This window comes from Clinocottus analis, unplaced genomic scaffold (assembly GCF_023055335.1).
Source record: "Clinocottus analis isolate CAN_PGR_092001 unplaced genomic scaffold, fCliAna1.0.p SCAF_22, whole genome shotgun sequence".
NCBI classification, from domain to species: domain Eukaryota; kingdom Metazoa; phylum Chordata; class Actinopteri; order Perciformes; family Cottidae; genus Clinocottus; species Clinocottus analis.
In genome coordinates this window covers 9,146,442-9,385,281 of record NW_027175954.1, presented here as the reverse complement: position 1 = coordinate 9,385,281, position 238,840 = coordinate 9,146,442, and the positions used below count along the sequence as shown (strand labels likewise).

The 238,840-nt window shown below is 41.7% G+C and overlaps 11 protein-coding genes, 1 long non-coding RNA gene and 1 pseudogene across 18 annotated transcripts in view; 4 read left to right on the top strand and 9 right to left on the bottom strand.

Annotated features, from left to right (window-relative positions):
* Positions 1-2,313: 2,313 nt before the first annotated feature.
* LOC137793146 (nematocyst expressed protein 3-like) lies at positions 2,314-8,874 on the bottom strand. Its single transcript, XM_068589138.1, has 4 exons — positions 8,692-8,874; positions 5,816-5,916; positions 5,269-5,341; positions 2,314-3,689 (listed from the first exon to the last, which is right to left on the bottom strand). Exons 1-4 carry the CDS (start codon positions 8,762-8,764, stop codon positions 3,163-3,165), a joined length of 774 nt encoding a protein of 257 aa, XP_068445239.1. The 5' UTR covers positions 8,765-8,874; the 3' UTR covers positions 2,314-3,162.
* Positions 8,875-10,624: 1,750 nt separating this feature from the next.
* LOC137793195 (ras-related protein Rab-33B-like) lies at positions 10,625-16,729 on the bottom strand. The gene is made up of 3 exons (XM_068589205.1): positions 16,434-16,729; positions 11,373-11,551; positions 10,625-11,103 (listed from the first exon to the last, which is right to left on the bottom strand). The coding sequence occupies exons 1-3, from the start codon at positions 16,650-16,652 to the stop codon at positions 10,776-10,778; spliced, it is 726 nt and encodes a 241-aa protein (XP_068445306.1). The 5' UTR covers positions 16,653-16,729; the 3' UTR covers positions 10,625-10,775.
* Positions 16,730-18,093: 1,364 nt separating this feature from the next.
* On the bottom strand, positions 18,094-35,962 carry naa15b (N-alpha-acetyltransferase 15, NatA auxiliary subunit b). 2 transcript variants are annotated; one of them, XM_068588868.1, is made up of 20 exons: positions 35,757-35,957; positions 30,359-30,443; positions 30,154-30,258; positions 28,873-29,030; positions 27,856-27,990; positions 27,125-27,278; positions 26,718-26,837; positions 26,524-26,619; positions 26,250-26,356; positions 24,910-24,982; positions 24,553-24,722; positions 24,313-24,465; positions 22,474-22,602; positions 22,121-22,334; positions 21,808-22,001; positions 21,556-21,664; positions 21,361-21,459; positions 21,019-21,162; positions 20,086-20,183; positions 18,094-19,851 (listed from the first exon to the last, which is right to left on the bottom strand). In XM_068588868.1, exons 1-20 carry the CDS (start codon positions 35,808-35,810, stop codon positions 19,654-19,656), a joined length of 2,595 nt encoding a protein of 864 aa, XP_068444969.1. In that variant the 5' UTR covers positions 35,811-35,957; the 3' UTR covers positions 18,094-19,653. The 2 variants fall into 2 exon arrangements, with proteins under 2 accessions (XP_068444969.1, XP_068444970.1); XM_068588869.1 differs by lacking the exons at positions 18,094-19,851; positions 20,086-20,183; positions 21,019-21,162; ... (6 more) ...; positions 24,553-24,722; positions 24,910-24,982 and adding an exon at positions 25,415-25,651 and having other exon boundaries at positions 35,757-35,962.
* LOC137792995 (uncharacterized) lies at positions 19,755-20,773 on the top strand. Its single transcript, XR_011078178.1, has 3 exons — positions 19,755-19,896; positions 20,051-20,292; positions 20,672-20,773. It is a non-coding gene; the product is annotated as an uncharacterized lncRNA (long non-coding RNA).
* A 6,719-nt stretch (positions 35,963-42,681) lies between the features above and the next one.
* Positions 42,682-138,398, bottom strand: maml3 (mastermind-like transcriptional coactivator 3). Of its 2 annotated transcripts, XM_068588752.1 has the most exons (7): positions 137,145-138,398; positions 93,100-93,204; positions 92,476-92,988; positions 90,031-90,963; positions 49,616-49,876; positions 48,433-48,511; positions 42,682-46,832 (listed from the first exon to the last, which is right to left on the bottom strand). In XM_068588752.1, the coding sequence occupies exons 1-7, from the start codon at positions 137,514-137,516 to the stop codon at positions 45,736-45,738; spliced, it is 3,360 nt and encodes a 1,119-aa protein (XP_068444853.1). In that variant the 5' UTR covers positions 137,517-138,398; the 3' UTR covers positions 42,682-45,735. The 2 variants fall into 2 exon arrangements, with proteins under 2 accessions (XP_068444853.1, XP_068444852.1); XM_068588751.1 differs by having other exon boundaries at positions 42,683-46,832; positions 92,476-93,204.
* A 15,328-nt stretch (positions 138,399-153,726) lies between these two features.
* scoca (short coiled-coil protein a) lies at positions 153,727-156,710 on the top strand. 2 transcript variants are annotated; one of them, XM_068588603.1, is made up of 4 exons: positions 153,727-153,887; positions 155,078-155,149; positions 155,255-155,335; positions 155,861-156,710. In XM_068588603.1, the coding sequence occupies exons 2-4, from the start codon at positions 155,131-155,133 to the stop codon at positions 156,001-156,003; spliced, it is 243 nt and encodes an 80-aa protein (XP_068444704.1). In that variant the 5' UTR covers positions 153,727-153,887; positions 155,078-155,130; the 3' UTR covers positions 156,004-156,710. The 2 variants fall into 2 exon arrangements, with proteins under 2 accessions (XP_068444704.1, XP_068444705.1); XM_068588604.1 differs by having other exon boundaries at positions 153,748-153,883.
* A 1,044-nt stretch (positions 156,711-157,754) lies between these two features.
* Positions 157,755-166,687, bottom strand: clgn (calmegin). Of its 3 annotated transcripts, none has more exons than XM_068588599.1 (15): positions 166,474-166,687; positions 163,506-163,769; positions 163,306-163,379; positions 163,076-163,134; positions 162,591-162,732; positions 162,428-162,509; positions 161,961-162,153; positions 161,596-161,785; positions 161,364-161,477; positions 161,115-161,271; positions 160,663-160,878; positions 160,388-160,504; positions 160,119-160,272; positions 159,837-160,000; positions 157,755-159,180 (listed from the first exon to the last, which is right to left on the bottom strand). In XM_068588599.1, exons 2-15 carry the CDS (start codon positions 163,767-163,769, stop codon positions 159,106-159,108), a joined length of 2,001 nt encoding a protein of 666 aa, XP_068444700.1. In that variant the 5' UTR covers positions 166,474-166,687; the 3' UTR covers positions 157,755-159,105. The 3 variants fall into 3 exon arrangements, with proteins under 3 accessions (XP_068444700.1, XP_068444702.1, XP_068444701.1); XM_068588601.1 differs by having other exon boundaries at positions 159,837-159,994; XM_068588600.1 differs by lacking the exon at positions 166,474-166,687 and adding an exon at positions 166,006-166,153.
* A 665-nt stretch (positions 166,688-167,352) lies between these two features.
* exosc9 (exosome component 9) lies at positions 167,353-171,106 on the top strand. Its single transcript, XM_068589071.1, has 12 exons — positions 167,353-167,493; positions 167,599-167,693; positions 168,037-168,156; positions 168,307-168,409; positions 168,502-168,639; positions 168,914-168,996; positions 169,320-169,452; positions 169,647-169,735; positions 169,851-169,997; positions 170,108-170,289; positions 170,548-170,626; positions 170,720-171,106. The coding sequence occupies exons 1-12, from the start codon at positions 167,428-167,430 to the stop codon at positions 170,781-170,783; spliced, it is 1,299 nt and encodes a 432-aa protein (XP_068445172.1). The 5' UTR covers positions 167,353-167,427; the 3' UTR covers positions 170,784-171,106.
* A 1,110-nt stretch (positions 171,107-172,216) lies between these two features.
* ccdc40 (coiled-coil domain 40 molecular ruler complex subunit) overlaps positions 172,217-238,840 on the top strand; it is a 313,416-nt gene continuing 246,792 nt past the window's right edge. The window contains exon 1 of the mRNA XM_068588507.1: positions 172,217-172,221. The gene's annotated coding sequence lies outside the window, so the exon portion shown is untranslated. The remainder of the gene's footprint in view (positions 172,222-238,840) is intronic.
* Positions 176,574-197,400, bottom strand: LOC137792967 (high affinity choline transporter 1-like). 2 transcript variants are annotated; one of them, XM_068588825.1, is made up of 9 exons: positions 197,115-197,400; positions 189,790-189,998; positions 188,601-188,714; positions 186,963-187,118; positions 182,815-182,963; positions 181,552-181,695; positions 181,267-181,420; positions 180,159-180,376; positions 176,574-179,491 (listed from the first exon to the last, which is right to left on the bottom strand). In XM_068588825.1, exons 2-9 carry the CDS (start codon positions 189,971-189,973, stop codon positions 178,958-178,960), a joined length of 1,653 nt encoding a protein of 550 aa, XP_068444926.1. In that variant the 5' UTR covers positions 189,974-189,998; positions 197,115-197,400; the 3' UTR covers positions 176,574-178,957. The 2 variants fall into 2 exon arrangements, with proteins under 2 accessions (XP_068444926.1, XP_068444927.1); XM_068588826.1 differs by lacking the exon at positions 197,115-197,400 and adding an exon at positions 190,561-190,664.
* On the bottom strand, positions 206,367-212,053 carry LOC137793335 (high-affinity choline transporter 1-like; annotated as a pseudogene).
* On the bottom strand, positions 214,967-225,489 carry LOC137792974 (multidrug and toxin extrusion protein 1-like). The gene is made up of 16 exons (XM_068588839.1): positions 225,269-225,489; positions 224,099-224,200; positions 223,885-223,953; positions 223,524-223,672; positions 222,049-222,091; positions 221,858-221,902; positions 221,669-221,766; positions 220,927-221,024; positions 220,223-220,404; positions 219,820-219,928; positions 218,912-218,987; positions 218,136-218,205; positions 217,908-218,040; positions 217,696-217,790; positions 216,703-216,766; positions 214,967-216,620 (listed from the first exon to the last, which is right to left on the bottom strand). Exons 1-16 carry the CDS (start codon positions 225,437-225,439, stop codon positions 216,400-216,402), a joined length of 1,725 nt encoding a protein of 574 aa, XP_068444940.1. The 5' UTR covers positions 225,440-225,489; the 3' UTR covers positions 214,967-216,399.
* Positions 229,091-238,840, bottom strand: part of LOC137793280 (uncharacterized) — a 35,625-nt gene continuing 25,875 nt past the window's right edge. Inside the window, exons 11-16 of the mRNA XM_068589347.1 lie at positions 238,782-238,840; positions 238,197-238,416; positions 237,881-238,063; positions 237,028-237,175; positions 235,620-236,915; positions 229,091-234,427 (exon numbers count right to left, since the gene is read on the bottom strand). The exon at positions 238,782-238,840 is cut by the window's right edge and continues 78 nt beyond it. Of these exons, the coding sequence (XP_068445448.1) occupies positions 230,970-234,427; positions 235,620-236,915; positions 237,028-237,175; positions 237,881-238,063; positions 238,197-238,416; positions 238,782-238,840 (5,364 nt within the window). The 3' untranslated portion in view covers positions 229,091-230,969. The remainder of the gene's footprint in view (positions 234,428-235,619; positions 236,916-237,027; positions 237,176-237,880; positions 238,064-238,196; positions 238,417-238,781) is intronic.

The following is a 238,840-nucleotide window of genomic DNA, read 5'->3' as shown; positions in this document are numbered from 1 at the left end:
TTCCACCAGGGCATCCTTGACCTCCTGTGTTATATCCACAACTTCCTCTCCGGCACACTGCACTCCCGAAGCAGCTGGTGGCGCCACCTCCTCTGCTGTTGATGGAGCAGAGTGGCAAGAGTGGCAGTGCTCGGCCTCCTGTACCGGAGCCTCTGATGTAGCTTCTGGTTCAGCAGCTATAAGGACCTCCAGGTCTGACCCAGAGGAGGCGGCTGCCAGCTGAGTCGTGTCCACAACTGCTGCAGCTTCACTGTGTGTTGTTGCCAAAGCGTCCGCTGCCTCCACTAATATATCAGCAGCGGGTGTTATCTCATCCACTGGAACAGCTTCAGCAGTGGTGGTGGCCTCCTCAGCTGGTGCATCCTCAGCAGGAGCAGTATCTTCAGGTGAGGTATCGGCAGAGGGGACGGCCTCCTCTGAGGCAGCTGCAGGGACCGCAGCCTGATCTTCAGACTCAACCTCACCCACCTCCTCCACTGTCAGGGCTGAAGTTGCAGGTTCCTCAGACGGACATGCAGCCATCTCTTCTGCTGCGACAGGGGCAGATGTCTCTTTTAGCAGCTCTTCAGCAGCTGGTGCTTCTTGATCAGCCTCTTCAGACTTCAACTCTTCTTTCACTACAGTTGCCTCTTCAGCTTCTTTAACTTCTGCCTCTACCACCTTCAGTGTGAAGTCCAAACCTTTTTCATCATCCTCCATTTTCCGGACAGCTTTCACCAGACTTGTCTCACCAATGGAAGCTGCCGCGATCTCAACTGGAGAGCTGGCCAAGAGCTTCACAGCTGTGAGCAGATCTGGCATGGAACCTGGAGGACAGGAAATAGTGGCGGAGAGAGCGTTTAAAAACAATGACTATAGAATGCAGACCATAAGTTCAGACATTATAACAGCTCTGAACATGGGAGTTAAATGAGATTCATGTGCACTGAAATTAGTGTCTCACTTCTCTATGCACCCTATTGTATGTTTTATTTGGAAGAGACAATGATCTTCACTATTTTACACAGTAATTTAAGCAGATTAGATGGATCTAAAGACAAAAATATACCTGCAACAATTTTTGAATAGGAAATGTAATATCTATGAGTTGTGGACAGAGCAATTGAAAGAATTACTACAAATTAAAATGTCTTTAATCAATTCCCTCAAGATGAGGATTACACCTCATGTAAGTGAACACACAGCATGTGCAGCACTTGTCCTAGAATATACAGTGGTTTGCTGCGTTTTATGTAAATTTCACTTACTTTGAGCAGTTGTCCATTATTGCTGGTCTACTCACCACAGGTTCAGGAAATACTCTACAGGAGACTAGCTGCCCAGTTCACGCTTCCTCTGCTGGTGTAACCTTTTTAAAGCGCAACTTATTGAGAAATGCTTCGACAGCACTACATTAGTGTGAAGGTTTTAAGTTCACAATTCAACATTCAAATAATTAAATTGCCTGAATGTTGATTTATTAAATGGTCAACGTCCCTGGATTGGCACCAACAATGATCCAGTCTTTCATCCTGGTGAGCCCACACCCTAAAACAAGCATGTAATCTTGGATTAGTCTTAACCGTCCTGTGGCTGCTTTAATTAAACTGCACTCGTCACAGTAGGGACACAAAATCAAAAGCCAATACAAATCTGAAGTTTGAGATGAAATAAAATGCATGCAGTCGATCAAGTTCTCTTTAACTGACGTCCAAAAAGTGACGCAGCAAAGTGCTGCCTGCAGCTCCTTTCTGCCCATTACATACGAGGACTTTGAATATGCTATAGATTTCCAAATGGGGGTAGGGAGATTGGTCTGCAACTCTTTAAACTTGGTTAAATAAAATTTCAGATAACATTGTTGGAAAAGTGACATCTAAATACAGACACAATCTCGCTTAAATCCTTCTATGAAGGCTTGAGAACTAGCCATATGAAAATCGACTAACTTGATCACAAGCCCTGTGACTGGTCATTTCCTCATCACAACCAACAAAATCCTGTTTCTCAGGATTCTGTTGGTCGGCGCTGCTTGAGCGCAAAAGGCAGGGCAGCATGAACATAGCACAGGGATTATTCAGGAAAGTCAGCATTTCTACAGGAACTCTGTTTCTACATCTATGTTATAATAGTTACTGATAAGTATAATATTTACAACATGTCACTAGCAAAGCAACAAGCAGCTAGGTGCTAAATAGAGTCTATGAATTGGTGCCAGATGACTTATTCTGAACCAGTTTTTTACAAGCTACATATTTTGATTCATGCAAATCAATCAGTTTCAATCATACGTTCACCCTATGAAGTACAAATGAAATATTGAGACACCTCCTTCTCATCCAGTGATGTTTTATTCTTTGAAAACCGCATTAGTCATAATGGCAACTTGCGCAATGACAATAAAATCTCTGTAGTGTTTTTGGAAAGACTTCACATTTTAAAGAAAGAAACAGAAGTTAGTTTACATACGTCTTTTCTATATGGATGGGAAACTGCCAAAGTATTTGAATGTGTGAGGAAAAAAAAATGTCACGATAACAATGATGAAGAAAACGAGACAAGAGCTGCAGCCAGGAAAACTGCAAACTGTTTTTTGGTCGAACGACTTTGTGTTTCATCTCCACGGTTTGCAGACTGAAGCTGATCTAGGCAATGATTCAAAGCATAGCTGGAATTAAGCATTTGACATGAAGACAACCAAGTGCAAATGTTGACACAAAACAACTTATCAAGATTCATTCATCAACGTGCTGACATTTTGATAAGGCAAAGAAATAGGAGGCTGTCCCGTTTAAAAGAAAAGGCACTTAGAACCACATTCACCATCAACTCAGTTCCATCCCTTTCACCACCTAGTTCACGCTAACTGTACAACAGCCAAACCATAACTTGGATTTGCTCAGATTAAAAAATTCTTATGGAAACTGAATTTTCCAAACTGAATCTAAAACAGAAAGCCTAATGCCAAATGTTGTGGTTTGGGTCTGAGGTTGGGTTGAGGTAAGGAAGGATCCAAAAAACTGAACTGATGAACCCCAAACTGGCTTTCATTAAAACCAGAAGCAGTTACACACTTTTTTGAAAATAGGGTTTCATTAGTCCTTTTCCTGGGCCCAGAGAGGTGGGACACAGCACAACTAACTCCGAGCCCTACTTCCTGGGAATCTAGGCACCATCACAGCTTTATGCAGCCACCTCTGCAGCAGGGGCCGCCTCAGCAGCGGGGGCTGCAGAGCCAGTCTCTGCTTCAGCAGCGGGTGCAGCTTCATCTACGACTGCCGTACCAGCACACTCTGCTGCAGGGGCCTCTGCTGGCGTCTCCTCTGTGGCAGGAGCAGCGACCTCCTCTGTGGCAGGAGCAGCGACCTCCTCTGTGGCAGGAGCAGCGACCTCCTCTGTGGCAGGAGCAGCGACCTCCTCTGTGGCAGGAGCAGCTTCTACCACTGCAGGTGGAGCAGCTTCTTCTGCTGCTGCTGCTGGCTCCGCAGCAACCACCTCAGCTGCTACCTCAGCCTCGACAACTGGTTCGGCAGCAGCCTCCGCTACTGGTTCTGCAGGAGCAGGGACAGACTCGGCAACAGGTTCAGCAGCAGCCTCTGCTTCTACAGCAGCGGGGACAGACTCTGCGACGACCTCAGCCACGACTTCAGGGGCCGGAGCTGCCTCCTCCACTGGGGCAGGTTCAGCTGCAGGGGCTGCTACTTCTGGTGCTGCAGAGAAAGCGGTTGGGAACAAAGAAATGGCATCTAAATACTTCCTTCAACATGCAATGTTCAAGCACTGGAAATGACAATATTTGGGTTTGGTGTAACGTAAGGTGCATGTCAGTTGCTCTGCTGTCAGAAGACGTTGTCAGAAGGTCAAAGTCTTCTTTCAAACCTGATTGCTTCGAATAGTCATTAATGGCACTTGAAAGCCAAAGTAGTGCCCAAAGTAAAACATGATAGCTATATAGCTCACACAATCCAGTTGAGGAAAACATAAGGGTTGAGATTTGAAGACATTGACTCAATGGGTAACATACTGTGGGGTTGGAGGCCAAGCGTTTAGGTATTTAAGGTTTTAAAAATATAAAGCATTGTTGTTTTAGCTAAGGAAAATCCTGACACGTTAAATATAACTGCCTGCTTTTACAATAACAATACCCACCAGTTCATCAACAAGACACCACCCATAGAAATTATGTCTTATGGAGAGCATAACTCTGAAATAGTTGGTTTCAATCAGTCACTGATAAGAACTCATTCTTTGTCTCCCAGTTTGTTTCACTTTAACGTCTGTTCTTAAATCAGTTTGTTAGACAAATAAAACCTCAGTGTCTCCGAGAATGCATAATAGAGGTTACGTTCTTTAGTAGCAACCGATAAAATTTCTTTTTATTACTTCAGCTGCCTAAACACCAAAATGTTGTTTAAAAACCAGCCAAACAAACTAAATCACCCACAAGATTGTAGCGCCAGGCACACTAAATTGTGCCGCAACTATACTCAGATGTGTATTCAGATTGAATTTGGTCAGGAAAATATGATCCTTGATGACACTTTAATCCATCACTGTGTGCTTAAAGATATTGCTGTGACTTTGTTTCCAGGACATTTTTTGCTTTATTACATAAAGTGATCACTGACCAGAGTAAAGCCAGAGCAATTTACTCTCCAGCACTGTAGAGAGCAGAGCTTTATATTCCTCTGACCAAAAACACCACTTACAGGATGTCCACAACTGAACCAGACGCTGCTTAACCCCATTACAGGCCAGTTAGTCTCTCTGGGCATGGTGCCATGATCTCACGCTGGCTGAATAGACAAATGAAATGCAGACAGAAATCTAAATAGACAGGCAAGATAAAGCTATTGAGTGTGATCATTTTACCGTGTTCGATATTTGGGCGGTGCAGCCACAGAACCAGCTAGGAAATGCAGCAAGATATTTAGATTTTTTTTTTGCCTTCCATTTCTCAGAACACTCCAGCTAATGTGCTTAGTGTTAAATGCTAATTTTGTACTGTTAGCTGCTTATCAGAAAGCTTGTCCACCCTGTGAGCATGCAGAGCTCAAAACACTGCAGTGCCCATGTACACAACTCAAAAACACACAAGCATGGCCATAGATGCTTATTCATGAACAAGTCAATGAACGCCATGTGCACCCAATTCATTTAAAGTAGACTTGACTGAATTACATAAATATGCAATTTACAAGAAACAGGTTTTGTCCTTTCCATAGTATTTTTGGGAAATGTAATTTCATGAGATGGTGTGCGTTTCGAGATTGCGTGCCAGCAACTGACCCTTTTCTGGCGGGGCCATGCTGGCGAGTCGGTCCTCATGGGGCTCACTATCCCCGTTGACTGTCTTGTATGCCTGAGAGAACGAGCAAACACACAATTACTACATTTCAGCACACAAATGATAACAGTGCAATACTTTCATTTTATACTGACACTGTCCAATATTGACAAACAGCTGATATACACTTGTGCTTTGCCAAGAGCCTGGCAGCCATTGTCTAGACTGGTTTCTACATGTGGAAAACACAAAAGGCCTTCTATGTCCATTTGGTGTCTGGACTGTGGCGACACAGACTAGTTTGTACAGCTGCCATTATAACATCTCAAGCCTATCAACGTGAAGGTCATAGACTGACTAGAGTTCCTTGACAATTACTGTCTCACTTTTTAATGTAATTACTACGTGTAATCAGGAGAGGACATGGTTATTACTCTAAAGCGCTTAAATATATTCCACTCAATATTTTTAAGTTACATGCACCGCTGAACTTTCTCATGATGCAAACTTGCAGGTCAGATGAACCCGTATGGAGCAGCAGATACTCACATAGACGACTGCAGCAGTGAGGCCTCCTCCACCCACAACAATGTATGCCATGTTGCTGGAGCTACCAGGAACGCCAAAGGCCATGTGTCGCACTGGCGCTGCTGAGAGACAGAATTACAGTGTTAGGTGGGAAACTTTATTTGAAGCTGATATGCAAAGTTTACCACTATTAAACTTGACATAAACTGATTTAGGACTAGTCCCGTGGACCTTTATTCAATTAGTGGTTCTTAAATGGGGGTACGTGTACCGCTGGAGGTAAGTAAAGGGACTCCAGGGGGTATGTGAGATTTTCTAGGAACACATTAAAATTAGCATCTATAAAAGTCTTTAATACATATTCTATAAAATACAAGCGTAAGTTCCTGAACTGGATTTTATACATTATACTACCGGACTAGAGCATAGTTTGTCTCATGAAATTAAAAATATCATTGTTTATACATTTACATTTCACACAGAACCTACTACATATTATCTGTGGGAATTTTATTCAGGAAATTCAGAGTTTAGACTCAACTACAATGCACTAGTTTTTGTGCTGAGTCAACATGTCTCCATCCCTTAATCCAGTTACGCAACAGAGCCCTGGTAAGCAACAGCAGAAGACGGAAAGATTTAGCAGCAGCCAAGTTAAACAGCAAATTGTCACTTATATTAAATCCAACACAAACAATAATACTCTTCCTGCTTCACAAGCTTAGATTTTCCTCTCGAAACTAATTGAAACGATTTTGTGGCTTGAAGTCATTTTGTTTCTCGACACATGTCAGGAAGCATGTGACAGATCCTCAGTAACTCCTAATAAGTTATTTTTGTGTTGGCAATTGTAGGCTGTGGCCCGTGTGAAGAGATTTGCTGGTGTTTAAAGGATTGCAAGTGGTGCATGCAAAGGGGGTTGTGAATAAAACCAGCCAGCATCACAAACACTGCCCTCAGCCTAATCGCTTCCTACTAACAGTAGATAGCCGTCTCTTCTTCACACAGAGTGTACATGCCTTTCATAGGATATCTTTAGCATGAGCCACACATGCACGTACACATGGTTTACTCAGCAACCCGAGGAGGCAAGCTGAAGTTGTGAAAGAACACAATGTACAGCTCACCACGCCCCTTTTCGTCCTTCCCATGTTACACGTGTGTTCAGACAAAATCATAACTCACCCTGTGACTTTTCCACTGACAGCTTGTACCCAACTTTTAAAAAGGAAGGAATCTCTGTCAGTGCTCTTCACAGAACATTTTGGTTAACCCTTTATTTCACTTTGTCAGACAAAGTAGAACCTACTCTCGTGTCTGTCTGCTAATCATTGAACTAGAGCCAGCTGGCACTTAGCATAAAGACAGAAAACAGGCTGGAAACTCGTCATCCCTGCTCTATTGAACGTAACCAAAAGATCATTGATTGGCATGCATTCATCTTGTTTTTTATTATGTGGGAAAAAAAAGTTCAGAAAGCCCCAACGCAGTAACTGATTTAACAAGATCCAATATACACTACATCAGTTATTGAGGTCAATAGGTACTGCTGGGCTGATTTAACAAAACATTTACTTTAGTACCACTAAAATTACAAGTGATCATTTTCTTTAATTAAAGCTGGATATTTTCCTGTTGTGGACGCTCTCACAACCGCAGTAAGTCCTTCCTCATTCGTCCTCTTAATACCCATGACACAGCAGCACCATGCGATACAAGGCCAAGTACAGGTTATTTATACAGGTAATCAGTTAATCCTTCCAGTGAGGTTGAAGCCTGTAGAAATGGACATGCATGTAAGGCAACAACAGACAAAATGGCTGCTATGAAGACACATGTGTCTGTTGGGTAAGTGCTCTTCAGCTACTGTCAGTCAGCTGACATGTGTTCAGTACATATGTAGTAGGCCTGCAGGTCAATCAGGTCATGCCTGGTACTAGTCCCACCAGCAGTCATCTTAAAAATACAGAAAAGTGTTCAAACTTGCAGGTAGAATTCATTGTGTCTTAAGCAGTCAGAACTTTACCAGAGGTGTTTTTTTCCAAAACAGAGACTCAAGCAGTAGTTTGACCTCAGGCCGAATTCCACATGCTCAGATAGCAAAGTCAAGAAAGATCAGGTGAAGGACATGTGAAAAGAGAAAGCCTCCCAAAAGGCCAAGTGACGAACATTCACTTCACCTTACATGAGAAAAAGGTACAAAGTTTGTTTTATGAAAAATACATAGTGGTTTCGCCAGGTGCGACAGATGCAAAGAGTTGTGGATTCAAGTCGATGTTATGCACATTTATACAAGATTCTCAGAAGTGCCAACACTTCTGAGCTCGACCACATGGAGCAGCTATGCATTACATAGGTCCTAGAACAACGTGTGACCATGAGATGACAGAGAATCGCTCTAACGCGTTTCTGAGCAAATACTAAAAATGCTCGAGATTCGAATACTTCCATCTAAAAGTGCACTCGATGCAACGTATAAAACATTTAAGCAAAGGGTTTTTTTTTTTGTTTTTTTTGTCGTGTGTGATGCGCTCTTTCATAACGCGCAAGAACGGTGTGTTCCCAAAGCAGGACACACCTCCTTCTCTGCACAATGGAAACCCTGTGAGAATTAATCTTTTTAGGAGACTTTCACACACACTTCTCGCTTGAACTAAATGCAAACATTAAAAAGCAAACTCAGATGTAAAAAAAAATAACTTAGAAAAAAAAAATTGAGTACGAGTAACTACGCTTTACAATATAAGAACGATTAAATTCGTCCAAGTCTAAAATCAACCGGGCCGCTAAAACGCACGAGACAGCGACACATATGTCCTCTGCTTTCAACAATGTGACTGAAAAACCAGGCAAATTGCACTCAGAAGTCAGTGACCGACACATTTCAGGCGACTCACCATTTATAGATGTTGGGTTGAAAGCCCTGCGAGCCAGCGGCCCGAGTCTCTGCAATGCCCGTCTGCAGAACATCTTTGCTCGGTTATCAGCAGCAGGTGAATGAGTGCGTGTCCGTGTGTTTGCAGCAGGTTTTAAAGATGTTTGAGGAGGAGCACACTGCTCCTGCTGTCCAATGCTGATTGCAGAGGGTACACCCCCTTTCAAAAAAGATTAGCACACCAGCGCGCCCCCTGCGGGCGAGCGGGAAGAACAACGTTCGTGTTTGGATTTAGGTAAGTATTGATCTAGATTTGTAGTAACCTTATAAATATAACATATGGTTATTATTTTATGGGGTGGATTGTGCAGTTTATAATATTCGGAATGCTGCATACTGAGATAGAATAATGTTGCCTGCGCTGAGGAGGAGCAGACATCCCTCATGCTGGTTTCAAGTGGATTACAGTCCCATGTGGTTTTATGGAAAGAGACAGTGAACTGCGGTTGCTTAATACTCACCGTCCCAGAGCTACTGTGGGACTGTGGCATGAATGGCTTTGATTGGCAGGGACAAAATAATAAAAGAAGTCAGTAATATAATAATATGATCCGTGGTCAAAATCAAAGCAGCAGGGGTGGAGCAGTCCTGACTTTCATTCCTAGTTTTTATGAAACTCCAAAAACACTGAACCCCACATCCCTCATATAATGTTTGTTTTCAATAGTACTGACCTGTTAAACTTCCATTTCTTTCAAAGACGCCTCCACTTTTTTACTCTGCGAAAGGCTTTTTGTTCCAAGTTTTATATCATTCAATCAGATATCAGTCTGATATCTATGCCCTGGTGGAAGATGTCCGTCCTAAAGTAGTAGTAGTAGTACTGAGAGTACAGAGTTCTCCAAGATAAATGACTCTGTTCCTGTTTCTCTCCAGAGGTAAATGAGAAGTTGGTGTGATTTTTGTGTCACAGCAAAACTGCTCAAGGAATTTAATGTTTGGCGCCACTATCAGACTCAACAAAACAAAAGATTCATCTTGCATTGTCAACTGAGAACAGAGCAGATACATGAAGCAGGTTTGAGGAAACAGTTCGTTTGCAGTCGTAACCCAGAAATCAGTCATGAATTAGGATCATTTTCAGAATTCATTTGTACTAATTTACACTTAGACAGGGAAAATTCTGGAGGTGCTGTTACCATAATGCAATGGGGTTACTGGTGCAGCCCACTTGAGATTTAATGGGGTTGTATGTCGCCTTCAAATTAGTTTGAAATCCCGATGTTTTCAGATGTTCAAACATCAGATTTAGATTTTATCTGCTTCTCTAAAAACGAGCTTTAGACATTATGTAGCTGTTCACAACAAATAATCCGCAAATTAGAGAATCAAGAAATCGGAAACTCTTATTTGCATTTTGTCTGTTTTTTTTCTTCATTACCTTTCCAACTCAGTGTCTAAATTGTCGTTATTGTTTTTCTTGAGTCTAGAGTAAGACATCTACCAGTTGACTGTTGAATGTTCCACCACTGTGACACCAACACACACACACACAGTTTCAGGATCTACGGCTGCGTTGACCAGTATGCAGAGGAGGTTTGCCCTCATCACATGAGGACTTCTGAATCATCAATTGGACACACAATCACAACACATGTGATCCACAACGCCCACACTGCTCATGCACAAGACTGGTGCATGACTGCTGTGATGTTCTGTCCGTCTGGACACAGTCCTGCGGTGGAAAACCTTTAACAGGCAGAGTTTGATTTACACCACTGTACTAAAGTTACTTGTGTATACAGATCCCCCACCAAATAATGTTTATGTTTAGTCTTTTATTTGGCACCAATTGTAAACAAGAAGATCACAAATATACATACAATTTCAATCTCACATAATTAAGAGTATAAATATTAAAGTTCAGAGTGGGAGTAACAGCAACTGTGTTTCAAATGTAAAAAGATAAGAATTTGTGTCTGGTCAAATATGAACATTTTGCACAGTATGGTCATTCTCTTATTCACACAAACACACGTACATGTACACACACAAGGGTTAAAAACGTCACATTGATCCATCTGAAAAGGTCAGCGGCTCCGTCTGTCAGCAGCAGGTCCACAGCTCTTTCTCCGGTCTTTTCCTGTTCGGGATTTTAAAGGACCCATGCGTTGAGACATTTGCTGCCGCCGGTTTCTTCTGTCTCTTCAGTTTGGCACCAACAGCAAAAACAATGTCCTCCACCTTATCCTGGTGATACAGCACCTCCCCATCACCTCGCCGACTGCTCTCGCATTTGTTTGGCGGGTTCTTGGCGGACGTCTCAAAACACATCATGCCGTGGGCTTTGGCGAAGCTCATCGCCTGCTCCCGGCTTACCTGGCCATCAGTCCTGCTGGGGTCACGGAGGTCACTCTTATTACCCACCAGGAACCTGGGAGGAGAATGACCAGCGGAAAGAGACAAATGAACGAGGATGATATTGAGACTTGCATAAAAAAGTAATATGGTCGTAGGACGTTGACTTAGCTAGAAAGGTTCAATATGAGTAAAACAATACCAAATTCATGTGTCATTCCTTAAAAGTTACACTGCATATAATAAAAGGTCGGTCCCCAAAAAATATGTAAGGCAGAATCCACTCCAGTGACACACCAAACTGTGTTTAATGTACACATTATTTTAGCTATATCAGCATATTACCTGGGGATTTGCTGCCCGAGGGAGTTCTGCCTGCACTCTTCTATCCAGGCGGTCAGGCTGCTGAAGCTGGCGGGGCAGGTGACATCATATATGAAGAGCACAGCGTGGACATTGCGATAGTAGTGCTGCACCATCGACTTACGGAAACGCTCCTGTCCTGCCGTGTCCCACAGCTGGAGCTGGTGGTAATGACGAGGCGGCAGACACACAAAAAAAAACAGTACAAAGAGGAAATGAATGAGAGGGAAGAGGCACAAAGAGGAAACTATATCATGTGTTGAAATACCCCACGGGCGGCACCCACACACCAACCCACACACACGGCAAGAAAAGGAATAAACAAGTATATGTGATCATCAAAACTCTGATTTCTCTCTCGTTGAATAGAATACATAAAAGTGCTACAATTTATATTCTTCAATCGATGTATTCTATGATGATGACCAAGGAATATTACATATATCGAAAAGGACTCCTGTAAATGCAGATTTGAAATGAAACTTCAGATGCTGAGTCATTCAACAGCACAGATTGCCTTGCTTGCCCAAGAAATCTTACAAAATGCTCTGATAAAATAATACGTTACTTTGCATTAAAACCTTTGTTTTTCAAGGCACTTCTTTAACATCCACTTACGTTGTAGGAAGCCAAGATGTTTGGTAAGGTGCAATGTGTACGATCAGGCCCAAAGTTTAGTTCAACATATTACAAAAACATAAAGAGAGTAAGAGTTAACCCTCTTCTGAAAAAACCCAGCCTCAACCTGTCTGAAGTCAACAACTACTGACCCTTTGGCCCAACCTCCACCCTAAACCCTCAAGCCCTGAACCCTCAGGGACTCACTGACGTCAGCTGCTGAGTGGTTGCGTGTGAGAGTCTGTGAGGGCTTGAGCTGGTGTAAACATGAATGGGACAGCACTTTACTGCAACATCACGTGACTGCATTATGTGTTCAATTATGTATTTATTTTATTCTTTTTATTCACTGGTTCAAACGTCCTCCTCATAAGATGAGAAGTCATTTTATAATATTTATTCACTCATTTTTGTCAAAATCAAATGTTTGATAAATGTACAGAAAAAAATATATATATTCTGTTTGCATTCCTCTAATTCATGTGTTCCATAATGTTGTAAAGGTATTTTATCAGGCTAAATGCCCACGTGCCTCTTTGTTTACCTTTTTTTTTTTTTTAACACGTCTCCATTCTTCCATTGGGAACTGCGTGTTAAACCTCGCGTTGCAATGCATTGTGGGTAATTCCCTTAGGCAAAGTCAGCATCTAATGTTGACTTACGGAAAGGGTTCATAAAGGGCTCAAAATGTCCGCCACAGAGCCCTCAGGCACTCCACCATGTAACACTGGGACACCACTAAACCCTCAAGGACTTCACGGGAGCGCGCCTCAAAGTCCGTGAGTCCGTAAGGGTGGAGATTGGGATTGGGCTTTTCTTTCCACAACTCTCAAGCGAGCTATCTTTAACCAGGTCTCCTCCTTTCTCCACCATAACAACCTTCTTGACCCTCACCAGTGTGAATTCAAGGCAGGCCACTCCAAAGAGACTGCCCTCCTAGCTGTCTCCGAGCAATTTCACACAGCAAGAGCAGCCTCTCTCTCTCCTCTGTCCTTATTACAGACCTTTCTGCGGCATTTGACACAGTGAACCACCAGATCCTTATTTCCTCCCTGCAGGACCTTGGTATCTCAGGCTCTGCGCTTTCCCTTTTCTCATCCTACTTCAACGACCGCACTTACCGGGTAACTTAGAGAGGATCTGTGTCTGAATCTTGTCCTCTCACTACTGGGGTCCCTCATTTGCTCACGTGGCTTCTTCTACAATAGCTATGCCAAACCGATCCTCTTGTTTCCCCGATCAGAAACACAGGTGGCTACCTGATCTAGGTAGGAGACTCCAGGGAAGACCCAGGACATGCTGAAGGGACAATATCTCTCAGCTGGTCGGGGAACGCTTCGGGATCCTCCAGAATGAGTTGGTAAATGTTGCAGGTGAGAGGGAAGCCGGGCTCAGCCTGCTGCCACCGTAACCCGACCCGAATGAAGCGGATGGATGGATGAAAGTGTTGAGGATTGGCTTATGTAAACGACGAGTTCTTTACATTTCTGGAGGTTCTTTTTATTATTCCTTCTTCTTTATTGAATATAATCATGTGTTATGAATTAAGATAGTTTCTGTAGTGTTGCATAAATGAAAACACTTAGTGTAGTCATGTTTTATGAGTTAAAATGTTTTCCATATTATTGCTCATATACGCTTTGACGTATTCCTGTTTCTATAAGGGGAAAGGTTTTCTATCACAAATGCATTGATATGTTTCTGTTTTATATGACAAAGTCCAAATGAAGTCATAAGTAGATATATGATCATGGGAAGATCTGCTGCAAAGAGGTATTGACCTGTGACCCAAGCCAGAGAATGTTGAACCACAGACACCCATTACTCAAACTAATGAAAGGTCTGAAGCCTGTAAGCTTATCATGACTTCATCAAAACAGCATCAGCTAGTTTCATCTGCCAACTCTGCGCAGAAAGGCGCCAGCCTGACTGACACCTGTACAGACTTCCTTTTTGCAGCTTCATCTACAAACGCGCGATGACCGTATGACCAAGGACAGATCAGTAAATCACTGTCGACAGTCACCTCTACTGTAAAGGTCCCTCTTTTGCAGCTGCATCTACAAACACAAGATGAGCGTGTGACCAAGAACAGATCAGTAAATCACTGTCGACAGTCACCCCTACTGTAGGACCCCCCCTGCTCACATTTGCCTATAAAAACAGAGACAACGGAGCACTTCTTCAGTGCCTTCTCGGACTCTGTCCCCGAGAATGAGCCACTCTATTTGATCAATCAAATAGAGACTTTCTATGCTGTGAGTAAACTGAGTCTCTTAGTTTACTCACTCGCGGGGAAAACCTCCAAGAACTAAGAGGCCGGGGCACGGTGTGTTGACCATTTGAAACATATTTTACTTTTGGACTGTCTTTCAACTCTTGCGGGGATAACCTCCAAAGAAAGGAAGTTGCAGTAAAAGTATTTATGTATAAATAACCCTTGTTGAAATAAATCTTATATACTCTGGAATAAGAGTCTAATTATCTACTTAATGGGGACTCCCGTTTAATGGAAGGAGATGACTTCCAGGTTGTCGGGACTCAGAGGTAACTACCGGACCGGGGCCTTTGACAAGAAAACGCAATCCAGCAGGAGTCCCGCCCCGTTTCCAGATCCAGACAAATGTAAGTAGATTGTTTGGGTTTTTTAGTGTAAAACGGTTCATCATCCCTTCCTATTAGAGGAAACAGTCTGGTGAATTACATGGCACAATAGTGCAGGTAAGCTGCGAGGGAAACCCGACGAAAGAGGTTTTTAACATCCGTCATTGTCTCTATAAATTGTAATCGAAAGCAAACTGTTCGGGCTTCTAAAACGGGCCCTTCTTACACGGCTGGCGTAGGAAGAAGGAGCTCCCCGTTACCTTTGACCAGGTGAAGGCCGAGCCCGTTACAAAAAGGAACACTGAACTACTTTTCCTTCTAGGAAAAGTCTCTCCCATCCACGACCGGACTATGACCTTTGACAACTCCGTGTTGGCTCTGACCCTAACGGCAAGAAACCTTGGTGTGACTCAACACTCAACTCTCCCAGACTTCCAACATCACCGCAAAAATACATTGTTGTAGGTACATGCTGTACAACATCAGGAGAATACGTCTCCTTCTCACTAAGAAGGCGGCACAGGTTCTGGTCCAGGCTCCGATCATCTTGCGCCTCAACTGTAACTCCTTCCTGGCAGGTCTACCTGCTACTGCCATTCGACCTCTCACCCACACTACTCTGCTCCCTTCACTGGTTACCAGTGGCTGCCCGCATCCCTTCCAAACATTGGTACTTGCGTATTGTGTTGCGAACAGATCGGGTCCAGTGTAGATCCAGGACATGGTGAAACCGTACACCCCAGCTTGTTCACTGCGCTCAGCATTGGCCAGTCGGCTTCTCCGTCACTGCGAGCTAAACACTCAAAGTCAGGACTGTTTGGCGTCCCGGCTCCTCAATGGTGGAATAAGCTCTCCATTGACATCAAGACAGCAGAAAGTCTCTACATCTTCCGCCGCAAACTAAAAACACATCTTTTGCGATTATACCTTGAATTAAAGAAAATTAATTTAAAAAATAGCACTTTGCTTTGTGATAGAAATTGTACTGTCTTGGTTATTGTTGTTCTGAGTTTGCAGTTTTGAATGCACTTATTGTAAAGCAGTCAGCTAAATGAAATGTAGTGGAACACTAAACAATTTAAATTGCAACACCAGGAACAAAGCGTGAAAGCTCCTCTAACCTATAAACAAATCCACAGTCACCACTGACACTTCCTCTGTCATGTGGTTGTTTCAAAACACTAAGAAATGGCACAAACCAACACCCACAGATTTAAGATAGTCATCGTCCCTCGCGTCTCTCCATCAAATCAAACTTTTCACAACTAAAGGAATTAATCAGATGTGAATTAGCTAGGCTGTTAATGAAACAGTTGGCATGCCAAGAGAGCATGCAATCCTCACGAATAGTTACAGGATGCGTTAGTGACGCAAACAAGCAGCGCTGCAGATTGTATTGCCTCAGGAGAATTATCAGTCGTTCAGACAAATGACTCCGCAGAGCCACACTGCAGCGAGGGACATCACTAAAGAGCCATAAAACCACAGTATAAAACACGACAAAAGGCACGATTAAACAGCACACACACTTGCAAAAGTCCAACAGGAATATAATATGTCTCTAAAGTGTTTTGTTCGTCCAGGCTGATAAATCCGTTGGGATTGGTCCATGAAGAGCACTGGATTCACTGTGGAAATGATAAGGGATTACCATTTACCTAAACATGACGTGGAGTCAGTTCACTTTAAACAGGTCGGAAGACCACCGCCGCTGTGCGTAAACACGTTAGTTTGGCACAGTCCCGCGCACAGTTAGTCTGTTCATGTGTCCATCGTTGATGCATTTTGCTTTATTTTAGACATACACAATTCACTAGTTACCTTAATTTTCTCTCCTTGGATATCCAGCTGTCTTTCGCGGAAGTCCACCCCGATGGTAGCCTCGGCTCTGCAGGGGAACTCTGCGGCGCAGAGTCGGTGTGTGAGGCACGTCTTCCCCACCGCGGAGTCCCCTATCACGAGCACCTTGAAGGTCCGACAGCGGGTCAACAGCGAGGACACGCTGCTGAAAGAGTTGGAGAACTCAAGAGAGGACTCCATTTGCCCGTCGGTCACAGCCAATTCACGAGAAAACAACGTGCAGAAAACGCGCTTCGCGTCAAACGTTCTCTACAAGAGAGTCTCTGATGAAGACGCAGGTGTGAACAACGGCGATAAAGACTTTGACACGTTATTTAGGTGATTAGTGAAACCTTTCCACCCGACTGCTCATTGAAACTCCTCACTGCGCTGATCCGTGTGAATGGAGGAGACGGAGTCTATGGGGTTTCATCTGCCAGCATGTTGGTGATTGGTGTCTGAGGGTGGAGAGTTTGTCAAATGACGCGCAGGCCGATCCGGATGGATAGCTCTGAAAACATTGTGTAACCCTCCACCTTTTACTTTGTCAAAGTAAAATATTGAACTTGCTGGACTGCCAAGCTAACGTGTTTCCAAATGTGTTGTAATATTATTGTGCAAATATTTGGGCACTGTTCTGAATATGACATGAAATGAAAAGTACTTTATTAATCCCCAAGGAGAATTTTTTTTTGTCGTAGTAGCAGCATCCCACACTTACAGACATCAAATGAAATAAACTAAACTAAACACACAAAATACAATAAAATAAATAAGAACATGGATAATATATATATATATATATATATATATATATATATATATATATATATATATATATATATATATATATATATATATATATATATATATATATCTGTGGTCTACATACATATACACACACACATATATGAGTGTAAAATATATGTGTACAGTGAAAAGTAGTCCTCGGATCTGGCCTGTGGTGATTTATTGAACAGTCTGATTGCCTGGGAAGGAATGTTTTCCTGTATCGGTCCTTGTGGCAGCGGAGCGTGATGAGTCTTTAGCAGAAAGTACTCCGCTGACCCTGCAGGAGCTGGTGGAGAGGGTGGTCCGGGTTGTCCAATATGGACAATACAGTAGTTTCTTTAGTGTCCAAATAACATGGCTTATTTCAGAAAAAACAATATATTGACAACTTTTTAAATTTTGTTTAACATTAAAACAAAACTATCAAATCTCGTACCAACAAAAATGCCATTACATTGTAAGGGCAAGTGTTATGCAGATATACAATAACAGTTTTCATCTTTTCCGAAGGTTAATGTGATTGTCTTGTTTTGACCTGCAGGTCAGACATCCCCACTTTATTTTATGGTATGATAAAGTTAAAATGCTTCATCTATAACATACTTAAATCCTAAAAAAAAAACTGTATATGTATGTTTTAAGATGTGAATTGTCAAAATGTGACATTTGCTCATCTTCACCTGTCCCAGTCAGAGTAGACTGCTGCCCCCTAGCGGTGCGTTCACTTTTTACAGCCTAAACCTAAAGTTTTTTAGAAATTGGAAATATTTTGGAAATGTAATTACAACAATTTGCTTAGTTTGTAAACCAACTCTGGATTTTATTTTTGAATAACAAATCCATACCCAACTAACAAACTGTATGAATTGTATATACAGTGGCTACATCTGAGGACCAAAAGGTGAGGTCAGCCTCACTCACAATGCAGAGTCTGACCTGGCAGCAGCTAAGCAAGTTTAACAGTGGCTACACATACAGTTGAAAAGAAATGATTCGTTTTCTTTCGTTTGGTTTTAATACAAAAATCCAGAGATATCATACATTGCCATCTCAGATTTCATCTTTCACATTAGAACCCAAATTAGAGGAAAACAGAGGAAGAAAATAGATTATTGGGGGGGGAAAGGGGAGGAACGAAAAAAATATAACAAATTCCAGAAGATCATAAATTTACTCGCCGTGTAACATTTTCCCTTCTGTCACTTCGGGCAACGGGCCTGGACGCTGAACCTTTTGAGGAGCCATTTTAATTAGCAGAGAAGAGTCCCATAGATTTCAGACTGTTAAGTCCCTGTGTACATGCAGATAAAACCATTTGTAACAAGTGACAACAGCAACAACGCAAGTGACTTTGCCAGGAGAACCAGATCTAGAAATGATTATCATCAATAAGAGTTTCAGTAATCCATTTAGGACAGGAAGGTGTCTATGGTATTGCTTAGAACTATCCAACTCTCATAATTATGTAAAAATGTTAAACAAAATGACTGTACTTGAAATGGCGCACATCACACAACCTTTACAGTTTTTAATCTGTGCTACAAGGTGCTCCATATCAATAGACAGGATTAAATATTCCAAAGGTTAACCAGGAACTGTGAGGGAAGAAAAACAAAAACAAAGAAAAACTGTTCACATGTGCGGCAAGGTCCATCGTGTTGTACGCAGAGATGCAGCCTTGCTCCCACTCTCCGCTGCCCTGCAACATGGCAACATGTAGACGCAGCAGATACAGATGTCCTCGGGTTGCTGATGTCCTCAGTGTCTACTTTGAGTGTCTACTCCTGCTGCTCAGCTTCCTACAGATCCGTCAGAGATCAGATCCACTCAGCTCAGTCTCCCGCCCCTCAGTGACAGTTGTGTCCTGTTAACATTTAAATTAGCTTTTAAAAATAAGGGTAACGCAGTGTGTGATAGGCGTATGTCAGAAGAGCACTGAGCCAAACTCGAGTGGTTGCTGTCACCGTTGTTGATCATCTCCAAGGAAACAGACAGTTTGTGTCAGTCCTTCACAGTCTCTTGACAGTTTGTCAATAACTATTGTTTATTTTCATTTTCAGCTTGGTTGTCAGCTTTATTAAAAAAGTAAAATGGCCATTCTGTTATCTTCCTCTTCCACCCCCCCCCTTTCCACAAATATACACAACCGCACACATGCTCTCAACAAACACACACACGCGCACACACACACACACACACGCACGCACACACACACACACACACAGTCCTGATTTCCACCATGTGGGAGAGAGCCAAGCCATGCCAGGACAGACCCGATTAAGCTGAGCCAAAGAACGAAACACCCATCTTCGCTTCCCTGTGTCTGGCTCTACAAAATGGCTGCCAGGCGTACCACAAGGCTCCGTGCTCGGCCCAATTCCTTCTCTCATTCGCTGTTGATCTATCTCGCTCACATCTCATTGGCTAGCTCCTCCGTTTCCGTGGAAACGTCTCCATTGGCGATCTTGGTGTTCTCCTCGTATCCCGGGGGCGTAAAAGCTAACGTGTACGGGTAAAGCTTGCGGCACTCTGCGCGGTACGACTCTGTGCGCTCCTTACAGTCACCCAGCAGAGCGCTCCGAAGACACTCCAGGACCTCCGTGCAGATCTGAAGGGAAGAAAACCTGCGTTAGTTCTACACATTTAGCAAAATGTAATTCTTTAAAGTCAGCCTTAATTCAAACTGATACAGCAACAGAGCTGTATGCAATAATAACTATGACTACATCAATACAAGTATTACATGTTGGTATCAATGGATTTCATATTGATGATATTTTGCCGTTTTTTACATTTCTTTTTACCAGAGACCATTTGCCACACTACGTAATCCCATGAATACCTGTATGGTTCTGTTGTTGAGTGACTCATCCAGTGCAGTGGCCAGCTCGGCTGCCTTGGTTTCTGTCGACGAGTCCAGATACACCATCATCTTCGCAGCTGCAAGAGGGAGAGAAGAGTGTCCATGAGTCTGAATGAAGTGTGTGTGTGTGCTTTTAACCACGCTCTTACAAAACTACAGGAGGTTGTGAAGCAGGCTTGTTTTTAGGTATGTAAAACATTTTAAGAAAGAGGAAACTAAATAGTCTGACTCAGGGGAATGCATTTTGGTAGTCATTTCAGTAATGTATGAAGGTTTTATGATGTTTAACAACAAGCTCAATATTAGAGACAAACAGGAACAAAACTCAAGACGGAAACATTTAAAGAAACAGATATCTTTTTTTCTATGGCTACATCATCAAACCACCAGCTCCAGGGGTTAGAAATGTTTTTCCGTTATCTAGGGCTGGGCAACTGATCAAAAATATTTTTCTATTACAATTTGGGCCTTTTCAATGGTTACAAAATAGTTTAGATGAAACGATAATTGTGCCACACTCCATTTTGCAATCATGTTCTTTTGTTTTGTGTTACAAATCCAACAGGGCATTCCTGTCCTTTACAGTGCCGACGCGCAAGGTGCTCTAGGTCGGCTTGCAAAGGCACGCGTGAAGGTGACCCGCGATTCTGGCTGTGAGTTTTGTAGCTTCCACCACCCGGTAGGGTTGTCACGATACCAAAATTATGACTTCGATACGATACCTGCCATTAATATCAGAGGAATGTGGAAGAGAATGTGGAAGAGAAGTGTGACAGAGAAAGTGCACTGATTCTAAAACCCATCACAAGGACACTGCAACAGATATTTTAGGTTGTGTCAGTATATTGTTAACCTCACTAACTAAATGTGAATCAGTCTTTGAATAACTGCGCGCGCGTGTGTTTGTCCTACCAGCCAGTCGGTGTGGTATGGAGTTTGAGTGCTTGGTGAGGTAGGCCTGGTTGAAGCTCATAGCGTTGCTGTCTCCAAACAGCCGGGTGATCTCCTGCTTCAGCACCGTCCTGACCACCTCTGGCAGCTCCTTGCTCTCCGAGACTGTAAAAAGGAGGGGAGGAAGTCAAAAAAAGTATTGTGGGAGGAATGTAGAAAACGGATAATGAAAAGAATTAGGAGGGAGTGGCGGGGGAGAAAGGATGTATGGATTAATGAACATATACGGTATGGTCAAAAAAGAAAGCAGCTGCATATGCTGATTAAACAGCGGTGGCATTAATGAGGAACCTGGTCTCGTACCTCCTTTAAAGAAGCGTACTAGACACTGGTGTAACCATGGATGGTCTGGGTCAATGGCCAACGCCCTTTTCACGGATTGGAGCATCAACAGGTATTTTTCTGAAAAGAAAAGATGGATCGTAAACCTACGGTACAGGATCAACACGGCATGAACTCAAGAAAGAAGTGAAGACTCTTTCCAATGTGCCTGCTTACCTTTTCTGAAGTAGATCTCAAAGGCCATTAGGTGTGTGTCTATTTTGTCCTTGACCAGGTGTTTGAGAGGAATCAGGAACTTGACCGCTTCTTCCAGTGGATTTTCTACCTGTAAATAGGAATTGACAGAGACGAAACACATCAGCTCACATGAACACTGATGTGTACCTGTTTGAGCAGCGTCAAAGACACATTTTCATTGCCTGCCCACTGACAAAGTTTGAAGGATTCGTAAGAGTTTCTTTTTCTAACCTTGACCAGCTTGTCAGGTATAAGTTCCTCCTTGGGTCCCCCGATCTCCTCGTCATCATCCTCCTTCTTCTTCTTCTGGTTCTTAAGCTGCTTCTCTTTCTCTGCTATCTTCTTCTCCTCCTCCAGCTGGGCCTTCTTCTGAGCTCTCCGCTGCTTGTTCCTCATCTTCTTCTGCTCTTTGTCCGAGAGGTTAGCTAGAGAAGAGAGTGACGCGTTAATGATGGGAAAAATGTATTAATGTCCACTTTCATTTGTCCAGGACAGCGTTGACACACGTTGGAAACTCGGAAGTGCAAACAGACGGCCCCCTCACCAGTGTCAGTCTGCAGCTCCTTGCTGTCGTCAGTCAGGGGATTGTCATGGAGGCTCAGGTAGATCTGGATGGCGCTGACGGCTGCCTTGTAGTAGAAAGGATGCATCCGAAGCACGTCCTCTAGCTTCAGCAGGTCCACGTAGGAGCGTAGCGTCATCTTTCTCATGCAGTAGGTGTGGAAATCAAACTGGTCGTCTGTAATCTCCACAAAATGCTGATGAAAGAGGGGAAAAGGGAAAATGTTAAAAAAAATAAATAATTTAAAACACACAAATTCATTGAAGGTAGCTACGGAGTCTCATGCAAACATTTCATGCATGTTCACACAACTACCATTCCCGATAAGGACTCACCCTTTCAATCTCGTGGCACTTCTTGAGGGCGTCCCCAAACTTGTTCATGGACTTATAGGCGAGTGCACACTCTGTCTGGAACCACATGCACTGCATCTCGTTGAGGTTCTCCACTGCTGACGCTCCCTCCTTGACAAAGACAAAGCAACAACATGAGCAAAGTAAAAGACTCATTTATCTTGTCAACTTTTGTGACAGATTTATTTCCTATGAACAAACTGTAAGAGACGTAGTAATTTTGTGTGCCTGTGAATCTATTATTATTATCATCATCATTATGTGTGTATCATGCTGACCATAATGGTGTAATTGTTTAGGTTCACCCTGCGTGTGAACTCATTTCCAGATATGGCTGCTCATTTCATGAAGAGCACCAAGAGATCAATGTTATCATACAAGGCAGGCTTTTAGGAGAAGAACATGAAGGCTCCTTTAGTTTTATGTTGCATATCACAATTTCATAACAGCACCATGGACATCTATACCAAAATATTTAACAAGAAAATACAAATCAAAATAAGAGAAACTAAAGTAAACTGGTGTTCATGGTACTAAATATAGAATAAGCAGCAAACAAAGCATTCCATCTTAACATTTTGAAGCACATTTTTGATGAAAATACTAATAAAGCACAAAAGCATTTACTGTGTGTGTGTGTGGAAAGTATTCACAGCGCTGGATTATATTCATTTTTGTCCTAAACATTCACATTTCTTTGCAAATCTATTAAACCTAAAGAACGACAATACAGCATGTACATAAGTATTGACAGCCTTTGCTCAATACTTTGTTGAAGCACCGTTGGCAGCAACGACAGCCTCAAGTCTTCTTGAGCATGAAGCTACAAGCTTGGCAAACCTATTTCTAGGCAGTTTCTCCCATTCTTCTATGCAGAACCTCTCTAGTTCCGTAAGGTTGGATGTGGAGCATCGGTGCACAGCCATTTTCAGATCTCTCCAGAGATATTCAAATCGGGTTCAAGCCAGGGCTCTGTCTGGGCCACTCAAGGACATTCACAGAGTTTTCCCGAACCCACTCCTTTGTTATCTTGGCTGTGTGCTTCAGGTCGTTGTCCTGTTGGAAGATGAACCGTCGCCTCAGTCTGAGGTCCAGAGCGCTCTGGAGCAGGTTTTCATCAAAGATGTCTCTGTACATTGCTGGAGTTATCTTTACTTTAATCCTGACTAGTCGTCCAGTTCCTCCCACTGAAAAACATCCCCACAGCAAGATGCTGCCACCAACATGCTTCACTGTAGGGATGGTTTTGGCCAGGTGATGAGCAGTGCCTGGTTATCATGGTCTGAGAGTCCTTCAGGTGCCTTTTGGTACATTCCAGGCAGGCGGTCATGTGCTTTTTACCCAAGAGTGGCTTCTGTCTGGCCGCTCTACCAAACAGGCCAGCGTATTTTGCGTTGCTCGGCGGGGGAGTCCGCTCTGGTGGTTGAAGTGGCTTCGTGGGTCAGTCCATATCGGGCAACAGGAGCGTCTCCTTTTTTTCTTTTCTTCTCAGTGTGGCTCCGCGTGCCGTGTATTGAGCGGGTTGGTCTGTGACACTAACTCCAGGGAAATCTTTTTTCCCCCAGTCTTACTTGGGGTTGTCGAGTAATCAACATTATCAACTCCTACATATAATATACTTTAAATTAGTTACTCTGTTATAGAAGAAGTTCTTGTGTGTATTCTGTGAATCTGCCACAAGAAAATTAAATTTTACCCTCTGTACTTTGAGGTTGCAAGATAGAAATACATAAGAGTCTCCAGGTTGTACGAGTTCTTTGCAAATTGACTTAACAGGATATAAAACCATTATTTTGGTTTGACGTCAAAAGTTTCTCTCACCCGAGTGAACTTGGAGCACATTTCCTCAGCCTCCTTGACCATGCCGGCCTTCAGCATATACTTGGCACACTTGGAGTTGATGAATCTGTCAGCGGTGTCCAGAGCCTGGGCTTCATCCATCCACTGCGCAGCCTCTTTGATGTTCCCAGCATGCTGCAGGAGAGACATGACAACCGCTCAGCAACACTCCACTTCTCAGTTAAACTGTTGAAATGTGCATACATTTGTGGAGTATATCACCTTGTAAATCTTAGCTTTTATAAGGAAGAGTTCAATGAGCGTAGGCGTGCTCTCAATGGCTGCGTTGATGTATTCTAGAGCCAGTGTCTGTTGGTCAATGATGTCGTAGTGCTGTGCCAGGAAGTACTGCACCCAGAGCAACGTGGTGGGCGGTTCCTCCTTACCATCATCTGTGAAAAAAAGAGATCGTCTAACTTTACGTCTTCAGGATTGTGAGCAAAAGACTGGCAGAATGAACCGCATATGATAACAGCTAAGTTGGTTATCTTCTATTCTGTTTGGGTATTTTTGAAATTCCCTCAAAAATGTTTTTTAGAAAGAGATTAAGTTCATTGTCATGATGCATTTTCTCCTCACCGTTCTGGTTGAACATTCTGCAGCTTTTTAATGTGGTTTCATAGCTGACAACCAACTCCTCTATTATTGACACCTGCAAAGAGAAAGACGGCAGAGTACGTTATCTCACCTGCAGTATGACGTGAAGAGTTTGTAATAACTTAGAAAGGCATAGTTCAGGTTCAAGTCTTTTGAACTTGGCTTTTATGAAGTACTTGCATTACCAACAGTGCATGTCAATCAGCAGACTGGAGTACCAGAAAGGGAGCAAAAAATGTATTGCTCAATATCAGTTTCAGAGTACGCCATATTTAGAATATACCCATTTGCCTTGCCATAAGATATCCGTTTCCAGGGAATTGAGGCCATTATCTATCTCTTCAAAGCCAACAGACTTCCTTCCCAAAAACAGTCATTTTACCTCGCAAAACTTGGGAGTTGCTAGTCTACCGCTGCCTTGATCAGTTGGTTTGTTTGTATTTGTGCGACTTAGTGAATTTGAAAAACCCAAGTCACAACACTGACAGCTGCAGTTGCCAAAGGGAAAGAGTTTCTAGCTGTCTGACAGCAAGAACCAACAAAAAAAAAAGTGAAATGTAGTGTACACTTAAAACAGATACTGTATTTCAAGTCTTTATTTTAGGCGTCTTAGTGACATTCTATTGGTGTTCCTGTTAACAGCAGGACATTGCTGTGCTCATGCTTCCAACTAGAAGTGCCGACCATCTTCTACCGTAGTAATGCAATGACTATAGATGAGGACCTGTTGGAAGAAAACAATTATTCACGCTTAATCAGTTACTGTTTCACTGTTATATTCAGACTTCTCATCTTACTGTCTCTGTTTAATCTGACACACAAATTCAACATGTCTCCTTATAGCAGTGAGACAGGGGAATCTGTATGTTCCTTCCTTGAAAGAATGTGCAGTTCCTCTGTAATCATATGACCATTTCTTACAAACCGCTCTATGGGACGAGGGGAAAGGTTCCCGATAAGGCCGAAGACGTCATGAGGGTTTCGGTTAGTGGGTCTTGATGAGTATTTAAGAGGTGGTTCTTTGAGAGATCTTTGAGCAGTCTTGGATATGCAATTTGTCTATTATGTTGTACTTCTGACTCTGCTCCTTCCTTGCAATGAATAAATGTTCCCGTTTTAATGATTTTACAGTACCTCACACAACCAAATTATAAAAAAAAAAAAAAAAACTACCCCTTCAAATCAAGTTCAGAGGAAGCTTTCCCTCCGACTGAGCTCTCATCCCTCAATGCATTATTAAGCTAAAGTGAAGTGAGGAAAAAGGTGTCATTGTGATTTACATTCAGAGAAGCCATCTGTCATGTCTTAAGCAGTGTTGTCACCTTTTCTTTGTTGTTGTACAGTGATTTCAGGGTGGTAAAAACTGGCGGACAGCCTTTACTGAAGTTCAACCGCAGATACCTGTCCAGACACTCTCGGAACTTCTCGCCTACAGAGAAAATACAATGAGATGGAAAAGATCATAAAACAATAAACCTCACAAAACAAGTAAAAAAACAATCACATAACTGAAGCTGAAAGTAGCTACTTGCTTGTTCATTTATTCTCAAATTGTGTCTCTGTTTTGGTTGAAAGGAGATGTATTATTGGCCTCACCAGTGAGGAAGTTGAGGGGCAGTCGGCGAGGAACCAGTCCTTTGGGGAACTTTTCCCAGGCATCTTCATAGATCTTTTGTCTCTCTTCCACACCGCCTGGAGAAAAAGAAAATCAGTAATGTTGACAATTGTAGCTTGCACAATTAATGTGGATACTTTTATAGTCAGTGATGTTGATGCATAGAGCGTGATACCTGGCTTTTGGGCATTTTCCAAGCCTCGGTAATAGGCCCAGTTCTCTGGGTTCCTCTCCTGCAGACGGCGGTAGACTTCTGTTGCATCATCCAGACGCTCCAACTTCAACAGTAACTCTCCTATGAAACATGAGAGAAGAGCGCTGTGTCAAAGTACATGAGAGTAAAACTCAAATTGCTCAAATTAATATGAAGGTTAAGACAAAGGTTTGGAGAAGCTTGACAGTACATCAATTTGAATCTGGCAAAAGATACAGCACTGACATCAAGTACAAAGCAATTACGTTGCTTTTTTTTTTTTTCAAACGTGCAACCGCATGATGAAAACATCAATGTGTAAATTAATCACACAAAGAATACTGAAATCCAGCCCTGGTGTGTAACTTTAGTGTGGAGCAGTGACCCACCTCGAGTCTCCTCCACAGCCAGTTTGTCACAGATCTGCTTCTCATAGTTGGACAGATGCTCCAGAGCCTCCTTGTAAAGGCCTGCTTCTCTCAGCACCTGGTTCTGGTACAGCAGCAGTTCGCTGTATTCGTAGTCCACTTTGTCTGGAGACGTCTAGGAAAACAAATAGGTTGTTAGTGAAATCAACAAAAACCACAGGAGCAGCTGGATGGACTGTGCTGTATGGTAGCTTGCATTCTTGGTGTGCATGTGCAGTGGCCTAGTCACGACAGCTTTCACATTTATGGCACAAAGACAGGAAGCAGACTAGTCTTATCAAGAGCAAGCCAGCGAGAGGGAGAAAATGAGCACTATTGTCGTTGTGGCCGATGCACAGACGACAGAGACAACCTTTATATTTAAAACGCGGTTGAGACAGTTGAACTAAAAAGCACAGACTGTAACTCGGCTGCATCAAACAGCAAGTCAGCCACAAACGATAGGACAAGAAATGAGAGTAATACTGTTACTCATCTTACGCGGCAGAGTGTTGCACAGCATCTGCGATACACAAAATACTCAAAACCCATGGCTCTTTGTTCCAGCAGTTTTAGAATAATTTATTGCCATGTATGTTTTCACATACAAGGAATGTCAGCTCTGATCATAAAGCCATATTTCACCTCATGTAAAAAGAATAAGCAAGACCAATATCATGTAAGAGAAATAGTGAACTGTCATTGGGTCTAACCTGTTGTGTTTTACGGAACTCTTCAATGATCTTTGCAGCCATCTCGTAGTCTTCCAGGAGGTGATAGGCGATGGCGTAGCCGATCCAGGAGGCCCGCTGCGCAGGACGCAACTGCAACAGCTGGTACCGTGTCTCCTAGAGAAGAAATACAAAATTCCAACACAAGTTGCTTTTTTTAGCCATGCTTACCACCAACAAGGTGACAGAAGAACAACATTAAGTCCTATGCAGGATGACTCGAGGAGACTTTTTGCTAATTCATGGTATTGACACCAAGTTGTTACAAACACCTGTATTACAATGTATTAATGTATGTATACAAATATCAGGGGTGCAATAAATAATAAACGTTTACTTTTAATACATCAAAACATAATACAGAACTTTTAGAGATGCCCCGATCACGTTTTCGGCCACAGATATAATTGCCAAACGTTGGCCGATAGTGGTTGCTTTTTATTTTGCTTTTAGATCAGGTGCTGCAAACGGTATGGACTCCTCTCCTGTCGATTTCATTACAGATTGCCAAAAGGGTCAGAGTTCAGCTATGGTCCGTTACAACTCTACCTAAAACACAGACTTAGAGCCCCTCCATTCTCATCAATATTTTGAATCCTTTCAACTCGATTTTGATCTTGCCATTTTATACCTCCCACTAAATAAGCATCTAAATCACAGGCTGTAGTCCCTCGAGAGCTGTTCTACTTTGTGAAGCCCGACTGCAACCGGATGTCTGCCTGCTGATACGCTCGGTCCTCTCCAAAACTGGAGCCAAACTGCGTTCTGGACAAAGCAGAGCGACAGATGGGAGGGTCTATTCCAAAAGTTTCCCCCTACAAACAATTTAAGTTTGTTTTACTCTTGTTTGAGAAAGAACATATTTCTTGAATTTGCTTTTCAAAACTGGGGCATCTGACCATGTGCCTTGATGCCAAGTGCATCAGGATGAGTGGAAATGGGTTTTCCATTATGATAATCCAAATCATATCTATGTAAATATCAACTGTTAGTTCTCACCCTGTAGCCCTCCAAGTCTCTCATCTGGATCTGCAGCAGGGACAGGTCTCGAAGGATCTGCAGGTTGTCCTTGTCCCACTTCAAAGCGTTGCGATAACACTTGATGGCCTCATCGTACTTCTTATCCGAGCGTTGCAGTAAGCCGTATACATGCCAGCCTGAGGCCCATTAAGTTAACGAACAATCTCCATTCAAACAGATGTTATAAAATAAACAGCAGAGAGCAGAGAGATGTTGTGGTTGTTGGGGCTTAATAAGCCTCTCCTGGATAAAAGCAATTAAAACATTTGAGGAAAGCAAGAACACTGTGCTGCTAAAAAATAATCAATAAAATGAAAAGACTGTAAATACATTTTGAATAGGGCTGAGTTTTGAATAGGGCTGCAACAAACTCACTCATTTTCATTATTTTCTCCACTAATCAATGAATTGTTCAGTCTGTAAACAGGTGAAAGTAATTAAAGAGGCAATTCATAATTCATGAACAAATAACCAATATCCCCAAGTAAGAATCCAAAACAACCCACTTCATATACCCGCATCCATCCCTTAAAGTATACGCCACGTCAACAAGACACATTTTTGTCACTGGTTCCTCAAGATAAGAACTGACTGAAAAAGATAGCAGTGTGTTGTTTGGGCTTAGATACAGTATGTTGACTGACCAGCACTTATCTGCAGTAAATGTGCAGATTTCCCTCAGGCCTGAGAATCACAGGGTGAGAAGCAGAAAGGCTATTCTCCCCAAACACACATAACTTGGTGCATGCGGCGCACACATGATCAAGTGACTGATAAAAGTAATATCGACATGTCCAGGGATTATACAAAGAGCACCAATTCAGTTTTAAATGAACAGAATGTACATTTGAGTATATATTTTGCAGCCAAATCAAATTGCTCGCGCTAGGGCGCCAAACCCGAGTATAACTAATGCTTTATGCTTCCTCTGCACTTGTTCAGTACCAAGTATTCCACATTAATACCACATGGCTTTGTATTCTGCCAGTGCCAACCACCTCTGAAACTAAATCGCCCTTCAAGCATCTATCATTAAGCTTGCATCTTCCCAGCTTGGTTCGTTCCTAATTGGGTATCACACCATCTGCAAATGTTGGACCAACTACAGATTGAGGACAATTTATGACATTACTTTTCTTGGTTTTATTCTAAGACCTTTAAAGGGGTTGCATGGATGCTATAGGTGACAGCAGCTTAACCAGATGCACATCTCCTGCGCTAACACACACATAATGTGTGCCATGGCATGAATAAGGATACAGACGTGGCTCTTGAGATCATTGCGCAGGCCTCTTCTCACCAGGTCGTAGGCCTCCTCCTTCTTCCCCAGACAGTTCAGGGTCAATCCCTTCATTGCCAGGGTCTCTGCAGGGGATACACAATAGGACAGCAAACAGTCAGAAATAATGCACATTTCCCATGAACAAAGAGAACTTTTTTATCCATCTTTATGTCTGATGCTTACCTCCATGCTCTGCAAACTTCGGGTTGGACAGAATTTGTTTGCAGAACTTGAGCCCATTTCTGTACTGCTTGTGTTCATAACATCGCTGTCAACGGAAGGAGAGAGATCACATTAAACCAATAGAACAAGAGTGGTATTTCAGATAGACACAGAAGCAGCGTAACATTCATCCTGGAGTTGGCAGCCAATCTCATTGCAAATGGCTCAACTTTCAACAGAATAATATTGTGGTGAAATCACATCGAGATGCAGTGATTCACAATTACGCTTCTGAATTAAGAGTAACAAGCTAATACTAAGATTTCTACTTTATTAATTAAAATGAGAAAATACTCCGTACGTGTCAAATATTTAGTTCACACAAACAAACCATGTGGTAATCACATCAACTATTAAATTAACAGAAAACTATTGCATTGTTCGAGATATGAAGGAACCTATATCGTAATTTGATCACCTCTGGCCAAATCCTCTTTGGACCTAATAATCACTGCACACATTTATGTTGAATTACACTTCACACACTTTACACTACACATACTTTGCATTTTGCACATTTTATTGTTTAAATTTTATTTAATTGTCCTAAATGAACACACTTAGATGTACATATATATAATTTCAGTTATTTGTATTCTATTGGTGTGTGTGTGTTAAAAAGATGTTTATTTTGTACATATCTTTCATCCCTGTTTTATATTTTATTGTGTGTTTACTTTATTCTGTAAGTTGTAAGAAACTACTCTGATAACAAGTTTCCCCTTGGGGATTAATAAAGTATACATCTATCAGACAGAAGATACTGTCCCCAGTCCAAAACTAGACTTAGCAAGGAGAACAACGATGAAAAAAGACAGTAATTAATGCAATTTTATTTATTTTGTGATGTAATAAAGTATATATCTATCAGACAGAAGATACTGTCCCCAGTCCAAAACTAGACTTAGCAAGGAGAAAAACGATGAAAAAAGACAGTAATTAATGCAATTTTATTTATTTTGTGATTCATATAAAACTAAAAGCTAGTTTGTGGGAGCAGAATGTCAACCACGGCAGGAGCTGAATGTTACAGCATTCCACAAATGACATAAAAGTACCTTAAAGAACAAGGAACAGAGTAGTCTTGGTAAGTTAGTTGTTCAAAAGTGACCAGAGTGGGTTATAAAATTTTACCAGCAACAGCAGAACATAATTAGATAATCTACTCTAGAAATTCTCCCGAAAAACTATCAATGGTATTCTGCCCACAGCCAAGCTTAATGTTGAATCAGACTTTTTACTAAGACACACACAGTATTACACCACATTGAAGGAATTACAAGCGTTTTGCCCTAAAGTTAAATTTAGTATGCAGTTGTACAAACAGAACACCACCTCGCCTTTTAAGCTTATGCGAGTGCGTGCGTGCGTATGCGTGTGTGGGGGAGAGAGAGAGAGAGTGTGAGTGTGTGTGAGCGTCAGCTAGGAAGAGTTAAGCTGGCAGATGGCATTTCGTTGTCCTACAGTCAACTTCACTAATGGTGAAAAAAAGATGACATCAACCTCACATATGGGTGCCAAGGTCGGTTATAAAATGATATGGAATTCAATGTTGAACTAAATGAAGGACTAGAAGAAACTATATAATGTCCTGGATGCTGCTTCATCAATACTGTGCTCTTACAGACTAACTAATATAGGACATTTACACACACAATTGTGCATACTAGCTTAAAAAATTGGTTTCGAAACACATGCAAAAAGAACAACTTTTCAATAGTGCTGTACCTAATATATCTTGTTATTTTTTAACGAAGTTGTTGATTATTCTAAAGGTTATTTTTGAATTCTAGATTAATATAACTGAACATAATTGATTAAAACAAATCTTGTCATTAGTAGTTTTAATGATTTTGCTCACGATTCCCTCTTCAATGTCTATTTGTGTTGTTGAGAAAACATTGTTATTATTGTACAATATCAGAGATCTGCTACCAAAAAAGCATATATGCTGATGTCCTTATCCCACACTGTCGAAAATACTTCAACGGTTTAGAGGATCGTAGACGTGTTTAATTTTAGCTGCAGCTTGCTCTCTCTGGGAATGCAGACATTTTGCATTTTACACAGGCAACAAGACACCCAGGTCAGACATTGGCAGATACAAATGTTGTTAATGCAGGTTTTAACACCATAGTTTCAACTCCTATACTTTCTGTAAAATGTCAAATTCTAAGTCATCCGTATACTTCAATATCGTCATTAATTGCAGTATTGCATAAAAACACAATTCGTTAGTTTAGAAAGTAATGTATTCAATTTGTATTTAAATTTGTTGTTTTGTTTGTTTAAAAACAATGTCTTTGCATTTGTAGTTTTAATTTTGTATTTCTAAGTTACTTAGTCAAACAGACCATAACCAGATAGCTGTGAAAACATCAACTTCAAAAACAACTATTTATTCAAGTTTCCTCTCAAAAACATTTTTTTCAAGTTTTACAAGATTACATACAATTCACATTTGCCCAAAACATGTTTTAAACCGACTAGTGATTGAACACATCATAATGTAACACAACACAGCATGTAAGCACCATTATTTAGCTGCCCGCCAGGTAACCGCTAACTTTCATCCGCCTCAAACACTTGACTGTTTCCCAATTCAGCGGACGCATCCTTTTAAGGCTACAGCCTCTTAAGTGTGACACAGCTTGTGTAAAAGGTTCACACCAACATGTGTTGTTTCAAGAGCATAATGCTGGTACACACCCATACTTTATATTTCAGGCAAATTTAGCAACAGTAATACCACCAGCTGTGCTTAAAATCCAGCATGTTCTCTACCTCACCCGAAATAACTCTGCCCCAAGTTACAGAGGGAATCTGTCAGAGCAGTGGCTCTAAGCTGCAGGGCTCGCTGCAAGGAGTGCAAACATTAGGCTGGATTTAAAAAAAATTTCCATAGTCCTGACACCACATTCTCATGTTGGAAGGACAGTGGTGAAGAGGATCGTCTTGCACTTACAACTCACTAGCAATCACATTATTTTTTCAGTGAAAGCAACGGACAATAACGATGGTGAAAAATGTTACCATTATATTGTTCTGTACATCAAATACTACCCATAATGCATCTACAATCCTGTATAAACAACTTCAACAGTCAGACTCATTTTTACTTCACTAAAGCGGCCCCACGGCATGACTGAGCACTGAACAAAAACTTTAGGGGGGTTATCTTTGACATGGGCATGTTGCTACAAGTATCCGTGAAAGTAAAAACCTGGAAGTCTGCAACAACGTTTTATCATTCATTTCTACAACTGAGGGTAAAATGAGGACTTGGTTTGATGCATTGCCCTGCAAGCTTAAATGCAGCACAAAAAAAACAAAGATTTTTGTGCAAGATTCAACTTAAGTTATGATAACAGTAAGGAAAAGTGAACCAACACGGCAACAGAACCAACTACAAACTGGCTAACTCCAGTGCCATGCAGAAGTTGGAGACCTGCCAGCTTCTAATAATGCATTTGGGCACTCAGTGGGGGAAAGCAAAAATAAATAGGGGCGTGGTCCACTTCTGACTACAGCCAGGGAGAAAACTGTTTCAAATCTCATATCACATCCCTACTGTAGAAATCTATGACAGTAATTAAATTTTAGGTTCTCATTCACACAACAACGTAATGCTTTCGGACCTCTTCTTGACTAGGACAAAAACCTAAAAGGTCTTTACTTAATTAGGTGTTGAAAAATGTTGTTTATCTAACTGGTAAATGCCTTCTATAAACTATTCATTGATTATAATGCAGAAATAAAGACAACCAGAACACTTTTGAACCTGCAGGGTTATACTATCAGAAAATAGCAGTGATACAAATAAATAAAGCTGGTCTGTTGCTTTTATAAAACAACTTAGTAATAAGTTAGTAATTATGGCAGTTAAGGCTTTTCTATAACTTCCCCATTACATTTTTTCTGCATTATTGTCAACAGCTGTCATTCATTGAGTGATTTAATTGCACACATTAGAAGTTTTTCTTAATTGGTCAATTCTAAGATTAAGTGAAAGAACAGAAAAATACAATTTCAAAAGCCAAAAAAAAACACCACAGAATTTGAAACCAACACATGTAACGGTGCAGCACCACAACAATCTGCAAGGTATGCAGCAAACTTTTCAAGATCAGGTGCAGGTCACAGGTCTGCTGTTCCTGCCAGAGGCTGGGTGAGTGAATGCTCTCTGACAAAGTGCAAGATAAACACCCACCGACCCGCAGCACAGACCATGCTTTTCAAAACAATGAAGGTTATCTGAACGATCCAGTGACGTTAAACTGGTCACAGCCAACGAAACGACGCTCCACGGAGCTTTTGTAAAGTATGTGCTCGTGGGAATGTTCTGGCAGCCAACAAGCACGGAAAAATGAGAAGAGGAAGGTGGGTATTTATTTTTTTAGGTATTAACATGGAGTAAACTACAACGAATTCCACCACTATTTAACAATGTCTCCAACCTACATGATACCGTGGGCAAATAGTAAATAAACAGCGGCGCGAGACAGGTACTGCAAGATGGAAGAGAGAGAGAGAGGTATAGAGGGATGGATGGATGGGTGGGTAGCTGCTCCAGCACAGAAGGCCCGAAGCGGCTCTCTAACGTTACAGATTTGCTGACACAGTCACACCCGGTCCGTCCCTCGCACATGCACGAGCTAAAAGTTAACGTTCCCGGTTTGACCTGATCACCGTACACCGGCGGGGTTTATGACTCCAGACGGGATGTCCCGCACAGGCAGATGTAAACTGACATTTATCAGATGAGTCAAGGGATTCAATGCTAGCCGGCGGACGTTAGCCGATTAGCTCACGTCAAGTGGCCGGTCGGTGTGATGAGCGTGGCCCACGAACCACACGGACAATAATACACCTGCACACACACACCTGCTGAGCGTCCAGATACACAAGAACAAACAAACCACTAATGTCAGATTGAGGCGCACGGAGCGGACACGACCGTTGGTTGCCCTGACTACACATCGTGGATTGTTAAGTTATCGGTTGTTGTGTCAATGGTGAGCGGTGCGGCCTGTCGCAACGATAGCTACGTCTGGCTATCTACACCAGGACCAATGTGTGTGTTAGTGCAGCCATGTTTACATCACTTTGAACACGAAACGCACCAGAGTCAAAAACAACCATTTTGGCTTCAAGTTACGGTGACAGCGCATGTCAGGGCCGGGCTAGCTCGCCCATTCAATGATGCCATTTTGCTAACACACGGATGCTAGCGCTAGCAGCCGGATAGCTACACTGACACAGTGAGAGAGAGAGAGAGGGAGAGAGAGAGAGTGTGAGAGAGCAGCAGACAAGTCTTTAAACTCGCCAGGTCTGAGCAACTCTTTCACAGTCAACGCACCAAAATCCTCTTGAAGAGAGCGTTCTCTTTCGGCGGTAGAGTAACTGTCGGCATCGTTGCAGTTGAGATCCGTTTCCCCCTCGACCTCAGCACATGTAGCTAAAGTTAGCCCGGGTAGTCAAGACGAGTAGAGCTGAGTGATGGCTCAGGTTCGCCTGCTTCAGCCGCGCCGCTCGATTGCTCCGTCTTCTTTCCTCACTCACTTCCTCCTCACGTGGTGAATCTAACACCTTTCAAAATGGCGGCGGCTGGGTTCGGGTCCATGCTCTTACCATGGACGTATTTAGACACAATTACTCAGCTTGTAATAATAATTTGTGTCTGATATGTTGTTTTTTGCGCCACAAAATTTGCATTATTTTATTCAACATTATTCAAATTAAATCTAGTGTTTCAATATTGAAAACTCTGGAAACTTACATATTGCTGATTTATACATTTCTCTTCAATATCTTTTAAATACAATCTATGTTCCGTTTTTTGTATTACGTATGTAGTATTTTTGCACCTAGGTGCTCTCCAGTTCATGTATCACACTTCACACCCAAACTATTTGTGATGTTACAAAATCCTCTTTTTGAGTCATGCTAACTTGTATTAAAAGTGAGAGGTTTTGGTAAAATCGACCTTCTTGTGTTGATGTTAATGGATCCATTATCTTGCACAGATCCAACGCAACAATAAGTATGTCACGACCTGGCCATGCCCCTGCCTGCATTGTGTGTGAGAGGGGCATGGTCTCCTGATTACAAACTCACCTCACCTGCTCAAGCAACCAAGCTGTCTCCAATCAATCAATCACCCTGCAGTACAACTAACCCTGCTCTTCATCCACTCGTTGCCAGATCGTTGTCCGACTAACCTGGTAGAGACTGCTCCTGACTGAGATTCAGTGTAATCGTGTTTTACCTCACCTCTGACCCTGTCTTGTTCACAGTCTCTTGTCCTCCCGGTTCACCGCCTGCTATAATCTGCCCGGATTCACCCCACCTGGATTCTCCCGTCACGCCCTTGACAGCCCCTGTATACCTGTTTTCCTGACAATGAACACCTTCTCCCTTCCACACTTTGGTCCGCGTTTGGGTCCTCCACCATACTCCAGAACAAAGCAAGACATTTGTGGGCTTGGATGGAGGTTCATAAAGCAGTTAGAATCTGTTTACAAATGTCTACTTTTCACTTATATTGACTATTTATAAAATCTCACCATGTTTTTAGGTTGTTATAAAACTCAACTTGAATACATATTTACTCATAGTTAAGTCTATAAGTCAGTCTATAAGTCAAATTACATTTCTTCATATGCATCTGTTGATAGTAATTCGTTCAACATTTGACCAGTATTTTAGTTGTAAATGTACAAGCACAGTGGGGATTCAGGCCTTTATTAAATATAAAATACGATAGTCTATTATGATATTCAACGTATTCTACCTATAAGTGCAAACTTTTGGTCACTCCCTGGTGAACAATAAGATGGTTTCTGTACTCCCAATCAAACGAAAAATATGTGACTTTTTTTCCCCTCATAACTGCATGATTGTTGAAAATGAATCAGATGGTTGTTGGTGAATGCTTTCAGGAGCTTTATTAGAATTTGAGAAACCAGACGACATAATGCACTGAGTGAATGTCCATTTTGTCCATGTGAGATGAACAACAGCACGTGTCCAAAGCCTTTCGGATGCATCATACATCTCGTTCACCACACAATAATATCTATAATCCATGATGGTGAACATGCAGAACTGGATCCTGTTGCCTCGTCATTACACTATGGGAACAGCACGCTAATTGTGATCCTAGAGAGTGCCTTTTCTTCCAGCCCCATGACGACCTTCTGGAGTGCTTCAAAGGTGTTAAATACTGTCATCTTTGTCTTTGTTAACATGTAATCATACAGCCTCCTCAATGCCTCCCTGGATTAGAGCTTCATGATCTGCGACCTGTAAAATGCACATCACGAAGCAAGACCAACATTTATTGGAAAAGAGGAATAATCACAGCCATAAAAATACCATACAGCAGAAATTTAATAAGGCATGCAAAATAAAAAATAAAAACAAATTTAAGTTAGTAAGCTGAAGTTAAATTATTAGGTATTCATGATCTAATATTCATTTATATCATAATTGTGCTAGCTTTAAATACCTTTTACCGCTTCAAATGATGTGTTTTGATTGTGCAACATCCTATTTTAACAATAACTATTTTACGTAATGTCAAGTATCTATACCTTTGTAAGAGTTGTACAACTTCTTGTTTATTAACTCCAATGTAAACCTAAGACGACCCCTCCAAGTGTTAATTCAATCATATAAACATGTTATACAAATAATACAAGTATTAAATCCATTAGAATACTGCTCACCTGTTGTTCGCTAAGCCTTCAGTGCACCTCTTAGTAAAGCATAAGAAAGTATAATGCAAAGCCATGGCAGAATGAACATTAGGTATCTTTTACGATGACACAATTAAATGGTAATTTTGAATCAACTGCAGGTGAATGGAGCTGTTTCTCGTAGCTTGGACCCCTGAGTTCCATGTCCTCAAAGGAAAAGGAAAAGCCAGCGTTACTCACATACTGCTTTAAATATCTCAGACGTACAGATCAGTTTGATGACCTTTTTTCTTCAGTACCACTCTCCTGCCAGTTTTTCAACTTTATTCACATTATCTCGGACTCTACCGTCAGATTTAATACTTGCACGGATAAAATCATGCTGCTCAGTCGCGTCTTTGTAAGTTAACAGCTTGATGTAAGGCCACTTGTCCTGCCCCTCTCATGCTATTCATCCATCCATGTTTTCCACTATCGTCTTGTTGAAAGTAGATGGCACAGGAAAGACCCGGTGTGAAAGAACACACCAAAGGAACAACTTACTTTTTTACTGTTCCTAAATTTAGTGAAGAGTCACATCAGGAATGACAGCCTCACACACACACGCAGACACAGACGCGCACACACACACACACACACACACACACACACACACACACACACAGGCTTGTCTCACTGTTGCACTAGTATTTTGATGGACCAATAATATGAGTTGAACTGGAAACATGTGCGCCAAAGTTCAAACTAAAATTGTTAGATTAATCACAATGTATCGTCTTTATTTCAACCAACACTTCTTTTCATTTTATTTTGACCATCTTTTGGTTTGACCCTGCGTGTAGATAAACGTCCTTGTCTTTCAAACTGCACCTTGGTTTGCAGCAATAGCCCCCTGTTACAACGTCCAAGACCGGGCCGAGATATCCCGGCTGACATCACTATGACAACATCAGGGTTATTTTGTCAGACTCCAGAAGAAAAGCCACAAAAGACATACAAGTTTTTTTTACAGGCACTCCTTGTGACTTGTAATCCAGATGTGGTTTGTCCAACATCGATAGGTGTAATAATTTGATTATCTTCATCGCTCCACACTTAAGGCTGCTGTTAGGGGAAAGGGGAAACAGAAGTAGCAGTGTAGTTAGCAGGATGAAGCTGTTCTCAGTTCCTGCCAGCGCCCTCTAGAGGGCGCTATAATGAAAGGAAAGAGGTGAAATCACATCACTGCTCACATCCAGACAATTTGTTGATTACTATTAGCCAACAAGAACGACTTTGTATAACTTTCAAGTTGTGAAGGAGAGTAGGAGTAGATAGTACAGTAAGCATGTGTGGGTGTGTGTATGTGTGTGCATTGTGTATTGTAAGCAGTACACATGTGCAGGTTATCTTTAATGAGCTGGAGAAGCATACAGAGCACTTATCCCCACAGTTTGATACTCTGGATTGAAATAACTCAATTGAATAGAAAGATAAAGTCATCTGAAGGTAATTAGAAATATGTGTGAAAAAGAGCAAGAGAGAGAGAGAGAGAGAGAGAGAGAGAGAGAGAGAGAGAGAGAGAGAGAGAGAGAGAGAGAGAGAGAGAGAGAGAGAGAGAGATTTTCATGTTGTGTTTTATTCATGCTGTGAGACAGCTTAGGCCTTGCTCTGCTGTTATCTGGTGGCCTCCAAGTCCTCCACCACCACAATGGCTCCTGCTACCACATTCATCAACTTGACACAGACACACACACACACACACACACACACACACACACACACACACACACACACACACACACACACCCTCTGACTCCACACACTCCAATCCCCTGTTCTCTCTTTCCCCCTCGATATGTCTTCCCTCTCCACATTTCTTCGGCTACATTTCTTCACCTTATTACTCTCCGAGAGGCAGAGAGAGTGAATGATTCTTCTAACTCATCTTCCACTCCTTGTGACACATCATTTGTCGTTGTGATTAGAGCCCATAACGGTGCCTCAGGAGTGTGTGCGAGGCTGATGGAGGTGGTGATGGTGTTGGTGGTAAGGAGTGAGGGGGGGATGTAAGTGTTTTGGCTACAGGAGAAAACTAGCTGTCATTAGCTTGGACTTGAGGCTGGCTTGTCGTCTGCATTTGCTGATGATCTCCAAAGCGCTGATGAACACCAAAGCCCGTTGTGTGTGAGTACATGAGGGCACTTACCTGCCAACTGCCGAACCCAGTCCCCCAAATATCTTGGCATTGTATATTCCTGCAGTCTGTTGAATATAGACGTTAGGAAGATATTGCTCCGCTTCCTACCCCGAGTTGAGTTTTCCAATAGCTCTGGAGAGATTTCACACGTGTGGCCCTTGACGGCTATACATTCGTTCATTTCCAAAAACGCATCAAATAGTTTGTGAATTGCGGTACCCTGTGCCCCTGTTGCTAAGCAACCATGACAACACATTATGTTTTTCGTCTCAGACGCTGAGTGATACTGAATGTTCAAAGGAATTAGACGTCATTGGTTTATGGATATTCTATCTCGCCGATGAACATATCTGTGTTTTGCAGAAACGTCCCAAGCCAACATTTTTTCCTGTCCTCGTTCAATAAAACAAGTCGTTGGCCTTTTGTGTGTTTTCAACAAAACTTGCATTGTCACTTCTGCTCTGCAAATATATTTAGCTTTTCAGCCACGCTAGAGGCGAGGGGTTGGTCGGTCCACCGCTCTTTAGTCCTGACCGAAATGTCTCAACAACCAGAGGATGGATCACAGACATTCATGTGTTTATGAGCATGAGAACCTTTGACTTCGGTGATTCTCAGAATTTCAATAAGATATTCAAACTTTGTTGTTTTTGCCTTGTTCACTTAATATAATTATTATTATTTCAATTGTTATATCCCCCCTGCTGCTCTTGCTTGACATACTACTAATTGTTATTTAGAAAAGTAGTAATTGTTTAGCTTTTGTCTGTTGGAAGAAGTTCCTTGAAACTGTGGTAATGTGCGATCGGCAATTGCCAGTTTTTTTCTTTCACTAAATGGATTTAAATGTTTATTGAAAGAAGCAGCAGATTCAGTGGAAGAGAAAATATTTTTTTCTCACAGCCGTTCTCGTCTGATTGGATCTCATTAGTTTCAACTTCCCGTGCTGCTGGTACGACCAACAGTTGCTCTACTGTTTCACACCAGTAATGAACACCTAACCGTGCTTCTGTGTTTGGGGGTAGATTGTAACAAATACTCCCCAACTGTGGCCTCCCCCTCCATCCCTTCACTCCCCATCTTCCTCTTGTCCTGTCCTTCATCGTCCCTCTTCCTTTCGTTTTTTTCTGTTCTCGGTGGTGTCGCTACTGAACATGAGTAATGATGTTGTCATCTCTGTTAGTCTCCATTTATCAATGTCAAATGGGAAGCAGGAGTGTGGTGCAAATGTGTGTGGCGAGCGTGTGTGTGGGTGTGTGTGTGTGTGTGTGTGTGTGTGTGTGTGTGTGTGTAAGGTTTGTGCTGGTTGGTGGGGAGTAGAGGAGAAACGAGGCAGCTTGGTAGAGGAGAAAGGAAAGATGTAGCAAGAATGTAAGGAGAAAATAGAGAGGAAGGTGGCCATGATGAAGAGGAGAGATGAGGAAAAGGGGAGTGGCTGACAGAGGGTGAGGAGAAGTGAGTTTGAGAGGGGCGGAAAAGATGAATTACAACTAAAAGGTCCTGGCCCTGCGTGTGTGTGTGTGTGTCTGTCTGTCTGCTGACACCAACAGGGAGCCTGTGATTCATCGTCTCTATTACTGCCAGACAGAATTAAGGCTCTGCTCTTTAGCATATGCAAGTCTAATTATGCAAATCAGGGCTGTTAGACAAAACATTACTACAGCAGTTAGTCAGTCTGGTTTTAGGCGCAACATGAATGTGTGCGCATTTGTCTCCGTCAGTCGTGCTTGCCTGAAATAAAAGGACTCTCTCGTCAGCTCTTGTGTATTCGTGGAAAAAGAGTTGTGGTGCATGGAGCCCCGAAATGGACAATAACCACGAACCGATTGATGAAAAATATTGAAATTTAAATTAAATTTATTCAAACTTACTTTCTTTTTCCTTTGTGTCACAAGATGGCCGTGTCCATGTACAGAGGAGTGACCGGTCCAGGGTTTGTGTTTGTGTGGGATCACTGGAGACTGGAGAGGTTTGACTGGCGAGCTAACTTTCCTAAACACACTGGTGGCTAAACACAGTAAGCACCAGCAAGGTATTTGGCAGGATACCTAACTTATATCATAAAACTACAACCAGTAGGCTAAAATCTGTTTAATTGATGACCTCTTGTCTTCATCAAGGCATTGTCCATCATTGTGGACTTCATGTGTCACCCTTAACATATTCTATATGTGTGTGATTACACGTTTTCTTTTATTGTTAAACGAAGTAAATGCTCGGAAGTAGTTAACTGGCCAACTTTGTGAGCGTTTACATGTGAACTTGCCAATTGTTATGGTTTACATGGACATTTTTGTATGTATTCAGTTATATTTTGGACTTGTCTTTTGGAGCACAAGCGTGATCTAATGTCTGCATTGAAACATGAACCCAATAGACAACAGAAACGTTCATTTAATATGATCAGCGAGAACAGTCTCTCTTTATTGTATCTTTTTGAAAAACAAAGGAAAAAAAAAGTCTCTTGTAATTCTTTTTTGTTAACATTTCAGAATTCTGTACAGGATAAAAAGAAATAAGCACTGCTTTAGGACAGAGTCAAATCTCAAACTAGAAAAAACAAATGAAAAAAATTCCAAAAAAGAGAGGAGGTTTACAATACAAATTAGTAGTAAGACATTGTCTGAAGTGCAATGGCATAGCTCAGATGGGTTAAACGTGAAACCAAAAAACTTCAAAATAAAAATACTTCTCTATTTTTCAACAAACAGTAAATTCTTTACAGAGTAGAGACTGTATTATCTGATGTATTTAAACCTGTAAAAACATATTTACAAATAGCCATTATCTTTTATATACTTTTTCTTATAATCACATATATGTCAGCACCAGTAAAAAAACAAATAAAATAAAACAAAGAACATCAACAACAACAATTTTTTGTTAAAATGTTGTCTACAGACTTGGTCCCGGTACATAATGATATTTGGAGGAAGCTTCTATTCTCTTCCTGAAGGGATTTCAAACCATATCATGAACCCTACTTTGAAGACAAAAAGGTCACAAAGGCTGTGACCTTAACACTGACCCAAAAGTGTTTCCCTACTTTCCTGCCTCCAGGGTGGAGAGGTAATACACCTCTCGGTGTTTTCCTCCACACAACGCTTCCCTTTCTCTGGTCCAACACTGGAATATAGCTTGAGTCTGCCTGGAGCACTGGATCAGTATCAACGTGTTGGGAGGCGTGAGCAGTGGAGCCATCGACGCGGTGAGAGCTCGACTGCATTTCCTGCTTAAGTAAGGCTCAAACAACCAAAGAGTTTATCTAGACACCGACACAGAGCTTTTATGTATTTCCACCTCTCCCCCTGATAAAACTGGAGGTTGCTACATCCCTAATCGTCTGCCTGCTGTTCACCTACAGGCTCCAAAACTGGTGGGTGTGACAAAAATGCAGCCAAGCTGACAGGATGACGGGCATGGTGGTTAAAGTTTGTATTTAAAGGGTTGGATTATACAACATCAACGACCATGAGAACAAACGTTTTGATGACAAGGAGTTAGTTTACAGAGAAGAAGGCTTTTTGGTTCATTGATTACAGCATCATCCTCCAAACTTTCACTCTGATGAGCTAAAATACAAAGTACAACCACGCGTTCACTCATCTTTTAACCGAGATTACAAAACAGAGAAGTAAGGTGTTGTCTTACAGACTACTACTGTATTAAAACACATATTTATTACGCAACCATGAGAGCAGAAGAGCGGGCAGCTTGTTAATGATGAATGAAGTCTATCAGGCCTGAAGCGTCCAGTTTACTGAAGTAAGCTCAAAGAAGGGGAGACACGGACTTCAGTGGTAATACTGACTGTTTTGATGCTAGCTGGTGCTAACCGGCATCACCCTTTTGGCCCAATCAGCTCTCTGAAGTCTCTCTACTGTCTACAAAACAAACTCAAGGCTTAGCAGTGGTTCATTTTCCAAGTAAAGCGCTGGAAGGGGAGAACTCAGATTTCTTCACAGTAGTGTTACAGTATAGCACATTTACGTTCTAGTTTGGAGCGAGGACGTTTTAGAGCTGCGACAGAAGCCATGATGTAAAGCAGAGCTACGCGATTGACAACCAGTTGTGTCACAGCGGGAGGGAAGGTTGAGCTGCGAGACGGGAGGACAAACTAATTTTCAAAAAGACAACACAAACTAAAAAGAAGGCTAACTTTTTTTTTTTTTTTACTTTTAATCGACAGAGACACAACCAGCATCATTGTTGGAGATAAAACACAGCAACAAACAAAACGTGTGGTTGGGTTTTCAATGAGCTGCTTTTTTTTTTTTTCCTTAAAAAGAAGAAGCCACTTTTGGTGCTTGAATACATTCAGTGCCCAGCAATCGTTTTGCTTTGTGTCCGCCTGATGCATGTGATGTGGTTTGTGTCACACAGGCAGAGGGTTTAACGTAATATTAGCTCCGTTAGCCATCTCTCACTCATTCCTTCACCCTCCCAGGCTGATGCTTATTTGTCTGTTTGTGTGTTTGTATATGTGTCTGTGTATGTGTGCATGAGCCTTTGAGTCCAAGTGCTTGCTTTAGCTGCCTATTCTCTCCCTCTTCTTCTGCTTTCCACTCTCTTCTTCTTCCTTTGCATGCATACCCGTCATCCACAGGAAATGAAACCCCCCGCACCCTCAAAAAACACCACCCAGGTCGGTTGCCTAGCAAAAGCACTGGAGGGCGGAGTGCGCTTGTGTGGCACAGTAGAGGAACATCATTTGTTCTGTTGTGATGTTCAGAATTTAAACAGAGAAAGGAGGGTTGAGAGCGAAGAACGAGTCTCTGGAGAGAGGGTGGGAAAGACGGGAGGAGAGAGGGAAGCAGGATGAGAGGGAGGGAGAGAAAGAGAGAGAGATCAAGTGAAGAGAGCGCGAAGGCGACAGATTTGTGCGTGCGTGTGTGTTATGGATATGGGGGGCACAAATCTAAGAGAGGAAATGGGAGCGCTGAGAGTGCTTTCTCCTCCCTTCAGCTACTCACATAGTTGAGAGATCTGAAGCACTGAGCTGGGTGGCACAAGCACACAAACACAAATAAATTGCTGTCTTGAGAACAAGTCTTCCTTCCCCTTCATCAGTCTGCAGTGTTCAATCAGCCCCTGCTGAAGCTCAGGCTCAAAGCGCTGCTGTGTAAACGGGGCTCGCTTTCAAACACTTGAACATGAGAAAAATTCATTCCGTTGAGAAAAAAGGGAAACTAATGAAACACACCTCTTAATCTCTATATTGGGTTTTCATTTATATGCACGAGACATAATGATCACTCTCTCCATATCACACACACTCACATACACACACACATACACACACAGACACACACTTATAACCTTGCTCATGTTTTACAAAACAAAAACATGCCAGTCCATCTCATGTCATCCTTTTTGTTTTACTTTCTCAGGTTTTAACATTTGTCCTACTTTAATGTTTAGTTCATCCAGTAAAAACTCATGTCCAGTTTCCCCGTTGGCTATTGGTTCGGGAAGAACTCCTCCATCCAACCATCGCTTGAGTCCAGCTCCGCCCCTGAGCCGTCGCCCAAACCAAAGGCTCCTCCCCCTGAGGGCCCGCCCCCATATCCATAGGATGACATGTCCTGATTCGCTGTCCTCTGGTAGCCTGGTGGCTGACCTCCGACCCCGACTCCCCCTGGTCCATAGGGTCCACCTCCTCCGCCCCCTGCCCCTATTCCAGGCCCCCCTGGGCCCGGCCCGAACCCCCCCATCCCGGTCATCCCCTGACCCATCATCCCCTGGTTCATTCCCTGGTTCAAGACCATGGGCCGGGGCTGGTTGGTCCTGGGCTGACCGCCCATGTGAGGGCCCATCATTGGGCCTGCCATACCGGCCGCTGGGTTGCCCACTCTGGGGTCCATTCCCTGGCTCATGCCCTGGCCCGGACCCTGAAAGTGTTGCTTGGCCATGCGCGGGGGTTGACCCGGCTGCATCCCATAACCCTGCGTGGAGCTGAACCCCACCATGTCTCCTCCTCCTCCCCCTGTAGTCCTTCCGATTCCTCCGCCCATGGCCTGCAGACTCTGTCCTTGCTGCTGCGGCCAGCCACCCGTCGTCATGGCCCCGCCTCCTCCTCCTGCTCCCAGCATGCTTTGCAGTCTCTGTGCTTGGGCTTTGGCAATGGCGGGGCTTTTGAGGGGTTGCTGGGTCATGGAGTTCATTAACATCCCCTGCGCTCCATACCCTCCAGCTCCACCACCTCCGGGGCCTCCAGGCATACCTCCGACCCCGGGACCTGCACCTGCCTGCCGGGGCGGCCCTGCGGTGTTGTGCTGTGGTGGAAGACCCATGGAGGCTTGGACACTTTGGCTCTGGTGCTGCTGCTGGTGGATCATTTGGCTCATGGAGGGGTTGAGCCCATACAGGGAACCTTGGTTGGACCCCTGGTTGCCGTAAGGTAGGCCCATGTCAGTCTGCGGTCCCACAGAGCCCCCCTGTCCCTGAACAGAGCTAATCTGGACCATCTGCTGGTTCTGCTGCTGCTGTTGTAGGAGACGGGCGGCTCGAATGTTCTGGAGAGCCTGGCTTCTGGACGCCAGATCCTGGGGAGGACCTAGGATGAGATACCAGACAACAGAGACAATGGAGTTGGAAAAGAGTAAAACAGGCGTATGGATGCAGAAATCACAAAGGAGCTTTGGAGCCTTTACTGAATACGCTTAAATCACCAAATAGCACGTGTGACTTCAGTGCTGAGGCAAAGATTTATGTTTTGTGACAACCTGTTTACTCAAAAGACACATTTTTCCCTCTCAATTTAGTTCAAATCCTACTACGCTAAAATAAAACTGAACACGGACAGCATGTCAGAGCCTGGGTAGTGGCAGAGCTGAGGAAGTCTGCTAGCTTGGAAATGACTCTAAATCCTCTAATAAACCCACTTTTGACATCATTCCACTAATCCCTCACCTCAGAGTTTGGACTAGAACAGTAGCAGAGGGGTCAGAGCCAAGAGAATCACACTCTCCTGACATGTAAGGAACTACACAATAGCCACATCAAGTCCACATATCACTTTATGTTAAAATAATTAAGTATAGTGATTATGATTGAGATCTAATTGTAGGTGATACTAACACAATCATTGCTTCCCTGACACCCTGCTGAACTAGTAAATATATTTGTAGACCAGAGTTTCCTGCTGAAGCCCCCTCTTCCTCTCCATATGATCTCCTAGACTTGCAGACAGACTCATGGCTATAAATGGCTTTTTGACTTGACTCTCCTTCTCGCTTGCTGTATTTCTCTTCATTTCTCTGTTTCTTCATCCTCTCACCCACTTATCTTCCCCTCTCTCTTTCTTTCTCTTCCCAAGCTCTCCGTCCACATAGCGTATCATCTACCGATCCCTCATGTTGCCAGCCTCCCCCTTTCTCCCTCTGCCACTTCCCTCCTCTCATCCATCTCTCCGACTTCACCGGAACTCTGGGGGATCCAGGACAGACAAGTTGCCGTGGTAACAGGCAGAGCACGAATATTCTATTTTTTTTTTTTCATTTTTGGAAAGAGGGAGAGAGACAAGAGAGAGAGAGAGAGAGAGAGAGAGAGAGAGAGAGAGAGAGAGAGAGAGAGAGAGGGAGAGAAAGGGAGAGAGAGAGAGAGAGAGGGAGAGAGAGAGTAAGAGGGATAAAGAGATGGAGAGAAAGAGCGAGAGAGAGGGAGAGAGTGAGAGAGCGAGAGCGAGAGGGATAGAGAGACAGAGAGAGAGCGAGAGAGAGAGACAGAGAGAGAGAGGAAACGGCTGTAGAGCATCTGAGCGCCAACTGATGTGTCTGACAGACAGCGAGGACGAGGTTTGGTTTCAGGGTGATTCTCAGTCAACGCTGTTGTTTGCATACACGTTTTTAATAAGTGTCTGTTTCTGAATATGTAAGAGTGTGAACCGTAAAATCTGTTAAACGTCTAAATGTCTTGGCTCTCAACCATGTATAGCATACTTGTGGCAGATTTGAGTAACCATCACGATGTTCTGGAAATAACTAAAAACTGATTTACAAAAAATGCATTTCCTAATGCGACCATCAATAAAATAATGAAGAATTTAGGTCAGGTATTGCCTTGTTTATTGGAAAATCTATTGGGGTCCTGCCCATTCTTTGTTTTTTGCACAACTTGTGTGTTTTGTTGCACGGGTTCATGTGTGTGTGTCTTACCTTGGTACTGATTGACTTGGGGGTATGGATTCCTCTGGCCTTGCCCCATCTGTCTGGGGAGATGCTGCTGCTGTTGGAGCTACACACACAAACACACACAATTGTTAAGACTGTAGGTTAGCGATGAGTTACATGCCTTCATATCTACTTCATGAATTCCGGACTTGTATTAATTATGGGATACAGACAAGAAAAAGGGTCACACAGAAAGAACAGGGAAACAAAACAGACTTTATGAACATATTTAAAGACTGCACACTGAAGCCTTAGTATTTAAAAACAAAACAGGGCTTATGCTCACAAGAAATTCATTGGGGACAAACATATTTGCTTGTTTTGTTGTCATTAAATACTTGCATTTTACTGAAAGATGCAAAGCCTTAATTTCTCTATATTAGATTTCTTTTGTCCTTTTTGCACCTTAACAATGTGTCGTGAGTGTGAATCCTAAAGGTACGCGTCAGAGTCACTATCTTCATTACATTCTGAGCGAGAATCGAAACCAACAACACAAATAATAATGCAATTGAAATAGGAAATTAGTCGTCGCCATAGTTGTGGTTCAGATATAGAGCATTAAATGGAAAAAACTTAATTGTCTGGGTCCGTGCGGCATAAAAATCAGCTACTGAATGTGTGCCTGGAAAGCAGAAGGTGTTGCTCATTTAAATAAAGGTACGATATTCATTTAGCAACGTACACTAAGCCCCAGCAGGGCGCGTTTTCTTTCTGACTCATATTTGTGTGTCTGTGTATGTTATTGCAGATCCAATTAAAATCAACATAGTGGGTGGTGACTCCAAAGTTCAAAACTCTTTAACACTTGATTCCCTCACAGAGAGAGGAATAAAAAGAAAACACCACATTATCACAGCAGGCGGCATGTGGCAAATACACATAAACACACACTCACACACCTACACGTACACACACGCAGATATGAGAAAGAGTAGTGAAGAGGGTGCTGGTTTACGATAATTATACATGCAACCAGACAACAGTGAGGAAGAGGAGAGGATGAGCGGCTCTTGTTAGAGCTGCAGACACACACGAGTGTATGAACAAATACAATTAGAACTGAATGCATGACAGATGAAACACACAGGCCTAGCCATTTAGTTTGATGGCCACACCGTCACACTACCATTACGCTATGAGCGTACTGATTTAAAAAAACACTTACCTGCTCGGCCAGTAGCTGCTGCTGTTGTCTCTGCTCTCTGAAGAGCTGCTGTTTCTGCTGCTCCATCATTTGCATCTGCGCCCTCTTCTCCTGCTCCATCGCCATCATCTGCTTCATCATGGCCGCTTGCTGCTGGTTGCCCACGTAGCCCGGAGGTGGTCCCGACCCCTGGTTGGGCCCTACCCCTGAGGCCACGCCCCCAGCAGGGTGAGGAGGCGGGATGGCACCCAGTGGTCGCGACATTCCTACCACACCTTGTTCCTGTAGAGACAGAGAAGAGAGGGCCGCTGTTCAATCAATCACGTATAGAGCAAAGCAAGTCCAAGGATTAGTTGTAGTATACACTTATTTGATTTCTTGTGAGAAGATTTACACCACTCTTATTTCCATTAGCGGCATTGATTTTCTCATTTAACTTTCGGCAGGAAAGCAAACAAGTATATTTCCCAAAATGGTGAACTATTGCTTTAAAGTCTACTTAAATGGTTGTAAATCTCAAAGGCTAAAACCAAACAAAACGGGCTAAATGAGCCTTTTCACACCTGACAAAGCCCTTTCAAACTATTCAAACCTCTTCTTCAGTGCCTTTGTTACGGCTCTTTATCACAAGTGAATGTCTCTCAATGAGATCAGGTACAAAGAAAAGAATACAATACTCTTCCAGCGTTGTTGCAATCCACACTGACACCTTTGTACAGTCTGATTTAGGCATACAACTGTAGTGAGCCATTATGCTGTATGATAACTCACAAAAACTCAATCCAGCTGTCCATGAATGAGAGTGAAATACAAGATAAAGACAGAACTGCCTCAAGATTCAGCTCGTCGGCCACCCTGAGTCCTCCCAATGGGGCATTGGTTGGTCCTTGCTGCATACATTATCTTCTTATTAGCATATAAAGAGCACTTCCTCCTCCACTCAGCCGTATGCTAATCTTTAATAGGATGAAATGGCCTGTTCTGACCAATGGGAGGGGATCGTTTATGAATCTATTAAAGGTTAGACAGCTGAACGAGACTGGACATCGTTTAGGTCTGCTGGCAGTAAGAGAGGAGAAGAAAGAACAATTCAGGCCAGTAAAGAGTGTTTGCACACATGAAAATGCAACAACACACAGAGGAACAGACAGTGTACAAACAAATCACATTTAACTGCAGGGCAAGAATGAACAAGAATGAAACAGCAAAAGCAGGATTACAACGGCGCATCGCTGCATTGGCAAGAGTCTGTAACACATCACTATACTCAATATGTTTTGAAAGAGCCAAAGCCTCATAATCCGTATTGAGGCGCCGCTTTTCTTAGAAAGGAGTTAGTTGGAGATAAACCTCATATATTAGAGCACAAAAAACCCTGTGGAGCAAACAGAATCGGCTGCTTAAGACTGGCTCAGCAGACAACCAGACCAGACTGATCGATGCTCAGAGCTACGTGTCTCATCTCCGGTTGGCATGTTCTTGCCGGATGGTAGTGGGGCGGTGAGACGATGTGAGAAAGGCGCAGAGGGGAAAGAGGAGGCGTAGTGTCAGAAAATGACCAACGGGTGGCAGTGGTGATCTTTAAGCACGTATTTGTGTGTGTGCGTGTGTGTGTGTGTGTTTGAGTCTCACTGGCCTCCTCTCAGCAGATGGCTCAATCATGATGGTTCTGATCTACGATCTCTCCCTCTCCCCCACTCACTCTTTTCTTCCCTTCTCTCTAAACACCCCACCATCAAACTCCTTTCTCCACTCTTTCTCTGGGTCTCTCTCTTCCTCTCTGTAGACAGCGGGCCCTGAGTCATGTCCGCACAATTGCTAGGGAACGAAGGAACGGAAGAGAGATGGATTTCAAAGGAAGGAGGAGGAGGGAAAGTCTGAGAGAATTAAAGATTTTGGTGGAGGTGGCGCGTGTGTGGTGCGGCATTAGTGGCAGATTAGCAGTTATAGATGAAGAAATGACTCAAACTTAAGCATGTATACTCTGTATATAGTTAAATAAAGAAATCCAAAAGAGAGAAGCAGATGAAAGGATGAAAAAGAGCTGATGAATTGGCAGTAGAATCACTAGCACTTCAGTGCTATTAGTAATTTGCTGAAGCGTTGCTAATGTACACTGAATTGAATGTCACGCCAATAAAGCTTATTGAATAGAGCAGGTATCCTCAAATTAATTGAAGGGAAAGAAAAAGAACATGTGTGAGGAAAGAGAGAAGGCATAATTTAAAAAAGGAGAGGGATAAAAGGAGAGAAAATGTTGCTTTGGGAGGAAAAACAGGAGGAAACAAGGAGCCAAAAGAGGAGGAGTAAAAGGTGGGCTAGAGGGGAGGAGAGCAGGTACCCTGGCAACAGTTGCTGCAGCGAGGAGCAGATGGCGCTCGGAGGAGCGGTTATGGCCACCGCGCCTGGTCACCCTCCACAAACACACTCACATGTATTCACGGATTTTACTTTGGCTTTCAACCTATTCTTTTTGAGATTATCAGTACATCTTTCATTCTCTCTGTCATCTATGTCCTAACTCATGGTGTTGTTGAATAATGTAACAAAGAGCATCTACAGCATCGTCTGTCTTTGCCTCTGTTTCTCCGTCCGCCCTCCAGACGCTTCATTCTGGCATCTTAGACCGGATCGAGTCAGTCCCGAGTTCCCTGCTCTTCAACAGAAATGGGTCAGCAGCTAATGAGACTCAGTGGTTTGCTTATGACTACCGGAGGAACAGAGGAACAGAATTTGAAACGGCATCAGCTACTACAAATTACAAATAGATCAGTTAGAAGCAGGATGGATTAGAGCGGATAAAATGAAAGGAAAGGTGAATGCATCACAGGGTGTTCCGGAGGATGTATGTGTGTGTGTGTGTGTGTGTGCTTGTTTGTGTGTGTGTGCATGTGTGTGTGGTGGAGCCTGTCAGCGTTATTGAGTTAGGAAGCATGGAGAGCCCAGGTGATTACATTACACGTGAAGTGAGCGGAAATGTGTGTGTGCATGTGTGTAAGTGAGAGGGTGGGGGAAGAGATAGTGTGAGAGGTTGTCCATTTCATTTCTACGTCTCAGTGAGCAGAAATTAGTGTCTACTTTATTCTATGTGTGTGTTTGTGTCTATGTGTGCTTAAAAGGTGCATCTGCATACACATGGCATGGTCGTACGCTCTTCAGTCAGGAATAAATCACCTGATCCCATGGTCACCACACAGCGGCAAGATTTAAGACTGCACTTGAAACTATGAAAACACACACACATAAACACACACAGATAAACACACACAGCAATGTGCAGCCTGACACATAAAGCAGTACATTCAAAAACCAAAGACAAACACAGATGGATAAACTACTGCAGTACTACCCGATGCCTTACAGTTGCATGCAGAAAGGCTTTTAAAAACACAACTGCACATCATCTGTAAACACACACACACACACACACGTACACACAAACACGCACACACGCAGCCTTTAAGAGCAGCGGCGCCTGGCAGCAGAGTGCTGGGTGTCTGTGTGCTCTCCAGAGTGGCTCACATCTGTCACCCACTTGTGTAAGAGAAGGAAGGGAGGGAGTGTGAAGAGGAGAGCAGAGAGGAAACAGAGAGTGAGGGCTGGGTGGATGAGGGGATGCTTCATTAGACTCTTACGCAGACTATGGCTGCCATCAGACCGAGAAAATGAACAGGACGTACATCTGCGTTAATTTTTGGGGGATTCTGCATTTGGAAGCCACGCTGGATGTTACAGAAGCTGATGGTTTGTGGTACAGATGCACGGAGTGTGCTAAAGCTTTGAAGGTCACAGGTTCACATCTCTTTCACAGCAAGCACTCATCAATGTCTGAATGTCCTTGAGCTTCACACTGGTTGACATTGCACTCTGAGATATGCAAATCAAAATGCTGTAAAAGACACTAGTGAGCTGGAATTCAAGCACCGACATCCAGCCTGAATCAATACATGTGTATATACTGTAGCAAGTATTGCTGAATGTAGGATGAATAAGAAGATGACCATCAAGGTTGTCATAGTTATATCTGTCAATGCATGGCGGGGTAAGCTACTTCTACAGTATTGTAGATGATATAATACACAATCCGTACCATACTCAACAATACAAAGCAGACACGCGACATAAACACATAGTTGTCTTTTATGACTTCTGTGAAAATAGTCATGACTTTACAAATGACATTGTATGCTCATATTAAAAACCATGCAACATCTACATTTAAAAAAAAAGAAAAAAGATTTCTAATAGATTTCTACGCTATCACAGTTAAAAGCTTTGCTATTGCAAACAAAAAGTGAACTTCTTAAATTTTTTTGGGGATTAAAACTTTCAAAAATATATACAGCTCAAAATATAAAATGAATGTTGAAAGCAATGCAACACAACTTTATTACTACATAGAAATATTAGGTATCCTTAAGCAACACACTCAACATGCTCCTCACACAAGATAATAAGGGAGCGAATAGAGATGGGCCACTAGCAGATCCAACTAAACCACTACTTGATGCCTTCCACACATGATCAGAACAATGCATACAATGTGCATGTGTGTGTATCACCATCAGTTTTGTACTTTGCAGGACAAAATCCTTTGCTACGTCTCCCCCCCTCTCAAAAGCAGACAATCATAGCATAGCTCTGGCCAGCTCTGACCAGGGTCCGACCAGTAACAGGTTCTGCTCCATACACTCACGCGCAATTGTTTTCAGAATAATATTAATTCATATCGATTAATTGTGCATCTCTAATTAAAACAATAAAAAAAGATGGACTTTGATGACATTGTGAAGCAGCATTAAATCATTGTAAACTGCCACCATTGTTGATAAAAACCTGATCTGATGTATTATAGTTTTAATCATGTTACATTAAGTCACAATTATTCTGGTTCACTTTTGTTATGTCAATTAATTATAATGACATAACCACCAGTAATAGATTGAATTAATGTTAGCTAATGTAAGTTGCATCCAATGTAACGTTACATTAGATGAGTCGACACCTACTGGAGCTAACAGTATGCGGTATCAAATGAAATTCAACAAAAGAGTTGACATATGACATCACTGCAGGCGCCTAAATGAAATACAGTTACCTTGAATAAAATTACACAAGACATATAACAAATGTCTCGTCGTTTTAAGACATTTAATGCATAAATGTTAGATATTATACCTTTAAGTCATCCACTAAAAAGACACGAGTCAGCATCTGTTTTCAGTTTGTCTGTGCTGAACATGGTGTGACGTTGAAGCACAAAGTATTTGTAATGTAAAAAACAAACAAACACATGTTGTGTATTAGAGCGCGTGGTTAAAACATAAGTATGCAGCACCTGACACACAACCATAACGACACATGTACATACTAAACACACACACACACACACACACACACACACACACTAACCCCGAGCAGATGGTGGAGCCAGACCGCACATTATCAAACTATCCCCCCAGCGCTAAAGGTAAAGAAGACATCACTTTGACGCACGCACACACACACGCACATGCACACGCACACACTAACTGCTAGTAAAAACACACACACACACACTAACTGCTAGTAAAAAAAACAGTGGTTTGATTCTCAGCCACCAGTTGTGTCGAACACATCCACCCATCTACTCTAACACCACCCCCCTCAAACACACACACACACACACACACACACACACACACACACACACACACACACACACACACACACACACACACACACACACACACACACACACACACACACACACACACACAGTTTGTCCCTGAAGAGAGTTATATTTAAACTGCTGGAGAGGAGTCTTGCTCCCCACAGAGGTCTGTTTAATCTCTTAACATCTCTCTGCTCTAAACCCTAACTGGCCTATTTCTGAATGTCTCTCTCTCTCTCTTACACACACACACACACACACCCACACACACACACACACTTTAAAGGGCAATGCCCATAACCCTAACCCCTTACTTCGCAAAAACAATGGACTGGTTTAACAGGTTTTCTTGGGATCATCCTTTAACCATAACTGAACCAACATGTTGTCATGCAGGGATGCTGTGAAATCCATGTAGGCATGCAGGAGGGGATCAATTTAAGCAAATGAATCCCTGTAGCTGTGTGGCGGCGCTGCGCTCAACACTCTCACAGTAACTCTGAACAAGGCTTTTCTCTACATTCACAGGATGCCACCCACAGACGACACCGAGCCGGGAATGTCAGTTTGTGCTGGTTTCATCATGTAGCATGACATTCCTCAATTTACCCAAACAAAATCTTGTTAGCAATGTTTGTCTTCATAGTAACAGATATAGTACACATTTAATATTCACTCTAAGACACTAATTTGCAACATTTCTCCCTTGACCGTCCCCTTTTAAAAATGTCAATCGGTTCAATATATTTATGAACATCTACCAGTAAAACTAAATCCCATTACCTTACTTTCATGCTAACATGCAACACTAAGATGGTGTAAATGGGAAGCTCTATACCTGCTAAACATCTGCATGTTACCTCCATCTTCATGAGAATGTTTGCAATGTTAGCATTCAGCTCAATGCACACAAATAAAGTATCCTTTATTAATCCCCTTGGGGAGATTATTCTCTGCATTTAACCCATCCTTAGTGATTAAGGAGCCCTGGGCTGCCTTGAGGCGCCCGGGGAGCAACTGGGGGTTCAGTGTCTTGCCCAAGGACACTTCGACATAATAACTATGGGGAGACCAGAGGCCTGTCTCACCAAGCTGGATTTCGGTTTAGCGAGGTAACTTCTGGAGGAACTCTGGGTTTTCCGTCTCACAAAGATGGTTCACTTCTTAGCGGGGTACGTTGCCCCGGTAACTTGCGCTGAACGCCTAACCTGCTCCGGAGCAGGTTAAGTTCCCGGATAAGATCTCAGCGGGGACGTAAGACGCCTACTGGCCAATCATTGTCCTGGAAAAATGACCTGCCCATTTCTACAGAATCCCGTTGAGGAAGGCACACGGATAGTAAGAGCAGCGCTCTGCAGAGAGCGCGTGTTTCGTCACCGGCAAAATCATCCATGATACATATAGCCTGAAAGATATTATAATAAACTTACTGACTGCTTTGAACTATGTCCTTGTATTTTGTTTTAACTTGCTCACATGTTCTTTTAGCTCTAGTGGGGTTGCAACTGAAATGAGGTTGAATTGTTAAAATGAAAAGGTAATAAAAAATAAGAACCTACATTTGAGACGCTGATTTAATATTACAATCCCAGTCATTTCCGCATTAACAGAATCACTGTTTTTTTTTCCACGGTTCCTTGCGACTTCTGGCTGCTGCAGTGTTGCTTTATGCTTTTTGCTTGTATTCTTTCTCTATATTATTTGTACATTGTTAAGATCGTAATTTGCTCCTCCGTTGTAAAATACGTTTCTCTCTGCGGCTCCTCCATGGTAAACGATTGGTCAAATGGAGTTAACTCCGCCCCTTTTATGTGCACGAGCACAGATCTAGATGAGACGCTCCTGGGTTTACTTAACAAGTTGATAACCGGCTTCGTGAGACCAAAAAGCGAGACTGGGACATCTGGTTAAGTGCAGCTGGATAACTGAGGGAAACCCCGAGTATGTTAACCCAGCTTCTTGAGACAGGCCCCAGGAGTCAAACTGTGAACCTTGCGGTCGCACAGGACGGCCACTCTACCCATGAGCCACGGACGCAACTCATGGCGCTCTCAGTGATCGCAATATATTCTTTGTGATGTCCTCATCAAATTCCTTAAACTAATCACGACATATTGTTTCAGCCCATCTTCTCACGGCTGTTTGTTTGGACCTATAAGGAAGCAGGTAAAGCGCTGCTTTGCTCCCAGCTACACATGATCTCCCTCTCATGAACGTTAATACTGGGCAGAGACAAGCGGTGGCAGACAGTGGGATATGACGAGCGGTTAGAGGACAGACGACAGGCGTAAATCACACTTGTGACCACAAGCGAGGAGGCGGGAGTGTGAGCCGAGCAAAGGGATGAGATCATTTGTGGCCGGTGCGGCGGAGTGATTGTGGCGGGCAGACGAGTGTACCACCCTGAGAGGGACCAGGTGCTATAGTAAATCACCTTGGAAACGGTCGCCATGGAGACCTTAAAGACACACACGTGCGCACATGGGAGAAGAAGACATGTCTGGGAGAGTGTATGAGGAATGTAAACGTATTTAAAAACAGTGTGTGCGAGAGAGGGAGACAGGTATTTCTGTGTAGTCTAATCATGGCAGCTGAGAATGGTACGTCTGCGTGACAACACAGAGCCACAGCAGGTGGACTGCTCTTTCTCCCTCCATCACTCTCTAGCACCCAACGCTTTCATGCTGTACACTGCTTTACCTATGTGTGCACATGTATACGTGCATTGTGGGCAATGTACACAGCTTGTAGCTGGGAGGTGTAAACAGAGAACGAGAAGAAGTCAAACACTGAGGTGAGTTTGTCCTGTTTTGTGCGACTGTGCGTGTGAAGGCGATCACCAAAGCCCAACTAGAGGGTTTGAATTATTCACAGCTGTGATCAGCGCTGTAGCGCCACTCTTAATGGAGGTAAAGCTAAGTTCCACACATCCGTCCATCCTCCATACCTCCCTCTCTCATGACAGTAAACTGCCTTTTTATTCATCCATCCGCCCTCCATCTTTCTGATTAACATCCTCTTCAATGTCCTCCTTCACTGTTTTACCACACGCTCTATGCTCCTGTCTTCCTTTTGGCTCTCACTCTATCCATCCCTCCTTTCGTTCAATTCTCAGTCGACTCAATTTTGTCTCATATCTCTCCCTTATATTCTATCTCTCTTTCGATCCCTCCATCGGAGCAACTCCACCGCCCTTCCTGCCTTGTTCTCTGTCCACCCTTTGACTCCATCCATCTTCCATTTATTCCTCCCTTCTTTGTTTACTCGCTTCAATCGCCCAACAGCGCTTCTCTCTCTATTTCTCCTCCTCCTAACCCCCCGCTTTCATTTGTTTTACCTGTTTCACATTTGTTTTTAAAAAAAATCTACGCTCATCCATCTTTATTCCCGCTATAGCTCATTTAACATCTGGATCCGTCCCCGTCAAGGCTGCTATCATTCTGCTCCTTCGTCTCCTCCTCCCTTTCCCCATTTACTGCTTTCCTCTATTTCCTTCTCTACTCCTAGTTTCTTTGACTCCATCTTCACCGAATGGCCGTATAACCTCCACCTCTTTGTCTCTCCTTCCTCATCTCCCTCTCTAAATCTATCTCTGCCTCTGTCATAGCACCCTCATTATGCCTTCTCCTCCTCTTCACTCCCTCCCTCCCTCTCTCCAGAGAAGCTATTAGATGCTGCTGTAAGGCTATCACTCTTTAGCTCTCTCCCTCGCTTTTCACTCTTTTCTTCTCCCTCTGCCGTAGTCTCAGGGCAATAAGCTCCCCCTTTCCTTCCCTCCATCCACATGCCTCCTCAGTCTCTCCATCTCTCTCTTTCTGCATTTCTTCAGGCGCTCATTTCTCACCCCCCTTCCCCTTTTTCCTCCCCTTCCTCTCGTCTTCACATCATCAGACTGCCTTCCGCTTCCATCCTCTTTGCCCTACCTCCATCTTGATTTCTCCACCCCCCTTTCCCTCCCTCCTACAATCTTCCAGGGAGATAGTCCAATGTAGCAGTGTGCTTACATACACCCTATACTGTATGTGTGTATATTATACACACACACACACACACACACACACACACACACACACACAAACATATATACACATATATATATACATACATATACGTATATATATATATATATATATATATACATACATATACGTATATATATATATATATATATATATATATATATATATATATATATATATATACACATATATATACATAGACAAATATACATATATATATACATAGACATATATATATATACACACATATATACATATACATATACATATATATACACACATATATACATATATATATATATATATATACATATATATATATATATATATATATATATTTATATATATACATATATAGTTGTTGTTTTTAAACATATTGTAGACCTTCAGGAATACATCTGCTGGATATTTGCTCAGGAGGAGGAGGGATATAATGAGGAATAAATCAAATTTTCTTGTCCACTTATTGTATTAGAATGAAACATTCACAAATCAGTCAGCGCACTCACAGAAAACGTTATCTAGAGTGCACAAGCTATCCTTACTTCCTTTTGTCTTGTGCATTTAGCTGCCTTTCTATGCGCTGCTCCTTCAGCTATCTCCATCGCCCTGGACTCGGACCATCTTTGTATGCCATTAATCTCTCTCCTCCTTTACCTCACCTCTCCCTCTCTAAAGCAAGGAAGAAGGAAGAGGGAAGAGTGGGTGGAGGGGGGGGGGTCAGAGCGAGAAATATTGAGACAGAGACAGAGAGAGAGAGAGAGAGAGAGAGAGAGAGAGAGAGAGAGAATGACCATTATCTAAGCCAGCATCTGCAATAATTCCACAGCAGCCCATTATCCACAATAGAGCCAAAATTGCCTTTGGTAATATGATGAAATCTGCCGTAAAAAGTAGAAATGGGACTAAAAGCGTCAGAGTGTAGAAACACCTCCATTCCTCAGCTGCTTTATCTCTCTCTCTCTCTCTCTCTCTCTCTCTCTCTCTCTCTCTCTCTCTCTCTCTCTCTCTCTCTCTCTCTCTCTCTCTCTCTCTCTCTCTCTCTCTCTCTCTCTCTCTCTCTCTCTCTCTGTTAGTGGGATTGTATCAGTCGTCGGATGACAGCCCGTTCTTAAAAAGTAGGAAAGTAGTGTTGGTCTCATCCTAACGCCGCACACGTCTGACTTACACACGTGCAGGCGTGACTGTGCTTGCACACAAAACTGGAAAAGGAGCTTCCAATCAGTGGAGTACCACAAATAGGTGCAGGAAAAACAATTTGCCATCATTGCTAACAGCTGCTACTGGTGAGAGAGAGAGAGAGAGAGAGAGAGAGAGAGAGAGAGAGAGAGAGAGAGAGAGAGAGAGAGAGAGAGAGAGAGCGCGCGCAAAAACACCAGACCCATCTCTCCCCCAATCCTTTTCTCCCCTCCTCCACTGCGTTGTCCCAAGGGAGGTGGAGAGGTGATGTATAGACCCTCTTCTGATCGCACGACTCAGCAGAACAGATGGACAGGGAGAGAAAGACAGAGAGACAGAGGTGTACAGTTGTAGACTGAACAAAAGGGCTATGTGATGGTGTGTGTGTGTCTGTAGTGTGTCTGCTGAAAGCTAAAATAGTGTTTTCAATAATCTTTAAAGCTAGTATCCACTGTGTTCCCTGCTATACATCTGCAAGGTGGTGTGTCTTCAAACCTCATGCTAACCCATGTACTGTGAACCCATGTACTGTGCACATTGTAAAAACAGCCATACAAGTCAACTGACTGTGGAAGTGTTTGTTTTTTCCTACAGCACTGAAATCCACAGTGCTAGCGCTGCAGTTGCACACTTAGCTACACAACAATTTTGTTCACAAAATCTATGATGACATGTTTGTTTCGGACCGCAACGTCATTAAACTCTCATGATGACAATAGCAACATGCAATATTGTAAAAATCTCTAGTCTCTGAAAATTGTGCTATTATGATGCTTATAGTTTGTGGGCGAATCGGGTTTGTGTAGTTGTTTGGATATTGTTGGGTGGTACAAATTTGCTCTCATAACAATTAAATAATGTTAAGTATGTAATCCAATTCCTCTAAACTAACCCTCCATTTCTTTAATGCTGGTTAAAGGCATTATTGTGGACTTAACACTGAAACAGAAACTGTTTCTGTCTAAATCTGCTCACATTTTTACTAAACTTCCAATTTATTGGACCACTGACTGAGAATTTCTTATAGTCTTATTCAACTGTTGCTCAGAGGGATCTCTCTCTTCTGGTTGAACCATTGTACAGAATTTTGTTCTCCCTCGAAACAAACATGACTTTTAACAAAACCTTCAAACTAAATAACATGATAGACAATTTAAAAATATAGAGAACATTCTCTCAGCTGTCTGGAAAGAAAACCCCCAAAAAGAAAAAGCTTTTGAGGTTAGAGATTATTAACTTTTAAACGTCCGTATAGCTCTGTCTTTTTATCTTCTAGATGCTTCATATGCTCATCAGCTAGTTGCTAACTTAGTTTGGGGCTGGGCAGGTAGCGTACAGTTGGTACATCCAACACATTCTCACACCAACGCGTCAAATAACGCAGCTCGGTCAGTGGCAGTACGACACTCTTCCTACCTTCTAGGGTCAGCTTTGTATGACTCAGTGACGGCAATACAACCTCATTACGTGCACACCGTCTTTTCAAAATAAACGTACGTCTTCTCTGAAAGTTAGGCAACAAAACCACTTTGTTAGGTTTAGGAGAAGAGCATCGTTAAAACTAACTTGACTAAGTACAGTATGTGACTACCACACAACGAACGATTCACCAGACAAAATGTCAACGCTCGCTTTATGGTTTGCATGGGAAACGAACATCGGCCTTCTAGACCTCCTGTGTAATGTTACAGGTGTGTGCGTCGCACAAAACTGTCTCAACAAAGGTGGCTTGTTAGTGAGAATGGGTTGGAATAGCAGAGCTTTTTTTTGTCGTTTCTGCAAACAGCTTCCTGCTGCTGGAAATTAAGTTGGTGATGACAGTGAACCAAGAACATTACATTTTTGGGCCATATAACCAAAACAGTGAAGTAAAAATAGTGTAATGCTCTGTAGAGATGAGAGAAACTGAAGAGTGTGGTGACACCGTCTGTGGGTTTATCATTAGAACCACTTTACATTACGGACTTTGTTATATACCATTGTTGATATAAAATACAGATTTTAAGTTTGATGAAATATTAAAAACTATAGCATATAACACATACAGTGTCTGTGTTATATGTGTCTTTATGATGCATTAAATGGTGTGCTTAGAGCAAAGCCTGAAGCATGAACAGATTGTAGATGCTAAATTGTACACATCACAGAACATCCATCTGCTCATGTGTGCTAACATATTGCTTCTTTGAAGGTCTAGCTGTGTAGATAATGGCATACTTTCACTGGCTGACACAAGGTTGTGGGGCTGCGATCGTGAGGCCGCTAAGCCAGACGAAACCGGGGCGCTCTCCACACAAAACTGAGCCACACAGAGTCAATTACCACGGTTGTGACCAGGGACCCTTCCTCCTGCCGCCTTATCATTTCTACAAAACAAGAGCAATTGAGGAGTGGTTAAGAAGGAGGGAGAAAATCAAGTGAAGGGTGGGCGGAGGGATAGCTGTTGATAAAGGAAGGGAGCAAACAGCCACCCTGAGGAGATGAAGAGATGCTGCATGAGGAGGGGAGGGAGGGAGGGATATATAGGGGAAATCATTTTTGAAGGAGTGGACTGTCGGCCAACCTGGAGGGGGAAATAGATGTGTAAACAGACACTGGCTATAGGGAGAAACAAGAGCGCGCCGGAGAGACAGAGAAAGAGGAGGGAGGGGAAGATGGAAGCAGAGTGGGAGGAAAGCACGGAGTGAGAAAACAAGCTTGGCCATGTGTTTAAGTCAACAACAGCAAGAGAAACCTCAATAGAGAAAAAGGCGTGGGCGGGAAAACACTCCAAGGGGAGAAAGGAGACAGATGTAGAAGCGAGGCAGGCATTGTGAGGTGGAGAAAGACACGGAGGGAGGAGAAGGGAAGAGACAAATCAAGAACTTCAAAGAGAGATGTAGGTAAAGAAATCAAGAGAAAGTGAGATATTTAGAGAGCGATTTGAGGTAAAGGAAGGTAAAAGACAGCAACAGTATAGCTCAGTAACAGTGTTGGCTGTTGACAGCAGAAAGACTAAGGTGAGGTGGGAGGAGAGAAATGGGGTGATGGAGGGTGGTGGGAATTAAACGACAAGAAGAAAAACTAATTATTCTGTGATTCCGCTAATTAGCTCTGGCTTTACTGACAAGCTCTGCAAGGCAACAGACGTTTACCAAAGGATTCACACTACCCTGATGGCCCGGGTGGGAGGGAACTGAGGAGGAAGAGAGGGAAGGAGGATGAGGTGGGAAGTAAAAGAGAGAGAGAGCTACAAAGATGGGTGGGGAGAGGAGCAGAAAGACATACGAACATAGATGGACGGAGGGGTGAGGAGGTGGCGATGATGGGGGTCTGAAGTTATCTGAAACCACTTCCTCAAGTGAGAGAGATAGAAAAAGAGAGAGAAGAGCTAACCCCAGGGGATAAACTAGTGACGTCTGTTTAACCATGCGTTGAGCAGCTTTTACATAAAACAATTAAAAAGCCCTATTTAGGCCCTTACCACTTCAGATAATACACACACTGGCATGTCAATGAGGGGGGAGTCATCTTTAAACACTGACTACATTCTAATAATTGCTACTTAGAAAAGACAGAGGCAGGGTGTGTGTGTATGCATGTGTATATGGTTGAAGAGTTTTGCGTGAAAATGATTACTTCCTGGGAATGTCAGTGATGTCAAGATATCACAAATCTGACAATACGATACCTGCGTAAAGTATCTCAGTATCGATTCTTAAATGATACCATGGCAAACATCTAAAACATCCGGAAACCTAATGAAACAAATCTTTTTGTTTTATTCATAAAATCAAACCTAACATATGTTGACAATTTCAATGCGAGGCAATAAAGTGTGTGAAACAAAACATAAAATAAAAGGAGTGAATTATCGTACCATAGTGTGTTTATTCATTTAATATCCAACCAGGATGGGAAAAACTCACACACTCCACCTTCACATGTCAAACTAATGTTTGTACCAGGCCTTGAAGAGATAAGTACAAGCAATACACTAAACTATTCTGCCTCTCAGCGAACCAAGCAGCAATTCAGTGGATATATCGAAGTGTGTCTGTTGCACAATGACGTAACTCATAAATACAGCTCTATAAACACCGTCATTCCTAAAGTATCAGAACTCATAAGATTGGTTGTTTTGAAGAGCAATATTTTTTGTAGTCTACCCATACGAGGTGTACCGTGCAACAGCGGTGGCAGGTTCAATACTCCGATGAGTTCCTCAGAAAGACGAAAGCAGGCTTCTCTTACAGTTCTCTTCTTCTAGTCCACGCTACGACTGATTTTGTCAGCTGAAATGAAAAATGTTGCTAGTAAATTTCATCAGCTGCAGCTAGGTAACCTGCGCTGACAAGGATGATTGATATGTGGTGTTGTTACAGTAGCTTGCTTTATGGGTGGAAAAACAACTCTGCAATTAATGAAAAGATCTTTGAAAAATATTGTCTGCAGTCACCCTCCAACATCGCAGCTCCAATAAAAAAGTAAGGAGATTTTGGCAACAATTTCCAGAAAATCCTGAGATCCAATTGTGCATATGCATGATATGTTTGTTCATAACTGTACATACAGCTTCATGCTTCTGCTTATGTGAGCGAGAAAGAAAGACAAACGTTAAAGAGGAAGTAAGTGTGTGTGTATGTGTGTGTGTGTGTGTGTGTGTGTGTGTTTTTGCCTATGCTGAGAGCTCATTTGCAGTTCCTGCGTTTTACTCTGGCTGTGAGGTTCGCCACGTGCCAGAAACGTGGTACTCGACAAAGCATTAGTTTACTGATCACACACACACTCACACACTCACAGACACGCTGCAGCTAATGGTTACTGGCAGATCCAAGCACGAGTGGAGGGGGCGATATGAAAGAAAGGGGTTAAGTCGCTGAGTATGGAGGGATTTAGACCTCAAACAGTTAGAGGAAAGGAGAGGGAGACAGAGAGAGACAGAGAGAGAGAGAGAGAGAGAGAGAGAGAGAGAGAGAGAGAGAGAGAGAGAGAGAGAGAGAGAGAGAGAGAGAGAGAGAGAGTAATATAGTGCACTGAATGACTCACTGACCGTGTAAGCGTTTAACTGTGCCGTACTGGTGTTAGTGAGCGATAGGGAAATCTACAGGGACCAACGGTGAAGGTAACGCCACCAGTGCGGCAGTAACGTCGCCCTTTCTCTTGATTTCACTCCGTATCTGCTTCTCAAAAAGGCGGAGAAGAACATGCTGTGGAAGGAAGAAGGGATATCCCTGCATCTCATTTCTCTTCTCCGACCTGCTCTCCTTCCTGTGGCACAAATGGATGCTTCTTTAACAGATGAGATATCCCAGAGTATTGACCCAGTGTATCGATACGTTCCAAATTCTTTGTGTATGCATGTGTGTGTTTGTGTGTGTGTTTTTCCTGGGAGACAAATGTTATGCATCCAGTTTCTTCTGCAGAGAAATCAATGACAACACAACCCTTCCACCTTAGAAAACCAATGATTGGGTGGTTAGCAACACAAGTGTGTTAGTGTGTACATTGTGTGGATGTAAGTTGATGAATGTTTATCTGAGCTTGTTCGCGGATATTTGCACATCCTCTTCATCCCTGCAACCCAGAGGGCTAACAGAGTGACAGCGATAAAATATGCTTACTTCCCTTTTCTAATCCTCACAAGTGACAATGTCTTTCAAACCTGGAGGTATTCATTAGTGCTGGCTAATGGCGGCCGAGGTGGGCTAATGCGTCAGGTCCTCTCAGAGAACAGAGAGGGCTATTTGTGCCGGGGCTGCTGAGATTGATTAGGGGTGGCCGAGAGCGGCATATTGTAGCGTCATTAGCCTTGCTCATTGACCATATGGAGATCAATACTTAGAGCGGCCCGAGGACAGTCAGAAACGCACACGCAGACACATGCATTCCTCTATGGGCAAACAGAGGGAAAGAAATGCACACACTCCACATCCACAAACAGCCTGTGGTGTAAAAATTGTTAATGATTTGACCATTAGGAATGAGGCATGAATCAGTGGTAATGGCTACAAGAGAGGGGCTGCATTGATAAATTGTTACACATGGACAAGCACGTATCCAGACACACGCACACGCACACGCACACACACACACACACACACAGTAGCATGTTGCAAAATACAATTAGACCCACACATCTATAGAACACAGGATGTGTTCAAGGGCTGTAGGGAAACAAAGACATTTCCCGCTTTGCCATTGAGACATTTCTGATCAGGACCAATCAGGGTGAAGGTAGGACAAATGGCTGATGACAGTTCCACGTTAAATTGATTTCACAGGGAAAAGTTATCGCAGGAGCTATTTTAACTCACCTCAAGGTCCATTTAGAAGTTATTCTGGAGCTATCAATCATACAAGACGCTGCTTAAAAAGTGCTCAGAAAAAACTAAAAATTCCATGACTTCTGAAAAACTCTATCTGCCACTCAACATCAGGGAGATAACCGAAAGCTGCAAAACAACTACTAAATAGACCTTGTGGAGACAATGTTTCCAAGGGCAAGATTGAACATTAAACCTTCACGGTTTAGCCTAGCTTAGTATAAAGACTTGAAACAGGTAAAAAAACGGCTTGTCCAAAGTGAAAAAAAAGCACCGACAAAATCACTCCTCTCTCAAAAGCCAACATTCTTGACAGTCCATAAAATAATTATTATATATGTCTACATGATACACAGCATGGGGACAATCTTACAATAGAGAACCAAGCACAATTGTTTGCCACTTCACAGTTTCCAAGTGTGCACATGCTAACCAGCCTGTACCTAGCAAAACAGAAAATCTGTTAAAAGGTGGTACTTTTTACTACCAAATATTGAACTACTTGACTAAGTTTAGTAAAACATGCAATCAGGCATTAAGAGGTCACAATCACATGTACATGACAATGCTGCAATGCCAATGTCTATGCCCAGTTTGGTTCCAGGCATGAAGAAGGTGGAGAGTGATGGAAGCGTTTAGTGGCTGTACTCCCAGGTGATTCTCAAGACAATTCAGGCAACTATTTCAGTCTCATCTGCAAGGAGGGAAAAAAGGAGGAACAGGAGTGGAGGAGCGGGAGGGTAGGAGAAGGAAGAACGGAAACTAAGGCTCTAAATTTAGCCTGATGCGACATTCCAGAGAAGAATAATACTGCTTCCCCCTGCTGCTGCTGCCGCCGCCGCTGCTGCTGCTGCTGCTGCTGCTGCTGCTAGTGGGAGAGAGACGCACTGGAGATGGGACATATGCAGAGACGAAGGTGATCACATTTTTACGGGGCCCTGAAACACGGACTTAAGTCAAAACAATAGACTACCAATGACCGTGGTTAAAAGGAAACAATGAAGCGGAATGAAAAGTTTCCACTCATTATCTGGCTAGTGAACGTGGAAGTTTTCAGAGCCTGACTACTCAGAGAAACTATCATGTGATTCTCCTCGGATCCCTGACCTTCTGCAGAGGGAGGTGGAGAGAGAGAGAGGGATAAAGAGGGGAAGAAGGAAGAGAGGAGAGAAGGAATGTTGAACGGGCAAGGGAGTAGAGGTATTGGAAGTAAAGAGACAGCGAGAGAAGGGAAAGAAAGATTAGAGCAAGTTAGTAGAGGAGAGAATAAGGATGAGAAAAATACAAGGTAACAGGAATGAAAACATAGCCCCACTCCCTATTGCTTGTGTGGGTGTAAACACACAAGACATTTGTTGGTTGATGGCGTGGTTTGCACGATGTTGTTGCTTTGTGTGTGTGTGTGTGTGTGTGTGTGTGTGTGCTCTTCAGCCTCTGTCTCGCATGACCACACACACACACACACACACACACACACACACACACACACACACACACACACACACACACACACACACACACACACACACACACACACACACACACACACACACACACACACACACACAGCTTGGGGTGCCTCACCTACCAGGTAACTGTGTGCTCGTATCAGATCACCTGCTATTTGTGTTACACATGACCTTTATCTGTCACTGTGTTTTTGTGAACAATTGTGCATATCTAAAGTAACCACAAAAGCAAGGAAAGTATCATTAAATAATCACTTCAACAGATTCAACACTTTAACTGTGTCCATTCTCTGAGGACTGGAACATGCGTAAACAGGGTCGGATTTTTGTTGCTTTGGCAAGCGTTTCTATCAGTTGTGATAACATGGTACTCATCAGTGATAGCTGAAATCTGGCAAGACAGGAACATTGCTGTCCAATAGAGCAAAATAAAATAAAGAGACCATCAGACATTTTATTTGGATGTAAAACTGAAAGTGAAAACGCCCTTTCAAGAAACCTTAATTATTTACTACTACGGGAAGGTCAAAGTAGGAAATTGGTCTGTAAAGTGCTACTGACAAATTGGGTAATTTTCAGTTTGCCTTCGTTTTTTCATTTCTCAATACGTCTGACTAACTTTGGGGTTTTATGTCAATCTTTGATCGATCCCCCATCTAACTCTTTGGAAGGAAGTGTGGAGAAAATGTTTCTTTAAATCTAAACAATCGTAATTTTTTTGCCATGTTGCTGACCTGACCTGCCAGATGATTTGTTACATAGAACTATCTGAGAAGCCTTCATTGGAAACTGTACGGAAAAGGGCAGGCCCATACAAAAACACATGGCAGTTGATTGAATTAACCATCAATCAATCAAACTCTTGCCAAAGCTTTTTTGGGAAAAGAGCAAAAACATCTTTTCAATCAAGAAAACTCTTCTTTCGATAAAGAAAAATTCTCCAGTTTTGATATAACTGATGATATTGCAGACTCTACGACATAGAGTCTACAATATCATCAGTTATGGCGGCTCAGAGGTTCAAGTAGAGTCTATGTGAACCTCTGAGCCGCCATTGGGGCTAAGAACAAACTGCTGCCTCTGTGTCATCTCTCACCTCACCACACTGTAGCTTCAAGTAGCTCTTTACAGGACGCTGCAAATATATTTTTTGTGACATGTGACCCTACTCTTCTTTCATGATCCTATGACATCGCTAACAACCAGCTGCATTAAAGGTAAATGTGTTCCGAAAATTTCAATCTAAAATCTCCATTAACAACTTAATGGAGATTTAAGATTGAGATGTGTGCCATTAGACAATGGCCTACAAAAACAAGGGAAAAACTGGAATTATCCTCTCCAGTTTCTCTATTAATGAACCTTAACTGAGCTGCAGTGATAGGGTGACAGAAAGATAAAGCAGCAGAAGAGAGGTGTGAAAAAGTAAAAGGAAGAAAGAGAGAGTGACAGAACGAGAGGGAGAAATCAAGCCACAGGAGGCGGAGGAGGAGGTCAAGCTTGTGTAATTTCAAAGGGAACTGTTTGTGCCGTTCCAGACTGGGGTGACACGGCAGTGGCAGGTATTAACAAACGATCAGCAGCACCAGAACGTCACAACCAAACCTGGGCTTAGTTAAGTCATCACTCAGCCCTCTCGGGTTGCGCTCCTGGTATTGATTGGTATTAATCGGCACAGATACAGGTGATTGAGGGTTAGGTGAAGGTATGACGGGAGAATGTGCCTGTATTAGTGACCGCTTGTTACATATACACAAACATCCCAACCACTTCTATCACTCTCCCATTCTCTCTCTCTCTCTCAGAGGTAGAGAGATGGCAGGGCCCGCCCACAACGAGGTCAAAGAGAGATTTACTTCCTTATCAATTGCACCAGACAGCTGCCTGTCAAAGGAAAGCGATACAGAACGAAAGAGAGATGAAAGATGGAAATATGGACTAGATGGAAGGGCTGCGATGGGCAAGGTCACGTTACTATGGAGATTTTACAGCAGCATGACGTCGAAGGTGACTGTTGTGACTATCTGACACAGACGCACACATCAAGGTCTCTCGTCCAGAGAGCGAAAGACGGGAAGGAGGGTGGGCAGGAGAAAAATGGAGGGAGGGAATGATAGATGGAAAACGAGACAGATTTGGTCTTTGCAACAGCAGCAATGGAGAAAATAAAGAGCTCAGTGTGTGTGCGTGTGCGTGCTGCTGCAGCCCTCCTCTGCCAGATTACAGAGTGACGTAGTGTTATCATTTCTCTGATAGGAGCTCTGCCACAAGAGGAGCAAGAGGAGGAGGCAGGGGATGGAGGGAGAGGACAGAAAAGGGGGAGGGGTGACGAGTCTCATTGCTGGAAAAATGGTCTGATAGCCAAGAAAAGGGCAGGGAGGGAGGAAGGGAGTGAGGGAAAAGGAAAAGTGAGGCAGAGAGCAGAGATAGAGACATAGTGCCACACAAAGGAACAGAGCATACACAAAGAAAGAGAGAGACAGCCAGAGGAAAAAGAGAGCAAAGGAAAGAGAGAGCAGTTGAAAGTAAAAGAAGAGGAAAAAAGGCTGTGAGCTTGAAAAGAGAGGGTTCTTTGTGTGTGAGATCAGAGGGTGCTATAGCACGGCGAAAAGTTTAAAAACAAGCAGGGGGAGGGGTTGAGGGCAGAAGAAGAAGGAGAGCATAGAGGTGACAAAGAGGTGAGAAGACAAGAAGAGAAGAAAAAAGAAATAATACAAAGAAAGAAAGATGAGGGACAAGACATGGCGAGGTGCTCTGAGCGACTAGTGGGTCACAAAGTGTGCGTGTGTGTGTCCACATGGCAGCAGCAAGCAACATTTACAAAGAGGCAGCTGTTCCATTAGCTACTGCCATTGTGTCTAATTACATCCTGGTCTCCTTAGACACACGCTCACACCCTTACACACACACACACTCTCTCTCTCCCTCTCTCTTTCTCTCTCTCTCACAGACACACACACACACACACACACACACACACACACACACACACACACACACACACTCACACACACACAGCATATGTGCATATAAACACACAATTGCCGCCTCTCCAGCCAACCAAGAAATCCCTACCATGCACGCTAACAAGGAAAGGAACTTGGAGCGACAGAGCCACAGCGTGTGTGTGTGTGTGTGTATGCGTATGTTAATCACAGTGTCATGCACACTCTCTTAAAACCCCACCCCCCTCAACACAAGAATACAAGGCAGAGAAAAGAGATCCATGAGTGTCTGTGTGTGTGTGTGTGTGTGTGTGTGTGTGTGTGTGTGTGTGTGTTAGCCATTATCTTTCTCTTGCTGTCTCTCTCTCTCCCGCACATACACACCTCCCCCAGCCTTTGAGGAGAGGAGGATCTGAGGCTTTGTGAAATACCAAACATACCAGAGAAGCCACATGAGAGAGAAAAAGGCAGCTTTTGAGGAGCCTCAAAAGACACACACACACACACGCACAAACACACACGCACGCACGCACGCACATGCACGCACACGCACGCACTTGCAGTTGTTACAGGAATGAGGCTTTTCACACACAAACACGCACGTTAAGCTAGCATGATGTAAAAGCAGATTGACGAACACACTTACAGAAACATACAAATACACCCTCAAACACAAACAGACACACATAGACATCTCACCCCCCCCCCCTCCACATACACACACACGTAAACACCCAGACGTCCTCCCTAATCAGCTCAGTGGTGTAGCATTTGGATAAGAAGCACTCCTAAGACTCCTTGACAATGGTGAGACAGGAGAGCTTACATTGTATTAAACCAGACAAACCGTACACAAGCATCCTTCAAGCGAAGCACTGCTGCTAACCTGCTGTCTGAAGAACACATCGGCACAGAAACAAGAAAACCCAACAAGGGAACGGACCAACAAAACACAAGCGTGGTTTTCCATTAAGTCAAGCCAAAAAGGTTTGTCAGCATCTGATCTCGAGATAGATTTTATATCAACAGGATATGATCCCACTGGGATGAAGTCAAACGGCAACCTGTCAACTGCACTTAAAATGTACCTTAATTTCTCAACAAATATTCATACTGTTAGCAGATTCACTGTTTCCTTTATTGCATTGCATTGTTGGAAAGTATCCATCAACAAGCCTCTCAACAGATGTACCGTTTTAACATATACCGTTTACGTGACTGTCTGGCTGGTTATGCATTGTTGTGCTGGTAGTCATCATACCAAGAGCGATTGCCTGCACTCTTTTGTGTACGTGTTGTTGTGCTTCCTTCCTTGTTGTTCCTTCCACATAAGCTTGTAACTAGCTAGCCAGCTCTGTAGATGTCAGTGAAGTGTAGTTTAACACAAAACGTGAGGAGCAATAGCAGGCTTCCAGTTTCTTCCTACCTGTGAATAAACTGAGTATGACGTTGATATGGAATAGCCAGGAATGTTCTGTTTGGAAAGATAAAAGGTAGAGAGGACAGCGGCCGTACACGTGGTTCTCTTTAAATGTTGAGCTGGTCATCAGCAGAACCAGACATCGTTCTCTCTCCTTCACACACGCCCACCACAAGTTTCTCTCATCGCACACTTAGGAGGGGAATGGGAGGAGTTTGCCTTATGAGTGACTGCATTACCATTGCTCTGAGGGCACATTGTCCATTACAGCTCATTAGTTTCCTAAATCGCTATTCATTTTCAACCGGGCACCCTGTGGTCTAATCCCACCGCGAGGAGAAAATGGGAGGTCGTACAAGAGGGAAGAGAGAGATCGGTCATGTCATCAACAAAGAGGTTGACACTGCGTTGACGTGGAGCAAAGCAAAGACAACATCTGAGTAGATGCACACACACCCCACTAACGACAGGTATGAGCTGGGTGAAAGAGTCACATATACTCACACACACGCACTTCATCCGCATTTCCATCCCCCACCTTGATTTATGAGCTCAACCTGGGAGATTGCTTTTCAAAAGAACGGGAGAAACATATATCAGCCTGCCTTTTTAAACGCGCACGCACACACACGCACACACACGCACACACACGCACACACACGCACACACACGCACACACAATGTCATGAACCATACCTGCTGCCATCCATGTCAAGGTGAAACGGAGTAGGGAAACAAATAGATGTGGCAAACCGCTTGTCTGGTCAGACTCTGAAATAACTGTCTGATGCAGACACTTAGATGGTAAAAAATAAATCATTCAAGTCTAGCAATCAGCCAGACAATAAATATGTAGAGGTGTGCCGTCTGCAGATTGCATCTGCCCTAAAGATGCAAGTGGTCGGAATAAGATTATTCCGTTTCAACGTCTTGCTTCTTCTCCAACTGCTGCTGATGTCCAACATACTGAATGGTAAGAGTTGCAGCCAACAACAGTTATTGCAAAAGTTCAGGCATTCAGAGAAAAAAAAAGTCTTCAGTGGTTAAAAAAGAAATCTAATTGAAATCCCAGTGGCAGGCATATGTCACCTGAGCTGCCCCTTTTGAAAAACCCACATGAAACAAGCTAATGCTCCTTGTGTGTTGATTAATGACCGGCTCACCCCTCAGGGGTTTGGGGTAAGAGACATAGATGCTTGAGCTTCTTTACTTTTCCAATATAAGTGGTTACTGGTCCATACGTATGACAAGAGATGTGAACGTAAATGATGCTAAATCACACATAGTGTGTGTCTCGCATGTGTATGCGTTCATAGTGTGACACCTGGTCAGCAGCTGCTCTTGCAACATTTCTATTTCAGTTAAAGGATGACATTGTGATCAATGCATTGGAGTGTGTGTGTGTGTGTGTGTGTGTGTGTGTGTATTTCTGTAATGTGACGGGCTCCAAAACGGGCCAAAAGAGACCCAAATGCCCTTGTGTGTGACGCAAAATAGCAGCCAGCAAGGAGCCCAGGTGTCAAACGGTTACTGAAGACGGATGGCAGCTCATTGGTGTTTCTGTCTATGGTGTGTGTTGGCTCTCTCAAAACAGAAACATATAACCTCTAATGCCCAGAAATAGTCGTCTGAATGACAGTGTCAGCATGATGTGTAGTCTATTACCGTCCTGCCAGCGAGCTCAGCGACTGCTGAGCTGAACCAGGTTATAACAGCAGACAGTGCTGTTGTGGATTAACCTACATACAGGTACTAATGTATTAAAAGGATGTAATGCAGGTATTTAGCATCTCTGGATTTAGAGCTACCTCTGCGTCTCTGCTGTCAACCAGAGGGGGAGAACATTTTATGCTTCCTTTCGGATTTTGAAACTGAATATTGCTCAGTGCCTCTTCCGGCACACCAGGGCTTTATAGGCAAGAATCTGACAATACATATCACGACACAGGGATTAAAATTATATTATATAATTTATAAATATAGTTGTAGTAAGAAAACCCATCAACAAGCATCAAATCTGAGCAAATATAGTTTCAATGCAATCAGAATAGTGACGCTCGTGCCAAGCATCTTGCATGTGAAGAATAAAAATAGTGTTTTTAAGGATTGAAACAGTATCACAAAACATAATATTGTATCAATGTTTTTAGACACCACTACAGCACACGGACACACACACCACCTGACAAAAAAAGAGTCCACGACATGATTATGTTGCATCACATGCCTGCCACTTTCACGCCACAACTATACAGCGTTAATTATCATCATCTTAACAAAATAAAAATGAGTCAATATAATGGAAAATGGACTTGCATTTGTATGAACCCTTTTTAGCCTTCCAATGGCAGAGGCTGCCATGCAAGGCGCCACATGCCCATCAGGATCTAAACGAATTCATTCACGTACACTCACCGTTGACACTCGTCTGCAAATTGGAAGCAAAGACACGTGGACATGTGAATTACATTTTCCGATTAGAGGACAACCCGCTCTACCTCTTAACCCGGTTGATGAGCTGATATTATGCAGTAAGAAAGAAAAGTGTTTAATTTCAATCTGATTTCTCATCACCACAGGCTCAGGTTATCGCGACCTGGCTGAAACAAGGTGATAGTGAACTGAACATTCAACCAGAATAACAGGATGTTTAACTGGGATAAAGGGTCAATAAATCAGCTGACAGTCTTTTTCACCATCCTGCTGCTTTTCAGCTCAGGTGGATCATTAATAACATTCTGTGTGTTGCAGCTGCTGCCCGAGTTGCTGGTCCCGGGACCACAAGGGATGTGGCAGCAGTCGTGGTACTCTTCGTCGTCGATGTGTTGACAGTCAGGATTTCCACTGCTAACAATGACAGAATACAATCTGCGCTGCACATTGATATTATTTTGGGAGACTTGTCTGTAAATTCTGCTGTTGTTAGTCTATTGTGACTTTTCTGGGTTGTCTCTGTGCCGATATGAGGCCATGGTGCTGTCCCCAACTAGATTTAAGTTTGCTGCCTGATGTGTAAACAAAGCTAAAACAAAGAAAGATAATGCCTCATGAGAGTTTTTCTAACTTTAATACACTCATACGTGTACAATATCTAGTTTAATACATTATCATACTGTGTGTGAACCACTTGTATTATTTTACATTTTATTACAACTTAGCATTGATGGCTAGACTTGTTCTCTATTGTACTCGAGTGGAAATGGCACTTCTTTATGTTGCGGCATGCTCTGTGCTCCAAAAGGAAATTAACCGAAGGATCAATTAACAAATCCGATCTTCAATAAAAATGTGTTAATAGTCTACCGTCTTGTTTCAACATGAAGGTGTATGCCCTCAAGACAAAAGAAACATGTCCTTTGAAAATACAGAGACAGCGCACAAACACACATGTACAGGCATTGTTTACTGTACACACACACACACAGTAGATAATATGCATGCACATGCAGTATATCCACACACACACACACAGTAGATAATATGCATGCACATGCAGTGTATCCACACACACACACACACACACACACACACACACACACACACACGCGCATGCACGCACGCACGCAGGTTTGCTGTTGATGGTTCAGGTAAAGCTCTGCTTTCCAAAGCAGTTTGAACTTTGTGTGAGACTGGCAAACATCCCTGTGTGTAGGGTAAGCAGATTTTCTGCCTTCTTGCACAAAAAACTACAATAGGGGAGAGTGGGATGGAGGGGATGGGGGGAAGGAAATAGAGAAATGGGAGAGAATGATAATGTATTTTAGCGCTTTTCTTTAACAGAATGATGGTAGATGAGGAATGGTCAGAAAATATAGCGGGAAGGTGAGAACTCTGTCTTTAGGACGGCAGCACAGAGCACATGCTTTATGCGACACACAGGTGGAGCTAAATCATGTGTACCTGCATCAAGTTAAAAGGCAATAACTATGGAAAGTACGAAATGTAGTGTCAGTAAAGAGGGAAACATTTCTGCTCGGACTCCTTACTTTGCACAGAGAAAAGAAGGATTGCACAATTATTTTTCTGTTTAACAAAATAGTCTGCAAGGTTGTGAATTTTCTATATCTCCATAGAAGTTGGAGGCATTTAAATGTGAAGTAATCGCAAGAAATGGAGCTATTTCAGCAGACTGAGATTTCTAAAATTGTCTGTCACCTACAAACCTATTAAAGGCTTTGTAAAATCATTGTGAGCTATTCTGTATAAATAAAATGTGTGCCTTTGTAACAGGCATTGTTTTCTATTTTGTGATATTTTTCAAACCAAACAATCTGTTAATCAATAGAGAAAATAACTGTAACATTAATTATTAGGGAAAGTAATTGTTATAGCAGTCCTCCACTGTCAGAGAAAATCAGTCCTCAAGAAACATATACTTCCACAAACAACACAATTTCACACAATATCTATTCATGATATCCAAAAGTTTAAAAAATGTACCTGTACTGTACCTTCACCTGTGAAAATGTTTTTTTACACCGATGTGTAATTTGGTTTAGGAGATTTTTATTCAAGCCTGTTAAACGCTGGGTTCAAAGACATGAAGCCGATACTACGCAACAGGACATTTCTTCTTTTCATCCCCTTTGTCCAGTCACACTCACATGTGGTTTCAGGGGCCGCTAAAACCAAATGTTGGGAAATTGCTGTTCACCTTGCCCATGTGTTACTGTTTAGCATATGAAATAAACTAGGAAAGTTACTGAAGAGGAGCTGTTGATAAGCGTGCAGCCATCCAACCATGCATCACTACTGCACCTACAATGTTAATACTGTGGTACAAAGTTACAAAGACACAGCCAAAGACACATACAGTCACAAACTTGAAACAAGTGCATTGATATATGCAGCGCACAAGACAAAAATAACATTTTCAACTACATTTTACCCACACACACACACCATGCAATTGGATTTTGCTGCCGCAAAGAACAGCACAGAGTGACATGAAGCATGTGAGACGCTCAGTGCTGCCAAATTGAAGCTCTCTGTCTAAAGTGAATTATCTTTGGCTGGTTGGGGCTGCCTCACTGCGCTCGCTCTATGTTTGTGTTTATGTGTGTATCTGTGCGTGTGTTTGTGCCCATCTAAAGTTAAAATGTATGGGTGTGTATGAATGTGTCCCGGAATTAGTGTGACAGCGCATCTTTCCTGGTAAGGGTGTGTGTGTATATTTGGGCAATTGGACGGGATGTTGGGAAGCCTGAGAATTAACTGACGGGAGGGGACCTAAAACAAACACGCACACAACTCGCATGCGCACAAATCTCTGCTATTCCTGTTATAGGGGGTTTATTTACCATATAATCACATCAAACATTGGTCACAGTTGCTTGACACAATATCAACACAAATTAAACTCTGTAAATCGGTTTTATAGGTGCAATTTAGTCTTTGCTAGTCTCCAATCATGAGTGCTTTACTAATCCCACCACTAGTACAACAAAAATCAATCTGAAGAGACATTGTCTCATGCTTTAAACAATTCTTGCTAATCTAGTAAACATCTGGGTAGGGTTTGGATGCTAATTTTTAATAGTTTTCCCTGACCAACCCTCGTTAACCAATCATTAAGCGTTAACCGACGAGATTAGGGCCACTGCCTTGCATGCAGGGATGCTGCGGTTGAAACACATAACAAGTCTGCAGCTCTAACCCATTGCACAACAGGTTGAATCCATAAATTACCACCAGCTGCAGTGTCTGCACAAAACAGGCAACTGAATTCCCAGTTCCCTTGTATAGGAATGTTAAAGCCACAGTGTTGCGTGTGTTGTCAAGGACACATGCAACCACTTTTTCAGTAAGTCTCCATCACATCTATTCGTTCAGTTGCAAGGGTTTCAGCTGTGTGTCTCCCTGGCACACGTGTTCCGGATTTCCACCAGTGCATTGCACACCCGGTGTAACGTCAGAGATTTTCGGCTCGAGTGAGAGAGATGATAAGTAGAATGTTTTCTGTAATGTTAGCTGTGACTGGAGCAGTGCATTGTGAGTACAATTTTCTGGTGAATAAATGCTACAACTAATTAAGACTCAAGCCAAGTTCTCGTGTCTTGCTCACCATCTCACACACGGACAAACCATACATTGTATATAAGACGCAGGCAAAGTCATCGACGTCACCTATTGGTTTGAGGACTGTCATGATGAAGGCTTAAGGTCGCCATCTTGGCCGTCGCCATCTTGGCCGTCGCCATCTTGACTTTTTGCAACAGTAGCTCCATGTGGCTGCGAGGTTATTTACATTTTGACTGATAACGTTAAAACTGCTCAAGCATCTGTAATGTTACGCTTGGTAAAGGACAGTTTTCTAAGGTAGAAAAAACACTGCTATCTGCAGCTCTTTAGCTCCATGTGGTACAGACTGTAAGCTAGGTAGTTTTAGTGAAATTAAACCTTTAGCGATATAATCCAGAACAGTCGAAACTTAACAACATGTCTCGTTAGTCTGTGACACTTAGCTGTTAACGAGGTTATTAGAAGACGTCGGATATCTTTAGCTGCTCATTTGTCAACCAACCAAGCTATTTTGTCTTAGCGATTATTTTGGAAACTGACCAAAGCTAATCACCACTAATCTAGGTTTACCAGTCATCATGGATACTAGTGTGGCCAAAGTAGCTGCACAGCTACACAGGTGTTTTCACTTCAAGCTGATTGGATCCTTGGGCGCTCAAATGAGCGGCAGTAATTACAAACATTTGTGACGGTGTACCATGGGTTGGTAAACAAAATACATGAAATGTTTTTGATCTTTAAAAAAAAATCATGTTGATACATACTATGTTTGGGCTGACATCAGTTTATTTCTAATGCATTGGTCCCTCCCCTCAATGTTTAAGGCACTAATAAAGCAGCTTGTCATACATTTTTGCCTGTTTGATACTAAGCTGAAGGGTTTCATTCCAAATTACATTAATAAATATAATTCTGTCGAGTACCAATATTAGCTGAATTAGTTTGATAAATGTAGAAATCTGTAAAACGCCTTGTGCAATTAAAAGTAAGTAATATTAAACAATTTGTATATTCAATGTATCTTCAAAAAATATCTATGATTCTATCTCTAAACTATCTGTTTAATGCCCATTATACAGTTTTTAAAAAAACAACCTATAATACAATTACTGCAGTTCTGTTTGTTATTGTAGTGATGTTATGTTCCCGCAGGGATACTTTAAGTCTGTTTGATTTCATATGAACTATTCAGATAAGAAAGCGGAGGACATGTGGGAACAGGTGAGTCTGATCTAGAAGCTGGAGATGGTATGTACACGATAATGATTGCAAATAAAGCACAAAACCACGTTTTTGCCTTAATTTAACAACCAAGATAGTAAATAACAAACTCCACCAACCAGGAAAATCCGCCTACAGACATGTAAATAACATCTGAATGCCTTACAAAGTGGCTTATCGAGAAAACCCCCAATTACAGCTACAATGTGTCCATATTTAACTGGAGGCTGTAGTCAATTTCACATCCTTGGTATAAAGCTGCAGAGATTTAGAGCAAGAAAAAAACCTTTGTGTTTCCTTTTATTATTCATTTCTGCCCTACACCATCAGCGACCAATGTATTGAGTCATTACTGAAGGTGTGGAGGGTACTTTTGATCTTAAAGATAAAACAATGTCTTAGCCATGCAATGTCTTTGTTTCTTTTTAGATTTTTTTCCTTAGGTGGCGCTCTTGTCTGTCCAGCAAAAAGAACATCTATTTATGTATAAATGATGCAGATCACTATTAAACAAGCAAGCATGAGTTTTACCATCAGAAGCATCTGAAATTATTGAGCATCTTCTAACAAACACTCCAACATATAAAAATGACTTACATGAGCATAGCTATTTCCTGTAGACCCAAATCATTAATCAAACTATACAAACTGTGTGTGTGTGTGTGTGTGTGTGTGTGTGTGTGTGTGTGTGTGTGTGTGTGTGTGTGTGTGTGTGTGCGCGCGCGCGTGCATGTGAGGGAGTTATAGTGCCAGTGGGAGAGAGGAAAGGGAGGTATAGGGAGTATTGGAATAAAGACAGGGGAAGAAAGAAAAAAGATGGAGAGGGGCTTTGCGCAAACCATCAATCACCTTCTTGGGGTTCAAGTTTATTTGGCTTCATTTTTTAAAAATATACAGCACACAGAGACGGAGAGGGGCCGGGGGATGGAGAGGAGAGCAAGACAGAGGGAAAAATGGGGGGAGGGAGGAATAGGGGAAAGGAGGTGGAGAGTAATATATAGAAGGGGGGAAACTACCTGGTTGTGAGGGGATGAAGAGGGAGGCAGTGAGAGACAAGAGGGCAGAGAAGTTAGGAAATGAAGGGGAAAAATGCCTCTGTATCCACAAGTCTTTGTGCAAAAATTGTGCACGTCGTTTGTATAAGCACCAGAACGAGAAGCAGATACTCATTAAGAATTCCACGAAACACATCTCTAAAAAGAGAGCGAAAGGAGAGGCATAAGCCAAGTGCTCATGTCGAGGTAAGTTTGTGTTTATGTGTGTGTATGTCTCTCTCTGGATCCACAGCCAGCCTTAAAGCTCTAATGAGAGACCAGCGCTCTCTCCGTCTACTTCTTCTCAATCACTACTCCGTCCTTCTTGACCTCTCCCTGCGCTGCTGTCGCTTTTCATAACTGTGTACAATTGTATGTAGGTTACTCTCACTTTGTCTCACTCTGTGTTTCTCTTCTTTCCTCTCTCCTGTGCGACCATCATGCAAATCACTCTTATATTGTGATCAGTTTCCATGTCTCTGGAGCATGTGTTCCAAAACAGCACACCGTCCATGAGCCTGTTCTCCCCATGTTGTCATGCAGTTCTTCTTTTCCAGTGCAGCTCAATTCTTCATATGACTCACAATTCCTTCTTGCCATTAAGCTCCTTCAGTCCTTCTGTTTTATCTTTTAATTGTGCACCTCTGTTCTTTTTTTTTCTCTTTACCTGCAGCTTATGCTGCGGTCAGCGTGTGGTATTAGTTGTAGGGATGGGATCTCTATGCACCTCACGATTCGATTCAGAGTGCTTCGATGCGGTTACGATTATAGATTCATCTTGACACATCAAAATCTTTCTATAAATGATTTATTTTATCTCACTGTGACTATCTGCTATTTTTAAAACACTGCATATTTGATTTATAATAAAACAAAGATTAATTTACTTCCATTATCTTTCAGTTGATTCAATATTAGTAACACATAGAAGAGATGTGTCAACTGGAGGGTTACATTTCCAAGCATTGCACCAGAAAAATAAATAAAAAGGGTATCCCAATTCAGCATCTCATTTGACATAAAAAATAACGATATAGACTTCTCTTAAAAAAAAAACAACCTGTTATAGGCCATGAGCCTTCAGTTCTCATACAGAATTAACACTTTCTGGAAAATGTGCTCAAACTACACCTACAGTGATAAAGTGTACGTTTACGGTGACACTCGATTCTGTGGCAACGGATGTCACACATAGCACGTTACTACCATCCGACGTCAGTCAGGGCATGATTTTAGCTTTGTTTTGGTTGTAGAGTGTAAGTATTGATGGGTCTCGAAAAACGTTTTTGTATCTTGTTTCTAAAGTGAAAAAAACATTCCATGAAGGCTCTGATTGTAGGGGCGCAAAACCTAAGCAAAAAAAGTTGCAACTTGAGTTTGGTGGGGAAGAAGAAGCGACATGCTTCCATACGGTAGCTTGTAAACCAGGGGGTGTCGGTCAAATTGTAAACAAAGAAATCCTGTCACTCCATCTTCATTTGCCACAACGTAATTGCCATTGTCGGTAGGATTATGTTGTGGCAAATGTAGCGCTGCACCATCCACTTTCATCTAAACTACTCTGCCTGATAGAAACTGTACACAAAATAAATAGTTAAGAGACAGAAGTGGATACCATCAATAATGTACTTCTCTTCAAAACAGGGAACTTATTTTTCCGTTAGCAATTGAGCTAACAAGTTTTCTATCCGACACTTAGCAAGTCTTGCTAGTGTGTTAGCCATTAGTTAGCTAGCACCAGCTAGCCCTGTAGGCAGTCCCTCCGTCACCAAGCCTCTCTTCTCCTCAGTGTTTGAGTGTAGGGAGTATGTGTGCAGGAACTTTCTGCCTCTCGGGCAGTGCCCAACTACAAGTCTGTGCATGATAGCAGCCTCCGGTGAGCAAACCTGAAGGCATACCTGCGTCAACGCGGGAAAGTCACCGCAACTACGGTATACTGTCAAATACAGAGATCTGCCATCTGTGTTGACGTTAACACCAAACAGAAGATAGTAGAGGTTACGTGCAATTGCAAATATGACTTGCAAGCATCTCAAAACAAGTAGTAAATCAAAATTAAGCGGACCAAAAACCGACCACTGACTAACAATGTAAAATGGCAAACTTTTAAAAATTTGGTTTACCATTTTGTGCAGTGTTGGAATACCACAATCTAGCATTGTTTTTTTAATCTCAAATTTAGCATTTTGCCTGTCTGAACGTGGTAAATTTAATTTAGTTCGGAGCTTATGAACAGTTTAACACGCACACACTCCCTCGTTTTTCCTGTCTTCCTTCTGCCACTCTCTTTTCTCAGTATCAGGTACAAGACTGTTGGATTAGGCTCCTTTAAGAGCGGATTAGCTGTGTCGGAGTCGTTTGAGGTAAACGGCTCCAAGGAGTCAATCTACCCCCACCACTACCACCACCAACAACACCTCCTCTTTTCTCTGTAAAACAGAGTCAAAATTCTCAACCTAATCCTCAAAGAGCCGTACCACACCTCCCCCTGTGTTGCACCCCCTCTGTCTGCCTTTTCCGTTTTAGGTTTTTCCTCCTCCACTCTCTCCCTCCTTCTTTCAGCCCACACAGAGGAGTGATGAAGAGGGGAAGAGTGATAGACACGTGTGACAGGCAGGGTGGGGGTTGAGAGGAAGGACTGGCATATGAATGCAGAAACTCCGACAGACGCACGTAGTTGAACTGTATGACTTTACAAGACTGGCTGCTTTTGTCGCCTGTACGTATGTGTGTTCACTTGCCGGAGCATGTCACTGAACAGTGGTGAGTGGTGTTAATGGTAAGTGCCGACATGCGCATGCGCTTGTGTGTGTGTGTGTGTGTGTGTGTGTGTGTGTGTGTGTGTGTGTGTGTGTGTGTGTGTGTGTGTTCGCATCTGATTGAGCAGATGGGGATGGTGGGGAGCATTTTGGGGACAAGGGCGGGGTCACATCTGTGTCATCCCTAGCGTTTGTCTTTGTGCGACTGTGTCACTTGGCATTGTGGCCACATTTAGAGCCATCAACACATACAAGGTGATTAGCAAGTTGCGACAAACACATTATTACTCGGAATTAATGGACTGATCTCATAGTCTTTCTAATAGCAACATGTTTTTGGACTCATTACTCACAACATGTCCCAAAAAATACACATTCTGTTTATTAGGCTTATATCAATTTGTACACCATTGATAGTGCATTGTTAATGCAATCTGCAGCTGCGCCTTATGCTATATTATCACTAAACTATACACAAGTACAACCTGCTCATAGCCTGAAACATTTGGACGGAGACACGCACGCACGCACGCACGCACGCACGCACGCACGCACGCACGCACGCACGCACGCACGCACGCACGCACGCACGCACGCACGCACGCACGCACGCACGCACGCACGCAACCCCTGCCTACCCTCATCTTGGAGCTGCCATTGATTTGGGCTGCAAGGTGCTGTGGGCAATGGTTGCCATGGCAACCGACAGTAAGGCAGCCAAAGTTTGAGCTGGCATGAGGAGAGTCTGTGTGTGTGCATGCATGTCTGTGTGTGTTGTTTGTGAGTGTGTATAGAAGAGGTAGAGCAACCAAGCATGCATTTATGTTTGTGTTTGTGTGTGTATGTGTGTGTGTGTGTATGTGTGTGTGTGCGCGAGGTGCTGGCAGGGTGACAGCAGTCTGTTTCATATGCAGCCTTCTGACTCCATCTCTGTTCCTCCCTCCCTTTGGCCCACAGACACAGCATAAGAATGATACACCCCACCCCCCCATCCCTACACACACACACACACACACACACGCACACACAAACGCACGCACGCACACACACACACAGAGCTGTGGTTGCTCTCCTCCATATGCACATACTTGAAGCCACATACACTCAGACACCATGTGCCTGCAGACACATTGTGTCAAGACTGGTTTACTACACATTGAGGCCCGCAGGTCAATATTGCAGATGAAGTTAATATTAGAGATAGCTTGGTTACAGACACACACACACACAGACACACTGGTGATAAACACTCCACCATGAAGTGACATTCCTCTGAAAAAGAAGCCTGTTGGTGGAGGTGAGTATTGACATTTCCTCTGCTGCCCCATATTTACACCCATAGCGTGTCGGAAGGATGGAGTTGGTTTGTCTCTGTGTGTCTTCTCTGGCGCTTTCGGAGTGAACCAAACAGATCTGCTGGAGGGTGTGTGTGTGTGTTGTCGGGTATCGGGGGACCCTGGGAAATTGTTTCCCACCTGCCTATGCTAACACACACACACACACACACGCACGCACGCACGCACACACACACACACGCGCACACACACACACACTCACTCACGCCCACTCTCATCTCAAACATTTGCATAACAAGAACTTAAGAACAGTATTAAATCACACACATATATAGACACTGTTGTACCAGACACATGCGCACTGCGCAGTATACACACATACATTTATATATATTAAGAACATACATAAAAAATGATGCACACACACACACACACACGCACATTATTGATCGGGACTGGTGGGGTGGAGCTCTGCACTAACGGCTTCCTATAAGCACAGGAGAGGTACAGTGGTTAAGGAGGACAGGAGGAGCTGGAGGAGGTAGAGGGAGAGAGAATGAAGAAAAAAGATGGGGAAAGGGAAGGAAAGAGAGAAGAAAAAAAGAAGCAAGAAGAAAGGATGAGAGGAGACATAGGTTGGAAAGAAGAAAAGAATGCAAAAGAAAAAGCACAGAGAGAGCTGTTTGTTATGTGTTTGTCGTAACAGGAAGCATCTCAGAGGGAACACAGGCAGAGTCTCCACCCTGCCCCCTCAATACTGCACCCCGACACTCCTTCACTACCTGCCTCCCCTCCCCATCCTCAGAGCCTCTCTACAGGATCTGAGAGCAGCTCAGCTCAAGCCCCGACACGTGTGCCTGAGAGAGACACACACATAAAGAGAGCGAGAGAGCGAAGGAGAGAGAGTGAGAGAGAGGAGTGAGAGAGTGAGCTGTACTCATTTATGTGTGTGCATGTGTGCGACATGGTGAGAGTGGGGGTGGGTGAGGAAGGGTAGGGGGCAACAGAGTGAGCAGAAGATGAAATGCTTGTACGTGAGGGAGTGAGGGCGGGAAGGAAGGCAATATCTCCGGCTCATGGGGATAGAAGAAAGGAAGGGAGAGAAAAAGTACTTGGTTAGGGGCCTTGCGGTCCCCAGCTCCCCTTGTGTTTTTTTTGAGAGCGATACGGTGTTGATATTTGTTATTTTGTTCACATAAATGCAGAATATAAAAACTTTTAATTTTCTTAATCCATGAAATAAAATACATCTACATTTAAAGAAAAAAGTACAAATTGTCTTACATTTCTGTTGAAAGGGAAAATAAGAGAAAATAATGGAAATTAATACCATTATTTTCCCCAACACCTTGGGGTGCCTCTTGCGTAGGCACCCCAAGGTGTCGGGGAACCTATTGGGGCCCGCTGCAATACATATGGGATGTGGACTACAAGGTACAGCTAATAGCATTTTGAACACTGTGAATTTTGAATTGGGACAAACAATTATTATTATTTTCCACATCATATCGGTATTTCTTGTTTAATTTACTAATATACACTTAGATGATGATGTCACTAACACTCATACAATGTATCGCTTATGAGCTCAAGTCAGCCAATAATATGAGTCCAGCCAACGATTTGTTCACGTTCAGTGATAAACTGGCTCTGTTTGTGTGCGTGTTAAGCCTGCCACCCTTGCGACCTTGTGGAGGTCAGGGTTCTCATTGGAAGAGGATGGAGAAAGGGATGAAAAAAGAAAAGATGATGAGAAGAGAGGATTTTCATCTGGATAAAGAGAGAGAGGGGGGTGGAGAAAGGAGAATGCAGGAAAAGCTTTGTCGTTGTGTCGTGACTCACAGAGCTATTAAGACTGGCGTTGTGTACTGCAGTCAGTGTGCGACACTGTGATCTCCTGCACACACATGTGCTCACTCCGACACGCACACATACTCATCCACATATACATAGCCACAACATCCCGCTCCAATTAATCAGGATGACACCAGGAGCCCACCTCTGAGCCCAACACCTGTCAATCCATTCTCACCCAATCATCACTCAGATAGCCCCAGAGACCCGCCCCCGCGCTGCGAGCTGCACACAGCTGCACACACGCTTGTGCAACAAGCCACATCCGTCTCATAATCACACACACACGCACACACACACACACACACACAGAGCAAGGCAACCGCATCCGTCACACGCAGACAATCACACAAACGACGTCCACAGACTCGTGCACGCGCCTTTGCTCCCCCACTTGCTGCTTCCACTGAGACATCCACCACCGTAGCGACGGTAACCGCGACAACGGGCATAAATTAGCGTCATGGCGATATGCAAAGCGAGGGAGCAACAATTAAAGCTTGACTAACGAGCTTTTGAGGAGCGAGGCTGAAGTTTCCCGCGAGCAGCTGCTAACTGGATTAGCCAAGGCTACAAACACACACACACACACACTCACACACATACACACACTCACACACACACACACACACACACACACACACACACACACACAGGGGGAGAGAGAATAGAGCAGACACATTTAAACACCACCTGTGAGACGACACACACAAACAACCAAAGGTTAATGTTCACATACACGCAGACAAAGAAATCTGAATCTAAACCCTGCTGGCATCACTAAACCCAAACACAAACAAATAACACTACAAAGGTTCATCATATCAGCACAAATTACTTCGCAACAAGAAATGCACAATCGCACGAACACGCACACACACACACACACACACACACACACACACACACACACACACACACACACACACACACACACACACACACACACACACACACACACACACACACACCTTTTCTTATCTAGCTGAGCTTTGACAGTCATACAACATTGGCTTACCTATATAGTCCAACCAAAGCAGCACAAAAACACATTCTAATGACAGAAACCAACCGGCTCTGTACAATATCTCATGGGCGTAACGGCGACTTGAAGCGTTTTTGTAGACTTCAATTATACTTTTTCAACAATATTGGTGAAAATGTGGTGGTTAAGGCCCCATAAAAATCCCCCATAAAAAAGGCAGGAAATCACTGTTTCCCAGGTCGCAGAGCAACAGCTCCGATGCAGCCCTCTGTTAATGCGTTCCATTAGCCGTTAGCTGTTAGCCAAACACACCGTCCAAAACCAAAAAGTGAGCAAACTGTTTTTCTCCACTGTGTCTCTGTTGGGGTCCAGCAAAGCACTCAGCTGTGTTATCACAAACAGCTAAAGTATAAAACAGGTTAAAAAAAGAAAGAAAGAAAGGTGTTTGGAGAAAATGTGACATTTGTCGTCTCCAAGCCAAGATAACCCTGATGACATCACTATGACATCATCCGGGTTATGGACCCAGATTTGACAAAGCGCTTCCAGAGACACAGAAGACATTATCCAATTGTTTTCATTGACGAAGTAGTTCCCTAGTAAACTGACACTGAAGTGTAAAATCTGTGGATTTGCTGTTCAACCGGTACCACTTGTTGTCCACGGCCCGTAAATATCGCTCAAATGAAGCTCATCTGCACCCACTTCCACACTAATAAATTCCATCACAATGGAGCTAGACATGTAGAACTGTGAATATTTTGCATTTCAGACACTCCATTTTGCATTGCTCACTTATTTTCTCTTTCCATCTCCTTGACTTTCTTTTTAATATGCTCGATCTTCACTCTACAATAAATCTCTCTTTCAGCGGTTGCCTTTTTCCTTTCCTTTTTTTCCCCCTTCTCTTCCGCACATCTCTCTCCTCTCCCTTCCCAGTCTCCAATTCTCCTCTGCTCACTCCAATAAATCTCTCCACCTCTCTCTTCTACCCACCCCCTACCCAAATCTATGAAACACACACAAACATACATGTGCAGAGACACGCACTCACTCACTTACGCACACAAACACACAACCCTTCAGGCAGCAGCCACAAAGGCCCCATATTAATAAATCTGCTCCTTTATTGGTGCTGAGTGTCTCTGGAAGAGGTGGGGGAGGAGGAGGAGCAGGACAGAAGACGCAGCGATCACCAGACGGGAGGAGGAAGAGGAGAGGTGACTGACTGTAGCCATATCATGAACACAAGGGAGGTAGAGAGAGAGAGAGACAGAAAGATGAAGGGAGAAGGAGACACTATTGCCAAGTGAATCATCAACAAGCACGCACACACGAGCACGCACATTTTCTATTGACAATAATACAATGGCCCTGAGATAATGAGACTAACCATACCAGCGTGATGTTTCACTTGAGTAGGTGTTTATTTCTTAAGGTATAGTCCACCCACACTTCCTTAGCCTTCTCCGTCCCGTGGATTATTAAGGACACCTGGCTGAACCACCGGAGCGTTCACAGTGGGCTGTGGCTGTGGCCGGGCTCGGGAAACAAACTGCCTGAGGTGGGCTTTCAGTAATGACAGCAGCTAGCTTGGCTTAGTGGTCCAATCTTAGCCATCAGTCAGCTGTGACAGATTGGGGATATGAGCTAAGGAGCCGTTTAGCTTTGGTGTTTGGTGTGGTGTGTGAGTGCATGCTCTTGTGTGTCTGAGTTGAGGAGTAGTGGGGGGAGGCTATCAGTGCTGCTGGTGTTGCAGAGGCATCAATACACTGTTGACAGGCCATTTTCCTATGCCTATTCCCAGCCCTGGCTTGTTGCTGGGGAAACTACCGCCATTTTACCTTCTCTGGCTGTACCTCTGCAAGGTTTTGTATATCAGCAATCCATCTGTCCTGGTCAACTGTTTAATAAGCTTGTAATATCTTGTATTTAGGATTTACTTCTGCCATTCACATCTAAAAATAGAGTCCAAGTTTTCTGTGTATTTCATAGAAAACCTCCAGCAGACTGCCAGCATTTCATATAGTGCCCCAAGGATTGACAAGCAAAAACTGGAGGGTGTATGGTTTTCCGCACAAGGTCATGATGGGTTCTGACAAGGCACTCATCTCCAAAGTAAAAGCTTCCTCTTTGCATCTGGAGAATGACTCTGGAACAGCTAAATCTACAGGCAGTTGAAGGACACCTTCCTTCAAGAAGACTACACTTTATCTGCATAAATGCAACGCAAACAACTTTGCAGAGCCACATTGATTAAATCTACAGTTCCCTTACCTGTCCATGAGCCTGCATGGCGCTGTAGGGCATGTTCTGGTTTAACACTTTCTGCTTCATCAGCAACATCCTCTTCTGCTCCTCACTCAGGTGGGCTGTCTGTCCCGGGATGGGCCCTTGGGTCTGCCCGGGCCCTGCACCCTGGCCACCGCCTCCACCGCCACCCATGTAGGGAGGCATCATGGGGTTCTTGACCTGATTGTTCCCTCCCATGGGAGGAGTCATCCTCTGGCCCATGTGATCAACCCCGCTGCCACTAAAGTGACTCAGCGGTTTGGTGTTGTTATAGGATAACATGGCTGCCGTTTGTTGCTGTTGTTGCTTGGACAGGGCGTTCTGGTTGATGCTGTTTGGCGGTTGCTGGCCCATCATGCCCATGTGGTTGTGAGGGAGGTAGTTGTTCATGGGGGCCTTAGGCCCATTGTTGGGGGTCATCCCAGCCACTAGAGGGCCCTGTGGCGTGTTAAAGGCTTGCGGTGGGTACATCATGGGGCTGTTGGGTTTGTCTTGGTTAAAGGGACCAGAGTTATATGGACTGGTTGGGGCACCTGCAGGGGACCAGTTGGCTGCTTGCTGCTGCTGCTTCTGCTGCAGCAGTTTAGCCCGTTGCTGAGCCATTGCCTTTAGCTGCTCTGCTGGAGAAAGTTCAGGCGTCACTGGTCCGACTTGTTGACCTCCAGGGGCAACTCCAGCCGCTCCGGGTCCTGTGCCTCCCTGACTGACCCCTGGGCCTTGGTTCATCATGTATCCGTTCCCAGGCCGAGAGACTGCTTGTGTCTGAGCCTGGGTCGGGGTCTGAGGGGAGCGAGCCACGCAGTTGTGCAATGGGGAACCTGATGCCATGGCAACAGCTGGAGACTGCTGCAAAGGTTGCTGGGGAGGCGTTCCATTGGCAGTGGTGGCAAACTGAGGGCCTGACGAAGACGGTCGAACCTGGGTAGTCCAAACACAAAAGAATCCTGTGAGATGCAGGTACTATCAACTCTGAAGTTCAACATCAACACCTACTGGCTTTTAAAGACAGCTTGCCTGGTTCTCAAGTTAAGAATTATGCCCATCAACACCTCTGAAGCTTTCTAACTAACACATTTGTTTGTTAAATCTGTAAATAAACAGTAAAATATTAATTGCGGTATGAACGGGGAGTTATTTCTCAGTCTTGCTGCCAGAAGGTTTGTTACCATCTTGCCAGTGCAGATATACTACAATCATCGTGCTTACCGGTCACACAGTTGGAGACACCGCACAAAAGGTCTTGATGGATAGATAGTCAGTTATAACTTGTTGTTATTAAATTTTGGTTTGTTAAAAAAGTTAAGAAAAATGTCGTACAACTTGCTAAACAGACAGCTTTAGATTGTTCATATGTGTGTTTTCTTTGAAAAGAGCTAGGCTAGCTGTCATGCTGAAGTAAGCTAATCACTTCCCGTCTCTGCTATCTCTTTTTTGTTTCTTTGGTGAGCTGGTTGGAACAATGTCAACCTAAATGCCTCACAGTTATCTAATGAATAGGACTAGGCAGTTTAACGCGTTAACTTATTGTTAATCTGGCAATCCTTTAACGACGTTAACTATTTGATCATGCGTTAACTGCATTTTTTTTTTGTTTCTTTACTCTTCTCTCAAAGGGGATAACTTTCCTCACATCACAAGATATTCAGTGCACTTGTTCAAGCCAACACTTTTCTCACTGAGGAAGACAAACTGAACTGAAAACATGAAAAACACTTATAGCTTTTGTATGAAGTGAATCAATGGCTCGTCTTCAACATACATCTTTAAGGTAAGCAACACACTGAACATGGACAAAAGAACGAGTGGTTTGTCCCTTACAGGGACCCTTACTACTGAACAGTACCTGTTCAGAAAAAAAAAGAAAACAGATGTTTAAACTATACATGTATGTATGTAAACTTGCTGTTGCTCCAGAGTGCCTGTTATATTGTTCTGATAACATTACTTTAAAAAAAAAACCCTGCAATACACTAGTTTTTACTTCATTATTGAATTTGGTGCATAATGCGATTAATTGCAGAAAAATCATGCGATTAATCAGTTATTTTTTTAAATTTTGACCCACCCCTACTTATAAAGCTTCACAATATTACAATACCAACACACGTGTAAGAATTTCATGTTTGTTCTGCATCTCATAGTTTTGTTAACTTCTACTCATCACCTGAAATCCTTGCATCAGGAATGGATCATAAACGGTAAATTTGTAGTGCGCATACAGACTATAAATGGTTAATGATAATTTTAATCTATTGTGTCTGTTAGCGTGTACTTACTTTCAATGTGTGTTCGTAACAAACATACTATAATTCTCCCTTCAGAGACAACATCATACAAATATTGCTATGTGACAAAATCACATAAGCTGGTCACAAATCAGGGCAGAGTGCTCCTGCCATTGGACATCTTGTTGACCCTCTTAGTACTGACCTGTGGAGAGCCCATGGGAACCTGTGGCCCTCCCTGCGGAGGCTGAGGAGGAGGAGGCAGGGCTGCTGCTGGCGGTGCCGTTGTGTTCCCAGCTGCTTCTTGTGGGCCCGGTGTCTGATTGTTTGCCGGCCTGCCAAACTCTGCCTCTTTCTTGTCCTCAAAGTCCTCATTGAAGAGGTCGTGCATATCGTCCTCTGGCACAGTATTGGCCAGCTCATCGATCAGCTCCTGCCACTCTTGGTCATTAAGGTTGATGTCAGAGAACAGTTTGTTCTGATTGGACAAAGACTGGGGATCAGAGGACTCCATCCCACCTCCGTCGTCCAGTGGCTCCTGTTTCAGGTCTTTAAGGAGGCCAAAGCTGTCCTCCAAGTCTAGTGAGCCATTCAACTTCATGTCTGGGAGATGGCTGCCACCGTTTTTCCCCAGCTCATCGGAGGCCTGACCTATGTGGTTGCCATTGCCGTTTGTAGTGTTGTTTCCGGTGGAAGTGTTGGGCCCGCCAAGTAGGGGCTTAATGTCCATTTGGTGATGCAGTGGAGAGATAGGTGGAACATTGCTGTTATTGTTGTTGTTCGGGAGCCCTGTTAGCGAGTCCAAACCACCAGAGCCCTCCTTCCGTACCCGTTTGGTCGTCGGTGAGTAGCTGCCTCCATCACAGATGCCGTTCTGCTCTCCATTGAGGGGCGACCGTGCACTGTCCAGTTTCCTCTTTACAGACTCCTGGAGCTGTAACAAAAAGCAAAGCGAAAATGCTTTAGTGCTGGAGGAGTGATGGTACATGTTAGTAAGTATGAAGAGCTTTCTGTGGTCTTCGGGGTGGTAACAATGGAAGCAACAAACAGAATCAATAAGTCAACAGGCTGCTTCCTCTTTACACACATCCACAACTGTCTTGTGAAAGCACAGGTAAACTGAAAATAAACTGTCAATCTGGCTGAAATAATGATCACACCAATATTTAAACAGGGCACATGCACGTGTACATTTTTTCATTGTTCAGTAAAATATGGCGCAAAGCAAAGAGAAGACAAGCAGCGCTCTCCATGAACAAATGAGCAGGTTGGACACAAGGTTTTCTAAGGAAGTAAGGAAAGATCAAAAGAACAGCTTGTTCCATCTGTAGTATTCTCCCAATCATTGGCATCAGCCAATGGGCACATGGGCTGCTCAGTCTAAATCCACACCCCATTTTTAGCCTTACTGTAGACAGCCACCGCACAATCCACTAAAGTTAACAGTCTCTGTCATGGCACAGACGAGATAACGACAGGGTGCTAACAAACACTGGCTGGCAATTAAGGAAATCACTATCATAGACGTGGTTTAAAGAGGGGAGGAGGTATGGAGGGACAGCAAACAGAAAATTAGACATAGCAGGAGAGAAGTGAGAGTAAAGGAAAGGAGTAAGGCAATGCTAACACAAGAAATTTAAATTTTTCTCCATTTTGGCCTTTTACCAATACTAAGCATGTGTTTTCCATCACCAAAAGAAATTTGCTTTTCAAAAGCACTCTTACAAGTTTGAACATTTAAAAACATCGGTCTCACATTGCAGTGCTGACATGAAAACAAGGGCTCAAAAAAGGATATATAATTGTCAGTGGGGTGCTATCTTTAAACTTAATAATTCTGTTTGATTGATGAGACAGAGCTTAGGGTTCAATGCAGTAATAATAAAAAATACTGTTACCAATGCCTGTCTGAAAATATAAAGCATGACGGCCAAAAACAAAGTCCGTGTGAATCTGTGGTGTTAGGATGGTTGGTACACGACTTTAACTTTGTCTCTACAAACCTCAATGGAATTTGAATTTTGATCAACAGCAGCCCTCTGGTGGCTTGCTGCATCAGTGAAAAGTTGCAATCGATAGCAAAATCTTAGTTGTTTGTCTATCTGAGAGGAGAAATATATCTAGGTGATCGAGCATTAAACCTCTGGGTTTATTACAACCTTCCTGTGAATCTTTGTTCAGGACACAAGCTAGTGACTTCCTATAAAGAAGGAACACTGTAGTCTTCCCTCTCGTATGAATAGCAAGGGAGTTCGCAGACGTAGGCTCAAGTAAACAATGGGAATTGGCAAACACCATTATGAAGCATTATTGCTACCAACTGGAATGTATCGTGGATTGAGAGATGCGCATGCGTGGAACACTAGACCAATGCGGATCTTCAATAGTAATAGGAGTGGAAATGTGTATGTCTGCCCGGTGATTACGAGGCTACAGCTGTCCACTCATGGGGAAGGTATGTGTGAGGCTAAAAGGCACGTTCGCATTGTCTTCACTTACACAACTAGAGGTTGCTGCCTGATGAGAGTGCATTCAAACGGAGGTTTTGTGCAATTTCCACGAACTTTAATAAACTCTAAATCTCAATTTTACTCCTAACTCGTGTTAATTAAAAAAACTAATGAAGTTGGCAGAGAAACAGCAGATGTTATTAAAATGACGGATGGGAAGAAGGGACCTCATTTATGAAAGGTTCCCATGGTGCAAAATGTTGTACTATGACCCAAATCAAAGCCAAAGTTTAGGATTAATTCAGAAAGATGATGCCCATTGGGTTAAAAGCAATGGCACAGGCTTGCCTTTAGCATCACTTAACAAAGATTAGAGGGTTTAGTTTGGGTAATATTTCATCCTTTCTACATACCCTGGACAAAGTCAGCAACTATTCTTGAGACGCCTTTAAAGAAGAGCATTTGATGGCAGATTATGCTGCTAATGTATAGCTACATAGATTTTATTCCAATTTATTTTATTTGTCAAATAAAATGAATTACATGTATCTTACATTTGAAAGGAAGTAAAATTAAATTAAATATTTCAGTATTGTTTAAAGCAGTTATCTCGGATTATTAAAACAAAGATTACTGTAAAGAATAAGTATAATGTAAATTAACAAATAGTAAAAAAAGTTAAACTTTGCTTCTATTTCATTCCTCTCAGTCATTTTACACAAATGCACATAATTGATCAACTGGAGAGGTATGCAAGTTACATATACAGTACGTGTATACTAAAGATCTATTTCAAGTAGTCTCCTTTGAAAAAGAGAGCTCAGAAGCAGTAGAATACATTTTGTGAAATACATGCTCTGAGTGTTCACATGTGAAGTTGTCACACACACACACACACACACACACACACACACACACACACACACACACACGAAGCATAACTGCAACATGTATGTGTGCAAATGCAAGCTTAGCTCTTTGTTATTCAGATGGAACAACAGACAAAATATATTCAGATTGTATTCTGACCCTGAGGTGGACCCACTCAAGCTGGCAGAAGCACAAGACACCACATCACAAAACACACACACCATAACACAGAACACACAAATACTCCTTTTTTGACTTTCTTGGTTTACTGGTGTGTGAACATGTGGGGTGGGGCTGTCAGGTTGGCTTACCCCTCTCTTCTCCACTGTGACTGACAGTCAGCCTAATTATATTTATGGCATGATAAATACCATTAGTATTGACAGCCAAAACTACTGTGTGTGTGTGTGTGTGTGTGTGTGTGTGTGTGTGTGTGTGTGTGTGTGTGTGTGTGTGTGTGTGTGTGTGTGTGTGTGTGTGTGTGTGTGTGTGTGTGTGTGTGTGGTCCTGCAATCAATGGGTTTAAATAATTCAGGTCTTCTGAATGTAGCTTTTGTGTGTTTGAGTGTTCATGTATGCATGCATGTGTGTGTGTGTGTGTGTGTGTGTGTGTGTGTGTGTGTGTGTTGCCGGCTTTCCCTAAATGCCAGTGACTCATGTTGATAATAACAGACTCGGCTTTCAAAGCCCACCTATAAAAACTCCCATGATTATCCAGGTGGTGTGAACTACAGCACCCTCCCACAGACACATGCACACTCATACAGACCCACCTGTAAAAAAATATTACCAGTTTAACCTTCTTAATACAATCCTGAATAGATTGAAAGACACAAAGATGGGTGCAGACAGAAAGAGAGATGGACTGTGGTTCTGTCTGCACACTAATGTATGAGTCAGCATCCACAGCCTCAGGAACGTAACAGGATGAATGACGAAACTGTGAGCCAGAACCAAATACCTTATACCACAATGAATTAATCCTTTGTTTCTTTTATCACTATTTGCAAGCTGTAGTTATTAAACATATGTAGTACAGCTGCAGTGCACTGCAAAATAAACTGTGTCTATTCGACTTGACAATCGCAGCAATATAATATCTGAATTGAGAGGAACGTGTAATGGCATGTGTGAGAGAAAGGGAGAGAAGAAGATATCAAGAGCCAGAGACAAAGAATTTTGCAGTGGTTTAATCAAGCTGGAATGCTTAGCGAGAGCGCAGGAAAAAGAGCATCAGGAGCAAAAGAGGACGAGTAAAAGAGCAAAGACAAGAGAGAAAAAGGAAGAGAGCGCTGCTCGTTTCCCCTCCTCTCTGTTTTCTTTGACATAAACACCTGCTGACTGCTCTTATGTCGGCTCCCGCAACAGACAGAGAAAAAGAGGGAGAATGACAAAGATACAGAGAGACAAAGGTAAGAGAGGGAGAGAGACACACAAGTTCCAAAGAAGGAACTATATGTCAGGCAGATGGTATTATTCCTTTGAATGGAGGAGAAACAAGAACATCAAGCGGAGGAGAGACAGACAAGGAGAGAAGAGGTAGGTAGGGAAGAGAGGAGGAGGAGATAGGTGGCTTGATGGAAAGGCATAGCGCGCCAAATGACAGCAGGGAGCAAACGATGAGAGGGCGATCAGAGAGGGAGAGGGAGGGAGAGGAGACACAGAGATGGAACCACTAAGGTGCTGTTGTTATAGCAACCTGCTGCTCTGGTGCTTTGTGCGCTGCATCCTCCTTCCTTCTTCTCCTCCTCTCGCTTACTTATTCCCTCTCTTTTAAGGTTAAGCATCGTATCAAAATCCAAAGTCCCAACATGTAAAGAACATGTCTATGTCGAGACAGTTCCATAATATGGGAATTTTTTATTGTGCTTACTACATGTGGAGGCAGACTTGAGGATGTTGTACAACAGTAGAAACATTTTGACGGGAAGATAGCACTTGAACAGCTAACAAAACACATACTGCACTCCTATTATTGATCACAAAGGTTGTTGTAAACCTAATCCAAAGTCACACATCAATCAACTCTTTTTTGAAGATGAAGCAAGATATTTCATTCATGCGCAGCTTCATCTCACCAGCCTCCTTGCCTCCTTTCTCTCTCACTGTCACATTATCTCTTCATCCTTTTCTTGACACTGACTGCAGGGGACAGTCCCGGAGATAATAGGTGGGACGGGGCCATGCGATACACAAAGACACATACTGAGCGGCTAAAGGGTGATGACTACCGGTACTGTACAAGAAAAACGTGAGAACCAAAACCAAAAACAAGTTACCTATATATGCATGGATGTTATATGCCTTCTCTGGTTCACTCAGTCTGTCTGCTGGTTGGTCAGTTGAAAAACAAACGAACACAAAGACGTACTATCTTTTGGGAGTCAAGATACATCCTGATCTCAGCATCACAAAGGAGCAAACACAGCTTTTATGCTAACAATAAAACCTTCTGAAGGAGTAGACCTATCAGACAATGACGTCCTATGATTATTATTGTAGTCTTATCATAGTGTGCAATTCATATTTCACCTGCAAAAGGAAACATATGAGAATGAATTAGCATCTACATTTGTGAACAAATGTGTGCAAATATGAATATTGTAGAGTGAATATAATCAGGTAGCACAGACCCACAGATATGGGTCATAATTGTCCAAATTTCATTTAGTTTCCCTGGTGCAGGCCAGTATGTACCTGGTGTGTGTGTGTGTGTGTGTGTGTGTGTGTGTGTGTGTGTGTGTGTGTGTGTGTGTGTGTGTGTGTGTGTGTGTGTGTGTGCTTGCTTGTTCCTGGTCTGGCCCACTAGACTGTGAAATGAGTCAATTAAATCAAACAGGTCTTTAATAAGTAAATTTGTGTGCCGCTGCGGGTGTATGTGTGTGTGAGTGGTGTTAACGGGGGTTATGACAAAAAGCTCTAGCATGTATCCTCCAGTATTTTAAACTACAAGCTACCAGTAAGTACTGCGGTTTAGTTGTAGGGTCTCTAACTTGAGAACCAATTTTGTCCTTCCCAACTGAGAAGTTTCTCAAAAATCAAATTGAATGAACTTGTTTTGAGGAATTACTTCCCTAGACTTAATGTTTAAGGAGAGGGTTGATGAAGCATTCATACTAAATCAGACAAACAGAAGTTTTTCGCCTTGTGTTGAATGAGGGTAGTGAGTTTGGGCTGAGGAAGCTATAACCGCAGAGGTTGTGTAGCGCCCTGCGGCACAAAGAATCAACTTTTGGAAGACGCCACTCTATGTCTACGTATGTGATCACCAGGCCGTTCAAATGGTTCATTTAATCGACACTCCCAGACCGTTGCACGTCTGAATTTGAGTAGCATAACAGTAGAAGTACACCTTAAAGAAAATGCACCAGTGGTTTCCTTCCCATACGTTTCACATGAACCTTATTTTCTCTGTAGTAAAGTGACACTGTAGCAAGATGGCTTCAATGATTGACGGTTTGATTTATTATAAAAGAGATATCATCCAGTTATTTAAGTGAGGAGAACTGGGAGAATATGAGCGCAAATTAAGAGGGAAAATAGGCAGAAGAGCCAGAGAGTCTGTCCTTCATCTCAAGGACACTGGTTCAAGCACACGTCAGCAAGTATCCATCCTGCTGAAGTGTCCTTGAGCAAGTCACTGAAACTCACAAGAACAGCCTTTCTGTGATTGAACCCGACATTAGGAGTCTGTAACTTTGTCGGTGCCCAGAAGAAACCAACTGGTGAGGAGACTGAAGATTCAGGAAAGCTTAAGACCTTTAAGGAATAGTACTCTTATTTTCTGCCTTGCCTTGAGATAAATGAGGAGATTGATGTACGGTAATTATTTAGCAGCCAGTTATCTTTGTTTAGTACAAAGACTGGAAACAGGGGAGCAGAGTTAGCCTGGCAAAGAGTGAAGTCAGTTTTGAGTGCAAAAACATTGTTTTTGGGCTTCGTACCATGGTTCAAATTCCTGACTTCTGCAGCACTCTTGACAACTGCACATTATTTGGAATATCCTATTTCTAAAAGCTAAAGTTTTAAAACACACACACACGTGTGCACACACAAACACACACACTGTTTAGTTTTCCTGGCCACATCCCTGATTATCGGGCAATATATGGAGAAAACACCAAAACAAAGAGTCTATGGGAGTGAAGGACAGAAAGAACCAAGTGACAAGAGGAAGGTACAAACAAAAGAACTATTTGGCAGTCATCCCAGATAATGTGTGCGTGTGTGTGTGCGTGTGTGTGTGTGTGTGTGCGTGTGTGTGTGTGTGCGTGTGTGTGTGTGTGTGTGTGTGTGTGCGTGTGTGCATGTGCTTATGCGTATGTGTGAGAAAGAGAGAGAGCGCCTGCCAGTCTGCCTCCTTTACACAGGGGAGGCCTAATACACCCCTGATTTGAATAAACACACAATACTACTCTTCTAAACAATAACATCTTTAATTTTAATTTAAATTTCGCAAATGAATCCTTTTATTTTTTTTGTTTAAGAGTTGGCAAATCTATGATTTGGGAAACCTAATACAACAATAATATAATATAAAGTATGCATGTCCTGCCTAAAAATAATCCGCCTTGAGGAGGGAACTCTGTATAAGAAGCCTTTATTACATTTCCATGAAAAATAAGATTATTAACAACAGTCATTACCTATTTAAAGTATTTAAATAGTTGTTGTGAGGGCAATGTTGACCAATATTGACGGATAATTGACAAGTATCACCCTACAGAGGCAGTCAGACCACTAACACACAAACACAGAACAAACACTATTGTGGTTTGCTTTATTACAGCTCTATCTCATATATATATATATATATATATATATATATATATATATATATATATATATATATATATATATATGTGTGTGTGTGTGTGTGTGTGTGTGTGTGTGTGTGTGTGTGTGTGTGAGAGAGAGAGACTTGAACTTGTGTGTGTGTACACTATGCAAGAGAGTGTGAACATACACATGTGTGCGTGTCATCAGCAGTTTCAAACATGCTGACCTGACATAAAAACCGAGTGGCCACAGAAAAGCATCACTTTTTCACTGACTGAGACCTTGGTTTGTGTGCGTTTGTGTGCGTTTGTGTTTTTGTGTGCGTGCATGTGTGTTTGTGTAAAATACAGTAGACTACGTAGCAGTGTGTGTTAACAGACACGTTTACAAACCATTAACATTAAATGCACAACTCATTTCATCCAAGTCAAGGACTGTGTGCGTTTGAGTGTGTGTCTCTGCATGTGTGTCTGAGTGTGTGTGTCTCTGTTTATATTTTAAAGTGTAAGTAAAAAAAAGAGCGCAAGCAAAGAGCAGAGAAGCAACAAAGAGAGAGAGAGAGAAAATGAGGGGATGAGTGAGGGGAAACTGTGTGTGTGTGTGTGTGTGTGTGTGTGTGTGTGTGTGTGTGTGTGTGTGTGTGTGTGTGTGTGTGTGTGTGTGGTTCCTGGCTCAGCAGCTCTTCTCTATTTATAGAGCTGCGGCTCCTTCCTGTTCTGGAGCTGTACCATCACGCCAGGAGGGGGTGGGGGTGACAGAGAGAGGGGAGGGAGAGACAGAGAGACTGAGGGAGAGGCAGAGAAGGAAAGGAGAGAGGGAGGGGAAAAGAGAGGGAAGTGTGAGCGGGTGTGTGGGAGGGGAGACTGGTCGTGTTTGAGTCTTTAGTAAATCAACAGATCCACCCCCTCCCTCTCTCTCTCTCTCTCTCTCTCTCTCTCTCTCTCTCTCCCTCTCCCTCTCCCTCTCTCTCTCTCTCTGCATTACTTGTTCTCATTCTCCCCCTACCCCATCCCTTCTTACTCTCCCTCCCTCTCACTCAACAACATGGGCTCCACCAGCAGCTAAGCTTAAACTACAAAAGAGAGAGAGAGAGAGAGAGAGAGAGAGAGAGAGAGAGAGAGAGAGAGAGAGAGAGAGAGAGAGAGAGAGAGAGACAGAGAGAGAGACAGAGACAGAGAGAGAGAGAGACAGAGACATAGAGAGAGAGAGAGAGAGAGAGAGAGAGAGAAGGAGAAACAGGAAAGAAACAGTCAAAACTAAACAGTGTTAAATCAAGATTAGCGGGATATTTCTGCATCTGATGGTGACATTAGAGTTCTGCTGCACAACAGGACATTGACAACGTAAAGCAAATGTTAAGACATGATCGCTGACATGAAATAACCGGGCCAACAGCAACAACTGTTGATCTATTAGCTTTACAGAATCGTGTGGTGTATCTGTGTGAATAAAACCTCTCTTTTTTTCGGCCTGGTTTGCTTGTAGCAAGACTAACTGGGATTAAAAGTTTGTCTCTCTGGAACTCATAACACAGAAAGATATTAAATCACACTGAATGAGCGGGACTCATTAAAACGGTCTGTGAGACTGGCACTCCTTACAAACTGTACAGCCACTCCTCTCCTATGCTGCCCGTGTAGGAATGGTCAGAGTTCATCACACAATAATACTGGAATTTGTTGCATTTTTCATATTAGAAAAATATATATTTTCAGGCATTTTGAAAATAATTATTATTTTGCAAAGGAAACTGATCCATACAGAATGCAGAAACAGGACTAATTTGTAATTTAACGTCTTGAAAGTGCATTCCTGTTAACATGAGTTAGACAGTATTAGGCAGAGCTTTGAGGAATGTATAGGGCAAAAAATGAGCTTGCACTCTTTTTGTCAACTCGGCAACCAGAAGAATTACGTGACATCTTCTTTTAACGGATGTAATTCCCTTTGTATCACTGAGCTTTACATGATCCATGTATGAATAATGTTTGAGTGTCGCTGATTGTCCATTTGTAGTTGGGTTAAAGAGTGAATTATTGTTTATTGAAAACCAAGCGGCAAATTTAGACCAAACAAATGGTGCAAGCCTAGCAGTGAGGGTAACTACCTTGGAATACTCCAACACGTTCACATGAGAGCAGGAGGTTTCCCTGGTCTTGCTTGTATGCTTTTTAGGGATACATTTGATATTGTTTCAATGGAACATTTATTTGTATTTAGAGATAACTTACTTAAATCAGTGCTAGTACTTTCAGCCATAGCTTTCCTCAAGCTGACCTGTTATTTCTGACCTGGATGAATAAAAGTCTGTTCAAATCCTGTCCAAAACCTTTCAAAATTACTCTAATATCAGAGTCCTGTTGAAATTATGCAAATGTTTTCACTTACAGTTTGAATGCAATTGTATTCACTCATCCTGTTTTGCACTCGCTGCGTTGTAAACAAGTAATGATGTTTGGGAACATTAGGCCTCTACACTGCAGTGATTGGATGGTTTTACAGCACCACATCCATCAGCGACAGGAAGGATGACATGACAATGGCCTGAAAATTGTTAAAAATTAGTAACAGTTTTTTTTTTTTAAAGGCTAGAAAAGCTAGAGATGCCTAGCAAAGGAGTTACACTTCTAAAACGGAGGTAATGTGAAAGCGACGGAGTTCAGGCAAAGAATAAAATAAGGTGAATAACAATCATATTGTGACTCCATATAGGCAGACATTATATTCAATCGAGGAAATACTACTGGTGAGCCTGTTGCTGCTGCTGAGTTTCTCTGATCTGTTGGTCACTTTGGAAGGTGGCTAGACATTATTCAGAAGCCCTATTATATAGTCAATATCACAGGGAAATCAATGCATTTAATTAGCGACTGAGGCCAATGAAAAGGGTTTTCCGTCTTGACTGTAGATATGGAAGAAGCATAGTACAACAGGAGAGGAAAGAAAGAGTGAAGGAAGGGGGGACTCCTGGCTTCACGGCCAGATGGTCACCAGGAGGGGTCTGACAGCTGTGTGGTTGTGTATGGGAGGGTTTCTGGGTAAGTGTGTGTGCAAGAGAGAGAGAGAGAGCGAGAGAGATAGGGACAGATTGTGTCCAACACCTGTCCTCCCTGGACACAACAACAAAAGGGAAAGCAAGAAAGGCCGGCTAAACTCAACGGGGGCAACATCAAACACAGAGAAAGAAACTGAAAGAAGGTGAGAAAGACAGCGAGACAGGGATTGAAGAAAGACGGCAACAGAGAGCAACATACGAGAGAAAGAATGAGAAGGGTAAGAAAGACAGGTGAGCCATCATTAGGAGGACTTTCACCTGTCTCTCTTTTTGTATGGGGCCAGTTGTATTATCACACATATGTAGAAGATGACAACATCCGCAGCCAAAAAACAATGGATATATTTGTCATACTAGTACAACATCTGTATCTGCTGATGAGTCAACTACTCTGCGTACATATGTGTGTTTCAGAGGGGCTCGTCTGACTGGCTGGGTCGGGCAATGTGCCACAGAAGACGAGCGTCTGATTGGCTGTGTCAGAAAAAACAAAAACTTCTGCCTCTGCCTCTGCCACAGCCTGTCGTGAGGGCGAACGGCTGCACATACACACAGATTTATGGATGCTCAGTAGCAGGAATGGCAAGTTTCGTCCACCCCCTCCCCTCCCATCCTTTTTCACCAGTTTTCCCTCTCTACACTATTGCCTCTGAGCTGAGGGGGATGAGAGGGAGAGAGCAAGAGCTCGAGAGAGAGAGGGGCTGCTATGGTAACAGATCACTGTGGCAGCGAGTGGAGGGGCCCTGATGGCTACTTGGCAGCAATGCCAGAATCTCACTGGCTGTACACACGCGTCAGTGTGAATGAGTGTGTGTTCAATGTGTGTGTTGACCAGAAGACGTGCTGAATGGGGAAGTGTGTGCGAGCTTTTTTTTTTCTCTGGGAGGAATGAACCCATTGAGCTGGTGTGTGTGTGTGCGCTCTGTGCTCCAGATGTCCTTAGTCGTGCAGATCGATGGCCACACGAGAGCACATCCTACTAACTTGAGTCACGACATCCGTCTCCTCTCTCTGTCTCTTGTACATCCAGGCTGCAGGATTTCTCCACTTGTTTGGCTATTAAAGATGATTTAATAATCAAATACTCTTCAATCAGCGTTATCATTTCAGCCACGATATGTCACTTTATGAGACGGCAGCAGGATGTTGTCTGAATAAAATTGTTATTCCAGCACTCTTCCTGGCTGCCTTCACTCTCTCCTCTCTCTAATTTTTCTGTGTGCATAAGTAGGTCATGCAGTAGTAGACTGCTGTTGCCTCGCCGCTGTGCAATTCTTTGAATGTGCGCGTACGTGCGCGTGCGTGCGCCCGTGTGTGTTTACACAGCCTAAACACACAGTTCAACTAGACGTGGAAAGAACAAAGTCCAACCTCGTTGCGTGCATTCAGGAAACAAAAGCAAGATCCAAGTATGCATTCAAGATCACACACACATAGACACAATCACACATATTACGGTTTGCATTTGTAAAAAGCGGTAAGAGAGCCACACTTCTCTTTGTTTGTGTGTTTGAGACTGAGCTGACATGCATCGGAGATGATTAGGTTTACTCTAGTACTGTACTTTGCTTGAGAATTTGCATTGTATTGTAGAGGGCTGTGTTATGTTTGGCTCGTGAGGAGTAGAGTAGTCAAACGCAATCAATTACAACATCAACATTTTCTTACAATCTTTTCATGCCACTATAAATCCACACTTAGCTTTCGCTAGAAGCTTTTGTTCAACTTTAGTAATGTTGCCAAACAAAGACCACAACTATCTTGACTGTGCTGTGTCCTTTGAGAGAATAAAAAAAAAAAAACATCACGAGCATCCAAAACCTGAAACTCTGCCGCACCAATTGTAATATGACCATAAAGACAGCAGTAGAACTCACTACTCCCTCTTGAGTACTGAGGCAAGAGTCATGGCAAAAATATGTTGATTAGATAAACTTAATTCATTTATTAGTGTTATACTTGTTTTACAAGTTATACTTGTTAACTTATAACAGGTAAGTGACTGAGCAAGGAAGCCTGCGAACTGAAAGCCAGGCAGACTATTGTGGATGTCATGCACTTGTGTGATTCCCAGTAAGCTTGCTACCTGACAGCAGCACGCCAACTAGCCCCAGAAGTAGTAGTGTACTATTCATTCAATCCCTCATTCACTTCTCCATATATAGACAGGAAAATCAGACAATCAGGGGCAAATTCACAAAAGGATTGGGCGGTCTTTAAACCTGCCCAAACACGTCACAAATAATAATCCTCTAAGCACCCACAAAGGGTGAAAAGCACCCACAACTGCGCTGCCAGGCAAATAGTGTCTCGGTGCCTGTGTGATAATTTCGAATATTTAATTAGGTCAGATGCATATATTTTGCACAAAGTCAGACCCTTTCTATGCAAATTAGGCTCATTGCAAAAACAGTCCAATTCACAAATATCAGAGCAAAAAGCAGAGTCTTGAAATCTCTCGAAGAATGAGTAGTATTCTTATGATAATTGAGTATATATTAGTGCTCATAACGTCTACGCTTCCTTGTCATCTATACATTGCATATTTTGAGTTCCGACTTTTGGTATTGCTTCTTTTATATAGTAAAGGATTTGACATCAACTGTTCTGCCTGTGTAAACCGTGAATGGATCTGTGTGCTTGTGTCTGGCTTGTTTCCGACTGCGTTTGTTCACTGCTCTGCCTCTGAGCAGAAATCTTGAGGGGGGAGACAGAAGATAGAAAGACTAATGTATCAACAACTTTACACACCTCCCTATCCATCTCTGCTTCCCTTTCTCTCTCACGCTTTCATCCCGTTGATCTCATCTCCTGGTAGAATGATCTTTATTTAATGCAACAACAGCTATGTGCTGTGGTGTTGGTTTCTGTTTGCTGTGTTTATATGCGTGTGGCCATTCCCCCCTCTTGTAAACTGTACTTTTCATACCAAATCCACCAAACTTCTTACCCTCCGTCTAAAATTCCTTCACTCTTCATTGGTCTCCTGTCTGTTTCTCTCACATATCCCTCTCCATCTATCCCATCCTGCGTTATATGCATCATCTCTCTCATCTGTGCAGAGCATGCAGACCCATCATTACCTCAGCATGCAAGTATTGATCCACTGCCCCAGTGTGTTTGTGTTATTTTAAGATGCTCAGACCTGTAATCAGCGTGTTAATGATAGTTATCGCCAAAGCGACAAGCTCTGTGTGGTTATTCCAGGCCTGTGGACGCCAGCGAGAGGCTGGCAGCCTGAACACACACACACACACACACACACACACACACACACACACACACACACACACACACACAAGCGAACAGATACACATGTGAGAACACGTTACAAGGAGGGATGGAGGCGTGCTGGTGTTCTAATGAGGGTGAGTGCTGCTCTGGGAATCATCGGGTCAAATCTGCAGTGAGAATCGCTTCCTGCTGTCTGTCCGTCATAAATATGAGAGTTCATAGCTCACACACATTAGCTCCCCAGGGACACTGCAGGTAAGCATGTGTGCTTGTGTTTACAAAACATATACACGTGGTGGTCGTCATATCTGAGACAGGTGTGGTGATGTTGTTGTGCCCATGAGCACCGTGGTTATGAAGATATCAAACACCTTCAGGCGAGTCTGGGATTGCATGGTGCCCATGTAGATCATCTTTTATTCTTGCATTGACACTTTTTTGTGCATTAACAGAGACATAAATAAGTGAGTGTGTGTGTGTGTGTGTGTGTGTGTGTGTGTGTGTGTGTGTGTGTGTGTGTGTTGTATGTCCCTGCATGTGTGTGCACGCTGCTGCCCATCAGCAAAAGGGAAGTGAGGCTGTGTAGCTGCAGGCTTTGACTTGCTCTGGACAAATGGCTCCTGCATTTCCCCAAAACATGGTAATTTCACATTCCTAAGGTAACCTAGCCGCTACCTCAAACCAACCCCCTACCCCTCATCCTCTCCTCACCCTCACACACACCATGCACAAACACACGTGCAGATACAATTCATCTTGATATATTACAGGATACAAGTGTTGCACCCCCACACTTTCCTTCCAAGAGCAAATCCATATTCTCTCTCACACACACACACATACACGCACACACGCACACACACCTTTGCCAGTTTGGATAAGCTCTATTTGGCAGTGTTGAGGAAGATGCATTTCAGAGGTAAATGACATCATTACCATATAAATGACTTCCAGCCAAACACATCTGCTAATGTAGCCACACACACACACACACACACACACACACACACACACACACACACACACACACACACACACACACACACACACACACACACAGAAACTCAGCCTTAACCACGCACAATTAAAAAATAAAACGTAATGGAGTTTAATGCCTACAGGATAAGAGGGCCAACCCTGAGATATGGAAATAACACCTAAACACCACACGGCATGGGCTAACGACACAATGTCAGCAGATTGCAAAGTGAGTCTAAAGCCCAAATCAAGTTACACTTTATGACCACTTCAAATAATTACTGTTGCTCTAAAGCTCACTCATGTGTAGAACAACTTTATTCACGCAGATAGGGTTGTGTATGTATGTATGTATGTATGTATGTATGTATGTATGTATATATGTATATATATATATATATGTATATATATATATATATATATATATATATATATATATATATATATATATATATATATTCATTCATTCATATACACACACATTACACTTTTGAGTTGGTCAGGATAACACGTAATTGTTTCTACTAATGGCCACTACAAGTGAAAGACCCTCTTAAAGTGACAGCGCTGGTGTTTGCTGTTGAAATATGTCCTGTCTTGTTTGAGTTTTCAGTTTTGTTACATGGGGGCTTATAATTTATTTTTGTTCTCATATATTCTTATACACTTCTTACTGTTGCTAACGACTGTATGAATGACATGATTACTCAAACCATGGAGCCTAATACCATCTATTATTTTGCTAGTCAGAACATACATTAGATTTAAGACTTCTGTACGTCTCATCACAGTAGTATTCTAAGGTAAAACACAGAAGAGGTTACAAGTAGGGCTGAGCGATAGAAACATTGTCTCAACTAGAAAAAATGTTGTTATCTTGTTCAATAGGAAAAATTGCTTGAAAAATTACTAACAAGCAGTCACATCACAGAAACAAGGCTATAAATGGCAAATAAGCAAACTATCTGAAACCGAGATATGCGCTCCCATGACATCTACTAATTTGAAAGAATGACATTTTTGCCATATAACCTCATTGCATTTGGAGAGTTTGAACAACATTATGTGAGAATTAAGAGTGTCTTCTTCTGTGGTGTCCTAATTTTTCCAGCTGTGCTGCCCCCCGTGGTGAAAAAAAAAGCCTCATCTGTCAGGAACATTACTCTAATCGGTGAACAGGCTCAACACAGAATATGTTTTTAGGAGATCTACAGCATGTGTGAACAAAGAAAAGTGCTTCCATACCCAGATACAGTACCCTGCAATGTTGCAGCTGTATGTGTGAGAGAAGCTTATGTGACGAGTACAAAAGAGTAGCAGGGTTTGGTGTGACACGAGACTAAGCTCGGATAGAAGTACAAAATCTGTACAGGCGGTCACTGACTGTGTGTCGCGGGCGCTAACATAAAGCTGGCACCGGAGCCACTTTCTCATGCTACAAAGACAAGAGGAGGCAGGTAGGCGACGCCGACTGCAGCAAAGCTGTGATGGCCATTATTGTCCTCAAGACTAGGACGGCTTTTATCTGCTCTCCAGGCTCACAAAGAGGAGCGAGGGAGAAAGAGAGGGGAGGGGAAGGGGGGATAAAGAGAGAGCACACAGACTGCCTGCGGCTCACTTTCAACCTCTCTCTCTCTCTCTCTCTCTCTCTCTCTCTCTCTCTCTCTCTCTCTCTCTCTCTCTCTCTCTCTCTCTCTCTCTCTCTCTCTCTCTCTCTCTCTCTCTCTCTCTCTCTCTCTCTCTCTCTCTCTCTCACCCCCCCCCCTTCCTCCTATGCCCCCAGGCCATAAACATCCGCATGTCACACACATGCCATGAAACACAATGAACACACACTGCTACAGACGCACACACACGCACAGACACCACCAACACTGAGGAATACCAGCATCAGGCTTTGTTCCAGAGCGCTGGTTCTGCGGTGCTGTGGAACCAGTCATGCAAAAAATAAGTCTGTGCGTGTCTGCAAGCACACACACACACACACACACACACACACACACACACACACACACACACACACACACACACACACACACACACACACACACACACACACACACACACACACAGCCCCGACCGCCCTCCCACCCAGACTGTCGCTTCTTAACACCATCACTTATTCATGTGAGTGAACATTAGAACAGGACTCTCCCTCTCTGTATCTGTCTCTCCATCTCACTACAGTGTGCAGTGTGTGTATGTTTTTCAGAGGGGGGTTTGTTAGTGGTGCATGATTACACATGGTTTATTGTAGTGTGTGTGTGTGTGTGTGTGTGTGTGTGTGTGTGTGTTGGGTATTTAGGAGATTCATATCCACAGGAAACAACAGAATCAGCCAGACAACCAGTTTGCCCTTTACTTAATTCACTATTGTGTGTGTGCGTACATATGTGCAGTGTCTAAATGCGTCCCTGTATTTTAAAGAGAGAAAGCTAGTTGGTGCGTGAGCGACAGAAAGAAGGATAAAGGCAGAGAATGAAAGCGTTAGAGGAAGTTATTAATTATTTTAGCTCCTATTAGGAGGAACATGGCGAGTCGATACCCCTGGAGACGTGTCATGAACGCCTCTTATTGTTCTCTAGCTGACATGCGCCGCTCTTCTCCTCCCCTCCCACCTCTCCTCCCCTTCATCTAGCCTTCTATCCCTGTCACATGTACCTCTCCTCTCCTCCCTCTCCGTCCTCCCTCTCGTTCATTCCTGCTCTAACGTGCACATTTTTCATCCTACCTCACTCATTTTCCCCATGATTTTTTTTGCTTTCCGACAGCACCACCTGTCCACCATCTCTACTCTAATTTCCCGTCTCTGTTGCGTTGTCTTGTTCTCATCTCTCATCATTTCTGCCTCCTTCTTTTCTCCTGTGATATCGCTATCCTACCTCGAGCTCTTCATCCAAGCTAGCTATTCTGCCTCTCCCTCCATTTCTATTCTACATTTACTTCATTTTATCTGTTGTCTTTCCTCCTCTTCACTCACACAGACACAGCTCACTCATCTCTGTTGAACTGTCACGCTGTGTTTCTTGTGTGTGTGTGTGTGTGTGTGTGTGTGTGTGTGTGTGTGTGTGTGTGTGTGTGTGTGTGCGCGCGCGAGCACGTTTATGTCTGCCGTCGGGAGATCATCTGGAAACGCACAGCCTGCCTCTTCTCAGAAGCCGCCTCGGCTTTTATCCCCTGCTCAGTTGCAATGATTTTAACCCGCCCACAACCCACTAAAGCAGCCAATGAGATGATGGCAGGCCACTTCCTTATTTCAAACGACATGTGGTTTAAAGAGACATTGGACAATTACACACAGAGAGGAAAACAGACAGAGACAGAAAGAGACAGACAAAGAGAAAGAAATTCCCAGTTTATAGAAACAGCTTTCAGTATCAAGCAACAACCAGGTTGCGTTGCTGGATTACGTCAGCGTGGGTTTGCAACCCTGCTAATGACGAAGGTTTAGCTCAAGTATAACTTTGAAAAGGTGAAGACAGGTTACTACAGAAAACCTATACTAAACTATAAAATATGACTGCATATAAGGTGTAACTATAGCTGGTGAGAAGCCGACCCGCGGCCCTTTGCTGCATGTCGTCCCTCCTCTTTTATTGAAGTTGCCTACTTTAATATGTGTCACGTGAAAGGGGTCACTTGTGGTGATAAACCAACAGAGAATTATCACCCGACACTGAAGTTCCTCCTGAACGGAGCTGAATGGAGAGCTTAAGCGTCTTTGAAGTCACTGTCTTGGTATTACAGCCCACAACTTCTGTCTCATCAGCTCTTCCAGTCAAAGCATGCAGCTTATTTTAGGATAGGGAAAGACACTCTGATAAACCCACGTTAGCCATAATCACTTTATAGGGTGACAATATGATAATGTTTTGTTTTTCGCTTGATCTGCTGCCTCAAAATGGCCATGCCTACGTTTTACTTGTTAGACAGATTATTAGTATGAAGAGGTAAATATTCTGAGCTTCTGGATTGAGCTCAACACATCTGGTTGGTTGACTATCTGGGTTTGTTGATATCCTTGATTGTTGTAGCTATTTTCTTTAATACTTTCCAACTTCCTTGTTTTGTCCTGCAGAAAATCTAAATCTTAAAAAAAGCCCAAACTGTTTTGTTTCATATTGAAAAAATACTTCTTCAGTTCTTGCAAAGCATTTCAGTTTTTAGCAATAGTTGGTTAAACAGTGGTAAATAGTACTTGTTAGGGGACGATTTTCTGCTGTGGATTAATATGCGTTTGGTGCTCTCGCGCTTATTTACCGCAGAAGTGGGGAGAGATTGACTTTTTTTTAAACGATAGTGGCCGCGTTGAAGGTCAGTAAGGGGCATGTCACCCAGGGAACAATATTTTTGTGCAACAGTAGAGGCCAATGAATAAACTAGAATAGGCTGTGTACACAGACAATGATTTTCATTATAGATGTTGGTCTTTTCATGGTTTTGCTGGAATGTAGAAAAATTAGGGTTGTAACTAACTATTATGACTATCATCTATGTATGTGACAGTTTTGACAGTTCGATTAATCAACTCATCACAGCTCTAAGACTAATACATAATATCACCAGCCTTATCCTCAGTTACTTACATTAATTCCTTAGAATTACATACAATCTGCTAGCATCTAGCTAGCGAATAAGCTAGTCTCTAATAAGCGATCAACAGGACTCAAGTCAAGAAAGGGAGATCTTTTGACCTTGGAATCTGTTAGGGGTCAACAGTCTAATGCACAAATGAGACACTAATTATCTTTGCGCGTGCGCACACACACATACACACACACACACACACACACACACGCACACACACACACACACACACACACATCTGTAAACGCAAACACACACACATCCACAAGCTTAAGCACGCGAGCAGAGATCAAAACTACAATTGCATATGTCTACGAACATAAACGTACACTCAGAGCTCTCTACTGTCCCCCAAACAAAGAAGGGAGTGCATCCTTGTGCAAGTGCCTCAGGGGGAGACCTGATTCTGCACCCACCCCTTAACCCCCACATGAATGCTCACAAACACACAGATATAAACCCACCCCCATGCTTGACGGCCTACTTTGAAGAGTAACAAACAGGCTAGCAGACAGAAGTGGGGGTGGGGCAGAAGGGTCCCTCTGTGGTAACAAGGGCATTATAAGCCAATTAGGAGTCCCGCCTGATTGACTGACAGACAGGGTGGAGAGCACGACACGGCTCGCTGTCTGATGTGAAGAAGGTGTGTATATGTGTGTGTGTGTGTCTTTGTATCAAATTGCATTCCCCTCTCTTATAACTAAAGCTTTGGGCTAAAGGGCTCTAATATGTGCACACAAACAGAGTCTAACACGCACACACACAGGGCAAACATCCACACGATCCCCTCCCTTGAGGTTCACCTCCTACACGCGAAGGCATTCAAAAGATCTTTTTGTCTCCGTTTCATGCCAGAGAAAAAGAGGAGAAGGACCAGAGAAAGAGAGAAGGAAAGCAAGAGAGACTGGATAGAGAGAGAAAAAAGAGCGAGCAAAGAGGAGAAAAAGAGCAGCAAAAGGGTTTGCAGGAAAGCAAGGAGGGTAAAGGGATAGAGGGACACCTGGGGAGGGAACAGAGAGAAAACATGGAGCAGGACAGAGGAATGGGAGGGGGAGCGCAGAGGAAGACGAGGAGAGAGCAGGCGAAAAGATGGAAGCTGAGAGAGAGCTACAGACAGCCGGGCTCCAGTGCTGCTCTGAACTCGTTTGATCCAGTTCGTCTCGCCAGGCGTTCCTCGAGATACATTCCTGTGGCTGGCTGGGTGCAGAGTGAGAGAGAGAGAGAGAGAGAGAGAGAGAGAGAGAGAGAGAGAGCGAGAGCGAGAGAAAGAGAGAGAGAGATACTGAGGGAGAGATCGGCAGAGATTGAAAGAGAGAGAAGCAGGAAGAAGCTTGTAGGTAATTTATGAAAAGAGTAGAGAGACGAATATCAATTTGAGGAAATTAAAAGACAAGGAGAGCAAAAGATCAACCAGAGAGAGAAAGCGAGGGAGGAAATCTACTCGAGAGAGAGAAAAGTTCTCTAACGTTACCTGCTACAAAAAGTTCAACCCTCTAACCCACCCTATTTCTCTCTTATTTTTTGTCTCGTCACTGTCGGAAGCCTGAGTCCTAGAGTCAAGCAGCCAAGAAATAAAAAGAAAAGAAAACCCTGAAAAAGGGAGAGGGGAGGAACACATTGGCACAAAGAAAAGTTTTGTCACATTTTAAGTCACTGAAATAAATCCTTGATGCAAGCAACCGAGAGCAGATGTGTGTGAGAGAGAGAGAGAGAGAGAGAGAGAGAGAGAGAGAGAGAGAGAGAGAGAGAGAGAGAGAGAGAGAGAGAGAGGGAGAGAGAGAGAGAGAGGGAGAGAGAGAGAGAGAGAGAGAAACATACATGAAAAGACTCACAGTCCACAGATTGAAGACTGGAAAAAAGACAAGATGAGAAGAAATGGAAACCAAGAGAGAGAAGATGTGTGAACTTTGTCACTAAAGCCAATTACGAGGAGAAGAAGAAATGTAAGGCTATTTTCTTCTCTTTTTTTGTTTCATGTATCAAACTATAGCCTTTCTACTATAGACGAGTTGAGAGCAGCAACATTCTGACATTAGACACAGTTGAGTATGATATTGGGTTTGTATAACATTCAATATGCAGATCAATTATATGTGTTAATCACAGAAGGGATGTTTTCTGTCTAAGTTTCAGTGCTTTCCACTTTAAGGGGAAATATCTTACTCGAAGGGCTTCCGTAATCCTTTTAAACTTGCTCCTCATGGTTCTGTACATATGTATAATGTCACAGGTATAGTTTTTAAAAGTAATTGATGTTTCTAGATATGTGTTGCTTGGGCAAAACTATCTTGGTGGATTGACCAAAAAATTGTCAATCAGGCCATGACATCCTACTGCTGCAGATTCATAAGTCTTCACAACATGTAAAGTAAAAGTGGAATATTTTGCACCAAAAAATATGCAGTTATATTTGTATGAGAACCAAGTGTGGTGTTTCATCTGTAAGAATTTGCTTCCCAAACTAGATATATTCAAATTCCCTTTTCAAAAGATTTTTTAAAGTCCCCTGACTGTTTCAACTATATTCACAGCAGCATTTCCTTTGTACCAAACCAACTGTCAACGCAAACCACCTTGAGTAAGGGTGCCACTGGTTGTCATAAAGTGTTTGTGGCTGATGCTCAAAGTTTCTGCAATGTGTCCCACAATGTTCGTCTATCCTTTACCTTCATTTGTCCAGCTTTGTTGTCCCTGTTGCCAACTGTTATTTCCGTTTCTGTTTAAATACCCCGAAGAGATGTGAAAAAAACGTGAAATGCCTTGTATGCGTGTGCATACTTGGCCAATAAAAGGTGATTCTAATGTTTCCTTTAGTTGGTCTGATCTAAAACAGTTCAGATGATTCAGTATGTTGCCACACTGCACACACAAGCTCAAATATATTAGCATTTAACAGTTGTTGGACTGACGGTTGGAACGTTTTAACATATTGGCCAACCCTATTGTAAACAAGGCCGGATGTTAGCCAGATCATCAAAAACACTTTTTTTTTTTAGATGAGACCAAAAAATGAGTGTGCCTAAACCCTCAGTGCAGAGGAAAACTGTGTGCTTTGAAGAAAAGAAGTGAGGCGAGGTGAGGTGACTGGAAGCTTTGATCAGACAGCCCGGCATGCCAGTGCCCAAAGAGAGCTGCAGCTGTCTCAGAGCTCTCAGCTCACCAAGAACTATTTTATCGTACACTTCAACAGATTAGATGCGAGAGATGAGGCAATCAAGAATACATTAAGGTATGGTTCTTATGAAATAAAACATTCACATATGAATGTGTTGGTTGTTGTGTGACCACACCCTGACAAATAGTGGTCAACCACAGTACTTGAATAATAATAAACTGCGAATGGTTCTAAGAATAAAACAAACCCATGATAAAATAAAAAGGCAAGGGTATCACTGGTCATAGTTTGTTGTGTTCATCGTGGATTTAAGTTACTAAAAGGAACTTTCTTTTTGTGTTGATTTTGGTGGCTCCTGCCCGGAAAAAAAAAGTGATATGAGCAGTGAGCCAGGGAGCTGAAGGCAAACATTAGTTTGATCATAGTCTTAGTCAGATGTAAAATATGTGACTAAGCTGTGAACAGATGCACACATTCTCAAGCAAAGGTACCAATGTATCTATTTTCAGTGATTACTGCTTCAAGTCTTTTGATGAATCTTTTTGTGTGTCACTTTTTTTTCAACAATTAACTGATCCTTGCATGCTTGAGCCCCTGCAGACTCACCTCAGCATCAGATCTCACACATTGAAGTGTTTCATGGTTGTTTTGTTTGTTTTATTTTTTACTTATTTACCTGCTTAGACTTATTGTGTGTGTTATCTTTCCTTGTGGCCCTTCTTGGCCAGAAGCATTTGGTTGCTTTCTTGTACTCCTTCTTACCTTTGAGTTTCATATTTTTTGTTGAACTATAGAAATAACTAAATCAAATATCAAATGTAAAAATTTTTAAAACAGATCTTACAAATTGAGGCTCTGTCCACATTACTACTCTTTCAATTACGAAACACAAGAGTTTAGAGCACCGACAACAAAGAAGTTTAGGAGTTTAGCCACTGATAGGTAAGTCTGAAAACTTTGGGGTTACTTCATAATGTGGACAGGCGGGACTGCATATGTTTTAAAATTATGACAGATGCCAGCATTCGCTGTTTGATTGGGTCTTATTAGTTATTATGTTTTCTTTCTTTTTTTTTCTTAAACTTTAAACAAACAAAAGCATAAATTGCTCTCCAGTACGACAAATACTTCCGACGCCCGGAAGAGATACGGGTGTAAAAACAGACTATATGTGAAGTCACTGACCAAGACAAAACCAATGGAAACGAGTGAGAGATGTGTCTTGACCAAATGTATTGACCTGTAATCAACTAAACTTTGATCTGTATGTGTTAGGTAGATGAAGCAAGACCTGCAGCCTTGTAAATCAAGTTTGGAAAAAGTGAAACTTCAAAAACTTTCCAAGAATTGTGTCCGTTTTAGTATACAGAGGAAGATCTTGAGTATGGAGCCCAAACTATTATTAAAGAGTACAATATTACCTTGTCGTATTTTCTGTAACCAAGCGTCCAATCCACTTCCTATTCACACCAGCCCAGTGAACGTGAATAGTCATGTGAACAAAAACGTATTAGCGTGGATGTAGCCCAAATGCTACTTCTCTCTCCTTCAGCACACCTCTCCTCCTCGAGTCATCTCTCCTCCCTCTCACTTCTACCCATTCCCCTACACACTCACCATCGCTTGCTTTCCACTCACAATCTTTGACTCTCTTGGTCACATGTGACAAAATATGGTAAATCATTGTATCTGTGTGTGAGAGTACATGTGTGAGGGACTGGGTGAAGACGGGTCTAATTGAGGGGATTAAGAAGAGTAAAAGAAAGAGGGGTCAATTACTGTGGGAAATGGAGAGCGTGTGTGTGTGTGTGTGTGTGTGTGTGTGTGTGTGTGTGTGTGTATGTGTATGTGTGTGCGTGTAAGGTTGGGGGAGGGTTTGGTCTGTCATTACTTCCTTCCTTCCGGGTCCATTTTTACGCATCAATAAAACACCTGAACTACTGAGCTAACCCCAAGCTACCTTTTCTTATGTTTAAGCTTTGTGTGAGTGGCTATTAGTGTGGTTCGTGCACTCGTACTAACCTCTCACCCACTAGCCACTTACACACGCAATAGCGAGGTAAATTTACATCCACATACTGTAGTCCATTCAACAAGTGGATTTACAGTACAACAATTAACATACGCTGTAAAGCAAACCTTCACATACACACAAACCGTCTGTGACAACATTACTTTCAGTTCCTCATTAAAACGCCTGAAAAATCGGACTGCGTGCTTGGAAAAGTAACACATAATTACAAAAAATATCAACTATAGAACGTGAAATATACACAGATTTCTTCACAATTCACTTAATGGAATAATCTTTGGGGAAATACGCTCAATTACTTACTTGTCAAGTTAAATGTAATAATGAATGCTACTCTCATGTGGTTAATGTAAATATAAAGCTGCAAACAATAGCAAGTTAGCTTAGCATAGGAGTCCTGTTGTCAATGTAAGGGTCGGGTTATGCTTTCTACTATGCTTAACCAAACACTTTTAATCGGAAATCTGAAGTGTTGAGAGTTGATTTGAAGGGCCACACTTGGCTGACGGAGTGAAAAGCTGGCCAGCTGTCTCTCCTGGAAGACATTTGTAGTGTTGCACTCGGCTGTTCACGGACAGAAATAGTTGTGTAAAGATTTTTTTAAACTTAAGCGAGAGAGAACTTTGAACACTTCTTACTTTCTCACCTCCACGCAGCTGGCCAATCATAGTGTGATTGGTGTATTTTGTTATTTATTACCTTTCGAAAGAGACAGGCAAGCTGTTTCTTCCTGCTTGTGGATCAAACTTCTCATGCAACTATGCAACAATGCAAAAACATATATTTTCCTAAATCTGAACCTAGTCCTTTAATATTTATATTGTTTAAAGTTAAAGTAGGAGAGCTCATTTTAAGTAGATTACTCATCGCAATAATAGCTCAGTAAAAGTTGATGCCAACTAACACACACTCAAGTCTACTTACAACAAGATTAGACACTAGTACTGTTGGCAAAGGTGCAATGCTTACAACTCTCTCTGTGTGTGCGTAAGGGCCATTAGAGGAAGACGAGAAAGGGGAACAATACCGACAAGTCAATGAAAAAAAAAACAGCATAGGGGCAGAAAAAGTAGCTAAAATGTGACCACTAGGGATGTTGTATAGCAGAGGTTCTCAATTCTTTTTTCAGCCCCACTCTTTGTAATTTGTGACCCTTGTATTGTATTAAAAATATTTGCTGATTATAAGAGTGATAGATGTGCTGGATTAGAACATAATCACTGGACTATTATAATGTAGTATTATCTATTGAACTATGAAGCCTCTTGTGAAAAGAAATCACAATAATTTAAAGAAAGACTTTGCACGGACACCTGACAGAGTGCCACGGATCTCCAGACTACCGAAAGGAGTGGTCGGCATATTGTTTGTATATTGTATTCTACTGGAAACCAGTCTAGCATGATGAGGTAAGACTGAATATTTCTCCAGCGATATCAGTAACACAATATGCCAATATTAAAAGTAGAACACCACCTGTGTTTGTAATGAAAACCACACAACGTCACTTTTATATGTAGCACTAGCCACATGCTAGTCAGCTTTAATTGGGGCTGGTTAGCTTGCGTACTTCTTTTTTTTGATAACCAACCATTATTTTACTGTCACTTGTTCAACGTAAACTATCTGAGATGTAGATGCCAAAATTGTGGATTTAGTTTAGTCATTTCTCAACATCAGTTGTTGTGGCTGGTGGATACAAACAAAGTTTGTTGCCCTTTGAAGAACAGATGGACCAGATGAGAAGCCCACTGTTACAAAACACCATCAGAGATGCTCTGTGTCTGCTTGTGTCACTGTTTGTATCTGGATAGTTAGTCTTTGCGCCCGAACAAATGACTCAATGTTGTGTACAAGATGTTTGTGGACATGCAGATGGAACCTATAATGTAGTGGAACTGTGTGTGTGGACCAGTGTCTCTAGTAGACTTGTGTTAATCCTCTTAGCGTATGCTGCTTGAAGCTCAGAGCACATTATGTAACCACTCTAATCTGGCGTCGCATCAAGACGGACAGCAAAAGACCACAAACCATGCTTCTTTAAGCGCGTGCACACACACACGTGCACACGCAGACACACGCAGACACACACACACACACACACACACACAGTCACTGGACATTAAACTTCGAGGTCCATTTCCAACTGCTAATGAACAACACTATAAACACCCAGAAGTGAAGGGTCCGATGTAAAAGAAGATATTGATAATCAGCACTATTTTGAGCTTTTATTGCTGATGTCCAGATTGAAGCTGCAGAGAAACTGAAACACTGGCAGTCTCTTTGAGTGTCTCCGCTGCCCTGTTCACATATTCTCTGTAACTCCCTGATAACCTGAACATCCAACCAAAAAGAAGAAGAAGAAAAAAAAAACTTTCACTCTTTTCCTGCTCTCCATACTGTTGCCAGGGCAACAGCGGCCATCTTGCCGTGCCCCATCTGTCTTGGGTACACATCACCGGCCGGTCATAAATGTGAAATGACAGTCAGAGAGGAAACGCAGAGAAGGTGAGACAGAGAATGAGCTAGAGAGAGTCAAAGGACGAGAGAGAGGCGGACCGAGACAGAAAGAGCCACAGATCTTCTTTGCAGGTTAAATTATAATTATTTTATATTTATATGTTCTATATATCTTTACAATACCAAGCAATACTTATTCAACTTAATTTGATAAATAAAAAAACATGTTTGTATTCTGTAAAATGTTTCGTTTAACTACAGAAGTTCAAGTTCTCAGAGGTAAAATGTTGTCTAACCACAAGCACTTTGTCAGAATACAATTAAAAAACTGGCCAAATCCTGATTTTAATCAAGAACTGTTTGATCAAAATAAACAAGATAACAAATCTAATCAGACATTCGTTGCAATCTTTTGGTACTTAAGACCTTTAGATCAAATGTTAGGCGCACGCGTTGTTCGAATATCATTTAATTATACATTATTTGATCACCTAAGGCATAAAAAGTCTCAGCTAACAAACTCTTATTAATATATTACACTTCGGAGCTGGACATTCATTTACAGAAGGCAATGGGAGAGAGTTGAGAAATGACATTCAACAAAACCTTTCTGCATTACCCTTCTGGTCCTCTGCTTGTTTTAGAGCAAATACAGTTAATGAGTAAATTAATACTCAATTAAACATGTGTGTTAAACCTTTTCCACACAAATAACACTTGGGGAGGGCATATGAGCAGATCTCACTTCTCCTTGCTTATCAGACCCGAGGAGTTGTTTTTGTCTGGTATTGATGCTCTGGTGACGTTATTATGGAAATAACAGAAATATAACCTATAACAGAAACAAGACCAACCACAAGGTCAATAACTTGAAGTTACCTAAAGAGTGCAGCCAGTGGCAGATTGTGTGCATATTGCATCCTCACATTTAGTGCAAGTGAACACCGTATTGGAGTCACAATGGAGGCTGAGGTGACCTCACATGACCTGGAGCTCAGGGGGAAGGGACAAAGTGGTTTCACTAAGACACACGATCCTTTTTGGTTTGAGAGCGCATGACACACGACTGCAATAGAGGCAGCACGAAGAGAGGTAAGTAAAGAACAGTAAGTATGGAAGACATTTTACAGAGGTGAAAGAGAACAACATGAGGCAGAATGCCGGAAAGGAAAAGATTTGATTAAAAAGAGACAAAAAAGAACACACAAAAATAAACACACAAAAAAGCGAAAACAAGAGATGAACATTCCTCAGCAAGATTGAAAGAAGGCCGGCCCAGTGAGAGGTGGAGAGAATAATGAGTGTTGCTTCGGTCCTTCGCTGGGTTGGGTAGGGTGTTGGGTTACTGTACGTGCACAAATACAAATGATGAGTCACTTTCTAAAACACACAGGCACAAGCTCGCACACACAGCTTTAAATATAGACTCATTCTACTCGAATCCCCAGCTGGTCCCCCACCCTCTCTGCCAGCCATTCCCTTTAAAGTCCTGACCCACACTAGACATCAACTAATTTGTCGCAAATTATTACCTTTTTAATCCATTGCAACATTTTCATGACCTTTCTCTCAAAGCTCTCTGAAAGCCAAGAAAAAGACATTTTTTATAGAGACTCAACCAACACACATACATGCACACGCACACCTTTTCACTTCTCTCTGTGGCCCAGTTTGCATGTCCATGCACACGCCTAGGCCTGCTCTTTTAAACATTTTCTCTGAATTTTTTGTCATCTTAAAGAGCACTAATTACAGGCTTAAACATGCGGGCAACTGTAGAGTACACAGACGCACATACATACACACTCCCACCCTCCCAACTCACTCACATAATTAGAGACTTGAGAAAGCCCTGAACGAGTGGGGAGAAGAGGAGGTTGGAGGAGAGGAGATTAGAAGACACGAAAAAGTTTATCTTGGGAGTTGAGGATCAGGGAGGAACTTCACACTGAGTTCTTTCAGTTTTCACTTTACGTGCACGTACGTACACGTACGTACACAACACAACGTTCTAGACATGGACAGTGACAGAAGGAGACAGGGAGAAGAGGTGGAGCTGAGCACATTGAAAGGAGAGATGCACACATTTTTACCAAAAAGTGAGAGCCGTTACTCAGGTCGATAAAGTATTGTTTACCGAATGCAGAATTTACTACATGTGCTCGATCACAAAAGGTATTTCTGGAGCTAATTGCCATGACCTTTCAAAATGTATTCATGAATTTTTCCAAAACATCTTCAGGCCTGAAAATAGCTATTTTTCCAATTCCATGACTTGCCCAATTTTTCATAACCGTACGAACCCTGAGGTATGTTCATACCCAAGGCACATGCATTATGAAAGGAAATAATACTAGAAATGAAGAAGAAGAAGAAGAAGAAGAAAGCAAACTTTGGGGACTTTTAGAAATAAATGGCCCAGAAAACTTTTTTCTTAATTGGCCTTTCATGAGCGACATTAGGGTCTATGGTTTCATATAAAATATGTGTTTGTTTGTCTGAATATGATACAAAACCTGACCGTTTTTGGATCGTTTGTTTATGGTGCTGCCAGCTCAGACAATAAGTGTTATGGAAACAGACAGCTAACAAATCATGACATACAAACAAAAACTTGAGATGTGTGTGTGGAGCAATGAGAAGACTGTAACCCCAAAAACACAGATGCCATATTTCCATCATATTTTCCACATGTTAAATAAATCTCAGCTATGTCTGAATCAGATATAAGCGCGTATACACTATATCTGCAACTGCATCATCACACAAATAAAGGAAACTAAAAAGTCACATGATGGATGAACTTCAGTGTTAATGGTCACTGTGCTGGTATAAAACTAAACTGCTCCAAGGTAACCAATTTGTTTTAAAAAACGTCTGGGATGTTTTAAAAAATGGCAGATAGAACAGTATTCATTAGTTTAAAACAAATAGGTTAAACCTTATATGGTCCCTTAAAGTGAGTCTAAACTGTTTCAGGACTGAACAACTAAATGTTCTTGATGCAGTTATCATTTTCAGATCTTGATTATGGAACGCACATTTTTTTTCACATTTTGCTGGACTTTTCAAAACTTTCCTGCTCTGTTTACAACTCTGCCACCTACACCAAACTGTTCATCATTACCTCTCTTGATCCCCCTCTCCCTTTCTCTCCCTGTCTGTTTGCATCTCTCTCTCTATTTTTAGCTTTCTCTTTTGCAGATTAGGGGCCTATTTATAGACCCCCTTATGTTGTCCAATAAGAGGGCTCTCTGCGGGAAAATGGCAGCGTCACAAGGATTCACACACCTCCCACTTGGCACTAAGCCCAACGTTCCTCCCTCTCACTCTCCCTCTCTCCCCCCATCAAGTTCATACCACCCTCTCCCTCTTGCCACCCCCTATCTATATATGGTGGCTCCTCCTGGCACAGAGCCCACAGCTTCAATGGAAACTTTACACACAGGAAAGAGCCTCACGTCGACCCCCATAGCCTGACACTGAGCGTAAAAAAAAGAAAAAAACTACGTACAAAAAGTACCTGGAAAGACAAAACATCTACGATAGCTATTAAAGTAGCCATGCTCTTAGCTGCATGGTGTCCATAAACACTACACTCCCTTGGTATACAAAGAAATATGCAGACAGAGAGACATGCAGATAGACGGATAGGAGTTTTTTCTTCTTCTTTCCAACTTTTTTTCTCCCTAAAAAAGAAGTCATTACATAATTCTCCAAACACTTCCTCTCTAAGCCGAGAGCACTCTGGCGCTTTATCAAACACACACACACACACACACACACACACACACACACACACTTGACATATCCAAGCAGACAGGCAGCCTGTTCGGGCAGTCTGCATCACTGTCGCTATGACAACGGCGGGAGAACAATCCACAAAAACAGCCACTCGTGAGGAGGGGGGAGAGAGAGAGAGAGCGACGGACGGACAGACAAAGAAAGGGAGAGGGAGAGAGAGAAAGACACGGAGAGACAAACAGAGAGAGACAGACACACAGACAAAGAGGGAGCGAGAGAGAGACAAAGGGAGAGAAAAGAGGAGGGGGGCTAATGGGAAGCTCATGTGTACGTGCAGCTGTACCAACTCAGGCTCCGTGCCATTTCTTTGCCGGATTCCCTCGTCTGTTTCCTTTACCTGCCCTCTGCAGGAAAGAAAAACCTCAGAAACATTTTATTTAATTTCACAGCACATCTCCATTTTCTTTGTGGTTTTCCAATGTCTTTGATTTAGAAATAAACATGGTCACACACAAAATATTACAAAATCTAAATGCCTCTTAAATTCATACTCACAAACACCATAATGTAGAAGATAAGGTTGCATTCTGTACATGTTTTCTACAGTGCAACCTCAACTGGATCATTTTGATGCCCGAGGCATTCAAGTCTGATAACCAGTGCAGATTATGCCGCAGAATGAAAAGATCCCACATCAGACTATAGCTGTCTTGACCACTCAGGTCCAAGCAGTCAAAGCCGGTGAGACATTTTCAAATGGTCAAAATGTCCCTGGACACATTTCCTCTGGCCTTAAAGTTGAAGCGATAAGGCTGGACAAAGTGTCATGGTACTTGCCCTACACATGGGATCTGTGGTGTTTCTGTAGGTACATAAAAGGGCTACATTGTAGTTGCCTGTTCGTCTTCCAACTCATCTACGCATGTTCACCAGCATCATCATCTCTGAAGCTAGATGCATTGGCTTTTCTTTTTTGTAGTAAAGCTGACCGAAAGCATCAGTTACTCTCCCTAACACAATGTGAATGTAAATTTAATCACTAATGGGCTGAAAGTATAAAACAGGTGACCTAGTCTTGCAGTGATGCTATGACAGACAACAGGTAAATTAATGGTAAGTATAAATCAGCTACAGCAACACCTCAACAGTGATGTATAATTCAGGCATCGTCTAAACTGAAACGTGATCACGATGCTGGCAAGAGTCAAAAGGAACACGATGAGAAAGAACCAGAGGAAACCTCGCAAGGACATTAGCAGTGGGTGCAATGGATAAGTCTCAATCATAGTATGTGTATTAAAATGTTGCAATACTAATATCTATTGTGAAATTGCACATGTTCTGAAACCTCGATTGGGAACTTTAGTTGGGTGAAACAAGAATAAAGGCCACGACAGACCAGATAAACAGTCTGCCAACGACGGTGAGCGTCTGTCACCCGACAGTTCTTGCGGTGTGTCCCGCACAGTTGGCACAAGTTTTACCGCGTCATAGGCTTTTCGGCAAATTTAGCATATTGAATCAGCAGTGAAGCCCGTGGGTGAGAGAAATCTGTGTGATCAGCCGCTATAATTCTTTGATGACATTGTGGAGTGTCTAGGAATAAAGACTCTACAGCCACGTTAGGGTCACTGTGGAGCTGCACTTAGGCAAAGCGATGCTTAAGCACAATGACTTTCTGGGTTTATTTATTTACCAAAACTTCTCCAGGCCTGGAAATTGCTATGACTTTTTATTGCTATACAACCCGTGTTTTAGCAATAGACACATTGTGCAGCTGGAGCTGATGGGAATGCCATTAGTTTTGCAGGTATTTGGTTATAAACATACACAAAATGCTGTCCCGGTCCATCTGGTCGATGCTGATTCACTCCCTGGATCAGTGAAAACATTTACCTGTTCGATACAATCTGTACGATACATCTTTTGAGCATCCTTTTTCTGTCTGGAACAAAGTAGTGAACTGATCAGCACACTGACTGACCACCGTTGCAAAGGTAGTTAGCCAATCAACAAACCAGTCAACATGCAGAAATATTGTAGACAGGTGACATTAGCATCAGTAAGGTTACGACCGTGCGACCGTGGCTCAGTGGTGAGCAGGATAATGCTTCAATCAGATGTGTGGCTCAATGTGTCCTTGGGCAAGACACTTAACCACAGATTGCTCCCGTAGCTGTGCCTATGGTGTATGAATGTGTGGATGAATATTATCTACTCTCCCCATCAGTGTATGAATGGGTGAATGACGACAACTAGTGTGAAAGCACTTTGAGTGGTCAGAAGACTAGAAAAGTACTATACAGGTACAGGTCAACTTACCATATATATTTGGCTGTGACACAAAAGTATACAGAGTGTGTTTCTGAACGCAGCTTAATTTAAATTATACGTTAAAAAACACACACATATAGTATTGTGGACGGCCCTTACTAGTTGGCGGTGAACAGTCCTGTCACCAAAGCAAAAAGGGTCTCTTCCTTCCCTGCCTGATAGCAGCACAGATTTAGACATTTGAAGTAAGAGAATATCTCTTTGTCTGTCTGTCTGCATACTGAAAGCAGCTTACATTCGCAAAGACCATATTGTTTGTCGCAAACCAGTTTGCTTGGCACACAGGTGTAATGAACTGGAAAAGCAATGGTGTGGAAAAATACACTCTTAATGTTCCAAAATATTTAGTGTATGTGCATAACACAGATTAGGACTTTTCCGTCTCTCCAGGGACTTCCGTTGGCTGACAGTAAGGATCCTCGAGGGGCTTTCTTTGTTATGTTTTGTGCAGCAGTCATTAAGTATCCATTAAAAAACTCAATGGCTCCTTAACTGTCAACAAGCCAAAAATAAAACAAGAATCCCACTCTTGCCATTTTCATGAAGAGGGAAAAGGGACAATTACAAAGCTTGAAAGGAGCATAATCACTGCTCTTTCCTGCAGTCAGTGGAAATGCTGCATTTTCAAACTGTAACAACTTCTCACAAACAGAAGACTTTTGGGACATTACCACGAGAGGGTTTCAGCTGAGCTTTAAGCTTTAAGCTAACTTCACAAAGGTCACTCTACAAAAAACACACCACGGCTGACCAACAGTTGTTCAAATTCGACAGGGAAATGTAGTTGTTCTTGGCTATATTTTTGTTCTTCGCACTCCTCTTGTGACTTCTAGTGCTTTGTATGACACACTGAATGAACGGTTTGTGACAGCAGAAAGCAGGGTAGACATCTGCAGATCTTGTCTCCTCTGCTGGAGAGGTGAAGCAACGAGAGATCGAGAGAGATCGAGAGAAAGAGAGAGAGAGAGAGAGAGAGAGAGAGAGAGAGAGAGAGAGAGAGAGAGAGAGAGAGAGAGAGAGAGAGAGAGAGAGAGAGAGAGAGTGAAGAAGAGGAAAGTAGCAGCTGGCGTGTTTCCTTGGTTGTGATCGTTGTTGCTTCTATTTTAGGGACCATTCAGGAAGTGATCTGCAGACAGGCTGCTAACGGAGTATTCAGCTCAACCAAACACAACTCAACTCATCATGAACCAAAACAAGCTCGACTGAACAGGGAGACAGAGTAACCATCTGTTTTACACCTCCATTTGTTCTCGTCTACTTTTGACTTTTGTGAACTTGGTTAAGCAGTGCCGCAACACAAGCTGCATAAGACACAGACCACGTATCGTATTTAAACCAGTTTTAGTGAGCGTGAGATGTCTGTTATCCCTTGCTGGACATATTTGACCATTTCTCCCCAGACCCACATGGGCCATTTTGTTAGATGGGTAAGGTATGTTTTGCTGCATCTAGACGTTTTGCTGCATCTCGACGACCCTGTTTTTCTGCAAGGTGCTTCTGTCTGCTACTACAATCTTGGTGACATGCGGACGATCATATATAACAAAAAAAATCGCAACCACCTCTTCAATTCAGGTTCCACTTCCATTATCAACTGCATCCCTGTCCTTCTCATCTCAAGATGACATCCGAAAGTTGGAGTAAGTGTGGAGTAAGATTTCTTGAATTATTGTTTCAAAAGGCCAAGAACGAAGCACTATGCTCAACAACGGCGACAAGACAGTGTATTTCCAAAGCTGCAATTTAACGAACACCACAAATTCATTCATTGGGGCCTGTGTGAGGTCAAATAAATCAGCTGACACCGATAGCATCCATCCCAGAGCTTTTTTTCCCCAGCCAGATGTGTTGGCATCAGGTGTAGTTTCAGGCAATCAGACCACGAGTGTCATATTTGTTGGTCCCACTGCTACAGACTTCTAGTCTAAAATCACCCGCTATAAATCAGTTAGCAGACTGTGGCATAGCAACTATGTCGACCATAACCGTCTGACCACACAGTTTATATCCTCCCTCACACCATCCTGCTCTGGCCCACTGTGTCCTCGCTCCATCTTTTCCTCCGTATTGCCCTCTGCAGTACTATCAGATAATGTGGGTTTCTTTTCTTCGTTTTTTTCCCTCTCCTGCACTGCAGCCACCGTGGCACAATTACCCCGGCTGCTGCACTAATGGCTATTGATGCAGCTGAGGGCCCCACACACACACTTGCACACGCAAACATTCATAAAAAATTCATGACACTGGCTCAATAGGAAGGTGCGGGGGGTTTGGCCAGCACTAGAAAGAACAACAAATGTCATTTAACAAAGGAGGGAAGAGGCAGATAACGGTCTCGACATCTGAGAATACAGATGTATGTGTGTGTGTGCACTAATTATGAAGAATCATCAGGTTAAGTTCAAACAGACCCGTTACCTGTGGTTTAATAGAGTGTGTGTGTGTGTGTGTGTGTGTGTGTGTGTGTGTGTGTGTGTGTGTGTGTGTGTACAGATCGGTGGGTATACAGTAACAGCCTGAGTATATGTGCCTGTGTGTGTTGTTGGAGTCCGTGTGGTAGGTAATTCCCTCTTAGTGCTAGATTTCTCCCTGCCACCGACTTGCGCTGAGAGAGCTTTAGAGCGCTAAGCCTGCTAGGTGAGACTGAACCAGGGATCACTGGAGACAAGGGGCAAGAGATGTAGGTAGGGATGAGAGCGAGAGAGAAATAAAAAAGCACAGGTGGGCTGTGAATGATCAAGGGAAAGTAGGGAGGGAAGGTTACAAAGAGGAGGTCAAATGGAGGTAGGTTGCTGTTTAACGGGTGGGTGTACACATAAAGAGGAAAGGAGGAAGGATGGAGGAGGATCATATTATCTGGATGGTAACAGGAAGGGCACCAGGTTGTTGCCTGGCACTAGTAGTAAAAGGAGGTGATATTTCCTCAGTAGTATTACCTGAATAACTGTAGGTGCATACAGGAGTCATGTTGATGAGGGGTGCATGACTTCTGTTCAAAGGAGATTCACACTAAACAAAATCTATGTTTCCAAAAAAAGATTTAGTCTTAGCAGAAAGATTAGTCACACAGATCATTAGAGCTTGAAATTATTGTTTCCCCATTAAAACACAACAACTCATCACTATAACCAGTGGTGGTAAAATACTATGTATATATGCTCAAGTACCGTACTTACGTATAATATTCATATACTTCAAATGAGTATTTCCTTTACCATATTCTGCTACTTTACACTTCTACTCCACACATTTCAGAGGGATGTATTGTACTTTTTACTTATTCTTTTGACAGCTGTAGTTACCAGTGACAGGATGAGCCGGGAATGAAACCACCAACTTTGTGGTTAAAGGACAACACACTCTAATACGTCTTGTGTAGCAGTCAGAGGGTCCATGATGTAAGATTATTCAATAATTCCCAACGAAAGCAAAAATTAAGTGAAGTGTTGAGTAAAGTGTCACTCTTTGTAAAACGTTGTTACCCATTGCTGCATCAGTGAACAATCTAATAATGTAATAATATATCACTGACAGGGGATTTTGTTTTCTGCAGAAGAGTACTTTCATTACAGTTTGATGATAATACTTCTATACTTTAGCTTTCATTTAAGTACAGTATCTGAATACTTCTTTCACCATTGAGTATAACTTGACAGTGAAGATGAGTTTGTACTGATGTGTGTCTTCTGGACATTGTCTGGTAAACAATAAATCACATGCGAGTGGGAAAAACAGCAATAGGAGTGTTGGATCCATAGTACACAGCATGTAAAGGGAATAATGCTTACAACATTGGTACAACTTGATTAAAAAAGTACTAAACAAGTTATTACAACTTTAGTTGTAATGTTATAACAATTACCCTTGCAAGACAACACCACAATTACAATGAGGTGTCAGCTAAAATGATTAAACCAAGACCCTTTTTAAAAGGTTAACATGGTACATTTCATAGGTTTTTTTTCAGTAATCTTGCAAACAAGCAAACACGCAAACAAACCAAACTTTAAACTGAACATTCTCGGTGGATGTAATAAATTCACAAATTCACTGGTCCCCTTCATTATTTTAGGAGACAAACTGAGTTTCGAGACAGAAGAAAAGTCTCTAAAGGTTGGTTGTTTCTAGGCCAGAGGAAGCTAAACCACCGGAACCAGAACTTGGTTGGTGGCAACGTCCGATGTCCCACAGTGGACGAGGTCTGAGCTAAGGTTGGCTAACTACCACTTGCTGCCACTTGAGTGCAACTTTGAGCAGACATGCAAACATATAAACACACATTGGGTGGTCACACATCTGCTGTAGACACACATGTTCCTGCCAAGTACAACGTTTTGCATACTCTTGTGTATGTTACACTGTGTGTGAATGCATCTACTGAGACATACTATTCTCTTTTCTATCCTTCATACAAAGGTTGTGCAGGGAAATACGTTTTCTTTTTGTACAGAACAGTGGGTGGTCAACTTCTGGACTGGACCTGGGTCATTAGTTCAGAAAGCCTCCTTGGTTGTAGAACAGTTTCCGAGTCGGTGATCACTTACCTCACAAAGTGCTGATACTCAAGAAAAAATAAAACAACCACAGCCACTTGGCTGATTCTGATTCAGCTCGGTGGTGGTGTATGTGGTATACAAATCCAATGAACATGTCATATGCTACATGTTAGAAGATGAAACAGAACTGTTCACAACATTCAGTCATGAGCAAAAAAACATGTAATATCTACATGCACAAAACATGTACTTTACTCTCACATTGATGAGGAATGCAACGCACATATGCACATTAGCTCTAACGACTCAGGCGTCTCTGATAACAAGCTCATCTATATTTTACAGTTTGTGTGTGAGTACATTAGGGGTGAATAGAACAAAGATGGGTTCTCATCATTCACATTGAAGAAATCTGTTATTCAACTGTCTGTTCCGTGTTTCAGTAAATAAAAAAGTATATTAGCCAATATACCATTCTCACAAGAGAACTTTCAAATACCTATATTGGCCTCAGAAATCTAGTATTAATCGGGCTATAGTCGCTTGACTGTGTGTTGTATCGTACGAAGGGCGTAAACTAAGGATTATATTCATTATGTATTACTCTGCAGATACTTTTTTATTTAAATTATTATTATTATTTAGTAATATATATAACAAAAATATAACTGAAAACTAAGATTTATTTTCAATATTTCTGCTTTAAAAAGACTGAAACAATTGTGATCATCACAATGGTTTGTGATGGGGGTTTTGACCTGGCAGCCATGTTGAAAACGGTCAACTGACTGTAGCAAACCTTTTCATTTCACAGCTAAACAATACACTAAAAACCAAAACATTTGAGGCAAGAAAAAGTCCATCTAGTTTGACAGTTTGATTTGAGTTCACAAGCTTCGCAGGCAGTTCAGTTACCAAATGTAGCTTTAGGGAAGAAAATACAACACAATTGTCAGGAGGTGAGATGACTAAAAAAGCCTGTGAAAGTAGTTGAGCAAATATTTAAGGACTGAAACCTGAACCCGGTCTTCTGCCATACCCTGTTAAACCATTACTGATTACAACCTTCATAACAGGTATGCTTGTAAGTATGTGAGAGCATAACAGAATATTATGTAATATTAGTGTGATTAGTTTTGAGCTTTATCTAAAAGATATCTACTTCACTTTAAATGATTCGAACGTACATAAATACGTATAGATATACGGAGGGAATACTGCATCCTCGCTTATTCAAGGGTCTGTGCCGAACGTGTGTGTGTTCCTGTAGAACATGTGAACAAGCGTGGGTGGAAGGGAATGTGGTCGCAGCCGCCGCAAATCCAATACATCCAGAGTTTGTGGCATGTGTGTAGGGACTAAGGATTAAGAGCGATAAGAAGCACTAATAAGTAAGAAGTGACACTGAATTGATTAAAGTGCACATGAAAACAGAAAAGATAAAAGAGTTTGAAAGACACAGTTCAAAAAGCAAGCCAGTGACAATACGCACGTAATGAGTTAAAAACAGCATGCCTGTGACGTCACGGGTGCCTGTCGACGTCACACTCTGCGTGTGTGCGTGTACGTAATGGTGAGTGTGAGCTCTATGCCAGCTCAGTGGTTTAAATATAGCACTTGGGCAAAAGTCCCAGTTGATATCAACAATGCTATAGCCACTAGGACCCATCTACACTATATTAGCGCTGAAACCAGAGAAGTGGTGAACAGAGGGAGGGAGGGAGGAAGGGAGAAGGAAGGCCTCGAATTCATGAAAACTCAGCCGCCCACACTCCGGCCTCTACTGCCAAGAGTTGAGCAGGACAACAGTGTGTGTGTGTGTGTGTGTGTGTGTGTGTGTGTGTGTGTGTGTGTGTGTGTGTGTGTGTGTGTGTGTGTGTGTGTGTGTGTGTGTGTGTGTGTGTGTGTGTGTGTGTGTGTGTGTGTGTGTGTGTGTGTGTGTGTGTGTGTGAGTGTGTGACATTCCTCTGTGAGGTGGATGCCAAGGAGCGAGCAGAGCTGAAGACAGACTGTCCTGAGCTACTGTGTTTTAGTGGAACTAACGAGCCCCTCACTGTGCACCTCGGCCTCGCAGCTGTAAACTTGTTAGCGATTAGGTAATCAGATCCGACTGGATGTTTTTTCAGAAAGTACAGGTCACAATTCTGTTTTTAAGAACAATCGTGGCCCGTTGGTTTGGAGACACGTGCCTGTAACTGAAAAGGTCACGAGTTTGATCTTCACCTACAGTAAACAAAAAAAAACTGCCTGCTTCCAAAGGCACACTGAAAACATGACAGCTTACTGGTGAACAGGTTGTGTAATTTGACTGTTCCCTTAGATATCTAGCCAAAAGTTGACAACTTCATATCATGTTAAGATATTGAATACAGACACAATTATATTTGACAGCAGAACATTTTTCATTGATAGAAAACATCGACAAATGTCAGATTTTGGTGTCACTCACTCAGTATCAACATGCTATTTCCATTTTTAGACTCAAAATTCTGTACCGCATTTATCCACCAAATAAAAGAAATAAAAATGACAAAAATACACACAGATCTTTCCAACAACAATGATCTCAACAAGCCTGAATGCTCATTTACATTTACCTCTAAAGCTGTTGAACTGCTCTTTCTTGTGCCAAAAGAAAACAATCAATTTATGGAAAGGACAATGTGATGTCCCCCACTTAAATGTGGTCTAACAAACACATCGGTGCACCAATACTGTCTTGGCATTTAACACCATTTTGATCGGTAGTGCAGCATCTGATTTCTCCTGTTGATTGCACTACAGCGACATCTGAAGAATGAACTAAATCTTACTGAAAAGGAAAAAATTACTGAGCCCTTCATCGGCATGCTTTGTATATTTTTCACTTTCAACAATGTCTAACAAAATCTTGAGACTTACAGAAGACAACACATGCAACCCAAGTTGATCAATCCCAAAGACCCCTGTGACGCACATTTTGCTTTCGACGCACATTCGCAAGGGTCTGTGTGGACCTGTGTGAATACATGTATGTGCTGTTTAAGACCATGTGGCATGTACATGCTGGCTGCACAGCTGTTTATAAAGACACCAAATGGAGTACGAGCAGACATGTCCGCATGCACGTCCGTCCTGCTGTATATTTGGTCATTAAACAGGACTCATCGTGTTCATTTTCAGGTTTCCTATTTGTATATTGGGTTTCTCGTAGAAACAAAAAAAAACCTCTTTGTCTATCTGAAAATGCCTGTATTCATTCTCTTTCTAAAACGCTCTGATTTATTACCTGGCTCTTTCAGCCGCCATCCCAAAAAAGCCCAGTCTGCTCTGATTAACTTGCAAAAAGAATATAATACACCATTGCAAAGGTAGTTCTCAAACTATGGGTGGAGGTACCCAAAATGGGGGCAGGATATTCCAATGAGTCTGCAAGTGACAGAGGAGAGGATCCAAATCTAAATGAGTTATTGAACCATGTGTATTCTGATCGAGGCAGCCCACATAAAACTCACTGGGTTGTCTTCTTTCAGTTTGTGGGTTGGTATAGGCCATTCAGACACCCAAATGTGCACAAGGACTGAAAAAGAGAGACATTTCATAATGTGTCCCCTTTAAGGAGTATGCGCCTATTATGACATTAATATTTTAGCTTTATAACCAGTGACAGTGGAAACTGACACTTGATTCGGTTTTGCCCCAAAGAGGAGTTAATAATTATGTCGTAAACATAATTAGTAAGGTTATATTAGTTCGGTGACGATGAATCTAGTGTTGATGTGGAAGCCACAGTTGAGGACCACTTTATAGGTATGAGGTTTATGTGTGAGCGCACGTGCGATGAACACTGAGCTAATAACACACCTTCAATATCCCCCGAGGAACTGTAATTATCGGCTTTTACAATGTGCCTGCAAGTTGGACACCGCCTGTTGGCTTCCAAACCGTTATATCACACATGTTGTCCATCACAATAACTGACAGCATATGTCAAACAACTCATCCGGAGTATAGACAGTAGTGAAGAAGTTCTTAATATGTAAATTAATCATTGACTATCCCAGTGCAATATTGTCATAAATGCTTTCTGGCAGAAAGCAGAGACGTGGCGTGTTGTTTCGCGAGCAAGCATCTCATTATCAGACAATTACAAGTTTGTGAGTGTCCATCTTGTGAAAGTGAATACCAGCAATGATTGAGTACGACCTCACTATCTGTGGGATTATCCCACCCAAGCATGGATCCTTTATCTGTACTGCTTTGACTGGTTTGTAGTTGCTCAAATGCTGTTTAAATGACGTCAAGGAAATAGTGGGAAAGCCAGAACAGGCTCCCAGTGTCTTCTTTTCCTTTCTCAATAATAGTTAGCCTATAAACACAAACACACGCTTTCCATAATTATAGGCTTGCCCCTACCACAATGTGGGTGTGTCTGAGAACCATTAGACCAAAGTGCAGTGGGATGCATATGGCAATACCGCTGAAGAATATCACACTAAGACCGTGTGTGGACCATGGAGGTACATCTCTATTATTTCCACTATTAGCTACAATCTGCCAAAGCTGAGTAACCAATTTGTCAAACATTGTCTTGCTGCTTTTATCTTTCATGTATTGATTTTCTTCCATTTACTTTTTGTACATTGTAAACATTCCTGACATTCTTTAAACTGATAATTACCACATTAACACTGCCAACTAACCATTACAGCAGCACACACAGTTCACAACCAGGGAGTATTTTTTGTCACTTTAGCCACATTTTGTGAGGTTTACCTGTACACCTAAATCATGCGAGCATATTTGCTATCTTTTTGGTGTCTTTGAAATTGCCTTCAAAACACACCTACTGAGCACAGTTCACTTCTAAAAACAGTCTGTAACGTTACCCCTGCAGATTGTGGGGTGCATTGTGGTTGTGATGTGGAGTTACATTAACAGCATACTTGGCTTTCCTAGAATGCTTGCTTCTGTAGTGACTACATACAGCCATCTAGCTGCAGCTCTGTTCCTCAGAGGAAAAACGGGAGGGATAGCAGACTTTTCTCTCGCCTCCTTTTATCCTCTTAGCAATTCATGCTCAAACAAAAAATAAAAAAATGTAGCATAAAAAGGGTACTAACATGGAGATCTGTGCAATTCGGCTATTGAATGTTGTGTGTATGTATTTGAGGTGACACCCTCAGTGGCTGGGAGAGGAGTAAAGAGAGACAGTGCAGAGAGATGCCACTGTGTCTTTAAGCAGTAATCCCTCCATTCTCTGAGCATTTGTTGCCGGCCATCTAATGGGCGGTTCAGTTTAATGTCCACAAGGACCACTGGGAGGTCCTGCACTATTAAAACCACTGCTGCTCTCTCAAGCTGTAGCTGGCTTGCGTGGCTCCTCAATAACGACTGGGGCCGTCTCCGAAATCAAAGACGTTCTGACTTTGCATTTCAAAAAGAAGAGGAACTGGGCTCATTGCAGCGACAAAAGGGGCAACAATGTTGACATTCCCGATGTATCCTTTGGTCTTTTCTAAAGAAAACTGGGGCTTGCTCACAAGAGATGCTCCGTGGCAAATTGCAGTTTGGCGGTGTCTTTACACAACGACAGTGAAACATCAGGATGTTTTCTTTGTAAATCTCACAATTCAATCATAGAAACATCTGATCTGCAGACCTGTTCAGAGACTAACCACAGTCCTCATAGGACCGCCGTGAGAAACTGAACAATCCTCCATATGTACACTGCCCCCTACCAACAGGAAATCACTGTAGCATTCATATAAAATCTACTGTGAGTTATTAGACGCTATTGGACTTGCAATATGTATATTTACTAGAGCATTGCTGCATTATTATACAAGGACATGCAGTTTTGTGGTTGAAGTAGAGCCTCCCTGTGAAATGTGTCAAGTGATGGCTGTGATATTAAGGGGAGCCTAGAGAGTCAATTATGAATGAATATCCAAAAGTTACTTACAGTGTGGAAATGTTCTGTAACTATGTGGCAGCCATCTGAAGTACATATTTTTGTAAAGTCTGATGACAGGGTACTTTCAGTGAGTGGGTGGCTGTGATAAGGTGTTTGCAACACTGTGTGGAGTGGCTGTTGATTTTGAGAGTGTGTTACAAAGGTTACAAAACAGGCTGGAGTATAAGCTGCTACTGCTGAGCGCAGGGAAGCAATGTTGCAACGTCAACGCTGCCTTTTCTTGCGGAACAATTTGCACCCAATAGCAAAGAACAAGAAAGGAGAAGTTGCTTTTCTTGTATACAACAAAAAACATGCTGCCATCTTCCAGAAGTTAGTTAGAAGTTGCAGAGGTGAAAATCTAAACTTGACAATTAGCAGTGCTTTCCAAATGTGCAGCCTACTTTTGAGCAAAAGCAGCACTGATCTTGCTAAAGATCAAATATCAGCTGTCAGGCTTGTCCTTTCCAAAATCCTGCAGCATTCAAGCCCTAGCAGCCTTTTTTTTCAGCGAGAGCTGGATTTCTTTGTCAACAAAGACACTCTGGTTTCAAAAAGTGTGTGTGTGTGTGTGTGTGTTTCCAAAGCAATTGCCAAGCGCTCAGTCAACGTGTTTTCAACAAGTTTTCACAGTGGTGAACAAGTAGTAGGATACGAGTGCAGCTCGCAGCTTGATGGGGGTCCAATCATTTGTGGACAGAGAGATGGAGGGTAAAATGAAAGACAGAGTGTATGCCGTGTTTATGTGCGAGTGGAGGGTGTCTTGGGGCAGTCTCGGCCGGGGTTTAGAGCTCGTCCTTACCGCTATCAACGTGTTATTCCTCTGTTCGGTGGAGGAGGCAGAGTCCAGGTCCTGCTGCTTGCTCTGCGGCTGCTTGCTGCTGCCGCCGGCCGACTTCTTGGCCCTCTGCTCCAGACTCCGCTGGTACAGGCTGACCGTCTCCCTGCGCTCGATCTCCAGCTGCTCGGCGTGCGCTTGCTGGTACCTGTTCTCGCAGTTGACGTGGTGTCTCCGGCAGCCCTCTATCCGCTGCCTCAGCCTCTCCACCACCGTGCTGTGCTTAGGTATGCCCACCGCCCCGGCGGGCACCACGCTCCCGGCGGCCGGGTTCATGCTGTTGTTGATGCAGATACTGCCGTTGGGTCCGGCAGCGGGGGAGGCGAAGTCCCCCATCACTAGGCCGAGTGGCTGCTATTTTGGAAGAACTTTTCTTCCCCCGTCAAAGCTCACCGCCACCACCGCCACCTTCTCCTCCTCCGGCCACCTTCTCCTCCACCTCCAGCGCCTAGCGTCCTCTTTTTCTCCCCCTCTCTGTTCTCCCCTCCGGTGAAGGGTCCCGAAAAGCCGGACAGAGGACGGGGAGATACGACCGGCAACAACCGCCGAAGCGAGCAACTAATCTGGACGGTTTAAAGGGCTTGGAGCCCGGTAGTCATCTTGTGAGGGGTTCGCAAGTGACCGTTTCTTTTTTCCCCCTCCTCGGCACTGTTTCACCAAGAACACCCAGCCAGGGTGAGACGAGAGCCAGCCCCGAACCGTAGTATTCAACAGTAAAGCCGCTGCCACGCCGCTAACAACAACTCCACGAGAGAGAGAGAGAGAGAGAGAGAAAAAAAAAACAATACCGTGAAGGTATGGACGTTAGCAGGCACTCAACGGTCGCATACACACAACCGGTCCCACGGTGGAGCGGCGGCGGCGGCAGCAGCAACAGTCCACAAGCCGTTTCACGGTGTTGTCCTTTGAGAAAAAGTTTTGCTGCCTGAACCGAACGGGCTCCGGAGTTTCCCAGTGAACTTGCATCTCATATGGTTTTGGTTTGAAAGAAATCCCGGGGAAGATGTTGTTGAGTTGGTGCGGGGGGTGGTGGGGGTGTGTGTATGTGTGTGGTGGGGGGGCACAAGCGCCCTCGGTAGTCCGGTTGTGAGGCAACTAGAGTAGCCCAGATGGCGCAAAACGCGGATATGGGAAGCAGTGGCGGAAGTCTGTAGTCACTGGCTGCCGCTTGCCACCATCACAATAATCAGGTCCGCTTCTCCACCATGCCAGCGGAGTGATATCAGGACAGGAGTTGAGTAAAAACCAGCTAGAGGCTGTGAGGAGCCCGCTGATGGTACTCAGAAAACCCGGACTGGAGTACGTAGAGTGTCCCCGTAAAGGACCGGACTGAGCCCATCGAGAATCAGTGTTGTAACGTAGAAGGCCTAATAAAAGATGACAGGCCTTTTTTTTGTGTCCGTCTCTTTCCCTCTCGGTCTGTTTTCCTCTCCAACCCCGAGCCGAAAAGTATCGATGCCATTGGTGTAAATAAATCAACTGGCAAGTCAGTAATTGAGCTAATTTCTTCATTACCACGTTTCAAACATGGTTATAACTTCAAAGGTATAACCTCCATATTTAACATAAAGGCATACAGAGGTGCATAAATAGGCCCAATTAGTAAAACCTTCGTTATAGTACAAATAAAATAATGGACATCATAACATCACCACCAGAGTGGTCCGGCCAGGAAATAGGGCCTGACCACAGTGATGTAGATCAGGGCAAACCTCTTACAGTGGTAACTTGCATATTCTGCAGCAGAATATTGTGCCCCTTTTGGTCCAGGTCATCCCATACTCACCACGTGGACCCCCCAGCTCAACACAACCATGAGAACCATAACCGGGACAATTCGATTAACACCACTCCCCTGGCTCCCTGTCTTATCAAACATAGCCCCTCCACATATCCAGCGAGCAGCGTTCATTCAAAGGATACTTCGAAATTTCAAAGACTATCCCAACCTACCAATCCATACAGACATTTACAACCCACCCACTGCTCGACTTCCATCCAGACGACCAATCTGGAAGAACCCCCCACCAGCTGACTTCACCATCCAATCAGCTTGGAGAAACGAATGGGAGTCCAAGGAGGTCCCAAACAAACATCTGGTGTCAGACCCCAACAAACAGGTCTCTGGCACCAACCTCCCAAGGAGACAGTGGTCTCCGCTCAATCGTTTCTGGACTGGACATGGCCCCTGCTTAGTTAGCCTTCACAAATGGGGCAGTCGCTCAAGCCCATTGTGTGCTTGTGGAGAGGAGCAGACTATGGAGCACATCATAGAAGTTTGTCCTCGCCAAAGACTGAAAGGAGGATTAGTCACCCTCCATACAGTTGACCAGGAGGCAACTGCTTGGCTTGAGGACTTTGCATTCGCTAAATAAATACAAAAAAGTGGTAACTGACCAAAGGATACAAATTGTTCTGCTCAATGTCCTACTATATTAATGCAGTTATTAAAGACCAGATACTGAACACAATTAACCTTCTTTAATATTTTCAATTAGAACATTTTTGTGGCAAAGTGTTATACAGAACACAATAGTGCTCCCATCTATACAATAGAAGCACATTTAAACTATCCATGATACCATATATGATATTACAGTTATTTACAGGTTGCTTTGATACTATTACACATTTTGGGTTAAGTAGTGAAGTGTCAAACTGGTGTTCTTGTTTTATTCTGCTCTGTAGCACTTTGAGATTGCTAAAATATAAAGTGCAAGACAAATAAAATGTATTATTATTATTATTATTATTATTATTATTATTATTATTATAGAAAACACACCAGCTACCTTTACTTGATGAACCCGTCACACACACTTTATACAGAAAATACATTACAATTCTGACATTGAATGAGTGGAGTGACGTTTGGGAGGTTCACTGTCAAAATGTATTATTATTATTATCATAGTTATTAATTGTATTGTTATTATTATTGCTATTAACCCAGTAGTTAATAGGAATGTTTTTAAAATCCAGTGCAGAGTGCATGTTACAATCACCACTATAAACCACCTGAGGTCATACTTATTCAGATCCTTTCTCAGAATTGAGATAACCTTTGCCAAATTATGAAATCACTCACCAAAAAAGTTACTGTGAAGATTTCAGATGAAACATTTCAGTATGGAAACATTGTTGTTGGCGAACCACTACAAAATTAATTTAAGACAGATCAACTTAAGCATGGCCTCCCTATGATGTGAGCTGATGTTGGCCTGGTCATTGTTTGGGTGTGTTGCAAGGCTTGACAAAATACATATTGCATAATATGCTATACCTAGCAGGTTATTAACACATATATAAATTGCCGGGGGCATGAGCCTTCCTACAGTAATACAATAATAAGGAACGGTATAGAACCAATGTGCTTTAATAATACTCCATAATGAGGCACAATAAAAAGAAACAGAATGTTGTTTCTATTTCAAATAAGGGCCCTCAAATACAATGTCCTGGTTTCTCTTTGTGACAACCGTGTTATTCTCGTCTTATCAACTTTCAGGATCTATTACTTTAATGATTCAACTTGGCTCTTCAATACAATGAAAACAGATGACGTGATGATTTATTGTAATATAAAATTATGTTGTGAATCACATCCTTTTACAGTGTATGATCACTTCTCTTTTTAGTGACTAATTCACCACCAAATAATGATCACAGGCATGCACGCACACTCATGCGCACACAAACAGACAACATTGGGGATCTTAACCTCTCAAACATATTTCCCTCTCTCATGATTTTTTATTTGCCATGTCATGTGGAATTTCTGAGTTCTACCCTATACTGTTCAAGCCATATGTGCTTGTTGCTTTCTGACCATCCCAGCAATACACTCATGTACTCAAACGCCTCTCTCCCTCCCCCCTCTTCACACACAACACACACAGACATAAACAAACAGACATGAACCTGCACACTCAACGTGCACACAATCTGTATTGCAATTTCATGGATAGCATGTGTCTGTTTCCTTTACATTGGCTGTTATTCATTTCTGTTTTCTGTTTCAGTGTTGAAATAATATATGTGAGGCGATTCTTACATGAGCACTAGTGATCAAAATGAAATGTCAAGCACACATATGTATGTGGTGAAACTAAATATTTTCCTAGCTTCACTACAAAATATATAACTTTTTTTTTTGTATTTTAGAACAATCCGTTTGGATCATCTTGTGTCGGCATTCCAAGACATTGTTTTATCCCTCTTAGTGTTTTGAAGGTCTTAAGATTCTTCCACTTTGATATTAAAGGTTTACATGAAGCCGATAATAGAAAAAGAATCAGTGAAATAAAATCAGTGAAATAACATACATACATTGATACAAACACTTTTCCAAGTATGTTGGTGAAAGCTTTACATTTGTTCTTAAACAAGGTTCTGGTTGAGCATGAGCACTCTTTCCAGGGAAGAAATCTTTTGGAGCGCAGGAATGGCGCAGCAGCATCAGCTGTTTGTTTGGAGCAAACTAAGAAGTTACTTGGAGCAGTTGAATGGACGGAAAATAATTGTACAGAAAAGCAAACTTAATTATCTTCTCGCAGGAAATATTATTCATAGTAGAGTAATGTAGATACTGTTTGATTACCAAGCAAACTGTGATCATTGCTAAACCAACAAACAGCAAAAAGAATTGCTCCAAAATGTAAAAACAGGGAACTCTCATTCCATTGTGACACGACAATGGCACGGAAAGAATAATAGTGGCAGAAGCAAATGATTATTACCACAGTCTTTCCGAGTGTTTCATCATGCCCTATCTGCCAGACCTGAAGCCAAGAGGATTTTCTTGGAACATTTTGGCTTTCTCTTTTCTTTGTAGACAGTGGCAAGGCTTTGGTTGCTTGTTGTTGTTCTGGGTTGAGTGAGGAGATGTCTCCACTGGCCCTGGGCGAAATGTTAGCTCAAATAACTCTTGCTGATGCTTCTTTTAAGTGCTTGGAGTGCATCCCTTGACTGAGAGAGCACCTTACCGATTTCAGATGGTGATTTAGGAATTGAAATTCAACAGTAGATTCTTCCACCACTGATTTTCATTCGTGTGTCAGAGCAAACACACCATAACCTACCGCAGGGCTATGCATTTCCTCCAGACTCAGATCATGTCTATAAACCTATGATATGTCAAATATATTGGTGTGGTAAACCTGTACATTCTTGTTAACAGCTACATAGTTCACTAAAGCTTAAGACAAAAAGACAAAAAGGAAAACATGATTTGTGAACATTTCCCCTTGGTTTTAGTCTCACATCGTCAGAAGAAGAAATCACAAATGTGAGTTAATGTGGAACCTCGATTTCCAAGTGGTTTATCACATGGAGTAAACCAAAATGCCTCTGGAATCTATTGGACAGACCTCCAGCCAACTAAACATGTGACGTAGTGACAAAGATTGGCCCGTCAGACCTCAAGTTGCTGGACATCTGTCCAAAGCCGAGGGCGATCAGAAACATTGTCCAAGTAGCTCTACAAGCACATTTTGATGAAGACACTCAGCTGTGTGTCTCTGGATGTGTTTGTGTGTGTGGCTGTAACTAGTGCTTCGGTGCTGCTGCCCAGCCTGGACGGCTCAGCTCGTCAGGAATGAATGGAATGTTGTTTTACACGAACATACACACACACACACACACACACACACACACACACACACACACACACACACACACACACACACACACACACACACACACACACAGCACAAATGAACCACTTTCTTAATGACTTGCTTTGACCAAACTTTACTCAGTCAGCTATGTTTCTTCTCCCTCTCTGCTGTCATTATACTAACAGAAATTCTTCTTCTAAAACCTTTCCTTTTGACGCAACATCGTTTTATTTTGTAAAAAAGCACTGCATATTACTTTCAACACTTGTAGTTAGTAGTCATTAAAGAAGAGAATTGTTTTTGCGAGGTTAAAGTGATTATTAAGAGATGTTAATAGCTGTTTTCACTGTGCGGTGTGCACTCAAACAAAGGCACAAAATATGATTTGTTGTTTGCTCTCGAACAAGGGAGAGACGTATTCCTTTTCTTTTCTCACCGTCATGCCGGTTTGTCTGCTCACGACTTAAAGTGTGGGAGGTAAAGAATGAGTTTACACAAAAGGCACACACAGGAACATGCCCAGAGTGGAGCTCTAAGAGCTGGAAGGAAGTATTTAACAGGGCAACCATGTCTGTTTTTGCTGTGTGTTACTTTTTTGTTTCATAATAAACCAATCAAACACATTCAGAGCAAACACAAATAAAAAACTAAAAAACAAAGACATGTGCTTAACCTGATTTGAAATTTTTTTCCCACACACATATCTCCTACACTGTTTTTTTTTTCATGTGGCCTTCTTCTGTGCTCACCACATTGACTTCTACAGTGTTTTGACATTCAGACTGCGTTGCTCACCCTGTGATGACCCCCGACACACGCTTCGTGATACCCGGGGGGAGTAGGGGGCTCTCCCACCCTTTGGATTCTTCCGGAGACTCCCCTCCCTAGAGTGGCAGAGAGCGAGAAAGAGAGAGAGAGAGAGAGAGAGAGAGAGAGAGAGAGAGAGAGAGGGGGGGGGGGGGCATGAGAAGTTGCTGGGCTGTTGCACTGACTAGACCGTCTGTCTCTAAATTTTTAATGTACACAGCACTGCCTCCGAGAGCGAGATAAAGAGAGAATCAGAGTAGTTGATATATTAATGAGCCACAGGGAGGGAACAGGATTGAATAGTAAGAAGGACGAAAGGTGAGAAATAAATGCAATTCGATTTGAATTCAAAATGCCGGTAAAACATAAGTTGATAGTCACATCTTAACATGTGGATGGCAATCAACTGACTAGCATCAGCACATCACTATCCATAAAGCCACGCCGCTATGTGGCGGGACAAAAATTAAGTTGATCCTATACAAACACATATATACTTATATATCTTTCTAAAGCAGCCTGTGTTGTATGAAATTTCCTCGATGTGTTTCCAGACATTGGCTCCTTGCTGCGCTGCCACAGGGGTCACACAAAGAGGCAATTCTTTGCTAAAGAGACTGCGACTTTGGAAGGAACCCTCTTAATTGGTCTAACTGTAGAAGCCTCATGTTACAGTTTGTTGCATCTGACTAAACAGATGAGCTTATATTTGAATCGATACAGCAACACAGACCGAGTAATGACTATATGCATGAAAACGCTGAAGCATATTTCTACCGAGACGTTTTTACTCCGTTTTACAAGCACAACTACAGTGATTGTAAATGGGCTCTGTGAATACTGTGCCTGCATACATATTATCTCACCTCTCTGTCTAAACATAACTAATGTAGCATGTATTTATCAGTCCTCAATATTAACATGTTAACAATGGGACTTGAAAAGTGTAACAATTGTATTTTGCTATTGGTTGTATAACATGAAATGGTTTACTTGGTAACTTCGTTAGTTATTGTGCTACAATTACGTGACTGGAGTGAACGCTTGAATATTACCATCCTGAATATACTGTATGAAGCCAATTTACTGTATGTGATATTTGTGTGGAATACATTAGACTCTGTCTTTACTCTTAACAGCAAGGAAGCTGTCGAAATTGAAGATGAAGCACACTCCATCCTTCAGACTAGACTCCTCTTTGTCTGTATGTACTATTATAGAAAGCTAGCAGGTCTAATTTTAAGTTTTATGTCCCACTTCATGTTGCACATGGTCTCATGGGAATAGGAGGAAAAGATTTTGACGAGAAAAAAACTAAATACCTCAGAAATCAATGTGGTACAATTGTGTGAGTTTCCCTTCCAAAAAAACTGTTGGAGGGAAGTATATTGGCAAATATAATCAGTGCACATTAAATGAGCATACTGTCTCTGCAGTGTGTCCCTGGCCTGGCATTTGACTGTGTTGTGCTGCAGTAACTGGTGCTTTTCATACAAGAATGCTATTGTTACCCACACATATGCACACATTACCACAGTGTTTACTGCCAGTGCACAGTGCCGCGACGTTCTCAAACTTCTGGCCGGGAGACAAGAGGTGATGACCACATTCGCCCAGAAGGCTGGAGAGGAGTATTATATTGTTTTCTGCCTGATCAGCTGTTTCAGAAGAGTACGTGACAAAACAGAAAAACAACTTGACTTCCACTGGATAAGCCTGATCTGAGAATGAAGGGTCATATTTATTTTCTACTTGTTACTGTTGGTTTTTTTACAGTAAAAGATCCTGACAACATTTTCAGATGATGGAAAGAGGTATAAATCAAGAAAAAATGAGTGTGAGAAAAGAACACACACAGAAAACATGGGGTGGACTCCACTGAAAACAATACAAACACACACATACGCACACTTATAAGCATATTTACATGTGCATGTCATCATTACAAAGGATGCTGGGTAATTATGCTAATGATCTTATAATGAGATGCATATGCCCTCTCTCATTAAGGAACAACATCTTTTCTTTCTTTTCACAATATGGTAATTTCTTAACAACCATACACATGCTACTGAGACGGACACACACACGCACACACACACACACACACACACACACACACACACACACATACACACACACACAGGCCTACATTTTGGCAACCACAAATGCTACAAGCACACACACACACGCACACACACACACACAGACACACACACACATATAAAAACACAAGGCACTACTGATATACTGATGGACCTGTAAAAATGATGGGGATTACATAACTGCCATAAACAATATAGTGACATCAAATTTATAAAAAAAAAAAAAACACACACACACACACACACACACACATTTCACAGATCTACAAAGAAGCTCATTTGCACATGTATACATGTGGCATTGACAAACGACTGTCATGACAAATTGTTAAGGTTTACTTTTTGTTTTTTGCGGCGATGTTGTTGTTGATACTACGTCAGGTGGTCTGATCTTCTAAGAATGACGCGGGTGGGTTTACATTGGAGATGGTTGAAGGCTCGATGCATCTGTGTCAGACGCCGAGTGGCATTGACAAACCGTCGGTATCTGACGAGATAGAAGTGAGGTTGGGTTGACAATATTGTACTTTGGGTTAATATCAGACTACTTGGTCAAGTTTAGACAACCAAACTACTTGGATGTGTTGAGGAAAAGATTAAATTCTGGGGTAAAAGAAGTTTGTTTCTTACATTACTTACATAAGTGGCCCTAGTTCATAAGGTCAATTACATAAGTTACCTTTTGATCCTTTCATCCACCTCGACCTCCTGCCCTTTATATTTCATCACCTGACTTCCTGAATGCGATGTATGTCCTGGCTCACAATTATCAAGTTATATGCGAACTACAGTGTAATATTTTTTGTGGTTGTACTTAACCAGCAGTGAATGAGAACCTCTGTACAGGTCCAACAAATCCAACAGGGCAGAACTTACCGATTTATGAATAAAGTTGAGTTGATAATACAATTTAATGATTGCTGTTTGATCCAAATCAGTTACAATGAACCATTTATGTCAGTATCAAAACAACTACAATTTGAGGTAAACACACACACACACAACACTGTGACACATAACGATGTGGCAGTCTGGCTTCTAAATTTAGATCATAATGTGTTCATGACTTCATGGGTGCATTTATGACTTCATGACATCATCGAGACATTCCGTGTGTCCACATAGGTCAGCTGGAGAAGCACCACAACTGACTGATGTCAATAACTCGACCACACACACACACACACACAGACGCACACACACACACACACACACACAGACGCACACACACACACACACACACACACACACACACACACACACACACACATACACACACACACACACACACACTGACGCATATCCCTTAATGAATGTTATTTGACACTTGCCACTCTTGCCATGTCATGATGACGCAAGGCAAAAAAAGAACAATTAAATATAACTGTTTCGTCTATTCAAAAATTGAAAAACAAGGTGTCCACAGCTCTGCAGCACTGATGCCAAACTCATTTATCAAAGTTTTTTTGGTTTGTTTTATTTTGAAAGGCAGTTCTCCATAGTTTCTTTAACTCAAATTTAACTGGTGTTTACAGGATACTGCAAAATGCTTAAGAATGTGTCACAAAGAGGAGATCTTTTAGCCATTCACTTAAATGGTAGCATTGGGAGCATGCAGTAAATTGCTTGGGAAAAACTAAAAGCATCTATTATCAATATATTCAGATGACGGAAAAAATTCTGTGAAGGGTCCCATATAACGACTCTTCACAGAGTATACTCGGCAGTATCCACTGCAGTTTCATTCAGCCCTACGGAGCGTCTTTCAGCTTGGTGTTTTGGTTCATTTTCACAGCTCGCATCAGCATCATTATCAGCAACAACATGCCACACCCGCTCGATGATATGTTACACAGAACCATCTGAGAAGCTGACACTGAAAACTGTTTGGAAAAAAGGGCAGGCACAAAAGAAAATCAAAAGAATACCTCGCAGGTGATTGAATGAACCATCTGCCAATCAAAGTCTTACCCAAGCCAGACAGAAGAGCGAAATATCTGTAAAAACACACTGTAAACATTACCTGCAGCAGTCAGACAGATGGCAATGGCCATTGAACACAGTACAGAATTCAGAAGTATTCACTCTTTTGAGCTAAAGCTGAAAGAGTAAATATTGGACTCACATTCCTTATACAACCCCATAAGAATACTAATGTTGTTCTGTATTAGCTGGATGCATAACTAAGCAACTGTTTGCTAACAAGTTTGCCACATCACTTTAGTCCTGATGATCTGATGATATCTTAATTTTGTGTTCACAGCTTGTTTTTGTTGCCCCCAAGTGGCCAACATGATCAATAAGTGCAGGTTTCAAGCTTCTGTGTGAATCATTTTGATGTGATTAGCGTTGTTCAATATGGCATAGGTTTTATGATTAAAGTGATTCAGACATCTGAAGACGGGCTTTAGCCAGTAAGAGCTATTTCAACTAGCTTCAACGTGCTTTTGAATAATGAAGGAAAGTCACTCACCTAAGGATGCTTTTGGCGTGTGCATGTGTATTTCTGTACAGATTATAAGTGTAGATATACATTTGCTTGTGTTTGTGCATGTGTGTATGTATGTTGGTGTGTCTGTTTGTCTGAGCAGGATCCCTAAAAGTCAAAATACATAGGTTTAAACTTTATAGACAAATCTGTATTGCTCCAACAGGCCAGTAGTTAACTAATGTCAGTCTACATCATGGAGCTGATGGTGGTGGGTGGATTAAGTTCTGGGCCTTTAATGCTTCTGTTGTCTCTATGTCGTGCATGCTTTGTTAAAAAAAAGGAGGGGAAACAACAACTTTTATTATGGGAAAGGACTCAAACTGCATAAAAAAGTCCTTTCCTTTCTGATGTCCCCCATGGGACCTTATTTAGTAACAAATTATCTTTTGCTCCCGTTTGATTTGTGGCCTGAAATACACATATGATGTTTGCTCATTTAAAAGTTTGCAAGAAAGTCACAGTTTGTCGTACTAACATGTTGTGTTAAACTATTTAACTAACTAATTAAAACAGCTTGGACAATTACCTAGTAACTATATGCGAAATAGCTTTTTCCCATGCACAAATGTAACGAAATCGCTGTTAACCGATGAGCATGGACACAACCTTTAGAGTGGAATTTGTAAGTATTTCAGTTCCTACGAACTTCAGGTTGTATTTACCATGTCTGTGCTCTATGCGTTTTCTCAATGTACAAATCTAAAACTTTAGGTTTCTGAAGCATGCTGTGCTGCGTGGTTAGTGCCATAGGGTTTTGAGGCTTGTGTGTCCGTGTGTTTCTCTGGCAGACAGTGGAGCAGGTGAGGGAGACGACTGCTGCTACAAATCTCCACTGCTGATGCATCTGCAGCTCTGTTCCGTCCTGTGGTTTCTGGCAGCCAGAGTCAAAAAGAAATGGCAGTTAAGAGTGCAGGCGACTTTACTCACTCAAGTATTCTTACAGGGGTGTGTGTGTGTGTGTGTGTGTGTGTGCGTGTGTGTGTGTGTGCGTGTGTGTGTGTGTGTGTGTGTGAGAAAGAGAGAGAGAGAGTGTGTACGCGCGTGCGTGTGCTCCCCCCGCAGAGTATGTGTGAGTGGGATGAGGTTGAGGCAGGAAGAATAGAGTGAGGGAGAAAGGGGGAGGGGAGGGGAGGTGAAAGGGGGGAAACATGTTGGAGAAGATCGTAAACTAACACTGTAGCCTTTCATGGCTGCCTGGAAATCCCGGAGTGGATTTTTTTAAAGGACCAGGACGAAAGGGTTGACGATAGATGAATAGATAGATAGATAGATGCCTTGTTTGCGTGCAAGCTGCTGCATATTTTAGTGCAATTCAATTAGTCAAGTGGGTAAAGCTACAAGGCGGGACAAACACACACATTTAGCATCTCAAGTATTTCTTTAGCACAGACCATATGTGCATATGCAACTTGCTTTTTTTGTGCCTTTTTTAAAAACAGTTTTTAACCTCGTCTTTTTCACACTATCCTTGATTAAAGACATATGCAAAGTAGAGTACTCGCACAGATTATTACTCCATTGGGCCTTTCTTTGTCTTCCTCACTTTACTCTCAATAAGAAACAGAAGAGAAAGGAATGAAAACAGTGACACATAGCAGCTTTTTGAAGGCTTGTAATCTCTCTCCATGAAAAAAAAAGAGAAACAACTGTTTCAAAAACATAAGCAAATAGCAAAAAAAGTGGGCGGTGTGCTCCAACCATCCTGCTCTGTTGATTTAAAGGGAATGTATGTACTTTCATTCTATTTCTAAGGTCAGAAACTATGGAATAACATGCACAAACATTACGAAATGAATCAGTGGAGTAACAAATAACATTTATTAATCATTCTTACAAGAGCCCTGATTAAACTTGTTCATACTATTTATTGGAGAGGTCAGAGATTACGGCAGAATTAAAACACCAGGTTAACTCATTTTCTGACAGTGTCCCAATGTATAATGTAATTACAAGTGGGTTTTTACAGTTTAGTCATTCACATTGAGAGAAAATGAAAGAAAAGGTAATATCACCATTTCATAAATGTATGTAACATGGATTTGGGATCCAGCTTTAGTGTTTGGGCACTCCTTAAATTATGCATCTGAAAATTTTGTAATTTAGTTATTTTAATTCCGTAACAACTGAATTATAGAAAATGCAAAGAAAAAGTTTTTTCTTTTACCACAAGATACAGTTTAGGCAAAGATTCATAGACATGTTCAAACACACACACACACACACACACACACACACACACACACACACACACACACGCATTGAGGATACTGTAGGGAGACACAAACATGCTGATGTGCTCAGCACCAGTTTAGCTGGGAGATGGGCAGATGGACGAGTGCTCTTTTTACAGCCTCTTCTCCTCCCTGTGTGTGTGTGTGTGTGTGTGCGTGTGTGTGTGTGTGTGTGTGTGTGTGTGTGTCTGTGTGTGCGTGCCCCAATGCCTAGCATAACACTGGCAGAGCGTTGGTGCCAAAGTGGGCAGCTGGTCTGTGGACTATCACAGGGGAGAGGGAGAGAGGCTAGAGAACAGTAACACCAATATAAACCCTCCTCTCTCGTGCTCTCTCTAAAGTTGTGGTTGCAGCTAATGCTGCTTCAGATCTTGTTCTGGTTTCCTGGATGTTGCTGCTTAGCAATAATATAACTGCACCCAATACACAAAGAAAAAATGAGAAAGCCACTGGTTTTAGATTTCGACAACAAACAGTTGTGCATTCAATATACAAAAAACGAGAAACATGTACGCACACCAGAACACACACACACACACACACACACACACACACACACACACACACACACACACACTACAATCATAAATACACATCTATCTCTTTCACTCAAAACGTCTGAAGGGAGAAACATCATCCGAAACTTTGACTTTGTTCTCCACTTGCCTTTGAATGTTTTTGAATGTTTTGGGTTCAACCTCTGCTTGAGTGTCACCAGCCAAGTGGAGTTGGCAGTGTTGTTCTTTATACTGTGATGATGAAGCTGATCTGTGGTCAGCGCCGGGGCTCAGGGAAAGCCGATCAAGCTGCAGTTTGAAGGTACGGTTTGGATTATCAGCAAACTGTTGTGAGTCAACGATGACCCTTTCCCGGGAAAATTGTTCTCACAAATGTCATTGTCTTTCTGGCTTTATGGAGCAGGTGAATCCTCTAAAAACACACACACACACACGTCCAAACACACTCAACAAGACACTGATCATGGGCATGCAAACAGAACAGAGAGTATGCACTAAAGCATTCAAAAGAACGATTCAAATTCTTTTTTTCCCAAAATCATTTTAACTTCATGTTGTCATTAGTTATAAGTTGACAAAAAAAATTAAAAACTCAACTCGTGATCCAGAGCTTTCAACCACTTCAAAGGGTTGTTCCTCAGCGGAAGATGTCTTTCCTGTGGAAAAGCTCAGTGGACTTTCACACTTAGCTTCCATGATGCATTTGGTTGTCGGACCTACTTCATCTCTTACGGTACAACTACAGGGTTGTTTTGTTCGGAAGCTGTTAGTTAACTGTTTCTGCGAAATATAGTGACAATAACCCCCCCCTGATGCTTCACAGGTTTACTACATTTTTGTTTAACTTGCTGAAATTTTTTTTTTCAGAATGGAGTTTTAACTTGAACATGAGCTCTTGAGCTCTGGACCAGGAAGGTCTTCCTTGTTGCTGTTTGTGTGTGTGTGTGTGTGTGTGTGTGTGTGTGTGTGTGTGTGTGTGTGTGTGTGTGTGTGTGTGTATGTGCATGTGTGTGTGTGTGACGGTCTGTCTGTGTGTGTAAAATGCGATGTCATTGCAAGTTGCTCTCAGATGGAGCATGATGGACTCTGACACTTGTCACTGATCTGCAGTGTTCAGCATTAACCACCAGAGTGCAGGATGCTCCCACAGATCTAAAGAAACTAGTTTCCCATTCATAGAGACTTCCTGTCACTGCTCTGAAGTGTTGTCTAATTGGGTAAAAATACACAAATAATTGGGGCAAATAACAAATTTATACTGTCATGCAGCTGATGTGTTACAACACTGCAGATTTATGATGTACTGTTTTTTACAAAATGAAAGAAAAAAAAAGCAGGAACATCGGACTGTATTTACGGGAACAGCACACACTCTTATTGTTCTGGTTAATGTGTGGCCAAGTGTGTACCTCTGCTCTGCCCTTATGGCTCCCTTTCACGTGAGCAGACCGGGACTTGAAATTTCACCCCTGAGGGTGCAGTATGTCTGTCTATGATTTTGTCCAGTGGTCACCATGGGGACCCACTATCGGGACAGTCCTGTAACCCGATCCACCAGTCAGGTAGGGCAGGTTACAGTGACGATGTGAATGATTCAGGTGTAGGTGTGTGTGGAGGCGGGGCTTAAAGAAAAGAGGGAAGAGACTAGAGTAAAGTTTAAATAGAGAGAAAGCTCTCACACTAATGAATGAGTCTGTGAGTTAAAAACAAAAAGGAAACATGCTGGAGGAAGGAGAGGAGACTCACACCATTGATGCAGAGGAAGACAAGGATGATGGGACGTTCACTAACGTCTCTCTGGCAGACGACCCAGGTAAAGCCTCAGGGAACTATTCTGCAATTGTTTTGGTCTTTTTGTTCTTCAAAGTAAGCCTTGTTCTGCTCTTAATTTTCTTATATGTAAAAAAAACAAACACCAGTACTAATACACAGCTTATTATCTGCAGCTGAGGAACCAACAAACTGTCCCTCTTATTAAATTGATATACTGTAAAGATAGAACATGCTCTTCATTTTGTCACCTGTCAAAATTGACCCATTTAATTGTACAATTACATTTGTACAATTTCAAAGTTGTAAACGACAGTACACATGTCAGACAGTTACAGCGGTTGTTAAAGGTATGTGACTGAACAAATGAGGCCAGCTTGTGAAACCAGAGTAGTTATGTTGGTGTGTTGCTCTGTGACAGGACAGAGGTGTGGCTCCTACACAAGCTGCATGCCTGTCGTTTTGGTATTCACTGTATTTTCCTTTAACTCAATTAAAAAAAAAAGTGTTTTTCTTCCATTTTAGTCGTGCTTTCATTTTCTCAATGTGAATGACTACACTGTAAAAACATTTAGTTAAATATGAAGGAGTCACAATTTACCAAGTGGAATAAACCCTCTTAATCTAAATCATATTTGAAGTAACAACTGTTATAAGCTGCATACTGTTTATCTGTTACCACAACATCAATTTAGGTTATTGTTAGACAATACTGGGATTTTTTATTAGTTCACTCATAGCTATATGTTATAGATATATTGTCATGAGAAAAAGCTGGAACATATATATTTTTAAATAATAGTAGTTGGTGCAGTGATATCTTAGGAATTGAGGCCAGGTGAGAAAAAGATTTAAAACAAAAAACAAAAAACATGCAAATGTCGTGTGGGACCAACATGGCCGGTCAGGTTGTCTTTGCCACTGCCTCGTATGTGACGTTATACCGGTGGGAATGACTGAAGTCTGTGGGGACTGCAGCGAGTGTGTGGGTGTGTGCGCGCGCAGAGTTGCCCTCCCTCCCTTCTGTCGGTCGGTGTGGACACGCACACACGGTGACGTCGCCATCATCATTATTCTCATCATCATCATCCTCCTCCTCATCATCGCCGCCCCATAGTCTGTTTACAGGGTCACTCCGCTAAACGGAGAACACATTTCTCGCTGTAGGTAAGTCTAAACGCCGACATGTGCCAGTTAGTTAGTTCGGGGTTTTGTGTCAAAGAAAATGGAAAGAGCTAAATCACAGGTCACCTTTTCATACCCGTTTAAAGCTAGCTAGCGGCAGCAGTTAGCTCGTAACATTAACGGTTAGTTAGTTAGCTTAACGGAACTCTGGCTGATGCCCGTTTGTGAAATATATTTATCAAAGAGTCGCTTTTAAATATCAGACGATTTCATTTTGGTTGGGTCTGGGGAGTAACCGACCTTGTACCGTATCTGGTGTTGAAGTAGCATCTGCGTTTGTTTAGCTAGTCACATCGCTGACACCAGTTAGCTTAGCTAACTACATATAGCTAGTAAACGCCCGCGCTTCCATTATCGGACACGTCCGTTTTTTCCCGTGACTAAATGTCACAACGTGTTCGGACATTCCTTGATGATGTCCGCGCGTTTTCGGGCTGTGCCGAGCTATTGAAGGACCAACAATAGACATATTAACGGCGAGGACGAAATGATGAACGAAGGCAAGGCCAGAATAAAGTAGTGGGTTTAACGAAACCGCTCAGCTAACTGTGCGACTGCCCGTTAACGAGAGATGTGATGTGCTGTGTAACGTTTTTTTTTTCCCCCACGAACGAACCATTGTATATTCGGCGTTATTTGTGGCTGCAGTAGTCAATAACGGACTGTAGCCAGCATGCATCATCATCATCATCCTCATCAACATCTCACACATCCCTGGGTGCGGCGTCAGCTCCCATCTCCCTCAGCAGTCAGGGATCGCGTGCCTCAACTTAATTTCTTAGCGTCTAAAAACCCTTTGCCAATATAGTAAAACAATAGACCTTCATAAAATCACAAATTGAAACATTAAAAGGGTGCTATTTCACACAATAAAAGCAACGTTTCAATGTATATGATGAATGTGAGCACACTCTGTTCCTTTTACCGTCGTGAAACATTAAAAGGGTGCTATTTCACACAATAAAAGCAACGTTTCACTGTATATGAAGAATGTGAGCACACTCTGTTCCTTTTACCGTCTTGACGAAACAGTTTCCTATGGTTATGTTATGTGTTATTCATATGAACAGAGGAGTAGATAATGTCAGGAATCTCTGCCAGCATTTGAAATAATCGTCATGCTAGAACATCCTCTTAAGGTGTCCTTGTTTTTTTTTAAAATTTTTTTACAGTGGACAGTGGATCTGCAGCCCTGTATACTAAACAGGAGAACGAGCTTTTCATCATGAACTGCGATATAGACGGTATGTCTGCAACTTTGTGAAACACTATTATGTCTGATCATGTCAAAATATTATAAAAATATTTCAAGTGCATGTTAATAGCGTCAGCATTTGTATCTATTGCAGGAGACATGGAGAACCAGGTGGAGATGGAGGAGAAGACAAGGTTAATAAATCAAGTTTTGGAACTTCAGCACACGCTAGAAGGTAACACACACAACTTTATCTGAGCACATCCTTGTCTCACTCTAATACAAACCAGATCAGATAAGACCCAAACATTCTTGGAATTTCCTTTTCTTCGATGTTTTCTCTTTAATGCTCTTCTAAGCACGGAGTTGGATGGTTCTTGCTGCACTGTTGCTCTTTTCTCGCTGTTGTTCCTCATATCAGTCATTGTGCTGTTGTGAAATAATCCTGTGCTAATGCACTCAATCTACTTCTCTTACACTCTGCCCCCATCTCTTTTCCACATTCAATCACACCATGCAAAAATGAAAATTATTTAAAAAAAAAAAATCAATTTGTAAGATTAATTCAAGTGAGAGAATTCAGTTGTTGAATACGATAACTATGAGTTACATACAATAACTTGATGGTGAAAACAGGTTAATTAGGCTAAATAGCAGTGTTGTTATGCATGTTATAAAATACACGTTATCCTGTACAGCTGTGGACTGTAAGAACCTAACACTTAAGCTAAGTAGACCATGGACTTTGTCTTTGTTCCAGACCTGTCAGCGCGGGTTGACGCAGTCAAAGAGGAAAACCTAAAGTTAAAATCTGAAAACCAAGTCCTCGGGCAGTACATTGAGAACCTCATGTCGGCCTCCAGCGTCTTTCAGACCACCGACACCAAGAGCAAACGGAAGTGAGGTACCCTCAGAAAAAAAACAAAGTCCCCGGCCAGCAGCCGGGAGAAGAAACCCACCACTGAGACATGGAGAGGGGTTTGTTTTCTCAGTAGACCTGGGTTTTTGTAACCCTTCTTGCTGACTTACCTGAGTCAAAACTAACTATTTAATTATCAAAAATATAAACTGACTTTGTCACATGTCCCACTGACTCAGAAATAGATACATTTAATGTTAGTTCAACCCAGGTCTGTTTTGCAGCAGCTCCCTCTCCACACTAAAAACATAACCAGACAATGTATATAAAGTGGTGAAGGGTAATTTGTACCTTGAGTTTCTTAATACTCTCTGTCAAAGTAGTATTTGTAAAATAATTCTTAGTTCTGCTTTACCTGCTTGGTTTTGTGTTTGTGGACGATTCAGGTTTTCTGTGATTTCCCCCCCCTTTCCCCCGCCCGCCATCACCACGCCAACTTTCTGATGGTGTTTCTGTCTCAAACTGATCTTTAAGTGGGTAAAAACAAACCAAACATTACAAATACCGGTTGACCATGACGCTAATTTCAACACTGGTTTATGTTGTTTCTTTTTGTAAAATATTTTCTACATCAGCTGGATCTGAGTTTTTCGGTAGGTCTTGGATGTTAATAGGAAACATGACTGTATTCTGCCGTTTAAAGCAGGCAAACTGAACAGTATTACTGAGAATAAAATGTATTTGGATTGCATGTATGAGTTTTTTTTATTTTAATTTTAAAGTCTAGTATATCTAATGTCATTAAATCAATAATCCCTCAATTACAGGCTGCATAAAGCTACTGAGAACGTTTTAACAATAGGAGGTGGATACTAGATGCATATAGGTACAACTGAGAGCTCAGCAACAATGTAAGTAAAAGCACAGAAACTAAAAGTCATGTAGACTTCATAAAAGTGTAAATCTTAACATCAACGTTTTATTGCAAGTGGTTTTAAATAACAATTATACACTTTTTGTTTTGCACTTAAAACAAATATTTGTAACCCTTTCAGTTGTCATAAATGAGTGTTGTGGCCTAGACTGATATGTAAGAGAGACAAAGGAAATGGTCATGCCAGGCTGATTCAGAGACAAACCCTGCATTATTATATTTTGTGTGTGGGGGGGTGTGGACTAGATAAGCCAGATGAACAAGGAGGGAAGAAAGGGATGCTTTCCCCTTAACTGCAAGCAGTAAAGAGGCCTTGAGTGCTATTGATCCATTCAGCCAGGCCTGAAGTACACCACCTGCTAGAAGTTTGACTGTAAAATGTGCTGATGTCCTTAGTGCACAGAAGAGTGGAGGGTGTGTCCAAAACTACTGCTGCATCAGATAACAGACTGAGGGTGGAAAGAGATAGTCATGTATTCTCCTTTTTTAAATTTAAGTATCCAGTTAAATAATATCGTGAAAGTAATTAATGTGTAAACATCAAGTGAGTGGGGTGCTGTTTGAAAGGGGTGGACTTACTAATATTATGGGAAGCTAAACACACTGTATATGCTGTAATTTATTGAGGTTATTTAGATATTTTTAACAGTTGTACAGTATGTCTTTAATTTCTTTCTGGCATGCTGAATATGCCCAACCTACACAACCTGGTACCAACTGTCTTGTGTGTAGACAACCTGCACCTTGGCATTTAAACAGTTTTTTGATTTGTTTTAATAAAAACCTAAGATCACTCCTTTCTCTGGGTCTTTTGTAAACTCACCAATCCTACATTAACTTTCATAAGAGCAACAGAACATTTTCGATTTTTTGTTGTATTAAATAGTTTTATTTTCAAGAGCAATGTACAATTTGCAAACAAATGTAAACAGGGATTTCTGCCAGAATCTGGCATGAACATGAACTACAAAAGCTTGAGACAATTATATAAAACAAATAAATTATCAATGTTTTTTCCAGGCAATAATCTTGGTTCTGAACTCCAGCTAGTCTAGATATTCTGGGAAAGCGCTGCTGTGTACTGACTGAATGAGACATGTTTTCGCAGGTTTAATATCTAGCGGTTTGCTGCAGAAACCCACCAATTTCGTCTTATTGACAACGGATGGCCAAGGCATTCAGTGACCTAGACCTAGACCTTTGAAATAGATCTAGATTCAGAATAAGCACATCAGTGGCATATCATATTTAAGAAAACTGCCTCAAGTCATTCCAAACACTGCAATATTAAATCTTTATTCTTACCAGGATAACACAAATCTTTAACAAAATCAATAAATAGGGTCGTCTGTGATAATCCTCTATTTTTCAATTGCGATGAAAAAAAGAAAGTAACTGATGCTCCTTACAAACAAACTATCTAAAATCTAAACAGAACCATTTTCATAGAGGTAAACCTTTAAACCTAAACTGAGGCGATTAATCAGCTGAAATGTCCCGAATCTGCAATGACATCACAAACAGCCTTTCCTAGCAGCCTGGCGTCCTCTCCTCCCAGTTTGTTCTTTAAACAAGGAAGGAAGTTTGCCAAACTGTGTCCTTGAACATGTTCTTTAAAACAAAAAGGACACAACGATAAAGTCTAACTTCTGAGACGTCGCCCCTATGATATGCTGTAAAATGGTTTGAACAACTGGAGCCGGCAGCAGCGCAGACCGCCTGCTGCCATCATTCTCAGAGGAGACGGACAACGACGGCATATATTCAGAGCGAAGAGTGACAGCAGAGACGGGGTGAACAGGAACAGTGGTGTAAGTGGGGTGGGCCTTTTCAGGCAGACAGGCATTTTTGACAGCAACGGCTTAGAGAAGAGAGGAATGATGAAGAAAGCGGAGAAGCTCAGGATGGAGGAAGAAAAACATCTAAAATGCACAGAATCTCCAGAGGATTGATTCATCTGATCGTTCGATGAGCAGGCAAGGAGCGAGAGACTACACAAGGTGAGGGATGCAGGGTGTGGTTTGGGAGACTGCGGCCCTGTGATGGGTGTAGCCGAGAGATGGGGCAGCCGGGGTGACCGCAGGCTACCAGGTGGTTTGGAGGAAATATATGCCGCTCCGCTCAGAGAGGGTGGAGCAGCAGCTTGAGGCGGCCCTTCCACCTCCTCCGCATTGGGGGAAGAAAGGTGACAGGATGCGTGGGGTTCACCTCTTCAGTCTTTCCGTACCCTCCTCTTTCTCACAGCTTGTTTGTGGCTCTCTTCAGCGATGTCTCCTATCTTCTTCGGCTGCGATGCCACAATTGGAGTAAAAGATAAAGAAAGAAAAAAGGCAAATTTAATGAACGCAGCATAAAACATCCCTCTTGCATTTGTCGCATAACCGAAAAGTTAACAAGTGTGGAGTTAGCCCTCTGTTACAGGGTGTCTAGACTTTGCATCGAGTCAAATTAAATTGATTAGATTAAATGAAGACCTTCCAAATGCCGAGTGGAATGAAATACATGATCACTCTTGAAAATGTAATCACTGCAAAAATGAAAACACGAGCAGCCAGACTGTCCGTGCACATTTCACACAAGGACACCGTGTCTGACACATGAGCTAGTATAAACAGGAGGGAGGTGAGTGAATGGTCCTGTTCACTGTGTCGTCTGCAGCCCACAAGAGGCCGTGCGTGTGAGCATGTGATAAAACAAAGTGGCATTTATAGGTCCATGAGGTGCTTTCTGGCCGGTATCGGTACACCAAACAGCAACATGTATTCAAGGTCATGAGTCCGGTTAATGAGAATTATAAGAAGGGGTCCCCATCAGATATCTCGAAAATCAAAATAAAAGGGAAAGTAGGTGGGCTCTTTTTTCAAGTATTGATTCCAAGAGTGTGCATAAACCTCCAGATCTCTACCAACATCATCAGTTCATGGTTCTCACAATGACACTAACCTCCTCTTCTAATGTTCTCTCAGGAACTTTGCTCTCCTCTTCTTCCTCTTCTTCTTCTTCGTCTTTTTCCTCCTCTTCTTCATCCTCCTCCTCTTCATCGTCATCATCCACCTCGAGATTGTCACCTCCGGCATCGACATGGCCCTCCTCAGCCCCTTCTGTTGCTTTTGAAAGAGAGAGTAACAGTGACGACTCCAGAACAATGAAGCGGCAAAAGACCAATACTCTGATCAATATAGCAACAACATAAGTGTGTGTGTGTCCTGTGCTTGACCCTCGCACCTGCAGCTGGAGCACATTCTGCAGCCTTAGCTGCTTTGTCTTCCTCATCTCGTGCCGCCTCCTCATCCTCTTCCTCCTCTTCCTCCTCTTCCTCTACCTCTACATCAGCCTGGGGAGGATCCACCTTCTTGTAGACGTAATCGTCGTCGGATTTCTGTGACAAACAGGAGATTGGATCACAGTCTGGTTTAGAGGAGTTTGCTGGAATGCCTCGCATGAATTGATGATCAGAAACATGACTAATATATGACTCATGAGGTTCACAGTACCTTTGGCCAGCAGAAGAGCACACCCAGTCCAACAGGCAGGCCAACTGTCAGTATGTAAATCACCCAGAGCCACGGTCGTTCCTCTGCCGCAATCATCAGCTGAGCAAAGATCCCCGGCTTTGAGGAGCGAAAGACAAGGGACCAGAGAGCAAGAGCAAAATAGTGAGCCCTTGTGAACCGCTCTCTTCATAAATGATATGCACAAAGTGACAATGTAAATGTCTGTGAGGCGGCTGCTCTATGGTCCTTTTGCCCTTACAAAACTTCACACTGACCTCGTTAGCGCTGGCCACCAGCTTCTTCAGCCCCCAGCTGTCGGCGGCCCAGCGGTCGGCCACCTCCTTGTGAGAGGTAATAATGAAGTTGTCAAAGTAGATATCTGAGGTCATGGACCACAGCTCCAAGCCCACAGCCTTGAAAGGCACCATCCTGAACGGCTGCAGGTCCTCAAAATAATCCGGGTTATTGATCTTACGCGGCTTCCAGACTCCCTGGTGAGAAGAATGTAGAGGAAAACAATTATGATGGCTTCAGCTGGTGCACAAACAGAGAGCATCTCCAACAGGACAGGTTAGAGGTGTTACTAGTAATACAGAGAGTGAGCTGCTGTTGTGTGCGTTTCATTATTTGCGCTTTAATAAAAAAAGTTAGGAACAGTTAATAAAAGATAAATAAAATACGACTCCAATAAGCCCAAAACACCTGGTTTAGATACAGATATAGTTACCTGATAGTTGGGATTGTCCACCAGAGGGGCTTTCCACTTGCCCTTGTACTGAGGGTTGTTGATCTGGGGACGCTTCCACACCCCACAGCCGGGGGCCGTCTCACAGACTGGGTTAGGGATCTGCGGGGCTTCCCACTCTCCATCCATCTCCTCGTCCCTGCACACAGAGCACAGCCGTCAGGCTTGATCGTTTTCTTCCCATTACGTCATTGTGGCTGCTGGCTTTGCTTGGTGAACATGCTCATTTACCAGTCTTCAGGTTTCTCAGCGCTCGGGTCGGAGACAAACTCTAATTCGTCGTCCAACCAGCCCTCTGGCTTCAAAGCGTCGGGGTCTTCAATCTTTGCTGGTGCCTCTTCATCCCTGAGACATACACGGCCTTGTTTGTTATTGATCACTCGGTCACGGAGGCCTTACCATTTAAACATGCCCAATCTGCAACACAATCTGTACTGTCTACTAGCGTGTGGGTTGTAATCACCAGTCATCGGGCTTGGCGGCTTCAGGGTCAGGAATCTTGGCCCTCTCATCCCAGTCTTCTGGCTTAGAGTCATGCGGGTCATCTATCTCTTTGGGTGGGTTGACTGGAGGCACCACGTCATGCAGTAGGTTGCCGCGGCTCACACTGGACTGGTCTATGAACATCTCGTAGCTGTTGTCTGGGTTCAGGACTAACACAGGAGGAAACATGCTGAATGAACATCTGAGCAAAATGAGAAATGTACATTTTATAAAAAGCACAGATATGTATTCAGAATTAATTGTTGCATGTTATCCATTACATATGAAAGACACATTTCAGACAGATATAAAAGCATATATTCTCCATCCGATTTGTCTCTGTACCCAGAGTGTAGAGGTGAGTCTTCTTGTCAGTGTAGAACTTCTTGAGGTCAACATCTGCCCTCTTGGCATGCTTCTCCTCCGTGTCTTTGTTCAGAGGATTCTGGTGGCGGAAGATGAAGTGCAGCTTGTAGTCCTCTCCACACTTATCTGGTCCAAACATGAGCGTGTACGGTGTACGGTCATGGAATTGCTCCTAAAGTGAAGAAAAAAAGTTTATTTTAAAGAGTAAATAAAGTAAGCCTTTTTAGTTTGAAGCTGGAAAACATTTAGCTGGTTCTACCACATGTACACAAGACAGAGGAGGAATGCTCGGAAGGTTTTGGATTGCCCCCAATATTAACAAAGGGTGTCTTAAGTATTTGCTTCAGTGTAAGATGCTGAAGATAGACATGCACATCAAATGGCCCGCTTACATTAAAACATTACACATAAATAGAGCGAGATAGAATGACAGTATGTTTACCAACCAGATTGTGATTGCCAGTGTCTGAAAGCAGTTTGATGTATGCTCCCCCACAATCAATGCCATCCTGGAAATTCACCTCATACCTGCAACCAGAACACAACAAAACAACTTAACAAGACCGGTCACATTATTGTTTTCACGTGTGAGTGTGTGTGTGTACTCACTGTACGACCAGAGTTTCATCCTGAAAGACAAAGGGTTTGTTCAACATTGCGGCGATGGCGTGGTGTTTGGCCCGGGACTTGAGCACCAGACCCAGATCTCCGGGAACTTTGTTCTCCTTCAGCTGCTCCACAGCCCACTTCCCTAAAGCCAGAGAGAGAGTCAACATGTATCGTCATGGCGCTGTCACAGAGTCTCTGTACAAGACAGCTTCAGTGCTGTCGACATAAAAGTGCGGTTAAGTGTCACTAACTGAGGCATTGGACCCCGTATCACAGCAATGCCGTTGGAAAGTGTTAACCAGTAGTATTGGTGGCCCAAAGAAAAATGGGACCCATGTAAATATTGTTATTTACGTCACACATGTGAAAAGTGAGTCTGTGCGAGGTACAGATTAAAACAACAAGTTGTGTCTCAGTACAAGCTCTCCGACGCACACATCTAGATAAGCCAAGAGGGCGGGGAGAAAAGAAAAAAAGGAACAAACCGTCATATTTGGCGATGTCCTCATCTGCATCCCCCTTCACTGTCTTTGACAGCTGCCAACTATGGAGATCAACATCACAACACTCACAGCTCTCACAAGAAAATGTGAACACACTACAACCACTGATTGTGTAAGATTATCCCTGGTTAGAGGCTCATTTATCTTAGCATAAATGAAACATTAATGCTGTATTTTAAGCAGCCTTTGGAGGTTAATTTGTAAGGCTATACCTTTCCAGTGAGCCATCATCAAACGTCTCTGCAAAGTAGACGTCTCCAGTAGGGACAGGAGTCTTGTATGTTACCTGTAGAACCAACAACATCAATTAGAAGTTAATCTCCAGGCCATGTTTAACCTAATCCGAAACTTTGCAACTGTAAAGAAAACCATTCACAAATGACCTTTACTTAACCTATGACACATTTCTGACCTGAAAGGAGACATTTGCATCAACTCCAGCCTTCTCGCTTGCTGGGCCGTCTGTCTCATCTGAGTGTTCTTCATCCATCACTGTCGCCTCCTCCTCCTCTTCCTCATCTGCCGTCAGAACCTGTAATTCCTCCTCGTCCAACCCCATATCTTCATCGATGTCTGAAATATCAACCTCAAATGGCTTTTCCTGGGTCGCCACAGCTGCCAAAGCCAGCAAGGACAGGAGCAGCGCACGCCACATCCAACCCCTTTCCAACTTCATCTGTGGGGGCAGGGGAGAGATAGCAGGAGCAGAGTGTGCGATAAGGGTGTGAGAGATGAGCAGAGTAAGGAGGGCATGGAGAGGGAGGATGAGGGATGGAGAGAAGGGGCAGGTGTGAGATGTTATTTATGGAGAGCAATGGGGTGTATGCATGTATGGGGGGGATCAATGATATAAATAGAGATCACAAGTGTGTTAAAGGACGAAAACATAAGAGGGTGAGAGAAAAAACAAAAAGAGATTGTGATTACATGAGAACAGTGTTACTTGATGTTGGGCCTGTGTCCTCAGATCACATCTTTAACTCACATTTTCCCCCACAAAACCTTTGCAACGCATTCCCACCAGATAAGTCATGAAGACGGACTCCCTCTAAGCAGATGCCAATAATATCTGTACCGTACAAGCCTCTTTGGATATATTGTACAAGTAGGTCCTCTTTGCCAAAAACCCTTGCTAGTCCTAATTTGTGACATTACATGCATTGAATTAAACACTTTCTGTATGTCCTTAAATGCATTATAAACCCTACCTGCTGAATACTGGTTCAATTCAGACATTTGTTACACCAAACAGCGGCTTTAATGACCTATTGATCAGGCCACACCTGCTCACTCTTCTTGAGAGCCACAAGAATTGAAAAGTATCTCTGCAGACAGCACAGCAGCACGCTTCCCTTGATTCTTAATCAACTGTAATTACCACTCTGCTGTTTTTCTATTAGGTAACAAGGTGCAGGGGGATCAAAAGGATAAACATAAGGAAGAGATGATAGACCTAAAGCACAGTTTCAAATATCTCATCTTGAAAAGCACCCAAATGTTGCTCAATTATTTGCTTCTTTGGTCTTTATGCAAGCAATGCAACGGTTTGTAAGAAATCTTGGCCACATCCTATGTTTCTGATACAAAAATATGCAAAACATGTAGATGTTTTAAAAATCAGAAGCTTGTTGCGGTTGTTAAAATAAACATAGAGTGGCCTTGAACAGAAGTAGGAACACTTCATGAGCTGTACTTGACGCACAGAATCCTAATATTGAATACATGAGGCAATCGCATTTGGCAGCGGATCACTGAGAGCCCTCAATAATCTGGCTTCTTGACATCAACTAGAATGAGTCAAAAGGTGGTTCTCAACCAGTGACATTGGGAGTCAAAACTAAGTAGTTAGACAGTTCTTGGTCTTTCTATTATATTACATTTAGCCGACACTTTTATCCAAAGCGACTTGCATTTATACACTGTAGACACAGCAATGGTGAGCGATTTGGGGTGTCTTCCTCAAGGACACATCGACATGGGGCTCGAACAACCGTTCCTCTGATTGCTAACCACTGAGCCACAGTCCTCTATTCTAACTAATGACTTTTATTTGTGTCAATAAAAGAACTAACTTCCGAAGAGGCACCCTACTTTGATGAAGGTACAGCTGCTTTACAATAAAAAGGGTAATTTACTTATACTAATACTAAACAAATATGGCCCTTGTTTTTACAGAGTGCAGATTATTTCCACCCCAACGATAAATAAACTGTTTGAGGCGTACCCTTGACTGCATCATACACGCTTTTTGTTCTCCATGACGAGTCTATCAAATGTCAGGAAAAGTGAACTCAGCCAATGGTGCCAACTCATTGGAGGCATAAAAGGTTACGTCGGTGCATTAGTTTTAGATAAAATATTCCTCTCATTCCAATTTTGTCAAATTTTTAGCCTATTTCCTCATGAAATATATCACAGCTTGGACTTGCTTGCTGACAAAGCAGACAGGACTACACAGTAAATGCTGTAAAAATCCCAAACAAGCCATTCCTCAACTTAATTGAATTGCATTCATTTATAAAAAGGACAATACACATCACTCAATGTCAATTTCTATGTGTTTCTAATGTGAGAGGGTCGGCTGATTTTCAGCTGTTCTTTGGCGTGTAAGAAACCAATCAAGTGATGGTAAAAATTTCCAGACAGAAGTCCACAATGCAGAGGAACAGAAATCAACAATACAAGTATACAGCAGCAGTATACACTATTTTGGAGAAATCATCTTAAGGCACACAACACAGCCAAACCATTCAGAGTATAAACATTTTGGGGAGCAGTAGGACGTCAATCACAATATTGATCTTTTAAAAAAAAATGTTAAAAGGATCCTGTTGCAAATGAGTAAAATGGTAATATGACACATATAACGAAGCCATAGACTAAAATAAACCATTCTTTCTAACGTAACCCACCAGCTATTACATCTGCCTCCGGGTCACGGTCAATTATCGCCAGCAAGGCTTGATTTGAGCATCACAAACAAACAAAAAAAGCTTTTGACTTAACAGATGTAGGACGAGCACAGAAGAGGTCACGAGGAGCCAACATGGCTGCCGCTCACCGACCACCGCAATACATATCCAAACTCTTTTAGATAAACGGCTGTGGCTGCAACACCTGCTCCGCTAGCTCGCGATGCTACGCGGGGCTCGCGGACGTCACGAACAGCGAACGTTAGCACAACACGAGCTTAGCTGGTAAACCAAATGGGCTTATGCTCATGAAACAGGCACTACTGGAGGTAAAAACGCAAACACAAAAACGTGCATTTTAAAGTCGTGTGAGACTTAAAGAGTGGACAGCGACGGTTAGCTTGCTGAATCAGTAGTAATGTCGCACAGGGAGCGATGGAGAGAATGAATGAGCGCACACAAACAAACCTTGCGCCTTCTTGTCAATTGCGGAGATGTCTTGATGAAAGCTTTTTTTCCGCTTTGGGAAACAAACGCACTGGGGGACGTTTCTTGTGCCGAGAGGATCACCGAGGCCCCGCAGTGTACCGCTATAAAATACACGGTACTCGGCTGGGAAAGGATGGGACGTAGATGACAGCTCGGCCCCGGATAACGGTGCACGGTTGACTAGAGCGAGCGAGTGCTAATGACGCATGCGCACATTGCGCAGGTTAGAGAGCGCGAATGCTGCCTTCACTTGCACAAACAAATAGCCGAGATGACAGCGTTACCGGGGCTGCTGATAATTTCTCTCCAGTATTGCAATTCTTTTGCATGAGATACGTTTTTTGAATACATGATGTTTGCAACTGAAACGACTAGAATAGTTTCCAAATCATTTAAACAACATATTTATTTACGTTTTCCGGAGCATGATTTAGTTGTAGAGTAGTTTTGAAATGTAGTTTTTCTTTGTCAACAGATTCATTATGTTGATATCATACAAGAGCGAGCAAATATAATACTCGTCATATATCAAATTAAGTCTCAAATTCGAGCGAGGTACTTGGTCTAAATATTTACAATTTTAAAAGCCCCAAAACAACGAGTTCACACTATGAACACTTCCGCTTCGCAGCTGCCTTTCAAAGTAAAAGCTTACTTTGTACTAAGAACTGTCCTTGTGCATATACTGCTAACAAAGATCTCGATATCAATAAAAAAAAACACTACGCAAACATAATTGCAATTTCAAAATCATTCCGAACTAGTCAAATAAATAAAATGATTTTCCACAACCTCTCCTATGGCATGCAGTATCCACTTCCGGGGTATAGTTCAGAACATTTCTATGGTAGCCACACGCGTGTCGGATCAGTGGTAGTGCTGTTGTGAACACAATTTCTTTGATCTGTCTGCAGTCGCTCAATAACCGTGAGGATGAAGGACACACCGCTGTCTAACTGTGAGCGGGATTTCCTGCTCAAAGCGATCGAAGAGAAAAAGGTGAGCTGGTTTCGTGAGTTTGGTGCTTTTGGGGGCTTTATTGTCTATCCATGCCCAACATCTCACAAGTCCTTCGTTCAAGTTTCACCTGTTGTCTCTCTGCAGCGTCTGGATGGACGACAGACGTACGACTACAGAAAGATGAAGATCACATTTGGGACCGACTATGGGTGCTGCTTTGTGGATCTGGGTAAAACCAGGTGAAGCTTAAGCCAGATATATGTCAAGTTTTTGATTGTTTTACCTCCTCATAAATCTTGCATTGTTTACGGTTGGACAGCTTCATGTACAGTGTGTCAGTGTTCTGTTTCTGATTACGTTTTTCTTTTTTTTTCCACCATTCTATCAGATTCAATTTTAACTCGTTAAAAATTAAGTGATGTGATGAACAAAGCTTGTCTTCGAGGCACTGATATTGTGCAATATTGAAGTGAGCACTTGCTAATGTCATGCACCCACAATCCTATGCATTTAGTTTAGTTCAAAAAGACCATGAAGTTATATTTGTGTGATAATGGAGCATCAATGTGCTGCGCTCTTCAGGGTCATGGCCCAGGTGTCATGTGAGCTGGTGACTCCCAAAGAAAGTCGACCAAACGAGGGAATCATGTTCTTCAACATTGAGCTGTCGCCCATGGCCTCGCCAGCATTTGAACAAGGCAGGTGAGAAATAAAGGAGATTATCTTCATATACTTTTCTACATAAACATTATGACAGATGTCACATATTCCCTCTTGTTCATTGGCCCCATATTGTATTATATATGCAGTGCAGAGACTGTAAATCATCTGTGGGTTGTTTCCTCTCTCCAGACAGTCTGAGTTGTCAGTGAAATTAAATAGACAGCTGGAGAGATGCTTGAGGAACTCCAAGTGCATTGATACTGAGTCCCTGTGTGTGGTGTCTGGAGAAAAGGTGAAACAAACACACACACACACACATGCACACGCACACAAATGTAAAAGAAGAGTAAAGAAGCAGTGTGTGATGGTGTGTGTTTTGTTTAGGTGTGGCAAATCAGAGTGGACGTTCACATGTTGAATCACGATGGGAACCTGATGGATGCTGCCAGCATCGCTGCCATCACCGCTCTGTGCCACTTTAGACGTCCCGATGTCGGCATCCAGGGCGATGAAGTCACAGTGGTGAGTCGGCAACAAAAACAGCAGGTGTTGTCTCCGCATCACTGACTCTACTGGGGAAAGCCTGAAGCTACAAACACCAAACTGCTCTGTTGTTTAAATTTCTTTGATGATATAATGTGCCCACTTCCATGTTTTACTTGTTTTTTACTGCTTTATGTCAGTGTCAATCCATCTTTTTGTTGTCAAAACAAAACACATTGTTCACATTGTTCATGTCAAAACAGAATTCATACTTTTTGGTTGTAATTTAGTTTTTATTCCTCTGCTCCCTTAGTATAGTCCAGAGGAAAGAGACCCTATTCCTCTGAGTATCTACCACATGCCCATCAGTGTCAGCTTCTCCTTCTTCCAACAAGGGTAAGGCATCATGTTTGACTACAAGACAGAATCCTTTTCTGTGCAAAGTACTGAGTTAACACTTTTATTTGAGAGGTGCTTTTGTACAATATTCAATCTAAACTACCTCCTCCAACCTAATCATACAGTTTAAATGAAAACTAAATAGTCAAAGCTTCATAAAGACTTACTGCAGGACTGTAGTATTGCATGGCAATTCAGAGTTTACTTTATAAACTACCATTCAAGTGTATAAAACAATGATTATTGTATTAAAAGTATCACATAGACTAAAGTTTGCCAGTCATTGGATGAACATCATCAAGTTTCTTCCGTTCCTGCAGAACCTATCTGCTGGTTGACCCCTGTGAGCGGGAGGAGCGGGTGATGGACGGTTTGCTGATGATCGCCATGAACAAACATAGAGAAATCTGCTCCATTCAGTCGAGCGGGGGCATCATGTTGCTTAAAGAGCAGGTAAAGCGAGTCTTGATAATATTACACTGTTGATTTTGGTTTTGTTGTCATGAAGATCACTTGTTTCCTAAAAAATAATGTCACAAACACTCATGCTTGTGGGGGAGCTGCTCTCTAAAAATAAAACCAACCTATTTATATGAGAAAAATACAAAAAAAGTTAACCCCAATATATTTTGTGTGTGCTGGTAAAGGTTATGAGATGCAGTAAAATAGCCAGCGTTAAAGTGTCTGAAATCACAGAGCTCCTCAACAAAGCCCTGGAGAACGACAAGAAAGCAAGGTGAGCAGTGACATCACACAGCCGCATGTCCTCATTGCAGAAATTTTTGACCGCTGTTTTACCTTGTTACCTTTTCGAAGATATACGTGAACTCTGCATTTTTTACATTTTCCAGGAAGGATGGCGGTAGGTGTGGTTTTGCGGAATCTCTGCCACAGGAGCGAATCACAGCACTGAAAATGAACGAGACCTCAGTGGAGATGACGGATGTGAGGGAGAGAGCCAATGACATTGTCCAGAAAGCCGATGCTCCACCTCAGAAGTATCCTGAACTCACCTTGAATAACAATAGCACTGCCCAGAATGTCTACCTTTTGCATCCGTCACTTTGCCATGTTATCCCCACGCAGGCTCCTTAACCATACTTACAAGGGTGCCTTCCCTCATGGTACCTGTCCCAGGTGTCGGTCAGATAGGGCAGGGGCTGCAGAACACCTGGGGACTGGAGGAGGATGATGAAGAGGAAGCAGAAGAATGTGACAGCGGTGAAGAACAGGAGGAAACGGTTACAAAGATGGAAGAGGAACAGCATCAAAAGGAGGCGAGCGCAGAAGGTCCGTCAACTAATAAACAATCTTAATGTCACATAAAAGTTAAATGGGTTAGCAGGATTTCTGTTTCCAAAGAAGTACAGGAAAAGTTTAAATGAGTTTGTTAAATTACCAAACATAGAATAAGTTTGATAGAGAAAGTGATGCAACAGGATGGAATCGGATGTCAAACAAGCATGCTGACGTGCCAAAAGATATTTAAGCTGAAGTAATATCAATTATTTTCCTGCGAGTGTTTTTAACATTTGTTTTGACTTGCAGGAGATGTGGTTAATATATCTGACAGTGAAGAGGAAGATGTGGTTATACTTCATCCAGAGATGCAAGACAAAACTCTTAAGTGAGTAAACCTGTTGATTTTTTCTATGCATAGCAACTGAGGAGGTATGCATTTTTTGTTATTATTTATTTACATCCTTTTCCTTGCTCCTAGAAAAACAGGGAGTAGTTCCCACCAGAAGGGGGCAGCAGCATCAAAGAAAAGACAGAAGAAATGAAAGAAGGTTTGCAGAGATCTGCTTATCCACAGCATTGACAGACACTGCAGCACCTCCTCATAAAGAAGACCCCCATTCTCTCTTAAAGACCATGGGTCAGGATTGGGGTCAAATACAGTGTTGGATTTTTACTTGGAGAACATGAAGCCTACTTCCTGTTTGCACCCGTTTAAATCAATTTAGAAACATTGTGCTTACAAATGTATAGATTTTTTTTGGTTTACAATGAAAGGATTTTGGGAAGCAGAATTAAATGAGTATTTTCAGCCACCCTCGGAGGTGCAAAGATTGTAAAGTGTTCTGCGGAGTTTATTGTATATCAAAATAAAAAGATAAATATAAACACTTGTTTTGTGGATTTTTAGCCTTTTGCTGTATGGTTTTTGATTTGTCATTGGAATTTGGAATGTTTTTTTCAGACAGGAAATATTGTAAGAAATTGTAGTAGAAAAGTCAGGTCCTACCGAGATCACTGGATTCACACATACATATAAAATCATGGCACCTACAACCAAATTTGTGTGTGCCCCATGTTTGGTTGTTGTAGAAAACAGAATTTCGAACAGAACGTTAGACGGAACAGAGTTTCTTCATGCAATGGTCCGCAACATCACAATAAAGTCAAACTTGCTACCAGCGATCTTGAGAAACCACAATTGGAGGATATGAATATAGAAACAAACACCCAACCTTGCATTGTGGCCAGTTGTATCCCAATGTAAACCAGAGAGGTGGTAGAGTGGTGATCTTATTGGAGATGACATGTGTAATATGGTCCAGAATGCTTCCAGTAATCACAATAATAAAACAATTGACACTGTAGAAACTAAATTACAGTTAAAACTAAATAAAAACAATAATCTTTAAATCACTGAGTGAAATGGTATGCCATTCGTAGCATATTTTCACCTCCGAAATTAGAAAACAAAAGCAAGAGTACAGTATTTAGTGAGGCAATGACAGAGATAGGTGCATTGTGTTCTGTATATCGGGAAACGCGTTGTGATGATATTGCTGAATCTACAGTAAACTCTTTAGGAGCCGCCATTGTTGTTTTAGAACAATCAGTCGTGTCTCTGTCGTCTCGCATACACTTCAGTCATGCCTGAATTTGCCAATTGCTCCTCAAAGGACCCTAATTGGTCTGTGCTTTGGCTTGTCGGACAATAACTTATAGACTGACAACATGTTTTTTTTGTGTGATATGTGAGCCTGTGTTTTTCATGTGAAATCGTGACATCAACATTGTGACACTGCACGAATAGCTGTCGTGCTGTAGAAGCAGTCTTTCGTTGCGAGGCCTATCTCCACAGTACTACGTCAACATCAAAGAAAAGTCTGGCTCCACACATCATCATTGTGGTATCTGGAAAAAGATTTTCTGGATACCAGAAGCTTTGCCTGTGTTATGTTTCTTCAAAACAATGCAGCAACAGTGCCCATACAAATTTGATAGCGCAGATAGTGAAGGAAGGAACAATGTGTAAAAAACACCAAAGTCAATGGCATGCATAAACATGTTCGTGCCTTGGCAACTGATGATGTGGGCAAAATTCCCAACTCCCAATTATGCAAATTCACAATGCTTTACCTGTTCCTGGTGACACAGGCAAAATAAGATAGACTATGTGTACACATTTAATATAAATTACAGTGGTTAGTTCCCACTCACAGCTATTATCGCCCTTTTGTATGGCTCCAAGTACAAAATATTACAGCACAATGTTCACACCTTGCTCAGTTAAACCCCCCTGTTCTGTTCCAAATAATATTCATTTCTACATGTCAGGTATAACAGGGTTTATAGGGTTATTGTACAAAAAAATACAAAAGCAGAAGAGAAACCTGAGAGCAGACTGGAGTGCAGGAAACGTGTGCAAGCATACAGTTTGATACGAAGAACAGCAAATCTAAGCACAAGCAGGGGTTATTTGAACGAGAGGACAGGGTTTAAGCATTTAGTTTTTACAATACACATTTATCCAAGGAATTTAACACACAAAAAAACACTTCAGTCAATCTGAAAGTTGTGCATTCTTAAGACTTTTACACACCGGGAGGCATGAAGAATATGAACGTCACACAAAAGTGAATATTATATGTCTTGTTAAATGTATTCTGAAAGTTATGCAAAAGGACTGGTCTAACTGCCTACGTCACACACAGAGCCTTGGAAGACCAACTCCCTAATACCAACACTTGAATAGCACATATTTCAATCATTATAATCATAATTAAATAAATAGATTGTAAAAGTTGTAGAATGAAGAATTATTCTCCTTCCTGTGAACACGGACCGAGGGTTGCAATGTTGGGTTACAGAAAATGTTCCTGCACTTGTGCTGTGGACCCAGGGATGTGGAAGATTGCTGGAAGATCTGGGTATTTTCATCTGAATTATATGTGAAGTAGATCTTTTTCTGTATCATTTACCATTGTGCACGTTTTATAGAAAGGAACATGGAAAGTTTGCATACATAAGTATGTGGCAATATGTGTTGGTGTGTGTAGGAGGAACGCCGTCACATTTTTCTGTTGTGTGTACAGTAGTCTATTGTCTTCAGAAACATAGGACTTGCTAACAGATGGATCGCAACACTATCACACTAATACAAGTAATAACACACTTCAAGTAAATCATATCAGGGAAGTTATCTGATAGGAAACCTCACAACTGACATAAGACCACAGATCAACAAAATGTCTGTATGTGTGCGATGTCACTTTCACAAGAGAAGGAAGAGAGCATCCAGGGTGACGCATCATCAGTGGTATGACATGGGAATGCGTACGTTTGAGGTTAATCACAACCTTTTTACGAGACGCACACTGCACAGAGTTATGATGCCTCAGTTCACCTAGGATGCCACATCCCACTTGCTCAACCCCAGCACCTTATCGAGCACAATTTGAGTTGTCGAATTTGGCAAGGCTGTCCTCTCTTAGCAGATAAACATGTCAAATGTCTAAGTAAAATAGCCAAGTCAAAATAAGCTTGTGCTGTGTAATTGTAAAATCATGCCTCTGAATTTCTTTTTCTTTTTTTCTTGTCCTTCTGATTGGCTGATAGGCGAGTACAGCTGTATCTTTTTCACACAAGCACATAATTCTCTTATAGACACACCCACACGCACGCAACTCACGGTAGCTCAATGAGTGGAAAAGTACTGGACAAAGCAGAGACTGCACACCAGCGCTCATCACTGCAGCAACAGACAATAGTTGCAGTGTCAGACATTGTGTTATTATTAGGATTCACCATTAAAGTATGCATTGTCCTCTATGGGCTCTCTCTGTTGGGTAGTCACGCAATCTGATATGGTTTGTATTTGTTCCTATGGGAAACAGCAAGCGATATAAGACAAACAGGGACATGTATGGACATGATATTTACATCAATGCATAGTTCCTTTTACAAAAGCAAAAGATGTATTCTTACTTGTAAAGGCACTGAGCAGACTAACCAGTTTTACTAAGATAACCTCTGATCTGTATCGTAATATGACCAATACAAGGGGCTGGTTTGGGACAATTTCTAAATGGATTTCTCACCCTGAAGGGGAGATGGCATCAGTACGTCGCCCAATCCCAATGTCCCCCCTAAACCTTCAAACCCTGACCCTCAGGGACTTACTGACGAAGTGGTTGCGTGTGAGAGGCTGTGAGGGTTTGAACTGGTGTAAATATGAATGGGACAGTACTTTGCTGCAACATACCACGTGACTACATGAAAAAACATTGTGTACAATTATGTATTTATCTTATACTTTTTATTCACTGATTTGAATGTCTTCCTTATCAGATGAAAAGTCATGTTAAAGTATCTATTTACCCGTTTTTGTCAAAACAAAATGTTTAATGAATGTGAATATATATATATATATATACATACGTATATATATATATATATATATATATATATATATATATATATATATATATATATATATATATGTATATATATACTGCTTGCATTCCTCTGATGTTTTTTATCTTCAATCCATAATGCTGTAGTGTAAAGGTATTTTATCGGGCTAAACACACACGTGCCTCTTTGTTTAACTTTTCTTCCATTCTCCACTCTTCCAATGGGAAATGCGTTTTTAACGTCACATTGCTATGAACTGTGGGTAATTCCCTTAGTCAAAGTCGGTATCTAATGCTGACTTATGGAAAGGGTTTATAACGGGCTCAAAATGTCTGTCAGAGAGCCGTAAAGCACTCGACGATGTGACAGCCCAAAACCCTCAAGGACTTTGCGGGAGCGCGCCTCAAAGTCCGTTAGTGGGTTGCGATTGGGATTGGGCCTCTTTCTCTCCTCCAGACCTTGGCCTGAGGACTTGAATGTCAGTTCTCAAATGACCAAGGTGGATGACATTTCAGACCAGCTGCTGAAGACCAGTTTACAGGGACACATGGGCATCACTGTGATAGGAGACTAATAAAATGAATGTTTTTCAGGTGACAGGACTACAGAGGAGAATGGAGTAAAACCTTAAAAGCTAGATGAGTGGTCTGGTCATGACATTTTTATCATAGCTCTCTGGTCTATAAAGAGGATGATGTCTGACTTTTAATTCATAGAAAAATAACTGAGTAATAGAGAGTTGAAGCTGAATCAAAACAATGTAGTGTCCATGCTGAAGGAGGATTTTTAAAGATGCTAGCATGTTAACATAGTTCTATATATCTAGTTTGCAAAATAACCATCAGGTAACTTTATATGACGCTTTTTAACATGCTGCATCACACAGTACTAATATTGTATGGCTGTCGAATTAATAACAACAATAAAAACTGGCCCTTCTATTTAGCTAACGTTACAATTACAATAGAAAACCAAAAAACATCTACTTATTATCTTTACAGTGTAGAGTTATATTTTAACTCTGACCTCGACGATTCCGAGAAAGGATTTTTGAATGTGGTTTCTGTGAAACCATCTGCAATGATACACCAATTAGCCGAGGAGCTGCTATAATTAAGAGCAACAGTATCCTCTGCTTTGGAAATGATTGCATGTCCATTGCATCCAACTGTTAGAAATAGAAAGAGAATGAAGTGCGAGCACGACTCATTTTCCCTACTGAACGGGCAGCTTTAAGGCTTTTAGATCACAATATATTTCATAGCAGTATTTCTTTGCTGCCCCGGTGTTTCATGAACCCTATAAGAGCTCACTTTTTAAAGTAAAATGTCCTACTTCTGGTAGGCGATTTATGTTGAAGCCATTCAACATAGCTGGTAGTTTAGCCCAAAGCTCAAGTGTCGTTCAAGTGTCAAACTGTTGTAACAGAAGTGTTAAAACGTCACTGAGATCATTTACACTTAAGCAGTTGATATTAATAGTTCTGTTAGACCACTGCATTTAATCCATCCTTCTCATTATGGACTGCTGTAATGATCTATCTCGTGAAAAATATAATATTAACTATTTTACAGAGAGCGCAATTAAATCATGTTGAAACTTTAATTTTACGACAAACCAAAGGGCAGTTTCATTAACAGGAGGATGAAGTGACACACCTCTCATGGTTTCTTTAATTAACAATACAATTCATTTAATGTGTATCATGGACTTTGTGTCATTGCTTTTTTGTTCGGCCATCGTGTTCCATTTTACTGCCGGTGTTTTTAGAGAAGCTTGCTTGTCATTAACCAGTTAAGTATTTTGGATGCCTGTGAAAACTATTTATATTTAGAACTTAGAACATTTTTGGAAGGCTTGAAAGTTGCATGAGCCACTAAAATGATTTAGGACCCCAAAGAAACAGAGATTTGGTATCAACCTTTATTCTGACAGAACATCATCTCATGGGCTTTTCCAATAATTGATTACAAAGTCGGACCTTGCCAAGTGGCAAGAGTGAACAGCTTCCACAAAAGTTCAGTATACAAACATCATTGATAATGTAAATCAACATGCATATTAGTATACAAACATGTTAGGGGATGATACAATATACTCCCAAATGACATTGTAAAACTAACAACTATTCAGTACTTTAATAAATGATAGATTTACCCCTCGTGGAAAACAAAATAATTCTCAGGTTGAATAAACATTCCCTCTATTATTAAGGCTTTGCCATCCTTCGATACTGTGGACAGCTTGCTGAGGACTGCTGGCAAGCTTTCTTCCATCAAATTATGTCTTATGTTAAATGGGCAATATTTCCACTCAGTAGTACGTAACATGCATTTACTTTGATACGTGTTAAACGCACAGCTGTTCAGAATTACTGCTGACACAAGTAAACTGCCACCCAGTGATTTAAATGTGTTATGGTGAAATTACATTAAATGTTCCACAAAATGCAGGTGAATTTACTGAATTTCACTTTAAAAACATCGCGAACTTGAGATAAAATCAACTTTTGTGTTTTTTTTCTAGGACTCACAACGCATAGCTTTTAGCTTAGATACAAAAAAGTGTTAATATAAATCATGATGATAAGGACTGTACAGTACACAAGAGTATATACAGGTCAAAATTACAACAACTCTTAAAAAAGATGGATGCATTGTGCCCTAAACGCATCCTGTTTTGAGAACAGTTTGTTCTGTGCAATCAGCCTTTGGAAAACATCATTCATACATTTTTCTTTGGATAGAAGTTAGAATCTTAGGTTAATGTTGTGTGTACTGAGAACCACCATTACCACTACATGAAGTATTTGAACAATGTCAAGAATATGCACCTCTTTTACTATGACCCCCCCAAAAAAACACCGCTGACAGCGGAGTGAGACCAGATTCCAGTGATATTGAGCAACAGTATAGCTTTCTGACTATGACTTGTTTGCAGGAATATCTTTGTACAACCAAACAACCACAAAGCTCAGTACAACAAAACTTAGTGTTGTCTGTTCTCTAATAAAATCCAATTATAGGATGTTAGTCCAATTTCCACTATTATGAAACTGTATGTAAATTGATTCTCATGAATTTAGCTGCACACTTTCACCACCACAGAGGAAATAATGTTCCCACTGTAAACTACAACTTTGCATAAAGTATATAATAAAAAACAAATAGAATACAAATTCACTGACAAACTGTAAGGCACATGTTTCACACGGGCAGAGAAGAAAATGGAGAAGGAAATTGAACCATAGGTCTGGCGTTTTTTTTTTTTTTTTTATCTCCAAGCAGTTGTGGAAAAAATGCTACATTCAATTATTCATCATGTGAATACATTACAGGTGAAGGCTAATCAAAATTGTAGCATGCTGGGAGATCAAGTTCTGCAGTTTTGTTTCTCCTGCTGCTTGTCACAACAAAATAGTCAATTTAAAATTCTGTCCAAGTGTAGCTGTTCTTGGTAGCTGTTTGTGATGTGGGACATTGCTTGCATAGCAAAGCCACCAGCAATACACTGCAACACAACTCGGAACCAGTAAGACAGAGTGGGACATTGTAGTCACCAGTACATGGGTAATTTACAAACAAAACGTCTGAACCTTGACGGTATCAAAGAAGCAGGTTTTTGAGCAATGGAGGTACTTGTTGCTCTGAAAATGTACATGTAAATATGAATCTTCACATCTTAGATATGTTAACAAAACTCTGATATTCTGTCTTCGCACAAAAACATTTAAAAACATTGTCACATGTGTGGACTGTTGCAGAAAAAAAGTGTCTGATAATATACAGTTTGTTAATCAGAAAACAGCAGAGTCTTTCATTCTAAAACAAAATCAAATTGATCTATGTGAAGTGAGAATTGATGATCTAACATCAACAAATACTCAAAAAAGAATCACAATGAAGTAGAGCTCGATAAAACAGCAGATCAACTATAGAAAGGAAAACAACGGGTTACATTAAAATCCACTGTTCAATAAAAAAATGTGTTTTTAGGGAGGAGTATCTAATGAAAAATCTAATTTAAAAATATTGTTCAATCCTTTTTATCCAAATGTAAATCAAATGAAATGGCTTGAAGGATGATCGCTCTGTGCATCCATTTCTATCCATATAATGCAGCATGGTCTTTTATGTGTGCAAGTCGCGAATAGCTCAGATCACACTTCGCACTACAAATTCACTGTGATACTGTTAATTTCCAGCCTTTGCCATTGTTCCCCCCTCTGTAAAGGCCTGCTTAGCAGACAGTCAAACATGTTCGCCTTCAGCCAGGGCCCATCTTCTCTCCATTTTCGTAAGCTTCTTCAGAAGCTGGTGGTATCCAGTAGCTGCTTGGCCGTTGAGTTTTCTTCGTTGCCAGAGTCGGTTCGCTGGTCGTCCACTGTTGGTTTCTCCTTGCGTTTGATCTTGAACACATCCAATTTCTCAGAGAGCAAACCCTTGTTGAAAATGATGGACATCAGCCAAGAGACAAGCAGGATAGACAAGAGCGAGAGGACCATGATAGTGGTGCGGAAGGGGAAGTACTGAATTAGATCTCCCTCCTCATTCAGTCGGCAGCCAGGAAACCGGATAGCAGGCGGTAGGCCAATGAGGGGCTCACCGCTCAGTAGCCTCAGGACGATTCCCAACAGGTAGCCCACGGAAGCTCCATAGCCATTGGAAACCTTGAAGAAGAGGACGCAGACCAGCTGAGGGAACATGATGGTGTAGGACATGTCCACGCCCACGAGCCAGAAGACCAGGACGCTGTTGTCCAGAAAGGTGAGAGCCGTGCCAGCCAGACCCACCACCACCACTGAGATACGGATCACCCATTGCATCTCCCGGTCTGACGCCTGCAGGAGCGAAGAGAATGACAACAAGAAATACATGGGTTTTAAGATGAATCTTTAAGAGCACCTCGCAAGGCATATATCATGCTCTGCCATCAGTGTCGGAATGTATCTGCGAATGAGTAAATGTTGGCATGTGGTGTAAAACGCTTTGAGTGGTCGGAAAACTAGAAAGGCCCTTTTAATATGCAAGTCAATTTACCAAGAGATCCCCTCACAAAGACACAATACCCATAAGTTACTACAAGAACATTCCTTGGGGGCGTAACAATGAAATCATTGCTGTAATAGAGCAAACACACACAAGACTCTGTGTAAAACAGTGGGCATAGTGTACATACCTACAGTATGTACACTATGACAGTATTGTAAAGCCAATGACATCTTTGTTGCTGCCTCCAGCTTGTTTTGTGAGTCCAGTAGTGGAATCCTCTAGTGGAATTCACATGATTTGATGGTTAATCAACCTCTAAAACACATATTCAAATGCATCAAATTAATGATTTTAAAGTTATGTTTCGGTCTGTTGCTATGATACAATCAAATTACAAGACATAACATAAGATTTGGTTTTGAGCTTTTAAGTTTCGAACCCTCTTTTCTCAATAGCAGTATTCAGTTTTTGGTTATGAATTTGAACAACGCTGATATCTTTTGCCAAGATTTTCACCTGTTTCCTGAAGATGTTCTTGTATATATTTGAGGAAAACAATGAGGCGGAGGACAGAAGAGCTGAGTCCATGGAGGACATGACAGCAGCAGCTACAGCTCCGATGCCGATGATGGAGATGTAGGGTGGTGTGAGGAACTGCAGGGCGATGGGGAGGATGGAGCCTGCCTGGTCGCGCTCATATGGGGTGGGTAATCCATAAGTGGTTGAGTTCCAGTCTAGGAAAAAGGACAGATGATTTTTGGGATAAAGATCAAAGTATTGTGTTGTATCTAATACGCAGAGCAAAAATTCAATGAAATGCTGAGAATAAATGTATAAATGAAAACAGCACCATAACCATCGGCCAGATGACATCACACGATGAGATTTCATATCTTGCAGAGTAGAGCACAGGGAACAACCTACTACTCAACGTCAGTAAAAATGAAGAAGCTGATTGTTGATTTCAGAAACAAATAGGCAAAAAAACCCAACACAAACCCTTGTCTAAATCAATGGAGCTGAGGTGGAGCAAGTGAACATCTAAGTTTCTGGGTATCAGCATCACAAACGACACACACATCTCCATTATAGATGACCGTATGTCTTCAGGAAACCAAAGACGGCAAAGCTCCAGTGCAAAGTTCTTGTAAACTTGTACCCAGGAGCAGTAGAAAGCGTCCTGACCGGACAAACTGGCGTGGGATGTGCATGGCGCAGAACAGGAGGGCTGTAAAGCGGGTGATTAAAACCCCCCAGAACTTCCTTGGTACCCATCTTCCGAGCATCAGTGATATTGTTGACAGGAGGTGATTGCAAAAGGCCCAAAGGATATTAAAAGATATTACCCGCACCAGCCAAAGCCTGTTCACCCTGCTGCCATCTGGCAGAAGACAGAAGTAACAGCTGCTTAACTACCAGACCTCAGAGCAGTTTCTTACCTCAGCCTGTGGGCCTCTTTAACTCCTCATTCTCCACACTCCAGTACGCTCCACAAACATTTTTTTATGTAGCAAAACCCAACAACAACTGCACTTTGTTGTGTAATGACAACAAATTAACCTTTATCCTAGAAAATGAAAGCTGATGTAAGAATATTCCAGAGCTGTAAATTAATAATGTGTACCTGTAGAGGCAGCCACAGCCCCCACCAGAATGGAGGGGATACCCAGCACCAGGCAGAAGGCTGAAGAGGCAAAGCAGGTCACTTGAGCCTGGGTGTAAGATGAGGCGGATAGGATTCTTTGGTAGAACGCCTGATAGGCCAAACCACCCAGAGCCTGGAACAAACACAACGTTCAGACATGATAACAGGATTCAGCTTGCACAGGACAAGAAGGAGCAATCAACTCATGCCCTTGCTGTTATGATTGACTGTTGGCTTATTAAATAAAATAACAAGCCCACTCACCAACAACATGAAGTCATCAAACCACTTGCCGGCGTCATCAAGCTTCACCGTGCCGACCCAGGGAGCCTGGAAGGTCTCGTTGTAGGCCGTCAGTGAGATGTCCACAGAGTGAGGGTTGGTCAACAGGAAAGGGACACACACCCACTGTATACACAAACACAAGGATACAGCTAATCTGATTTTGGGCTCTCTTGGAGAAGATTTCTGTCTCTCACTGAAATCAAGAAATCAGAAACCAGAGATTAAGTTAAAGCTCCAGTTTCTGAGAAATGCACAACACACTTATGCCACATATTGATTAAGTTCACCAAAGTTTTAATTATCCAAAACTCCTGCTTGTCCATCGCATCACCTACTCTTCATCAGCCGATGTAATAATGAGCAGTTTTTATGTAGTTTTAAAGGGAATTTCATGAAACTCAATTTTTAAGTCAACACGGACAATACGCTTTTTTTTTAAAGTGCTCATAAATAAATACATTTCAACATTTACAATCTGGCAAACTGCTGCTGGTAAAAATGATGTGAAACTATTGAAGGCTCCAGCAGCTAATGATCTTTTTTCTTTTCTTTTTTTTAGGCTAATAGACATTCTATACACCAAACAGCGGTGCCTTTGAAGGCGTTTCTCACCACTGCCGGAATGTGAAAAATCTGCAGGCAAATTAATCAGATGACAACTATGCATACCGACCCGGTATGCATAGTTGTCACAGAGCCAATTCCATTTGCATGAAATGGAAAACTGGTTTGGTAAAAAGCAAGTCCTACTGTTACCAAGTTTAGTGTTTCCTCCTTAATATCGCATATTAGTAGTGTCCACACAACAAATATCTATCCAGACAGAGAATGTCTCACGAGCTAATGTTAACTACTCAATACATAAACTAATCAGACCCTAAATTTTATACTAACGGTAATGTTGTAGCCACGGCCATTGAATGAAGGCTAGGACACACTTGAGCTGAGGGGGATGACACATGCAATGTAACTGTAGCTGAATAAGCTAATGAAATCAGTACTTGCTTTAATTTAGCAGGTAATTAGTTCAGCTAGCATGATAAGCTATCAGGTACCTCTGCCTAAAATGTGATCCATCTGTCTTCTTTCATCAACTTGTTACTACATTGTATTTGAGTGAGTAATCTGATAGGATACATGAGTGATGTTCTACATTTAATTGAAGAATGAAGCTGGAGCTATGAGGCTCCACTTCCTGATTGTTCAAGACGCTGTTGTGTGAACTGGTCAATAGCTACGCACCAGACTGATAAAGATGAGGACGAGCTGGATGACGTCTGTGTAGGCCACAGAGTATAACCCCCCCATCAGTGTGTAGACCATGGCTACCACTGAGGAGATGATGATGGAGTAGACGTAGGGCAGCTCCAGTATCACACTCATAGTTCCACCTGAAGCAACACAACAGAGCGATGAGCATCGAGAACCGATGGACAAAAAGTCAACAAGTTGTCTAATGTACAGGCGTTGGTTGCTACAGATACATGCAACTGCTTACTGTGATAGTTAAATTAAATGTTTTATTAGGTTCTCAGTCTGTTTTGGGCTTTTTAAAATAGTTTCCCTTACACACAGACACAAATTATACATGCATCCACTTGTATGTATTATACTGAAGACGTACTAAAGCTAGGCAATGCCATTGTCTTGTTTTACTTAATGCTGTTTTTTTTCTCTCCAAAAAACACAAATGAATTAAATTTTTATCAACAAGCAAAACATTACATTTGCAGTTATTTAAGTCAATAATAAAGTTACACTGAAGCATGGGAGGCTTTGGTTAAACTTTGAAAAGAGCTTAGATAAAGCAACAAGCCAACATGAAAGTGATATTGATTGAACTGTAACAAAAACAACTGTACAGAAACACATAACAGAAGCAGCCTATTGATTGTGACTTTAAAATATGCCTTTTCACCCTCTCAGATGAATTATCACCGTAATACTGATAATTCTTAATTAAGTAAACACAATCAAGCAGAAGGTAAAGAGAAGTGTCTTCAAGTAGTGAAGCAAATTTGTAAAAAAAGAAATTATAAGTAAAGATAAACAAATAAATAGTAAAAAAAATGACATCTTGTTACTCAAACAAGGCAAGCAAAACGGCACTACCTTCACCAGCTCTTCTCCCACATTGCCAGAGTCTCCCCAGCCGCAGCCTGCAGCCACACACAACAATGCCCTTAAACAGAAAAGTGTCAGATCGGCACCATCGATCACGACTTACCACCCTGCAGACTCCTCACCACCCTAAACCACCTCATCTTGGTTGGCACCACTGTGACTACGCGTATGTCACCAATTTCAGTTTGTCCTTTCACCCCATGTGTTTAAAATTGTTTAAATGAAATCTATTACCCAAAAGATGTCACCATATGAATTATCATGTGAACTAAATAAGTTTGTGGATGTTTCTTTACCTTGCAGACAGACTAACCCATAACTTACGTAATTGCCATTACAACAACATAGTAGATACTACAGTTCTTCACCCTCTGTTCACACTTGGCACGAAAATGCATTTTGTTACGTAAGCGCTACAAACCAGTAAACCAATGTAAACATGACCAGAAAGACGAACTGCAAAGTTCTTTGCATGACTCAGAACATTTAAAGTTACCCAATGTTTTTCATTCTTTAAGCCGTATTTGACTTATTTTGAATTTCTTGAAGTTTTTCTGTGTTGCTTTGCTGTGTTTTGTGTACGTTTTTCATTTGTATAAATTGAAATGTAATCATACTCTAACCACAAGCTGTCAGTCGAGATGCATTCTGAAGCCTTGTTTAAACTGGAATCCATCCCTACAACATCTTGACCTGATCAAATACATGATCAGGTCTGGACATACATCCAAATTTAACAGGGTCTTATATCCCCTATTCTGTGCTGAGCTGTGCTGTTCCCATCCATGCTAAATTAGAAATTGGAATGAGATTTAGGGGCCTCTAGGACTTAATGGGCAGTACCAGGAATGGTCAAAGGGAAAGAGCTGCCTAAATACCCCTGTGTTGTTTTTAGATCCATGTCCCACTTTCAAACTACTCATGCATGTGTGTGCGTGCACAACCACCACATACACACGCCGTTTGCAGCCTTTCTGATCTGTCCACCATTCTTTCCCAGAAGAAATTTCACCATCTCTGTGTAGTGTTCATACTGCACACAGCTAAATGACAGCACATGGGAAGCATGTTTTATAAGTGAAATCTTTCCTGGCACGAAACCAGCACACAGACACACACACACACACACGCACGCACGCACGCACACACACACGCACACACACACGCACGCACACACACACACACACACACACACACACACAAACAGCAGACCATGAGCGCTCAGTGTATACTGTACCTATACACAAGCCCACACATAAACAAACAGTCTCCCAGCAACAACTCCTGTGGGTCAAATGCTCAGTGCACTCTCTGGAGTGTCAAGTGCGTATGTGCGTGTGGACCAAGTTCCTGTGAGGGATGAAAGCATAACTGTCCCAGAAACAACGACAGGAGCTTCTACTGAGGAGCAAGGGGTCCTCTGGTTCTATATTGGTTTAATAGGTTCGGGACATTCCTGCCTCCCAACCAGGCCTTTTGTGGAGCGTAATGCAACATACAGTGCTACCTGTGACTCACAGAGTCAATGGATTTCACTGTTTCCCTCCAAATTTAAAAATACTTAATTAATTATCATGTCAATTCAGCATGGAACATTTTCTCTCTGTCAATCAGTTAGAGCCCTCGAACAAATTATTGAAAATAAATCTAATGACTATGAGTCATAAATTGATCACCTTTCACAATCAACAGGCTGCTCGATGTTTAACCCTCTTTGTCAAAATAAAAAACACTGGAAAAGAAAACAGCATTAAAAACACACACAAGAAAACATTATGTATATATACACTCGCACTGCATACCACCTGCACACGTGTGTCCAAAAAGCAAGGAACACAGTTAAGTGGTCACGGATAAGAGAAAGAATAGTGCCACTTTAATCTTATCACCTGAACATTTTTTCACACTTCTATACAATAACAAATTTAAATAAAATAAATCATCCACAGATGCAGTGCATATTTCTTATGTGACTGTACCCGTTTATATTTCCGTTTTGATTTTTTATCAGCAAGGTAGTTGCTCAATAGACGTTTGCTTTTTCAAGACTCCCAGTGATGTTGCTTTCAACAGAAATCACAAGTTGTGGTTGCCAGGTTGCATCGGCTACCTTTTGCGATAATATAAAACCTGGCCAGTAAAGCTATAATTAACTCAAGGCCTGTTATTATCTATCCATAAAGGGTGTGTGTATGTGCATGTGTGTGTGTCTGTGTGTGGTTGTGTATATGTTTATTTATGATTGCAAAATCAAGAACCTCTCAGAGTTGCGGTAACCCGCACATTTTGTTGCTTGTTCAATATTGCCATTGACTGTCTGTTTACTGCTTCCTCACTACTCTTAACCGGGCCGCGGCCGGTATGTGCTGCTAATGACAACACAGCTGAGTGCATCGCTGCAACTAAACCACTGCTAACCAGATATAAAGCTTGCAGAGTTTACTTCTTTTTTTGGGGCAAAATTGTATGACGTACTATATATTATATGATGACTTCGAGACAATGGCCTTGATAAATAGTCACTTGTTTTTTACTTTGAACTTAGTATGTTTTAAAACTCTTTCCAACCTAAGGTTGTATTCATCCCATCAAACAGACACACAAACACGTAACACATACGCTATGAATGATTCAGTCCAGTTAAGAATAATAAAAACCAGTGCAAAGAAGCTCAGCATTTTCACTCATTGCATAACCTGCTTCTTCGGCACTACCAATAGAAAGTGCAACCACATTGTAACCTTTTCTACACAGGCTTGCTCACTAAGAGCCCGTCTTATGAAGACAAATTAATGTCAAAATTTACAAGCACAACTGCGATCTATGCGTGTGCGTGTCTAGAGAGGCTGCTGCCTCGGGTCTGTGTTGAGAGTGATATCCGTCAAATTCAATAGAAGAGGATTGTAACCAAGGGGAAAGCTTTGCAAACCGGTGAACAGGGATAAAAGTGTCTCTCTTCCAGCTCAGATCATGGTTTTCTCCTTGTGTGCTTCAATTTTGCTCACAGAGCGATGTGAAAGTGCTTGCAAAAGTAATTTTCATGCTCGCGCGCTCAACACATGCATGAACGTGGATAACATTTGTGCTCTTGGATTTTGACATTTATTTTGTCTTGCAGTAATCCGCAGTGCCAAAAAGGCCACTGCCATCAACATTCAGTTGTTGCTCTACTCGTGTGTGCACCCAGAACTGTGGTTTCCTGCATAATTGCATACATGTAAAGAAGTGTGTGTACATATACGGTTTTACAGAGTGAAGTAACTTACCTAGGCTGACAAGTGTGCGTGCCACCCACAGGACATCGGCCACCAGCGCGGGAAAGATCAGCAAACTGCTCAGAATGTTCCCATATTTCTGTTGAAAGGGGTCCATCATTGTCACATACCTGTTCTCTCTCATAGGCTTGGCAAAGAAAAAACCACCTGGAACAGGAGGAAAGGGATTAACATAGAATGATTATGTCTCTCTTGAAATGATGAAGCCATCATATCATTTCAACTCCACATGAGAAAGAAGGGAGGCAGAGGATCAAGCAAGAGAGTGAATTAACATAATACCACCAAAAAACACAATAAACACCTTCAGCTGAAGCTGGGTCTACTAGGCCAGTAGTTATCAAAACTTTTCTGTCACGTCTTACTTTGGAGGAAGAAAAATGTTCAGGCCCCACTGCCCAAAAAAAATTGTAACAAAATTGTTCAAGTTGTTGTGACTCCTCCATTTGTGCTTTTTCAAATAATAGGATAAAAAAAAAAAAAGTTAAATCCCTTTCAAGTTAACCAGATTGCTCCATCAGAAAAAAAAAATTATAACGTGTGCAATCACTTTGTTAGAACAATGCAAATAAAGTTCTATCTGTGCAACAAAAAAAGAGAGCAAATAACCTATTTTACACTAAACATCTTTTTAAGATAATAACGATAGCGTTCAACCTGTGCAAAACAAATTGAGTGCAAAAGATCTCATAAAGGTCGACTTTTGGCAAAATGCCAAGAATCAGTGTGTCGCGCAAGCGTAAGCCTTCAACGTAGCGTAAACATTTCCATGAAAATACAGGCATTTCGCAGTGTATTAATTAATTAAGTTTTATATCTGTGTACTTTTGTACCATGTAAAGTTATCATGTATTTGTCCTGAAACCACGAGTAGCTGGCTTGATCCCTGTTCTCCACCATAGCTCGCATGTCAAAGTGTCTGTAAGCAAAATACACAAAATGCAAATAATAATGTCCCTACTGTGAGATTAACAAAGGATTATTTTATTTTTTTAAAAAGGATTTTTTTTTAAAAGAATTTGCACCTTCCCTCCCGCGCTCCACCTGTAATACCTCCGCGCTCCACTAGTGGGTCGTGCCCCACAGTTTGAGAACCATTGTACGAGGCCAATATGGGGAGTGTTGCATTTCCTGACCAGTGACATTAGAGTTTCCATTTCCTTCTCATACCATGTGGGCCATAGTGACATCGTCATGGAAGCGCTGATAATTTCTCATGCTTTAAATGCTCACAGACAGCACACCGAGTTTGTCGATTTGATGAATTCAGGAGTGGGCGATCTAAGACTCTGGGGAAGCTCTCCCTTTGCACCTGTTGCCTCAAGTTACAATCCTGAACTGATTTCTCATGGTCCTATTTTTAACAAGAGTGACACATTTATTGGTACATAGAGTCAGATGGAAGTTGGAGGCATGGCAGCTACCTTACTGGTCAACGACGGTTCAGCTTGAGACAGAAATCTGGGAAGTTCAATTTTACATTGTATCTTGTTAACTGTTTGGAGAAACATTATCCTGAAATGGTTAATCTACTCTTTTCATGAATAATGATGAACACATGAGTCCTATACCCACTTGTGCTGGTTGGGGTTCAGGGTTCAAAGCTTGAGGGTCAGAGGTGCTACTCACCTAGGAAGAAGGTCAGGACATATGGCACAGGCATGAGAGCCCACACTGCGCCTAGTGTTGGGTTGTATGTTGCCTCAGCTATACCGAGGATGAAGCCTCCACCCACCCACGTAGCTGCAGAAAGACAAACGGACACAAAGAAATGGTAAACTTGGTCAAGACACCACCCTTTGTTTCTCCAGCCAATAATAAACATAACGTTTTTCTTGATTGTTTGGTTTAAATCTAAGTTACCTAAAGTGTTTTTAAAATGCATATGGTTGTGATCAGTATTGATAATGAAGTATGTTCTATATTGTGTAGAACCAGCTAAAGGACCATCTGGTGATGACATGTCTTGAGGACTAACTGTCAGATGAGAGTCTGAGTTTGTTCCAAAGACGGCCCTGAGTGCCGGTGAATGCAAAGAAGCGTCTCACGGATGAAACATTCTGCTGTTGAGGACACAATCAAGAAGATGAAACTGAAATTTTGTCTATCGCCACAACATGATCCTTGACCAGTATTGCACATAAATGATCTGTTTTACTTTAAACCATTTGATGTTCAAATGCTGTATGGAATGACAGCTTCCTCTTTGTACGTTGTCCCTTATTGACATTAATGCAGATCTAAGATCATTGTTTTGATTGTTAGCCTGCACAACAAAGAGATGCAAAATGCAATATTGTGCTAACTGAAGATTTTTCTTGTCAATTACTGGTATGTTTTAAAAAGAAAAGCTATATCTAAAACAAATTTGATGTAATTTGACACTAATAAAATACTATATCAACACAGTAATGTGTAACATCAACACTTACCAGAGTTATTTCACCTTCTAGTGTCGACGTTTTACAACTCTATACAGTGTTACTGAATTGTGGAATTTAACTCAATTAGAGTAAATTTTTTATCACAAGAGTTTGATTATCAACACAAAGAGAAAGATATTTACACTCTCCAGAGTTATTTGACCTGTAGCGGTAAATTTGATTAACACTATACAGTGTTAGGTACTGTTACATTTTTACTTTATATAGAGTTGATTTAACTCTAAAATGTCAACACTTGGGCAAGAGTTAATTGAACACCATCTTCGATTGGGACCAAAGACACTCGGCAATAGTGTTGAATCTCTTGAAGTTACTTTAACACTGCAAAGTAAAGACTGAAAATAATTAGTCTGATTGAACTCCCTCTGCTTTACCAGTAAGAGTGAAGATGCCGACTAGCAAGTTGATGTTGCGTCCGGCCAGTAGCGTCATCTCCATGCTGTCTCCTGAACACTTCTTTTCCGCCTTTTTGGAACGCATAGACGCCCAGATGCCCGTACCCAAGATCAGCAGGTAAAACCCCGCCATCACCACCAGACCCGCCACATTGAGAGCCATCCTGAACTACTTCTGATTGTGTTTCCTGTTGAGAGACATAACAGAGAAAAAAAAGATTTAAATTGGCTTGTAAAATACATTTGCAAATGCAGTTTTTAATATATCTGTAACTGACTGTAATATACATCTCAAAATGCATAGACAAAATCACATTACAATACATATTCCATTAACTTTTTTATGGAAAAAGTATTCATAGGACTGCAGGGCAAAGGGGCGGAGGGAGGCAAGTTTGCACAAATTGAAGTGTCATCTAGGATTCTGACAAACAAAAGGTACATTCATCATGAGCAGAAAGCTGTAAAGCGCAAATAAAAAAAAACAATCATGAATAGAAGCCAGGAGCTTATATTTAAACCAATGCACAGAGGAGATTGAGTGAGGTGGGAAAAAAATGTATGTCTTCTTAAAAATAAAGAAAGAAAAGGCTAAAGTGGAGAAAAAATAGAAAATAGCTATAGGATCACGAATGAGCTCTTCTTGCTTTGCAGATGGGAGAAGGGGTGAAGTTGAGGGAGTAGAAAAAAGAAGGCACATGTTTGGGGGATGGCAGAATGCAGAGTCAGAGAGGCAAAAAGGGGTCTCACCATAATACTTGCAGCACTGAGAAAGATGGCGGACAGATGTTGTCCCCCGTCTTCAGTGGTGGGGCAGCCCGAGTTTCGAACCCAAACATTGTGAAGTGAACACAACACGTTAGTGTGTACACATGTGTGCCTATGTGTGTGTGGTTACTGAAGTGTTAGACAGATGGTTTTCTTTAAAAAAGAAGAGAGGAGCTTTTGCGTCTGTAAAAGAGCATTTATCTTGTTTGCACCTACTTGTACCCACATATCTGCACACTGACATGGCTTTTGTTGACTATACTGTATCAACTGTGTTAATGCTGTCAAGAAAATGTGAACGACTCAAGACAAGTTTTCTATCTAAAATATCATAGTAAGGCAGTTTCTTAGAAAATAAATGATTTATTATAAACACAAAAGCATAAACACAGCCATCTTTTTCATGAAGATAAATAACGCAGCCATGGCCCCTGCCCAAAGAAGTAAAAACCTTTGTTATACAAAGACCTTTGGCCTGGATCATAAAACTCGAGGAGGAAAGAATGTATATAAAACCCTTAGGGGAATAGCGAGAGGAGAAAGGGAAATGTTTTTGAAAGCATAACAACCTTACTTTCGTGGACCGTTTGTTTTTGTGTATGTGTGTGTGTTCATGCACATTGTTGCAGTCTCTACAGGAACTTTGGGGGTTCAACCTGCATTTTTATGTAAAATCACAGCACAAATAATTTCTGTTGTGAGCCACATTGGTTAACAAACAAAAAACAAATCTGCACTCTGTAAAACATTATAGCTAATTGTAAGACAAACATAACAGTCCAGTTCTGCAGTATTTGTTTTGGGAACATTTTAGAGTTACTTTATTATTGGGTTTTACTCCACCACATTGATCTGACAGCTGTAAATACAAGCGACTTTGCAGAACAAGACTCGACATAGAAATGACTTGTCTTGGCATCAAAGCAGTAATTCTCAAAACACCTTTTTTCTACAGTATTAAAGTTGTACAATGTGATTCTTTGATTCCCTTTCAAACAAACTGTAAGTCTGATACTCAACCAAGGCTTAGGCCGTGTCTACTACCGCGAACTTGTGCACTTCGAGCACTGACTTTCAGTGCTTAGTGCGCCACACCGACAAAACCAGCAGAATTCAGTGCACTGAAAGTACCCGGATGGTGCACTGCAAACGGTAAAAAAATGTAGTGTAAAGCGATGGACACTACTCGCGCTGAACGGGCGCCATCTTGGCTACGTAGCGGAAGAGGAGGAGCCCTTTCGCCAGCTTTTTATGAATTTATTTATATCCTCCTGCCGCGATTGTGGAGGTGTCACAGTTTCCACATAGGTTGGAGAAAGGGGAACACAAGGGACAAAAATAGGGTAAGAAGTGCGTTCATTTTGTCAGTTTTAGTTTCGCGGGTATCGCGAGCAGATTTGCGGACGTCAATTCCGGCTTAATTTTCGCGGGTGCCGCGAACAGATTTGCGTCCATCACTTCCGCCAATTGGTTAACGTAAGTGTTCCATTTGATACAGCGCTAATCAGTGATCAGTGTTATAGTGCACTGTATTGCAGTGTACTTCGTAAAGTGTTCGGTAGTAGACACGGCCTTAGTCTACTAATTGCTGCTGCCGGATAGGTTTGGAACATTGAGGAAGCAATACTCAGAAAACTCATATTCTTCATACATGGCTACATTGTGCAATACACAACAGCCATAGCCAGCAGCTACTTTACTGGGGACGAGCTCCCCCTCTAACACCGAGCAGCATATACCTCTGAGAATACAATAAATGTTTGGAAATACCCCAGAGAACATTGTTATGGGGCTTTATACAAACACAGGAGTGGCAGAATTTCAAGTGGGCTGCTGGTATGTTTTTCCTCTTGTAAAACAAAGAGACTTTTCAAGAAGGAATCGTTCAGGGCACTAAGGCCCAATCCCTATCTCTACCGCTCAATGTCCATGAGTCCTTACGGACTCATGGACATTGAGGGGTGCTCCCGTGAAGTCCATGAGGGTTTAGGGGTGTCCCATTGTCAAATTGTCGAGTGCCTGAGGACTCTGTGACAGACATTTTAAGCCCTATATGAACCCTTTCCGTAAATCGGCACTAGATTTTGACTTTGACCAAAGGGAATTACCCACAATGCCATGCAACGTGAGGTTAAACATATTGTGGAAGAATAAACATGTAAAAAAAAAGGTAAACAAAGAGGCACGTGGGCCATTTAGCTGGATAAAGTGCCTTTACACTGCAACATTACGGATAAAAATTTAAACATAAAAACACATGAAATCAGAGGAATACAACCAGAATATATATATATATATATATATATATATATATATATATATATATATATATATATATATATATATATTTTTTACATTCATTAAACATTTTGTTTTGACAAAAACGATGAAATAGATATCGTGAGGAAGACGTTCAAATCAATGAATAAAAAGTATTAAATAAATAGACAATTGTACACAATATTGTTTTTTGTAGTCACGTGATGTTGCAGCAAATTGCTGTCCCATTCATATTTACAGCTCAAGCCCTCACAGTCTCTCACACGCAACCAGCAGGTGACGTCAGTTAGTCCCAGAGCGTTCGGGGCTTGAGGGTTTAGGGTGGGATTTGGGTTTGGGCCAGAGTCTCACTTCAATGAATTTCTGAGAAAGTTATGTAAGAGATATTTTCTCTTTTGCAACCCAACAATTCTTAACAGATGTCACCCTTAATTGTTATGAAATTTAAGCTGCATCAATCAGTTTATTGGCCATTGGCCAAAAACCCCCAATACATGGTAACATAGAAAGCTTTGACATATATATATATATATATATATATATATATATATATATATATATATATATATATATATTGCTGCTTAAGGTGTTTTGGCTAACGTGCTAGCAATACGTCACTTTCACACATCCAGCAGACGTAATTCCTTTAGAGTTATGTATGTTTGGCCTATATTCACTCTCTTTTTAGCTTTCTGTGTTCTTCAACAGCTGTGAAGAATAATGAGCTTGCTTTCTAACCATGGGTAATACGACTTCCAGCAAAAGGTTAAAGCAGAGACCTTTCCGAAAGGAGTTGCCCCACTGAGTCAGTTTCCTGTATCTGTGTCCTCTGGGTTACTCCGGTACCCCTTTAGGAGACTAGAAGCAGGTCCTGAGTCTACTAACACTGGGAGAAGTGAAAGTGAATACAGATTATGAACACTTCTTTCGCTCCTGTTAGACCTTTTTCTCTCAGCAACACACTCTTGCTAGATCTGCCAACCAATGTTCAAAAATGCCAGAGCTTACTAACTTGTTTATGCTAAATATGGGTGTTATATAATGGAATAGGGTTATTACAACAATCACAAGACTAATGAAAGCTTCCTAACCATAAAGTTAATGTGCTATATAACAAAAACTATGAGCTAAAACACAAACCGAAATGAGCGACCCATTTGACATTAACGGTACACATACTAATTGGTTCATTAATAAATTAAAAAGTTGATTTGTAAAGCTTTACATGAGTAAATTTGTTTGCATTTGGCTTTCTCCTTATACGTAACTGTATGCTGAGTCCTTTTTAGCTTGGTAGGAAACACTGTTAGTTTCCAGTGTGAAACTAAAAGTAAACATTGTTCACGTGACTAACGTGTGGTAGTCGTGTATGAACGCTGTATACAGCTCTGGTAGCATCAGCGACCAGTTAATCACAGTAAGCTTGCCCTAAAACATACTCCGCTTTATAGTCTATTTTACTCTAAACTGGACCATGTTTTTCTCAAATACCATCATGCTGTATTGAAGACTTGAAACTAGCGATTAAGACGATAAACTCATGTTCACAATGTGTACTTAGGTCATTAATCAAGTGAGAAGTAGAGTTATTTTCTCAGATACAATCACTCATTTTTGCAACTGGACGGGTTGTCCTCTGCTGGCTGGTAGAGAAAAACACTTGGCTTTACTTCACAGAATCGGACGTTGCAACCTGGTAAAGACGGAAGTTTATTTTGAAAAGCCGCTTTGCATGTAACAAGTGTACATTGACGCTCCATCATTAAGATGTACAAAACAGGGGCTAAAGGGGTAGGAAGGACACATGTAGTCTCCATGAGTTTCTGAAGAGCCATTATGAAGCTCAAAGTGGGTGGCTCCGTACGTCAACATCTTGGCGGTGACAACTCTACTGTATATAACAAATAACTGATGTTACTGACGTTGCATAGACATGGTCGCCGCCCACGCACAAAGAAAACAACTAATTCTACGAAACTGCAGGGGCGGATGCAACCAAGAAAGATAACTTGTGATTAGATCAAGAACAGGCCGTGACGACTGCAGGCGGTGGGGGTCTGGTCGGGGGAGATAACACGCCATCGTCGGGTCCGGGCCTTTCTGCACGGCTACTCTAATGCACTTAATGCACAGACGCGGATGGTGTAGAACAACGTGAATTTCCGCCGGTCCACGCAAATGACGCAAATTGCAAATTGCGAGTTGAAATTTTCCAACCATGGCGGAAAACGTTCGTGATGCCTAGTTGTGAAAGCCAATCAGCTTTGAGATGCTCTGTCCATCATCACTGCTGTCCTGCCGTTGTTAAATCAAACTGGCTACTAACCCGCCTGAAGAAGCGCCGGAAGCGGCTGTCATTCGCAGTTCGTTGAGGAGTCGGTGAAATCCACAGGTATTATTATGAACTCTAGGGCGTTTGATGTTCCGACGATTGTGGGATTTCCACAACAAGTATAAAAACAGAACTAGTGGTTAATTCCTTGGTGGATGGTGGAAATGGTAATGAAGATAACCCACAGAGATAAGCCGCTAGCAACCTCTGTCCCCCAAAGTGTCCGCACCTTACGTATGTCTAACTAAACATTTAAATCTGCTGTTGAGTTGAGCATTTCAACATGTGTGTCTATGATGATTGACTCGCTTTTGCAGTCAGTCTCAAGTGGCCATTTGAGGAAGGGCAGTGTTTGGCACTTCCGCGCCAAATTTCTCGTCACCAGGTTAGTTAGTGGAGCGTTATAGTTTGTCTTGAGTTTGTCTTGGATATGTGGCCTGTTATTGAGTGCATAACGTCGCTCCACTGCTTGCTTTTCCTGTAAAGTAAGTACATTCTGACCTGTGGTGTTCACTGTTTACTGGTGCTAAGGCCTGCCAAGGATGCCACAGGATTGATTTCCCCAGTGATAAGAGCCTTAGTCATGAGTGCTCCCTCTATCATTCACATGGCATTCTCTTTCATACAGGTGCGGGACTTCGTCTTGACATAGGCACAGCAACATTCTTTCACACTCACACAAACACCCACGCAAACACGCCCTCACCTCAAGCCCCTGCCTCTCAGTACTTTTCCATTCAGACCAACTCTGTTGAGAACTCCACCCCCTGCTGCAATTTGTAGATGTGAAGAGTATTTAGGGACTATCATGTGCTATAATTGGGAAACACTGAACTGATTGGTGATTGTCACTGCAAGTCAACATGTGTCTAATCACATGCACAAGTGCTATGAGGCTACAAAAGTTCAGGTTCATGTAATGCATCAGTGAAATGTGACCTTGGCAGACACAAGCATGTTGTGTTTCACAGAGAGACAGCAAGCAAGTCAGAGAAAGAAAGTGACCAACAGAGTAATAATGAAAGAAAACTAACAGCTACCTCCCTTTTGTTATAACCTCTGCCTTAATACATATGAAACAGATCCCGCCTTGATTTAAGATTTCTTGGAAATCCTCTACCGACATTTTACAAGCAAAACAACAACCCAGAAAACTGCAAAGAAGAGTCAGGGTTTAAAAGGCACAGCACTATCGAGGATGTTAAATACTGGCTGGAAAATGAATAGTGTCTATACCTACACTATGTAAACATTCATTTGCCAAAGTGTTAAGTGTTGCTTTATAAGGTCAATGGACATTATTGTGGTTTCTGAAGAATACTTTGAAACTATGATGGACTTTCACCATATCTGACAAAGTCACTCACCGGACAGAGTTTTTTATTTGGAAAACTGGCAGGAAATCTAGCAGTTGAAACATAATTAGAGAACCAGCAAATAATAATACACACACACACACACACACACACACACATATACATATACATATATATATATATATATATATATATATATATATATATATATATATATATATATACATATATATATATACATATATATATATATACATATATATATATATATATATATATATATATATATATATATATTTCTCCGACCAAGTGCAGTGTAAAATTACAGCTTATGAAAACCAATAATAGAGAGGAAACAAAAAACAAAGAAAACATTTGTAGTCACAGAATAACCTAAATGGCTCCAACGCAGTGCCGTCAGTGCTATTTTAAGGATAGGCGTGCATCTCACTTAGTGTGTCCTAATTTGAATAAGTTAAAATAGATCTTTCAAAGAAAAACACACGTGCACAAACATGGAATTGCACATAAAGTAAACAACCCAACAGCAAATAAATAAACTGAGCATGGGAGACATAAATGAGCATATTGAATGACTGGATACATACCTAGGATTAACTGTGCGTGTCAGTTCTTAGGGATGATGTGAAGAGGGAACAGAAGCTATTCTCAGAAGACAGAGAATAGGCAAGGTGATGAATTCAGTCCAGGAGGAATAAGATTGATGTGACATTCATCCACAATGTTGGAGAGTGAAAAATAGATTTCCAAAAGTTGGGTCGCAACACAAAAAAAGAGTCTATTTCAGTTGTTTTTTTCACAAAGAGTTGTTTTCAAAGTGCTCTACAGTGAAGAGGGAGAGGGGTCAAAACTCATGAGATTAGGCCAACAAGAGGTAAGAACTCTCTAAAATGAGCAATCAGTCTTGCCCTGGTTTTAAACCTCACAGGGTGGGTGGGTCTCAATGCATACAGAGGAGAAAGCGACCACGACTGCCTCCTCATTGGTCACTGCATGATTGCTCCTGCGTGCAGCCAATTGGCTATGTTCAGCGTGTGGGGCAGCCCCGGCCCCTCCCTTCTCTGTTTAACGCTGCCTCTCTGTAAACATCTCTCTTTCGTTTCCTTTTTTCCCCTCTCTATTTGATCTTTCTCCGCACTGTCTTCAAATGGTTGCAGATTCTTTTAAAACTCTCTCCTAAAAAATGAAGTCAGAAATTACTAGACCTCTCTATCTCTCACCTATCTGCTGTGTTTCACAGTGACTGTACAGCCAGCCAGCATGACAGATACCACCGAGTTCCTTATACACACCCAATACATGGAGAAAAACGTCTCCTCCCGAAAGTTTTTTTCTTCAATTTTAGTTTGTGTGTGAGTGTGGGCGCCACCTACTTGCCCAAGAGTTCCACAAAGCTTTGCTTGTTCTGTCCATATGGTTCAGTGTATCAAGCATTTAGTAGATCACATGGAAATTACCAGACAGAAAGCAAGGGACAGCAGTGGTTGCAGTTAAGAAATAGGCATGACTTTGGTTATAAATAGACATAAAAATAAAGTGTTGTGCTCATGTTTGCAGAGTGGCTCCTTTATCAGTCTCAAAGTCAATCACTTTCAGACAGTTTTCACATATTGTCCGACTACTAGGGTTTAAGATTACCATATTTCACATTCGACAAACCAGACATGAGTGAAACATTATCTTATATTCAGTGCAACTCTATATGGAGCTGCCAGCAATCACGTTAAATAAAATGTACAAATCACCATAACATAAATACATAGCTGTTAAATTGACAACTGTGCCAATCAAACTAACAAAAGCTCATTTATGGAGCCATAGCTGTCAGTCACTTTACATATAGGTTAAGAGAATAAAAGGTTTAAAGCACTGGAATGTGTGCTTTTCCCTACATGCAATAACTTTGAAAATCCAGCTACAGAACTGACACTGAGTAAATTTGCATACAACATGTCAAGTTTCCTTTATTTATTTAACCAGAAGTCCCATTGAGATTAAAAATCTCTTTTTCGAGTGAGACAGGCAGCAGCATAAAAAACACATATAGTTACAGACAGAAAACACAGAACAAGACGAGTTAAAAGAACTAAAAACTAAGAGACACTGACGTAATGAGTCAATTCAGGAAACATTTACATGCTTGGAAACCAGCCTCAATTTGTCAACGTGTTGCCTCAGGTGCATGTGCCCTGAGTTGACATAACTTCTTTTAAAATCCTCCCACTTCTCCGCTTCACATTGTGCACAGTATGAGTCAGGCCTTCGTTCAAAAATTACAGTGGTTACCTGCCAGATCGCGAAGGGAGGGGAAATTCTAGGTGACTGCACTTATAGCTCCTTCACCAGTTAGCAGTGGCTGTTTCCTTCTGGTAAAATTCCACATTTGCAACATTTGATAGTGGCAAAATGACACCGAATGTCCATATCTTCTTATGGAATTTTTGTGTTACATAATAACGCTGACAGGATGGGGTTTGCAGCCAATACATTGCATTTCATTCGGACATGTGCAACAGGATGTGCAATAGGATGTGCAACAGGATGTTTAATAGGATGGCAACGAGGAAGCCTGTATATGGGCAAAGCATCTGTGCTGAAAACAGCATTAACATGCTTTAAAGTGTGATCGGTGTAGGCTTGAGCAAGGATAATGGTGCTGCAGTAGAGTTCCTTCATCATCATCAATCCATCATCAATCCATTTTTTCATTGAAGAATAGCATAAAAACTAAAAAGAAACAACAAGCGACAGTATTGGTCAAATGCTTACATTAAGCCTTTGCTCACTATTTGGTCCAACGATAAATTAATCAGTATTGTGAAACAAATGTGTGAACTACTTCATTAAGGTAGTCAAGCTTCACGTTTATTTACTTGACACAGAGCTAAACATAGTACCAAATTATGGTAAATTATAGTGTTAGAAAAATCTTACTCAACACCGGTTTGTAAAATCATTCAATCAGTACATTTATTCTTTGTAAAGAATGAGCAGACTCAGAATTAAAACAACATGATGAAATAATTGTGTATCCCAGACTACTCTCCAGAGAATTACCTCCTAAATAACACACAATCAAAAGAAGCCCTCATGTCGTCTTGCACTTATCGTAAACCTTCCCCCCGACATCCTATAGATATTTTTTGGGAACAACAATGTATGTTTTATCTTCAGTCCAGAACATACAGATATAGCAGATCGCTTGCCTCTCAAACTGAATTTTATGTAAGGCAAAGTTCACACCACAGTCATAATTAGGGTAAAGTTCACTCATACATCACAGGCCATGAAGCAACATATATTCAGAGGAAATCAGTTTTTCTCTATCACATATTAAGTGCCCGTTTATGAGGCATATAAAATCATACTTTTTGTTTAGAAGCAGCAGATGACTATGGGAAAGCTTGGTGCCGTTACTATTCACAATATATTAACTCAGGTTTTCCTCCAACAAAATGAAACAATCAAAGACTTTATTCCTCATGTCAATCATTAAAATTGCAATGAACTTATCAAACAGGTGTATGGTGATGTCGTGGCGAGCAATGTCACCTCACAGAGGGGTCAGGGTTTGATCCCCAATCCCGGGGGGTCCTTCTGTGTGGAGTTTGCATGTTCTCAATAAAGTCATATGTTTTAAAAAATTGCAAGTCTGAGCTGTCAAACATCTTAATTTAGTGTATTGCACGTAGTCCACAGAAGAGCAACAAATGTTAAAGGTTAAAGCTTGGAAGCATTTCGCCTCTCAATGGCATGTTGGCGAGCCGGCGAGCCTAACAGGCTTATTTTCCAGAGTTGTACTCACACTCGCAGCAGTATTAGAGACATGTCAAGCGTTAACGTGATGGTAGCTACTGCTGCAAAACTGTTGCCTCGTTTCCAACTTGTGAACGTCTGACTTCTCATGTTACTTGCTCCATAGGACCTACTTTTTGTACAGTGCATGGAGCTAGGTTCATGCACCCAAACATATCACAATTGAGACCTCTGGGCCCTACATGAATGTCAAACAGGCTAAAGGGCTGTAGAGCTACTTTGTAATAAGACAATTGAATAGAAATACCCTGCTTTAGTTAGAGACAATGCATCTAATATGATTGTTGCTGCAAAATTAGGTGTCTTTGTCTATGTTAAGTGCTACTTGCAAGTCAAATCATAATTATTCTGCATTTTCATATTTTTACTTATCCATGAGATGCTTTGTTTGTGTTCCAGCTTCTTGGTCAGCTGCAGTCTGATTGGATGTGCTTTGAAAAAGGTCAGCAGTGAACAAGGTCAAAGCTTTAAGTTCAAGTTTGGGTGCAGAACACAGCAGCGAGGTGTAAAATCCAAGATGTGGATAAAATAATTAAAGTCTTCCTCCACAAGAAAACAATTTCTTAACCTGTTGCAAAGCAACTCTGCTGCAGATTATGAGTAATCATGTTGGTTGTGAAAGTATTAATTTCATATTTATTGTAATTATATGGTACGCATAGTTAGATGTCATGATCAAATGACAGTATTGCATAATTTGTTTATTTTGTCAGAGAAGACAGTTTTTTTTGCTGTGCAACACTCCCTTGCCTTCTTTAATCCACTGAAGCCAAAATTCATTTAGATTGGTCCATCCTTGCCAACAAAAAAAGTTAAAACGCTAAACATGTAAACTGATCTGAGATGGAACTAGAAAATTGTGTTTTTAAATTGGTTTCTGTTAAAAAATGTGTCCGGTCTGAAAACAAACATGAGATCAGCACTCTGTGGTTTGTATAATAGGTGCCTGTAGATTTAGTGTGACACGGGGATACCGCTCTGACAACAACATTGTTTCCCTCTCAGTCATTCGGGAGTTGTTGTTTGACTTGTGTGGCAAATTAAGTTTAGGAGAACAGGTTAATAATAATGACAATAATTATGTGTTGATACATTGAAAGCCTTGAGAAAGCGAGACCAGATAGTAGATATTATTCAGAACGTGTTCTTGCTTGCCCATAAACTGAGTCAAAATAGTTTTTCAAATGTCAAGACTATTTCAACACAGTATCATAATAACATTTGCTTGCCTTAATGCAAAAAATTTCTCTCTGTATGTGTTTGCCATTTGTGCCGGCTAATAACTTTAATACAATATGTTCATGTGATTAATATTGGTTGCTTCTAGAAAAGAGAAACACTTCTTACTAAGCTGAACCTGTAATGCCACACTTGGCACCAATTGAATTATTCAAGACGGAGGTTGAGCCTAAGTCCAAGGTGGGATACAGATACTACAATTCATTTCAGCAGCTGTCAGCTGGCGGCCAGGTTAAATCAAGCTAACGCTCCCTGTTGCCAACATTCTGCCTCACTTCCAATTCTACCATGTGTGAGCCACAGTGCTGAGGTCAAGGATAAAGAAAGACTGACCGGAGCCAAGTGAGGGGTGGATGTATCAGGAACATGTTGAAACGAAGAGGAACCAGGTTATATTGTTAATAGCAGGACTCTGGCAAGACAGAGAAATGGGCTCTAGCTCCAACTAGCAGGTTCACTGGGTCAGCCAAAGCTGGTCTCTTCTACCAGCTTGTACGAAAAATTATTCACTAAAATGATATACACCTTCTTTATTTTGAATCAATGGTTCCAGCTGAAAATTATTCATATAAAAAGTATAGCAAAGACAATTACAGATTGAATAAAACTTTGAAGTACGACAAAATTATTCCACGGAACGGGCCTTGAATACATCCCATCGTCCAGGCTACCGTATCTATAGTATAACATATAACATTGATTTTCGGGATGTCTTAAGTTTTAATGAGTTAGAAAGTTCTCTTCCTAAACCCATTGTAATACATAATGACTTCCACGAGGAAGCGCTATTTAAATCTAGTTTTCTCACAGTATTTGTGTTGTTAAATTGAGCCTTTTTCTTATCAGCCATTTTGCTGCAAAATGTATATTATACAGAAAACCATTGTGAAAATGTTAACAAGTTATGTGTTACAGGTCTATTGAATATGCAGTGTCAAAATCCATGGACTCACTTGTAACACTTTTGGCATACAGAGTTAACAACAGCTTGATATATATGGAGTTAACAACAGCTTAATAAGATGACATCGAGTTGGTGTTCATTTATGGAGTTAAACAGGTGTTGTCGGAAGTATTCTGAAAATTCCCTCGTCACCTCATTTTTAAACAATCGGGTAAGTGTCTTTAAGACACCTTGCTAATATTTACAGTCTAGTGTGCTGAAGTCATGTCAATACATCAGAAAACAGCCTTGAGAGATCGAGGAAAGCTCTAGGTGTGTTTACTTTAAAATTGGCCTTCCTGCTGTTTCTGTTTCTGTTGTAACGTAAACAAACAGGCTAACTGTGTGATTGGTGTGTGTTTAACTAATGAGACTTTTAACTGATAATTGTGTTCTTTTCAGAGACCCTGCTGCTGAAAGCAAAACTTGGCGGGTATTTTTTTCCAGCTGAATAGCCTGCAGTGACATATTGCTTATTATATGTATATATGTGTCTGAGTGAAGAAAGTAAACACATATTTTGCTGTAGAGAGGGGAAAGTGAAACTAACTAGTTGGCATCACTAGGCACCATTTACCACAGTGCAATTGAATGGCTTTGAACTACAAGCAGTCCACTATCAAACTATCTCATTACCTGAATTACGCTTTAAACACTCTCACACACACACACACACACACACACACACACACACACACACACACACACACACACACAGACACACACCCACACACACACAGCAAGTTGGTAATATTAGTGTTGTACAATAACTTTGGCCCCCCCAAAGTCAAGTTATTTTTAGCCAAAAAATACCGCAATGGTGGGTACGGCCAATGAGAACACCAGACATGTGGTGAGGGGGAAGGGGTTGCCTGTTAATCCTTTAAAAATACAGAGGATTTTGACAAACAGCTACATTCAGAACACTTTATTTTAAAAATTGGATGGAACACTTTGTTTTTCTTTAAACGATGAATTTGGGAAAAATTTAAATAGAACCTGTTAATATAGAACCTGTCAGAAGGTTTACATAGGACCCTGTTTGCTGTGTAAAAATTGCAGCTCTCAAAACAATATTTATTTTAAAATGCAACTGTAACTTGTATTCTAAAGAATCTAAAATAATTGATAAAGTACCAGGTAACTGGAGTATTGATGAGAGTGGCAGTATTGATCCAATTATTATGATACCGACCCTTAGTTCTGACACTTCTATTAGCAAACCCCAGTGTGCAATATGCTCAGCTGTAAATACAGTATGCCTCCATTAGAGAGTTAGTCACCACTTTCTGTGAGGACTATTTTCATTTTGTACACAACACCAGTCAAGTACACTCGTAGATATTTACAATATTCAATTTAATTTAATTCAGTTTATTTTGTAAAGCCTAAAATCACAAATGCAAGATTTCCCTCGGAGGGCTTTACAATCTGTACACATGACATCCCTGTCCCAGAACCTCACATCGGATCAGGAAAAACTCATCAAACAAAGATAGTAACACAACTACAGGTTATTACTGGCCTAATGATCTTGAGAAAATAACAAAAGTAGATTTAAAAAAGAATCCAGTGCTAACTCTTTTCCAATTAGAGTAGCTCACAGCACAAGGACTTTTTTCAACAACAACAATATCTACAATGTCTTTGAAGATTACCAACCTTGCCCTGAGACCCTATAACCCAGATGACGAGTACACTATTATAAACAGATTCAACTAGTTTACAGGCTGCTGATGTTTGAATGTAACCGGAATATTGAGCATCTAGGCCCTCCTCCTTCTTGTAAGTGCTACACACACAGTTGAAAGTAGTACTCACACAGTCAAGGAAGAGCCAGGGGCATAACTGCCAACCATGTTGGAGATTCTAGGTTACATGAAATGTGAAACATGAACATGAAAACGTGTGCCAAGAATTCTTGTCAAAATATACAATGCATGCCTTTTCACTTCCTGTTCTAAAATAGAATGACTACACTTTATTTAGCTGCCTTTCTAGGTACAACCCCATCTGTCTGTTTCAAAAGCAGAATGTCACAATCTCATGTGGACGAAAAGTCATCTCTTTCAGAATCTGAATTGAACCATTATGCTTTTGCATACGAGGAATTTGTCCAGGTGCATACATGTAACATTTAGACAACAAACATTGAGCAGTAAACCGAGTGCAAGTTAATTGAATTGACTACTCTCGCTGCATCCTTGGGACAGACTGGGTTGTTTTGCAGCATGAATTTTCCTTGTTAAGAATCACAGAGCCATGTTGCACAAAGCCAGCTGCAGAAAATCATAAAACATCATTAATACTAATTTAAGAGCAAATTTAGCTCAATGGCATGCTTTTTTGTGGCCGAGGAAAAGTATTACAAGTCCAAGCAGAGTATTAATGTCTGTTCAAGACACAGGTTAATGCCTTCTCTATCATTATTACTGTACAGCAAAAATAACATATTCTACTGTATAGCAATAATAATACTCAAAACAGACACTATGGTTAAACATGTGCCAATACAAAGACGGGACACATCCACACACATTTTTTTATACATTTGCTATTATCTAAACTAGACTAAACTAAACACCTACAAAAGACTTGTAAATTAGACTTTTGTCACACGGATATTCTTATAACTTCTCTCTCAAGCTTCCTTGTTTTCGGATCTGCTTCCATATACCCTGTTAAATGTTTGTCACGCCACTTGCAGTGAATACAAACCCCTCCCTCCCTGCATCTGTTTCAAACTAGGAGTAGACCTGTAGAGTTTCAGGGAACAGGATCCTTTCATTCCATCAAAAGGAATTTATTGTGAAAGACTTGCAGGAACGTGAAATTCAAGCGATGGTGCATGCTTCCTGAAGAGTACTTCAAATGTATCTATTGCCATCTTGTGGAACTTGTATGTCACTACAAATTACAGTTTGGCCGGGACACTAGCGCACATCACTCACAGTGGAAAAAAAGGACCATACCACTTAAGATGAGTCATACAGAACAACAAAGTCTTAATGAAATGACTATATTGTTGAATTTATTAAATGAGTGGCAATGGACAATGCACTCAGTTGGCAAGCAAATTATATGACAAGCACCAGGATTTAATCCCTCGTTTTTGGCTGTACTTGAGGTCGGCCTTCATTTGTTTGTGGACACCACACTTAATAATTTGTTAAGATTTAGAATTGACCATACTTCAACGGGAACATTTTAAGTCTTACCTCAAGGGACAATAGCCATGTAGATTGTTTATTTGTATTTTTTATGTTCAGATTTTGAAATATCCACCTTTGAAGCTTCTATTGCTACCCCGATACAAAGGAGGTGACTGTATAACATTTTTCCAAAGTGAAGAAGTGAATTACTTGACGTAAGAGATGCTGTTTATGGAAATATATCCTATTGTTATTTCACGGTGCTTTGATAGGTTTAAATAGGAGCAGGTTCTGTTTGATAAATAGGTGCCCAATAAGTAGCAACAGGCATGCTCCTTTGGTAAACCTATTCTTAAAAATTCCCTATAGAAATACAAGGTTAGTCTAGGTTCAACAATATTGTACACGGATCACGGACTATCGACTAAGTGGAATTTAAAGTAATTATTTTTTTTATTTTGGGTCCAAAACTGTTTAGATTGTTAATAATATGTTTTGTGCCTGAATTATACTGTTTCTCTTCTTAAACCCATATTAAAATGGTCAATACTGACGGAACAATGTGAAATATAAACATAACATCATAACCTCATTAGCAACTATTAGCAGTTAACAGTTTAACATAAAGGTACCTTTCTCTCAGTATAATCATTCATCAAGATCTTAATCAAATTTCGATCAGCAGCTTTTCAAAAGGAAAGACAAGGTAATGGTCCAGTTTACAGCAGTGGCTGTAAAGCAACTCCATGTATGTTCTTGTCATACTCAGCATCTCTTTTAGTTTCTTCTCTGAGATTCTGTGTGATAGGATCCACAGGAGACACAGGAACATTATGTTTTACTTTAAAAATGTCCCACCTCTCAGGTAACAGGCCATGATTTAACATGAAGGAAGCCAGCACGGAAAACACTAAGATGGTGACCAAAGTGCAGAGCATGGAGATTGTCCTGACCGGGGACTTTTGGACATAGACGCCCTCTTCTAATGTGCAGCCGGGAAGGTGAAGAACAACAGGGAGACCTACAGCGTTCTCTCCCAACAGAATTCTTACAATCAGTCCTATGATGTAACCCACCACGGCACCGTAACCATTTGTGACTTTAAAGAAGAGCACAGTGACCAGATGGGGGAACATAAGGGTGTAGGAGACGTCTGCTCCGAGAATCCAGAGGACCAGGGGGCTGTTGATGTAGAACGTTATGAATGTCCCAACCAGACCCACCACCACCACTGTGACCCAAATCACCCATTGCATTTCATTGTCTGATGCCTGGGAACACAAAGTCAGACAAAAGGAAAGCCTTCATTATTCATTGACGTACATGTGCTTTCCAAAATGTACTAATTTAATGTGTTTGTTTTATTTAAATTTGCCATAAATATACCTAACCCTTAACTCTGGAGACACAATGTTCTACTGAGCCGCCACCAGCAACATTTTGTACTCCTAACCTGTTTACGCAGGATGTTCTTGTAGATGTTAGAAGAAAAGATAGACGTTGCAGACAAAAGGGCCGAGTCTGTGGATGACATGACAGCAGCGGCCACAGCTCCAATTCCAATAATTGAGACGAAAGGCGGAGTGAGGTATTGAAGGGTCAAGGGCAGGACCAAACTGGGCTGACCACGTACATATGGAGATGGAGAACCGTACAGCGTCAGGTTCCAGTCTGGACAAGAGAATAATGATAATAATTCTTGTAACATTTCCTCACCAGAATACGAAATTCATAGAGCACACATATACAAATATGGGCTGTATTAAGGGTAAATCTGTACCAATCCAAGAAAGTTAAGGATTAAAATTATTCAATATCCAAATAGTATAGTTTAAACATTTAATTAGTGTATTTTAATGCTGCATTTATCTAGTTTTTGCTCATTGTGGGCAATGGAACGAGCTGTAGACACAACAGTGACATGTTATGACCTACAAAGCTTTGATGGCACAAGTGTTAGCAAAAAGTTGCATATTTTCATATCCAGCAACATACACATTTATTTGTAGCTGTGTCTTTGGCCACCTATTTTAAATAAATTATAATTATAATTCTGCAACAGGATTGCACACCAAAAAGGCAGCAGTAGTCGTATTAATTTATGCTGCAAAAGAAAAACACGACAAAACAATAACAGCATTTCACATTTGTCAAAATGTTTACATTCAGAGAAGCAGCTCTATGAATTACTGAGCAAAATGTTTTCAAAACATAAGCAATGAGTATCATACATATTCTGCAAAAGATTTGGCCAAACAAATAGCTCCAGGCCACAATGCGTGTCCTGGAGCTTACTCTCGCTGTCTGTCATCTCTAACCTAATTACCACCTGTGGAGGCGCCAACAGCCCCGACCAACGCAGGAGGGATTCCGAGTATGGCGATGAAAATAGCTGCTGCATAGCAGGTTAACTGGGCTGTTCGTGACGAGGATGCAGACAGCGTCCTCTGGTGGAAGCTCTGAAATGAAACACTACCAAGACCCTGGAAAAAGAGGGAGGGAGATGCATGTTGAGGACAAGAGAAGATGAGGAAGAAAACCAAATAATTAAATATATTAAAATTAGGGCTGGGCAAAGTTGAAAAAAAATGAATCGCGATTAATCGCATGATTTTTCTGCTTTAAATCGCGATTAATCACATTATGCGCCAAATTCAACAATGAAGTAAAAAAAATGGTGCATTGCAGGCTTTTATTTTAAAGTAATGTTATCAGAACAATATAACAGGCACTCTGGAGCAACAACAAGTTAACATACATACATATGTAGTTTATAAATATATGTGTGTGTGTGTGTGTATATATATATATATATATATATATATATATATATATATATATATATATATATATATATATATATATATATATATATAATATATTTTGAACGGGTACTGTTAAGTACTAAGGGTCCCTGTGAGGGACAAACCACTCCTTCTCTTGTCCATGTTCAGTCTGTTGCTTACCTTAAAGATGTTAAAGACCAGCAATTGATTCACTTTATACAAAAGAAATAAGTGCTTTTCATATTTTTCAGTTCGGGTTGTTTTCCTCAACGAGAAAAGTCCAGTCTGTGCTGGCTTGAACAAGTGCACTGAACATCTTGTGATGTGAGGAAAGTTCTCCTCTTTGAGAGAAGAGTAAAGATCCAGAAGTGATCCTGCTTTAAAGTGCTCTGCATGGCTCAAACCCGGGGTCAGGAGCTTTGCACATGCACGATTAACTTTCAATTTGGACGCGGCTGGTACTTGTAGCGCATCAACATGACTTGCCTTTAAAGTGAAAGCAGTGCCGCAGTAATGCGTTCATGTTTGATTGACGTCATGCCGGCCGGACTGGGAGAGCCGAGAGACGCCAGGTCTGAACTCCTGAGTGATTTAAAGCGATAAGCTCCTCCCATTGCAAAAAAACAAACAAACATGCAGTTAACGCATGATCAAATAATTAACGCCATTAAAGAATTGCCAGATTAATCTTGCGTTAACGCGTTATCGTGCCCAGCCCTAATTTTAAACACAAGTACTGGTACTCCCTCAGACTGAAGGATATCAGTGGTTGAGTTCAGGGAGAATCAAGGCTGTGCAGTCAGGGATGAACACTTGAAACCTTTCTTGCAAGATTTAGTGTCTTTTAGTGCTCGTGCGGCTGACTACTTTCATCCTACCCTTGGGCTAACCCACAGACCTCATTGAACTCATGTAATCAGATCTATATATATATATATATATATATATATATATATATATATATATATATATATATATATATATATATATATAGGCTACAGTACATTTATTGATTCATTAGTCTAAAAGCCTTCATCGAATACATTTTTGTAAATTTTTGATGTCACGATGCTTCAAAGCCCCCCAAATTATATTTTGGACAACCCTTAGAGGCAGGACAGTAGAGTATTGATGAATATTAACCTTACAATCATTAAGAAGTCATCAATCCACTTCCAGACTTCGTCCAGCTCCAGAGTGCCGACCCAGGGTTCTTGGAACGTGTGGTTGAAGGCAGTCTGGGCAATGCTTGTAGATATGGGGTTGAGCAGCAGGAAAGGGACACACAACCACTGCAAATAGATTCTATGATCAGACGAAGTTAGACGTAAAAAAAAGAAGAAGAAAGGACACGTATATGACATTCAATGCGTTGATGTTTGACATAGATGGTCTAGATTTTTATTTTAGTACTCGGCCCCTCCTCTTCATTCTCTACTTGGCAGCATCATACGCCACCACAGTCTTCATTTCCACTGCTACGCTGACACACTTATCCACACCTTCATCACATCACAACTGGACTACTGCAACAGCAGCCGGTGTATTTCACATTCACCAAAATCATTACCAAACTACAATACTTCTAAAACTCAGCTGCCGGTCTACTCGCCCACTCCCGCACCAGAGACCACATCACCCCTCACTCTGTCCAAGTATTGAACCTGGTGGATTATGTGCTTGCTGTGACTTCTCTCCCTTTTTTCCCCCAGTCCACCCGTGATGTGGACTTACACTCATTGAAGGCCTAGCTCTAAAACCACGGCCCGCCACTGAACTGTACAAAGTAATGTTTATTTGTATAGCACTTTTTACAGACTAGGGTCACAAAGGGCTGAACAAGGGTGAGGAAAACTGTTTAAAAAAGAAGAGAAAAAAGATTTAAAAAAAAGATTTAAAAAAGCAGGTCATAGAGTATTAGAACACTAGTATTGTAAATAAGTATGTTTTTAGTAGGCTTCTAAAAGTCGAACATTTTTCTTTATTTGATTTGACAGTCAGTTGTTAACTTCAGACGTTGAAAGAACTGCTGGCTACTTCAATACACATGGGACTAAATCATAGGACAAGTTGGACATTATTGTGAAGTACTGGACCTTTGCATGAGGACATTTTCTCAAACTTTGTTGAACATTAGGTCTACGGTGTTGAATGTAGAACTGAGCTCAAGGAGCACTAAACAGAACAGTCACCTGCGTCAGATGACATTAATAAGTCATAAGTCAAAGCAGGATCTAAGTTAGTTTTTTTCTTTTTTTAATAACGGCTGGATAGTGTTTAAAATAGGCAGGGACACTTCCTGTAGACACTGAGGAATCAAACATTTATGGTATGGCAGGACCAATAATTGTCAGGATTTTCTGAAATAGAGAAAATGGTATAATCCAGAGGGCAAGACGACGGTACAAAGCAGTTACTCACCAAACTGACGAAAACTAGACAGAGCTGGATAACATCAGTGTAGGCCACTGAATAAAGGCCTCCTAACAAAGTGTAGATGATGGCAACAGCTGATGAGATCCAAACACAATAGGCATAGGGCATGTCCAGTATCACAGTCATAGTTGCTCCTGATACACAAACCCACAAACACAGGAAAATGAAATGCTTTAATTGCATCATCTCATGACAAATACTGTATTTTATGAGGTTGATATATATTTACCTAAGCCAAGCAGAGTGGAGGAGACCCACAGCACATCCACCAGTATAGAAGGCAGCACCAGAGCACCACTAAGTGTATTGCCATACTTTATCTGCAATGGGTCCATCATGGTGACATACTTCTTATCCCTCATTGGTTTGGCAAAGAAAAGACCACCTTGTGCAGTGGATGAGCTGCTATTAATGTTTTGTATTCACTCCCTGAATAATGTATTTAAAACTCAACTTTGTGTTGGACACATTGCACTTCATCCTTTAGTAGTTGATGTTGTAGGCACGCTACATACAATTAATTCCTGACAATTTAAAGTGTTAATTAACATATACTGTAGCTGTTAAATACAATATTTATAAAACAGATCCAATAAGCCACATTGAAACAATAAGCCTTCTGCCACTATAGTTAATGGCTTGTCATACCTATTATGAAGGACACCATGTAATGTATAGGCATAAGAGCCCATATTAAGCCCATTTTCGGAGAGTACACCGCCTCTGCCACACCCAGGATGAAACCACCTCCAACCCATGTAGCTACAGATGGATGACACACACACACACTTTAATTGGAATATATTGTACTTTTAAGCAATATGTGCACAGTTGCAAGTGTAAGTATATAGCAAACTACATATTGTATTTCTTTGCACAACACTCATGCCTAGCTAGCAAAATAACTGATAAAAAGAGCTGATACACAGTTTGGCTAACACAAGTTTCTAAGCCCCACAGAACAACTTACCAGTCATGGTGAAAATCCCAACCAGCAAGCTGATGTTTCTGTTTCCGAGAAGCACCATTTCTGTCCTACTTCCATGGCTGTTCCTCTGAGCCTTTCTGGACTTCCGGGCAGCCCAAAGCCCCGTCCCCAGGATAAGGATGTAGAACACCACCACTGCAATTACACCAGGGATGTTCAGAGCCATGGTGGTCAATCACATGAGCGCACCAAAGCCCGGCAGATGAACTAGTACAGGGGTATTCACTAAATGTTCAACGAGATCCAGTTTTTTTCTCATTCCTCATGCTAAAGTCCGGAAAACCTTTCTTTGTTTTACTAGACTATGTACCTCACTCATACTACTTATGTCATATGATCTCATATTTGTCCAGACCGTTCTTCAGTTCTAATTTTGCATTTTTGGATTTTATAATTCTGATTTTGCAATAGTTGTTTTGGCAAGTTTATTGTTAATAGGGCAAAGGTGAAAGGACACTGACACAGCGTGTTCAAATAAAGTCTGAAAGCTGTACACAACACATGAATCTGGGGCAGTAAAGGAGGTTCGTACACCCATTGCTGGGTATAGTGCCTAAACCTCATGGACCAATCATTGTATTAAAGATCTACTGGGTCTAAAGTTTGTGCAAGCCAACACTAACAATTTATTTGATTATTATGAATTAATCATCAAGTAACTTGAGCTGTCAGCAGCGCCCCATGCAGGTGTCCCGGGTGAAGCATCTCCGGGGCGTAAACGGCAGGGACAACTAACTCTGCACGATAGTCCACCAACTGGGACATGTAAATCCCAAGTCTCTAAATTGCATCCCAGTTTCCCTCAATTGCGTCCTTTCCTTACGTCTTACCAAGGAAACCATGCGAGGAGAGAGGACACAAGGACATGAGACGTCCTTTGCACACGTGAAGCGACGTTGGTTTCTGATGACTGCGGCTGACTGATACCTGATCCAGCTGTGTGTCGACTTTAACAGCTGACGGCGTTTGTGTCCAAACACATAATTAGTGTAACGGAGTTGCTTTCTGTTCCGGACAGTTTTTAGTAAACATTTCAATAAAAATGCATTCAAAAATATTAATAAAAATGATTGTATGTTTTCAGTTGATGTAATGGTTTTAAACTACGACTTATAATAATAATAAAGACACAGTTATAAAGATAATTAGTTTAAGAGTGGAGCTGTTTTCACTGTAGTCTGTTACTTGTTAAACAAACTGCATTGAGTATATTTATCTGTGTTCTGCTCAGGATCGATTTGTACCAACGGAAGGCTTTTATTTATTAATTATTTATGTCGGTATGTTTTGAGATTCTGATTGTGACACTATTATAAAAATAACAATACATGTTGTAAAAAGTGTTTCCTCTCTCTATCTTTCTGATTTGAATTACATAATAAAAGTCATTGAGGGAAACAACAGATCTAATCTTTCAAAAAAAAGAAGTTTGTGGTCCTTTTGTTGTTCAGACCTACAATGAATGAACATATATTTTAACCAGATTAATAAGAAAACAATAAAATATATAACTTGAGGTTATTCTGTAATGAACATTGAGGGGGCGGGTCGAGCGTTAAAACACTTCCTGAAAGCTCACTCTCGTGGCTCCTCGATCATGACTCCTCCCTCCTCGCTCCTCACTTCTTGCTCCAGAAAAAGAGTTTAGCGACGGCCGTCAAGATGGCGACGCAGAACCACTTCGAGGAAACAACAATTTAGAGATTTGGGATCTTCAGACCTTGATCAGCACCCTTCAACTTACACCTGACCAGTTTCTAGCCAGGACAGAACCTTCCCAATGTTCCTTATTATTTGAATAGTTTGTTTTATAAATGAATATAACATAGTAAAAGGATAAAATTTAGAATCTTCTGAGCGGTTGAAAGGATTTTTGGGATGGTATCAAAAATAACCTAGTCTCGAGCCTTGAGCTGCTATAATCAAACAACAATATGATTCAACAATGATCTGCAATTAGTATCGGTGGCAGGAATGTTTTAAACAGCATTTTTTGTACTTGTCCGGCAGATGCTCTCAGACCTTTTCTCCTGTCCAAGTCTCCTTACTCCCTCCTGCCCTGCACTAACCCCATTTCCTCCAGTCATCTAACCTTCCCTCTCATCTGTTACCACTTTCCACGTAATCCCTGTAAATTTTTAACCAGCCCTTTCAACCGACTCCGTGCCAATTTGTCAGTCACATTGCTGTTTTTTTTTGCTGCATGCCCTTTGTTCCATGTCACTGAAACATTTTTCTTGTTACTCTAAAACCTTACCGGTATCTGTACCTGCCTGCCTGCACCCTGTCACCTCTGTTTCTACTGTTTGTATTTATTAATTGTTCTTGACACAAAATCACCGAACCCTTCCTGCCTGTCTGCATTTGGGTCGTTATCCTGTTGCCTCCCATTCGCCACCGTGACATAACCAAGACAGTTTTGATTTTGCTCTATTACATTCTACTGGTTACTCACAGTGACTAAAATGCAATACTTTATGCTGCATTACTTTTCCAGACAAGTTGGAATAAAAGCAATAACACAATGTGGCCTTGATATCAAACCAAGTTAATCACAGTGAATCTGATTTAGTGGATATCTTGCTGAAATATTGTACTTGTCTAGCAATGAAATAATCATGAAACATGTTCAAAACTAAACAAATGTTTTAATCGGTCGTGCATACTTTGGCCATAAAGTGCATGCTACTGTAGCAATCAATCTTTTGCAGAATCAGATTAAGCCACCAACTACAATGAAAATAGTGTGCTGCATCCTGAATGCATTTCATCATGTAATCAGATGTTTTACCGTACAGCATTACAGGTTTTTAGTAAAGAACAACTGATGATTTTAGTGGCTTCAATATGTGTGAGTTGTCTCCAAGCTGATGGCATCATCAGTTAATTTGTTTGACTTTGAAGAGCTCCCTAAAAAGCCAAAGAACACATTTTCCCCAAAGTAAACATGTTTTTTTATTCTCCTATATTCTACTTGTTTTCAACACAAATTATTTTACTTCTACTCCAGCAAAAATAATACATTTTATTTGTGTGTGATAAAAACGTCCACTCCTGAATCCAAACCCTCATAGGGCTTTGAAAGATATATTTTCTTATGTAGGCTGTGAAACAAAGTGTTTAATATGAGGTATAGTCTGAGGTACTATTGGTTACACACATACGTACAACACAATTGTATCAAGCCTTTTACTTTATTGAAATAACAATGATGAGAATACTACTCATACTCAAAAACAGTCTGAAGGAATTGCTTCCATCAATTCCTTGGCATTGATGATCTTCACTTGGATTTTTGTATTTGGCAATAAAATATTTAATTAGTTGACAAAAGCATTTAAAGAAGAAGTAGTGGATGCAATGCTGAGATGAACACGTTTAGAGCACATTGGAATGTATGTGCATAATATACCACATCCTGATTCAGGGACATCTACATCAATCCCACTTGTATTTAGTGTATACTACATCTGACCATGATCATAAGAATAACGCTAACACTTTTGGTCTCGCAACAAAACTTTGATCACAAAATAATGAGTACTATTGTCATATGTTGCACACACACACTCTCTTTTCCAGGGTTGTGATGTCACTATTTAACTATTAAACAATGCATTCACATTCAAGAATGTGTGTAAGTGGTCCTCTAAAATCGGAACGTCCTCGAAACAATCTTTAACTCTACCTGAACAATATCTGAAATGCTCCACTATGTTACATAATACAGCACTGATACTGATATTGCTTATTATATTATATAATAAAATAATATATATTGTATATTATATGATTCAAAAATATTTTCATTCAAAAAATAGCATGTTTCAAGATATTCTTACAAAGTTGCATTAAAGGATTAAGGGAGAATAATTGGCAGAAATGTAATGTATGATTTAGCACACCTGTGTCTTATGCCCACTTTAATGCTTGTATCGCTGTTTAGTACCAGAATAGCCTTAAAAGGCAATCATGTCAAAGTGTTGTTCATTATTTAATGTTTTTATTCATCTTGTGGTTGTGTCAGTTGTGTGAAAGTAGAGGCACACTGAGCTTGCTTTTTCTCTAATGGTCTGAATAAGTCGCTAAAGTTTGTTGCTAGCTGTGGCCTCTGAGAACAACCTAAACTATACAGTCCTCTGTGCTATAGTGGCACCAACAATAATACAACTTGGAAAAGTTAAAAAGATGTCTGTTGCCACTTTAAGCAACTATGTGCTCTGTAGACATAGTTTTGTATTGTTGTCCAGACTGAATTAAAAAAAAGTTTGGTCCGTTCACTCCTCAAAAACTATTTGGGTCTTTTTTTTTTGGGCTTGCTAGATATTTCATGTATATGGCCTTGTTTAATTCTCTGCCATAGAGTGGCTGTCCAGTCACATATGAGAGGGTTGTTGGCTAAAATCTGCGCAAAGCAGCAGACTCAGGTTGATCCTTTATGGGAGTAATAGTAACATTAACCCTTTTCACTACAAGGGATTTTTTTATTGTTAATTCATGCCAGCGGATGACTTATTTCAGCAGCCTGGTGAAGAAGATGTTTGCCAGGATTCCAGAGATGAGAAGAACGATCATGAGCAACAATGCGAGGCCACGTCGTAAAACCAGCTGTGGTATTGACAGAATATTTCCCACGGTAGTGGTAGTGGATATATCTTGGCCAGAAACATGCACCTCCTCATATGTGTTGTCCTCCTCAGCACTGGATCCAGTAGCCGGGTTCTGACTCAAGTCTAGAGGATTGAGGGAGAACCTTTAGTATACACAAAATGCTGCCACACAAGGATGTTTCAGTGAGTCTGCATTGCAGCTTACCTGTATTTCCCATCACAACCATCTCTTTTTCTTCTTTGATCTGGACTCCTGATCTCACAAGAGCCTGATCCAAGAGGTTCAAGACGATTAGTAAAGGGACAGATCACCCATAAATCAAAAATACATACAGTACATTTCATATTACATAGAGCTTTTTATGCAGCTAGACTGTTTTGGTGTCATGCAGCGTTCACACCAACGCAAATGGTCGAAAGCTTTTTCGCGTAAACTTGGTCCGACGCTGAGATGCGCAAGCCAATCAGCGTTGAGATGCTCCGCCCGGCATTAGCGTCGTCCTGCCATTGCTGATTTCAACTGGCGGCTAGTTCGCCTGAAGACCCAGTCGAACTAACTCATTCAGACGCAGATCGGAGCTATATGTGCTCACGGATAATATTATGAACCCAGACGTTTGTGGGACTTCTACGACAAGTTGAAGCGAAACTGGTAGTTATACCAATAGCGGATGGCAGATATGGTAACTCTTTTCACGTAAAGCCACGGACAAGCCGCGAATGAAGCAAATTTACCAAATAAAGTCAAGTATTATTTAAAAAAAAAAGTAATTGTGAAGATTCGCAACTCTGTGAACGCAGCATCATCAGTTGCCTAGTTTTGGAGATATCAGCCGTAGAGATGTCTGCCTTCTCTCTAATATAATGGGACTATATGGTACTTGACTTGAGCTGTCATTTGAGAAAACTCAACAGTAATGTCTGATGACATGGTTACTAAAGATAACCCTGAAACCTTAATGTAAACACTTTCATGGAGGAACTATGGTTCAAAGGAAATAGTGCCCTACAGCCACGTTCTATTTGAGGGGAGACAGACATCTTGACGGACAATATCTCCAAAACTAGGCACCTTACATCAGAAAAATCCAGGTTGATTAATAGCACGACAGATGATTATTATTTAAAATTTTAAACACATCTCAAGATGAAATCAATGAGTCTCATTTTGATTGGTAAACGGATGAAGGGCACGCACCTCTTCAGCTGCCTTCTTCCAATTGAGTTTGCACACAAATGTGACGTAGACAATCGACTGTACCCACACTGCAGAGGTGAGCCCTATCCATAGTCCTTTTAAGGGGGTGAAAGCAGTGTTTGAATGGCTTTCCAGAACACTTATTGACAAGCAGGGGGTATGACGACATGCAGCACTCATTTAAGTACACTGTATTACTAGTCTGGTCTTACCTACGATGCCCATTTTTGCTGGAAACATAAGGGCCACACCGATAGGCAAACCAATGAAGTAGTGTCCCACCAGGTTACACACAGCACCAATCATTTGTTTCCCTGCTCCTCTAAGAACACCTCCAGACACACCCTGTCCATATCAAACAGAGATTTGGTTGAGTCACATTCTGTACAGGTCAATATTGGGTCTGAAATCCTGATAACTTGCATGAAATTGTTTCTTACCGCAACAGCATCAGCAAGATGCATGAAGACAAATATGATCATGACATCAGCCACTCTCTGTAAAATGTCTCTAGAAATGAAGATAGAGATTATTACAAGTTTTGGCAAGGGCGTGGATATGAGAGCAGTTATTTAGAGGGCTTTTTTTAAACAAACCAAACTCAGTCCTGTTAAAGTGGACCAGCAGAAACAGGACTCGGTTCTATTTGTGTTCACATCGTGAGTTCATTTGAAAGAGAACTCAGTTCTGTTTCTGGCCCCCTCAGCTCTGTTGGGGCCTCAGCACTCTTTCTGTTCACACTAGCTCCTCGGACTGTGCTGCCCACTGGCATATCCTGCCAATTCATCAGGGATTGGCGAGGATAATTGTGTTCACAGTGCTCAGGTTAATCAAACCGCAAAGTGGACTTGAAACCCCCACCAAGTTCTGAAGGGGTCAGAGTATGTTTTGATTCAGAAGAATTTGACTTCCTTTGACTTCTGCCATAATGCTGACTAATTACTCTGAGTTCCTTCAGAGGGCTGACAGAGCCCACTCGGTAATTTAATATACAAACGTCTCCAGCTGACTGATTAGGTTTGTTTATCTAAGCTGAAATGGAAAAGAAGCTGGGGCATAGAAATGTATGGCAGACTTTTTGAAAATAGATGTCTGGACCCCGATATGAAACTACGCCTGGTATATCACATAAACTGCAAATTACGGTAAACAAATTGAATCACTCTGTCAGTGCAAGAAAGAAAGAGAAGAATAATGCGTCAAAGATTTTACTCACAGCTCAAATGTGAAGACATATCCAATGACATTTCTGGCCAAGCATAAGCTGATCCCAACAAAACAGGCAATTATGACTGGATTGGGGACGAAAAACAAAAACAACTATTATTATATATTGACAACTAAACAAAAATTATGGGTCAATTCAGATGAATTCAATTCAGTTCATTTTGTACAGCCCAGAATCACAAATTACTAATTTGCCTCGGAGGGATTTACAATCTGTACACTTAGTGAAGAGGTGAACACAATAAAGTGGAATAATGTAAAGGGAATAGTTCAAGTGTTTAGTTCAGTTTATACACTCACTGAGTCTGTCATGGATCCGATCATTTATTTTCATTATAAATTGTGATTATTGATGCTGCAATTAAAAGATTGAAGATTTACAAAAATCCCCCATATCTCTTGTAATTGGTCGAAAGTTAAATTAAACATCTCCCTCAGGTCATGCGGTGAATTACATGGCAATGCCGGTCTTAAAAATGAACATTTAGACCAAACACACGTATTAACCAGAGCTGACATATACAGTGGTAGTGGAAAAAGATCTTGTGGAATATAATGACCCAGTAGACCCCTGGATCATTACATCAAGTATTTAGTTTCTCTTGTTTTTACTCTATATTGCTTCTAGATAATAACATTATTACATATGTATGTATTGACACTGTATATTGACTTGATTGGGATACAAATGTAATTTATTATTATGTCTTGTTTTCGAAACCTGATTTCTTGGATGTCACGCTGTCTGCATTGTTGATAGTGTCAAGAGAGCTTTCAGCGTTAATGAGTGCAATGTGTTAAACTATCTAAATACAAATGGCCTCTAAACTACTACCACTGCTCAAGTGCAAAGGTTATTCAGGCAAAATGTACTACACAGTATGCATTAGGTCTTACGTGCACAAATGATGTGGGTTTTGCTAGACAACTTGGCCTGCTCTATGTTTCCTGCACCAAGAGCATTCCCAACACGTACACTGGCAGCAGCAGAGAGTCCTAATGGGAACTATGGGAAGTAATGACCAAAAATGGATTAAAGCTGCTTTTCCTAAAAGAGATAGTATGGATTTTTTGAAGTGGGGTTGTATGAGGTACTTACCCAGAGTCAGTGTTTTACTACAGAAGGAGACAACCTTCCACATTGACTATAGATAAGGACCACATACAACCTTACTTCAAAAGATGAAAACTATCCCTTTAACCACAATTCCATTAGTGCAGTGACCAACACACACGTAGAGGGTTAGCCTTCACAATTAAGAAATGATTAATGGTAAGACAAAACATTTAGAAGACTTACCATGTAAGCTACAACAGTCAGCTCATAAGTTATGGACTGAGCTCCCAGCTCAGCCTCACTAATCACTCCGGCCAGGAATCCTCCTATTTCAAACAACCACCACTCCAGACAAAGCATGAGCATACTGGGGATGGCCAGCCGGACGAAGGGTCCCCACTCCTGCAGACATTCCAGTGTCCAACCTGTTGGATGTCTTACATTAAGCTGCTTTGTATCACAATTCAGAAAAGGATGGACGTAGACTGACGTGACAACAGACAAATTATATCTGCATGAGTTTATTTAAATTGATTCAAATACTCCAAGTGTATTTAAGAAACCAAAAAGTGGCCTGAAAGCTCAACAGAGCCCAGTCAAGTGGGTTCTCTCGGTTTGTAAATCATTTTCATGTCAGAATGACCTACTTCTTGCAAATTATTGCTAGTCTTAAGCAACAGCCTTACAAATCTAAAAGTGCATTCTAACTTGGGTCAGCTGCGTCATCCCTGTAACATCTCTTACGCACTTACAATACACAGTTATAGAGTGTAACTAATCTTGTCAAACATTAATTCCTGGAAAGTTCACAATAGACAACCAATTAAGAAGGTACAAAACACCAGAGGCTTAAATTATGAAAGAGAATGAAATTACTAGATAGAATAAGATATTTAATGCAGACAACTCAACAAGAGAAAAAAAGATCAATTTAAATTACAACTGACCTCCCCATGTGGCCTTATGCAGACCCTTGCAGCCAATGTAAACGAATAAGACTGCAGCCAGCATATACTGTGAAATAGCATTGGCTGCAGCAGATCCACTTCAAGAAGAAAGAAACAGAAGGTTTAGACCAAAGGAGAAATACAAATCATATTCACATTTTGTTGACAGCTGTTCATTGTTATCCATCCAGTATGTGTGCAGAAGACTAAAATAAAATATGTCTCTGTATAATGTCATCCAATACAACAATCTGGTAATAAAAACTACATTAGTCAAACTGACAAATCATATTAACTGTTGACTCAGAATAGGACAGACGGACAGACGACCTCGGTAAGGAGTCATAATAAATAAGATCAACTATGTTGCAGTTCACTGCTACAACCTAGTATATATTAAACTCTATTCAATAGATTCCAGTAAGTGACTCAGCAAAAACGGACAGCTGAACACCTCTGTGGAAACTGTGGTGTGCCAACATGAGACAAATCCAGAGCGTATCTACACAATTAAATATGGTACAATAATTGTTTTCTTTTGATTATCTTAATGAAAAATTAAATGTGATTAACCATCCAACCCAAGTGTGTATACTGTATCATATTAAATTAACTTACTTATGTGATGTGACAGGTAATACATGTCACTACAAGCATGGATAAGTGAATACACATTTGAGTGTTTCTAATGACACAATTGAGTGTTCAGCTCTTCTACAAAATAATGTGTTGGAAAACTCACGCAACGCCCAACTCCAGACGGTAGAGGAAAACGTAGTTGATGATTGCATTAAGGATATTTGCAATTGCTCCAGTCACAACTTGGGGCCATATAATTCCCTGTAAACACAACACTAGGTATTAATATAATTTCTTAATAACTTTAATCCAGCCACACACTTTAAGATTATGTGGGTTTGCTTTGTTGCACCTGATTTTGAAGATACCTCCCTTGGAGCTGGTACATAAAAGCAGCCTGAAAAAGAAAATAGAAAATTGGATCAGTGTCACTTTGGTGTTACTGTTGGCAAATTTGAGCTTGAGAGTAATAATCGAGTGAAAACCTTGATATGCTTTGTTTCATTATCCTGATACACAGAGTTTAAAATGCACTAAACTTACCGGCAGGGCAGGCATGAAGATCTCCACATATAGCTGGGCGATACTTCATGCAGGAAGATAACAAACATAAATGTCATTGTGAGGTTGAAACTGTATGTGTATTATGAAATATGATAGTTTGAGATTCATCCTCTGGTGGCAATGTTGGGTCTGGATCTAAATCATTAATCTAACTATCAAAGTCGTAGAAGACAACAAACAATCAACTTCTCTTTCATTAAAAACTGAACATAATTAGAGACTAGCTGGTGAAGAGAGATAAGATCTCCTTTTATCTTGGAATATAGATGAATATCGGACCTTAGTGCATTAGGTGGGGAGATTAAATGAAAGCTTTAGTTGCTCTGTGTCTGAGGGACGTGCAAATAAGCAACAACTTGCCACTATAACTATACTTAAAGCCGTCAGAGATGTGCTAATAGCTGTTTTTCTGCTGCCCCCAAGTGGCCAAGATGTTTTGCTTAATACAGTTTTAACAGCGTTAAGCTCTGGTTCTCTGCAGCTTCCTCCCACAGACCAAAGACATGCAGCTTAGGTCAATTGGACTTTAAATTGCCCGTTGGTGTGAATGTGAATGGTTGTCTGTCTCTATGTCTGCCCTGCGACGGACTGCTGACTTGTCCAGGGTGAACCCTGCCTTCACCCATTGACAGCCGGAATCGGCTCCAGCGCCCCTAAAGAGGATAAGCAGTTTTGGATAATGGATAAATGGCTTTATTATGACACAGCCTGCGACACACCGCGAACCAAAAGACAGATCAAAACAACTTTCTACATTAATAATGGGCTCACAAATGACAACACCCACAGATTATGTTTGAATTTTTTTTTACAAACGTTAACAGATTGGCAATCTAGCTAAGGCCCAGCAGGCTTCCATTCATTTTGATGTTTTTATGATGATGATCTCAACGGTACAACAGACACGGATGTCTGATTTAAAAGACAGGCGGTCTCTGGCTATAACTTATCTATGAAATCAGTTCTTAGGTTCTGTGAGAGAATAATATACTACTGAAGACTACCACAGCTACCAACCAGCATTAATATTTATATTTGAATGATAATGTAACTTTGTTTAGAGTTTCAGGCACTTGAGGTTGTAATGTCATCCAACCTGCATGCACTATTTGACATGACTTTGAGGTGTGTTCACAGCATTTCCACAACATAACCAAAATACTCTTGTCCATAAACTAACATTTGAACGTATGATCCGAACATAACTTGGTCTTTTTAGACCTTTAATCCTTTTTGGGGAACTCTGATAGATTGGAAAATATGTGAATGTTGGAAGAGCTACCAGGAAAAACACAAGATTTTTAAGGACATTTGTACTTTTTCATGAGTTTTGCAGAACAGAACAATTGGGCAATTGTTTTTCAGGACACGTGGAAATCATGTGTATAGTACGGTAGTCACTAAAGGGAAAGATGCTGAAGGTGTATATTTTAGGGCATTGAATAATTGCTCACCTGGCAACCTCTGGGTTCTGTTTGACAGCGAGTAGAAGAGGCTCAGTGTTGATGAGTAAAGCCCAACAGGGGAAACAGGCCAGCAGCAGAATCAGAATCCCCCTCTGGAGAATCACACCCACACGCTTCAAGTTACCGCTCCCATACGTCTGCATGAAACAAGGAGACGGATACTTAAATAAGCAGAGTTAGAAAACACCAAATCACACCAATGACCAAGGGTGTGATGGGTCAAAGAAAACAAGACGATACAAAAGCTCATTGTTGAACCCCAGGACAACCTGGGAACCCAGCAGTAGCAGTTGTGTTTGTGTAAGTCAGATAAATTAGGTGAATGAACAACATCTGATGAGGAAACTACCTGAGATATGAGGGTATCACAAGTTAACGATAAACCAGTTCCAATGGAAATACCAGTGACATTAACAACCTGCAAAAAAACAAACAAATAAACAATTCAAAAAAAAAAACATATCTCAGTTAATACACACATCTTTTAAATGATCATATAGACACCAGTACTGTGAGGCCGGTAAACCAGTCCAGACAGTTCGGACTCCGGAAAGCCTCCTCACCGCTATCGATAATGATACTCCTGCAAGTTCAGTTTTCCCCAGATGTCCACAGAACACAGTGCTGACTAAACTGATCATGAAGACCATGAACTGGGAAATGACCTGAAGTACAAAAAGAAACACAAAACCCTTCATCATTTTATTCAAGAATCTAATTATCTTTTACAAACTAAAAATACAAGCAACTCCAATACATCCATTCACATTGAAACACAAGCATGAAAACAAGTGTGTGAATCATATGAATAAATAAATAAACATGCAAGGTATACTTACAGTGCAGTCTTAAGTATTAAGACAATTATGACATTCAATGTTTTATCTTTAACTTTCAATCTGAGCGAGTGTTCATGGACCTCAGACCCTCAAGGAGCCAGAAGGCTTCAGGTTTACCATATTTAGTTTGTGATCATTTGGTTATTGCAAATATGTTTAACAAAACTGTAAGCAGCATGAAAGCCACAATACAAACTGGAATTAAAGGATCATAAAGTCGCCGTGCTCGAGGAGAGGCCTGGGTTTATTGGATCATTATTGAGAAATCGTTTAGTGAAAGTCAAGTGTCTTGTTGTCGTAATTAATGTACTATTATATTTTTTAGAACACCGCATTGCAATGTTTAGAGGCATTTATCCTCGCAATATTTTCTATTATCAAACATTAACAGCATCAATTAGTTGTTGGTAGATGATTACTTTAAACAAGCGGATTCATTGCAGAATGAAAAACAAACACACAATGAAAACTTTTCTTTAAGTAAATCCCCACATCCCATAAAATAAAGTTAGTTAGGGTTACAATAGTCCTAATATTGTGTATATTAAATAATATCCATAAACATAACTTTTTCAATGACAGAGTACAACCGTATTGTATAACACTGCGTCTGCAATTCACAACAGTTAATGATCTGATTTAACACATAATCCAGCCTCTCAAACCCTAAAACGCTCACCAAGCGTCCCCATCTCTGTAAAGCACAAACTGTATTCCGTAAATTACAACAAACTACTTACTAACGCTTGCACAAAGCACAGAAAGTGTAAGACACGCAGAGACATTTAATTAAAAATACAAATAAATGTTAAAAAAAATAAAAAAAAATCGACACACAAATAACAGTTAATGTTTCATTTCAGGTTCAGCTCGGACTGAGCCTCGTCTTCTTACCACTGGTCCAGCCAGTTTGACCAGTTGAAGCAGCTCGTGTCGGTATTCTGGCGGAATCAAGCCGCGCGCTTTCTGCACGCAGGAGCCCTGAACGGAGCGAGCATCCTCTGCTTTCACAGATTCCTTTTTTTCCTTAGAATATTCAACTGGTGTTTTACTGCAAGCGTCCATGACTGCAGTGTTCTCAGCAGACAGGTCGGGCGAACTTCTGCTCCTGCTGATTTCCCTTGAACAGTGACGGACAACGTGATGCGCAGTTGGTTAAATGTTTGTGTTTGATAACCAAGTACAGGAGAAGTTACGCACGTGGAGTTACGCACGTGGACCGAGAACGTCACGGACAAACCTCTTGCCAACCACCTCCTGCAGTTGTTGTGGGGCGTCACTGCCACCAGGAAGACCTTGTGATGCATTGAAGTGCACACTATGAGGTTTAGTTTCCTTAGACTTGATGAGGTTTGATGAGATGGTTCGGCATCCAAAGAGAGTACAATGCCGATGGAAATTGTTGAAGTACTCAGATCGTTTACTTTGGAAGAAGTAGGAATACCAGTGTAGAAATACTACAGTGTTACAAGAACACGTCATGCATTCAAACCATTACTGGAGTAAAAGTACAAAAGTATTAGCATAAAACTATACTTGGAGTAGTAAAAGTACTCGCAACAAAATGTCTCATTTCAGAATCAGATATATTGCATAATTGGATTATAACAAGTGAAGCATTAACTTGCACATCACTTCAAAGTAGCAGCTGGTAAAGGTGGAGCCAATTTAAATTACATAATATGCTGCTGTGCTGGGTCTCATAATCTATAAGATTATGTAATAAAACATTAGTTGATTTACACTTAAGTTATATATATATATATATATATATATATATATATATATATATATATATATATATATATATATATATATATATTTATATATATATTTAACAAATACATGGAGTAAACCGTACGATATTTGCCTCTAGAATGTAAAGTAGAAGTGTAATGTAGCATAAAATGGAAATAGTCAGATTTGCATTCTGTTTCTCTTTACATCTGTAAAAGTGTGAACATAAAATTCACAACACCCCACATGTCAAACAATCAGAATTTTATGTGGGCACACACTCAAACACACTCAAACACACACACACACACATACACACACACACACACACACACACACACACACACACACACACACACACACACACACACACACTCACACACAGCAAAGTACAGCATATGGCGTCTGTTACGTCACTTGTAAAGGCCGAGCAGCATAACCTAACTCACAGACTTTCAGATGTTACAACAGCAAGTTATAATACATAACCTGTTTATGCCACCCTGCGTGGTACGTCAGTGTCGGTCTTGCAACTTGCACATGCGGGTTAATTTTCAACACCCATGATAGAGATAAAAATAACAACTTTACACTGTTCTTAAACCCAAGACGACAAACAAGGAAGGTACGAAAAACAAACTATGCTTCTCTTTTGGTGCATGAAGGATGCAGTGCTCTCTTTACATATGTTTTTTTTTAGATTTATTTTTATAAAAAATTTATTTCATTTTATTTTTCGGCACTTAATGTATTTGGCTCTTCGAGGCAAAGTAGATAAACCACCTGAATCGAATAAGCAGTGAGATGTTGTTGGCTTTGTCAAACAACTTTTTCTTGGCGTTGTTGATGAAATACTTCCACTCAACCCTTATTAAAATGTCACATCAGTAGCATTGTGTCAAGAGAACTCATATGATTTTGAAAAGGATGTCTTTGCAGCGTGTACATGACAGCTGCCTGCAGACAGAAGACCGACGTTCAAAAAATTCAACATGGTTAGTTTGACAAAGAAAAAGAGCAAGTAGCGATAAAATCAAAATTGTAATTCAAATCTGTTGAACACACTGTTGGGTTACATTATAATAGTAGTGAACTAAAATACCTTGATCTGTAGGGAATTTTATTCATAAGATTAAACAAAACAGACATTCACATTTTGTTATTTCATCTGTAAATATTTTTTCTTTTGGATTTTTGCAAACTATATTACAATATAAATGTACATATAAGACTTTATTGATTTGACCAATTATTTCCGAAGCAAGAGAGAAAACAATGTTCACTAAACTCACCGGCAAAGTGAGCATACAGATCTTCACATACAGCGCAGAGACGATCATTGATATGTAACACATGGAGCCATCAGGAAACAGCAGAGGAAACAATGTGAGCCCTGTTATGCCAACAAGTCAACAAGTGATTAAGACACAAACACAGTCAGCGACGCGATTACAGACTCCATCCTCCCCTCCACTCTGCTCCTCCGGAGACAAAAACACATTGGGATTGACCAGCCAACGTCTGGGCTCTGTTTGACAGCGAGTCGGAGAGGCTCAGTGTTGGGGATGAACGCCCAGCAGGAGCAACAGGCCAGCAGCAGAGTCAGAACCCCGCTCTGGAGAATCACACCCACACGCTTCAAGTTACCACTCCCATACGTCTGCATGAAACAGGGAGATAAAGAAGTGGAGTTTAACAACACCGATCACGCTACTAAGCAAAGTTATGAGCAGGCCAAGAAAACAAACATGCTACAAAAGCTCATTGTTAAGCTGCTTTTTTTCATGGGAAATGACAACACAACATGTTCATGATCATGATGTGAGGGTTTCACTGGTGGAGGACAAACCAGTGCCAATGGAAATACCAGTGACATTAACTGCAATTGACAAAAACATTATTAATCAACAAAATTCAGAGGCGAGCATATAGAAGTCGATAACATCAAGTAAGCTGTAACACTGATGAGGCTTCAAAGCCTTTCTCCTAAAACGTGTTAATAATAATCTTTTTAAAAAGATGGTAATGAAAGTTGTAATAGAATCAGAACATACTGTCTGTTGATGTTTTGTGTAACTTCAAATGTGTTGCAAAGTATTTTTTGTATAGGTATGGCAACAAAAGGTAATCTTTTTGTATTTTTCGCATCATAAAAAAATATCCAATAATGGTTTGCTTTCTGCTTGAACGTAAAATAGCTTCCTGTAATTTCTACTATAGGGTATCAAAAAGATAAATGTCCTTACTGTTGAGTATGTTTAATAATATTTGTATGGATGATGGCAAAAGTTGAGTGATCTGAAAAACAAATTGTCCATATTAAAAATGAAAAAATTAATTCAGGAAACAGAGGACGTTAAAGTTGACCTACATTACTTTAGACAGCCACCCCACCGAAAGGAATAGAGTTCTTCTTTTAAAAATAAACGTGCCAGTATGTTCTCTGATGATCAAAATCTTACAAACGTCACTATCCGCAATTTCTACATTTCATCCAAAACAAATATATCTAAAATTAAGGTGATTTTTTTTGTCTTAAATTAGAAAAAATGCCAATCACCAAACACGTTGTTGCATTCCTTTGACAAATGTCCTTAACATGAAACAATCAAGTTGATGAGATAACTACTGTAGGATGGCAATAGTAACACTACACATTATTGTTTATGGGCAAAGGTCTCTTGACAATCTACCTAAATGAAACTATTTAAAAAAAATCTTATTTGATCTAAAAATGTATTAATACCTGAATAAGCATAAAGGTCCAGAAAGGACGAGTTGTCTTTGTTTCTGCATCAACACAGAGCCCTAACATGCAGCAGTGCTGTTAAACACATGGCTCCTACAGGAGAGTGTTCAATGTTATAATTCAGGTATTCTGGCCTAAAGCTATTTTTCAACATTTGTAAACTAACCTGTCCTGGTACGAATGGATGAGCAATAAAAGAGTCATAAAAAGAAAATCTTGACATTATTTTTAATGGTGGGAGTTGAGCATTACAAAGCAGGAGCAGACGCCAACATTCAGTCATTCACAGATAAAATCCCTGATCAAACAACAATGCATTTTATGGCTTATTTCAGCATGCTTTGTGAGCACAGATTACTTAAAAAAAAGTTTTTCATCATTTGTTTGGGACAATTTTCTCACGGAGATCATAATAAAAGTAATGGGAATAGAAGAGGAAATTATATTATTTTGCAACCCCAGGAAACAAAGCAGGACAAGTTAATAATACAGTTTTCATTGCCATTATAAATATATACTGTATTTAGAAACACTGTTTGCAATAGATTGTGTTCCCAGCGCTGCAGTTGTGAAATTATTTCCGATAACTTTAATTTCTCCAGTGAACATGCAGGTCCAGTGTGTTCAATCCTCCTTTATTTTAAGAAACATTCCAAGTGAAAATGCTGTAATATGTCAGCTTATCCACTGTAATAAGCTTCACGTAAATCAGTGTTGTAAATGATTCTGTGGCGAATGTGTTGAGTTCAAGAAACTCCAATGATAGGCTGTCAACCAATGATTGGGTCAGTTTGACAGATGTTCGGTCACCCTCTCGCTCAATATGTTGATCAAAAGATGGAAACGTACATACAGATAGAAAGTCTGAGTACGGTGATTCTGCACGGCTCAGGCTATCTGCGCCAATGTTCAGTCACTGGTTTACCACTTGTTGTGGTCATACTGGGAAATCTGTAATAATAATGCACTTAGTGTAAGGGACATCTTTGTAGTCTAAGTCTCCATAAATATGTATTAAGAAGTTTTTACCAAGTCTCCAATATAATTCTGGAGGGTATTGTTCTCAATGGACATGTTAGTACTTAAAACAAATAAAATACTGGTGGTTGACAGCCACATCACCATGCACTGGAGGGTTCAGTGTTTCCACTAAAGGTGGAGAAAGAGTGTTGACAAATAAACAAGCGAAGACCTAGCAAATGCATCACATTTCCATAAACCATACTGAATGGGTGTACAAAATGAGAACAAACTAAATGTGTAAAGGGACGTATCTCATCCAAACTGTTGTTTCATTAAGTCACATAATGCGCATACATCAGCATTCTGCTACTAGGTTTATAAAATGGCCGGCATAGTTGCAGGCTTGAATCGTGGGATTTGAGCAAATAATATCTCACTCTAGTTTTTTGGTTTTGTAAACAGTAACATTCAAAGAAGTCCTCACTGGCCGCCTGGAGAATGTAAAGATATATAAGCATCCGTAAACTGCAGTGTTTCTTATCCTAACATGGTCAGTCAGTCACACGAAAGGCATGTGTAAGAAGGGAATCAAATACTGATTTGAGGTTGTGTGCTTATGTATGCGCGTAAAAGGCCCACTACTAGTCCCTCTAATGATACTGTATGCCTGTAAACATTTCCAAATTTCTTTCTTCCTTGTCGTTACATCCCCTATTTCCTCACTGTAGTAACCTGGAATTAAATAAATTAATGAATAAATAAATAAATAACATAGAATACATTCAAGTACATCAGTTTCTCAATACTGGAAAACAAGCAGCAGCACTCTGCTGTCTGCTTGTTGGCTGACTGTTTGTGGGCTACAGTACGTGCACAGCATATAGTCAGTAACCACATGCACCTCGACGATCTCAAACTGGCTCCATGATGTTGAGAGTTCTTCTTGTCTTTTGAGCTTTGACAGAGCTCAGTGTGTTTCTGAGGTAACCTCATCTCACACTGCCCATCCTAAACACGACTGTCCTGTGTCACACTCTGCCCACACCTGCATCAGCTGTGGGCTCACTGGTGACCTCATGTATCTGAGATTACACACCACAGGTTACTTCAAGGTCTTCTCATAACACTTCAGAGATTTCGGTTCACTCATAGTGCAGTCAGCGTGCGGAACAGCTGAGTGAGGCAGAAGACAGAGGCGGTGAGTGCGGTGCACTGTTTGGCTAGCAGCTTGGAGCTCAGGTCCTGGCAGCTGCGCTTGCTGCTGGCCCGCTCTGCCGCCAGACAGAAGTCCCTGAACGAACGGGCCACATCTGCTAGACCTGCAACGGCCTCTGCGTTCCTCCGATCACACCTTTCGCAACCAGAGAACCACAAGCAAATACCTGCCAACTCTACCAGGGTCCGGAAACTGTCAGCCAGGGAATGAAGCATTTCCTCTGGGCTCTGGCCAATACCCACCACCTTCTGGCAGCCTGACATCAGCCGCCGTGCCTCTATCTGGAGCACCCTCTTGTTCTCTGTAAAGTGGGCAGGGCAGGTGTCCCTTAAGTGGCGACCTCCATAACCCGCTATGGATCTTTCAGCACCGGTAGTTTCCAGAATGGAAAGGAGCTGATCCACGTCCATGCGGAGTACTTGGAAACCTGTTGGGGGTTGTGGGTACCGTTGCTGACCGAGCCGACTGATGGTGTCCTTGTGCGATTGGGGCAGGAAACGGCCAGAGGAGTCAGATACTGGTGAGAGGAGAGGGCTGAGCTCAGATGTAGAGGAGGAGAAAAGGTTGGAGCGGGGGATGGAGGGAGAGTGGGTGGAGGAGGTGGAGAGAAAAGAAGAAACGGGTGGAGAGGTCACGAGACCTGCTCCAGAAATCTGAGTCACATCGCTGCTTTGTGTGCGGCAGGAGAACTCGTAGACCGTCAGCTCCTCGTCGAAGCTGTCCCCGCTGCTGAAGCAGTTGGTATAGACCGTTGGGCAACCACAAGCATCCAACGGCACCTGCACCCCTTCCACTACTGACTCACATCCAGACGCTAGCACTGACGTGCAGCCAAACTCAGACTTCAAGGGTGGGGTGGTCCCCACCATAGCTGGACTCTTTGTCTGGGATGGATCCTCACAGATAGTAAAGACCCTGCAGCCTGAAGAAAGTATTTTTGGTGACTCTAAATTCTTCCCTGTTGGCCCACAAAGACCCATCAAAGGTCTGTCACTACTGGTCTGTCTTACTTTCTGTGTCTGACTATGAAAAGGAAGTCCTGGTCCATTTAGATTCTGTGTGGTCACCACTATCGGATGGGCAATAGAACGTAACTGATTGTTCATTTTGTAACCAGGAAACTCTTTACCTGGACTTGTAACCTTCATCTTTGGAGCATCTTTTATAGGGCCAGGAGTTTCCATTTCTAGGCCTGAAGAGTCTCTTTGGAGGCTGCGCACTATGGAGGATGGAGGATCCGTTATTGGTCCTGATGTGTTCTTAATAGGTCCAGTGAACAGAGGCAGATGTTGCTGTTGGGGTTTGGGCTTCACCTCTGACTGAAAACTCTTTGCAGAGTTTGTTTCAACAAAAAACTCCTCGTCCACCTCAGATCCTGTAACTGTTGTATCCGAATCGTCTGACTCCACAGATTCTGCAGTTGTGCCCGTTTTGAAGTCTATAGTTTGGGTGACGTCATCAACGTCCGTAACTTTAATTGTGATTTCGACTTCGTCCCTACTGTCCTCGGCTGGACTCTGAGTTACATTCCCCACCCCAGTTTGGTTGAGGGTTTCGTGGGAGCGCGGTAAATAAAGGGGCAAATTTTGAATCTTCCCTCTGAGTGTGGAGGCAGATAAGCTACCCATGATTCTCGGGGAACAGGATTGGAAGAGGAAGTGAGTTGGGGAAGGAGGCATCTTGGAGAGATGGTGTATTGTGACTGTGTTAGCTTTTGCTAAGATAGGACTAGCTAAGCTTTTTTTAGCTTCAGCACTTTGCATAGTAGAATCACTTGTGGGTTTGTCGAGATTTTGATCTAAACCTGAAGCACTTTCATTTACAACCTCAAGTGGCAATCTGGTACCTGAATTAAATGTAGGCGATGTAGCGCTTGTTGCAACTCCAAGCTTTGCAGTGATAGAGTTTATAGTATGAGTATAGTCAGAATTTACTGAACTAATTCTTGTATGAGCTTCAGTGTTCGCAAGAGACTTGACATCACCTTCCCTTGCTGTCGCCAACGTTGCACTGATGTTATGCCTAGTAGCTACAGCACACTCATCTTTCTTGTCACTTGAACTCGAAGTTACGGAATTACTCATGTCATCATCAAAAAACACATTGTCCGAATTGGTGCTGTCTGTAACTTCATCGCTATTCGTCATAGTAGAGCTAACAACACCGTTGGCATCATCCTCAATAATACTGGTGGTGATGTCTAAATGTAATTGTGCTTTGTCGGTGTATCTTTGTAACATCCCCTCAGAATAAGAGGAAGACATTTTGATTGAGGTTCCCGTGTTTTCACTGCCCCCTTCTCCTCTCAAAATATAGTCACTTTGGGATTTGTGAAGAACTGGTATTGGAGGAAGAGGGGATGAGGGTGGAGGGGGTGGTGGTGACAATGGAGGGTTTGACTTGTCACACACACCATCAAGCATGTGTTCCTCTATATACAAGTTTTGCTCGAGGGCAATCAGATGGGCTCCCAAAAGGCCATTACTCCTCTGTTTAGTCACATCTATCAAAGATGTAGGCAGTGTGTGGGCCTCTGGCTGCCTCTCGGCACCAATTAAAGGTCTCTTTGAACTGGATGAGTTCCCTCTCACCCCCTCTTTCTTCTCTTGTTCCCCTTTACCTTTCTCTTCAGTGCTTTCTGGCAAAAACATATGATTGGTGAATGTCCCTCTCCCCGACACACCTGCAGTCTCTTCCTCCTCTCCCTCACTCATCTCCTTCTGTTCTTCTCCTTCCTCCTTTCCGTCACCCCTCCGATCAGCACTCTCCTTTCCATCTGGATCCACCCGGCAGCGGACAACGGTGATGGTAGGAGATGCTGCCTTCACTAAATCTGTGACTGACTTGGATTCCATTGCATCAGGTTCCATCTCCATCTCTTGTTTCCTGGTCCTGGAGGTGGACTGTGGGTCTCTCGTCTGCTCATGAGACCCCAAACCACAAGGAGAGGCAGGTCCATGCGAGTGGGGTTTAGACAGAATGGGCTTTGACTCAAGCTGAGTCGGTTCCCCTTCAGAGTGGGTCAAAGATGAGACGGTAGGACTGGGATTCTGGGTTTGCTCTGAAGGTTCAGGATCTGAACTCAGCATCTGTGCATCATTGGCTTCAGCCATGAGGTTCTTATGAAGCCTACTAGAGACCAGATTCTGCATTTCTGGATCTGGCTCTGGATATGACACCCTAGAGGTGTAACCGGTTTCCATGAAGGAACGACGCTTACGGGATCTTTTTTTGAGCTGAAACAATGTTTCTTTGCCTCCTCCTTCCTCATCTCCTCCTTTTCTGTCTTCTTCCACTTTTCCATCTTTGTCTGCATCTGTCACCACAACTCTAATGTCACTGAGGGTGAGTGTGTTGAGGAAGTCCAGTTTCATCTCTTTGCGAATATCTGCAACATAATTAAAAACAAGCCTCAACTTCAGCAAGTGTGTTGAAAACAGAGTGTCCATCAAAATTATTCACATAACAAATTCCTCAGTAATTGAAAGCATAAAGAGTTAATAAACAGTTAATAAACAGTTTTTACTTTTTTTTTTACTTATGATACATCATAATGAGAGATGATGATGATGATGATATAAATGGCAGCAGTCAGGCTTTTGAAGCTGGGATTTGCTAACTCCATATGTGCCTGATTGCTGTTTGAGAGGAGCATGGCCCTACTTTACGTAATGGTTTGAAAAAACAATCCCAACTGGTGAAAAAAGTCGACTGGACTCTTGCCTTCTGGGCTTTTTATGTATTTTCTTAACTGATGGTATAGTATAGTAGTTATCTATTTCTTAAGTTCCAGATCACTAGACACGTGGATAAGTTTTAGCATGATTTTATTGGAACACACAAACAGAAGTGCGATATAAACAAAGTTATTATATTACAAAGGGTAAGTAGTTGGGGCTGTATTCACACTGCAGGCACTACTCTATCAAAAAATACTTATTTCTAATATTAGAAAGTATTATCAGCAACATGTGCTTAAAGTATTATACGTAAAAGTACCCTAAAAATGTCACATTGGCTGTTGATATGTTGTTGCATCAATGCAACAGTTTACTGTTGTAGCTGGTTAGGTTGTTAAACCCAGTGGTACATAAGTGTTACATCCAATGGTCATAAGATAAACCGGATGGTTTGTGAGATGATCAAGGGGACATAAAATAAGAAAAAAGTTATTTTGCAAAAATGTGTTACCCTTTTCAAGGTTGAAGTATAAAGTAGCACAAAGTGTAAAAGTACCTCAACATTGGATTTAAGCACATTACTTGAGTAATTGTATTACGTTACTTTCCACCACTAGACTAATACATATCTTTGGACGGTGTCTGGCGGGAAAGCTTGATTGCACTGAGCTCTTTCGGCTCTTTAGTGTGAATTTACACAGACAGTAAACCTTAAGTCATCGGTACAGTAGGTGTGATCAGAATTGTGGTCTACTAATTTCTGGCAATTATGTTTTATTACTTTACTGAAATATTGTGTTACTTTTATGGAGTAAATCGGTCCACCACTAGATGGCAGCAAAAGCAGAATTAACAGCCTGTGTTTTCATGTGATCAGCCTCACAACAAAAACCAAATCACCTCTTGGCATGGCCCCCGAGGTTGGGTCTTCAGGTGAGGTGAAGCGATCTCTGGCGTCAAAGAACTCCTCGTCAGAGCTGCTGTCTCCAAAGCCAGGTGGTGGCTGAAGGATTGGGATAGGCTCCAGGTCAACCACTTTAGCCAAATCTTCCTTCACCTCCTCCCACTGTTCTCCCTCATCATGGTGCAGGGGGCGGGGAAGGCTGCGAGCGCTGTCGGGGGTGATGTTGGAGCAGAGTTTGTAGTAGCAGCGAGCGTCGCTTTGGTCAAAGTTAAACACAAACTCGATGTGGGAGGACGGGGATGGGGATAGAGGATGTTCTTTAAAACTGCCCTCAGAGTTTACGCTTCCTCTTTCACTTGCTCTTCTCGACGACTTTCTCCTCCTCCTTCTCAACTCCTCTTCTTCATCTTCATCATCCTCACTGGCCTCCGGAGGGCTTGGCAGGAAGTCCACGAGGCGGGAGAGCTCAGCGAAACACATGGAGCTGTCATCAGAGCAGGGGTTACCTGAACATTTTTGGATATGTTGAAGGCTTGGAGAGGGGGACACGGACGTGAGGAGTTGGGGATCAGCTCCATCGCCCGACCTCCTGCAGCCCCCCATTTGTCTGTCGGGAGTTGGGAGGTGGATGAGAGGATGGGCGTGGGCTGGTGGAGGGGCGAGAAGGTGGGGCTGAACGCGCCTATGAGATAAGGGATGAAGCTGAACAGGGGAGTGGCTATTCATTTGAAAGGGAGCATTGGAGTAGATGGAGGAGGAAGAACATGAAACTAAGTCATCTTCCTCTAAAGCGTCGAGGGAGTCGCTGGACGGGCTGGTGATGACACGAGAGTCAGTATTACAAGAATCTGATGTCTCTGATACAGGTGGCTGCTCCTCTGCTGCTTGCACTTCAACGCCACCTTCTTGTCCCAGTTTTTCCCTTTGCTCCCCAGACTCATTGTCTGTTATCTCCGTCCGTGTTTGACGACCATGCTGCGCTTTTTCCGTCTCATCCTTGTGCTCTGCATCTTCACTCTTTCTCTCTCTATTCTTTTTTAGGGGTAGCTTTTCCTTTTCAGTGTCTGCATCCTTTTCTTCTTTTTGCTTTCCCCCCTCCCAAAGTGTATTTCCCTTTTCCTTGCCATCTTTGTTTCTCTTTCTGTTTCGGTCTTTTCTTTTTCTCCCCTCTGGGTCTGATGAGGATCTGGCACGATGGCAGAGCCTCTCGTCATGAGACACCAGGGTGACCAGCGCTTCCATGTCCAAGTCTGAGGAGGTGTCCGAGTCACTGCCGCATCGTGACACATAACCTGTGAACATACAGCAATATGAACACAAGTTTTTTATTATTTAGAACATACTGGTGTGACTTCATGGATGTATGAATACGTGTTATGGCTGTATATTACTGTAAATGTGTACCTTCCTCAGCAGACACTCTATGCTTCTTGGAGTCATGATGTATCCATGGAAAGATGTTGAGGTTGGGGTCAACAAACACTCGACAATAACCTGCTATTAGGCAGGACATATCTTTGGCCGCTGTTGACTCCAACAGCAATGTGATGGGCTTTGTATGAGAGAGGAGACAAGATGATATGAGATTTGACCAGGAAAGTAGAGGCATGGAATGTCAATTTCAAGAGTGGAAAAACACTTACTCTTTCTGTCTTATCTAAAAGGGTCATAATGCTCATGAAAAAGCTTTTATACGTCTTTAAAAGCTGAAGTCGGCACATTTACATAATGTAGAGGAGGTACACAACATAATGTCAGATGGTCAGTAAGAAAACAATCTTGAGGAAATGAATTCCAATTAAAATCACTGCGACGTGTGAAATTGAATGCTAATTTACATATATATATGAAATCACAGTTTGTCGCTCTTGCCTGTCGTGCTATTCATCAATCTGGATTATTTTTGTGTTTTTACTATATATCGTCCGTATAGATGTCTTCATATCTCGAGCACTCAGCAACTAACACCAAAGCAATCTAAATTCATAAATAGGTCTACAGGTAAGATGCAAAATGTATTTTTTTTTATTTGGGGCAAACAATCCCTTTAAACTATTAAAAAGGCAGTTTGATATGTGAGTTTCAGACCTCCGACCACCTAAATCTCCGGTGACCTATGCTAATCAGTACGCAGTCTAATACAACCCACCTTTATAGCAGTGTTTGTGAAGCTGATTAAGTTGCTTCAAAGTAAAATAAGTTTACAGCATTTTGTCTTCCCTCTGTAAATTAGGTATGCATATTTTCCTGCTCTTACCTTGATGTCCTGCAGGTATATTTTGACCAGGCTGACCTTGTCGGATTCAGGCAGCAGCTCGATGCGAGTGATGCTGGTGAACTCTGTGAGGGTGGACAGGATGCTCAGTTTGTGGTTGACCACCTGACTGACCCCGTAGCGCGCCCCCACCAACAAGGTCACCATTGACTCCCTGTCTTGAAGCTAAAGGGTAGGAGAGCGGGGGGAGGGGTTGTTGAACAGATAGACATTATATAATGAGGAGATTGAACATCCAATCAACCACCACTCACCAAAAAATAAATATACATGTACAGCAAACAGTTCAAAGCCCTACCATCATGGTGGCACTAAAGGATTTCCCTCCAAATGACTTGAGATCACTCAGTTCCTCCAGATAGTTTATCCGGGTCTGATCGGCTGACAGACCCTTCTGCTTGGGATCGTTCTGTGATTGGCTCTTCTTCATGTGGTAGCTGATGGCCTTCTTCAGATCTTTCTCTCGCATGTTCCTCAACAAGGTGGATGACACAAAGTTCTCTATGCCCCACGTCTTCCTAGAGCAAAACACAGTAACACAGACTGAGAGAGAGGGTCTGTTTGTGTGTACGAGACTATTAGAGAGCTGAAACTGCATTCAGCATGTGTGAATTTACAATAAATGTGATTGGAATATCCTCCCAAAACCCTTTTGAGGACTTTTGAGGAAATACAATTTCCAATCATAAAATGCATATTTGATGCTCACTAAATGGCTGAGTGCAAAAAGACTGCAGTTGTTCTATACAACAAAAAAAAAACATTCAGTTGTTCAGCAACTATATATTTTTTCCCTGCCAAAAAGACAAGACATCCACTCATTATAATAATAATTATAGTTTAATTTAGTGTTTATGAATATAATTTAAACTGTGTGTCTCACGTGATCATCTTTAAGTTGGTCTTTGGTGACTGTCCGCAGCTCGCCAATCTCTCCTGGAT

Excerpts from the sequence above, each read along its gene's own strand:
- exosc9 (XM_068589071.1), top strand. The coding sequence starts at position 167,428 with ATGAAGGACACACCGCTGTCTAACTGTGAGCGGGATTTCCTGCTCAAA. Across the intron at positions 169,453-169,646 it reads TCATGTTGCTTAAAGAGCAG|GTTATGAGATGCAGTAAAAT; the intron begins GTAAAGCGAGTC and ends GTGCTGGTAAAG. Across the intron at positions 169,998-170,107 it reads GCCGATGCTCCACCTCAGAA|GGTGCCTTCCCTCATGGTAC; the intron begins GTATCCTGAACT and ends CATACTTACAAG.
- clgn (XM_068588599.1), bottom strand. The coding sequence starts at position 163,769 with ATGAAGTTGGAAAGGGGTTGGATGTGGCGTGCGCTGCTCCTGTCCTTG. Across the intron at positions 160,879-161,114 it reads TGGACAATCCCAACTATCAG|GGAGTCTGGAAGCCGCGTAA; the intron begins GTAACTATATCT and ends TCTTCTCACCAG. Across the intron at positions 160,273-160,387 it reads TGCTCTTCTGCTGGCCAAAG|AAATCCGACGACGATTACGT; the intron begins GTACTGTGAACC and ends TGTTTGTCACAG.
- LOC137792974 (XM_068588839.1), bottom strand. The coding sequence starts at position 225,439 with ATGGACGCTTGCAGTAAAACACCAGTTGAATATTCTAAGGAAAAAAAG. Across the intron at positions 218,988-219,819 it reads AACCCACATCATTTGTGCAC|TCATAATTGCCTGTTTTGTT; the intron begins GTAAGACCTAAT and ends TCCCCAATCCAG. Across the intron at positions 216,767-217,695 it reads GGAAGAAGGCAGCTGAAGAG|GCTCTTGTGAGATCAGGAGT; the intron begins GTGCGTGCCCTT and ends CTCTTGGATCAG.
- LOC137793146 (XM_068589138.1), bottom strand. The coding sequence starts at position 8,764 with ATGTTCTGCAGACGGGCATTGCAGAGACTCGGGCCGCTGGCTCGCAGG. Across the intron at positions 5,917-8,691 it reads CAACCCAACATCTATAAATG|CAGCGCCAGTGCGACACATG; the intron begins GTGAGTCGCCTG and ends TCTGTCTCTCAG. Across the intron at positions 5,342-5,815 it reads TCACTGCTGCAGTCGTCTAT|GCATACAAGACAGTCAACGG; the intron begins GTGAGTATCTGC and ends TCGTTCTCTCAG.
- naa15b (XM_068588868.1), bottom strand. The coding sequence starts at position 35,810 with ATGCCGACAGTTACTCTACCGCCGAAAGAGAACGCTCTCTTCAAGAGG. Across the intron at positions 27,279-27,855 it reads AGTTCCGTAAAACACAACAG|ACGTCTCCAGACAAAGTGGA; the intron begins GTTAGACCCAAT and ends TTGTTTTCCTAG. Across the intron at positions 26,357-26,523 it reads GCCCCTCAACTTCCTCACTG|GCGAGAAGTTCCGAGAGTGT; the intron begins GTGAGGCCAATA and ends TTTTCTCTGTAG.
- LOC137792967 (XM_068588825.1), bottom strand. The coding sequence starts at position 189,973 with ATGGCTCTCAATGTGGCGGGTCTGGTGGTGATGGCGGGGTTTTACCTG. Across the intron at positions 181,421-181,551 it reads TTGATGACTTCATGTTGTTG|GCTCTGGGTGGTTTGGCCTA; the intron begins GTGAGTGGGCTT and ends TGTTTGTTCCAG. Across the intron at positions 179,492-180,158 it reads AGAACATCTTCAGGAAACAG|GCGTCAGACCGGGAGATGCA; the intron begins GTGAAAATCTTG and ends TCGCTCCTGCAG.
- LOC137793195 (XM_068589205.1), bottom strand. The coding sequence starts at position 16,652 with ATGGAGTCCTCTCTTGAGTTCTCCAACTCTTTCAGCAGCGTGTCCTCG. Across the intron at positions 11,552-16,433 it reads TCCAAGGAGAGAAAATTAAG|CTCCAGCTGTGGGACACGGC; the intron begins GTAACTAGTGAA and ends CATTACCACCAG. Across the intron at positions 11,104-11,372 it reads CTCGGGCAGCAAATCCCCAG|GTTCCTGGTGGGTAATAAGA; the intron begins GTAATATGCTGA and ends TTCTCCTCCCAG.
- scoca (XM_068588603.1), top strand. Across the intron at positions 155,336-155,860 it reads ACTTCAGCACACGCTAGAAG|ACCTGTCAGCGCGGGTTGAC; the intron begins GTAACACACACA and ends TCTTTGTTCCAG.
- maml3 (XM_068588751.1), bottom strand. The coding sequence starts at position 137,516 with ATGGGGGACTTCGCCTCCCCCGCTGCCGGACCCAACGGCAGTATCTGC. Across the intron at positions 93,205-137,144 it reads GGAATAACACGTTGATAGCG|CTCCAGGAGTCTGTAAAGAG; the intron begins GTAAGGACGAGC and ends TTTTTGTTACAG. Across the intron at positions 49,877-90,030 it reads CCATGCAGGCTCATGGACAG|GAACAAGGTGTGGTAGGAAT; the intron begins GTAAGGGAACTG and ends CTGTCTCTACAG.